General features: G+C 50.7%; 10 protein-coding genes and 1 long non-coding RNA gene across 43 annotated transcripts; 6 read left to right on the forward strand and 5 right to left on the reverse strand.

Moving 5' to 3' along the window:
• Nucleotides 1-6,611: 6,611 nt before the first annotated feature.
• GFPT1 (glutamine--fructose-6-phosphate transaminase 1) lies at nucleotides 6,612-58,527 on the reverse strand. 6 transcript variants are annotated; one of them, XM_087763081.1, is made up of 19 exons: nucleotides 58,236-58,527; nucleotides 44,255-44,362; nucleotides 43,738-43,845; nucleotides 42,224-42,349; nucleotides 41,371-41,429; nucleotides 37,877-38,011; nucleotides 36,823-36,884; nucleotides 35,974-36,053; nucleotides 32,064-32,169; nucleotides 30,665-30,828; nucleotides 29,990-30,085; nucleotides 29,590-29,687; nucleotides 28,338-28,458; nucleotides 26,272-26,429; nucleotides 24,258-24,372; nucleotides 23,825-23,952; nucleotides 22,910-23,077; nucleotides 22,423-22,584; nucleotides 6,612-10,714 (listed from the first exon to the last, which is right to left on the reverse strand). In XM_087763081.1, the coding sequence occupies exons 1-19, from the start codon at nucleotides 58,381-58,383 to the stop codon at nucleotides 10,685-10,687; spliced, it is 2,172 nt and encodes a 723-aa protein (XP_087619207.1). In that variant the 5' UTR covers nucleotides 58,384-58,527; the 3' UTR covers nucleotides 6,612-10,684. The 6 variants fall into 6 exon arrangements, with proteins under 6 accessions (XP_087619207.1, XP_087619206.1, XP_087619209.1 ...); XM_087763080.1 differs by lacking the exon at nucleotides 6,612-10,714 and adding an exon at nucleotides 17,504-21,805 and having other exon boundaries at nucleotides 58,236-58,391; XM_087763083.1 differs by lacking the exons at nucleotides 6,612-10,714; nucleotides 58,236-58,527 and adding exons at nucleotides 17,504-21,805; nucleotides 55,045-55,109.
• A 14-nt stretch (nucleotides 58,528-58,541) lies between these two features.
• NFU1 (NFU1 iron-sulfur cluster scaffold) lies at nucleotides 58,542-74,360 on the reverse strand. Of its 7 annotated transcripts, XR_015705987.1 has the most exons (10): nucleotides 73,543-73,688; nucleotides 71,353-71,459; nucleotides 68,441-68,576; nucleotides 65,739-65,805; nucleotides 64,766-64,880; nucleotides 63,521-63,584; nucleotides 61,051-61,225; nucleotides 60,215-60,303; nucleotides 59,656-59,739; nucleotides 58,542-59,375 (listed from the first exon to the last, which is right to left on the reverse strand). XR_015705987.1 is itself a non-coding variant. In XM_087763089.1 (9 exons), exons 1-8 carry the CDS (start codon nucleotides 73,587-73,589, stop codon nucleotides 60,256-60,258), a joined length of 759 nt encoding a protein of 252 aa, XP_087619215.1. In that variant the 5' UTR covers nucleotides 73,590-73,688; the 3' UTR covers nucleotides 58,542-59,375; nucleotides 60,215-60,255. The 7 variants fall into 7 exon arrangements, 6 of the variants coding, with proteins under 6 accessions (XP_087619215.1, XP_087619213.1, XP_087619218.1 ...); XM_087763089.1 differs by lacking the exon at nucleotides 59,656-59,739; XM_087763087.1 differs by having other exon boundaries at nucleotides 58,542-59,739.
• Nucleotides 74,361-74,919: 559 nt separating this feature from the next.
• AAK1 (AP2 associated kinase 1) lies at nucleotides 74,920-160,559 on the reverse strand. Of its 11 annotated transcripts, none has more exons than XM_087762755.1 (22): nucleotides 160,178-160,559; nucleotides 159,731-160,061; nucleotides 133,846-133,964; nucleotides 131,669-131,777; nucleotides 129,325-129,467; nucleotides 123,932-124,053; nucleotides 122,371-122,452; nucleotides 120,278-120,410; nucleotides 119,133-119,236; nucleotides 118,037-118,116; nucleotides 116,426-116,580; nucleotides 116,034-116,314; nucleotides 114,983-115,198; nucleotides 112,131-112,360; nucleotides 111,326-111,483; nucleotides 110,804-110,920; nucleotides 108,942-109,037; nucleotides 97,392-97,493; nucleotides 95,668-95,769; nucleotides 94,796-94,906; nucleotides 91,315-91,419; nucleotides 74,920-81,306 (listed from the first exon to the last, which is right to left on the reverse strand). In XM_087762755.1, exons 2-22 carry the CDS (start codon nucleotides 159,891-159,893, stop codon nucleotides 80,150-80,152), a joined length of 3,885 nt encoding a protein of 1,294 aa, XP_087618881.1. In that variant the 5' UTR covers nucleotides 159,894-160,061; nucleotides 160,178-160,559; the 3' UTR covers nucleotides 74,920-80,149. The 11 variants fall into 11 exon arrangements, with proteins under 11 accessions (XP_087618881.1, XP_087618870.1, XP_087618871.1 ...); XM_087762751.1 differs by lacking the exon at nucleotides 74,920-81,306 and adding an exon at nucleotides 87,524-89,717 and having other exon boundaries at nucleotides 160,178-160,556; XM_087762744.1 differs by lacking the exons at nucleotides 91,315-91,419; nucleotides 94,796-94,906; nucleotides 95,668-95,769; nucleotides 97,392-97,493 and having other exon boundaries at nucleotides 160,178-160,557.
• Nucleotides 160,560-161,619: 1,060 nt separating this feature from the next.
• Nucleotides 161,620-163,995, reverse strand: LOC148055037 (uncharacterized). The gene is made up of 2 exons (XR_015705927.1): nucleotides 163,894-163,995; nucleotides 161,620-162,992 (listed from the first exon to the last, which is right to left on the reverse strand). It is a non-coding gene; the product is annotated as an uncharacterized LOC148055037 (long non-coding RNA).
• Nucleotides 163,996-168,910: 4,915 nt separating this feature from the next.
• ANXA4 (annexin A4) lies at nucleotides 168,911-180,068 on the forward strand. Of its 4 annotated transcripts, XM_087762810.1 has the most exons (14): nucleotides 168,911-169,111; nucleotides 169,212-169,307; nucleotides 173,207-173,263; nucleotides 174,207-174,282; nucleotides 174,507-174,601; nucleotides 174,881-174,994; nucleotides 175,163-175,253; nucleotides 175,746-175,825; nucleotides 176,231-176,287; nucleotides 176,751-176,844; nucleotides 177,348-177,443; nucleotides 177,884-177,942; nucleotides 178,280-178,402; nucleotides 178,670-180,068. In XM_087762810.1, the coding sequence occupies exons 3-14, from the start codon at nucleotides 173,261-173,263 to the stop codon at nucleotides 178,727-178,729; spliced, it is 948 nt and encodes a 315-aa protein (XP_087618936.1). In that variant the 5' UTR covers nucleotides 168,911-169,111; nucleotides 169,212-169,307; nucleotides 173,207-173,260; the 3' UTR covers nucleotides 178,730-180,068. The 4 variants fall into 4 exon arrangements, with proteins under 4 accessions (XP_087618936.1, XP_087618937.1, XP_009468901.1 ...); XM_087762811.1 differs by lacking the exon at nucleotides 168,911-169,111 and having other exon boundaries at nucleotides 169,210-169,307; XM_009470626.2 differs by lacking the exons at nucleotides 168,911-169,111; nucleotides 169,212-169,307 and adding an exon at nucleotides 169,515-169,825.
• Nucleotides 180,069-180,494: 426 nt separating this feature from the next.
• Nucleotides 180,495-201,071, forward strand: GMCL1 (germ cell-less 1, spermatogenesis associated). The gene is made up of 14 exons (XM_087762778.1): nucleotides 180,495-180,801; nucleotides 181,249-181,372; nucleotides 184,254-184,350; nucleotides 185,192-185,289; nucleotides 185,778-185,890; nucleotides 186,613-186,678; nucleotides 186,848-186,932; nucleotides 187,165-187,255; nucleotides 187,779-187,919; nucleotides 192,443-192,512; nucleotides 197,178-197,253; nucleotides 198,127-198,272; nucleotides 198,482-198,569; nucleotides 199,704-201,071. The coding sequence occupies exons 1-14, from the start codon at nucleotides 180,620-180,622 to the stop codon at nucleotides 199,830-199,832; spliced, it is 1,506 nt and encodes a 501-aa protein (XP_087618904.1). The 5' UTR covers nucleotides 180,495-180,619; the 3' UTR covers nucleotides 199,833-201,071.
• Nucleotides 201,072-203,775: 2,704 nt separating this feature from the next.
• LOC104017587 (hexokinase-2) lies at nucleotides 203,776-232,559 on the reverse strand. 2 transcript variants are annotated; one of them, XM_087762761.1, is made up of 18 exons: nucleotides 232,400-232,559; nucleotides 222,703-222,865; nucleotides 215,731-215,879; nucleotides 215,227-215,346; nucleotides 213,707-213,802; nucleotides 213,439-213,538; nucleotides 213,008-213,191; nucleotides 212,261-212,416; nucleotides 211,860-212,093; nucleotides 211,337-211,641; nucleotides 210,675-210,823; nucleotides 209,783-209,902; nucleotides 209,369-209,464; nucleotides 208,771-208,870; nucleotides 208,431-208,614; nucleotides 208,149-208,304; nucleotides 207,400-207,633; nucleotides 203,776-206,201 (listed from the first exon to the last, which is right to left on the reverse strand). In XM_087762761.1, exons 1-18 carry the CDS (start codon nucleotides 232,460-232,462, stop codon nucleotides 206,057-206,059), a joined length of 2,754 nt encoding a protein of 917 aa, XP_087618887.1. In that variant the 5' UTR covers nucleotides 232,463-232,559; the 3' UTR covers nucleotides 203,776-206,056. The 2 variants fall into 2 exon arrangements, with proteins under 2 accessions (XP_087618887.1, XP_087618888.1); XM_087762762.1 differs by lacking the exon at nucleotides 232,400-232,559 and adding an exon at nucleotides 225,323-225,477.
• An 11,241-nt stretch (nucleotides 232,560-243,800) lies between these two features.
• FIGLA (folliculogenesis specific bHLH transcription factor) lies at nucleotides 243,801-245,358 on the forward strand. Its single transcript, XM_087762826.1, has 4 exons — nucleotides 243,801-244,066; nucleotides 244,394-244,546; nucleotides 244,812-244,955; nucleotides 245,137-245,358. The coding sequence occupies exons 1-4, from the start codon at nucleotides 243,842-243,844 to the stop codon at nucleotides 245,155-245,157; spliced, it is 543 nt and encodes a 180-aa protein (XP_087618952.1). The 5' UTR covers nucleotides 243,801-243,841; the 3' UTR covers nucleotides 245,158-245,358.
• A 164-nt stretch (nucleotides 245,359-245,522) lies between these two features.
• On the forward strand, nucleotides 245,523-255,646 carry ADD2 (adducin 2). Of its 2 annotated transcripts, XM_087762770.1 has the most exons (16): nucleotides 245,523-245,539; nucleotides 246,028-246,135; nucleotides 246,766-246,949; nucleotides 247,410-247,548; nucleotides 247,930-248,081; nucleotides 248,483-248,563; nucleotides 248,651-248,800; nucleotides 248,892-249,035; nucleotides 249,126-249,224; nucleotides 249,611-249,787; nucleotides 249,898-250,155; nucleotides 250,566-250,685; nucleotides 250,803-250,892; nucleotides 250,984-251,140; nucleotides 251,233-251,361; nucleotides 252,333-255,646. In XM_087762770.1, the coding sequence occupies exons 3-16, from the start codon at nucleotides 246,767-246,769 to the stop codon at nucleotides 252,632-252,634; spliced, it is 2,181 nt and encodes a 726-aa protein (XP_087618896.1). In that variant the 5' UTR covers nucleotides 245,523-245,539; nucleotides 246,028-246,135; nucleotide 246,766; the 3' UTR covers nucleotides 252,635-255,646. The 2 variants fall into 2 exon arrangements, with proteins under 2 accessions (XP_087618896.1, XP_087618895.1); XM_087762769.1 differs by lacking the exons at nucleotides 245,523-245,539; nucleotides 246,028-246,135 and having other exon boundaries at nucleotides 246,691-246,949.
• A 35-nt stretch (nucleotides 255,647-255,681) lies between these two features.
• On the forward strand, nucleotides 255,682-258,418 carry SNRNP27 (small nuclear ribonucleoprotein U4/U6.U5 subunit 27). 6 transcript variants are annotated; one of them, XR_015705921.1, is made up of 8 exons: nucleotides 255,682-256,020; nucleotides 256,493-256,518; nucleotides 256,755-256,926; nucleotides 257,004-257,154; nucleotides 257,307-257,386; nucleotides 257,506-257,570; nucleotides 257,925-258,174; nucleotides 258,287-258,418. XR_015705921.1 is itself a non-coding variant. In XM_087762813.1 (7 exons), the coding sequence occupies exons 1-7, from the start codon at nucleotides 255,682-255,684 to the stop codon at nucleotides 257,977-257,979; spliced, it is 888 nt and encodes a 295-aa protein (XP_087618939.1). In that variant the 3' UTR covers nucleotides 257,980-258,271. The 6 variants fall into 6 exon arrangements, 4 of the variants coding, with proteins under 4 accessions (XP_087618939.1, XP_087618940.1, XP_087618942.1 ...); XR_015705922.1 differs by having other exon boundaries at nucleotides 257,925-258,150; XM_087762813.1 differs by lacking the exon at nucleotides 258,287-258,418 and having other exon boundaries at nucleotides 257,925-258,271.
• Nucleotides 258,419-258,585: 167 nt separating this feature from the next.
• MXD1 (MAX dimerization protein 1) lies at nucleotides 258,586-271,391 on the forward strand. 2 transcript variants are annotated; one of them, XM_087762820.1, is made up of 7 exons: nucleotides 258,586-259,132; nucleotides 259,229-259,328; nucleotides 263,584-263,613; nucleotides 266,456-266,570; nucleotides 267,436-267,595; nucleotides 267,682-267,826; nucleotides 267,926-271,391. In XM_087762820.1, the coding sequence occupies exons 1-7, from the start codon at nucleotides 258,934-258,936 to the stop codon at nucleotides 267,927-267,929; spliced, it is 753 nt and encodes a 250-aa protein (XP_087618946.1). In that variant the 5' UTR covers nucleotides 258,586-258,933; the 3' UTR covers nucleotides 267,930-271,391. The 2 variants fall into 2 exon arrangements, with proteins under 2 accessions (XP_087618946.1, XP_087618945.1); XM_087762819.1 differs by having other exon boundaries at nucleotides 267,682-271,391.
• Nucleotides 271,392-274,359: the final 2,968 nt, after the last annotated feature.

Raw genomic sequence — 274,359 nt, forward strand, 5'->3', positions numbered from 1 at the left:
GCTGCCCGAGCCCGAGCCCGCGCCCTGCTCAGGGAACTGCGTTGCACTACTGTCATGGCAGACTTCGTCACCATACGTGCAACAGGACAAAATTTCCCCAAACAGAACTTTTTTTTTTTCTAGAGCAAAGTTGGTCCAAAGCAAGAGCAGGTGGACACGAGGCTGCTAAGTAGCCCTCAGCATGTGGCCACGCCCCACCTTGGGCTTGGTCCTCATTAGCCACCTGTTTCCCCAACAAGCCCCACCTGGGAGCAGGTCTGGGCTGCAGAGCCGGGGCTGCCGGGGGAGGGAATGGGTGGCTTCATGAGGTGATCTTGGAGTGGTTGGTGACAGAGTGCCTTGGAACCCAGCTTGTCTGCAGAGCGGGGAACTAAAGGAGACCGGGACGGTGCCTGCAGCAGCTGGAAGAAGCCAAAATGGTGAGTCCTGGCTGGGCCATTTCCAGCAATTTCTTTTATTTTTGTGTTGCGGCTGCTTTCCCCTGGGCTTTGCACCTCTGGCTAGAGGCTGTGCTGGGGCAGACGGTGGGCAGCCTTAGCACACAGGTACCCGCGTGGGGTGCAGAGAGCAGCCCCTTTCCTGAAGAGTGGCTGTGTTTGGGGGGGGGGGGGGGGGTCTGCTCACAGGGCTCTCCTTGCAGGTGAACTATGCTTGTTCTTCTTAAAGGCTCATCTGGCTTTGGGCAGCTGAGGAGTTCCTTGCTTGGCAGGGAAAGAAATTACTGGTTTTTCTAATTTTGGCAGAGAAAGCCCCTTCTGAGTCATGGAGAAGGCTTTTGTATGGGGGCTGATGGAAAGACCGGTGAGACTCAAAGCCTAGTAGGATCCTCTTTTTGTTGTTAGTGTTGCTGGAGAGTGTAATGCACTATTTTGAAGAAACAGCTACAAAATAACTTGTAAAAATAACATGAGCTACAGAATAAATTGCGTCGGATGCAGACAGTGGCTGAAAGTCTGTAGCACATTGCCAGAGCAAACTTCTTAAGATTATTTAAATACCTCTTAATATTTAAATGCTTTCAAAGGTCCTTCTTGCTAGCAGGGGAAGGTAAAATGTCTTTGAAAGGTCCAGAGCACCAGGGAAGATGTTTTTTCATGCCACTAGATCAGTGTAGATGTTGCCCAAAGTAACGTGTCCCTGATGGTGAGGGGCTGTCCCCTCCACCGAGGGGATTTCCCAGCCCATGCTGGATGTGGCCGGGAGCTGTAGCCGGTGCTGTGCTGCCTTCAGCTGCCATCTCGTACGATCTCATGCGCTAACCATGCTGCAGCCTGAACAGGAATTTTTCTAGTTCTTCACAGGCATTAAATCGTGATGCCTTCTCCAGAGCTGGAGGAATTAATAGGTATGGAGAAACTATAGCATGCAAAAATACCACAGAGAGTGGAAAACTGAACTTAGCAGATGAGGTAACTTTTACTTGCAAGAAAGCTGGGGATTTCTATATTCCACTTTCCATTCCCATTTAAATCCTTCCTGGCATATTCTCGAGGCCTGCTGCTGCGTGCCTGTGGGTGGGTATGTCTTTAGCTGCTTCTAGAAGATGCTTAGTGCTTATTTCTTCTCGCATGTGAGGTCCTGTGGTCTCTTTGTACACCCAGGGCTCACTGGTAGACGACTGGGAATGGGGGTGTCAGGATCCTTTTTCTAAGTATTTCTTATTCAATGGAAAGTCTCTGGGAAAGTAAAAGCCAGGCAGAAATAGAGTATGTCTGCATTCCTTAAATCTGTTTTTGGTGATGAGCAACGTGTGAAATGTGAGCACCTTTGGCCTTAGAAAGGTTTGTCTGCCTGTCAGCATTGCCATGGCTATGCTCTTGCATGCCTATCTTGCCATTGCTATGACCTGTGTAGGCAAACCTCGAGCTGTTTTTAAGAAAAGCTGGGAAAAATCCTCTGGGCAAGGGAGATTTTTTGAGTCATCTTGGCTCTGCAGTGCCTGAGTTCAGATAAACTTAAAATATCTGTACATTTCAAAAGCTTCAGACTGGACTGAAGTGGTACGGCTGAGGAGAATGCTGGTTTTGCTTCCCAGGTTTTATTTAAGGTAGGGCTCACAAGTGCCCTGATGGGCTGTGTTATTATCATTTTCAAATGAAAATCAGAACTCAGTGTTCCCTTTCTTCCACTCAGCCACTTGCATCCTTGTTTGGCCCTGATGTTCAAATGTTTACCCGTGGTTTTGGCATGAGGTGGGGATCGGAGCCATGGGGCAGAGCTGGGGAGCCACCGGGAGCAGGGTCAGGCATCAAGCTGAGCGTCAGCAAAGGGGTATTTCTCGGGGACAGCGAAGGGGCAGCAGCTGCTGGTTTGGGAAGAGCCCCTGCTACTAATGGAGCCTGATTCCAGGTTTGCCTCTGCTCCTGGGAAACCATAGCGAATCCTGCCTGCGCTCAGAGGAGCTGCTGGGAGCGTTTCGCAGGGTGTGTTTAATAGAGAGATCGTGTTTCTGGACGGTTCCTTCACCATTCATGGCTGAGCAAAGAGCCTCACTCTCCCTATTCAAAATGGCATAGCAGGCTCTCTGGTAACTACAGCAACGGCAGATGTGGAAAAAATACTAGGAATGGATCGAAGGTATTTTTAGCTGTCTGTAATGCAGTGCAGCAGCAGGGAGCCAAGGGAGTCAGCATGGGATATATGGGCAGCATTGCCACTGGCTGCCAGGAAAGAGCCCACAGGGCAGAACTTGGGAATTTCTGTTTTGATGTGATATGGTGTGAATTTGATGGTAGTTACTTTTTTGGAGGTAAGGTCTTTCTGTGTGTGTGAGATACGCTGTTGGCTTAAAGTAATAGCGATTACAGATGCCTATTTCACAGGCTGTCGTGGAAACCGGAGAGATTTGCAGTTGCTAAAACGGTATTGAAATAACTGTAGTAGCACCAGACGCTTTTTTTTGTTTGTTTTGTTTTTTTTTTAACGGTCCAGCTCAGAAGGTCAAATTCTGAAGTCATTCTCACTTGTCTGCCTCTGACTCTGTTCCTGTCTGGATAGGGGTGTGGAAGGCTTGGTCTGGACTGCTCCCCCAGCCTGCTTGAGATAATCTGGTGAAAATAATTGGCTCAGAGTGGCTTGGGAAATAAAATAAGTATTTTTTTGTTGTTGTTAGAGAAGGATGTGGAGGTAAATAACCTGTCAAGGATGAAAGAGGTAGTTGTTGGCAGAGCTATTACTTGCATCCTAGGTGCTTAGGCTCCTATGACAATAGCCTGTCCTCAAAACATGACAGCAAACCATTGTTTTCTTTTCAGTTGCAGGAGAACTTATAAGCTGCTTTTTTAGGAGACTGGGTCATCTGCATTGACTCAAATAATGCAGTGAGTTAGAAATGCAGTTTTAATTCTTGACTCTGACAGCGGGTGAACTGAAAATACACATGGCACCGTCAGTCTTCAGAGGCAACAAAACCAGAAAAAGTCCTCAGTAATTTTGTTCCCGGTCCCTCTGGCTCTACAGAGCAATGGGCCTTCCCTGGCTGAGGTCAGCGACGTCAGGAAACCAGGTTCCCCTGCAGTTTCCTTCTCCGTGTGCAAACCAGTCTGGAGGGGCGTCCACAGCAAGAGAAACCACTTATACCCAATGACCGGTGATGCCACCCATTTCCTGGACAGCAGCAACCTGTGTGACCCCGAGGGGCAGCCCCGCGTGGGTAGGAGCATCCCCTGGGTTTGGGAAAAGCCAGATTTGGAGGATATAAGGAGGAAGCTCCTGGAGCAGAGTTGTTGGTGGCACTTGTTGCTTCAGAAATAAAATTGGAGCTCAGGTGACTGGAATAACAGGTTACAATGAAAGCTTTCTTTTTTTAATAGTTAAACCCGGACCATTTGCTACCTCACAAGCTGTTTCCAGCTGGTTGACACATTCCTTTGGCATTTATGGTTAATGACTCGAACCAGGTGTTGCCCATGTACTAAAGAGGTTTGTGCCTCTGACCCCAGGTCTGGTGCTGGCTTTGTGCAAGAATCTGGGCAGCCCTCGTGGTGCCCATGTCCGTCAGCCTTGCAGCAGGACCTGGGGCCAGGATCCATCCCCTATAGCTCGATCTCGGTTCCATTGCTGTTCTGTTAGGGCTGGCATGACTGCATAGTCTGGGGGGCTTTTTGAAAAAGAAACCCAGGATTAGTTCCTGTTAACAGCTTGCTGGTTCTTTAAATATCCAAACATTCTCTATAGCAGGCAGGGGAAAGTTTAGGTAATGCTGCAAATATGGAGGTAACTCTGTCTACTTATCTGAGGCCAAATTGGCAAGGTTTTAAAGAGTGTCCATTATAAATGGAAGACATCAGAGATAGTGACTAAGAAAGCCCTGCTCTGGCTGCTAATCGTGACTGGATGCTATCAGCACCCCATCCCGTCTTGTTTCCATGCAAAGGCCAAGCAGACAAAGGAGTTCCCTGTGCAGGACCGTTCTGTCTGACATGTGGGAACAAATGAAAGGCAAATGTTAAAGGGGAGCGAGGGCTTGGGTTTTCTTCTCAAAGCCAAAAGCTTTGCAGACATTCCTGAGAAGCATCTCAGAAATGGGAGGACCGGCATCAGTAACTGTATCCTATGATCTGAAGGTCCTCTGCAAACCATGAAAGCTCCCCAAACTTCTTATTAGTCTGGGACGCAGTATGAAGTGATGGTACAAATGTGTCTTGATGCACGTGTGTTTAACGGCTCTGACTGAGTCTCGTTTCACCGCGCACTGTTGCAGGCCACGGGCGTGCTGTTCTCTGTTGCGGTGCGGGTAGGAGAGGCCGCAGCAGCACCCGGAGCTTTGCAGCGGTGCTGTTTGTCCTCCAGGTAGCATTGGTGTGCATTGGAGAGGCTGGTACGGTAGGACTTGGGACAAGACAAGCGCTCCAGGATTTAGGCCTTGATCTATAGGATGCCTTAGAAGGGAATCTGCCTCCCCTTGCAAAACAACTTTTGATTTTTCTCTTGGCAAGAGCTTCCCTTTGTCTCCAGATATATTGATCTCATGCCTGTTCCAGCTGTGACTCCATAGCCATGCTCAGAGCCTTCCAAGCCTGGCTTTCAATAACAAACTTCCTCATAAAACAGAAGGGCCTCATGTGTCATCTATACCAGACAGCTGAGAGAAGCATGCGCGTGAATGCCAGAGAAATGCCACGTTCGCTTTGTGCCGTCCGTCTTTCCAACGGAGCTGCTGTGAGCAGGCTGTAAGCACCCACAGAGCAGTTTTGTGCCTAGTGTTTCCCTCCTGCTCTTGCAGCCATGGGTGGCTGTTGACGTCCGGAGCAAGAGGGTTTTCTCCGTGCTGTTTAGACAGTCGAGAAGCACCAGGGAAATACGGAGGGGCTCCACCCAGCCTGCCTGTGCCCGGGCCCTGGCCCACCCTGTTGGGAGATGTATTTGCAGATCCCTCCTATCCGTTGCAGTGCAGCAGAATACGGTATCATCGCAGATATGTTCCTATAGCCTACGGTCCTAGGGCTAAGTACCCCTCAGTGGCTGGGTGGCATAAATCAGAGGGGTCCTGTGTCACCGTCTGTGCCGCCTTCTATCACAGATTTGCCCGTTTGCTTCATTTGTGCATCCGCATCTCTAGAATGGGCGGAGTTACACGCCTCCTGACTGTGGAGGTAACTTGTCCCATGCTGACGCACGTGTCTGCATTTCAGTGAGCTGAAGAAGAGAAGGGACTCGTGTCTGGAGAAGTTTGCTGATGCTGTAAGTGCTGGGGCTTCCTGCCCCTCACTGCTCTGCAGGGATTTTTGCCTGAATAAGGACTGTAGGATTTGGCCTTTGCTTTATACCTCTTCAAAATGATTTCTTACTGAAACAATTTGGCCGAAACAGACACCAGCTGAGGCCAAGTGCTGGACCACCCAAGCCACCGGCTTAGTCCACTGTGGCGCATTTTTACATTCCCACAACTTAAAATTAAATAAATAAGAAACAGACCAGAATGTGAGAAACAAAAAGGAAGGCACAAACTGCTGGGAATCTGCCAGAGAACCCATTGATTCAGTAGGATAAACGCAGATCTTGATCAGAACAGTAGGTAGGGAGCCCACTAGCTTATAGGATCTTTTAATACTTCGGTGTTAGTAGGCGAAGGTCACGGGAACGTAATAATCTAGATTTAGAGAAAGAACCGTACCGTTGCAAGCACTGACGCCTCAGAGCACCAGCAGCAGAACAGCTCTGGAAGCGGGGGGCGGAAATCAGGTTAAGCAAATCGCCGCGTAGGATTGCCAAGGAGCAAGCAAAGCTTCCCCTGGCTCCAAAGGTCGGTGGTGAGCTGGGAGCAGAGCACGCGTGGGAGATGGGGCGGCGATTCGGTGGGGGACGAGGGCGCGACACGGAGCTGCAAAACCCGCTGGCGGCGACCACGGATATTTTGCAGGGTAGAGCTGCCTGCACAGAGGCAGGATTTTTTTCTTGGAGATCATCTTTTCTTGCCTGTGTTTACCGCAGTATTTAGCGAGGAGGGGAATGCTGATGAAAAGCCGAAGGGAAATGTTTTCATTTCCCTAAAAAGTAATTCAGATTTGGGCTTTAACAAGCAAGCTTTATTTGTTTTATTTGTTTAAAAACAACAACAACAAATTATTTATCTGGAAAAGAGTATTTACTGAAAACTGTGGTTTGGCCAAAAATGAAAATAAACCTTTCTTTTTTTTCTTCTTTTTACTAGAGGCTTTTTAAGGTTGAATGTATTTTTTTAAACTGACAGACGTTACTGTAGGCTCTAATGCACATGTCTAAAACATGTCAGACTTGGCAGAGCCAAGTAGTTTTCATACAGCCTTATGGATCCCTTCCCTAGAAGACTCAGCGGATGGGCGCTCATGGCTGGAGGCTGTGGGAGAGTTTCCCTGAGTGGTTCTCCCGCCAGTTAGGCCACCGACAACTGGGGACAACCGTGTGTCATGCAGTGGTGTGCTCCTCCTGCAATGGAGATGGGAACTTTGCTGCCACCACGAGTGGTCCTGCTCCTTGGTTCATCCCCGCCCACGAATAAAATCAGTTCAGGAACTAAAGTTTAGTGCAATCCTCTTCTAAATAATTCTGAGCTAAAACAAACACAGAATTGTTTTTAAGTTCATTTGGATTGTTTTAATCGCAGGCAGGGTGTTCATGTGCAGGAGGACCTTGCCTGTAAGGAGAAGGCTATGAGGAATTACATGAGGATGTTGCTTTTCCCGTGCTCCCCGCCTTCTTCGAAGGAATGTGCATGTGCCCGCAGAAATGTGATGTGGATTCAAGTAATGGCAACTCCGGGGCTTGCAGCTCAGCTGAGCTTGCACAGATCTCGGTGAGAGAGGGATTTCACCACCCTCAGGAGAGGAGTCTGGGGCAATGGGGGACGGGGGCTCCCAGCAGGAACCTGCCCCTGTGGCAGTGAAGTCCTGCCCCAGACTGCCCTAGGAGGAGGACAGACACCGTGGCACCGGAGAGCAGTAAACGGGTCCTGTCTTTCACACTTGGTATGCCACTCCCATTGAAGCCTCTTCCCTCCTCTTCCCATGTTTTTCCTGTCCAAAAATTCCTGACTTCTTTTTTCCTCCCTTTCTGCTGTTGTTGGAATATGATTTAATCACAGCTAACTCCACTGGGGAGACAGTTAGGCAGGACTCATTTGCAATGGTGATGTGCGTCTGTCTGTCTGCAGCCAGCTCAGTGATAAATCACTTCACTGGAAGCTCAGGATGTTGGTTTGTTGGTTTTTTTTTTTCCCCACCTCCCTTTCTGTAGAAGAAAAGATGTGAATGAGATGAGCTGCGCTGAAAGCCGTTTCCACACTCGCCCCCCTCCTCGGAAGGGTTTGCAGCTGGGGGTGGGATACTCTGCGTGCTGGCAAGTTCAAAATGCTGCAGTTTGCTAATGCATAAATACTGCCGGATTTCACAGTTGCTTCCCATGCTCCAGGGAAAACAGGAATGTATTCAGGCTGTTGGAGGAGTTTAGAGGATCTTTAGGCCACGAAAGAGGGAAGCATGTTGTCTCAAGTAGCAATTTCTTGCCCAGCTGCCCAGGTTTGCAGCAGGAGCGGCTCTGCTGCTCAGTGGCAGACAGACTGGAGCGGGAGGGATTCAAGCAGCCGTTGGACTCACTTCTGCACTGTTGGGGCTTCAGTTTTGTGGGGAAGCGTCAAGGTTTTTCCAGCTTTGCTTTGTCAGTCTAATTTAGGCTAGTACAGTCTGGAAACAGTTTTGCTCTATATTAATTTTTTTAAATGCATTTCAATCGGAGGAACGGATTTGTACTAAACGCAGCCCGTGGTGTCTGTGAGCGTCTTGTGCAACGGTGACGGATGCATGTACGCAGAGTGCAGGCAGCTTGTTTGTTTAGGCCTCTCTGCGAGGCTTTTGAAAACAGTGTGAGGAGGAAAGGACAATTTACTTTCACGTACACACAACTGTCCTTTGTTATCCTAAAATGTGGTTCTGGCAAACAGCAGCCACGGTCTTGTTCAGATGGCAGGAAAAATGAGAATGTTCCAGGGCTGACAGGGAGCAGCGCCCAAGCAGGAGCTTACTCTCCTGGTTTAGGAGTAAGTGTTTGATTTGAGGGTGGTATTAGGTGGCATGGTGACCCCGGGCTTAGAGACACGAGAGCTCTTCCAGTCCTGCATCCCCCCTGCACAGCCTGATCCAGAGCTTGCTGAAGCAACTGGAAAGATTTCCTCCGTACTGCAGTGTCTTACATCAGTCCCTAAGCATCTGTGCTGCCGCTGGGTGCCTGTACGAATTAGTGTTATGAGTCAGGCAGAAAACTCATCCACCGTCTTCAGCAGATTTACCTCTGCAATGCTGCTGTAATTAATATTTCCTCCTGTTTGCAATAGGCTGCCCTCTGCCAAAGAGTGAGCTTTGTCTGCACGTCTTCTAATTTTATCATGTGCCCTTGATCTGGAGGCGCAACTGCCTGTGCAGCTTCCTAGCCCAGCCCAGCCAAAATGGTCTGGGTTAGCTTAAACATTACAAGCAGGATTTGGGGATGTTCATTTGCTGTACTTTAGATTTTTTTTTTTCCCACATTCTAGGTCATATTGATTGAATTTGGATAAGGACTGATTTATAATTTAAACGGGTCATGTGCCAGGGCTCTTCCATACTCTCCAGAGCACTGGTGTTGCTAAACTTTGTGCAGCTGGGCAGGCTGTGCACTCTGCTCCGGTGCCCCGAGGAAAATGGGGACCCTGGTAAACCTGCTGTCAACAGATTGCAGGTGCTCTGGGGGCAGCAGGTCCTGTGGAGGTCTGTGGACAGCCTTGGGCACAACCGTGCCACCCACCCGTGTCTCATGGCATTATCGCAGGTCTGTTAAAGCTTGGTGCCTCGAGGTGTGTGACAGAGCATCTTGGGTTGTGTTTAAAAAGAGAAAAGCTTGATCTTTAGCTCCAAAAAGCTGCAAGCAGAGGGAGGCAAATGAAGGCTCCCAAACTTACTGCCTTTGAAATCTTGTAGTTGTATAACCCAACGCCTCCTTCACTTCCTCGCTGAGATCTCTCTTATCAAAGCTCAAAGCACATTGCAAGAGAGTATCAGTCCTGACCGGCAGTGTGAGCACTGCGTGTGCAAAATGCTGGTAGTTGTCACAGCGAAACAGCCTGGGTTGTTTCTGGGGCAGTAACTGCCAGATAGTGATGATCTCCAAGCTGTGACCAAGAGGGATCTGGGGTTATTCTGGCTGGCTTAGTGCTTGATACCTTCAGGAATTCACAACCCGCTGGGTTTATAGCAGTGGGAGCTTTATGCCTCTGCCAGTCAGCCCCCTCGCCTCTTCCTAGCTGTGTCTCAGCCCGTCTGTGACGATGGCCGCTGTAAGCAATGTTCCCCGCTGGGCCAAGAGGTGTTTCTTGACATCCCAGCCCCACAGTGTTAACACCAAGCCACCACTACTCTGCGTCTTGTACTGGTTTTGTAGTTTTCTGGTCTAATCATGTGGAAGGGGATGGTTTTTCTCCACTCCCCAGAGCTTGCCATAGACATTTCAGCAGGTTTGGGGATTTTGTTTGGGTTTTTTGGCTAGCTGTTCTTGCCTGCGTGGGACCGGTGTGTTAAACATACAAAGCAAGACTCAGGGCTGCCCAGCCAGGCTCTTGTGACAGAGCCATCACAAGGACTAAAGGTCCAGCCTTCACGTGCTGTCTATATAAGACGCATGCAGGCTAGAAATTCAAGTCAAAGCAACACAGACTTAAGCCATCAAAACTGTCATTGATCAGGGAAAGAACAGGGAGCGGGGGGAGTCATGAACTTGGCTTTGTTTCTTGGGCTGCAGAAGCCAAGAAGGGAAGAAACCATCCAAGAAAAGACAAACTGGCATCTCCAAAACACAATGCTCTGCTTTTGGCATTTGCTTCAATCAAGATATCTTTGGAGACTTTTATTGTTTAAAACCTAAAACCAAAGCAAGAACTGCAGTGCAAAATGCAACCAACAAGCAGAGTAACCTGTGACTGTCACTTATCTAGGGGGGTTTCTATGCCTTACTTAGGGCAAAACACTCAAATCTGGGGCTGCCAGCCCGCGCTGCGCAGAGCAGGCAGGATCTGCCTGATGCTCGTTGCTGCCACGGAGGGCCCTCGGCTGTGGGCAGAGACGGCGGCAGCCGAGGGATGTTGCTTTGGCCGCCTGCAGCTCACCCCTCTCGCTCCTTCTCCTCGAGGCTCTCGGACAGCTGCGCGGGAGGCGAGTCGCTCGCGAAGCGGCGATGGCGTTCAGTCTCTGGAGGCGGCAATGCGGTCCACCTGCAAAAAGGACAGGCAGCCGTGAAAAGAACAGCCCTTTGGGCAGGGAGGTGCGGCCGTGCTTCGACACCGGCGGCGGTAAGGAGTGCTGATCCGGCACCCAGAAACAGGGGCAGCGCTGCGGACAGCCGGTGGTTCAGGCCTCTCAGCCGCAGAAAAAGTAGCGTGGGGTTTGAAAAAACCCTGGAGATACGGGTATCTGCTTTCTGCGGTGTTAATTCTGGGCTTAAACAAAGGAGGACTTTGTGCGTGCAGGGTAACAATCCAGACTTGATGGGATTACTCACTGTAACTGAGATACTACAGGAAAAACTCGGCACGATGGGGGGGTTAATCCTTGCTCTCAAGGGGCACGTGATGTAGTGTAGCTCTGCTTCTCTTTCTTGCCTGTCTGTTAATGGCTCTGGAGGCTAACGCTACCTCCTCTGCACCTTTGGGACCGCGGTGGGAGTTTGCCAATAGCTGTGCGGCCCTCGGGGGGAGCCGGGTGCTTGTGAATCAGAGATTGTGGTTTTGGGACACTGAGATACAGTTACTGTCGAAACATGCTGGGCAGGCTGGAAATTGGGTCATTTGCTGCAAGTTCAGCACTGAAACGAGTCTGGTCTTGGCTGCTGTTTCTTTGTGAAACAGCCTTGCACGGGGCCTCTGGCAAAGCTGTGGCTCTGAAGGGACCAAGAGTCTGGGGCACGAAGTCCCAGACTGACTTGGGGGAAGGCAGGTACCGACAGCGTAATCAGCAGTGTCAGCCACAGGCTCTGGGCCACGCTGGGTGCTGCTTGGAAACTGTCTGTGGGTCATGCAGGATCCCTCGCTTTGGGCTTTTCTACCTGTTTCCATTCTGGGAAGCAGCATCCACGTAGGCTACGTGGTCTTAGGAGCAGCTGTGGTTCTTCCTCTATTTTTTCCAGCCATAGAATAATGGCAGATATTTCCTTTGGAACGGGACTTTATATAGTGCTTTCCATAGTCACTGAAACAAGCAAAAAATGTCAAAGCCAGCAGCATTCCCAGGCTGGTGAGCCCTTGTCCCAGCTGAACGTTTTCCTGCTTGTTCCTACTGATGAGAAAAGTGTTTCTTAGCTGGTGTTTCCATGGTGTTAAAGCCCGGGTCTTGCTGCAGTTCTCTTTTTTTTCCTATGCTAATACCACCCACCCACATCTACTCAAGAACAGTTTTTCTCGGAGCCGTGACCAGTGTACCTCCAGTTATCCACAACCCCCTGGCTGCTGGCCTGCTACAAACCAGCTGGCTGCATCCAGCTGGTGCATTAAATTGAAGACAGCTACAAATAAATTACTTGCTTTATTGCTTTTCCATGTAGGCATTGGCCATGATACCACTTGGACCCGTGGTAACCCAAACGGGAGGGGTAAAGTGATGAGATACAGAACACTTCTTAGAGAGCTGTGACAGATTTAAGCTGCAAAGGGTTGAGGAGCAGGTTTGAGCTCTCGCTTTGTCTCGCCTGCTCACCAGCAGCCGTGCCTTCCTTGCAGTGGCACCTTACGCTGCACAAAGTGGCATCTAGTGACTGAACAACAACCTTCAAACCTACATTCGGACGGGAAAGGACATGTCCTTTTCTGGATCCAGCAGTGCCTGGAGGAGAGAGATTGCCCCCAGGCCTCTGCCTCCTTCCCCTTTCAGGAGGTAACTGTCCTGCGGCTTCACCAAGATGAGAGCCAGCCTGCAGCACTCCCTGAACTGTCCTGCCCCCTCTCAGCTCGGCTAGCAAAGCCCAGGATGAAGCTTGGGACTGTGATGAGCCCTTGTCCCTGGCTGGCAGCATCTGGAGGGGGTCAAGGGGCAGATGGCTTCAGTCCCTGCTGATCCCTACCCCAGCTCTTGTGTCCGTACGGCCCTGCAGCAAAAACTCCTTCCTAACCCCAGCTGCTCCGCTGGCAGGTGCCTTTCTGGGTTAGCTCACATCGGCCTCAAGACGCACTTGCCCCCTGCCTTACTTGGATGTGGTCCTGCAGGGACAGTCCTCGAGGCAATTAATTCACCCTACATTTTAAGCTCTGTCGTGAGCCCTTCCTGAAGGCCGTCTGCCAGTTCTGCCGGGGGGATGACGTGGCTGTTCTGTAGGCTTAAGTCTGACCTAGGGAGAGGAGGGGGATGAGGACTGCCATGCTCCTTTAGCGACATGACCAGCGAGGGGTGTAACACCCTTTCACTGGGCCACAGAAACCTGTGACTCCTCGCGGTGCGGGTCAGTGGGAGTTTTCCCTGTGTGCGTAATTCCCAGCGTTGTGCAACGCTGAAATTCCACCCAGGTTCCACCTGGCGATGGCTGGCGGCACAGTCTTGATGTTGCGTTACCGGGAGGTCACCCTCTGAACATGAACTTTCTGTCTTGGCCTGGGGCATGTGTGTCTTGAGTTTTCCCCCCTGGACCGGTTGCGACTGTTTGGATAGAAGAGAATTTTAATTTTCAGCAGTGTTTCTGGCTGGGCTTGGAAAAGCATGTCTTCCTGAGGATAGGAGATGCTGCAAAAAATCTGAGAAGGAATGTGAGTCCCTGCCACAGTTTACAGCAGAGCGGTCCAGCTGGTGACCACAGGGGCCGTTCTGTCTGTTCCGGTAGTGCTCTTGCACTGGTCTCGTGGTGGGGCTGCAAGTGCTGGAGAGGAGGTTTTGTAGCTCAAGCTGGGTTTTCCCAGGGCGGGTGTGGCAGTAGCCATATGCCGATAGCCCTGAAGGGTGGCTTGGGTTTTGAAACCAGCTACCAGGCACATCCTCGGGGTTTGCCAACGCGACGCAAGTCATCCTGTGCAGGGAGGCAGCATCTTGCCCAGTACTGGGTGCTAGAAAGCACCCGCTTGTGGGCTTGAGGAAGCCTTGTTCAAGTGGCAACTGGCATCAGAAGGGAGGAGAGGTGGCATCCCCTTCCTAGCAATGACCCACTGGTGCGTGTGGTGCCACCGAAGCGGAGAGGCTGCCGGAGCATGCCACCCTCCACAGCACTCTTGTGTCCCGTGCCCCGCTCTGCTGGGGACGCGGAGATCGGTCGAGGCGGAGCTGCCGGCCTGCTCCGGCTGGGAGGCTCCCGCGCATCCCCTGCCCCCAGAGACGCGCTCTCATCTAGCGGAGGTTCGTTAGGGCAGAGAGGGAGATGAGAGGAGCGGGGAGGTTTTGGCTATGTCCCATGCAGGTTTGCTGATTGCTCCCCTTAGCGGGAGCTGCAGCGTTGCTTTGGTACAGCCGAGGTGCGGGGTTTGCCTGTGCACGGTCGTTTTCTGCTTAATAAGGTCTTTGGGCACCCTCCTACCGCTCCAAAGCAGCTGGTGGGGCCCGCTGTGCGGCCACCCGTCCTGCGCGCCGTCTGAACGTGTCTCCCGATGCACGGGAGCCCTTGGGAACCTAACTGGCTTCTTAGCTCCGAGCTCGGTGGTACTGAGCGTCTCCAGCGCGTCTGAGCTCACCGCCGCTTTTAGGACCCTGCATTAAAGTAATGCTGCTGCTCGCTGTCCGGCCACAGGCTAGCAGCTTGTTTGTTTAAACTTGTTTCCATAGGAATTTGTAAGGACCATGGGAACATATTTTATTTGACCTAAACAATAAAGAATGAGACTGAGGAGGGGGGAGGGCGTCCCATCCTGTCTGATCTGTGGGCCTGATTTTTCTCTTAGGCTGGGTAACCTCTTCAGCACTGAATGGACCATCTTGGCAAGTCAGCTTGCTTTTTTTCTTCTCCTTTGTTTTTTCAAATGCCTGCAGTGTATTCCAATCAGCTGATAAATGCATGGAACTAGGTCAGAAATAGCCTCATTTTAAGCACACGGGGCAGCTTTTGGGTCAGGCTCGCAGTAGTTCAAAACCCAGTGATGCTCTCCTGTCTGATAAATGAAACGCCTAAGGCTGTGCAGGGCGACGCGGGCTCCCGGGGTGCTGTTCGTCCTCTGAGGGGAAGGCTGGGGTGGCCTCGGGGGCAGCGTGGGCGGAGATTGCGCAGGGAGCTGTAGCAGAGGTGGGAGATGAAGCCGAGCTGTTGCAGCGCGTTGCTTGTTGGATCTTCCAAGCTGTAGGAGCTGGAAACGCAGGGAGCCACAAATAGATGTAACAAACAGCAGCAAGGAGATGCTGGAAGAGCAGCCCAGCAAAGAGGGTGTGTGGGCAGCAGGGTAGGCAGCTACTCAACAGTGGAACTGGCCAGGATGCTCCGCTGAGATGAATTTCCATCCCCGTTCAGCGTTTTTTAGTGTTTCCCAGGGAGGCCCATCAGCTGCACTAAAGCTACGGCCCTTACATCCTCCTTGTCAAAGCCCTGAATGCCGAGGGGTGCTGCTGTGGCTCTGCACAGTGATGCTGTGGGGCTGGCGAAAGCCCCAGGAGCTCAACTGGGTAACGGTGTGCTGCCCTGAAGGCTCTGCGCTCTACTGCTGGTCTCTGCAAAGCGGGGGGAGTTCCTTCACCTTCCGTACCTTCACACCATTGCGATGACCGTGGCTGGCTGCTTTCTTAGGGGGGAAAATTAGAAAATAGCTTTTCCCGCTTTCTGAGATGGTGCAAGGAACGGTCGCTTTTCTCAAACCAAGCAGCGCAGCCCGTGAACGCCAGCCTGCCCTGGGCAGCAGATGAGGCTGCTGTGTAAGGATGGCTCCACGGCTCCTCGCTGTTTCTGTGAAAGAGCACCCTGGTAACTGGGAGCCAATTTCACAGGCAAAAACCCATCCCCTCCTTGGTCTGCCTGTGTCCAGCAAAAATGTTGCGGCGTACCATTTACTTTCCAAACCTGTTCACGTCCAAAAGGGGATCGGGGCAAGAATGGACTGCTGCTTCCCCACTGAGCATCTTACGGTGACCTGAGAACCAGCTTTTTTGGGGGGGGGCAGGTGGCATTTCTCCGATCCCAGGCGCTACGTGGGTGTTTTCTGTGCAAGCAGTTATTGTGCGGGACCGCAGGTGTGCTCTGCGGTGGGGAAAAACAGCTTACCAGGGAGCAAGAAGAGAACATGGTGTTGAATAAACACCATTCCCAGGGTCTTGGCTACGCGCAGCACTCCTGCAAGCAAGGGCGAGCGCTGCTTTAGAGCAGAAAAGGTTCATACAGGTAAATTAAAGAAATTTGCATGACTGCGTGCAGTCAGCAGCTTGAGGCTCAGCACTGAAGCCGTGCTGGAAGCCCCCGCGCCGGGGAAGCGTGTGAAGGGTCAATGTCAGGAAGCCGGTTGCTCTAGAGGGGCCTAGCTGCGCTTTGCAACAGGCAAACTATTATAATTTATTCAAACCAAATGCTTATGCCCTTCTGTAAATCCCACTTAGGAGCCTGTTTGTCTTCAAATGTCATGTTCCATCAGACCAGCTCTATGCGGGACTGGAGAGGTTCTGTGCAACGGGCCTGCAGGGCCTTTGCCCCTTGTCTTACTGCTGTTAGCCACGTCAGGATTTAAGGAAACGGCTGCAACCAGAGCTCAGGACCGACTTGCTAAGGACCCTGGATGTGACCCTTTGAAATTTGTCTTCTCACTGCCGTTTTTATTAGCTTAAATTAACCGCGCCGTATAATGTGTGTGCTTAGATGGCCCAGATGGAGAAATGAGCCCAATGACAGCCCTGGCAGCACCTCGTGGTTACCTGCTAGGGTGCAGCACCCTGGCTCTTCAGAGTGTGGTATTTGGAATGACTAAAGGGGGGTCCCCGTCCCCCGCCCGGCATGCCTGGAAACGCAGCCAGCTCCGCGGCAGCTGAGGAGAACCGCAACCCTCCGCTTCGCGGCGTCCAGCCTGCGAGCGGGCGTCTCGTGCTAAATGCGAGACTGAGGGGGCTGCGGCCCCGGAGTCACTTTGGGACGATTCCGCACGCAGCCAGCCTCCTGCGCGGACTCGTTGCGATATTCCCTGCTCCTGTAGTGTCCTGAGCAGGTGTGACCTGCAGCTATGACAATGAAGGCCTAAAGCTTTGAGCTGCTTAACCGCTTTTGTTTATGACTGTAATACAAGCTAGAACTGCTGTTTGGTTTTGCAGATTGGAGCAAGCAAAAGTGGAGCCTCTTGCTCCCAACATCTGCATAGGCACCGACTTTATTGTGACGCTAAGGACATATGTGCATTGTTTGAAGGCAGTAAGCCTTCAAAAGTAGCCTTGCAACCTTTTAATACTGGTACTTGTATAGGAAAGGTATTTGTGAGAGGAGCAAGCCTAAGCTGCTCACTTTATCTCGGAAAATAAATGATCGTGTTTGATGTTCCTCCCCTGGAGAGGTGAAGGTCCCTGAGGAAATCAATCCGTGAATGGCTCCGACGGGAGGAGGGGTGGAATTTCAGACAGTCTTTTGTCATTGTGGGTTTCGCTTACGAAGTTATCCCAGCATTTTTTAGACATGAACAATCTCTAAGCCCCCAGCTGTTGTCTTACAAGAATGTGCACTTAACTGTACTGTCTCAGCATCTGTGCCGTAGTGCTCCGCCGCTGGCTTTGCCGAGCGGCCTGTCTGCGCGGTACCCAAACCGGCTTCCTTCTTGGAAAAGAAACCATGAGTAATATTCACTAAACAGGGGTCGTGCATGGGCTGACTGCGAGCTTGTCTCGCCTGGTGCCAGAAAAGGGGTGGTTAAATGAGAAATCGAGGTACAGAAGGTAATACCGACTGTTGGGCCTTGGGGTACTTAATGGGCTTTCTTCTTGGTTAGCAGAGGTTGAAATATATTCTATCATCTCAGACATGAAAAAAAGGCTGGCCGGTTAGGAGAGAGGTGGGTTAAGCGCCACGTTTTTCTGCTTTGTCCATCCTGCCCTCACCTTTCACAGGGCTTACCTATTCTTAAATGGATTTAACTAAAGACCAGTAATGCCGTTTGTTTAATGTAGGGCACTTGATTTTATTCAAAGGGTGAGATACAAAAAAGTAAGCAAAAAGACAAAACCCAAATTATAAAACACTACAGACAAAAGTAAGACATCTTCTGCGTACAGCACACAACAGGAAACAAGATACAGACTGGTCCCCACAAACCAAGCCAGCTGGGTATGTACAAGCAGAGGCAGGTCGGTCTAGAAGGGAAGAATGGTGGTATTTGCCACTTCAAGTGTCTATTTACATAAACTGAATTGAAGGCAAATAGTTTCTTTCCTTTTATTCAAACCAAATACTTCTTTGTCTCTTCTTCCTGTTTCTGATGTAGAGGAGGGACTCCATGCTTTGAGGCAAGTCTGGTACATTCAGGTAGGATCTAAAATTAGCCACAGCTAAACACCGACATGCTACTTGAAGCACCGAATTTCAGCCCCTCCGTCCCTCCCTCCCACATGCTGCCGCCAGGCACCTACTCGTGGCGCCAAGGACTACCAGGGACGGCTAGAGAGGAGAAAAGCCTAGTTCTGCACTACGTGTGGGTCTTCCTCGTGCCTGTAGATGTTTCAGTCTGCAGCTTAACCAAACCTCGTGTGCCCAGGCTAACCTTGAGGCTCCGAGCTCAGCGCGATTACACGTCGTGTCATGGGCACGAGCTCCCTCCCGCTCGACTCGGAAACGGTCTGTGTGGACTTTTCAGGGCTGAGACTTCACAAACAGGGGTGCCGAGGCAGCTTTCTGGCTAGAAGGACGTCCCGCGTTAGTGGTACGCCATTCCCTGCAAGTCACTAAGACCACGCTAAAAGGGAGATGGCGTTTGCCATGTCAGTGGTGCACCCTGCAAGGACACGGCTGCCCGAACACTGGTCTGGGCTCTTTGTAAGAACATGCGCGCAGACCGTACTTACTGTCTACGGCCTTTCTTCAGCAGAGCTGGGAGGGAAAACCTCCCTGACAGAAGTATGTTCCACGTGCAGCTTGATTTCCTACTGCCTGTGGGATAACCTTACTAGCGGTGCGGAATTGGCTGAGATCTGTTAGGCAGAAACACCGCGTGCTGAGCCTGAAGTTCTCTGGTCTTTGGTAATTAAAAAAGCCTAAGCGCTACGGGCGTGTGCTTCCCTTTAAGCCTCTGCAGACACAGATGAGGAAAACAGTTACTGAAATCAAAATAAATTCTGACAGAAGTAGGCAGCAATAGGCAGCTGCTGTTCCAAATGGCAAAGGCCTTTATCTGTATTTACCTGTGGCTCAATTTTAGTGACAGGGCTACTGAATTTTTAAACACCTCAGTTAGGAAGGAGGGAGTTTTACTGGCTCAGTAAGCAAAACATTCATTTTGGAGAGCAGAAGATTGACTGGCTGTTAATAAATATCACAAGACATTCTAAAAGTTTTCTAAGGAAAAGAGAAACATCATCTGTTGATCAAACTGCAACACATCGAGACAAAATGAGGTAAGGAAAGCTAAGAGGAGTCCTTTATACGTTCTCACTTCACACAGGCATGGCAATTAACAACAACGAGATGCTTCACGGATTCCCTACCATGCTCATCAGAGAAATTCTTCATAGCAAGTGTGCTCCACAGCATTCTTTGATATCGAGCATCACAACATCCGACAGCCTAGTTGCAAGTAGCGACTACACCTCTGTTTTGGCAGGCAGAGCTTTATACGCTTCAGGCAGTTTGCTGGCAACTTGCAGAATGCCGGGGGCGAATACTACCTGACTTCTGACAATGAAGAATCTGTCATGAGTTTTAGTGCCTTAAATTACAAAGAATAAGGATTCGTCTCTCGCAGCATAAAACCGAATAGCTCAGCGATACCTGTACAGTTACACCCGACATGAGAGTGTCAGGCTTACGTTTCTAACTTAGACTCCTGTTCTTTGGTCCTCTTTGTATACAACTTACTTTCATAAATATTTAACAGCCTGCATTATCGAACTTTTACTGAATAGCAACTTGTATTTTAACAGGGATGGCTACCGCCCTGTTTGCTAGGAGACTCAGTAAGCTAGCGGACAATCATCTGTACAAGGCTAGATAAAAGCAGCGCTTGCTGCTCCTCTTCTGAATGGAACAGGAGAAAAAGAATCTTAAAATAATTCTCTTGCAGGGATCTTTCACATCAGCTCCCACGCTAGCGGGAACGCAGGATGTGATGCTGCAAGTCCTTGTGCTGGGGGGACGTGGGGGAGCCTGCCTTGGTTCCAGCCCTCCACCTGAAAGGTTCGCACAGTTTCTCGTCTCTTAAGGGAGCTGAGTGGGAGGAGGAGGAAGAGGAACCATCTTCAGATTGTTAGCACTGAACACGCGTTTTTTCCTTAAGGACGAGAATTGTCTTCAAATGAAGCAGGGAAGCCTACTGGTCGCGTTTAGGCAGAGGCAGGTAACTGTTGTGAGTCAGTGCCTCATAAGCAAGTACTGTATAAATAAAATGCCATAGTTACTACTTTGCTCTTAAACAGACACTGGCAGCACAGTGTGGAAATAAATTAATAGTCTGGATATGATGTATTAATACGTGTACATATATTGGTTCCAAGAAGCTGTTTCCAGGCACGCAGCATTTCATTCTCATACTAAAACTGAGCCTTGAGCCGATAGTGAATTGCAGTTGAGTAGTTACTGTGGTTTTGTATCAAGTACAACTGCTACAGACAGAGGCTTTGGAAACACCTCGGGCTGCGCAGTCGTCTTCGGGCAGGAGTCGGCCTGGATCGCGGCCACTGAGCGACAGCCTGGTGCCCTGCGCGAGGGGAGCGCGGTGTCACGGGCGGCGGGCAGTCCCCTCGCGCTGCGCTCCTTAAAGCAGCTCTTCGGGGGAAGTAAGTGGCCCGCAACGTTCACCGGCGCTTGGCAAGCGTTACTTTACGCCTTGTAGCGTGTTTTTCTTTTTATGGTGCGTGTGTACATCTAATTCAAAAGCCATCAAGCTGGTAGGAAATTCACCTTTTTGCATTAGAAAATACATCGCTAACTGCTCTTTAATGACTTCGAAAAAGTCCGTGTTAAGTCCTGACGGCGTATTTCCTGCATCATTTCTGAGTCTCTGCAAGCTTGTTCTAAAGCTATTACCAAGGCAGGTATTTCTGTCGTGTCTATTGAGCCTTTTTCATCCCCTCCAATTTTAAAGCAGCTGAATTTGCCCCAAGTCGCATACGAACTGCTCCTGACCCAACCAGAGCCCATGCTTTCATCACGGGACTTTGGCTAATGCAGCGAGCCTCAGAGAGGGAGCGTCAGTGTCCCTCTGCCGCAGAGGTACAAGGCAGACACTTTCCTCTACGCGTCCAGACTAGTAAGTGACCTGCAGCGCTGTACAGCCGGTTCCTTAGGCTGTGTTGATAGTGCCACAGTGCTCAGTTCTAGGGGAAAAAGCCTCAACACAGGAAGACTTCTACTTGTTTTAAAAAACAAAAAAATAAAACCCCCAAAACCAACAGCAACAACAAAACACCAGCACAAACCGAGCACTGTTCGTATTCCTCTCTTCCCCCCCTTTGGTAAGCATCCGCACCGAGTCAGACACCGCTTCCATCTACACTCGAAGGCGAGTCCCACCGTCTTCACGGGCCCAGCTACAGGTACGTGCTGGTGTCACGCAGTGCGTTGGGGCCCACCGAGCCTACGAGATTGTCGCTTGCTAGGTATTTGGCATAGATAAAATCCTTCTGAAGCAACATTACTTTCTTAGCACGTTTACCACGTGCCTAAAATTTAGGAGGTTGTGACAGTTGAATTCCCTTTCGTACATGAGGCAGAAATTGACCCCAAATGCTTGTTTACAGTTTCGTTCACTGTTAAAAAATCTGCACAAGCATGACCAGTAACAGCTCTTGTTCCAGTTGTATATTCTGGTGTCCTGCTTCGCTGCCTGAGCGCGTGACAGGTAATTCAGTCAATGGTTTCTCATCAACGAGTGGAATGAGCCACGCTGGCTAAGAAACAATGACGTTATCTGAAAGTGGAGGGCCCCTTACCTAGAAGACTCGGTAATCTTTAAAGAAAACCATTTAACATCTTTCATGGAAGTCTATTGTTCAAAAAAACCCAAAGCTATTGACATAGCATGTGGAATCAATTTGACAATCACTAATGTAATGGAATTACGGTGATCTTATACACAAACAATGATTTACCAAAATAAGATTTACCTAGGGGACTTTAAAATCGAGTTATTTTGGTACCAAAAAGAGTCTTTCATTTAATTCCCCTTTGCCCCTATGATTCAGATGATCTTTCACTCTACAGTTACGGACTTGGCCAGATTTCTTGGAAAATCAACCTGCAGAGAGGGAGGAGAAAGAACACGCTTGTGAGTATTTACACACTTTGTTTGTTTGTGTATAACTTTGTAACGTGTGGAACATTTGTTCCGCGTTTAAATTGAAAACGACTGAACACAGTTTTGTGTTAATTTAGGATAATCGGTGCAGAAAAAGTCCATAAACCTCAATTGTTCCGACTCCTCTGTCCAGAACTAAGGAGTTAGTCCCTTCGGTCTAGGCTGTTACAGTGCTCAGCTGATAAAGGTCAAGGCCAGCGTCTGTACCGAGATCAAACACCTGACGCAGACAGGCTCCGCCTGTCAGACACCCTTCTGCGGACTGTCACCTTCCTGTAGCTTCCTGCCAGCCCTCCAGGCACTGCACGCCCGTACCAGAAAGCAGACACAGGTCCAAACTCCAACTGCCCGAGACTCGGCCGAGCGCACCAGGCTGCCTTTGACTTTTGTTCACGAGCAGCTTCTGTAGTTGCCGGGTCTACCGTTTAACCGGGTCGCTCCGCTAGCTCAAGCAATGACAAGACAACCCCCACAGCCTTCCAGCGTCACCCAACGCATCTTTTCCAGCTCTGCAGACAGGGAACAGGAGTGCAGAAGGGAAGGAATGCTGTACTTACATCGTATCCTCTGAGAACCGCGAGGTGGAAAGCCAGAAGCTGAAGGGGGATGACGCTCAGGATCCCCTGCAGACAGTCCACTGAATGGGGAACTTTGATCGTTCTTTTATTGTTCTTAATTGTCTCGATGTCTTCCTTATCGCAAATCACGACAGGTCGCCCCTGCAACAAAGGGAAATGTTGAAAAACAGGTCTGGAAGGTTCTTTTCTCACTTCTGTCCAGAGCGCCAGGGGCAAGAACTTTTTACTTAATTTAGAACAAAACAGCTTCGCCTCCCCTGGGCGCCCCGTAGCACATTCCAAGGGGTAAACAAACCACGCCAGGCTTCTGCCACCTGCTGCAAAATCGCACTCGAAATGCCCAGGATATCTACTGAATTCACGTTTTAGGCAGTGACACCAAAGCAAATAGTTTGGGTGCCCTGTAAACTGCTTTTATATTAAAAGCAACACTTCTGATGCACTGTGAACTTTTCCAGGTACTTACTTGCCGTGCAATGACCTGCTGCAGAGCGTTCTGGCACTTGGCATACGTGTGGTCTCTCATGATGATCATGATAACGGGCATGAGTTTGTCCACCAGCGCGAGAGGGCCGTGCTTCAGCTCACCCGCCAGTATCCCTTCGGAGTGCATGTAGGTAATTTCTTTAATTTTCTAGATGGGGAAAAAAGACATTCATAAAGCTTTGGGCAACCTTTTGATTTTTTTTTTTTCAACCACCTCTGTGGCTTCTCCCACTTTCTTTCTAACTTTGTAAAAACGCGTTCTGGCTCTCCTCAGATCCTATACGTAGACAAGCCAGCCCGAAAACCTAGATCAAAGTAGCGCGTCTTGGCTGAGCTGCTCGCAGGCATCAACGCTTACAGTCCTAACACCAAATCCCGCCCCAGGCCTTATGATCTGCCATCAGCCAGCGTATCGGTCATCATGGTCTTGAACCGGGCAGGCAAACGCAAAGAGGTCGCGTTTGCATCTCAGTGGGTGACAGCACTTACGAAAACAGGAATCTCCTCAAAGATAAAAGCTGCAATATTCAGGTTTTTGAAAGTACGGGCTCAGTTTTGGATGCCGAGCGTTCCTGGAAATACCACCCCAACAGTTCAAAGAACTGATGTTACCAGGGTGCCCGGTCTGTCACAGTAAAGCATTCCCCGCGCGAATGCTGGAAATACACCCCGTCACGCGCTGTAGCCCGCAGCCGGTCCGTGCCCTGGGTATCTGCAAGTGGCAGTCCCGGCAGCGCTACAGCGAGCTGTAGCTATCTGACCCAGTGTCCGCCCACGCGCCATAGCTGTTCACTGCTTTTAAAACAACCTGCAGCCACGTGTCGTTTTCCGTGCTGCAATCTGAAGTCCATAGTGAAGCGTGTTTGAACCAGATTTAAATAAAGAGATCTCTTACCAAAGCTCCCTCCAGGCACGTAGCGTAATGGTAGCCACGTCCCATGATGAGAACAGACTTCTGATGGTATAGCTCTGTGGCGAGCTTCTGGATCTCATCATCCATACTCAGCACTTCTTTAATTAAGTCTGGAAGGAAAGAGAAGAATTCAAGTTGTGTGTGCTTCCGTGCTTGTGCCTCTCAAACTACACGTACTGTTTATACTTCATATACACGCACAGCAGTAACTTGCATAAAAACTGGACTCAGTGTTTAATAGTACAATTTAGTGAAGACGTTGGAGAGAACGTGGTTGCAAAAGGTGCTGCCAGTACCCACGATGCACCTATCTGATCCCCTCGGTCTTTCAAAAGCAAAGTTCAGGCACTGCTGAAGTTCGTCTGTGCTACCCAGTTTCGCTTGGCAAGACGCAATAAAGGCAGCGGTTTCCTACCTGGCAGTCCCTTTAGACCACGCATGATCTCCTTGCGCCTCTCCTGCATAGAAATTCTGTCATCGCACATCATCAGAGCAAACATCACCAGAGACACAAACTGGCTGGTATAGGCCTGATAAGAGGGGAGAGGGGGAGAGAGAGAAAACGCGCCATTGAGACAGTAACCGAACGTTGTCACCTGCTACGTAAAATCCTTAGAGCAGCTGTTGGCTGCACTCTTAACGGGGGACCAAAGGGCGGCTTTCGTTCAGTTAGGCAGCAAAGATGAACAGGAAATTCACAGGGCAAATCTCATTTGCGCAAACCTCAAGCGGAGGCGCGCAATGGCACAACCTCCTTATGCTCCAAGAGATCAAGATACAACGAGCAAAATGGAATATTTCTAAGATTTCCTGGCAACTGTTAAATCCTGTTTTGTAACCATACTTGTGTCCTTCTTTACTGCAAGTAAATGCTGAAAACACTGAAGACAAGCAGACCCGCCGACAGGAGATGTACAGCGGAAGCCCACCACTAGCAGCCGGACATCCCAACAGGACCGCCAGCTGAAATTGTTTTGGGCTGCATTCAAGGAGCACAAAGGCAGCTGAAAAGGTGAGTGACTTCCCACCCCGCTTCTTCAAGAACAGATTCTGAACTCTTCCCCGTGGTAAGGCTCCGTATTTGTCTGAAAGACCGTAGTGACTGGTGTCGCTGACTTTGGGGAAAGGCCATCTGCATAGGCAAGGGAAATCAGTGCTCATGGTAAGGCAATTCTATGCGCAAAAACACGTCGGGCACCGTATCAAACAGCTAGTGCAAAGTCGAGCCTCCGACGTCCTTCTAAGACAAATGTTATGGCATGGTCTGGGGTGCCAGCCTGGGACTGAAGTTGCTTAGAAATAAGATTAAGGTTTGCAGCGTTTCTGTCCCTTCCTAAACACTGATCAAGCCAACTTTCGTGTTGCTATACTGGAGAGGATTTAAATGGCTCTGAAGGAATGCAGAACAGCTTCGGTTAGGCCGACGAGCAGAGTTTGATAGGGAATGCGATCTGCTTTGTTGTGGTGCAGTTGGAGGCTACAAACAGCACCAAAGTCGCACTAACAGCGCTGGGGTGGTTTATGATATGTTCTCAAAATGAAGTTCTGGACAACCTTAGGGTAGAATCTTTTCAAGTTCCTATGTCATATATGCACAACTTCAGTAACTGCCCACATCATCAGAGAGAAATGCCATTTTCCGTTACCTCCAAACTGTAATGTTGGCTACGTGAAAACAACCCAGGGACAAACAACCCATTGAAGAGCTGCTTGTAAGAGACTCGTGAATTTTCCATGATCAAATTCCCCAGTGAACTATTAAACTCAAATGTGGTTTTTGGCTGAATTTATGTAACAGATTGACATCATCTCGCCTCTAAATATAACTAAATCAAAGCAGATTTCACCATGCAGAAGCACTTCATCAAAATGAAATGCAGCAAAGTAAGTTATTTTATACTGTATCACGCGTAGCCAGATGCATCAGCCACAGAGTAATTCTCTTAGGTGGACATAAGTACCGGGTTTCTGTAAAAGACTATTCCCCCATTTGCTGAAAGGATAGTTTTAATATCACACTTTCTTTAGTAAAGCAGTGCCAGGAAGGGCACTTACACGCTGTCCAGCTTTCTATAATCTTGTCTTTTCATTTCCTTTTTCATCTTTAGACCTTAGTTTAAACCTGCACCTCAAGACAAATGATGGCAAAGAGGAGAGAATTCTTGCCTCTAGGGAATCCCTCCCTCTGAGGCCCCCTTGTTTTCAATAGTTAATATTGCTTCCTTAGAACGTCCCTTTGCAAGATACAAGAAAATGAAGAGCGTTGCTGGGCACATGGTCATTAACTACAAAATAATCAACAGCAACCAGCGAAAAGGGAACAGAAAGCATTTAACTGCGGACCCGTGCTATAGCCAGCGCCGTCAGGGAGAGTTTCGGTAACAACAACAACAATAACAATGACTGAGGTCTATAAACTTCTTACTTACCTTGGTACTGGCAACCCCGATCTCTGGTCCTGCGTTGATATGGACTCCACAATCTGTCTCTCGTGATATAGAGCTGCCAACTGTGTTAGTTATTCCCACGGTTAAGGCTCCTCTCTCTTTGCAGTACCGAAGACCCATCAAAGTATCGGCTGTCTCACCTGAAAAGACAGGTAGTGCCAGCGCTGCAGCTCACTGTCGGTTACTGCGGTCACTGCAGGCGGCATTGCGGTGATTTCCCAAAGAGAAGCTCTGGGTTTTGTATTTGCCTGCAAGTTAGAGTCAGTAGTTATTGCAGCCCCAGCACGCTGTGTTTTAACCCTAAAAAGAAGACGGTGAAATCTAGAAAACACAAAACCTAACAATAGTATTTGGTGTGCTGCTATGGCGGGGGGGGGGGGGGGGGGGCGGGGGAAGGCAGTTCAAGTGTATCTATCTTCTTTAACAAAAGCAACCTCCTTCCCCTTCCTGGTTAATAAAAATTCACCTGGGGCGGGGGGGGAATCACGTATTGGGGATAGCGGAAGCGTACAGCGGGTGCAACAGCGTTACGTTACAGCCAGCCTTCGGAGCCCTGCCACCACCTCGCTGCCACTGCAACCCAGGGAACTGTTCGCTGACGGTGTTTACCAACAACACGAGAGCTTGCAAACCCTGTTATCAAAGAGGTTATGTCTAAAACGAATTATCCCTGTTCAAAATTGTCTGTGCAAACACAGGCTGGCTTAGGTTGGACTTCACTTAACACGTTGATCAAAAACTCTTGCTATAAAGAAGCAGAAGTTGGTTTCAATGGACACGATGCGGGGGAAGGAAACCTTGCGGTGATGATCCCAGCAGTGCTGCTTGCGAGCTGAGCTCCAGGGACGGGACTGTGTATTCCATCTAGTGCTACCAGTTTGCTTTTGTCCTAAAAGGACACGCCTCTTGTGAGCACTCCTGCACGCGTAAGGCGACAACAGAGAACAAACCACCCCCAGGTTAGCTCGGTACGCTTCTCCTTCAATACACCGATGCATAAAAACTGCCCTGCATCCTGCGCTACTTAAAGCTAGTCATGCGGCGTGGGAATCGAAGGCTAGGAAAAGAGATTCGTGGGTGGGGGGAACTGAGGTTATCCGAGCTCAGTGTTTCCTTTGGTTTTGTATGGCCTGGTGACCAAGCTCAGGTTCCAGGAAAAATCGTTGTTAGCCTGCCACATCCCACACTTCAGGGGAAAGACGCATCCCCTAGGGTGCCCTCCGTCCTCTTCCCCCTTAGACTGGGACAGCCCAGTTTCAAAGGGGAAGTAGCAGCATCTGCACGTGCATGCCAGAAACCCCGGGAAAGCCTGAATGCTTACATGAGCACCTGCAAAGGGAGGATGTTCTCAATTCCTTGCTACGGAGAAGAAGAAATTGCTACCAAAAGAGGATTTTAACCTATGGAGAAAAAGTACCTACTAGCTTTAGTGTCAAAGCTGGAGATCAGTTACGAAAATCTACAACGGTAAATACAACTAAGAGGAAAAAGCTATTGTAGTTTTGTATTGCAGTCGTCCTTGAAAATATTTTGAATGCGATATACATCACTTCTTTTTTTTTATGCTTAAGTATGTCTTTTATCTCATATTTGATTCCAAGGTGGTTGTATTTTTTGATAGTTGTGTGTACTAGTTTCATTTCTCTTATGGATCTGATCCACCACATAGCTTAGTATTTGGTAGTGCTTTAACTAGAGAACTGAAACTACTCAAAAGAAACTACTGAGCTGCCTTTACCCCGCGCTCACTCGCACTTTTTTTAGTCTGTCGATTGAGGGAACGTTTCCTCGCAGAGAAAGGAAGCAAAACTACTGTTACCGTCTGCAAGACTCGGCTAAACCGAATCACGCACCAGCACGCAGATGGACGGAGGAGAACCACTCTATTTTTTCCCCAGCTCCAGTACGCGCGTGCCAATTCCTTCTCTCGCGCATACCACGCGCAGTCCTCCGGGCAGGCGCGAGAATTTGGCCCTGCTGCCTTTTCCCTCCCAAGCTCGCACTCGCAGGGAAGAGGGGAGTGAGCGGGCGGTAAAGCGTGACCGTACCTGACTGGCTGATGAAAAAGCAAACATCGTCTCTGAAGACAGGGGTGTTTCTGTCCAAGAAGTCGCTGGCCAGTTCAACCATAACGGGTAATTCAGTCAGTTCTTCCAGAACCTGACGGGTCTGGTAAAAGGAGATGTCAGAAAATCGCATGTTATACCTTGTTTAAAAAAACAAGTGTTTGGAGTATAAAAAAGCCTTCTAGTTGCCGCACACTGGAAAATATTACTGTCAAAATACCATGGGAAATTAGTGCTGGATTCTATTTTAATTACTCAGTATACCCAGGCTCAAGTCACAGAGCTACCCCTGCGAAAAGCAACCCTGCTTTTGGCACCCCAAAAAGCCTGTGAGGCCAACTCCTCCCTCACACGTAGGCTGTTCTTAAGCGAGTCTCACTTCTGATATAATTATATATTCTGTAATACGGGGCGTCCTTCTATCGGGCTGTAACTGGTATTACTGAAGAACTCGGAAACCACCACCTGTATCCAGGCCAAGCCAGAAACTTGTTCTGGCTAGTCGATGGATTACTGTTAACATTATCTTACAGAGCTGGCCAAGGTGAACAAAAATTTCCTTTTCTGGTCCTTGTAAACCAGCGAACATAGCCGTGTTTTGCAGCTTTTCTGAGAGAAACCAAAGGGTTCCTCTGTGAAGCTGCAGAGCACTTTTAATTGCAACATTATGGGCCGCCAAGCTGCAACCTAAAAGCGCTTCATCTACAGCCATGGCGTTTGAAGCAATGCTTAGGTCCGACCCTGACGAAACACAATGGCAGGCTGGCTGTACGCACAGCCAGCGCTTCGTACGGTGCCAAGCGGAACCTCTTCACCGTACTGGGCAAGCACAGAGACGTCCCTAAGAGGCACCGTCGCTGTCTGCGTAAAGAGCAAAGGGGGAAATCCTGCCTGGCTCGTGGCAGCCCCCACCTTGCCACAGCATTTGCATTCTGCTCTTGCATTGTCTCTTCCCCTGCCAACTGCCTTTTATGACAGAGCAGGTTTTGTTTTTTAAAGCTTTCCATAGCAAGAGAAGTCACAGGCAACACTTTCAAAGTTCTTCAGCTTTTTATTTCCTACAGCTGTTGCCGGTGAATTGAAAGTCTGCTGTACGCAGCTTTCAAAAGGGTCTTCGTTCATCAGCGTGCACTCGCTCTGTCTTAACCTTAAATCAATCCTTAACCTGCTCGACACACGCAATACTGTGCCCCCTCTAGCTACAGTTCACAAACAGATCGAGACTGACGCTTACCGCAACTCCAGCGTGATAGCTTGTCCCACAAGCAATAAGGATTAAACGACGACACCTCTGAATCTCCTTAATGTGATCCTTCAGCCCACCCAGATTGACTGCAAGCAAGATTCAGAGAGAAAAATTAGGCTGGCCAGGTAGCAGAGATTCTGAAGATCACTGAGGCTAACCCGCAGCACGTTACAGTCTCCATCAACCACTTTGCAAAATAAACATTACAAAAAGTAATCTTGCCACCAGGGCACGTAATTCTGGAGGCGCTCCCTGGGAGACAGGCGCATCCTCTCACACCAGCACGTTTTCATCTCCCACGTCATCACCCACCTCCTCCTCTATAACTACCGTGAATAACTACTAGATACTGAGCTGTGGAAAACAAAGGAGGCTAAATCTCAATTACCAGTGTAGTCATCAAAGTTGACCCTTCCTCTCATTGTATTAACGACAGATTCTGGCTGCTCAAAAATTTCCTTCTGCATAAATGAGCTGAAGTTGCCTATAAAAGAAAGGCAGACACAAACCAAATGAGAACGCTTTCAGTTATCTCCTGGTAATTTACATTTTTCCTCTGTATATAGGGAAAAGCTTGGACCAGAGTCGCTAACAGGCCAGTTACCAGGCAGGGGTTATTAAGATGATATTTCTTTTGCTACCGAAGCATCAGCTCATCATGAGAGCTACAGTCAAGTTAGGAGGTTGAGTCCCCATCCCTGGAGGGATTTAAAAGCCGGGTAGCCGTGGTGCTCGAGGACATGGGTTAGTGGTGGGCTTGGCAGTGCCGGGTTAACGGTTGGACTCGATGATCTTAAGGGTCTTTTCCAACCTTAACGATTCTACAATTCTATAAGTTACTAGAACGTGTCAATGAAGGGCCAGATCTGGAATGGCAAGCCTGCTTGGAAAAAACGGATGCCTCTGAGCAGGAGGCAAAATCCCCAGCCCCCTCTGACCTACTTGGCCCTGCTCTTAACAAGAGATTGGGCCAGATGGCCTCCAGGTCTTTTTCAACCTGACTTGTTCCGTGACTCCAGGGTGGACCTGTGCCTCTACACAGGTGACATCCAAAAGATTTTACCCTTCATGATTTGCTGAAGTTCCATCTGCAGGGTTTGGACGGCACGTCCGGGGTGATCGCCTGCCGTGCGTTTAATCCGGTGGATGGAAAGACGGCCATCGACCACAGCTGCTACATCATCATCTTCAAGGAAAATCACTCTGTTGGTATGCTCAATGACAGCACTATAAAAGCATACACCGTTTGCCATAAGACATTATTCTCCATAGAAAGATGAGGGCCACAGCCCTATTTATAATCCAACATACAGCTTTTGAGTCGAGAAAGTTACTCATTTCAATGGAATTTCTTTTAAAGTAAGAGGAGTACTGTAAAGTACATTTCCACACTGCCAGTATAACTAGATTTTTTCCACCTACCTCATTGTTAATTTCAGCGCCTGCTTTAAGAAGAAGCTATGAATTCCTCAGACAAAGCAGCACGTGCAGCAACGCGATCTAACCGAGCGGAAGTCAGGAAGACAGTACCTTGCCCTAGCACGCAGGGTGCTCAACTACAGGGGCAGGTTCCTGTCTTCTCGTTTCCAGGGATAAGCCACTGTCCCTCCCTGCATCTCATTTTCCATCTGTAAAATTGGGGACAGCTTGGCCACCTGCAAAAGTACTCTGAGATCTGCCTAGAAGCACTCTGAGAATTAGGTACTACTGAGTACCTTCCCTGCCTGCAGTTCACTCGGGGAATGTCAATATTGGAATTACCCCTGGGGTTTAAAGTCCCTGACGAGGCTTTAGTCTGTACTCTCTCGCAGCTGAATGAGGCAAGCTGTACTGAAATCCATCGGCTCCCTGGGCAGGTAGCTTTTGTGCTGACCTTGGGCAAGCCACTGAAACGCTCTCTAAAATCAGAGCACATCAGGGTGTCCTAAGACTCTCTGCAGTGCTCTGACGAGAAGAGCTGCAGAAGCCAACCACAGCAGTATTTTTACGTTTCTGGAACAAGCATTCATTTCCCTAATATAGAGAAAAGCAAAAGTTCTGGTAAGGCTGCTCCCTCCGCTGGAATTAAAGCCACCTTTGATGATAAAGGAATTGCATGTGTGCTGAGACCCCTGGAGAATCAACACAGTTCTCCTGATAATTAGCATCCGTCCTGTTAATTTAGGTCAGTACTCTCAGGTTTCCTATGGCTCACCTCTGCAATCTTCCCAACAGATGTGCTGGAAGAAGGATGACACCACTGTTCCAAAGCCAGTGTACATTTCTTGAACAGAAACTCTCATCTAATCCACCTCTCTCTCAGGGCCGCGTATGGTAACTAGTTACTGTTTGCAAAGTAATGGCCACATAGACTTAATTTACTATCATTCCTACAGGAACCCCAGCCTCCCCATCTCTTGTTCAAGGCCTCAGCTTTAAAGGGCATATTTTTACATACGCTAAAAGATACTGAAAAACATTACCTAGCATCAGAAGCAAAGTAGTACTCCACAGCTTTCTCCTCCACAGGGAAAAGGCAGGTGGTGCTGTCAACGCGAGACAGGTTGCAACTTCCCTTCTTGTCTTTCCCTAGGAGACAGGAGGATCAGGTACCGCGCGGACCGACAAAGCGGGAAGGCGGCTGCAACGCCAGTCTCGACCCGCGGTCCCGAGGCACAGCACCAACATGAAGCACTATTTTCATCGCTGTGTGCGGACACGGTAAATTCAACAGCGACAAGAGAAGAGCAGCATGCTAGCACTCGTATTGTTGTGCCCTTTCTCAATTTACTTGCAAGGGTTTTATGGGCTCTTGAATGAAGTCTGCAAGTGTAATGTTAGTGCAGAGTTTTAAGTTTGGAGGAAAATATCAGTAAAAATTCAACTGAAAGTTTATGTGTGGCTCCACTAGGAGAAGAGAATTCGAGCTGCTTTATGAGCAGTCACATTTACCAACATTTTCCCCATTCAATCTGCCCTGTTTATCGTTTTAAGTTCCTCCTGTGCTTCTGTTTCACTAACTTTCCTGAGGCTTTGAGAAATCGAGCAGGATTGCGCTCTCTCAGTTATTCTCAGCACTGGGGAAATTCTTTCAGAGCTGCCACCTGCGCAGCCCCGCTGCTCCACTGAGCACCGGCAGATGTAACCCAAACCTATTTTTGTCCGCCTGAGCCAACGGGTTCAGACACAGATCAGGAAATACACGATTAAGTACTCGGCGTTGTAGCTCAGCTATCAAATACAACCACCTCGTTCTGATCCAAAAATTGTGGACAAAACACCTACTGCTCGAACAAAAGCATTTGCCAGGCACTGCGCACGGTGTGGTAAGGGGCGGGGGTGGCTTCATCAGCTTATCTAGCAAAACGTGACCATTGCTGACGAACAACAACATTGAAGTTACTCTATTATATATTTATTCCATAAGCTCTAATTTTGTTTCACCTACTGGATACCGATCTGACTCAATGATGTAAGTAGAGATCATGACGTCTAGATTTATACTTCTGTAAGTGAAAACGTAAAGAAAAAATACTGCTTTCACGTTGATACTCAGTAAGAAGGTTCCACTCAGCCAACAATTTAGAGCCCTCCACGTCAGTTATTGGGTCAGTCAATAAGGAAAACGACTCCTTTGTGGCTGAGCTGAGACAGGACAGACCGATTTGTTGTTGAGAAAGGCCAGAGCAAAGGTGTTAGTGGCCGTTCGCCAACAGAAGCACCCATACTTGATCTGAACATGCAAATTTTGTTTCTCGATACAGAACGTTTCCCTGCATTGACTTTATTATGTTGCATTGCTTTCCTGTATTACAGATTCTACACTGAGCTGGAACGTCTTGTTACTGCGTATGTATCTTACCACGGAGCGACCGAAAAGTCACCGTGAGTATTATCAGCCAGTTACGGTTGTTATGTCAACTACGGCTTTGTCCATAGATCGTCCGTGTATCTATGGATAAGCTGGATTGGTGCGCGACAGCACCCACCTCCCATTTCCTAGAATTTAGAAGCAACGCACAAGTAATCTTTTAATCTTTTCCCTTCTAAATCAAAGAATGGAGACATCACGGAGAATTAACACAGGTATAGTAAAAACTGGGGGGGGGGGGGGGGGGGGGGGGGGTTCAGTATGTTTTGATACCACCTCGCTCTCCACTGTGACGATCCCAAGCATATGGCAGTTCTGCAAAGGTGCTACAGCACGGAGTAACACAGCTGCTGCTGAATAGATTCTTCCATCCTTGCTTGAGCAGCACTAAAGTTTTGATTTCTGTAAGAGGTGTTTTCAGATGACAGCACGATACAACCAACGAACAATGATTATAGTCACAGATACTCGAATCCCTATTTCATATGGTCCATTTTTCAGAAAAGCCTCAGTGCCTCTGAAAGCCGAGGGGCTTTGGTTCTTAAAGCCCCTGGGAATGAAGCTGACTTCAGAATGCTACTCTGAACGCTTCGCGCTGACTTAGCAGATACATTTGGTAAAAAGAAACCAAACCTCCCTAATGTTTGGATTCAGGTAAACCAGCTCCTGCCAGAGAACAAGCATAGTTCACCTTTCAACAAACTGGGGTTTGTTTCTCCTCCGGCAAAAGCAGGCAGATTTCGCCCATGGCGCCGTCGGTGCCCGAGGCTGGAATCCCAGTCATTTACAGCAGCTAAGAGCCAGATCCTCTCCTCGGATAGAACAGCGCTCTCCTGCTTCGGATGTGAACTTAGTTCATCACATCCCGTAGGACGGGTTAGCCTTTAGAAAAAGCAAGTACTTAATGTGAATTAGAAGTGGTTCGCCCTGGTAAGCGAGCAAAGGGAAGCGAGTTCCAGCCTCAGGCCAGCCTTGCTGCTTCTACCAGAAGCTGCAAAACTCAGATCCACACTGCGATCGGAGGGAGGACGTAGCTCTGGCAATCTGGACTCCAGGAGGAATTCTGGGGAATGTCTGCATTAGGATTATTAGCAGCCTCCTTAACAGGGTTTCGCTCTTCTGTTTTGGGGGGGGGGGGGGGGGGTGTTTAAGGTAATTTACCGTTTCCTTCTGTAATCAGCGCCGCAGGGAGCACGCAGCACAACCTGCACTAAGTCATCGATTTTGCGGATACGCTGAGCGTGATGTCAGAATATTTGAAACGGGATGGGTGGACTGATGGGCGGGTTTTCCTCTGTGTTGCTCATGGTGTTTCTGACCAAGACGGAATTCTGATTATCCCATTTGTTTCACTACACTGCATGGAAAGCAATAGCCACATAGTAAAGAGGCAATGCATATTTGTCTCATTTATGATTCCTCTCCTAAGGAACTGGAGGATTTGTCTGAAATTTCAGGTATTAGATTGTCTCTGGTAGGCACCTTCCTCCATTCTTATGGATATTCCATCAAAAGAATGATCCATAGATTGTACAGCTGGAAGTGTAATTGGAAAAAAACAAAACAAAACAAACTTCAGATAATGAGTGGGGAAACAAAGCGTTACATACATACATTAAGGATTACTGCTAATTACCCAACATCAGCCAAGAGCGAAGACGGACAAAGCTTACGGGGCCTGGTTCTTACGTTACACTGCAGCAAGCTGTCGTTAGCAGCTCCGTTAGGAAGCAGTACGACGCACTGCGACAGTAAGTCCTTTGGGTCGCTGCAGTGCTTAGGGAACGAGTCCAGCGCCCGGTAACTGAACGGGTTCAGACCCCTCTGACAACGGTAAGTTACGGGACAATTCTTAGCCACTTTTCATTTTCAAGGGTGCAACTACGCATCTACAGTGGTAAAACACACGCGTGAGGGAAAGATGGACGGACAGCGGAAATATAGGTTGCCACACAAACGGTAACAGCATTCTGCTTTTTAAAAATGACGTTGCGGGGGCGGGGGAAAGGTCTGTGATAGTGAAAAGCCTATAGCCTTCAACACACGGCCATTTTTCTTTTTGAAAACAACCAAGTCCATGAATGCCACAACTTGCCACACACAAAGGATCAACTTCAGTATCTAAGTTTACCTATACTGTTAACTTTACTATACTGAACTATTCTGTTCTATTTTATTCTATTCTACTCCATTAAGACGTGTTTTCCTTGCAACCACTGGACATTAAAGCTTTGGTTATAAAAGCAGAGGTCAGTTCTGCCGGTGTATGGGCAGACACCAGGGAGCAAAAGTACGTCCTTCAGCCGACTACCTTGAGGTATATGGCAGTATAGCACGTGGTTAAAAACTTTCTTAAAAAAAAAAAAAAAAGTCTCTTTTTTATAACGGTTTAATTTACAGACGAAAGTTTAAAAGTGTAACATGTATCCCAGAGCACACAACTGGGTGTGAAACTCTCTGCTTGTACATTGGTCTGAGCGTGACCGAACGCGGCCGCTGCGGGGAGGGGTGCTCGCACTTACCCGTCCGGTAGAGGATCGGGATGTGGTCGGTGGAGAGCTTGTGCTCGCTGCGCACTCCTATTAGCAGGGGGCTGCCTCGCCTGCAAGGAGACACCGAGTTACAACCCTCAGCACCCAAAGACTCGTCACCCTGACATCCAACCTGAAGGGACTGTTGTTCTCCAGCACAGCAACCGAACTGAACTGAAGAAGAGCGAGCTCCTCCCAGATAAGCTGTTAGTGCTGCAAAGACACAGCGAAAGAATCTCTGAATAAACACACCGCATGGACGTGAGGAATCCGTCTCAAGTGTAGCGGAAACCTTGCAAGAGTAACTCCAATCCCATGGACGCCCGAACCAGGAACACAGCGGCTGTCGCTCGCCGGACACATCTACAAACAGCTATCGGCACCGAAATTCAAAACCCGTGCTAGGCACAGGGCTGGTTAAACCAACCCGACCGATGCTGACGTTTAAAGGTGGAGCAGAAAACCTGAACGCCAGGCTGGCCCAGCTTCAGCTCCAACGGAGGACTTGCCCAAATGCTGCCACAAAGGCACAGACAAAGGAAGAGAGAAAACCATCTCCTTCCAAAGCTCTCACAGCCTGAGTCTACAAAAAAAGCTGTTCCAGACCAGTCGTGATACAAGTGGTCGCTAAGAAATTTTCGAAATATTTTTGGGGAATTTTCTGTTACGATCAATAGAAAACAAGACAAAGGAAATGAAAAACAGCAGCCACGCTCACCCCAACATATGCAGCACAATGGGAACAACCACCTCTACTCCCATCATCTCCTAACTTGCGGGGGACAAAGAAAGTGACGTTTAGGGTGCAACAAGAACGCTCCTCCCCACGGCAACGCTTACCTGGTACCGACCGCTTGCCCAGGATAATGAACGCTTTTGAACACCAGGGCGAAAGCACCTTCCTGGAACAAGAGAAATACAAACCGGTTATCCGTTCACTTGAGGCCTGGGCCACCATTTCAGGAATCGCAGCACATGAACTGCACCCGTTTCTGCAAACGAGTAAGCGATAGCGAGCAGGCGGCTTCACAGCTGTCTTCAGAGCCACCAAAAGCTCCAGGCACCTCGGTCTGGAAGGGCGTCCCTCCCCTGGGCCCGGGGAGCTCATCCTCAACCACTTAAGGAGCCGTCTGAACTTCCAGACGGACGCTGCGCTTGGACATCCCTGGCTGCCCACGCAAACGCTCCTGCGCTAGCGCATAGTGCAACAAGGGGGTTACAAAGGCAAAGACCCGGTGAAAGGTGTGCCAAAACTTCGGGGTGTTTGCTCAGGTGCGGTGCCACCGATCATCCAGGTGAGCCACAGCGATCCGCCAGCAAAACGTGCTCTTGGACTACTGCTACTACAGCTCCTGCCAGGCAAATCCCTGCACAACTGCCTCCTGAGCAAGGTGCTCTCGGACGAGGGGTGAATTGCAGACGGATCCTGTTCCCGTGCAAGAACGGACACGCGGAACCACGGGCTATGCAGCGAAGCTCCCACAAGGGGTCAGCGTCTCTTCCCGATGGAGGCCCTGGACAAGATTTGAAGCACGGACTGACTTTCGCTCTGTCCTGCGCCGGCTCCCACCCCCGCTCGCCACCCAACGCACCAGGGACCGGCTGCCTCGAGACGCCATTGCGCCCCAAACTGTAGACGTTTTTCACATGATTATTGACTGATGTTGAAGAAAAGCGAATGTATGTCTGAGATAAGCTGTCAGGAAAGACAAAAACGCTCCTTAGCGTGTGCCGCAGAACGTCCTGTGGCAGTCTGGCACAGGCGCGGTGCTGCACCGGCCAGGTTACCCTGAGCAATACTGGAGTACGGGGGGGGGTGGGGGTGGGGTGGGTGGGGGGTGGGAGTGTCCCCGTCTGTCCCGGTGTCCCCCCCGCGCCCCGCTCCCAGCATTACCAGCTGCTGGATGACCCTCTCCACCAGGGTGGTGAAGCTGATGTCGTCGCTGTCCCGGTTGTCGTACATGTACTTGACCAGCTTGGCGATGCTCTCCGTGTCCGTCTCCGACTCGAAGTCGTAGCCCTTGCTCTCCTGCAGTGACAGCACCCGTTGGGTCACCGGCCCTCTGCCTTCCCTTTCCCTTTTCCTTCCTTTCCCTCCTCCCTTTTTCCTTCCTTTGTTCCCGCATTTCCTTTTCCTTCCTTTTTTCCTGCCTTTCCTTTTTTCCTTCTTTTATTCCTCCCTTTCCTTTCTTCTGCTTTTAACTTTTTCCTTCCCTTTTTCTCATGCCTTTCCTTTCCTTTTCTCCTGCCTTCCTCCCCACTTTTCTTTTTTCCTTGTTTTTTTCTTCTTGCCTTTCCTTTTTTCCTTCCTCTTTTTCCAGCCTTCCCTCCTGCCCTTCCTCTTCTTCCTTGCCTTTCCTTTTAACTCCCTTCACACTTTGCTTTCTTTCATCCTTTCCTGCCTCCCCTCTTCCTTCCTTTTCTCCTTGCTTTTCCTTTTATCCTTCCTTTTCCTTTCCTGCCTTTCCTTGCTTTAGCATTCCATACTGCATTTCCTCTTCCTTTTTTCCCCTTTTTCCATCCTTCCCTCTTGCCTTGCCGCTTCCTTTTTCCTTTCTTACCTTTCCTTTCTCCACCCATCCTTCCCTCCTCCTCCCTTCCTACTTCGCTTTCATCCTTTCCTGCATTCATCTTTCCTCTTCCTTCCTTCCTACTTTCACCCTTCTTTCCCACCTTTCCTCTGCCTTTTTCTTCTCCTCTTTCCTGCCTTTTTTCTCCTTCCTACATCCTTTTCCTTTCCGTCTCTCCTTCCTTCCAGCCTTCCCTCTCTTCCTTCTTTCCTTCCCTTCCTATTCCTTTCCTTTTTCCTTCCCTGTCTTTTCCCCTCTCTCTTCTCCCCTGCCTTTCCTCTCTTCTTTTCTGCCTTTCCTTTTTTCTTTCTTTTCCTGCCTTTTTCCTTCCTTCCTCTGTAACTTTCTTTCACCCTTCTTTCCTGCCTTTCCTTTTCCCTCCGGCCTTTCCCTTTCCTTCATTTCCCTGCCCTCCTGTTCACTTCCCGTCCCTTCCATCCCTCCTCCACCCGCACCTCCTCCCTTTTCCTCCCCTTCCCCCCCGCCGCCCCGCTCCCTTAGCGCGGTGAGCAGCTGGGCGAGCGAGGATGAGCGTGCGCGCCAGTAGAAAAGCGCGGACGGAAGAGCACGCGTGCAAGCGGGGGAGAGCGAGAGTGCACGAGCGCGAGGGTACGAGAGGGAGTGCAGGTGGGGGAACAAGTGTGAGCGCACGCGGGTGCAAGCGGGGGCGAATGCCAGAGTGCGCGTGTGCGTGCAAAAGCGTGCGAGCGCAAAAGGGAGGGGGAGCATGTGCGAGTGCGAGAGGGATGGGAACGCAAGTGGGGGAGCGAGCGCTGAGCGAGCGTGCCCAGTGCGAGGATGAGTGCGAGTACAAGTGGAGAAGCGAGTGGGGTGTGTGCAAGATGGAGAGCGCAAGAACGCGCAAGTGGAAAGCGAGTGTGAGACGTGAGCGCGACTGGGGGAGTCAGTCCGAGCGCGAGCGGGGAGCAGGTGCTCTCGTGTGAGCTGGGAGGGCACGCGTGACTACGCTGGGGCGCGAGCGGAGGAGCGAGTGTGAGCGCAGGCGTGAGCGAGCGGGGGAGCGCGAGTGCAAGACTGAGCGGGAGGAGAGCGGGGGACGAGCGGCTCCACGTGCAAGGGGTGGCGTGAGTGTGGGAGGGAGACAAGGGGGGCGCAAGGGAGCGGGAGAGGGGGCAGGAGTGGGAGAACGAGGGAGCGGGAATGCGGGTGGGGGTGAGTGGAGGCGGGAGCGGGGGAGTGTAAGGAGGGAGTGCGAGTGTGAGGTACGAGTGGGAGAGGGAGGAGGCGTGAGTGTGAGTAAGGGAGTGAATGAATGTGGAATGAGTGGGGGAGCAGGAGAGCGAGTGTGAGGAACACAAGGGCGGCATGTGGGTGAGTGGGAGAGTGAAGAGGGCGAGTGTGAGTGGGGAATGGAGTAGTGAAGGGGGGAGTGAGGAGAAGCGTGAGTGGGAGGGTGAGTGGGAGTGGGAGGGTGAGTAGAGGAGTGAGGAGTGCGAGTCGTGGGTGCAAGCAGGAGAGCAAGTGTGAGAACGTGAGTGAGGGAACGAGCGGGGTGAGTCTGAGTGGGGGAGTGAGCGGGGGAGTGTGAGTGGTGGCATGAGAAGGTTGAGTGTGAGTGGTGGCATGAGTGGAAGGTTAAGTGGGGGGTGAGTGCAAGAATGTGAATGGGGTGGGGAGTGGGGAGGGACGGCGAGTGGGAAGTGAGAGGGGTGGAGGGTGAGGGTGAGTGGAGGAGGGCGAGGGGGAGGGTTAGTGGGGGCACAGGGGCACGTGAGTGGGGGGTGTGAGCAGAGGAGTAAACCGAGTGTGAGAATGTGAGTGGGGGAACAGGGTAGTGAGTGGGGAGTGTGAGTGGAGCGAGGAGTGGGAGAGTGAGTGTGAGAGTAGAGTGGGGAATGGGGCAAGTGAGTGGGGAGTAGGAGTGGGAGGGTGAGTGGGGGAGTGTGTGAGTGGGAGAGTGGGAAGTGTGATCCAAGGAGAGCAACGGATGTGAGGTGAGCCAGGGAGTGAGTGTGAGTGAACATGAGTGGGGGAATGGGCGAGCGCGGGGTGGACTGTGAGTGGGGGAATGGAAGGAGCAAGAGGGAGTGTGGGGGTATGAGGGGGGAACAAGGCAGCGAGTGGGGATGTGAGTGAAGGGAGTGTGTGCGAAGTGGCAGTGTGAGTAGGTGAGGGAGGGAGTGGGGGGTGAGAGCAAAGGAATGCGTGAGAACGGAGTGGGAAAGCGAGAAGGGGAGTGTGAGTGGGGGCGTGCGCATGAACAGGGGAGCGAGTGTGCGAATATGAGTGGGGGAACGGGGCAGTGAGTGGGGAGTGAGGAAGAGTGAACGGGGGGGTGAGTGTGACTGGATGAGTGTGAGTGGGGGAGGGAAAGGGAGTGAGTGGAATAATGAGGGGCGTGTGAGTGGGGGAGTGTGAACACTATGAGAATGTGAGTGGGGGAGCGTAAGTGTGAGTGGGGAACAAGTGGGGGAGTGGGAGTTTAAGTGGGTGAGTGCAAGTAGGGGAGTGGGAGAACAAGAGTGGGAGTGCGAATGGAGGGGGTGAGTGTGGGTGGGTGACTGTGAGTGAGCGGGGGAGTATAAGTGAAGGAGTGTGAGAGTATAAGTGAGGGAGTGTGAATGGAGAGTGCGTGGGGGCGGAGAGAGGAGGGTGAGTGGGAAAGTGAGTGTGAGTGGGGCCGTGAGGGAGCGGGGGGAAAGTTTAAGTTGGGGAGCGTGAGTGGGAAAGCGAGTGTGAGAATGCAAGCGGGGCACTGCGTGGGGAATGTGTGAGAGCAAAAGGGAGTGGAGCGAGGGAGTGAGTGGGCGAGTGTGAGTAGGGGAGCGAGTGTCACACACACACACACATCACTCACCAGGAATTTCCGCAGGTCTTTGTAGTTGGTGATGATGCCGTTGTGGATGACGATGAACTCTGGGGACAGAGGAACAGCCCTGCTCAGCCCCAGGCCAGCCCCCCGCCGTGCAACACAGACAGCAGAGACCACAGAACCTCACAGTGTGGAAAGCCGTACTTGGCAGAATAACGAGCCGAGTTTCAGCTCCTGGTGTGATGTCCTTGCTCTGCCCCATTTGCCGTGGCTGGTAGCGGCAGAGGACAACAATGACCCGGGTGGGACTAGGGCTACCGAGATCCTGCAGCGTTTCTGGAGGCACTCAAGTGCTTGGCCGTTCCCAGCCTGCTGGGAGCAATTAAGCACCGCGCTCCTCCTGCCAGCTCGCCGGTGCTGCTCCTCGGGCGGCTGCACCGAACGCTAATCAAGCTGCACACTGCAGCAGCACAGAGACCACCCCCCTTCCATACAGTGGTGATTATGAAAAAAACATAAATAAATGGGGGGAAAAAAAGTACACAAAATTCCATTCCAAAGAGCAGCTGTGAAAATTCTTACCATCCTGTTTCATTCTGCGTCTACCTCCTCCTTGCACTGTGCCCGTGCACCCACCGAACCTCTGGGCACTAATCCCAGCCCCTCCCGAGATCATTCACGGCTGCCAGCGTACCCTGGGGCCAGAAATCAAGTCCAAACCTCTCTGGCTTCGGCTTCGCAGCAACTGGGCTCGGCATCGTGGGCTGCAATAAACCCGCTGCCCCGGGTCCCGCCACCCCTCCCTGCGACACAGCAGGCACCGGGGACGGCAGCCAGCTTTTCCAGAGGCTCCAGGACCCGCCGAGGAGCGCGCGGCTCCTCACGCGAGCACACTCACCGTTGTTTTTATCGGAGCGTTGCGGGTGGCTGTTGATAGGGCTGGGCTCGCCGTGGGTAGCCCAACGGGTATGGGCGATTCCAAGGTGTACATCAAACTCGATGTCGAGGTCCATGTCCTGTTGCTCTGCAGCAGAAGCAGAAGTTTTCAGTACTGAGGGGCTGTCCCTACCCCAAAGTCAAGGTGGGAGTCCCACCAGGCGCCCAGGGTCCCCAGGACAGCAATGCTGGCAGGGAAACGGGATCAGCAAATCCAACAAGACACCAAGCGTCTTTTCAGGGGATTCAGAATGCGGATGCACACAAGCAACCTCCCTGCGTTCCTCACCCCGCCAAAATAAAAACCAACTTTTAAGAAAGAATCCAACCTTAATTTCTCTCTCTGGGGTGCACCTTGCCCTCCTGTCGCCTCCCGTACGCTGTCAGCTGTGACCGAACCAGCCCATTTCACGGTTACGTACCACTACGGTTAGGATATTCATCCCTAACCCTTGTCTCTAGGAAGCATACCATTAACTTTAATATTTCTTTGAGAAAAAAGATTCCTTTTGTTCCACAAGTGTCTCCACAATCTCTTTAAAACTGTGTATCCTGCAGTTTTCTTGAGCAGGCAAACATTTCTTCAGAAACATTTTGTGTATCTTCTGTTTCTGTAATGCACATACCACCTCGCCTGGCCTCTTCAGCTCCTGGTTCTCTCTACACTAAGGTTAGATCTACCCGCCCTCCTTTTGGATAAACAGCACTCTGCACGGGGAGGGGAACACTCGCGTGGGTTAAGAAAAGCTACGCTACAACAACAGAGCAGCTCTTGAATGCAAACTAGAGATCCTGACTCCTCCGAAAAGCATCCTCCCACTCTCACCCAGCTTACCTGCATTCCACACCCAACAACTTTGCGTTTCTTTGCGTTCTGCACAGATTTAATGAACTTAACCTCTAAATGAAGGGACGTAAGGAGGCAGAAACAGGCGCAGAAGACCGCGCGCTCTGCGTTCTCATCAAGTTGCCAGTTACACGCACACGAGTGCTTTCCTGAAGCCAGCTGCTCAGCCCATCGCTACTCGGATGGACAGCTTTAGCTGGGACAAGCACTACGTATGAAAATTTAAAATTCAACTGATGCAGTGTTTAGAGCATTTCTCTTTTTTGCCCAAGCTCCAGGTCTCTGATAATTACCTCCCCGTAATTCCCCTTTCCCCAGTTTAAGGAACTTTTTGTTTGGGTTTTTTTCCATCTGTTCTCTAAAATGTGTTTCGGGTCTATTTTATTTTAATAGGATGTGATTCATTCATCTTGAGAAATCAGGACTTCTCTGTAACTTCATGACAACGTCCACAGGATCACCGGGTTCTTCACAGCACACGTGTAAGCGCTTACACCTCTGGCACTTGATAGGCGGTTATTTGGAAATACAGTGTTTCTGGGTAAAACGGGGGATATCCAAAACGCAAATGAGATGAGAGGACATTTCAAGGAAGGAGAGCCGGCAAAGAACGAAAGGGAAGTACATACTGTGAACCTCTTCGTCCAGAGCCTTCACCTTCCCCTTCTGTTTGATAAGCTGGATTTTGCAAGCATTAGCTTCCCAGTCTTTGTCGTTTCCGCCATCGATTCCCACACCTAGGCACCGCCACGGAATATGAAGAAAGAGTGTGAAGTGCAGAAAGTATATTATGGTATTTTATGTAAACAAATACTGCTCTTCTTTGTTTGTTTGTTTTTTACAGTGCTCTTTCTCCCCCCGGCCGACCCTCCAGATAAAGGCAAGAAACCCCTCAGATCAGAAGTGAGTTTTCCCTTTGTCACCTTGTAGGTGCTTGTTTTTAAAGCCTTAGATAACAGGCAGCAAGAAAGTTATAGAAATCTGTACACTGAAAGTTAATCCAAACCTCTGACCACATGATCACAGGCACATTCAATTTGTTTCAGCTTTCTTCAAGAGCAGAAGACAGTAGAAACCATTCACAAACACACTGCAAAAATCATCGTTTATAAGCCCAAATTCAAAAAATTGCTCAGGGAGAGCTACCTGCAGAATCATAGCCTCTGTACTCCAGCCGCTGGAGCCCTTTGATAAGGGTCTCCAGGATCTCCCGTCTTGTCCGGGGAACATGGTAGTTCAGGTAAGCGAAGATGCCTGTATGGGGAAAAGGAGCATAACCTTATAACAAAATCACAGCTGAGGAAACCCCGTATGTGCCATCCACTTAGTACGTGCGCCAAGTTAAAACGCAAACGGGCCTTCGGACCGAGAACCCCCTGCAGGAAGGTGCCGCTGCGTTTGCAGCTTCTCCCTACCCCACCTGAGGGCCAACGGAGAAGATGTCACCAACGTTTCAGAGATCAAAACTAAGCACAAAATGCCAGCGTCCTTCTCATGACACTGACAGCAACTACACAGGAGAAGCCTGGGCGTGATGGCAGAAAAAATTTCCACGTGAGCTGGACCTACACGACAGAACGAGCTCTCAGGAGACAATGCAGTCGACGGGAAACTAACCACTCCAGATGAAAAATTCAAGGTTCCCTACCACTGAGCTTTGCATGCTGAAGAACCACCTTTGAAGGGGATTCTTCCTTGAAGAGCTTTCTCTAAGTTCCTCCCACAGACTCACTGAGAAGGAAAAAAAAAAAAAAAAAAAAATAAATCATTTAACTCATGCAAACTAGCACCCTCAAACTAATGGAGCTATTTTTCCTGTAGGTTGCAAAGAAGATAAATTTTTGCTTCTATTTTTAAGCAATGATGGGGACACACAAATTCCTACATCTCTAATGCCAACTATGGCTCTATTTCAGAAATATTTCCTTCGGTGCCACCATGAAGCAGTAGCATGAGAAGACATTTACAGGATGCCACAAATAGCTGTGCTCGAAATCTACCGTTTCACCCCATCTAACATTCTAAAGGAGAAAAATATCTGCATGGAATAAAAGCAAGACAGGTTTCACACAAACATCCCTATATGTAAGCGGCTGGTAATTCAGGGCTTGTCATCTGAGAAACTTTATCAAAACCTCTTGAGGAGAACGGAGCTCAGTCGCACGCACACAAAAACAAAGTCCTTTTAAAGGCATCCCAGATCTTTTCTTTCTTCCCGACAGTGCTGCCATACAGCCTGCCTCACAGTTCCCAAACTTGTGTTCATGCAAAAAATTTTACTCCCAAGATGACTTTTGGAACATATACGTGTTTACACACAGATTATTTTAAAGAACGTTTGAAAAACTGCATTCTTAAGCTGTTTGTGTTCTGGAATTAAACTAAATAATTCAAAGCCTTCTGATGCCTTAATTTAGTTAACAAGTAGAAATATGGGCTATTCAGAGTTGATGGATGCACTGCATACCACAGGGCAAAGCGCTGACACATTTACAAGGGACTTTTTAGCCTGAGCAGGGACGACGAGGTCGTACGCAGCCATGCACCGTTCTGACGCTCTCCCATTCCTTCTCCCTTTCCGCGGACTTCGGCTGCAGGTCTCGGGAGAAGTTTGTCATAAGCTTCATCTGCCCATTCCCAAAGCACCGGCATTGCAAATTACATCTCCCTGCAGTTCTGCTGCAAAAAGAGCATACCGTGTCTCGCTTATTTTCTTCCACATTGCTAGAAAAAATTAGATGCACGTTCTATTATTCCTCTTTCTTAAACCACCTAGTCAGATGAAGAAAAAAAAAATAATAAAAGGAGCTTTTTACTTGGTTTCTTTTGCTTCTACCTTAATTTCCCCCAAACCCAAAGCCTTTTCCGATAACCGCTTGTAAGACTATCAGGACCAAGTTTATAAAAATTTGCAGTTTCACTTCCATTGCTCCTGACATCCCAAACCAATCACGCACGCAGGCCTGCTGCTGCCATCTCCTGATGGCATTTTTTCAACTCCAACGTTGGTTCCAGTAACTACAGGGACAGGGCGAGGTCCTCCTCCACAAACCTCCGATTCACAGCTAAAAGCTCAACAGATAATAAACCACTAACAGCAGCTAACAGCCTCTGCTGTATTTCAAAAGCCTCCTCTGAAGGATACTTCCCCCACGCTCTCAATCTCCAAACCCTCCTCCCCACCCTTCTGGCAAAAAAAAAGTTTTCCAATTTGGGATACTTAGTTCACTCCGTTTCTAAAAACTGCATTCTTCAGGCAAACAGCAACCTCCCTGTTTACAAGTGAACTGACTCCAAATAGCTGTCATGCCTGCTGAAGGACGGCACATTTCAGCCGAAAATCCTTTAAATGGCTTCCAGGTCTTACACCAGGAGTACAAAGCAGACTGCTTTATTAGCAGGCAGCTGGAAAAGCCCCTCTCTCCATATTTACCAGAAACCTCCCGAACAGCCGCCCAAAGCAGTGGTAGCATTACACATAAAAATAATGAGTATGTCCCACAAAGCAGAGAAAACAAGCACACGAGATGTCTTTAAAAAGGCACACTGGGCTCCAGCAGTTCCTGACATTTCCATTTACGCCAAAGCCACCTACCATGGCATCCAAAGTAAAGCTACTTCAGAAGGCGTAATTATAACCAGCATGAATAATTATGGAAACATGAACACCGCTTTCATTTTTCTAAATTAGCTAAATAATTTCAGAGGTGAAACCTCTCTCCGTGTTTTATGTACCTTGGAAGCACGCGCTGAGGGTCCCCTTCCCACCAGACCCTGGAGCCTTACACCTCTTTTTGACGGCGCCGGGCAGCTCCTCGCTCTGGCATTAGCTGGGCCCGTCAAACAGCTCTCCAGAAGCAGCTACGCACTCTGCGTTCCCCCCGGCAGCGCTGCAGCCATCTCACTATGGCAGGGCCAGTCCCGCCCGGGCATACGGCTGCCTACTCAGTTATTCCACTACCACGGCACCCCACCAAAGGCCACTCAAGGGGGATATGCTCTTTTGAGCAAACGGGGACCGATGACGAGCGTTAAGGTGCTCTGGAGTTTGAACGTCAGGCTGGCCGCAGCGAGGCAGATCCTGGAAGTCCTTTCCAGCGAACGGCAGCCGCGTGAGAGGCACAAGCGCCTCGTTGGCGGGAGCAGAGAGGAGGCCTTCTTCACTGGCGGGGCACTGCGCTGAGCGACGGAGGGGCAAAAATGGAACAGGCTGTCAAGCTGGCATGCAAAGGGTGAAACAGGGCCACTGTGAGGTCTGGGGAAGGAACTGTGCGCAAAAGGTACAATATGTAGGGGCACAGGCCAAGAAGGGAGGAGAAGAGAGGACTGTAGGAAAGGTGGAGGGGAATTAGTGTAGAACAGGACCACAAGCTCGCTGTAGGTAGTCTGCTCTGCCACCTTACACCCCACCTTGGCTGCCCATCGGCGCCTCCAGGCCTCTCCAACCAGCAGCATGCCAGAGGCGTGATGGCAGTCCTCCCCCGTGCCCAGGGGACATCAGGCATCACCCCCGTAACGCTACCAGGCATGCAGCTGCAGAAACCCCAGCATGGTTCCAGGCCGTGACACTGCGTTTTAAACAAGGGTACCTTCCATGGAAGCCGAGTGGGGGGCCCAGCGCAGTCATCCTAACGGCCCTGCAGAAAGCACAGAGCCCGCGTCCCCTCCCGAACACCCCAACACACCCGTAACAGACGGAGCAGGCACAGCCCGGCGGGGGACACCCAAGAAACACGACGGCGTCTCGCTCAAAGCCCCAGTGAAGATCACTTTGCACAGCACTTCCCACACAGACCCTCGGCGCCCCAGCAAGGCCATTAAAATGAAGTCCGCCATGTGAAAAAAAGTCTAACTCGATAGATGGGCACAATTATTAGGCAGAAACTCGGTTTCCATTCATAAAATACTTTTGTACATGTGAATTGATCACGTTAGCCTCCATCCTGCTTCTGGGACAAGGACTGCAACTTATTCTGAACCAAAAAAAGGGCTTAAAACCAGAACTATTTCCCTCTAGGCAGGGCTGACTTTAGACATCTTTGTTAAACCTGACTCCAAACCAGGCAGTGGCTTGGAATGCTGTTTTCTCTGCACATTTTAGCAAGTTTAGTTACACTTGAACTTAAAAAAACAAAACCAAAAAACAAACAAAGAACCCCACCAACAAACCAAAACTTGACTCCTTGTCACAGATCGCAACTGCGAGCAGCGTACAACAAAATGCCATGTACTGAACGGACACAAAGTAGAAACCGACTTCCTCCAGGAAGGGACGGCTCATCTGGAATGAGACTGAAAAACCGTACTGTTTATTTCTACTTGGGCTGTAAACAAACAGAAAACATCTACCTAGAAAGGAGCCAACTTGGCATTTGTCTCAGGCATGGAAAAAAACTATTAATTACAGCACAATTACACTAAGATTATTCATGCGAACTGCAAAACAGTCTGAATCTAAGACTAAGAATGCCACAAAAAAAAAAAAAAAAAAAAAAAGCCCAACCCAAGAATTCAGTGCTCCTTATCAGAAAACCCAGGGACTATGAAAAGCAAGCCAACCAGAAGAAATGCAAATACAGTATTAACATTGCAAAATACGCAGACACACTCTCCCAAGAAGACGACTATGTAAACATTGGGAGATTCAGTTTCAATTCAGTTCAGCTTTTAGATCTCAACAGGAAAATAGCTGGAGCGATAATGGAGACACCACTATGAAAATAAAATTCTACGAACTCACCTGTGATCGATACGTTTTACAAATGAGGAGGCAAGAAGACAAGCAGGCTTAAAACTCACCTTAGAGAAAACAGGAAAAAATGGGAAAAAATAGAATAATATGTAAAAATGATGCATAATTAAAGTAAAAAATGGGACAATAAGACTGCTGAAAATGAACACGAGTCTTCCTAAATGCGTGACTTACTAATCCGCAAGCTAAAATCAAATATTTGAAGGCTTATCACCCATTTATGACACTTGATCATGATGAATTATGTGTAAATAACAGTTTCATTTACTGGAAATATTTTCAAATGCATTTCATTTTCCCCTTTTCAAACACCCCATAACGACACGATTCTTCATAGCTGGAGAAAGTTTCAATCCACGTTTAGAAAACAGCATTTTTACTGGCTCTACTCTAACTATTGGATTATTCAGGAATATATGAGCAATCACATCTTGTAATCACTTCCATTTTTAAGTACAATTCCACTGCCCTCGACAGAAACACCGATGAGAAAAAAAGACCCAAAGCATTAAACGCTTGTTCTGCTTCACTGATCTAAGTGTATTTTTGAGAAATGTTTATGTCTCCCAGCAGCCACCAATAGGGGCTCTGCAGATAAAATTTCGCTCTGGAATTACACCTCAAGCCTCCGGTCCCATCTGTGTAAATGCGCAGCGAGGAAGGCGGCCGTGCCGAGTCAAAGGGCGCTCAGGTGACACTTAACGTCCCAGCGTGACGCAAAGCCCTGGCCGCTCAATAAAAGAACCTCTTTCGACTCAGAAGCTGAACAAAGGATCGCTTCATCCAGCTACGAAACGTAGCCTTCTCCGAGGTGGAACGTGGCAGATGTGGGGTGGCACACAGCAACGCTACCTTGCAGCTTAGACCATAAAAGACCATTCTTCCACACACCAGACATGTTTTTCTCCAAATCACAATGCCTTGTTCTCTCCCTCCCTGTGCTTATATTCAAATCAACCTACAGGATTCGAAAGATGAAAAGATATCAATGGCACAGACCTTTGCAGCTGCTTGAAGGCTTCCACGAGGAGCATTCTGTCAATTTTTCTGTCAAAGTGACAATTCATTTAAATCAAACAGTCAATGGAAACACGTTGGTTTTGACGAAATTCCAACGCAAATCTAGCGAATTTCCATCAGGGTCCCATCTGGTGCACCACCAGCTTATCCCCCTTGCCAGCCTAGATGCCAGGTGCCAAACATATAGAAAGCTTGCAGTCCAAGCAGAACGTTCCTGAAACCAACCCACCGTCAATTTCAGGTTGCTAGCAGACCTGAGAAGAGGAGTTTCAGTTTCAGCTCAACTTACACATTTAGATACCATTCAACGCACGTGTTTTCCAGTAATAATGCCACACCTGCCCTCTGACACCCATGCTCCAGAACAAGCCAGAAAGAGGAAGCATTGCAGAAAACCAGGATATGCGAATGACATTTGATTACACTACTTGGACAAGCCTTGAGGTGGCATTGTTTGAGGTGAAACACGTGCCATGTGAAACCAAAAGAAAAGCCCTGTGAACTTCATTCTCGTTCAGCACTGTGTGTAATTGTGAATTCCCAGCCAAAATAAGACAGCAGCATGCGTACTACAGGAATTTCTATCTGACAGGCTCAGAAAACGCAATACCCCTATCTGGAATACACTAATATCCTTCAGGACTTGACACTAAGATACTTCAGGATTAGACCAGTAGTCACGCTTTACAACGTAATAAAACATTTCAACCAGTAAGTTGACACAGGACTTTGCACATGGACTGAAAAGACTTGTTCAAAGCGTGTCAGCTTATCATCCAATTCTTGAATCGCACTAAGACCCGCCACAGTAGGAAGTCCTGCATATACTTCTCTTAAGTGAAATATCTTGAGCAATGCACTTCAGAACATAAAACACTTCCTTTCTTGCAGGTTTGCCTGAAAAACCTTACCTGGTGAACCACCAGCGGAACAGGTATTCAGCTGCTTGTGAAACTCAACTCTCTCTTCGAACCGATGTTTAACACTCAAGCACAAAACCTAGGCCTTCTTAATGACAGCTACATAAAGAATTCCCTATAACCGGCTGACAGATTTTAACAGAATAGCATTTTTACCAAACGGACGTTCATTATTTCTACTGTTGACCATCACTAAAATACTTTTTCTGAGAACTTCATTTTCCTGTGTAACCTTTTCGGTGCTCGTGTTCCTTTATTTCACAGCAAGTTTACAGGAAAATGAAACGAATCGCCACTTCCAGGTAAGAATAAAGGATCTGCTCCAGTGTCTTGAATACATGAAGTTACTCCGGAGTAGCTTCTCCTAATCCTTTTCCCACAAAAGCAGAAAGCCTTCAGGCTAGGTTTACTGTCAGATTTACAAATTCCTTTATGTCACACCGTATACTGCTAAAACCATTTCAACAGGCGATGTTATCAGTACATCCACTTGGCAATTCCAAACAACCCTTTATCCTGGTGGTGATTATTAGGCCTCAAGTCTTCAACAAATCAGATGCAGGCTACTTAGGTATCACATACATAAATATACATTACAGATCGGGAAAAGTGATAAAAATGTTTATCTTCAAACTACAGCAGGGGAGACACTGGGCAGTAGCAGCAAGTTCTAACACAGATACTAACGGTAGCACAGAAAAAAGGCCCAGAACCGATGCTCTACACCCGCTGGAGCGGGCTCCTATTATTTGCTGCCCGGCGGTTCGGCAAGGTAGAACGCTGTGCCAACCCCTGCGTACTGAAACAACGCTAACTCTGCACAGTTTGAACGGGCTCAAGGTCAAAAACAAGCAGACTATCGTTATTATGTCTGCTAGCTGTATATGGGAGAGTTTATGTTCAATTCACCAAGTCCGCGCTGGGAAAAAAGCAAAGCAGAAAAACATCCACCAGTGAAGAACCACATTTGTCCACTGGATGCTTCTTTTACCGCCCACCCATGCACGCACCTCTCTCTCCAGCTAAAAAGGACAAGATTGCTCCTGTCTGCAGTAAACCACCAGGGCACCAATTCTATGGACCCGTTTCTGGGCAAGAGCCCCTACCCTCTGCTTCGCAGAAAGGCATACGCCTAGGTGTACAAACGGCATTTCGGCAGGCGGGAGGGCAGTCCCCACTGATGTCTGTGCAACCCTAAAACCTGAAACTCAAGTCTTTCTTAAGCCCGTTTTTATGTTTAGTAATCACTAGTAATACAAGACCTCAATCCTAACATCCCTTTTTGTTGTTAAAAACAGTCATGGCATAGGATAGGTTTACTTATTTACAGAACAGTCTATCAAGCCTGGCTACCTTGAAAAACCTGTTTTCCAAACTATTTCATAGATGTCATTGAACTGGTTTGGCGCATTCAGACCAAAGCACACCCAATTTATACCTAGCCCAGTCTTCAAACTGCAAGTGTGTAAGACATACCAAGAACAAAACCTAGTTTTCACTAACACTATTAAAAACAAAAACCCAGCACATCTACACAGAAGACCCGTCATTTATGCTAGGCGTCAAGGAACTGAACTTTGAGGCTGCTTTCCTTTACCTGTCAAGCGGTACAAGCACATCAGATCACCGGAGTTCATACGGTCATGCACACATAAACCTCAACATCAGATTGTCAGTAAGCTGAAAACATTGTGTTGGTAATTCCAATCTCGAAGCTGTCACAGGGAGAACTCAGATAACAATAGCAGCGTTGTCACCTTTTTTTAAAAAAAAACATTTTAATAACTACCTTTCAATCTGAGATGAATTGGTTAAAAATCTGAGCGTGGACCGCGTACCCACCAGGCAGCGTGGCAAGATAAAGCAATGCATATCCTGACTTACAAGTCTATTACAGAAACCTTGTCTGAGGGTTCACACAAGCAACCGGGACTGCACGGCTGTCACTACGCCGTGTAACACGGCCACTCAGACCCTGCAGAAGCCACAACATGAGCAATCAGAGCCCTCTACTCCAAGACGTAGACTACTGTCGCTTCAGTTAAGAGAGACAATTAAGCCTTGTTAGTGTAGTCCCCAGAGTACCTACAAGCCAGTTCTGCCTATTTATGACATTTGCAGGACTATCTGAGAGGGCAACGCCTCAATTTGTTCACCTTGTTCCTTTGCCGGAGCCTACTGCTGCTGCTGCATGGAAAAAGCCCCAAACTGCCACCGCAATTAACATTCCCTAACGCGAGCCGAGACCACCATCAATTCTGCCTTGTGCTCACCAGCCAGATCGCGAACGGCAGCAGCAGAGCAGACCGTGTACCTTTGTTTCTGCCAACTGCGCTTAACCACAAGTCACAAGAGTTCATGTGGTAGCACCCTCGGACTCCAAACAGTTCTCCTGTTCCCTACAAAAACCCTAACCGCCTTCAGCCACGCACTTCCTGCGTTCAGCAGCTCCTCAGTTTCCAAGGCTTATTTTTCTGTATTAACGTCCTCAGTTAATGCTCTCCTCTTCACATTTTTCACTCTATCTCTGGCTCCCAGAACAAGACTCAACAGCAGCACCAATAATCCCTGATGCTTTTCTTACTGTTTCATAAAATGTTTCAATACCCAAGAAGAACTTTGCTTATATCAAAAAGGGGAGAAACGCACTAAACCTTCAATGCAACTAAGCAACTACCCACAGTATTTTCAGGGCTTAGCACAGTTAAAAAGCTGAAGAGCAGAATGTTGATATTGCACATTTCCAAGGCTGGACCTCAAATAAGGGAAGCACGAGGCACCAAAACCATCCCTATTCTTGCAGCAAGCTATTTATAATAATAATTATCCCTTCTATTCTTAGCTTTACTCCACTTTGTACTTTTAACACAAATTAACATAGTGTTAAATGTAAGCTGAACTATGAATTTCTGATTGCCTCTTCATAGCGCTCCATAGACTTGACAGTTTGAAGGTGATACCAGCTCAATCTCACAAAAACAATGAAAGAAATGTCAACATGCACATCAAGTATAAAAACCACAATCCTGCTTAGAGCATCATTTTAATTTTGCACATAAAAATACGGGGGGGGAGGGGGGGGAACAAAAGGAAACGTGGAAAGACAAATAAAAAGAGCCAACAGATCACTGTTGCATAAATTTCCATGGGAAAACATGAAGCCGATGTGACAGAAAGAAAGAGGAAGAGAAAGAATAAATTACATTCCCGTGTCCAAGAGATAAGGCAGAGTAATTGTACTAATACGGCACATAGGAGAAGAAAGTCCCTCGGTGGCTTTGGAGAACAAGCCTCGCTGGCTTGTGCTCCCGTTCGCTTAAGGCATGTGTTCAACACTGGGAAGCTCCACGGGGGTACAAAGAGAGCGGGATGAGCTGGTGCACAACCCTGCCATGGACGCTTCTGAGCCTCATTTAAACCAATTTACCTGTCTGCCTCAAAACCTACATTGAGTAAGCTTAAATAAACGTACGAATATCCACGTCAGAAGTTGTAATGCCTAAAAAAATAACAATAAACACTTTCCGTCTAAAAGTGGGAGTGGTTATTCTGATAGGACCAGAGCCACGTTTGGAAACGCTACCGGTGAAGCCTGTATCCTATAATGTACACGTTACTGACGTCCACTGGGGCTTAGGCTCCTAAGTGACTTCGTTGCTTTTGAAAACTACAACCTATAAACCCACCCGTCACCATCCTCAGCACCACCCGCCACCGAACCGAGACCCGCCAACATCACCAAGTGCCCGGAAGGCTTCTGCACCGAGGAAACGGCGTATTTTTAGCACTGCCGTGCCTCACGCAGACCGAGGGCGCTGGCCTTTTGTACGCTCCGGCCGCATTTGCACGTAATTTGGGGAGAATTTGCCCTTTCAAGTTACTAACGCGTCGCAAGACGCCTCCCCCAGAGAAACATATGCGGACGGCAGACAAGACGCTGACATTCTCAGATAACGGAGATGGGGCCCCTTGTCGCTACAACCGAGGCAGCGCAGCAGCGGCCGGCCCCTTTTTTCCGCTCCCATCGCCGGGGGTGCGGCGGGGGCCGGGCCGCTCCGCCGCGGCACGCTTTGGGCACGGCACCGGCCGGCCTAGCGCTGCTCCCCGGGGGGGGGGGGGGGGGGGGGGGGCGCGGGGCCGGGCCCCGGCCCCCGCCGCCCGGGCCGCCGCTCCCGCAGCCGGGGGCCGCGCCGCGCTCTCCCCCCCCCCCCCCGCCGGCCCGCCCGGCCCTGCCCGGCCCTTACCGCACATGCTGCGCCCCGGTCCGCGGCCGCGCCGGCTCTGCGCGCCGGGGCCGCGCCGCCCGCCCTCCCGCCCGCCCCCCGCGGCGGGGCCCAGGGCGCAGGCCCGCCGCCCGCCCCGCCATTGGGCCGCGCCGCCCGCCCCGCCCCCGGCCCGGCCCCGCCGGGACGTGGCAGCCGGATCCGCGGCCGCCGGCGGGCGGCGCCCGGGGCCCCGCACGGGCGGGGGAGGCCGGCGGACAAAAGGCTGCCCCGTCCTTCCCCCTGCAGCGGGCGGGACGGCGGAGCGCCGGGCGCCAGCCCCGCGACCCCCCGAGCCGGCGGTGGCAGCCGAGAGCGGGGAGGCCGCGCCCGCCCCGCCGCCGGCTCCCCGCGAAGGGCCGCGCCCGGCGCCTGCCGAGAGCGGGCAGGAGCAGCGCCAGCCGGGGCTGGCCCCCGGCCTCTCGCCGCAGTCGGCGTGCGGAGGGGCCCGGGCTGCGAGCCCCCAGCCCCTCCTCCAGGCGCAGGGGCAACAAGCGGCAGCCGGCTGCGGCGCAGCAGCCCCCGGGCCCCCGCACCCCCCGGCCTCCCCGCACCCCCCGGCCTCCCCGCACCCCGTCTCCTCGTTTTCTGCTCTGTAACAGCACCTATTCAGAAGCAAGATAAAGCAACCATTAAGATGACTCTGCAAAGCACAGTGGGCTGGGCGCAGCTGACAAAGGAGCGATGCAGCCGGAGAGCTTAGTTAGGCCGTCTGCACGTAGCTACCGGGATCTAACGCGGTTTGAAATGCTTACTACAAGCCTAAGGCTACAAAAAGACAGCAATCCCTTCTTAAGGAAAATGCTGTTCACTTAACTTTATCTTGACACTAAAAAGTCAATACAGATTTCCTTGAAAAGCCCATAAAACAACCTACAATGTTAGTTTACATCAAAAAATCGGGACGGGGTAGATTTTGAGCCTGCTGCAAGAAGACCCTGGCCGCACACCAACAGAAGCAGGAGGGTGACCGATCCAAGACCCAGCAGAAGTTCGTGGCCAGCGCGCACGGCCGCCTCTGCTTCTGTTCAGCGGCAAAGACGCCGCAGGAATAACCCACGGCAGTTAGCCCCGGTTCCTAGGGCTGGCTCGCGTAGAGCAGCGATCCGGAATCGAGCTGCTCGGTGCTTTATTCCCCCTTTGTCAGTGGTGAAGGCGGAGGGCGGCTGACTCCAAATTCTGAGTTTTTTCCACTTCCACACCTTCCAGTAGGATGCTGGGTGCCTGGCGGCAGGGGAAGCCGATTTCCCGGGCGGGAAGGGAACTACGGACCCATCGTAGGAGTGCAAATCAGAACGGCGGTCACCAGAAATACACGCTGGCACAGAAACCTTGCTCTCCTCAGCCTTGGCTGCTGTTCAAGCTCTGTTACTGATCTACCAGGCACACCGGATCCATCTCCTGGTTTACACTGCTGCCCCGCAGCAGCTCCCACTTCACGCCTTCTCACCACTCGCAGAGTTTCTTAAGACATTCCCTACAAACCTACGATAATCCATAGCGTTGTCTGAAGACAAACGAAGGGTATCACCCCGCTCCTAACGAGGGATGCCCCACGCCTGAAGCAGCACGGACAGGCCTTACGAACGCTCCCAAAATACACAGTTCGTGTCAGCAGCACAGCAAATACCAAACTTTACGACTTAAACCTGTACCATACTTGATGTTACAAAAATGAATCCTTCACACTGACGCCAACTCATCCATCCGTATGTACTGATCTGATGCAAATTCCTCAGAATCTTACACATACAGAAAGCCAGCTCCCTGCGTTTAGTCTTTTAAGCAGCTATTTCATTTTTTCCCCATAAAAGCCAGCATTTATGCCCTACGTAACTTGTTACTTTATCCTGCGGTTTGCTGTACGTACAGTACGTGGCTTTACTACCATATATACTTCGTGCGGATGTGGATATGCAACTTACTACCAAACGGAGAAACGCGAAAACAGTTTTCCAAACTATTACACGTGAGCCTCTTAAAATTAACAGAAAGGGGTCACGGCTGGGAAAAAAATACCCGCTTCCTTCTCCTCGAAGCTCAACACGCTTCACTTGAAATAGAAGTTCTGGCTAAAGGCCTGAATTTTAGATTGATCGCAAACTATCAGCTCCTGAAAAGAGCCTGCTTTGTGATCCCCAATATAACGCATTCTGAGCGTTAACATCGGGTAGCGCGAGCTACTGCCTCCTGCTAGGGTGCTGAGAGTACCTGCTCCAAGAACGCTGTCAGCAAAGGCTGCGGCTGGCGCTTGCTCCACACCGTACGCGCTACGGCGTTATCAGAAGACTGCCTTACAGACACACAGGCTAATTTCTCCTAGAAGCATGGAATGAGTCACATCCTGACAACACACACATCTCCACCTGTGAACAGTTTCAAGATGACAAGAGTTTAGATCGCTGTAATCAACTTTTTCTGTGAGAGAGAGTGCTAGAACAGTGCTTAGGAAACATGAATGGATTTTGTGTTTTCTCACTGAAACGGGTGAAAACAAAAATGGCTGAATAGCAGACTGTAATTCTGCACTTATCTACGGCACAGCAAAAATACCAAAGTACTTTTTTTTCTTTAAAAAATACCAGAATAATTTCAAGCAGTCGTTACTATTTTAAATGTAACGACTACCTGCCATTTATAGAAAAACTTCACAGTCAAAAAACCTCGCTGCCCTGAGCGCTGCGGTACAGCACAGCTTCCCAGCCCCCTAACCGAAGGGCCCTCTTTAAAGAAACAGCTGCAAGAACACCCCGCTCCGTCCCACACTGCCGCCGAGGACGCCGGCCACCTCAGCAACTCCTGAGCTAAACGCCGAACAGTCGGTACTATGTTCCCATTTGCCTCGGGGTCCGCGAGCGTGAAAGGCTTTCTGGGCGAGCAGAGGAGAGGGGCCGCCTCTCGCTAACAGCGATTCTTTCCACGAACTAAGCTGTTCCAGACAGAGCTTGGAAGGTTCACAGAGAAACTCCTCATGATTTGGGCCGACGCTGTTACCGCATCGGGCTGTCACAGCATTAGCTTACCGTTATTGCTCATGCTGCAAACACAGTTGGGTTTTGTTTCGTTCCCCAAGCGAGAACTGCCGCTTGCCCCCCTCCCTCTGCTTTCGTTTCTCCAGAGCCCCCCCATCGCTTCATACTGTAGAAACGCAACCGCTGCCCTGAAGAGCTTACTTTGTAGTGGGACAGAACAGGTAAGAGAGGATGGGATGCGAGCACTACGCGCTTCTCTCTCCACAACAGAGCTTGAGGAACTTGAGGACACGCAGGATACACGCTGGACATGGAATCTCTTCAGCCTCGAGATCACAAGATGCTTCATCTTCAGCCTCAGTGCACGCAGGCTTCATTTTGTCCTATCTGTACAAATCGAAAGCCCGTTAAAAACAAGGCTGGAAATACAAAGAGAGGGGCAGAACTGGATCCTTACTGTACCTGGAAGAGATTAGTACTGCTTAATTGACGAATAAAGACCACATCTTTAACAGATACATTTTATTTAACACACAGAACAGCTACTTTGCTGTTTAAGTTTTGGCTTATATAGTGCATTAAATTGACAAATGAGTCCTAAAAAGCTCTGGTTTTGAGAAACCTATGGGTTGCTGACAAAGAACGTGGCCATAACGTTTGCATAAGCTCTCTTTTGGGTAGTCTGTGCCCACCTCAGGGGATTCTGTCATCGATATACTTGTAAGATCAGGCACTGCGTACTTCATAACAGGGTAAAGAAAACATGGTGATTTCAAACCAATTTCCAAGTCCTGAGTGGGTCATTTAAATGACTGTAGGTTATCACTCTCCGTGAAAGCTGAAGAGAGATTTTGCCAAAATATTTATTTTCATATCTCTAACAAGTAATATGAACTTTATGGCTACCCATGCTGATCTGCACGCCATATAGAAGATTCTCCACTGACTTAACTGATCTCATTTAGGGGCTCAGTGGAATTACACTGGCAAGGAGCGAAAGAGGGGGAACGCGGGAGCTGTCAAATCCTCGCACGCAGGGAATACTACTATAACCATAAGCCAAATAATGACCGCGAACTCAGCTCGATTGTGGCAGCACAAAGAGGAAATAGTACTTCTGTTAGCAAAGCCATCTGCTAAAGCTAGGCACCAGGAAGAAATTAAGTCCTATATGCACAAGTGAACAGAAGTACTTGCAAAGCCCGATTTGCGTATTTCAATTTCAGAACAATAAATATTTCTCTTCCCATAGTCTCTAAAACCGGAACGCGTTCTGCTCTGCCACGTCTTCCCTCGCTCAGCCAGGGCAGCCAAGTTACACACACGCTGCGCTCTTTGGCACTGCAGAAGGAACAAACAGGATATGCCATAGGTAAACACATCAATTTTCTTCGCTATCCTGCAAACGTAATTTGTGCCCTCAAGCCCTGCACATTCATCTTGATGTTGGAGTATTATGCTGAGAAATCATCTTTTGCAAGTTTAAACAGACCACTAATGGTGGCTGAACAATTTTACTTCTAAATAAGCTAATTAGTCTCTCTACTTACTAAAGCTGATAAGGATCATCTTCTTCTAGCATTTATTTAAAAAGATATGATTTTTACACCAAACAACTCACGTTTTTTGTTTCTGTTGCTATCATTTGCACAGTGGTAGCGAGCAAGTAAGTAACTTTCCACAAGTGATGGCAATATTGCATCCTCTGAAATGAACACTTCAAGTTGTGGGTTATTTTTTCACACAAAAAACTGATACGAATCAAAAGCTTCTTAACAAGACTCGATAAAATTAGCATTCCTGAATCTCCCAATTATAGAGCAAGGGCAGATAGTCCTGCAAGTCCCATAAGGAGGCTTGGGGGAATAAATATTTAATATTTCTATTGCACAAAAAGCAGTCAAGAAACTTTACTTCTGCCTTCTCCTTTTTTCAGTCTTGAATTTTTTGTATGAAAGAACAACGGAGAGACGCATCACCATTTTTAAAGCCCACCATTTCTTTCTTAAGACACAGTACAAAGTGGAGCAAAAGGATTCTTTTTTGAATGCAGGGCATTTAATAAATTAGTGGACAAATGGCTTAAACTGATGATACATTTTTACAGATGTAAGTGCAACTATTTTTCTGAAAAGAAAGGCAAATTTGGTTGCTCCTCAGCACAAAGATAGTTTACGTACACCAAGAGGTAAATACTTATTTGGCCATAGATGATGCCAGCTCAAGTAGAATTTGCTTCTTTCTCCACGTCATCATCGTTGTCAACGACCTGAAATCAAATCCAGAAGTAGCTTATGTAAACGCTTTAAACTCTCAGTCCCGCAGGATTGCATAGAGTATTTATTATATTCAATCCTTGCTGGGGCCAAGGAGAACAGCAGTTATTCCACACATGAAGAAGGTTAAGAAAAACTTGCAATCAAAAATGCCAGGAGGAAATGTGGCTGAAACAACGGGAGCTGCTCACGTTATTACCAAGGCCGCTAGAACAATCACTACAGCGTATCAGATTTTTAATGAGAAAGCAAAAGAATCTGTGTTTTAGGGGACAAAGGCTTGTCCCTTATTGTCACAAGTCACCAAAACACAAAGGTAACAATCACTGGCAAACACAGAGTGTCCAGTTCTGGGCTCCTCAGCACCAGAGGGACATGGGCATGTTGGAGAGAGTCCATGAGGGATCGCCTCCCTCAGCCTGCTGGCAACACTCCCCTTCGTGCAGCCGGGGGTGTCGGCAGGCACCTTCGCCATCGAGCCACGCTGCTGGCGCAGGTTCAACTTGGCACCCACCAGGACCCCAGGTCCTTTTCTGCAAAGCTGCTTTCCAGTCAGGCAGCCACGGGGTTGCACAGGGCTTTGCAGAGTTCTGGATCTTTTGCTAAGATACAGCTTCTGACTTGGAAAAACTGCATCTATGCATCCTGTACTTTTGATTACATCGCCAACCTGTCCGTGCTGGAAAGGGACAGAGACCTTCTTTTCCATTTCAAACAGCTATTCTCTCCCACCAACCCACCTGTTCCACGCCTTCTACTTCAGGGATGTAGAACTGGAGCATGTTCTGTATCCCGTTCTTCAGGGTGATGATGGAACTGGGACAGCTGGTGCACGAACCCTGCAACTTCAGCTGCACAATCCCATCCTCAAAGCCTTTATAAATAACATCACCACCATCTTCTTGCACTGTCGGCCTGGTGGAACACGATACTCAATTTAAAGCAAGTATAGCTGAAATGCATTTGCTTCCAGAAATCTGTAGTAAAGCTCAATTTAATACACACAAAGAACTGTCAAGATATAGTAACTAAAGCCTTCTTTCTCTACAACTACCCGGTTCAACTTTCCAACAACTCATACTTTGCTGGATTCTCTCACGTGATGGCTACTGTTTTTCCATAGGACATTAAGCAAAATTTATTTGCAATGAATGCAGCAGCATATGAAGGAATCATTGAAATTCTAGGGGCGAGGGTGAGCACCTTAGAGCAGAGCTTGTTTCAGCCTGCAAAGACGCACCGGTTTGCCTTGAGGCCCTCTCCACACGTAACGATGACTGCCTCAGTTAGGTGCCCAATGTAATAGGTGTGCGTCCTACCACACGACGCACGTGCGTCTGTTACCTGGCTAGGGACAGTGGTAAGAAGGCCTTAAGTGCTTCCATAAATAAATACACGGTTCGGCGTAGTTTACGCAGGACAGAAAAAAAGCTCCAACTATGTCAAAGCTTAATCCTGCTAACGGGTGAAGCAACCAGCGTCTGGTAAGATCACACCCCAGTACTATTAGCATTTCTGCAGCCTGGTCTCCTTTTGCAAGCAACAAATGCCCAGCATTGTAACTGTATCCCCATAGCAACATTTTTCCAGACCAAGCTAAAACCATCAAGTTACTCTAACAGAAGGTCTTTATACTGATTTCCAAAATAACTCTTTTGAGAACTACACTCCTAAGAGAATAACCTATGAATTTGACATCTTTATTAACAACTCACCAGAGCAAATTATCTCCATTCCAGAAAGCCAAAGAACATGACTACAAATTCCATTTTTCTTACTCGAAATTAACTTTTTTAACACACTGCAGGACCCTTTGGATCGACATTCCCTCCATCCTGCACCTTCTGACAACTTCTTTGTAGATATTTTTAATTGACTGAACAATAACTGCTCTGTATGTACCACTGGTTTATATATAGCTTCTGTAAACTATCCGGCTATAAAATGAAGTAGATACACTACTGTTAGTATTCTCATCAACAGCCTCTTGGTCCACCGAGGGGCACAGGGGGAAGGAAATGAAAGAAAAAGGTGGGGAAAACCAGAAACGTGGGCAGGAATTCTGCGACCGTTATGAAAGGCCACTGGGAAATCAAGGACTAACGTACCACAGGGAGCTTAAATGACCACATACCCAGCAAGAGCAGGGCCTCCTGGATGTTACTTTCTAGCGTGGCTTTATACAACAGTATACTCGGGTTACGTGTTTCAACACTTAGTACATATGCTTGGGAAAAATGTTCCAGCTGGTTTCTGCTTTTCCCCCCTCTTTCCTTTCAGGAAAATTCACCAGTACCATGTGTCAGCTGTGAGATAACCAAACCGATATTTTTAAATATCACTTTTAAAATGCAGCATCTAAAAAAACGAAATTCAAAAGCCCAAGTTCATCACAACTTCTGGAAAAATTAAACTGAATTCCGTGATTTTGACCCACATACAAGTTCCTGGTTCCTGTAATTTGCGAGTTCAGGAAGATGTCGCCATCAGATATCACAGCTTCAGAAAGACATTAGACATTTTCCCCTGCATCTAAAATGTCAAGTTGCTTATTCCTTTCAGTTTACTTTGGAAGGCAATTAGCGAGCATAAAAATATACTTCAGGTAAACAACACAATCCATAGCCACTCTTGAGACTTCATTAGTTACCACCAGTTTCTAAATTCAAGCTGTGTTAGAATACCAATATAATTGCAACAGAACGCAAGGGCAAAATCCACAGAAGCCCAGACAGCGAGGGAAACCCACCAGTATATTTTCCTTTAGAGTATAATACAACAGTATAAGCTACTTTGGAATATTTGGAAGGAAAGGGCAAGTATAATTAAGAGGGAGATTAATACAACAGAGGGAAAAAAGTTACTGTAAAAGCAAAAACTGTGTTGTTTTCACTATTTAAAAACAACCAGGTTAAACCCAATGGACCTATTTAAATGCACTCTGGAGGGCAAGACTATACACTGTTCTAAAATCACTCAGCAGTAAGGACTCTGTTCAGCACATAGTTTGCTTAAACAGGAAAACTAGATAGAAAGTTTTCAATTAGGGGAAACAGAATTCTCAACTCTGGCCAGTTTTGCACTTTAAACCCCCGCACTAGATACGGAACCATGAAATCACACGTACCCAAAGAAAAATGCGCTGTTCCCTAAATAAATCCAAACCCCAAGGCTAACTCGCTCCATCTAGCAGTAATGTTCCTGGTTTACCTTATTCTTGTATCCAGCAGTTCTTTAATCATTAGTACAACTTCATCATCTTCTTCCGATGCGGCTTGGGAAAAGAAAAATGTGCAAATCAGAACTTGGAGGGAATTCCGATACGATTGCTAACACTGTATATCCATAATGGCAGAATGAAATAGCATAAAAGCATTGCTGAGATGACTGAAACCAGAAGGCAGATGACTGAAACCAAAACTTGCTCTTAATTCAGAGTAAGTTTCTTTTTCTGCATTATCCTTATTCAGATCCTAGGCTTTCACCGACAAAAACCAGTATTGGTTCAGAGTTCTCTACAGGCAAACACCTTAACAGACAACAGCAGCGCCACCTTTTACAGGACGCAACAACTAACATTCGATAAGGATGCACAGGTTAAGGCAGGGTCCTCAGAAGGAAAGTTTCAGCAACCTAAAAAATTCAGCAGGAGGAGAATTATGAACCTGTCCGTGTTTAGCAGCTCTGGATGCAATTTTAAGCTCACTGCTAGTCTCGCAGAAGCATTTTTAAAGACATCTTTTTCAAATAAAATAAAGTCTATGTTAATACTGAAATTAAATCCAGACATAACAGAGCAGAGAGGAATTCAATAGTCATGAGCTTCCTTAAAACACCGCAAAAGTTGTTTAAGTTAATAAGTTGCAAATGAGAAAACAAAAGGCAAAATACTGCCCTCGAGTTAAATTGTAAGTTTGCCTCAGTTACTTTCTATTACAGTTTAGAAAAGTCGTCTTACTATTTCTTGTTCATTTAAGACCATAAACCTGTCATTAAGACACGGACATTAAGCCTGGGCACTCCTTTTTGATCTAAGGAGGGAAATAAAACCCTTTGCAGGTGCCCATACAAAAAGGATAGGCGGGAACACTCAATAGCTTTCTAAACACAGCCTCAGTACTCGCAAAAATATTTCACGCGCACAAAGCACAACAGAACACGATCCATACTGCCAAAACACACAGCTCAGCATAGCGCCTGCGAAGATACACTCCTCGTGCTACAGCAGATGAGAACCAGGCTTCATATTCACGGGTAAGCAACTCCTGCAGACAGCGCAGCATTGCTTCCACCAGAACACACGCGTTCTGCAAATTCTCTCCTGTGTTAATTTTAGCAGTTTTCACTTTAAATTCTCTTGCAGGCTTTTCTGAGAGACAAGTGGAGGCTCTTCTGGATGTCACAAAAACTAAACCCAAAGGCAGATACTGACTTCTTTTGACGAGTTTGATTTACCTGTATCGGTCCTAGGTGCCTCTTCAGTAACTACAGGTAAGCCAGAGGCAAAGAAATCCATTATAGTTGCATAAATATCTGGTTTCAGCAAGTTCCAATCCAGATCTTCGCTCTCCTGTGAGAATCAGAAGAAAAAAAATAATGCATAAAACCAGTGTATCTGCCTCCCAAGCATAAGCTACGCAGAGATTCTTCTTACATTGAAAATATTACAGTGGGCTCTCACATTTGATGCATGGATTTGATTTCATAGTTTTGTCAAGTCCAGCTTTACCAGAAAAGTTCAGTAAGACTCAATTTATAATAGCCAACAGAAAAACTTCCTTGTTTGCAAGCTGAGTGCTATTAAAACATTAGCTAAAAAGAGGCAAAAAACAGAGTCTCCTAAACACATTATTTGACATATATTTTCACCAAACTGTTTCAAAGACTCGAGCTTGTTTGGTTCTAATTAATTTTGAGCCAAATTATCATCCACTGAATTGCCCTGTACTCTTCACACAGTAAGAGCAAACTGCACGGCTCCTACGCAACACCTTATCTCTGCTGACACGAGCTCCGCACCCTGGGTAAACACAGCACCACCTGCAATGTACTGCATCCCAGTGATTCCATCCATCCCACTTGGAAGCGTTCCCTGGAGGTCATCTAGTCCCAATTCCTGTTCAAAGCAGAGCCAACTTCCAAGCTGACCACATTGCACAGGGCCTCGTCCAGTCCAACACTGACCATTTCCAAGATCAAAGAATCTACAGCTTCTCTGGGCAACCTATTCCATTGCCTACCCACGCATTGTGATTTTTTTTTTTTCATTTATATTAAAGGCAATTCCCTTTATGCTGCTTGTGACCACTGCCTCTGGTACTTTCACTATGCACATCCAAGACTCTGACTGGATCTTCCCGATGGCCATCTATTAGATAGCTGAATCTCAGCTCATCTTTTAGCATACTTGAATCTCTGTTCTGCTTACCTTGGTGATTGTAATGAAGTCCGGTCCAAAGAAAATACTTTTAACTCCTTCAATTTTGAATAACTGTCTGTTAAAAAAAAAAAAAAAACACAAACCAAAAATGCATTTCAAGCACATTTCAAGCAAACTCCTAAAGATTTATTTAAGCTGTCACAGAAAAAAAGTTCTAGAATACATTTCTAGACAAAAATAAGCACTAAAACCAGAACCATTATGAGAAACTCACAGTTACTTCACCTACAGCTTAGTAAGAGCCAGGATATCCTGCTGTGAAGCAGTGTACGCAGTAAAACCAAACACATCTTACAGGACTTTTCCACAAGATGTGTGAAAGAGTTTCTCTCTCTCCAGTTCTTCTTTGAAAGCAAAATTATATTCTGTATACAAAACCATATTTGATCAGCATCAAAACCAGTAGGTGCCTGTTATTTTAGGTAGGACTAGTGCAAATACAAGGAACGTTCCTGAGATTAAAGCAAGTTATGTAAAGTAGTTGAGCTCAGTAAAAACTGCCTTCAATTCTGTTGCCATGAAATAAAAGGATTAGTGCCAAGCAGCCCGAAAGGCTTTAGCACACCAACTCCCTTTGTGACAATCTTCAATATTGCTAGTCATTTGTATGGCACATGAAAAATTTGAAGATTTAGTAAAGGCTTAAGATTCATACTAAATTGCTTGAGATGGCCCCATACAGCACCCAACAACCAGGTGGTAAATTAGCACAGATCCAAAGCAACACAAGAACTTCGATGATAGTAAAGAGCACATTTTGTACAACATTTTAAGTATAAAACACAGAATGAGAATGTAAAGACCAATTTCCACAAATGGTTAAATAAAACCCAACAAATTCATCTACAGAATAAATAAATGATGCTACTCCTGAGGAGGAAAAAAAAAAACTAAAAAAAAAAAAAAAATCATTAAAAGTAGGAAGCACCCGGAGTTAAATAAAGCATAAGGCTGTAAGAGTGTTTTTGTAATTACAGGGTCGGAGGGAAGAAAAGAAAAGAAAATATATTCTCCTGAAGGACTGGAAAACATCACAAATGCAATGAACGAAGGAATTGGAAACGTTATCACAAAGGTATGTGTGATGAAAAATGACAAAAGAGATTTCACAATACCCATTTGAAAGAATTTCCACACATGAAAAGTTGTATGCGTACGGGGCTTTTACACCACTAAACCAACTGGATTTTTAGGTTACTTAAATAATGAAATCATGCAAGTGCACCAAACAATCCTAGATCAATTAAATAATTGTTCCCCCTCTCTCCCCTTCAGGAAGCTTTTATTACTTCTTTGGAAAGTTAATGTTCCCTTTTAAAATAAATGAGTATTCCATTTACAAAAACCATAATCTGGGGTTTAACGATATGTAGTAGACAATTTTTTTTTTTTCCATTAAGCTGCACAATACACATAATCAAGCTCTTTTGTCAGGGTACACATTCTAGCACATATTTCTTCTTTGATGAAAACATCTATTTGCAGATACATGACAACAAAAAGCCACCTTCTGACAGTCGATTGCATCCTGCAACCTGATGCACTTTGGCATAATCAGATCCTACAGCTTCAGTGTTCCACTAACATGTTTTGATGTCCTCAAAAACCTTTCACGTTGTATTTATTACTTTAAGTCACAGAGTTTTCCTTGTAAAGATCCTGTTTGCTGCCAAACAACTCTGCAAGAGACCTGTGGAAATGTCAGATCTGCACGTTTGATAACCCTACAGTTCCTGGAGAGACTGTCACATGAAACAGCTTCTACTTTTGCATATAATTCTTCCAACATACACAAAGATGACTTCAACTGGGATCTCCAGAGGTAACCATTTGCAGCATTTCTGGATCTCGCCCTCAAATCGAAGCCCTTCCACCCACGTAACAGATAAAGTTTCTTTTCAGAGGCTAATGTGAAAGCAATGACAAACATGCAAAAACGGATGCTTCCAAAGATTCCTAGAGAGGCTTGCGATGGTGGGAAGCCGTACAGAAACCCCTTCTATACCAAGATGATACGAATCGATTATCTGCTCAGCGATTCTTACTCCAGATTATGCATTTTGGTATTGACAGCTGCAATTCCCAAGACCTGTTACAGATCCAGCCTGAAAGTGTGGGCCAAAACTGGCTTTCCTTTGACTGCAACATTATAAACCTTTTGTGAAGGAAAAATCCATTGCCTTCTAAGTTCAGGTTCAAACCAACGTGTCCCAAAACAAGCAAGCTACTACATGTAATTTGTTGTATCTGGGGACTATTTACTTCCTTATGCTATCTATTTCCCAATTCTGGAAAGTTGCATGATTTCCAAGTAACTACTTGAACTAAGAGTGCTCTGATGGGAATGATTTTGTGAAATCAGGGCCAGAGGCCTCACAAGTGATGCAGCAACTGTTCAAGAACACTGATTGATAATACCACTCAATCCAGTTGCATAAACCAGACCCTGATGCAATCTGCTACGATACAGCCGTGGGGAGTACAGACACACAGAAAACTACTTCAGTAACGACAATCTTCCCAGCTTTAATTTTATGCACAAACAAAGCAGCATTAAAAACGTAAATCCAACCAAGCTGCTCCCAAGTATAAGGAGGAGCAGAATGATGAGAAGCCGTGCTTAAAAACATCAGTTGTAGACACGCAGCCCATACGGTCCCCCAAACAGATTATGATGTGTTTAATAATACCTTGCTAAAGGTGAGCAAAATGCTGCAGCTGGTGTGGAAAACTCCATAGTCCTTGACTCCAGCACTTCCTTCCCTGGAATAAACTTCAAGCTATTTGGATTTGGTGTGTCCTGAGTTTGAATAAACATGCCTCTTACTGGAAATTAAAAAAACAAAAAGAAGAAAAATACTGTAATCAAACCCAAGTAGTTTAAATGAAAGTCAAGGATCCTAATAACTTAGCAAGCCAAGCCCAGGGTGACCCCGGTGCTACAGCCAACAGCAGCCTGTGCAGCGATGCTGCTTTCAAAGCACGATGCAGTGGGTTCATGAAAGGCTCCAGACTGACACGAAGACTGATGAACACAAGCACGTTATCTCACAGGCACCAAGGTGATAAACGGAACCTTGTCTTTGCTTCTTTTGCTAGCTTTTATTTACTAAAAAGCATCCTACTGAAACAGCATTGAACTGCACGAGGCCAGTACCATCCTCGCTTTCTACTGAAGGCCAAGAGATGCAACCTTCATTTCTCTGTTGTGTTTAGGTTTTTTTTAGTTTATGATCCTCAAATGCTGTGAAGTCCCTCTGCCAGCATTACCACCTCCTGTCCAAAGCATACTCCCTTTTATTAACTCTCTCTTCAAGATACACGTGATTTATGGGGTTTGGTTTTTGTTTCATTCTTCAGCACTATAAGAAAGACAAGCATAACAACAGCTACAGTGAACCACACCCTGCTTATAACCTTTTCCACTGAGTGAAAAATTACTGTAAGCTATCACTTATCCTCCAGAAGCTGAACTGACCAAACAATTCACAATAAAATTATTTACAGTTCACTGGTAAAGATGTTTAAAAGATAAATTTTTACTGAAGTTCCTTTTGCAGCGTAGGTCTTTTTCTTTCACTAGAAGGATGTAAAAAAAAGCTGATCTTGACTAAAATGTAACTCTCTATATTTAATGGTGTACATTTAATAGCATATTTTCTTGTAGACATGTCCACACAGCATATGCCTGATGTCCCACTGAAGCTGAACATCAGTTAGGGACAGTTTCCCGTGTTCTAATGCTCTTTCTAGCACTCCTTCTTTCTAACTCTCCCTCCACATCAAATAACACAATGATATACGAACATTCAGGAAAGAAAAAATGCATTTCAAACCCAAAAATCTTTAGGAACTAATATTTGCAAATAAATTATGATTGAGAAACAAGCTCACATAACTTCAAAAAATATGCAATAGAGGGATTTAAAGCAGCAAAAAGAGCTGACGTTTTCGTAAACTGCCATTTTGCCCATGACTCCCTAGTATTAGATGACAAATCACGCTATTTATAAATTGCCAAATTGTTACTGCCTGTGTCTGTCATGGTAACAACCCATTTGACTTGAACATACACAATGGCAAAGTACGCACACACTACATTTTTTCTTTTTCTTTAAAAGGAAAAAACGCTTAGCGCAGAAGTACTTAGTTTTAACATGAAAAGAATAATCCTAATAGAGCAAGCAACTCGTCAGCTTTATCCATGGGGATGGATCTTCCAGATCCAGCTGGCACCCAAAATCACATCCAGAGTAACAGCGCAGCTTACGAATAACCAAGAGGAGATCTGGATGGCGTAAATGGAGTACACCCTGCCCGTTTTTTGAAAGCAGTGGGTCACTAACAGCTATCACACACTGTTCACCTAGCATCTCCGACACCCTAAAACACAGAAAAGGTGTCCATGCAGGCAGCCGCTGTATTTTAAAAGTGTCTTCTGCAGTTGAAGACCTGCCTTCCTAAGACCAGGTTTTTCAATCATTAATCAACCTGGAGAGTTCTTTGCACAGCTGTGAATAATGCATTTGGAATTTATTATTCAGTAGTTGGTAACTGGCTGTATTTACATCAAACATCTATATCGTTTCTTTCAACCCTCCATGGAACGCTGTGTAAACCTGCTATTGTTCTGTTCTGCCATCTGCTCAAGGTAAGAGGAAGATACCAAATAGAGGCCGACTTTAGTAGGACGCTTGCAGAAGCGGGTAAAATACTAAGTCTACTCATCAGAGTCTGCCTGTTGATTAGAACTGAAATAGAAAAAATAGCGCTGGACCAGGCAAGACTGGACTTCTCTGAAATCAAAATCGAAAAGAAACTTCTGCCTGAGCAAACTCATTTAAATAAGATTGCCATTTGTGACTAATTCCATGCAACAGCACCTGCAGAATTTTTTTATCTTAGGCTCTTTCTACTACAGCATTGGAGAGCAGTTGCTAAATCCCTCCAGCAGGTGCAAGAGCACAATGTTTTTCTGCAGTGCAAGTTTCACAGATTTTTTACTTTTTTTTTTTCTTTTCTGAGCATTGCAGCCTACCAAAAAAAAAAAAAAAGGGCGGTACAACAAACTCAATCTTATATATTGCTTTTTCAGGGTAATACCAAGTTGCAGATAATATTAATGGAGAATGCTGTCAATGCACCATACCTGAATGCATGTTCAAGAGGGGGAAAATTAAAAAAAGAAAATATTGCAGCTCTAAGAATGAAAGGCTTCGCTTTCATCCTTGCTCGGTTCTACGTGGACAGCCAGCAACTTTATCTGGCAGAGCTCAGCAGCTGAAGCAGAACAGAAGGCAACACAAAGTCTTTCGTAAGGGACACATTTACACCAACACAGAAATTAAATTAAGAAATGCACCAGAGCCCAAACAATATTTTGCACCAACAAAGCCCCCTGTAAGTCTTGGCAGCTGAATGGCATTGTGAGCCATCCGCATCATCTCCCCAAGCTCCAAATATCCAACTGTACTAGCCCTTCATTAAAGAACACCTGGGAAATTTTATCGCACTCAGATTTTAGAAAGAACAGTAGGCTTTCATTATTACCACAAGAGAGAAAAACTCACAATGCTCTCTATTACTTTTTAACTGTATTTACCTGCATTGTGCCATACTGCAGATAGAAGAAATGGTTTCTTTTGCACAAGTTGGTGGAAAGAGTGTTGAGTTGTCAAATTATGATCTTTTAACATCGTACAACAGAACCTAGAGAAAAAAATAGTTTTACTAACAATTTCCAAATTACAAGTTTACACTCCCGCACAGAAAGAGTATTTCACATGCTTCTAGCAACCCCAGAACTCAGCAAGACACTCACCTGCCTTACACCTCTCAGGCAATGCGGCAAGCTCGCAGGCTACGTCACAAAACCTCCCTTGCTTTTTCCCCTTTTCAGTGCTCCCTCTCTCTCATTTCATAACAAAATAGACATAACTCTCCCATTTTAGCCACCTCTAGACACCTTCACAGTCACTAAAGGCAGGCAAATCCCCTTATTCAGCTGTAAAAGAAGAGAATAAATCACCCCAGGGGAGCCTTTTTTCTTGCTTTTGAGAGCAGCTAGCACCTGGAAATCTGGATTGGACTTAAGTACCTAATTTTCAGAAGATTACAGACAGCTGAGATGAGTCCAACCCCAAGCACCTGAGACTGGCCTGAAGGCCAGAATTTACTCCTGTACTTGGTGGGTTTAGCTGGTCAAATATAAGGCTCTCCTACATGACTCGTGGAAGATACAAGTCAGGCTAAAAAGTTAATGCAATAGCTTGTCTTACACAAACAATTCTCATAAGAAAAAAATAGCAGCACAACATTTGGATAAAAGACAAAGACTCTATTAGCTACGCATACCAAGCAATACCTCACCCCTGTCCACCTCTATGGATTTCTTTCTCTTTGGGGAATAAAGAAATTCAGTATATGCCAATACAAGTATTGTTCCAGAATTAAACCAGACCAGTTAAAAGAGGCTCTGCTCCATGCTGGCCACATAATTTGCACTAGCAGTCACAACAGGGGTGGTGCGATCTGCTCAGATGAAGTTAAGAGGGGGGAGAGCAGAGAGGAAAAAAGAAAAAAAACATTAAGAGAAAAAACAAGGCAGAGCGATGGAGTAACAGGCCTAACTTTGGAAAGCGTAAATACTTGCACATCTGATTTCCGTAACTGTATGCACAGCCAACAGCATCCAGGTATTTCAGAGCAAAGTGAAAATCAACAAATGTAACCAAAACCCACCTCGTGTCACAGACAGCACTACAGAGAGGATTATTATCTGGTTTCTCTCCTCCTTACCGGGTACAAAGGGGGGAAAGCAGGTCAACTAAACTAATTACCAAAGGGGCTGTTACGAAGAGGAGGTTGATTCTCTCAGGGGGTCGTAAATCAGAAGCACTACACCTAGGCCCAGATTCCTCAAACACGGGAACAGGAGAAAAGCTCTGTCTCCTGAAACGGAGCTCCCTGCTGCGAGTGAGACAGGAACATCTAAATCGTGTTATGTGCTTACTTCTGTGGTCTTGATAGCAGGTACAGAGACCACAACGGGATGTGTGAGGAAGGTCCACCAAGAGAAAAGTTCTCCTTTCTCCCTTTAGCTTTGGGGAATAAACATTATAGTCCACTTTACAGCCCCCAGCACGGGGCAGGAGGCTTGCCCATCACCACGTGAACTTCCCCTTATTGCACAGTCTTTAGCAGCGATGGAGGGGGGGAATGTCCCCTTCTTGCTCGGCCCGAAGCATACACGTGTGGGGGAGTTAACTGCACCCCGTCGCACGACCCTGCGCACAGGCGTGGGGGCAACTACCCCTCGTTGCACGGTCCTGAGCACACGGGGGGGGAATGCCCCCTCACTGCAGCACCCTGCGCACACGTACGGGGGATCACTCCCTGCTGCACCGTCCCGTGCACACGGGGGGGGGGGGGGGGGGGGAATGCCCCCTCGTTACTCACACCTACGTGCGCAGGGGGGTGAAGGCCCTCAGCCCCTGCGTGTCGGGGGGAATTAATGCCTCCCTGTCGTAACGGGGCTGGGGGAAGAAACAGCCTCTCGCCGCCCGTCCGTAACGAGGAGAAGGAAGACATAACTTCACTCTCGTCCGCCCTGCCGCAGCGGGGAAGCAAAGGGGAAGAGCGAGGGGAGCCCGGCGCGGCCCGGGAGGTCGCGGTGCCGCTCGCTGCGACGCGGCCGCCCCCCAGCCGCGCGGGGAAAGGGGCGAGAGGGGATCCCTCCGGGAAGGAATCCGGGCTCCCTCCTCCGGGCCGGGGCAGCCCCGCCGTCACCTACCGGCCGCCCAGCCCCGCAGCCGCGCCGAGCCACCGCGCAGCCGCCATCTTGGCGCTCCTCAGGGCCGCCCCGCCCCGTTCCCGCCGGGCTGAAGCGCGGCGGCCCCTGGCGGGAAGGGCGCGCGGCGGCCCCTGGCGGGAAGGGCGCGCGCCGCCTGCAGCGGGCCGGGCTGCAGCACCGCGCTGCTTTCCCCCCGTTCCCGGGCCCTTCCCTGCAGTCAGCATGTTTGCTAAAGATACAAATATAGAAATACCCCCCCCCCCCCCCAAACCACAGCACCACCCCCAAGGGTAACACTTCTCTTCTTACCGTTGCAGCGCCTTCCGGGGCGAGGAGGCCCCGCTGTCCGTCCCAGCCGCTGGCGGCGCCGTCGCACCCTCCGGGCGGCTCACAGCGCGCAGCAGGCCCCGCCCGGCCGCCGACCCCAGTAAAACACAGAAAGCCTCTCCCCCCCGCAAGTCTCACCAGCAAGGAAGAAATGGCACGCGTAGCCCGCTCCGCCTAACCGTCCAGGGATGGGGCTGCAGAGAAAGTCAGTGGCAACGTGTTTGCTTTGATCACAACGTATTTGAGGTGGAAGCTCCTGGTTTTGCAGACGGCAGCCGCTGCCGCCGCCCGGGGCTGCTGCCGAAGGAAGGAGGGGAGGAAGGGGCTCCGTGGGGACAAAGGGGATGCGTTTGCAATTCCAGCAAGATGAAGAGGCTCCAGTTTGTGTCTGGGCCACGGCCGCCTTCTCCCTCCCCCCTTAGTACGATTCCAGTCCTGCCACTTCTGGACCAGAAAGTCACTTACGTTCGGCCAACCTGAGCTGCTTATTCTCTTACAATTAACTAATACAACACCAGATCCAGCGAAGCTCTTTAAACAAACTTTCAGCCCTTCCTTTCGGCCCTTGCTGGCTGGATTCCCTGTACCGTGGCGCGCAGCCGCGCTCCCAAAGCACGTTTTCCCCGGGCTTTGCCAAAACCTATTCTTGGACGCCCCGGCCCCCCCACGCGCGCGCGGCACGGCACGGCGTGGCGCGGGCGGCCAGGGAGCGTGCGGCTGGCACGCGGCCGATCCTCTTCGGGGATGGGGTGGTTCTGCACCCCTCCCTTGCAGCAGCTCCTGCGCCTGCAGGGAGGGCTCGACAGCGCTGCGCTGTCTTGTAGCGTTGCCCTAGACGCGAAGGTTTCTCCCCAGTAAACCGGACCGTCCGCTGTTTAAAGCCTCCGCTTACACCAATACGACCAGTTTGACTTTACAACTGCCAGGTACAACAGCAGGGATAGAGTTCAGTACCTTAGTAAGGCAGAATTCATTAAAAAACAGGGTTTTTTTATCCAGCAAAAATATTTTGCATGGGGAGGGGAGAAGGAATGCACAGCAGAGAAGATGTATTGTAATCAGATACGGTTTTAATAAAATGTACATAAGTTTACAACTCAAATATTTCTTCATAATGATTACCAGAAACACAGACGATCACACCCAGAGTGCAAAGCTTGACTCCATCAAATCTGCAAGTCAGAGGTGCTTCCAAGACCGCTAAGGATTACCTTAATAACAGCGCGGCGCGGACAAAGCGCTGCCCTTGGGACAGGAGTCGCGGTCGTTTGTCACAGTTAGCGGAGACCACGGACGCTCCCAGCTCCGGCTGCCTGCTCCACGCGGCGAGGAGTTCCCTTCCCTGCCGGCTCGGCGGCAGCGATGCTCTACCCGCTGCGTCCTACGTCGGAGCAAGCGCCCTGCCCTCCCGGCCCTGCGAGCAATTACTTCTCCCTCCGGAGGGGAGGGATCCGGGAACGGTGGGTCACCATTATCCCTCTGACTTCACAGGGGAGTACTTCTAGCTGTGTGTGACGGTACTTACCCTACCTACAGTGGAAGCTACAGGCCGTGGCTTATTTTAAGAAACACTAAACACAGCTGATTAGGTTTCAGGAATGTGTTTCAGAACTGGAGCAAGATTTCACTGTCAAGATACTACTGTAAAAATGCTTTGGAGTCTTTTGGTGTACTGAAAGGCCTTGATTTAACACCACGAGGAAAAAAAAAAAAAACCACAAACCCCAAAAATTTAACTCCCCAACACAAGAGTCTTTGGTGGAAGCTGAGTTAAAGTAACCGATTACCACTTTGGAGTGACTGAGAGTTCAGGAATTACAGAGATCTCGCTCAGGCTTGCTTAAGTCCCACTGAAGACATGCTTCAGGCGCTGCGTGTCATGATTGCTTACGGGGGTTTGCTGTTACGAGCTTAGTATCGCCTATGTGCTCCATGCATAGTGTGCGTTACAGACTGAGTGCGCATTACAGACTGAGCGCGCACTGGCTTCAAGAGACTAAGACTGTAAACTTAACACCGCGTATGACTAGTACTGAGCTGGCTGGCAGGGAGGGGAGACACGGGGAACGTCCCGAAAATACTGCAGCAGGCTGCGGAAAGTGCAGGTTCACGCCACGGCGGCTGGTCCCGTCAAACGCGCCGCACAAACGTCACGGCAGTGAGGCACGGGGAGCCAAGCCAACTGCCTTTTTTTTTTTCCTTTTTTTTTGTTTTTGCATGCAGAAACTCTGATTAATCACTTTGAAGAGAGACTTTAAGTGCATTCAAGCTGAAGTTGGCTATGGGTAAGAACCAGCCCCTTTCCCAGCACAAATCTAAGATTGTCGCAGGACTGCAGCGATAACTGCGGCCCTCCGGCCGCGCATGAGGACCCAGGGCAGTTAACAGAATTTACTACAGCTTTAAAAAAAGATGAAACCAGTGGTTCTGTTCAGAAAACTGACTTCAGAATGTTGCATTGAGGCCATACCGGTCTTATTTCATTACGATCACGGTTTGTGTGGCAAAGAAAACAATTAGCATTATTCTTCCACAATAATTAAAAACAGTAAGCTTCAGAGACTATGGAAATGAAATTTCCACTTACAATTCATCACGCTGAAGCTGCAGTACTGGCAGTGCAGGACTAGGAGGAATGCTGGAAATGAGAAGGATATCAGACTAACAGGCATCGAAATTCAGTTTTCTGACTATCACCAGAAGCCCCATCAGTTTAGAGGTCAGATGCAGAGATACAAACACGCTGCCTCCACCCCCCAGGAAGAGATTTCAAACCGTTTAAGCGCTGGATGTATGCTGGCAGGATCAGTAGCTTCTGGGGCACAGGTACCTTGCTCTTTTGTGTAAAGTGCTTGAAGAACATAAAAGCTGCCAAAACGCTAGCTGGAAATTCAGCCCGACCCGGCCTGAATCAGGGCTGGAAACAAGCCCGCGCACCTTGCTGTGCCTGGGTGCGTTTTCCCTTTCCCCCTGGCTGGCAGTGCAGGAGAGCAAGGTCTGAACCACGCGCAGCTCACCTCCGCCTCGCCGACGCCGACACACGCGCGAGAGGCCAGGGGCTCCGGTCCGAGCACGAAGGGGAAGGGGCTAACGCTTCTCCAGCACCCGCTAAGTGAGACCTGGACGTGGCATTGGGAGAAGTTTCACAGAATTATCCAAAAGCAATTTTTCAAGTAAAAATGAAGGAAAGGAAGGAGAACCTGAATCCAGTTAGCAGAGGTAATCCCTTGAACGCACATCTTATTTACACGCGGTACCTGCTTGCTCCAGCGAAGCATCTCCCTGTTCCACAGATTCATCCCTGCACCGCCAAGGCCTGACCTCCCTTCCAGCAGCTTCCCGGGCGAATCTAACAGCCCGAGGCCGAACTCAGCCTCCTGGCTGCACGCAGGGCCGCGACACAGGTTACGTGCCGAAACACACCTGGGCCCTCGCGCTCAGCCTCCCTGGTATCCCTCGAATTCACAGTTGGCTGTCGCAGGCATTCTCGGCAGCTCTCCCTGATCCAATCCAGCAACAACCGACTTGGGGGGGTGTATATTTAAAACAAAAACAACCACCGCCTTTCGGGTATATATTTAAACAGAAAATTCAACGACAACAACACACAATAAACAACAGCCTCAGCTCTGCTGAAGAAACATCTCAAGGGAAACCCAGACATTTCTTTACAGTACTTCTGTTTTCAAGAGGTGGTGATGGAGGACGGCAAAAACCCTAAACCACCAGCATGCACCACTATTACTTCGCTCCGAGCGCAGCAGAGCGGGGCAGAAGGCTCCCAGCTCCCCACGACACGACCTGACCCGGGCTCAGCAAGCCACGACTTGCCAGCAACGGGGCTGTGCAAGCCACGACTTGCCAGTAACGGGGCTGTGCAAGCCAAGGCAGCCTCCCTGCTTTCACGTATCCTCCCTCCCCACCCCAGGGCTTTAAGACCTCAGCCCGAGCTTCTCCCCCCCAGGCAATCCCCGCGCCGAGCTCGTCCAGCAGAACACTCGGCTCATCTTTTGCAACTGGAGATATTTTGGAGGGGAGCTGAGTTCGGGGAGGGGGAAGGAAACACGGAGCAGCCGGTAACTCCTGTCTGCAGATGCTTCGCTAGTCAGCTCCTGGCATTCAGGGTTTTCCATCCGTCCTCCCCTTACGCTGCTGGGCTTAAAAGTCAGCAGCGAGTCAGCCCCGGACTGTGCAATGCTCTGCTTTGCTCAAGCAGCCGTCACGCGCATCTTTAACATGCCTGTTGCATTCCTTTAACGCTTCTTATTTGGACAGCGGACAAAGGTATGTACTGGAGGGGGTGTCAGGTTTTTTTCCCGCAAAACTATACTGAAGTCTATTTTCGGCTGCAGGAGCCCTCCGGGTGCGACTGCAGCGAGCTAGGAGGAGCTGCGGCTGATCGCAGTGCTTCCTCTCCGAGTACAAAGACATCAGAAAGCCGGCAGGGCGGGAACCTGGTCCTGATCTCAGCAACCTACCCATTGCTCCAAGAATTCCCCTGCAAACGCCCAAAGACCTCAGAGCCACTTGTGGGAGACCCCCAAAGGCAAAATACGTCCTTGACCCTCAGCACAAGGCTCCGGCTCACACGATAATGCACAAACTCCCGTGGGAAATGGCCGCCGCAAGGCTTTCAAGAGACTTGGCCAGATGCTACTGGAGTCAACGGGGATTTTTTCCACAGAGGTCAAGTCCTTAAAAATAAAACCACCGAATTTTTTTCTTGGGAGACATTCTGCAGCACCAGCACCAAGGAGGAAGGATTACTGCGCCACAAAGATTCATCAGTGACTGGGAACCCAGAGTCCCTGTAACTGAGGATTTTGAAAGCCAGTCCACGCTTACAAGTAGCCTTTGTGGGCCAGAAAGAGCAGATCCAAGACAACTTATGCAACCAGGCATTTTAAAAAAATAAAGATGGGAGGTTTCACTCTTACCCCTGTCTTATATTAGGCAAAAGAGAGGGGAGCAAAGGCTGCTTTGTTTCTGCCCAGCTGCCAGCTGAGGTGACTTTTCCTCCAAGCACTACCTTAGGATTCACTACGTCAGCGACTGAACAAGCAACGAGAAGTTGTCTTTCTCTTTGGGAATACGGTAGAAAGCACAGTATTTTGGAAGCAGAGCAACCGTTACCAAAGGAGTGTGAATGGATTTTGTTTAGGTTCATCCTTAATCAACAGGAAAACAAAAGGCAGAATTTACAAATACAGAGTCCCGTTGTCTGCTCGCATAAATCACTCTAACCGGATTGCAGCGACTGCTGTTACACCGAATGAGGTATGTAGATCAGGACGTCTATCGAGTTGTTTGCATAATAAACTTTTCCATAAGGCTTATTTTTAATACTGTCAAAATGCGCGGCTCTCTCCTTCACAACACCATCAGCAAATTTCTGGGTCCGACCCTTTGGCATAAACCAACGGGAAATACACACGGGGAACTGAACGCTTTGCCCAATCCTTCGATTTTCCAAACAACAGCAATAGTACCAGCCCGACAGATTGCTTTGCTGAAGTCCGTGCGTCTGAGAGTCTGCAAGCCGAGCGACCGAAGGCACTGTGGGTCCTCCCACGGCCTCCTCCGGGCTCCGGCACGGGACCCGGGCGGAAGCGCTTCCACACGCGACGCCGCAGCAAGCAAAGAAACGCCGCTTACGCGCGCGACACCACGGTGCTGCGCAAACCCGGCACCAGGCATCGCCTGCGCGGCTCTCGCTTGGTGCGCGCGTAACCCACGAACGCGCAGGACAGCGTCGCTCCGGAGCCGCGGCTGCCAGGTGTGCCATCGCTGCCAAGCAGCAGGAACGTACAGCCTTGCTCTCTGCCACGGGTCGCCACTGATGGGAACGAAGTAGCAATAAGCCTTTAACCTGGGAAATCGCTTCCTTTCCAGAGCACTAGCAAGTCCCGCTTGACTTGCTCTGTAATTAATAAACCTTTTCATTTGTCTTATAGCGCATTTCCCCAGCCAGGACCAGAAAATACGGAATATCACTGGTTTGGAAAAGCATCTAAAAAATAAACGGGGGGGAAGACAGTGAGAGGAGGAAGGCAAGAAGCAACTGAAAAGGATATGAAGATCCTGAGAGCCAGGCGTTCGGACTAACTAACATAACTTAAAATGGTTCAACTATATATCACTGCAAATAGAGTTCTGACCAAAAAATAATAATTATTTTTTTATATATATATATATTGCTATCTCATTCATTTCAGCTAAGAGGTTCAAGGTCCTGTGAGAGGTGGTCCTACGGGAAGCACGCGTCCCAGCTCACAGCAGATTAAGGCTTTTGCTTTCCCGCTTTGGAAGGAAAGGGTGCCGAAGCAAAGGGATCCCCGCCGGGCAGCTCTGTAGTCCTGGAAGAGAGAGGGGCAACAGAGACAGATCCTGCTATCGCCTGTCTGTTGGTCTGAGAAACCACCTTGTAAGCAGCTATGGGCTTGACTTCGAGACCCTGCCCATCTTCGGGACTATAGTGACGGGAGTATTTCGACAAGGACTGCGGACGGAAAGGCTTGTTAACCGCGGAGCCCGGCACGGCTTCCTGCGGCAGCGCGTGCCCTCCTTGGCCTCTCTCGCTGGGCACGCCAGCCTGCTCCTGCAGCACGCCTTTGGAAGGGATGGTTTCCTGCGTCTCCACGGCTCTTACGGCAGAGGGATGAAGATTGCTTGGCTGGGTAAACCCGGCAGAGGGATACTGAGATCTCACCGAGGCCGCGGAGCCGCGCATTGCCGAATCCAGGCTTGGGAACATCGCGTTCGCTCTGTGTTGGACATCGCCTCCTTGACTCAGGAAAACGGGTGGTGCGAACGGTTCCTTAGGCATACTATGGGAAGTCAACTCTTCCATGCTTTTCTTTTTAGTGAAAGGGGCTCTCAGAAATACATCAGCTTCTTCTGGATGTCTAAGAGCCACATTGCCCTTGCAGATAAAAGGAGCTTTGGTAAAGACATCCACCTCATCAGGCACTTTTCTCGAGCTTCGGAAAGGAGCCGTGGCAAAAACATCTGGTTCGTTAAAAACCTCCCCGGTGTGCGACTGGAAGGCAGGGAAGAGCATCTCCCCTGCTCTAGTCTGGGAAGACTGGGAGTGGGGACCTTCTTTGGAGGCCTCACGTCCTTCCCTGGGGGCAGACTGCAGGAACGCTGCGCACAACTTGCAGGTCTCCTCCTCCTCTTCCGAATCCATCAGTAAAGGTCTGGACCCGCTGCAATCCAAGATATCACCTTCATGGTCTGTCCCCTCTCCTTCGCTGCTGTAGAAGGAGCTGTTGCTTGAAGGACCATCTCTCGTGAAGTAGTCTGACTCCGAGTTGTGCTGTGTTTTCACCTCCAGCATCTCAGACTGACCCCTGTACAAGGCAAGTCCGTCACTGCCAGGTCCTTTACAGAGTTCAAGAGCTACAACTGGGAATAGGGCCGGATCCCTCCGCAGACCTAAAAATGCAAGAGGAGAGTATTACTCAACCAGCTCCGTCTCCTTAGTCATAAATAAGAATGAAATGTACTTATTACACAAGAAAGGTCATGCCGTTCAGATTTAAACCAGTATCACACATGGAAAATGGGAAAGAGAGGGAGGGCAAATAAAAGAAAATAAAAATGCCAGGGAAGGTCTTTACGACACACACAAACTGACGCACAACTCGCCGCGGCCTCGCAGCTCGGGGACGCCACAAGTACCAGTTCTCAGAAAGAGATGGAAGATGTCCGACAGACGGACGGGCACGCCCGGCACTCTCTCAGCACCGTTCCACAAGGCTTCCTCTGCCACCCGTGACGACGACCACCATCAGAGAGGTTTTCGCTTTGTAACACTGCTGCCTGGAGTGAGGCTCCAGCAAACAGACAATTTTTGTCATTTCATTCCGCACCGTTGCTTATTGACTGCCCTCCAAGCAGATACGTGGCTTGGCGTAGCCTCTCTTTCTGTTAGCCGTCCCACGGATATGTGGAACTACACTCGGGCACGTAAAATACGCAGGGACGCCCTACAATCTGCTAAAATAACACACACGTTTCAAAGACTGAAGGTCAGCCTGTAGCTTTTAATGAATCCTGGTAATATAGCAGCATTGTTTTAAACCACTGCAAGAGGAATTATTTGAAACAATCCATACCATAACTTCAAATCAAGCGTCTAACGTAACCGTAACGATCTGGCTTGCTTCTGCGTTCGTCAACAGGGCAGCGCAGGGAGAGGCTCGCTGTTCTGCTCCTCCCCAGCTACAAGAGCCCAAGGTGGGGCTGGTTTTGCCTTACGACTCAGACAGACAGAACAGAAGATATCTTACCTTCAGAGAGCTACTGGCAGGTTAGGAGTACGGCATTGGACTCACGTTAGCAAGAGGATAGGAAAAAGGCACGTGAAAACTAAGCAGTGGGACTTGCAGGAAGAACGAGGAGGGTGAGGAAGTTGTTTGGCATCCACCGGCCGACGGACAAGCGAGGTACTAACCTACCCACCCTGCTGTGATGAAAGAGCGTCTCTGCCCGCGTTAACCATCCCGTTTGCACACCCATGGCAGCCCGCAAGGCGCCGCTTCTTGATCCAGTCCGTAGATGTGTGCACTTAACCCGTTCTCAGTCACTCCTCACAATTAAAGACACAGTAGTCGTTAGTAGGCATCAAAATTGGTATTTATTGGGAAACTATTCACTTAGATACATTACACTGCTGAATAAAGACAGTGTAGATATGTGAGCATCTTATCAGTTACTCTACAAAAATACTCTCTCTCTTTCCTGAAGCCTATGTTGTCAGCAGCGGTTTAACCTCAGCGCTAACCTCAGATCACAGGAACAGCGCGTCTACGGTGTTGCTTTCTTCCAGGAGGCTGGTTATCTATTTACCAGGTGTTATTGTGAAATTTGGAGAATACAGGCTGAAGCAAAGCAAGATCGGCTGCCACATCATGCAAACGCCTCTGAATTACCCAGTCCTCATTGAAATACAGCGTACAGGAAAACACAGAAGGGACAAAGGCATTTATCACGGTGAACATCACGCCAGTGCAAACCAACGACCCACCTTTCACGAGCCCAGCGCAAACAAGTCACTTCATCAGAGTTTTCTTTCTCGGGAGTTCCTTGAGCGAGCAGGCGGCTACGGTGGCGTAAGCGGTGACATTCAGGACAGCGTGAGACAGGGCTGCCGGGACAGAAGCCCCTTGGCCTCGGACAGCAGCAGCACGCGCCTCCGAACTTGGGAGGCACTGTGTGATAGGCAGAACGCTCTGGTTTTGGAAAAATGACTTTTTCCAATGCTTTCTTGCTCTCTCTGCCCATCACAAGTGGGAAGGGTACCGAATGCTTGGAAGCAGTTTTCTCCCTGGCTAAGGCCAGTACGGGCGTTGTGGCTTACTCTGGGAGGGAAAAACGAAGCGATGCTTAGGCAGGAACCCGCTCCAGCCTCCAGTTAGGAGCTGGTTTCACTCAAAGCTGCTAAGCAATACAGCAAGAAGGGAAGGGCCCTCACAACTTGGAAACCACAAGAACTGGCACAGCGATATTAAGCCGCAGTGGGTTACCTGAGAAGCTTGGGATTTACTGACTAGTCTGGAGCACCATCTGCGCTCCCACGTTCTGTGTTTCCGATGTTGAAGGAGGAAGACCTGGCTTCCAGCCACCATCCCCCAGTAACTGATCTCGGGTACCTTTTCTTTCCCAGGTTCTTGGGTTCCCCCAGTTTGCTTCCTTTGGCAGAAAGCAAAGGGGCAGCCCCAGAAGGAGCTATGGCAGCATCACCACAGCCAGGGAGACAACATCATGCCAGCATTTTACTTCAGCTGACACCTGGGTGCATGTCTAACTAGACAGCGGCTTAGACATCTCCTCTCACAGTTGTTAATCTCATAGGTTAAAAAAGGTCTGAGCTACGCTTAGACACTGAAATGTGCAATCAAACCAAAAGAAACCCAAACCCCTTTGTGTAAAGGCCAGGTTAGAGGTAACGAGACAAGGCCAGCGCGTCCCCGTAAGCAGCCATAGCTACGGGCTTTGCAGACGAACGTTTCGGAGGCGCGTGCTGCCTAACTTTTGGGATGACAGCGAATTTAAGTTAGCCAGCGCTGAGGGATGCTTCGGCATGTCTGAGGTCAGGGGCCAGCGAGAGCGAAGCGCTCGAGGGACCGTTTCACGTGAAAAGGCATGGCGGTTTTGTTCTGTGTTACAGCAACGGAGAGAAAGGGTCACTCCACGAGCTGGTAACAGCATGAGGGTAAGGGACAGAGCTCCTGACACGAAGACAGTGCCTTTTTGTTTGAAGCCCTGCCCCTTCTCTGCCATGACTCGCCTCCCATTCACACCAAGGGCACACTACGCAAGAGGCCTGAAAAGACACGGGCAGATGGTTTGCGTGAACCGACACAGAGCACCCACAACCCCTCGTGCAGAAAGAGACGCCTCTTTGGCAGCGGCAGCATTTCCTAACGTCTGCCTGTGCCGAGATGGATGCCGCCAAGGGGCAGCTGCCTCTTCTGTCCCCTCTTCCTCCGGACTCCCGAGATCTGTGTGTTACTTCGCGGGGAAGCATCCCTTACGTTTTCAATTCATGTCCAGGTTTTAACACGCGCGCACTCCTAACAGCTGTAAGCTTTACAGCGTAAAATCTTTACAGAAGCTTGAGTTTATAGAAAAGGTTTCTCTCTACCCCGTACAACGTTCGTGCCTTTTTTTATTCCAGGGTCAAATATACGCACTAAAGAAACAATTCCTAAACTATACTCAGGCTCCCTTTCTGCAGGGAGAACCTTAGTAATAAAAACACTTATCGCTGGCTGCTCTAGGAATACACCCTGCGTGTATTCAGATAGCAGCCTGCAGAAAAGACCATTTATCCCGGAGTCACAGCACTGGCACAGGGAGCTCCCCCAGCTTTTAAGGAAAACGGTGCACTGAAGTGGGAAAGGACTGAAATAACCGACAGGAAAGCTATAAAAGATTTCCTCTCCCCATTACAGGGGGCTGCAAGGACGCAGCAGTCACCAAGATGATGATCTCATTTCTGGAGCAGAGCCCAACCCAAGAAAGGCAGGGGAGGCAGAGGCATTCCTAGAGCCTGAGGCGACTCCTCCACTGGGTAACTCTCCCGATTTCATCAAGCCAAAGTCAGGAAGGTCTCAGCATATGGTAACAGGCAGCTAAAAATCAGCACGATTACTAGTACACAAGATTACTAGTTTGGCATTTAAAAAGGGTCAAAAGACTTCTCATTCCTTTGTTCTCGAAACGGTGGAGTTTCGCCTTGTATTCCGATTCCTCGAGGCGATGCCATTAAACAGCAACACCGAGCTCCCCCCAGACAGCGCCTTCGGGGGGAGGCGCGGAAGCAGAACGCCCCAGGGCAGCATCACCACCGCTAGGTCGCTGGACAACAACTCGGACGGCAGAATTAAGCGCTTCTGCCCAAAGTCACTGCACAGCGGCAGATCTGGGAGCAGATCGAGCGTTCTTTGGTTCCAGAAGATAGGGAATTGAACGTTCCGGTTTTGGCACGCTGGTACCGTCATTTGCACCGTGCAAGGCGCGGCAGGGCGGGCTTCAACGCCCCAACGCCACGCACCACGTTCCAGCAGTTCACAAACAAGACAGACCAACGGGAGACTGACGGCATCGCTTGGTTTCCTCCTCCTTTGTACCGAGCACAAGGCAAGTGCTACGTCTGCGAGTCAGTTTTAAGATGCAGTCTGCGACCATCTAAGAAAAACATAAGGCGAGCTTCTAGGGGTTCAACTCCCTCCCGCGCAGGGCAGGAGCACAAGTCTCGCACATCAGTGACGTCCTTAAAACAACGCGGCCGAGCCACCCACCCACCCGTCCTCCCAAGGAACAACGGGAGCCGACGCTGCCCGCGGAGCCTGCGCTCCTGTGCGTCGGCACGGCTGTCCCCAGAGCACCGCTGCTTTCAGTTACGGAAACAGACTACGCAGGGACAAAAAATAATACAAAGAAAACCCCTTTTTTCCCCCTCCTTTTCCCAAGCCTATGTTTCCTGCTGGAGCGATGCAGTTTCAACGTGCAGTGCCCGCACGCCTCAGCACAGAGAAGTCACGGGAGCTCGTCTCCCCCAAGTGCTGGGAGCCAGCGGACCGATAGCCTCACTCATCAGAGCCCTCCCCCACATCCATGCCAGCTGCTCCCCAACTCCAACCCATTCCTATGGCAGTTCTTGAACTAGAAAATGTATTGGCTAAAAAGAAAATAATTTACCGCGTACAGACAAGCTCACACGTCAGATGCCAGGGCAGCGTGCCGTGTGCCGGGCGCCATTTTCGGTAGTCAGAGGCCCGCACGCTCCACCATTTGATGGTTGCTTGGGTACCCCAAAACTTGCTGAACTCTGTCTTTGGTCTGAATAGCATCTGAACTTTCATTGTAATAACAAAATGGTTTTTTAATCAATTTTTAAATAAGGTGGTTTTGGAAAGTCACTGGAGGCAATACCCTGCGAGCTCGCAGGCTGAAGGACGCCATCGTCACTCATTTACAAGAAGCTCCCTCTAAAAACAATTTTGCTCTACAGATTCACCGCAAGCGAATGGCGGCTTGAGTGAACGGGCTGTTAGAGGGTGCAGAAGGCCTGCCACAAAGCCACCAGCGCTAAGATCCTTCCACCCATCTCCCAGCCTTCTCCAGCAGGCTGCACAGGGCCTGCAGCCCTGGCCACGTCCCAGGGAACCCCGTGAAGCCTTGGACAGCCAGAATCCAGGGCGCTGCAGCACCTTCTAGTTTTGGGACAGATGCTCCCAACGCAGTGGATATTGTCAGATACAATACCAATTTGCTGATCCCTGAATCGTGGGTGCGACACTTGTGCTGATCCGGTTAAAAGACGAACGGGGGAGATTTCCAAAAGGCAGGGGCAGTTCAAAACCCAAGCCCCCTCAGAGTAAGCGAGAGCCAACATCCAAGCTCCAACTATTCCTTTGAACATCTTGCCACCCCAAAACCAGAGTTTGTTCTTGCATCCAAGGCACACCCGTGACTTGAACGGAAATCGCTCCGGGTACTGTGGCTGCATTTGTAGTATCCTATCGGGAGGATCCATCAGACCAGTTAATGCCCAAAGCACCACTAGAAGCTCCGGCCTCTCAGGGCAGAGAGGCTCCTCTGTCATCCCGACGTGAATGAGCAGCACGTCCCGGGCAGAGAGGAGAATCGCTCTGCTGTGGTTTTGCTGGCTGCAGGTTTGTATTCTGTTACTCAACCCCACCTGACCCTACCACCCTCAAAAGGGGACAGAATCGCCTCCCACGGCTTCAAACAAGGCTCCGACCATAGGTACAAGAGGGAATCATTCTTACGCCACCGCGGGAACGCTGGTACCAAACTTCTCCCATGCAGGCGCTGGATGAAAACTCAATTTGTTCCTTCACAGCAGCAGCAGCTTTTAGACAAACCCCTCAACTTTTCAGCAGCGCGCCAACACGAACCTAACGCCTGTACGACAGTCACGTTTTTTGGAGAGCTTAAAATTAATCCCAAATATCCACTCATTTCATCTCTCTCACATTTTCCATTCATTCCGCAAATAAGTGGCAAGTATTTTCTGATGAAGGAGGTCTAGATAATAGACATCTCTGAAAATGTATGCTTCCATTGTATCGTATTTCCCACCCAGATCCATGAATAGCTACTTGAAAAAGCAATAAAATAAACATTCACATCTGCTTATTTAATAGCATTATTAACAACCCAGTGCGTTTATAATTTTTTCCAGAACCCTTGAACAAGTGCCATTAGATTTAAAATCTTAAACATTCTTTAAAAGTACTTTAATTCACAGAAATCTTTGTTTCTAATATACAGTAGATGGTTACTTTTTAAAATCCATTCTCTTTTCATATAATCTCAGTATCTGACTATACAATAACTTTCTATCTATAGCGTCTTCATGTTTTCCAGTCCAGCTTGCCTGTGCTTTAGGAATATAAAACAAAAAAATAATAAAGTTCTATCCACAATTTTACTAAGGTCATTTCCATAGTTCTCATGTAAAGCTTCTCTTGGAAAGTGCAGTATACACATGTAATGATACAACACACTTAAGCAATACTTTTATTATTAAGTGTAGGTTTTAAAAGAAGAGTAATGTAGAGCAGACACAATCGATGGTAGTTCTATTTACAGAATTTGTTAAACTAAGTGTTGGGGCGGGGGAATAGCGGAGAGACTGGAGATAGGAAAGGAGTAGTCACGAACTTTGATTTCTTTCCTTCTTAGCGAGAGGTCAGTACATACATATTTCAGTCGTTCATACTTTCGCACGTGGGAAACTGCACTTTTACTAATACAGCTACATACACATACACAAGGTTAGCAGTAAGCTATTAATTATTCCACTACAGAGGAAGAGTCCTTCTGTTCAGAAAGAGCTTTCAAATACAAGATAGGAATTCCGGACTTCATGACCGTAAGCCAATGAAAACAAGTTTAGCGTATCCAGCTAGTTGACAAACTAAGCATGTGAAGGGGAAAAGAAAAGGTAAAACCCATCAGGTGGTAGCAGCACTTATTTCAAACCATCTGAACCAAGTGCATGCTTGTTCCACAAAGACCGAAGAGTGGAACAGAGTCCACAGTAGCCTTTGCCTACTGAAACAAATGGGTCCATACTTAACTGGTTTGCACTATATGCAGTTACAGGAGAAAACGGGGAACCCAGAACACATACCAGATGCTCGACTAAAACCAGGATTAAAAATAGACAAACAACCGTAGGACAATTTGTTTCATACACAATTTACAGTAGGTTGGGGGGGGGGGATTTTCTTTTTTTCCAGTCAAACACAGAAAAGAAGTCACAGAAGATACATCTGCTGCTGCCACAATGCCCTTTTCATCCAAAAAACGTCAACAGAATGCTAGTCACAGCCATACTCACATGTATTTGGTTCAAAACCTCGTTATATTTCACTTAGGGTCATTTTTGCAGCTATAACACTCTGTTTTCTTTTTTCTTTTTTTTCTTTTCTTTTTTCTTTGTTCTTTTTTTTCCCCTCCCCCAAGGAAGCGCAGTTCATTCACAAGCAGGATTGTTAAACAGCAAACCATTAGCTGGGGGCAGTCCGGAAAACTCTCTTCATTTGCACCGTCACCAGGTACTAGGCAAGACTACTTCAGAGGAACACGGTGCTTTCTCCTCCTCTGGAGCATATACCGGCAATTTAGAAACATCAGCTCTCCTAACCTGTATTCTGCAGGAGAGGGACGTCCCTACCGATTTCACCTGTCCCCTTCCTCCTGCCCACTCATCAGAAAACGGGACCAAAACAAAAACCAAACCCCAAAACACAAACGCAAAGATTGAAACACAGTTGGTCACGCACTACTCTAAGGAGAAAGGAGGCTGTTGTACGCAGGGATCATACATCAGCTACGGTTATCTAATTCCTTTACAGGTAGGCTTTCCGTGGTGCTATGTGTACATCTCAGCAGGGCGGCTAAGGACGGTGCTCCCTTTGGACACAGGCTAGCAAAGACAGGTGCAGAAGGAGCCACAGCGGGTTTTTACCAGCTTTAGAGAGGACTACCTGGAGAACTGAGACAGAATCTTTCCCAGGGCATGGGAAGACAGGGAGAAAGGCGGGTGACTGTCTCCTGTTGGCAGATTTGTTTTTCTTTTAGTTAAGGAAGGGGGGGGGGGGGGGGAGGGGGAGCCCAAAAAAAAAACACAACTGAAGGTAACTCTTCTGGAAATGGAAACAGAGGATTAGGTACGTTACAGAAACTGCGTCTGCTACTGTGTCACTGCTACAGGTCTATGAGCTGATCCACCAGCAGTAAAGACCTGGCTATGTTGGGAAGACTGGACTCAGAGCTTCCACTGTTGTTTCTAGAATGCCCACCTGAAAGTGTGAGAGATAGGAATTCAGTATTGAACAGGACACACACACACACGACAGTTTCAGATGTTCAAGAGCAAGCAAGCAAGAAAAAAGTCAAAGCGAAACAGAAAATTTGCTCAAGCTCCTCATTACAGCGACATTCCCCTGCTTGCTCCTCCCCTCTCCCCCCACCTCGCTCGCTAGGCTTGCGTGGAAAATCAGCACAGCAGCCGACAAATCTCTACAAACCATTTCTTTTTCCCAGGCTTTACACCCAAGCTGCAGAATTCTGTCCTTACTAAAGGATCTATAAAGCAGTTACAAGAACTCCCACAACCTATATTCAAAGTTTTAAATTTGAAGCCATGTTCAAAGTTTTAAATTTTTTGAAAATTATTTGCTGTTTTAAGAGCACCTTGGAGTTGCCAGCTACTTCAAGGAGAGCTGAGCTATCATGTGGCTTTCTATAACCGGTGCTTTGATACTGAAGGAAAGATGCTCCTCTTTATTCAAGGTAGCCTATCTTGGCCCAGCTTTGGGAGAAACCGTCTCTGCCTTTCAGCAGGAGCAGAGTTTCTAATGTCTGAGAACTTTTTCTCATGAGTGTCAGTCTTTGAAAGCTAGCATTAGATGCAGAGCAGGCGTACAGCACATTCATGCTGTAAACAGAAACGGGAGTTAGGGAAGTCAAAAAAGTTCTACCATCAAACTAACAAAAAAAAACAAACCAAAAAACAAAACCAAAACCACAAGGGAGCCCTGGAGTATGTTTTTAAACCTATGCTAGCATATCAAAGCTGTAATGAAAACCTTTCAGCGGCCTGACTCCAGAGAGAAGACCCATTTGACTGACCAGACTGCAAAACGCTGCCTTACTTCTGTCCCTACAAGAGCTACAAAATGCAGCACTATTCTTTCCTTTAAGGAAACAGTGCTGCTGCTTAGACTTAACCCTACGTAAGACTGAAACTGTTTGCAAAGATCCATGTTAATGTGATCTAGGTGACAGGAATGCTGTAAAAGGAGAAACTTTCCAGGCTCTGTCCTACGACTCTGACTGCTCAAAGCTCTTCAAAGGAGGTGGGTACCATCTACCAGACGTCTCACACTCAGTTCCCACAAGCCCCTTTGAAAGACATCAGTCAGAAGTGAAAAACCTCAACTTTCAGCAGGAGTTTAAGTTATAAAGGATTATCGTCATCTCCCTTTCTTGCGCCTCATGCCAAGTTTACTTAAAAGTCAGAGGACCTCCTTCCATCGGCTTGAACAGTAAATAAGAATGCCGGAGAACGCAGTTCTCCGTTGCACTTCAGCCACAGAGGTATTTGTGTGCCCTGCCTGGCAGGCTGGTAGGAATTGCTTCATGGGACCTAAAGATGCTTGCACATCTATTATCTTTTTGGACACGCAATCTCCTCACGAACAGAGAACCTAGAGAAATGTCAAGGCCAATGTAAATCAGAAAAAGACTAAGCTCACTAAATACTACAATGACAGTATCTCACAGTTTACTATTTGAATTACTTCACATGTGCTGCAGCACCACTGCCCCAGAACTAATTTATGTTCATTGTTTTCCTTTCTTCCTTCCCTTTTTCACCCCCACATCCTGGCTTACCTTGTGAATTTTTGGATATCAACACTGGAATTGGGTCAAACTCATCTTCTGTCACTTTTTCAGAGCCCTCAGGAGCATCAAAGCCTGATATCAGGTTAGTATCTTCTGCAGCATAAAGGAGAAACAGCAAAAAGGAGAAGAAGCAAAGATAGCAGAGAAGGATGGTTAGAATTGCTAAAAAGTGTTAGAACATCTTTATGTTTTCAGAGACAGCTTAGAAGCAGGAGTTTCGTTTAAAAGGTGAAATAAAGTTGGTAAGTCTTTGGTAAAGAAGGTAAGAAGAGAGCCAATTAAATACAAAAGTGGAGGGGGAAAAAAACAAAACAAAAAGCAAGACAGGTCATGAGAACCAAAATAAAATTTGGCCGATCTGAAGGCTTAGCAACTGGAATAGTTCAAAGCTGTGGTAAAAGCCTGGGGCGTAAGCTCCCAAGGACTGAAGGTATTCTTTGTCATCCTCCGGTGGCTGGCAGCTATCAGTACAGTTTGAGAGCGCAACCTGGCTCTCCAGTCACCAGCTGTCACGCACAGGGAGAAGAAAAGGGCTGGGGGGGGAAACAAAAACCAAAAAAAACCCCCAAAAAACCCACAGAACAAATTCCAGTCATCTACACGAGCTAAAACCCCTGAGCTTTCACCTACAGTGATAAAACAAGAAGGACAATATGAAGTCAGATTTCCAAGGAGTTTAAATGCCTGAAGACGTAACTAGATACCGACAAGAGATTTTTTTTTAAAGGCCCCTAGAGCAGTTCTGGCACATAATTCCTTTGATTTCAAACCACGTCAACTGCAGTTAGACACTTGGTGGGAGGCACTTTCAACAATCTCCACAGTAGATGAGACATTTATCTGCCTTATCAGGCAATTACACACCTTTAGGGACTGTCACACTCTCGCTGTGCATCACTACTTGTTACTTTAGATACCCACAATACCTTCCAAAATCTGGTTCTCAATTACTACCTGAAATATTTCTGAAAGCCTGGCAAGGACATGTACAAATCTATGGTTTCCAAGGAACAGGAGCATTCCTGTTTGATTCCTATTAAGAATAAAAGCTCTTTACCTAAAGCTGACAAATATGCTAACAGGTTTGGGGTGAGATGATGCAAGAAACCACTTGTGGAAATACACTGCAGGATTAGACTCAGAAAAAAACCTACAAATTTTATAGGAGGCTAGTCTGTAAAGTGTCAAAAAACACAAAGATGTTTCATCTTAACAGAAAGTCTCATCGTGTCATCACTCTGTCTCTGGAGTTATTTATTTGTGGCTCTTCTCCGCCTGCCTGGGAGCCTTTGCAAGCATCCTATCTCCATTCCACTTCATTTATACGTACAGTTGCTCATCGCTCCGGAGTTGGCTGTACAAGAAGCTACTGAAGGAGCACTGCTGAAGTACGGACTATCTTTCCTAAGGAGAAGGAAAGGCTGGCGAGTGTCCCTATTTGGGCAAAACTCCTTCAGAAGCGTTTGAGCTCGCCTTAGTGACTATGTATCACCATAAGCAGAAGAATATTCCCCTCTCACATACATGCGGCTTGGTGCTGTATTCAGCAAATGCAAAGGAAGGAATCCTGAAGGCAAAGCAAAAAATCCAGAGGCCAGAAAACAGCCTAGTAAAGCACAAAGGAAAGGCTGCTATGGTTATGGAGCATCAGTCCGTGCCCAGACCACGGCTGCTTTTGCAAGTCCTCCTGGTCCCACTGATAACTGGCAGCATTGCAGTTCCACAGGCTGATTACACCCGTAACAAAAAAAGACTGAGACAGAGGTACTGTCAATGACCACAGCCAGAGCTATAGAAGCAGGGTTTGAAAAGAAGCCACAAATGAGTTTTGGAAGATTTTAATATTTTGCACTTCCCCCCCCCGAAGTCTCTTTCCTAGTCAAATGTGAGCCTTTCTCATCCCAGAGGGAACAGCAGGGCAGCCTGGGAGAAGTTAGGCAGGAATCTGTTAATTCGTTTTCTCATTAAGTAACACCAGCAATGTTTTGGCTTTGCTATGTTCTAACCATGGAGTAATAACTGCTCGACATACATTTCAGGCCATTTACTCAAAATAAAGTGGCATGGAAGTGTATTATAGCAATGAGCAATTAGAACAACTGCTTGTTTAAACCCAAAAGCTCTATGAAAAACACAAACTCATTTTGAAGTGCCATCAAGTGTAAAAATTGATTACAGACTGTTTTTACAGCGATTCCTCGGAGGACAGATCGCTTTCTGTTGCTATGGGGATACTTCAAATGAGCTAAACAAAAGCCATCGTGAAGGGGCACCCAACAGTTGTCAGCATTTGTGCTCTGGGCCTCTCTCTTCAAGGCAATAAATAGTGCAGGAGTCCTGGTCTTCCCTCCCACCCGGGTGGATGCGTATTACCCAAGATTCACTACAAGCTTGGCTCATGCGAGCGCCATCCACTGACATTTGGCATGGTCCCCAAGGGACACATGCGCTGTTCACAACCGCTTTAGCCCATAACAGGGACGTGCCAGAAGAGCGCAAGTCGCGCTCCAGCTGATAGCTCTTCAACTATTCCAGTGCCCCTGCTCCAGCCACGCTGCCACGGAGAGGGCCCAGACTGCAGCTGGATGCTCTGCAGCTTGGAGAAAAAAGCCGTCTGAGTTCGGACCCAGCTTCCCAGGGTCCCTGCTCTTGCTTGTTGGTGGAAAGAGAACAGAGCTCTGATCACTGCACAGTATTTCCACAATCCCCCTCAAGCTCAAATACTGACGTACTGCAAGGGCTGGTCTGCGGCTCTTAGGAGTTACCACACGTGGTCTACTTCTCTTCTGCAGCTCTGCTTTTTTGTGTTACTATGAAACTCCTCTGTTTTTCAGTTGGATAGTGCACTCGGACTTCCATTCATATTTGCTGTGACACTGAAGTTTGACTCAAGAACCTATTCCTCATAACCTCTGAAAAGGAAAACATTCTCCAGATCTGAAAGAGCTCGGTCCTGCGTTACGGACGCTAACTCTGACAGACTAAAAAAAAAAATTCCTTTCGTTTCAAAACCCTGTGACACCAGTATAGATGATTATTGGGCTCCCTTCCAGAATGAATCACGCAGCATAAAAGCAGGTCTTAAATCCCATGTGCAAAAAGCAAAACCAGAGTGCATTCACTTACAAACCTGAAGAAGGGTTGCACACAAAAGCCTAGCCTTGAAGCCTCCTCTACCCCTTCTGCTGTATCCCTGTTTCATGGAAGATGCCACCTGTCTTGACAAACCTGGTCTTTACAGTCGAGCTGAATGCTTTTACCTGTATTTTTCCCTTAGTACTTCAATGTGCATTCCAAGTTTCACCAGCTTGGGAAGAAAACAAAACAACGGCTTGGGGAAAAAAAAAAAAATACCACCAGAACATGGGTCAGAGCATCTCTTGTGTGAATCAGTATCAGCTTCACTTCATGATAGCTAAAGACCAAGTCCCAGGCCTGACTAGGTATTAGAGACAAAGGGGCGGTTTACCTTTGTGAGGTTGAGCTGCAAAAGCTACGGGAGCAAACTCATCCAAGAGGTCAGCAGCAGGGTTAGAAAGCAGAGAACAGTCAAGCAGAGAGTCTTCCCCAGTGAGAGAGTCTGAGTCCAGGTTAACATCCAAGGGCCGCAAGGTAGCATTAAACAGGACACAAACACCGTTAAGCTCATATTCTCACATTCCCGTTCCCGTCCGCTTAGTGTACAAACAGAGCTTTGATGCAAAGCCAGCACCAAAGCTACCATTTTTTGTGATGGAAAACATTTCTTGGTGCTCTGCAACATACAACACATTCTCTGGGGCTCACTGCTCTCTAAAGCCCAGCATGCAGCAAGGAAATCCCACACAAGTGACACGTTGAAGTAGGGGGAGCGAAGGGGAGCGTGGGGAGGGAAAGAGAGTTGCAGGGACTCTCTGGCAACACTAAGAGCACTGGCTATTTCACAAGAGACCTCTGAAAAGAGGTCGAGTCCATCTGCTGCAAAAGCGGCCAGATCAAGGCCTCCACGGTAAGAAAGGGACGTGAATTGCTTGCTACCACGCCCCAGTGGAACAGACAAAAACCAGGGACTGCTCCAGATTTCAAAAGCACTTCATCAGCACAACACTCCGGCACCTACAGACCTGTAACGGTGGGCCGAAGGAATGCTGTACTGTTCTTTACAAGGAGACAGTAACATTGACCAAGGAGCCATGCAGCATCCACTTACAAGGCACACAAGCAAGCCCAGTTTACGCTGGTGGGAAAAGCGTCGAGAGGAGAGATGCTATGTTCAAGCGGACAGTGCTTTCCGATTTACAAAGCCTGTAAAGCATTTACACAGGTGCACCCTGCCCCCCAACACCCTCCTGCCTCACCAACCTGTCCTGTTGGAGGCAACCGACTCGGTCTGTGACACCAGGCGCTGGGGCAACGGAGCCTCGAGGCCCGGTATGAGACTCTCAACAGCTATGTCAGGTTTTCCTTTCCAAATGTGCAAAATACCAGAGCAGAGAAGAAGTCAGAGGTTAGTTTGCAAGACACAGCATAAGTAGGAGCTAAGGCGGCAGTTGTCTGAATTCTTTACTGACCCTTTAATATGTGTCAGCCATGCCAGCCTCAAGTTAGGTCGGTTAATTTAATCACGAGGGAAGACTCATTAGTGTTTGTTGGGTTTGACTTTTTCCTGTGGGTTTGTTTATTTATTTATTTAGATCTGTGCAAGCCCAATTTAAACTATCCAGAGGGTGGAATGGGAAGTTAATAATGCTGCCCTGCAGCTAAGCAGAAGGCCTGGGCAAATAACAAGCTTTTGCAAGATCCTTTTCCAGCAAAAGGGAAACGCTGACCTTTAAGGAGTCCCCTTGCGTTAGAAGTAACAGATCATTAAAATACCTACTGCGGAGCCCTTAGCATATTCCCAGTTCAGCTTGTAAAAAGACAAGGCATGGGATTTTTTTTTTTTTTTTTCCATTTTGAGTGCCCAGTGGAACAAAGAGGTGATAAAGTTTTGGAACTCAATGTCTTATTGAAAATACCAGTCCCCAGTATCGTCTAATGCTGATGTCCATTATGTGGATACAAAAGGAGATGTTTACGAAGCCTGGAGAGAAAGATTTGTTTTTATAAAAACCATAAAGGGAAGGGGGAGAGACATGGAAGATAACTGTCACAGTCACACCAGCCAGGTGTAATGCGTGTCTGGGTCTCTTCCTCAAGGACCAACATCAAGGTAAGGACCGAGAAGTTAAATTAAAGAACAAGGACACACTCAAATGCTAGGATCAGAAATGGTCTAGTTGGTCAACCTAAGAGAGACTAGCAATGTGTGTCTTGTATTTGCAGGACCACTATCTAAGAGTATTCAGACAACTGCCAGAAATTGCTAAAGGGAGAAAAAGTCTTGCTATTAAGGTGACTTATTTCCTACCTTTCATTCAAAACTATAACGTTGCGACCAACTAGCCAGGGGCCCCTGGCTAGGACCCAAAACCACAAGAGCAGCTGATTGCAACTAACGGCAGCCTGCAATTATTAGTCTTTAGTACGTTTGGCAAGTAGATCAAAATATGATTCTGCAACACTCCAGAATCTTTATACTGCCTGGAGGCTGTTGCATCTGGGCTTATCGTAAGCCTAGCATGTTTATTCTCATGCACATGCCCCAGGTCATAGGCAAGGCTGCCCTCCTCATCCTCCTGAGGGTCGATGGAGAGACAGACAGGCTCAGTGCCTGGGCCGTGGTTACACACAAAGTCTTTAGCAGAAATGGAGGGATTTTTTGCATCTTCTCCTTCAGTCAACATTTAACTTTCTTCTGCCAAGACCAGAAGAACACACAAGGCACAACCATGCCACGTTAGTGTGCCAAATCTGTAAGCCTAGATTTTAAATGCAAATACCAAGTCTTCGCTGTTCAGATGCTAGTCTCACGGGGAAAGGGCAGATCTGTCTCGGCGTAATCCATAACTTCCTATCACATAGCGTTTCACCAACATCAGCGGCCGTTTTGAGAGCCCAGTGGGGGTCAACACACAGAGTTATCATGCAGGACAAGACATGCCATGTCAGACAGAGGGGAGGAGGCGCCCTGAGTTTATTTTTACCATTCACAGCGTCTGACGTGCTACCGAAGGGGTCAGCGAGAGGCAGGATATCAGGGAGCAGAAGCGCAGTCTCAGGAGATTTGAGTCCCTCAATCAGTTTTTCTGGGTTAAGCGGGAAAAGGAGGAAGGAAGGCAACAGAGAAAAAAAAGCAAAAAAAAAAAACCAAGAAAAGACAACATTAATCAGGTGCTCAATGCAGTGGCTCATAGTCCAGCGTGTCAGCCTCAGAAGAGCATCTGCACAATTTTGTGTACAAATAACACTATCACTTAGAGATATCAGAGGGCAGCTATTCACCAGCTGGCCACGGTCATCTAAGACAACTGAGGACATACTCACCCACTGTGCGCGGCTCTCCCTAAGGAGCCACTGTAAAATGGCATGCAGTTCCTTCACTCCTACCCAAAGCACAAAAGCTTAACGTGACCCACTGAAAAAAAGGGAAGGGAAGGGAAGGGAAGGGAAGGGAAGGGAAGGGAAGGGAAGGGAAGGGAAGGGAAGGGAAGGGAAGGGAAGGGAAGGGAAGGGAAGGGAAGGGAAGGGAAGGGAAGGGAAGGGAAGGGAAGGGAAGGGAAGGGAAGGGAAGGGAAGGGAAGGGAAGGGAAGGGAAGGGAAGGGAAGGGAAGGGAAGGGAAGGGAAGGGAAGGGAAGGGAAGGGAAGGGAAGGGAAGGGAAGGGAAGGGAAGGGAAGGGAAGGGAAGGGAAGGGAAGGGAAGGGAAGGGAAGGGAAGGGAAGGGAAGGGAAGGGAAGGGAAGGGAAGGGAAGGGAAGGGAAGGGAAGGGAAGGGAAGGGAAGGGAAGGGAAGGGAAGGGAAGGGAAGGGCTGCAGTTTTTCCCCTCTCACCTTCCTGTGCTGGGGAGGTCTCTGTTAGTCTTTGTTTAATGAGAAGAAACGGAAGAGACGATCAGAAGCCCAAGACGCTAGAGCTAGGCCTACGACACCTATTAATTTGCTCAAGAATGGAATACTTAAGCCCTTAAGAGCTTAAGCAAAACCAGAAATCATTGAGATACTACAGTACCAGACATCAGAACCTGCCCTTGGGTTAAACACAGCTGTCTAGTCACCAATTAATTATTTCGACTATCGGGTTTCAAACCAGACGTCATTCTCAGCAGTACAACTCCTGTGATTCCTGTTATCCTTCACACAAAGAAATGTAGATAGCCTGGGCAAAAAGCTGATCTCAATTACTAATCTGGTGGATGAGTGATTTTGCAATCATACTAACCAGGTTTTCAATAATGAGCTTAATTATTTAGCTTTCACCAGGGTTTCTTCACAGAATAAGAAGATAAAGAACATTTTCAGGATTTGTTAGCAGTGATCACCTTCAGTAGAACAGCACCGATAAAATTTGCTCCACACAGACAAACCCAACCATTTCAATTTGTTGAAACAACTGCATTTATAATCTAACATTAGAATGAGCTGTGGCCCTGCCACAGTTACACACTTACAAAATTTTTACATCTATATTTTATGTTTTGAGTTCAAAGGCTGGTGTTATTATTTATTATCCAAAGAAAGTGTGCTCATAACTTCACAAAAGCACAGGCTCTGCATTACTGCTGTGTAAAAGACTTACCACGCTGAGAAAGCCGAAGAAAAGCTTAAGTTGCACTGTTACATACATGGTAATAATATTGATCTTTTTTATTGCCCTATATAAATAATAAAGTAGCCTAGCAGCTTTGGAACTACTTATTCAAAGCAGGACAAATTCTACTCCCCATGAAAAACTTCACGAGTCAACACACTAAAGCAACCAGGAGGGGAAGGAAACCTAAATAGCAACGCAAGAGGCAGCTGTTATACCATTAAAGGCCTGAAGAAGGTCAACTGAAAGGAAAAACCTGGTGGGAACAGCAGCCTTGAATGTACTTGAAACCTTCCCACCTCTATGAGGAATACTCGCTTACGAGGGCTGGATTTGCCAAAGAAAATGCAGCCCAACTGCAGAGGTACCATGCTTGCCTTCTCAGCAGCACAAAGCGGGGATTCTTCCTTGGATGAATGGAGTGGCTGGGAGCGGGGGCTTGGCAACAAAAAGAGGTGTTGATGCTATCAGAAAGGGGCTAAGAAGGATGGAACTGATTATAGTGTGTTGGGAAAACATAACGCAATGCAGGAGAGAGACCTGGGGACAAGGCGACAGGGAACATGCTCGATTCCCCTTCCTGGAAGGGACGCGGTAAGGTAACAGGGTAAGATAACAGGTAAGGTAACACCCAGCGTACAGCCGGCTTAAGCAGCGTTTTAAATCAGTTAATCCAGATAGCAAGGCACAGGACACAACTGTGGGAGACATTATGGATTGTCTCAGAGCTGAGCAGTTTCGGGCTGACTTTGGCTCCCACTTTGAGATGACATTTGTAAGCTATGAAGTGACGCATACGTACGTTGTGAATGTGTTCCCATTTTAGAGATTCAGGCCTAAGAATCTCCTTTCGAAGCAGACTCTTACAGAAGGCCTGTCTGCCAATGCCCAGCTCAGTCAAGGCACCTGCATCAACCTCTGTCTTCAAACCCATATACACAGTAATCATTACTTCTACGATCCCATTCCCAAGTGTCTTGCTCCTTGAAGTCTCCCTCCTTCAACTTTACCTTTCCAAACAGTTTCCTCCTTTTTCATTACTGCAGATTTCCCATTTAACAGAGTGGAACTGCCTTGGTCAGGTACTAGGAAGTTGACTATGGAAGCTCAACCACACTTTTTAAACACACAGAAATTATGAGAATAAACACGGTGTTCTTCTCCCTACATGTCAGTTTTCTCTCCTGTCCCCTGGGCTCAACTGGTTTTATGCAAAGCTTTAGGCTGTCAGTGGTTCTTGGTCTGATTTTGTCACTTGTCTCACGAGATCTCCTTTCCTCTTTCCGTCACTGCTGGTGCTGATCTGCCAGCGCTGTGACAGATAGCCACTGCCTCTCTTAGGGCATGATTGAAAGGAACTTCGTCCCTTTTGAGTCAGGCTGAGAAGTTTGACAAAAACAAGAAGGTGTCGGGATGAATGGGCAAGGAGATACCAAAAGTAACAAAAAAATCAGATGCCTCAGTCTATTTTGAGGCCTAGCAGTTCTTTTCCCTGGTTTCTCTTTTGTCTTGCATCTTGTACTAACCTGTAGGAATAAGAGATAAAGGAACAGCAGTCGCTTTAAGTGGTGGGAAATTCATGTTCAGCTAGGAGCGAAGGAAGAGTTAGCGAAGCCCCAGCGAATTGCACGGTTCTGCATTAGTTAGCAGGAATACCTTCTCTACAAGAGTTAGGTTTGGTCTCTTTAGCACAACACGCTTATTAAAAAAACACATGTGGTAAGGGAAGCTTTTCCTGAATCCACATCAGACATTCAAGTCCAAGAACACTACATGCCTTCGTAGCGGCAAATAAACCCAGCTCTTAAGCCTCTGCCTCACCATAGCTCCAACGATCACAGCAGCGACTCAGGGAGCACACCTTCTGCGCACTAGACTTTCCCTGCGCATCAACGTTAGGCAGCTGCAGTTTAACTATCTGCAGACCTAGAAAGAAAAAACAAGTCTCTCTCCTAATACTGAACTGCATTTTGGGTCCTGCTACCAAGGGAACTCTCTAGGAGAAGTTTAATTTTAATTTCCAAGAGAAAAGCTGCTTCACCTGCAAGTGAAGTCATGGTTGAGATGGTGAGAAGCCAGCAATGCTAAGTAATTTGACTAAGTAAGAAATACAGCAGTGCAAGAAGAGGAAAAACTGGGATAACTGGCCTCGTTTGTCTTATCTGTACAAACACAACAGTTCCAAGTCACACACGCATGAAGCGATCATCAACTGCAGAACCGACTCCACCAATAAAGCAAACAGCACGCAGCACCTATCTGCCATTTGCAGAAAGAGATGAAGGCTACGGCCTCAGGTACGGGCTTCTCTAGAACACCCTCCCCATCTGCCACCCCCTCAGCAAAGATCTTCTCCTGGAGAAAAACCAAGAGAGACGTTTTGCCACTACAGTACCAGTTTCTTGTGACTCTCCAGGCACGTGGGCACGCCATCACAAGCTGCGTTTTAGAAGTGGTCGTGATGGCAAAGAAGATCAGTTACGCAGCAAACGGCAACGGAGCAAGAAATAAACCAGCAAATAGAAACTTCTTCTATGCTGCAGCTTCAGGGCCCATTGCAACAAGTTTTGTGCACGCACAGAGCTCAGACTGGAGTGTGACAGGACAAAACACATTCTCTATCAATCATTATGCAGTTAAATTCAGGATTTTATACTATCAGAGGTCCTTCTGCCTCAAATCTAATAGACATGTCCAGATTATTCATATGTAGACATGCGAACAAGCCCGAGGATAAAAAAGGTTAAGAAAATGTAACGCAATACAAAGGTATTTTCTATCATACAGCTCCTGAAGGGCTCTCGGGAAGGGCTTTTATCAAACTCCAGCTGGGAAACGTGTGCTTTAATCAATAACTGTGCTCCCACATGAGGCTGCCTCCTGGGGGCATCCTCTTCCCCAGACAGCCTGCCGAAAACCTGCCAGGTGCTCTCCAGGTCACAGGGAAAGCAAACGTGATTCGGGTTCAGGATTGATCCCATCGCTGGTATTTCATTTTCTCTCAGGTTTTCTACTTTGCCCATTTTCAGTCCCAAGAGGATGGCAGCAAGTCTGCCACGGCTTTGCATCAGCTCGGAGGGATGCTGGCTGAGTAAGCAAGATTGATTAACAAGCCTTAAGAAGGTGTCTAAGCTTCAAAGCATGCAGGGGGGATTAAACAGTGCCCTACCAGCCCCTTCCAGAGCTGAAGCCCAGGCACATACTGCAGCCTTTAGACGAACGTTTCACCCCCTTCCCAAGTTCCCAGTTCCTCACAGTAAGAAACTACCGATCGTTTCCTATCATAGTCAGGGTAAGCAAAACACGTTGCAGGAAGAGCAAAGCAGGAGCCTACAGCTAACAGCTCTCAGAGACATCCCCAACGGCAGATGTGCGTAGCTTCAGAGACTGGAAAACCGAATCACTTCCTCTGGGAATGAAAGCAAGAGCCTTTCCTCTCATTTGCCCCAACATAAGAAGGAAGTAACGCCATTTAGCATCGGCAGAATTAACTACAGATTTATATCATGGGACAAGAAAGCAAGATCAATCATGCGTATGTTGAGGAGCACAGCTTTGGACAATCCAGTGAGAAAATTCTGACCTCTTTCTTCAGATCCCTTCCTTTCCAGCACATGCAACAAATCTGATTTTTGAGATTTACAATTAGTCAATTTGCACAGACTTTGCATCTGCAACACCACCACTGCCAAAGACTACAAGTTGGCATGCTGCATTTGTACTTGGCGATATACCCGTTAAGCGACAAAGTATATGCAGAAAGCATTTTAAGAAGGACTAGAATTATGAAAAAAAGATAAATCAAGAGACAAGGGAGGCAAACGGGTTTTTTGTTAGAGCAGGCTATTAGAAAGAATAAAAAGACTCCTGAGAAACTTGCAAGTTAAAAAGAGAACGGAGGGCAAAAATCTGTCATACGCTGGTAACGCACTGAACAATCAAGATGCAACATCTCAAAGCCAAAGAAGTCCACCAGCCAGGCACCGCACACAGCAAGAACGGTACTCACTCGTGTACTGCGGAGGAATAGCAAAAAGAAAGACAATTCAATAGAGCACACAGCAGAGTTCTTTTCTTCGGATGTCAACTGAGAAAGAAAGACAAGGTTGTAAAAATCCTGCCAAGTCAACCGTGCTGCGAGCGGGAGGGCAAATTACGAAGGCAGGTATAGATTAGTCACTCGGGAAGATTTCTGCCTATTGATTAATCAAGCATTAAAGATTAAAGGAAGCCCTGTACATTATTCAGCAGCAGAGGACTTTGGCTAATCAAGGGAAGGCACTGGACTTTCATTTTCCTAATGGAGTTTCTGTCAAATGGAATTGTTTCTTATATAGCACAAATGGAAAGAGAAGAAAAAAAAATATAGCAGTTGGCATGCTTTAAATACACACGCACATGACTTCGAAAACACCATAGAGAATAGTAGGACAACATTTAACAGTGGCTCCTTAAGAGACCAAAGTCAAACAATTTTAGTTTAACTTTCAAGATCTCAAATTTTTGCCAAATAATACCCCTTCAGATCAAACTCAAAACCCAGATGGAAACAACACTAGATACTGTTTACACTCATTTAGCTGCAATTCCAGGGGTCCATTGGCTTTGTTGCTCCGCGTCACCAAAACACTATGTTATACTCTCGGTTAATAATACGGCAATTAATTCATCAAGTTACTAGACGAGTAGGTCCCCTTTTGCATTTTCCCAACTCAAGACGTAAACTCAGATCGTTAGTACACACCAATATGTGTTTGTGCATGCCTGCAATTACTCTATCTCAATGCACCATCCTGGTGCAAATATAAGTTCTTATTAGAAATACCGTTTTTCTTTTACAGTTGTTATAAACACCGACGTAGGTGGGCATACAGTTATCTTCTCAGAACTTATGGGTCTGGGGTAGAGTTATGCTGATTAAAAACATTTCATCAAGTATTTTGTGCCCAAAAAAAAAAGAAAAATAAAAGAGCCCTCCTACATTAGTAATAGTGGACTGTTAAAGCAGCTGAACTTGGGTGTTTTGACAGGGATGTCAATGATTTGAGCCCTAGCTCATGCTTCCAGGTGCTAGAAACTGCCAGCTTCAGCAATCTGATCTCAACACTTCCCAGTTCTTTCCCATTTCCAGTTCTTCAAACGTTGCAATAGCCTGAAACTCGCCTCCAGCTCGCAACGCTGCTGGAGCACCCTGCAGAGAAAGCTCGGGAACCCAGCTCCTGAAGGCTGCACATTAGAGTACAATGAGAAAAATCCTGTTTTCCTTAAAACTCCTATTTTTTAACCCAATTATGTTTCGAGCAGGAATGGTTATCAGGGCCACGCACTTTTCATAGCTAGCTCTAGAAAGAGGCCAAGGGTGTGGACGCATTTTGTTGTGAAATTGCAGGGCAAGTTACCTACTTCCTTAGTCCTGATAAGCATCCTCTCGGGCTAACGTAAAAACACACAAGGCCGTGGGTATTTGAAGGAAATAAAAAGGCAAAAATCATCCCTAAAGTGCTATTTAAAAGCCCCAGAGAACTCCAATGTGATAATGACTCTTTAATAAGCAATGCTGTTTGCCTTTTCATCAAAAATGAGGAGCCAGTGTGTGCCCAGATGGCACAGGCGTGCTTTCTTGGCCTGGGTTTCCTTCCCCAGCTACGTCTACGTGTTTACTTAGCTCTGCCGGACGTGGAATTTCTCTTATCGCACTTTCTGTTACGGCCAAGACAATGTCGCAGAGGCCGCTTGGTGTTGCTGTCTTCAAACAAATAACTAACCACACTAAAGACACATTTGTCTCTCAGCCGCAGCGGAGATGCTGAATTACTGCAGGGAGTAAATGTTGCATCAATTTGCAAAGAATGATCCATTCTGTTTTGAAAGGGGGTAAAAAAAGATTGCCTCATTGTGCAAAGGCAGCATTGTACTTGGTACCGATGCAGAGAGGCCACCGCCGCCCTGCACGCACACGGACTCGGCCCGACACGATCCGCAGCACGGGGGAGTTTGTCCTCCATCCAGTAACGGGGAGGAGCAGAGCTTCTCTTTCTCAGCTCTTACACCTCAGAGCTGCTGCTCAACAACTTCTCCTTGCTTGCTCTGCTGCCAAGGACCCACACCCACCGCCTCATCCCTCTCTTCTTCTGCAGAGAGGAGAGAATAAACCAGGACTGCTGATGGCACAGGGTGCCTGGGAGAAGAGTATTTACCTGGAACTAGAGCAAGAAGGAGACACCCCCCTCCCACCCCAAACCAACCATCCCTCCAACAGTTGGAAAGGAGTATTTTCGGCAGTACCTCGGAGGGCATTTCACTGGGTCCACTCTTCACTTACTCAAAAACTTGTTTATCTGAGCAGGTGTTTCTAGAGTCAAGAGGATATATCTAAAACCATTCCTGACACTAAGAGGACTCTTCCTGACTGAAGAGTGCGGGTAACTACGTCAAGACAGCACTTCAGCATTGCAATTTCAGCAGTTAATAAGGGTCATGGGCTAGAGCAGAAGTATTCGCATGCTCCGGGTCAAACCTCTTGTTAAACCCTTCTGCAAAGCAGGTTTTCAGAATCGAGTCCGAAGTCCATTCATGCCAGTAGAAGTGAAGTCAAAAGAAACAAAACCTCTTGTACAGAGCGGGCATACAACCCCTAGACTTGGGACTATTCACGGGGCGAAGCCTCAGTGACAAAGGGAAAGATCTGCCTTGAAGCTTCGTAACTCAGTTGAATTTCAGGTCTCTAGAATGCCCTGTGCAAATTTAGCCTCCCATGCTCATACGAGCTAAATTCATACTGATAGACACAGCCACATGTAGCAGAGAAATTACCATTCTGATCAAATACTCCATTATGATTAATCAGCAGTGGAGCCTGCAATAAGCTTATTAAGAAGAACTTGGCTCACTTTCCTACACATGCACAAGGAAAAATGTTTTCAGCATGAATATTTAATTCTCCCTTATTTTAACAGATGTTTTGCCATATTTTTACATCCCTCTTGCCAGCTCCTCTTACTAGTTACAATTCCATTAAGAACTGCAGCCATTATACATTGGAGAAGGAGGAATAGACTGGAAACCATTCTACTTCCATTTGATTGTTGTCCACAGCTGGTATTTCTGCTTTCTATAGGCTGCTACGTTACCTCTTCTCTAGAAGCACTTACTGAGGAGCTTGTTACCCACAACAAATGCATAATATCTTAGAGCAGGCTGTTTTTCATCTCCAGCGCCGTGACCCATGCAACCCGGATAGCCTGCTAGAGCCTGCTGTCCAAGGCTTGGCTTTGCTGTACACATTTAGCTGACTGCAGGACCCAAAGGGTGATCTCGCTAAACCTACAAGCGAGCAGTCATACTTCAAGCCACATCTGCTGGCTGTAGCTCCACGGCAGCGCGCTCCTCCATCTGAACACATTTAGGCTGTCTGGGGATGCACCCTATGGCTGTTTGTCGTGCGTTAAGCATCGTTTACTTGTTTCTCGGGAATCTGTGCTAGAAAGGCGCATCTGTCCTTCTGAGCACCCAGAGGAAAGGTGGGAAAGCGCCAAGAGGTCTCTGGCCAACGTTCAAGCGATGCCACCTGCACCCTCAGGTGCCAGCACAGGGAGCAAGTTTGTGGCTTTAGCCAAAACAGAAGCTGAGCTCTCAGCCGGACCCTCAGCTGTCGCAGGTTTGGAGCGCAGAGAGCCGACAAAACTGGCTCTGTATGACAAACGGGGAAAACACCAAATAAAAGCCTCACTTATGCCTGTACTGAAAGCCTTCCTGAACAACGCTGCTCTTGTAACCAAGGCGTAAAGCCTCACGCTTTTACTTCTGAAAGGGCTATGCATGCTCCCCGTCTATAAAAAGACAGACATAAAACATTTTCAAACCAATGGGATTCGCTATCAAGGTTTTCTCAGAATAAAAATATTCCAAACAGAAAGCAAATATTTAGCAAGCATCCAAAGAAATTCAGCTGCTTCTGCACAAAACTGGGGCAGCTTGGAGACGTACAACTGGAGATGCCGATATACGAAGGCACTGGAGTCAGTCCCAGCTCTGCTGACCCGAGGGGCACACCTCGAAGAGTGCCTGTCGCACACCCCTCACCTCCAAGCCCTCCCTGCCTCCTGCGGGGATGCTTCTGCACAGGTAACGCAGACGCAGAAGAACAAAGATGACTCTGTTCTGCATGGCAGACACACAGATTGAAGACCTGAGTCCGAATCCAGGATTTTTATCTTTTCTGTTGAATTTACAGGCACAGACAACCCCTCTCAGTTTTCAAAGCTAAGGATAAGTCTGTAGCTCTGGTCCCTGAAAACAGTCATGAGCTCCTGGCCTCAAATTTTATGTTTAAATAAAACCCAGAGATGTCTTTGCAGGAACCCAACAAAGCCAGATCTCCTGCGTGCCCTTGCCCCCTGCTTTGTCCCCATGGAAGGAGATGAACTGAACTCAACAGGACCAGACGCATGCAGGCAGAGAGATTAGCAAAAGAAGGTTTAGCACCCGCCTGCAAAGATACGCAACTGGTCAGGGACAGATTTGTGGGACGAGCAACCTGGCAGCACAAAGACTGCAGACAACTGCTGCTCTGATTATCTGCACCCAAGGGCAGGGTTGAAAGGCAATTTCTCCGCAGTGGTTCCTGTACTATAAAGAATTCCAGAGCTCCCGCAGCTAAGGCTGCGCCTGCTGCTTCGTATGGTTGTGCTATATCAAAACGCAATAGCCAATAAGGAGAACAACCACCGCCTTGGTGTGCAACTGTAGGCACTGAGCACGCTGGCAGAGAATTAAACAGTAGTTTGGGCTGACAGACTTCAAGTCAGGAAACCCAACATTTCCAGTAGCGTTCGGGGGGGTGGGGAAGAAAAACGTGCAGTCATCTACCTTCTTTTCAAATTAGAGCTGGGCAGGTCAGCTCCTGGCAAGCGCTCGCATAGGGGAGAAAGCCTGTAAGTTCTGCTTCTTTTCTTGAACTGCAGCATTTATGAGTAAAATCCCTTTTGAACCAAAACACATTTCTTGTGCTCTTTGGGCATCAACCAGAAGGAAGCAAGTTTCACACAGTTACGGAAAAAAATAGTTGCTGGTTTTTTTTCCTGAATTGCTTAACTTTCCATGGAGAGATGCCACCTTTACAAGCACATCGCTTTGAAGCTTGGGCCCTCTACTTGGGTCCTACTGAGCTGAGGACAAGGGTGAGAGCTGTAACAAGCGCTTGTCCTCTGGGGCTAGCTGACAAGAAGGGACCTGTCACACACATTCACCAGAGGGCTTAGAGAAACTCCAAGAGAAAAACATCCCCATATTCCAAATCCCACTGATTTGCAAATAAGCTCCTAAGCACTTACATAATCTTGTGCTAAAAAGTGTTGGCTGCTGCAGTCAGAAATGTGCACACAGGAAAGACTTTTAAGCAGTACTGCAAAGTAAATGGAAATAGCTACCAACTGCACTAGAAAATTTTGCCAAATCAGAAAAGGTTACATGTTAACTTGTGCTTCACATGAAGCACGCATTTGCAGTAGACCTTGGAAGCCAAAGAAACACTGACTCTTATGGGAAAGAAAGATTAACAATAATTAAAAAACTACAATTTTAAAGTTGGAGACCAATTTGAAAACGGCTTAGGTCAGAACAGGTAATTACCCAGTGATTATTTTCAGCTTTGAATACTGAACCTTTAAAGACACCAACATTGTTGGCATTAGAAACAGTATGATAACCCTAGGGTCTGCCATGAAAACGAAGGGCTCTTGCACTCAGCACCGCTCCCACCACCATGCCGATATTCAATGGCGGAAAGCGCTACACATCATTACCACCACTGAGTTCAGCGGCTTGTCAGTGCCCAGCGCCATTGACTAAGGCCCGGGATTTCAGGTGTGCCTAGAATAGAACTGGAAGATTAAGAGTACAAAACAAACAACAAATCTCCCCTCCCTCCATAAACTCAGTTCCAGTTACCTGGCGTGTCGGATAATGGGAGAGGAATGAAAGGATCAGGCACAGTCAGAAGAGGAGGGCTAGTGTCCAAACTCAGAATGTCTTTCGTTTTTTCAGCTGGTAACCAGGAAGAGAAAAGGCAGAGTGAAACAGAGAAGAGAGAAAAGCAGAAAGCATCGAGCAAAATCTCAGCACAGGCACAGCTCAACAGGGTCCAAGCTACGGCCTGACAAGAACACCACACACATGCACGCTCACAACATGTTGCTAGTGAAAAGAAAATAAAACCAAAATGACTATCACCACATAGCTCTCCAACACAATTCAACCCACAGATCTCAAAACATTCCTTGAAAGGGAAGTACTATTATCTCGCTTTACAGCGGCACAAAAGGTGAAATGCCTTAACAAAGGACACGCAGCAGGCCAGCCCCCATGTTGGGCCTCTTTGTCTGAAATAAAAGATAGATATGAGCCTGTCTGATGCAAGATGCTCTATGAGGAAAGAAAAATAAAAGGGCTAGAAGTGCCCAGCCAGTGTCAGCACCGAGAGAATTTCCAAGACACCCTCCTGTGCCAAACCACAGGGCAGGACAGTCAGGGGACACATTTTAAAGACAACTGCTAAAAGAACCGAACGCACTACAGCGTCCAGAAAGCCCAGAACATGCAGGTGTTTCTCGGGCTTTGCAGAAGGTACATTTCAGCTGAATCTGGAGCTGCTGCTACTCAACATCACTCCACAAAGGCTGACAGAACATCACAAACTGTTCACAGGGCACTGAACAGCTGGACAAACCTCAGAAAGCAACCCCCTAGAGCACTCTTGCCTCAAGGACTTCAACTCCTTAATTCTCAGGTAAGAGCCAACGATACCAAGCTCAGTTATAAGCTCCTCTAAATCTCTTTTTATAAATAGAAATAAGCAGAAATGGATTTGTCACTTCTCGCCCCACAAAGGACTCTTCAGTCTCTTCCCAGGACTCCTCTCGCCAAGGGCTGGTGTGCTCCAGTGAGGAAGCGTCCAACAGCTGCATTTGTCACCGGTAACAACGGCTGCATAGGACGGGGCAGAGGATTGCTTGCGTTTAGGGGTCCTGGAAGCCGTTCTCCAATACTGTCCTTGGCAGGTCTTTGCTGCATTCAGTGAGAACTGATGCTGAAGAACTAGAAACAAGCAGCAGCACTGACCGAGTCTTTTCAGCATAGAAGGTGCCGCTCATGGCAAAACCTTGGTACCTGGGTACCAAAGGAGACACCAGCCAAGGTCACACAGGCAGAGGCCTCTGCAGAAAAGCTCGTAGACCAGCCAAGGACTCCTGGCCTCTGGACCCAGACAGCACAGCCAGTGCTAAACTTCTCACTGTGCTCTCCCCTGAGGATTCTCCCCGCTCACTCCTGTCTCTGCTATGCTCCTCATTCTGTGGCAGAGACATTATTATCCCTGCTCCTCTCCTTCATACAGCCTAACAACTGCAGGCAAGGAATATCCTCCAGCATGTCTGACCAATGTCTCCAAGTCCAATTCCCTTATTGCACACTAGATATTTTACTTCTAATTATGAGCTGCATGGACCTTCAATGTGTTAAGAAGCTTTCTTGTGAACTTAAAGGGTTCACTTAGTTTCTTCCCTCACCAGAAGCCTCACCTCTGCCTACAGACGGTGCCCCCCGTCTCTGCTACCCAACTGTGACAAGTACACGTGCCGTTCCTACCTTCCCTTCTTTGCTGAAATGCCAACCCTATCCTACAGTTCTCAGTGCCAAGGCCCGGCTCAATTCATGCCAGTTTTACCTTCCTTTTAAAGAGGCTACGATAAAGAGTTGCCATTTTCTGCAGTGCTGTCCAGGGCATTGCCCTGTAGGACGTATTCACAACTCACCTGATCCAGCAGTGAAGGAAGAGCCACCAAATGCATCTGCCTGGGCTGCAGATGAAGCCGGCTGGAAACCTGGAATCAAGTTCTCTGTGGAACTGCCCATCTTTTCTGGAGCTTTCCCTGAAATGCCAGACGCAGATTTAGGGGAAAAACTTCCATTCTGAAGGCTGCTTACTTACCTAGATTTTTAGGACACTATTTCAGTTTGTGACTTAAGCCCCTTCCTGCAAATCATAACTTGCAGGTGAAGCAGAGTTTAAACTGTAGCTTCTACAACCAACTGATCAAGGCCACTTTAAAAGCAGTTAGTACCTCTCCCTTTGAGGATCATGCTCATTTAATTGCAATTGCTCAGCAAAGAGGACAGGGACAGAGAAGTGAGATTGGAAGGATTTAGCTCTTACAGGCACAGAGGATCATGATAATACGGGAGCACCCCAGCAGCATCTGACCAAAAGCATCATCATTCCATGCCATCTTCCGTTTTGAGAGCAGGCTGGTATTAAACCATCTCCGTGAACCTACCGTCACCTAGCTTCGCAAAGTCCTTGTTCAGCAGCTCCTCAGCTGTGAGTTTGGAGAAGTTATCATCATCAAATGGATTCCACGTGGAGACATCGGGCGGGTTATAGACATTCTGCTGTGAGGTCCTTGGGGAACCCGAGGGTGTGGTGGACGCAGATCTGGATATGATCATCCCAACCAAACAACAGTCGTTAATAACCCATCTGAAATCCTCTGGCCAGCACTATGAGCTGGTCCAAGCTACTGCGTTGTAATTACTTCCTACTTAAAACCCTCAGCACAAGTTATTGTACTTGCATGCCCAGAAAGCTGGGATCAGTTAGCCTTGTTTACTCACAATCTAACCAGAGCATCCTGGTGTCAGGCATTAGAACAAGCATCATAAGCATCCCATTTGAAACAATTTTCTGCAATCCCCATGTGGGGGCTTCCTGCCTGTAGGCACTATGGAAGTGAGCTAGCAAGAACTCCTGGGGAAGCGCTGATGCTAAGCGGCAAGCGTGAAGGGCTTCCAGGGCTACTGCTGGAACAGCTGAAATGGCATTAGCTTTTGGAATCCCAAGGAAGGCCCTGTTGGCTTAGCTTTTGGGGAGCGCGGAAGCACTCAGGACGACTTCTGCCCTTGGGGAATATTTTTGGGACTTTCTGTCAAGCCCTAAACTGTGGTCTTGGGAAGGGAAAGACTCATTTATACCACAGGGTTTGCTGCCTGCCTTCATCCCAGAGCTCTGCCTAGGAAATCCCTGAAGAGCCTCATCTGCTCCCTCCCTCTACACCCTTTGACACCAAGTGAGCAGCCACCTACTTGGACTTGTTGAGACTGGCTTCAGCAGCAGCCGCCTGCAGGAGCTGGGTAGACTTGCTGGCTGGAACCCCAAAAACCGCACTGTGGGTCACGTCGCTCAGAATCCTCCTGTGTCCTGCACGCTGCGTCTTGGGGGAGGACGGAGGGGTGAGAGAGCCCAGCTTCTGCCCTTGCACTGCTGCGGGGGGTGTGGTTTGAGGTTTTTGCTGTTGCCTCATTTGTGCCTGCATCTAGGAAAGAAAGTAAAATGGTACGTCCTTGGTCGTGAACAACAGCCATGATGAAAAAACAGCTAGATGCTGGAGGATCTGACCTTCAAGTCATGGACTGGGGATAGTCTGGAGGGAAAAAAAAAACAAACGGCGGAATTTGCGGATCTATACTATTTCAGGATTAATACAAATGCACAAGCAGGGGCCTTCTCCCCTTTCTATGGTGCAGCTCTTAAGGCAAAGCCTCTATTAGCACTTGTTAGTAAAGGCTAGCTGGTCTCAGAAACTTGCTCATGCGTAAAGAGGCTGAGATCCAGGGCAGAGATAAAAACAGAAATCGGATCATAGTGCGCAGGAGTTTTGTCATATGGACACACGGAGTGGGGCAAGGTGGAGAGCAGTGCTTCTTCCAGCAGATAATGTGTGATTGGGGTCAAATCCCTAAAGGAGTACAGGTCTTCTGCAGAAGCCTTGTGCAAGAAGCCGCCTTAGCTTTCTCTTCAGGAGGAGAGGAGGGGAAAAAAAAAAAAAAAAAAAGCAAGGCCCACAGGAGCAACATTTGTCATTAGAATCTGGAGGAGAAAAACAGGCATGCTTGGTTTAGGTGTAAGCCAAGACAGCCCAGTTACAAACCTTTTGGAAACTTCAAGGGGTTTCCCCAGACTGATCTTATTTTTCCATTACCTCCCTCTTGTCTCAAACTCACAAACCCATAAATACTTGAAATACTGTTTTGTAGTGTTAAACAGCAGCATCACTTCCAATTATGTGATTTTTCAAAATCTGTCAGCGAGATATCACAGTTGGAGTTAAAGCAGGAAAACCAGGATGCCAAGAGCAGAAAGCTGTGCACGTCACCTCCACTGCCTGGGCACTAGCTCCCTGCTCCCCACCCCAAATCATCTCGGGCCATTTTCAGCCAAGGAAGACAGATGAAAGACTTGGAAGGACCTAAAGGGGCAGTGAGAAGAGCTACCTTCCAGCGTGGTGCTTCACTACAGGGGGGCAAGGCAAACAAGTGGTCAGCTGTCTTGCTTTTCATCTGGCATTTTCAGGCAGACTAATTCACTGTGCCTGAGAAGCAAGCTGACCTGACTGCTTCTGATGCACCCACCTTACATCTTGCTATATAGGTCACTGCGGAACGGTACATTTGGTGCTGAGAAATAAAAGGGCAGTGCCAAAACCTCCACAGAAATGAATGCAGAGATTATTAAACTGAAGTCTCGCAACATGAAAAGGTTTTGACGGGTCCTGGCTTGGTATCTTCTGCTCAGAGATCCTGCTCTGCAGAGACCATGTTTCACCATCATTTTTTAAATGAGCCGACCACTGCTTTTCCCCTCCTGACTGCTGCAGGAGTGGAGAAGTGTCCAGATGTGTCCATTCTGATCAGCCTTCCAAGGGGATAAGGCTAATTTTCAATCTAGCTGATTTAATAAAATTAAGACTGTTTTTGTGCTAGTGAATCACAGCAAAGCTCTTTAGAGATGCACTTCAATACGACGTTTCAGGCATTTCTCCTGAACAGGGAGAACAAGATAATAATGGGCCTCATCCAAAACCTGCCTGCATGTACTGCAAATATCCCACCAATTTCAATAAACTGGCTTGCCCCAGGCCATTCAGCAAAATAACAAGGCCAGGAACACAACAACTCCAAGCTTGTCACCTACCCTAACAACCAGCTTAGTGCTGAAAATTAATACAAAATCAAAGGGGGTGAATGTGATGGAGCCTTGAGACACATCAGAGTAAAACAAACAATGCTTTGCCTGCAGTGCTCAGGTCACTGGCTTATGGAGTTTATTAGTCAAATTAATTCCTGATGTCACTTCAAAGGAAGCACATTCAAGAGATGAATTAGGTCCTGAATGACTGACAACTCGTGAACAAGCAAGTACAAACTGACCCTTAGTTTGGACTCAAATACTGTGTTCCTGAAGTGGTTTGTTATCAGATACTGTTTGCTTTGCAGACGTGCAACCTGGTACAGCGAAACAGCGGGCAGCTTCCTCTTGCCTGCTGCTTCCACATGCTTTCCTTCCAACACGCAGCTCGAGTTAGGGGCATCCCTTTGAGCTCCCCAAAACAGGCAAGAGCGGATGGGATTGCACGGGATCGAAAGGAAAAGGCACAGCTTCCTCCCCTATGTACTGCAGAGATACTTTGGCAACAGGGATCCTGCCCTCTGGCACAGCTCCCCTGCCTTTAACGTTACGGACAGCTGGCTATTTCCCTGTTGCAGAAGACAGCCATATTTTCCATTAAGTAAAGAGCATTTATTTTGGATGCACGTTCAGATGGTTAGTAAAGTGGAAGATTTATTTCTTTATTTTTAGATATGGTGCTTTGAAAAGTCTCCTTTCCATAGCATTCATTAAAGAAAAAAGTCATCCCAACACCAGAAACAACCAGGAAGGCTGCTTGCACCTTCTTCTGCATCAGAGCCCTGAATACAAGATGGAAGTTTTCCAAACAAGCACCAACACAAAGTAGTTCTGTCGCCTGGTGCCCATCCTGATGCATTAAGTACAAATAATTTTTAAAAGAGCTTATTTTAAAAGATAGGACCTGGCAGGAGAGCACTCGCCAGTACTCCAAATCCCACTGCCCCACTCCTTCCCGCAAGGCTCTCACCACTTGCTCCTGCGGTGGCGCTGGCTGGGCCGCGCTTTGCTGGGCCTGGGGCTGCGGCGGCGCCGGGGCTTGTTGCTTTTGCTGAACTGCTGCTACTGCTGTCTTCTGCTGCATTGCTGCCTGCTGGGCCATCACCTGCTGCTGCTGTTGCTGCTGCTGGTAATAGTTCTGCATCAGCTGCTGCTGTGCTGGCGCTCCTTGCTGCATCACTGGGAACTGGGAAACAACCAGTTGTTGAGCTGCTTGTTGCGCAGCTGGGAACCGGGGTACCACCACCAGAACTTGGGGCCAGCCACGGGAACGGTTAGAGCCACGGCAAGTGGCAAAGCAGTAACAGGCTGCGATGGCTTGGAGACCATCCGCAAAGGAGCGGTGGAAAACGGCCTTCTGGTCTAACATTAGACCCTTTCTGTCACCCCTGCCCGCATGGGGCTCCCACGGCACAGACTGTCCTGTGGTCCCAAGCTCCTTTCTCCATTTTTATCTACTCCAAACCTTTCCCCAGCATCAGAAGATTCACTGGCCCTTTGCTTCCACTTTTAAATATGCTTTAGCAGAGATCTCTGCTGCTGCAAACACCTCAGTTAGGCATGCAAGTCTGTCATCTAGACACATCCCGTCTAACACATCATGTGTTCACAGGCCTCCTTATCGCCACGGTCTACCACAAAATCAGACCTGAATCTTACTGTTAAAAAGGCATACCAGGCTTCTTGTACAGAGAGCGCAGAAGAGAAACTGTACCCCTCTGCTCATCAGTTGAGCATCGACCTCAAGACCCTGAAACACTTGGAGCTGTAAAATCTTAACCAGGGCTGCTGATTTTATGTTTGTACATGACAAAACTATCTCAAGGCCTTCCACATTGACAGTTAAAAATGCCAGCCTTGCGTAGCAAAAAATCTTGCTAGAGAACTGGAGACACATTGGAAGATGCCTAAAACCTGCACCTATCCCCCAAAAACCAGGGGACTCGCCATAAATGCAAAGACACAGCCTTGCAGGCCTCTAGCACAGGAAGCATGCAACAAACACGGCCGTGCACACCTACCTGCTGAGCTTGCATCATCTGCTGCTGCTGGTAATAGGCAGCCTGCTGCTGCTGCTGCTGCTGTTGCAGAAGCTGCTGCTTCAAGAAAAGCTGCTGTTGATGCTGAGGTGTGGCTTGCGGCTGAGTAGAAGCGACCTGGGGCTGCGCCTGCGAGGCCTGCTGCGGAGCGGGCACCTGCTTGGCTTGTGGCTGTGCCGGAGCCTGTTGAGGTGCTGCTTTTTGCTGGGGGACGCTTGCAGGGAGCGAAGGCTGACCACTGCCCAGGGCAGCAGGTCCTGCAACTGGTAGGGTAAAAAAAAAGAAAAATACAGATCCGTTAGATCAACGTGCACCACAGCCCTGCGAAACGCAGTGCCTGGCACAAAGGCACCGTGCAGAGAACGTCGTTTCACCTTGTGGCTGAATGGCTGCTTGAGCCGTGGGTCTCTTCCTCGGCGTCAGGGCTGGCTGAATGGGTAAAATTCCAGGGTTGGGTTGTGTCTGTCCTGCTTTAGGTCTCTGGCGGGGTGCTATGGAAGTTTCTGTCGTAGGGATGGGATCTGTCAGCCTACAAAACAGAGTAAGGAATAAATGGAAGAGCAGTAAGAGCACAGTCTTTGTTAGCCTGATAGTTGGCGCATGCAACACACAGCATGAGTTTAAAAACTCTTACTTTACTTTAGCAGTATGTGACTGATAAAGGTGAAATACTTGTGGGCATCCTGACACACACGTCGACTCTTTCCAGAAAACTGCAAGCACAGTAAAACTTAATGGATGCATTCCCAACAATTAACCCAACACTAGCATTTTGACTTCTTTGCCAATTGTGGCATTTTCTCCTGTTGGACAGCTGGAACTTGTCAAAATCACTCAACCCATTCAAATATTTGCTACAACATATTGTTTAAATCTACTTAGAATTCTGGATGAGCAGATGAAGGACATAACACGTTAGCTTAAGAGCAGCTGGTACCTTTGGGCAGAGTTGTCTAAATTGCCATCTTTAGAAGTACCTTAACTTTAGTACTTCTACCCCAGAATCGGGTCATTGGACCTCTTTGATCCCTGCTGAATATTTATTGAGCTCCAAAAATGCATAGCAACAGAGCCAAGAAGCCAGACACCACCCTGCCCCTCTGTGGATACATTTGCTTGTTAGATAGCAAGTTATTCTGCCAACGTGAGGGTAACTGCACTCCATTATAAAAGCAAACAAAGCAGACTCCTGGGACTGACAGACAGGAGGAGAGATGCCCTGTTTCAGAGCCTGAAGAAAACTGCTGGTTTTGGAGTGCCCACTGCTGTACTGCTCACTTTGCAGTAAAATAAGGTACAAGTTTTGTCCAACAGAATTTACAAGTCTCCATTAGTTTCATAAGCAGAGCAAGGAGCAGCAAGAGGAGAAAAACCACAGCAGCGCAGTGGTTTCCCCACTAACTGGGCTCCTCAGATGGAGACTCCTGTGTCCCCCCCAAAGAAATTACAGGACTCTTGCAGAAATCACAGCCATTCCATGCAGTAATTATTGGGTCAGGTTATCATCTGCCGAGGGTCAAACTCAAACAGCAATAGTCCCCAGTGCGGTTTCTCAGCAGACTCGTGTTCTTTGGGCCAATTCCAGGCCCGCTGCAGTCTTTCTCCTGACTTTGCTCTCAGGTGCCCTGGGTACTGCCTCCGGACGGATGACACAGTAGATTCATCTAAGTGCACAGGCTTCAAGGGCTGCTGTCAAGCAATGTCTTCAGGACAAAAAGCCCAGCTGTTGAGTCATGCTGAGTATCGCCCAAGCACCACCCCAACCCCCCACGCAGAAAAATTTCCCCTAATATCTGCATTTTCTGCCTTTCAGATCAATGGTTATTTATGTCGTTGAAGCGGAAGCCTCAGGACTGCAGTGTTTGTCTCCATGTGTAAATGTAAGCCCACAAGAAAGCAGCTAAATATACCAAGCATCTTTCCTAATAAACGGCAGAAAGACAACAGACAATAGAGAGGCCTGAGCGTAATGCAGATGTGGTTACCTGGCCTTTGGTTGACTCTTCTTTGCAGCAGCTTCGCTTGCTTTCACCGGGTCTGGGAGTTTAGCGGGAATTGGAGAGTTCTGCAGATCCCAAAACCACCGAATTTTATATTTTGAGGGCAGAAAAGAGAGTCAAAAATAATTTGCAAAAACATCCCAATGAAATAGGGAGATTGGGGGATATCCAAAGCAATTACTCCTCATCCTGGACACAGGACAAACCGCTCAACGTGAATGTCACGAGGAGACAGTCATTTGGGAGAGTCTTTACAAGGGAAAAATACGGTTCAGCTTTTACTTTCCACATTTACCACATGTGGAATCTGAACACAAAGCTTCATAGCACAACCTGAGTATTTTTAAAGGACAACCTGGAGACAATAGCAGCAATACTTATTAATACCGCTATTAAAAAAAATACAAGCATAATAGTACCAAAACCATATATTATTCATAAAGACCACAAAGACCTGAACACGGGGGAAAAAAAATAGGTTTCTTCTTACCTGGAAACAAGAAGATTAAATGTCATGTCATAGATGCCCATAACACCATAAGAAAATACTTGTCAACTCTATTTTTCAATTGAAGTCTATAACGATACACTAAGAAGGGGCAGATGGTTGCGTAAGGTCTGGTGCAGCCCAAATGCAAGTTGGCCTGTCCCAGCCAGACGGCAGACACAAAACTGCTACGTTTAAAACCAACTGCAGCACAGATTACACAGGCTACGATGAATGTGCCTGGAAATCAAATCGGTTTCACAAGCGTGGCCTAATGTTCACATGCACAAGATCTCTTGCTTGGCCTCACACTGGTGACTGGGTGAGGAGGCAAATCAGGGACACAGAAATAAACAACATATGAAACAAAACCCCGATTCCTGCCCTCACCTCTGAAGAAAACCACCCCCAAACAGCACTGCCAATTACAAAAAAAAAAAACCAACGACCCACAGAAAACCCAAAAAGACCCTCCTAATTACAGAACCGGGGAACAACCGACAGAATATGGCAGAATGCTCAATATTCAGCAACTGCCACCTCCAGTCTCCACCACCAGCAAGCCCTACATCAGTCCGCTCCTTTGCTACTCACCTGGACGTTCTGGACGGGGCATTCCTTCTTCGCCAATTTGAATGCAAAGTAGGAGACCTGATAAATATCGGGTCTCTTATCAGGGTCCGGCTCAAGCATATACCCTTGAAAAGACAGAGAGGCTAATATCAGAGCAACAGACGAGACCGATTCACGGGAGCCATGTGTGGCAGAGCTACGCTTGGTATAACTGGGTGTAACAGGGCGCCCTGCCTCTTCCAAAGCATCCAGTCGGTGGTCTGTGGGGCTGAGCTGATCATCGGGCTCAGAGAGAAAGGGGCAAGACAGACAGTCAGGATGGACCAGGAGATATTGTCCGATACAGCTATGAACAATTTGGAGCTGCTATCGAAGGCTCTAGGGCAAGGAGGGGAAACGCAGCTTTCCTGGTCAGGGAACAGCATCGGTTTCGACTTCTGCATTTCCAAGTGAACCTGCAGTAGAAGAGCTTGATCCAGCCCCGGTGCGTCAGTGGGGCGGGAAGACAGGCCAGCCACATATACCGCCGCCTTTGCATAAGCAAAGAAAACACCAGGCTGCTCTGCAAACACATCCAACTCTGTGTTAGTCAAGATTGTGGCTAGGGGGGCGAGAAAAAAAAAAAAAAAAAAAAAAAAAAATCAAATGCTGTGCTGCAAACAAGAGAGCTGCCCCAGCTTTGCCAAGAATAGTGCATTGTACCCTTAATTACACATTCACTCTAGTCAGTGGGTTATTTATAAATCATTTCAGTTCTGTTTCTCAATTCACAGAAGATGAATTCTTATCACTAGTCTAAGTCACTGTGGCTCTTTTTAGTTCCTTATCCAAATAGATTTATTACTGGAGAAATACGTTTCTGCATAAATAGGCTTATTGTGCAAGTTTCTGTAGGACTCAAACCAAATGGTTGTCCGTTTTCCTGCCTTTCCACAGAGTTCACTACAGCCTAGCCAAATAGAAATCTCTTTGTCATCATTTCTTTCGAACAGTGATCTCCTAAGCTACTAAAAGATCACTTTATCCATTCCTGTGGGCAAGCAAGTCTCTTAAAAGAAGAGAAACACCAACTGTTTTACTGTAGGAGCAGGGAATATAGGAACAAAACACCTCTGCTTTTTTTTAGCTCCGTGGAAGTAGATTATGCCACTGTCAGAGACACTCACGGATGAGGCAGTGCATGTCTTGCGAGTGCCGAGAATTATCTGGAATGGTGAAATTGCCGTCACAGATTGCCACCTGACTCTCCCCAAACGGCAAGGTGAAGTAACACAGCTTGTACAGCAAACAGCCAAGAGCCTACAGAGAGAGAACAGAGGAAAGGATTTTACAAACCGAAGCAAAGCAGGGAATGGTACAATCCACATACCACTGTAGGTAACGGGGAACGTGCTTTAGCTTTTTCTACTATAGGGGTCCCGCATGACGTCAGGCCTACATTTTAACATCCCCGTGATCAACTTGAAAACAAGCATAGCTGTATGGGAAGATAAATACATGGAGAGCTCTCCCTCGCTAGGCTGAGGTACCGTCACCTGGGGGACCGTGCGAGTATCGTCACACACCCCCCACAGCTCCACATAGCGTAAGCCTTCACGCCATTAAAAAGGCAAAGCCTGTTTCCGCCACATACTGGAAGGAAAAAGCAAAGTAATAGCAAAAATAAATGGTAATCGTCATCCTTAATACATTTATTCTGACAAAGAAAAATCCAAACTGCTTCCAAGCTTAAGTTCAAACAACCTTTCAACCGTTAAAAATATGTACCAGGGAGAGATACACAGCTGCGTCTGCGGGCTGCTAGGTTATATCACCCTTCCATCTATTTCCCTGCTGCTTTTGACAGCAAGAAGAACCACCTATTTCAAAAGAAAATACAAGTTTTGCACAAAGGGCTAATTATGAAACACTCCCACCAGCTCAGAGGGGAGAGGGGGAAACGTTTCCTAATCCTAAGCAACTCATCATCATTATCCTTTGTCATAGGATTTCACAATTAAATTGCACTCTAGTTTAAAATAACCCGAGACTTAAGGAAAGGGAGGTTACAAGCAGGACAAGCCGGAGTCGAGGCCCCGCTGTGCACACCACCGCACGCTCGCTTGCAAAGGCTCAGCGGGTCACTAGAAGAGAATTCCTTCCATGCCAGGAAGAGGAGAGCTGTCGGAGCCTTTCTTTGGGTCTCCGCCTTTCCACGTTACCCCAGGAAGGAGCGCAAATCCTAGGTTCTCCTCTGGCTGCCTTCGAGGCTCTGACAATCTTCTCGCGCTGCTACAGCTGTGACCTTCCCTCTCTGGGTTTCCAACACCAAGGCGAGTGACCCGGCGCCGGTACAGGGCCCGGTTCTACAAACCTCCCGCCGAACTCAGCGGCGCAAGAGCCCCACAGGAGCCGCTGCATTCCTGACTCCGGGCTGAGCTCCCAGAGCACAGAGAACTCCTCCCAGCAGATGCCACGCCAGCAATTTCCCCTCTTGTATAGGCAGATGCAGAGCTATTGAGGATACATTAAAACTCTCCTTATACTGCTTCTGCCTTGTTACTTCCTAGCTCAGGGCTTCAGAAATCACACAAACACGCGCTGAATTAGCATTTTAAGGACATCCCATTTGCTGAATCGCCACTACACTACGAACAGCACAGACTTTGTTTTCACCTCCGTCCCAACGAAAGGGAAGCCCTCCACCCTTGATCAGGTTAGCCAGTAATGGATTACACCACAGTTGCATTTTGCTCTCAACGTGAAAAGCACGGCAAGATTGCACTGATCATTAGAAACAGCAGTGCAAAAGCTTGGTCTTTGGCCAGGTTTGACAACTCGGACCCGTGTTACACTGTCCAGATAAGCATACTATTGCTCCTGGGGGAAGGTCTATTTTCCCCGTTTTCTACTAAAAATTCTGACCAGGAACTTTGATTTCACATGCTTGCAACCCAACCCAGGCATATGAAGTCACAATACTCTGAATTTTCTGTTTTACCTCTTAAGATAGGAAATCAGGTTTGCACTGTTCAACCCTGGCGTTCCATACATCTCTAATTAAAACCACATGGGAGGTAGCACGCAAAGAAGCATGCGTGTTTTATCCACAAGCCACCCTGCTCAGCAGTAACTCAGAAACGTCAAGCAGAGGAACTCTTTATTCAGAAACTGTCCAGTCTCTTACGGAAACTAGGTTAGCCCCAGCCAGAAAGTTACCCCGTCATTATGGTAATGAAAGCAGTCTGGTTGTGTGATGTTAAGTGGTTTTTATACGTACCCATATGTCTGCTTTTGTAGTAATAAGTTTGCCACTATAGAGGTTGACCATTTCTGGTGCTCTATAGGATAACGTAGTGTACCTGTAGCAGAAAGATCTATCAGCGGGGTTGAAATGGATATCAGATGCATTTTTCACAACGCCACATTTCCAAAGAATTCAAAATTCACTCTTTCCGCATTCATTTTAGGGAAAGGGATACTAAAGACAACAATCTATTGGAAAAAATCTTTTAACGACATCATCTGCTACATAACTCTAAAATATTAACCACTGCAAACTGCCCTGTGAAACCACAGCAGTAACCAAGATCCTTTCTAAAGCAAGCAATTTACTCACAAAACTGTACAGCCATTTTAAGAACCAGGACAGAAATATTCAAGGATTCAGGGTATTAACAAGGTCAGTAGTCAAATGTCCTCTGCAATGTCCTCACTGCTGGGGCTTTGGCCAACTGTATTACAAAGATTGTAACCGGACACGTGGCTCCTAATAAACAGGCTTCCATACCAGGGCTCCTGCTCAGAGTCACTGTAAACAAGGGAAAGGTTATTTCGTATCTCAAACTATAGCTAAAATCTGCCTCATTTCAACAAATCACTACAAGCAGAAAAGCTGGAAACTGCGCCATGGTTTAAGAGACGCTTATGATAAGATTTCCTATCAGTAGGCCTGTAATTTCTGCCGCGGCACCTCGCACGCTATTTACCTCGATCACAAGAAAGCACTGCTAACGGCAAAGTTTTTGCAGACTTGTTAGTAAGTGTACAAATAGGGCATTCCAAAGGGACTGCAAAGCCAGCCTAGGAGCACTCTAAAGACTTCAGTCAAACAAGTCCAGGAAATCCACTCAGGTGTAATTGAATCCCAACAAAAAGGAGGCACCTGCACACACTTCTAGCATGCTGTTTTCTAGCCAGAATATTGTATTAACAGGACCGCAAAGTCTGCAGCAGCGATGTTGTTGAAACTAAACCAAGACCAAGGACCTGGAGGCTGCTCCACTCCTCGTCTAAGTCCTACTGAACTGCCAGCTAAGCTCCCTTTGTAAAAGCATCAAGGTGCACCTAGTTGCTACCACTATAGCTGGTTGTGCGTGGGGCGAGAGGAGCCAGGTTAAACACCTCAAGGTCCTCACGTTTTCTCTGAGGAGATGAGGAGTTAGGCCATGCATTCCCTTAGTCACTGCAAGGATTTATGAGGAGTGGCTCATGGAGGACAGGGATTTTGTCATCTGCTGTACAGCAGCTCAAAGCAGCAAGGATAGATGAGGGACAGCGGCAGGCTGACCCCATACATAACAGAACACGTCACTACCTCATCAAGGTGGGCAACTTCTCTGCGTTAGTACGCTCAGTCCTTCAGGTCCAAAGCAATTACATCAAGCTCAATTTATTGTTTCACCTTCCCCCAGGCGCTTGTTTACCTGCGGCATCCACTTCTATGCAGCAGCATCCAATCTGCTGCAACAGGCCTGAGTAAAATTTAGTCCCAGTACAAGAAAAAAATTGCCCTTCAAATACAAACAATGTCCGAGTTGAAAAGGAAAAATCACACTTACTTTTTGATCTCCTCCTCCACCGCATTCACCCCTTCTGTTTGAGGGTTCTGGAATTTGTTGGTAGCACTTCCAAAGTCACACAGGACATAGTGGCCACGATCGTGCAGCAGGATGTTTTCAACCTACGAGCATCACAGACAAATACAGAATCACTCAAGACAAAAAAAAAAAAAAAAAAAAGTGTTTTCTTTAGATGAGCCAGGGTTTTCAGTGCCTAAAGACATATCAGACACGTCTGACATAAAAGTGTAACGTGACAGCAAAGAAAATATGCATCACATCTCTGTCACATCTCCTAAAATAGAAGTCAAATGATGGAAGCGTAGTGGTAACACTGCCTTCCATCCTGCCACCGCTCCTTTCTCCTTTTGCAAGCACATCACCTTGCCTCTACTAAGACTACTACGTGCTTCGGGACAAGAACTGTGTCCCGGTGTCTTTAGTGCTCAACTTCCCCGAGCTACTGTGCCCCCCAGTCTGGCATCTGACTTTGGGACAGCTAATCCAAGCTGTCCACAGCTTTATAAAGGGCCGTACCCCCTGGCTGTCTAGTGGGGCGGAGAGGAGGCCAACGGACGACAGCACACACCCTTCTATACGGTATGAAATTATGGTTCAGTTCTTGGCCTGCATTTCACCTGTCACTTCGGGTCTCATTCAAAACAAACTTCAGCTTATGCTCACGTTGTAGTTGCTTGCTATCAGAATGTGCTGGGTACCCCGCATTCCCTGAACAGCGGTTATATCGGCAGAGGTTCCCCCAGGCCGCTGAGAAGATGACCCCTTTCTTTCAAATATTATTTGGTAGCTTGAATCAGACAACTGAAACAAATGCTGAAACAAACACCTGGGATAGGTGGAAAAAAGTAATAAAATCAGCAAAGTCACTGCTTTTCCCCTAAATACTCACACTTAATCATGCATTAACAAAAATCCAGCTTGCATCCACCTAAGCAAGCTGTCTAAATGTTACGACACTGATGTAAGATGGGGAAAAACCTGGGTTCAGTTCTTTGCTTTGGCAAAGCATCCCTGCATTCCAGTTCCTCAGCTGTACAGTGGCATTAACGGCATGTTCTCTCAAGGGAACGCAGACAGTTTTTAATGTATTTATCTCCAGTCAATGTCAAATGCTCAGATACAAAGCAAGATAAAACATACTGCTCCTATATTTCAAAAAAATCACCACATAGCGTTCGCGAGCAACACTTTTTGGAAGTAGGCCTCCCCATCAAGGATGATCTTTACAAGAAAAAAAGGAGTCAGCATTTCAAGCATCAGAAAATGCAGCCAAATTAGAGCAGCTGAGGGGGGAAACGCTGGCTTGAAACCAAGGGTTAAACACCACCCCTTCCCCCCTCTGCTATCCATCTGCTTTGAATAAAGCATTGCACACAGATGTTCTCCCTAGCAGATCAACACTGACAGCGTTATTCCCTATTCCCTGCAAATACTCGCCAAACATTTCCAGAAGAGTCCTTCCACTTTATCTGCCTGAGAACGGAGGTGACTTCTCACTGAAACATCCTGCAAGTTTTGTAAAACATCAGCACGGGACTATCCAGCTTCTCCAGTCACTTCCAGAAAAAAACCAAAAACGCAGCAAAACAACCTGAATTACTGCTACTGACTGCCAGGCCAGAGAAAACTGTCTTCTAAAAAGAGTATGGAGGTACCTTCTGCCAGTCAAACACTCGGAGAGCTGCAATCCAGCTTTCAGCACTGCTGAGCGCTTACAACTCCAGCTGCAGTCTTTGACATGCCCAACACTTAAAGTCAGATTTAGACCCCAAACAAAAATCTTTAAGGGAAGCTATGAGTTGCCTTAAGTTTTGTTAGTTACAGAATGTAGCTGGCTTCTGTCTCTGCTCTCCGAAACAAATGCCTTTCTTTGCTTAAACCAGAAGTCAAGTCGTAAAAACAGTACACGCACACAGGCTGGCGAGGGATAAGGAATAAGGCTTTCTTTAACTAGCAAAATCAACGCACGTTATCCTCTCGTGAGAGCAATGGCTGCTAAGGCCGGTACTTCTAAGTTCAGGCAGCAATTTGGGTGGGGTGCACAACCAAGGTACGCTTTCTGACGGCTTTCCAGCGCCTTCAGGTCTCTCTAGAGATGTTTCAACTTCCCTTCCTCCCCTGGCACCGCTCACTATTTGCTTCTGAAAGCTTGTTTGGTATTTCATAGCAAAGAAATGAATGCAACGTGACATCTAAGAGCACTAACTGATTTTGGCATATTCTTAACACGGTCAATAGAAGGGTTTACCATTAGAGGACTGAACAATTTTACATATCACACACTGAACACAGATCCGTCCAAACAAATTCCAGGCGAAGGCTTGTTGGTGGCATCAGGGCAGGACTTGGCATTACAAAGAAGGGCAATGGAAGAAGGCACAGAGATAACAGCACAGCGTGACTGTCTTATCACGCCACAGAGAAGTGCAACACTGGGAGGCTAAGATGAAAACAGAAGAAACTAAATCCTTAATATGAGAGCACAACCTTCTGGTTATTTCAGAAAGTAGGGAAAGGAAAGGAGAAAGACGTTTTGATCAACAGCATCCTCTGGGTTGCCTGACACAGTATTTTGGTGTATCCTGCTGTGTGTCTACTACAAGAAAATTCAGCCACTCATCTGCAAGCCAGTCATCTACTGCTGGAACCAGATGGGTTCAGACTAGCAGAAGCATCACAGGCAGAGTGGGAGACCTCTCACTGCAGAGAGCTCTGAGCTGTAGAAATCAAAGTTGGCTCTAAGCTGGTGCTTTGAACAACAGGCGTTATAGGATGCGAGACTGGAAAGACAAGGTTAAACATAAAACCAGCGATGCAAACAACTGCCACTAGGTATAGGGTAGTTGCGTAAATCGTTATCATCAGCCCTCCCTCCCCCTCGCTAAACCCTGCTCCTCTGGGATCTGACAGTCACAGTTTCTCTGCACAGATTCCAACTTAGAAGCAGACTTCACAGCCAGGGTAACACAACAGAGAGCCATAAGAAGGTTCAGCCGTTTGTTCTTCGCCGTTAAAAGGCCTAACCTAAAGATACGGGAAGTGTTCTTACTCCAGAGAGGAGAACAAAAATAAACTTTTTAGGGAATGCCCTGCAGCAGCAATGGCCTACGAACCCTGAGGCTGAGGAAGATGACTGCAAGAACAAGCAAAGGTAGCCAGGCAAGGCAAGCCGACTGCCCGTAGGCTTACGCCACCTCTACAGGGGTCCTAACTACGGCAGAGGCAGCACATGAGGGGCTTCCTAATTTTTAGGAAAAAGCAGCATCAATATATGCCTGTTTTTGTGGCAGTCAATCAAAGCACGTGAAAATAAACATCACGCCTTGGACAGCACACCTCACGCAGCTGTAAGCGCACAGGGACAGACTGACACAGCATCTGAGAGTTAACCACCAGATCAGGAAGGAAAACCTTAACAAACACACAGAGGGATGACATACTATCTTTTTCGTGGCCTTTATTTGCAGCGGGATGTCCAGATGTCCACTTTTGCCTATAGGCACGCTGCTTAAAGGTGCTGTTGTCCCCAGCTGTGGGTCACTTCCCACCAACTGGACACCGTGCCAACAGGAGGTTGTTCTGCTTCAGGCAAAGCCTGTTGGATTAACTCAAAATCACAGCCACAGGCTGCTGAAACTAATCCAGCTGCGCTGGTCTGAAAGGGCTTAAAGACTATTCACACCATCCCTTCTGCTGGCAGAGCTCTGTGGGCAGGAGCCTCCAGTGTCAGAGCAACATCAAAGAGCTGGAAGGCAAAAAAAGCCTCCGATCTCCACGCAGCTGTCTGCAAAGTCAACATCTGCCCACTCTTCAACAGGGTTATGTTCACCCCAACAAAACACCTACCCAACGGATGCCTTGCCCTACACTCAGAACTTGTACAAAACTTTTCTGGCCCTTCATCTCTCTTGGAATTGCAGCTCCCCCTTGGCATTATTAAATTTGAGCTTAAATAAAGCCAAAACATATCTACATCATTCATTCTGTGTTAGTACTTAGGATCCCCCATTGTGACTGGAGCTCCAGAGGTCATCACGACAGAAATAATACAATATTCAACTGGGAAACATGTCTCAAAGCAGAGAAAAGCCAACACTCCGACCTTGGGCACAGCTTACCAACCAGGAGCCAGGCCTTGCAAAAACCTTACTGATCCAAGCATGCAGCAGTGCGCTGGACATCAGGCCGTAACAGTCCGTTTCAACTGCAACTCAGTGTAGAAAGTAACGCTCAAGATCAACTCACTAATCCATCACAGATGTCCCAGAATTTATTCACATGCCACACAATGAGTTTGTTCTTTATTAAAAAGCCCCAGGGATTCGCCAAAAAGATAACAGCAGGGGTTAATATCAACTGTAGAGGTTCCAGTTCCTAAGCCTCATCCTCTCACACCAGTCTTCCTTGCCTATACAAACGCCTGCAAGATGCCCTCAGACCTTAACAGCTCTAAATCCAGGCCTCAAATTTACAAGACTCCACCCATCTCGCTCTAGAAGAAGCAGATGTCAGACTTGTTTCATATATTCAAACTGACTGAGCAGTGGGGTCACAATCATTTGAAACATGCTCGAGCATACCAAACCCTGAAGACTTTTTCCCACTGCGCTACCTGGCTCTGGCTGGCACACATGGCATCTTTTGCTCCCATAAAAAAATAGCCAGCAGCACAAAACAAACATCTGTTGAGGGCTCTGAAATCAGAACCTGACCCACAAAGCACATCTGAATTTCAAATGTACACAGGAGCCTCCTTCTTGGCTGAATAGATTATTCAGCATTTTACGAGCTAGTTGAGAGGAAAGGGAACGTCTTTTTGATTGCTTGTTTGATTATAGGCATGGGATTTTCAAAAGCTCTCCCTGCTGGCCCAGCTCTACTCCCAGCTAAGCACAGAGTTTTACAATGCGCTTTCATGGTCAACAGAGGCCAGTTTCAAAAGCTCCTATCAACTCCTGCCCCAAGGCCAACATCTCCGGAGGGATCCTGTTAACGTGGGTCTAGGAAACAAATTTACAGCATGCTTTTTGTGAACTACCTTATAACGTCAATAGTGTTTCAGGTGGTAGGAAGTCACCGTGAATAATTCATCAGATACATTCTGGCACATCTGTGCAAAACAGAGTTATTCACAAACATTTGTGTTTTTTAAGTAGATCTATAGATGGTAAACATATGGTAAGCAGCAGCGAGAGGCTCATTTCTTTTTTTATCTTCCAATAGAGAGAAGTATTTATGCCCACTTTTCCTCATTACTGACAACAGAAACACAGTACTGGTATTCAAAGCCCGTCTGCCGTGGCGTAGGCAGCAAACAGACACGGTAAGGAGGATGCACACTCCCTGCTCTATTACTGGAGTCCACAGCTCACCTTCAAATCCCTGTGGATTATTGGTGTTTTACACTGATGCAACCTGGCTACGGCTTCGCAGGTGTCGCAGAAGATCTGCAGGACCTCATGCTCCGTGAACCCCGTCTGCAGGCGTTGGTTCATGAGGTTCACCACTTGGCCTCCTGAGGAGAAACAAACACCAAGAATCAGAGAAAGTACGCAAAATAAGGTTTGGCCTGGTCTAAGCCCCAGTCCTACCAGGCATACCTTGTCTGGTCAGCTCCCCGTCAGACTGCGCCTGCACAGGCTTCTTCCACACAACAAGTTCACGAGTTCAAATTCAAAATTCGCACCAAGCCTTCCCCAGAGGCTTTTTGCAATCTGCTTACACATCTTGTTTCGTTCTCATTTCCTCGCCTAAATCCCAGGGAGCTTTGCGTATCTGCCGGCAGGCATTACATCTCATCTGGTCTTTGAGCAACGCCTCAAGAGCGGCGAGTTAGCTTCTAAGGCCCGCGTTCACCTAGCTGTGTTAGCACTCAAATGTAATTCTAAGCCGCGTCTTTTTCTTTCTTCTTCAAAATAAGACTTTTTTTGTCAGACTAAAGGAATAAAAGGCCGACTTTGGGGCACCCACAGCCCACAAAATACTTTGCCACATGTAAGCAAGAGGAGGAAGAAAGGGAGACACTCAAAAACCCCATACACTACCAAGTGGCTTGGCTAAAGTCATAGACTGGCAACAACATTAAAAATCCATCTGTAACAAGGGCAACTCCAGGCAAACAAAAGCAAGTTTTCATGAATGAGTCCTGAATTTGCCTCGGCTTTGCAGTTTTGTTGCTGTCGAGGCCTTTTCAAAACAATCCACGCAGAGGTTCTTTCCCCCTCAAAACACCCTACATACACAGAGAAAAAACTCCTTTCTGAACCTTTGGCGAAGCAAAACTGTACCATTTCACATCACAAGTGTCAGAAAACTGTCTTTTCATGGTATAAAAGAAAACCTCAGCTTAAATAGTACAGCTGTGCACATTTCACACTCAGAGTGAGTGCAGTTCTGCACACAGAGACGCACTGATTTGGTTTGGAAGCTGTTTGACACAGAAGGAAAGTAACAAGGGAAAACCCAACGCATAACAGCATTTCTGTGCTTCAGCCTGAGCGCTGGAGACAGAGGCAGGCGTGCGCCGAGCAGAGCATGTGGCAAAAGCAAGCCACGGTAGAAATACCACCTTGCAGCTCTCCTCCTTTCAGGTGGAAGGAAACACCTTAGAAAGACGGATTTTACCTCATCAGCCCCAAATCTGGCACAGAGGGGAGGCTAACGCAGCTGGAGGGAGTGCATTCCGAATCGCTGTGGTTTGCACTAGCCTCCACAGTGGGGTCTGCAACATGGAGCCGAGTATGGATTTACTAGCACTGCCAACGCTCCTTGTGACGTTTAGGTTTAAGCTTACGGAGAACTTGCGTAATGATTCCTTCAGCAAAACTACACATAAGGTTCTTCCTTTTACCAGCAAACAACCCCAACGCAAGTTAGTCAAGATTCCTGCATGACAACGAAGCAGCAAAGAGGGCAGGGCAGAACAGAAAGCTGTACCGTACAAGTTTAAAGGCATTTTAGCATCTAGTTGTTCTTGCTACAATGCACGTGGCTTCAGTTAAAAGCCGAACAGTCCCAAGAATACCTATTTCCATCAGCTGCCACCATCCAAAACAGCCAAGACTTCTGAAGTCACCTGGCCAAAACATTATTTTTGCTTAACGCTATTCTTGCGAGAGGCATTTGAGCACAGCACATGCGTCATTTTCCAAACACCACATCCTAGCCACAAGAGATCAAAGCTTTGTGACAGCTGGAAGAGACTGGAAGAGCCTGTCTGGCCAGAGACAGCCAAGCAAAAAGATCAGAGGTAAAAGGAATACTTTTCCGCTTCACATTATCCATTTCAAGCTTCTTCCAGAACAATCTTAAGTCAGGCTGAAGTGGAAAAAGCTTGCAATATGACATGAAGAAGAATTTCATTCCACAGCCTGGCAGCTTTTGAAGAGCCGCTTCTTGTGTGGACCAGCCTACGGAAAACAGCAACATATATTTAAGGGTTCTCCTTCACAACACGAAGGATCTAGGACCACCCTGGGCAGGGGCAAAGGTCCCATTCCCAGTCCCATTGAGAGGGTCAAGATAGCCTCACGAATCCTCCACTTCTCCACCCTTAGTTTTGGCTTTGCTTTGTTCAGAATGGTTCCTTGGTAGCCAAGGAAGGGCCAGGCCTAGGAACAGGCTGGGGTTTTCCAAAGGAAGATGTTGTGCAAGTTTCCTGTAAGCGTCGCAGAGGGACAAATCTACCCATGAACAATACGTTGAGCCCACACTCACCTCGACAGAAGTCCATCAGTATCAGCACTTCCCACACGTCGCCACTGCTCACCGAGTTTATACTGGAATCAATGTACCCAACAATGTTCTTGTGGCCAGATAGGTCCCGCTGTAAGATAAATAAATTCAAAGCATAAACCAGCCATAGAGAGTGAGCAACATTTTAATCTGGTTTCTCTACGCTGAACAGCTTTCCTAGCTCTTCCCCTACATAGGCGCAAGCTTCTGTCACTTTGGATTAATCGTCACGCAAAACCTGAACAAACCTGAGGTCTGTCTCTACCTGTTTTCCTTCCAGAACGATTTGAGACAAACAGCAGAGAAACAGCCAACCTGATGAACTAACTTGTGCAGGGATCGGTCCAGATTTTTGCATGTTCCCTTAGACGGCCCAGGCCAAGCTGCCTGGAGCTGCTCCTCCTTTACACAGCAGGGAGAACAAGGCAGATGTTTTGGGGTGGCCATGCACAGTACACATCGTGCTTACTTTTCTTATCTCCTTCCACTCTTCTGCTGGCAGACAGTATCTCAAATCTTCGCATGCTCAAAAAAACCCACTAAGGTAATAAAATAAATTTTAACCTTGCTTTTAGAAGTACTTTAAGTAACTCGATGGATTAAAGCACCAGTTCTCATATCAACGACTTATCCATGACACACACTAAACCTGCAGGGAAAAGTCATGTCTTTGGGACTGCCAGCTTCACACACACTCCCAGGTGTGACAGCCAGTCCAGCCTGATGTTCAGCTTCACCAGTAAAACAAATCAAGATTCTGCTGGCCACGTTCCACTGTAATGCTGTAGGGTTGCAAAAAGTGCAGTTAAGTTTAAAATACTTCTTTACTGCACAAAAGTTAGGAAAGAAGAAAATATTTTGGTTTAGTGACATTCTGGTTCTTCAGGACAAAGATCGGTGCTTATGATAAGACTGGTAGAGGAGCAAGCAGACCTGCTGAGTAAGGATACTTCTCTCGCCCTCACTTTCCAGGTTAGCCACGCATTTCAAGGAGGCACCAAAGATCTGGAGACGATGGGAAGCACCGGCGAGTAAAATCCAAGTAAACAAGCTTTGTGAGCACAGCTAACACCTTTGATGTCAGATCTAATCGCAACTTTTTCCATGTAGCATTACCTACGGCGATGACAAAGCATGCCCAAAAGCTTCAGTGCGCTATCGCACAAACTCCAGAAGTTAACTTTAAAGGTATTAACCTAATTAAAAGCTACTTCAAAAAACACACCCAGAATTGCTACAGGTAAGAGCTTCTGCTATGAAGATCATTTACCCCAAACCTCAACCTTGTGTTTTAAGTTAGCAGAATAAGGATTTTATATTTCCTTCCCCACATTGCAGTTCCTCTAAATGTTCATCAATATCTTTGAATACAACTTCAAAAGCGGCTCTTTCCGTGTTTACCAGGCTCCAAACAAGACCAAGCAAACCCATTTGGATCATCTCAATTTTCCCTTTGTTTAGAGATGCTAAGTTTAAAACAGCCATTAAACACAGCTATCATATAACTCCTTGTAGCCAATAATCTAGAGAAACATCCCAGTGCTTGTTACAAACACTTCCTTGTTTCAAAAGCCCAGGCAGTAACTACCCCTCAAACACTGGTTTAATCTACCAGCCTCACCAAGACAGAGATAGCCTTCATCCCCACACAAAAAGTTAGAAGCTGCTGTGATACAAATTCATCTCAGGATGGAGGTCTTCCATTCACGTGCTGATTTGAGTTCAGAGACAGTTAGATCAGAATCATCAGCCTTTTCTGATGAAGTCTAAAAGGCTTAAGACTTAAGCCCTGAAGACTGTTAGACTTTGAAGTTAACACCCCCAACCATGCTCACCTCTTCAGCTCTTCCCTTTCCCATTAAGTCATGGGGTTGACATAGGAGGTTTTTCCTCTCCTCATTTTCCTGATATTCCCTCTGCTTTTTCAGCTCCCATGTTTTTCTCGTCCACTGAAACTGTTTACATTTTAAATAATTCAATACAAGATTTTCACATAGTCGCATAACTCCAGGAGTTAGGTCTTTCCAAAAGAAAGACGGTTTTGCTAAGAAAACCCACAGTTTGCGACACGGTGCTACGCAGATCACAGGCAGAAGGTGACCAGGCTCTCACACCATTCTGCTCCCAGTCTGGGGCCCCAAGACAAAGTGGTGACTTACCATGATTTGGATTTCTCTTTTGCAGACTTGCAAGTCATACTCGTTATTGACGTACATCCGCTTCAGGGCACATTTCATCCCATTGTTAGTCCTCACAAGAAACACTATCGCAAATCCACCTGCGGAAGACACAAAAATCATCCTATTCATTAACAAAGACACCTCTTGGTCCTTGCTTCCGACCCTGTCCCTGCCTCCACCTGCCTGAGTACAGTCAGCAGAGGGAGGGCACTCAGCAGCTACCAACAGAGCCGTGGTGGGAGCGCCCCTTACCTGTGCTTCGCTCCAGAGCTTCCAGCTCTGCCCAGACGGTTATTTCTAGGAACTGAAAGGAATCCAAGGGGGCAAATCTTCAGTTAATGGAAGCAAAGTTAACATTTAACATCTCCGTAAAAACAAGCAATTACACCGGCTACTCGTCCTGCCAGACAGTCCTTCACTGCTCCGTGAATTCCCACTATGAAGAAGAAAGCTGAAGTATAAACAGCAACGTTGCCTTGGACAGAAATCAGAGCTACAGATCATCCGCTGAATTACTAAAGGCCTCAACTTAAAAGGCTTCCCAACTTCTGAAGCGTCTGAGTTACATTACAAAGCTGATTTGTGCAATCAGAAGAAACCCATCTCGCACACATGGTTTGATGCTAGTGCTTTTAAAAAAGGACAGAAGAACAAGGGAAAAAACAACCCACACACAATTCATTTTGTGGTCATCGCTGTTAGTGAAGGCAGGACTCCCAGGACATACTTGACTTGTTTGGGATGAAAGCCTTTCATCTCTGTTCGCAATGCATCAAAATATAGGGGTTTTACATTTGTAGCCCTGGACAGAAATAGGAAGCCGATTGAGGATGGAGGTATATAGGCATCAGAGTTCCGCACCTGGCTCCCAGAGATCAGCATGAATCAGAACAGAGACTCACACGGATCCCAGTAGCCAAGACGTTGCTGCACGACGGTGGAAAGGGAAGCACGACGACATTGTCGACACCACAACCTGACAGCACTTCATTCGCGCTCCGTTACCCGACGTCACAGCACATATTTCTTTTGTGCTTAAGGATTTCTACAGAATCGGCTCAATAGTAAGTTATGATTCGGTGCCGCCATAGCCTTCAGAAGTCGCACAAGGCCAAGAGCTGTAGTTACACACCACAAAAAGCTAGTCACATCCCCAAGAATTCTCATTTTAAAAGCTGGAGCCCTTTGGTGAATCCCATTCTTTACAAGCTGCCAGGAACCACCAGATCAACAACACATATACAGTTACATCTGACACGTTTGTACATAATTATTACTAACGGTTATTTGGCACTTAAATGAGTTCCTCCCCATCATGTAAAACGTGACAAGTAAGGAAGCCACATTTGGGTAAAATTTAATGTTAAAATAGGCTGCATTTGACAACTCCAGTCTTGCAACAACTGGTGCTTACAAGCTGTTAACAAATCAAACCCCACAGCCAAAAGGCCCACTGAAGCTTTTACTAAAACTGGGAGTTATTTTTACTAAGAAAAGATTGGAAAAGAGCAAATGATCAGAAAACACTGCTGTATTCAAAGTATAACCCTCCCCATTTGTTATCAAACAGCTTTTATGGCACTCATTACAGCCCATCTTCCAGAGCAACCACAGAAGAGTTACCTATGCAAATAACACGCCTGTCAGCACCAGAGTTGTTAAACAAAAAATATCTCTTAGCATGCAAAACCCTTAGTTTTACACATGATAGCTTGTGTAGGAACTAGACCAGGTTTTCCAAGGAAGCCCCACTGACTTTTAAAAGCACAACTAACGGGAAGCAGCCGGAGAGAAGTTGCAAAAGATGCAACAGAAAGGGGGGGGGGAGAAGAAGAGGGGAAAAAAGTGTCAAGACTTCATTTAAAGGTCTTAAAAACTATAATCCAGCTGCAAAATGGATATTCGAATTCGGAAAAATGGGACATGGCCCTGGGATACAGCAAGCTATACAGCTGCTGCTCACTCCTGCCAGAGAGGGTTTTAAAACCCTTGTAGTTCTGAAGGGCCTCATTTCTTCATAGCGCTCAAATTCAGACACAAAAATAACCCCGACTCTCTCCCTTAAGCCGCTTCAAGTCGAGGATCTCAAATTACAAGTCATTTATAAGAACTACTAAACCCACAGCAGTGGCCTTATTGTTCTACCCTAGTCACATTTGTCTCATTTCTGGAGAGCGAATCTGCCCATCCCGCTGTGCTATCTTTAGCCCAAAGGACGTCTACGTTGGAAAAAGGCAAGACAGCGCTCTACTGATTTTTTCCCCTGCTCTTATAACCCACAACGGAGCCAGTAAGAAATAAGGACCCATGGCCAGCACCACTTCCCCAGTCCCTACTTTCTTAACACGTTGTGCTTTTTAAAATCATCGGAGAGATCAGGTTTGGACTTATTTTTTTAATTTCTGTACAATATTTCCACGGACCACAGATAAAATCTAGAGAAAACATTAAACAAATAAAAAAAAATGCTCTTACAGAGTCTGTGTCATCATCAAAACGTTTTGGGAATCACAAGACTCCCCCCCCCCAAGGCAAAAGCCAGAAGTCGCCCATCAGCAGCCCCCCCTCCTTCGGAGGGGCTCAGCCCCCTTCCCGCAGCCCCTGCCGCCAGGCCCGGAGGCCAGCGGGACACCCTGTCTCTCTTTACAGCACTATGCTCAGCAGAAGGAAACACGAGCTGAGCAGCAAAAATAGACCAATTAAACTTTATTTAAAAAAAAAAAAAAAAAAGCAGATCCACTAAATTCAAGGACCTCCTCCTTCTAAATCTTTGCTGCAGCTGAAGGGGGACCGGCACCTCTTCAGGCCAACTGCTAGCGTCTCATTAGCAGAGTTTTGGGCAAGGTACCTTTCCTCCGGTCCGGATCCTCTGCTAATTAACAGAGTCACTCCTGGAGCATCCTCGCTAGAGCACGTACATCGCGCTATTTTGCTTACAAGGCACCAGGGCCAAGTGGCAAAGAAAACGACAGTCTATGCAATGGAGAACATAGCTAAACCAACCCGAGAGCTCAAAGGAAAGAGAAATTTAGAATCCAAAAAACAAAATAAAAATTAAGGAAGTTACTGCTTTCTGATACAGGACTGCAACATCAACACGTAGGGACCCGACAGAAATACGGCCCAGAGCATCTTCCAAACGAAGCAGCGAGAGACAAATACGTCAGGTGGAGCCGCATCCAAGGAAGAAGCGGCCTGCAACACTCGCAGAGCTGTCACGGTACTTCTACAAGTCATCAGAAAAATCACATCCTCCTGTCCTTCTCTCCCTTACCTTTAACTCCTGCAAACTTCAGCTGACGACACCACACATGGAAGCTGTGCAAAATCATTTAACTTATTTTGTCTGCAAATACACCTACCAATTTGGTTACTTTATTATTAAACTCCCACTGACTGCAGATTAAGGCATGACAATTTTGCTACTAGTAAAAGCAGCATGCTTCTCTCCAGAGAAAACAAGTATTGATTTAATCAGGGTACATACAGCAATTTTTACACAGCAATCTAGAGTAAGCGACTTTGCCACCAGAGAAGCAGAATTTGATGATCCACATCCATTCGACAGAGGGTGCAAAGTTTTAATTTCTAAACAACTAATGTGCCATCTGGTCTGATTGCCTCCGTTAAAACGGACCATGATATTCCTTCCAAACTACAGTTTACTGAGCCCAGGCTTTGACTGTACCCAGGGTTTAGTCCAGAAAGGCACAACGCAATCAAGAATGTCTAACTTCCCTCAGGTAGTCATTCCACATTTAGATCGGAAAAGGTGCGAGAAATACCACCCTAATTCGAATTTCTCTGCATTGGTTACACCTTGCGCTGCTAATTGGCTTCAGCACTCCCGGTTCTGCCCGCAGAGAAGGGGACTGCGGAAGGCTCAGCGAAACAGCAGGAGGCTGGGGGAAGCGGGAAGGGGCAGGGACAGAGCCCGAAGACCAGCGGCTTCTTGCCACGCTCCTCACACACACGCGGCTCTCCAAATACAAGATCAGGGTCCATTTGCAGGACACACGGGCCGATTTTAAGAATACCAAGAACCTACACCTGCAAATTGGCTACCAAAGGAAGCAGCAGGTGCACAGATGGGGCAGAGAAGTCAGGCCACCGGCTTTCATGCCTCGCACACTTACTTACAGAGACGGGGCTTGATCACATCCACGTGCCAGAGCTACAACTGGAATCCTGCTCCTTCCAGGAGTGTTGGGGCTGCAGGGCTCTCCCGGCCTAGGTCAGAGCTATAGGTGTACCTGCTTATAGGTTTCTCATGCAACACATGCAACAGCCGCTGTATATCTGAATGTCTGGAAAGGGCAGGGATGCCTTTAGCGGTCTGTACCTTGACCTAGAGAGATTTCCTCGTGCACAAGAGATGATTTTGGAGCTTTGGTCTGACCTTCACCTCCCAAGTCCCTCGCACATTTATCACCGACTGCTCACGAACCGCATCCCGCTAAGGAAAACGGCACTCGCCCGGAACTGTTGCATTGCAAAAAAGGTTAACAGTAACGCCACGCCATCGTTTTAAGGTCCGGGGTTCAGGCGTACAAGCAGGTTACTAGCTAATACACTTGGAGTATTTTGAAGCACTTGAAACCTTTCTATTGGCAACTGTGGCCAGTACTTCAGGTTTACGCTAAAAGAGCGGTTCCAGAAGGGCCTGTACTCCTACAGCTACCTCAAAAACAGTGGCTTTGTGGGTAAGCAGCAGACAGAAAATCCAGTTCACGTTTTTCAGCAAGGTATGACAGAAGGAGGACCCAAGAGGTGGCTGAAGTTTTCACTGAAGACAGCCCAGAACAGTGATGCTGTTCAGCGCAGCCCAGGAAGGGACCAAGCTATCAAGCACCTGGACCGCAGCCGACGCTGCCTACCAAAGACTTTCCAATGAATTCAAGCGTTTTCTTTCACCCACCGTGCAGCGTTACACAGCAGGAGAGGGACCCGTTTGCAGAAGCTGATGGGTGCGGGTCGCAGCGGTAAGGACAGGCGCCGCCCAGCTCCGGCTGTCTGCCCGGTCACCGCCACGCTGAACAAGCAGGTTTTGCTTGGACAAGTCGCCCGGCACTCATTTGAACTCTGATGGTGTTTCACAGCATCATGCTGAAATTAATACACTCACTTTAGCTTTTAACTATCTTGCTAACAGCTGCTCCCCGCTGGTTAACCCTTCCTCCTTGCACCCAACCATCTACGACATTACCACCTCCTCGGCCTCAAGGACTACTTTCGGCTTCCAGAGCCTCAGACCACAACCAATTTCTCCCTCCTTCCTCCAATCCAACCCCCAACTCTGCTAAATCTGGGCGAAGTTGAAAGGAAATAGATCAAAGACAAATTGACAAGCAATTATCATGAAGCACTGCCAGATGCACATTACAGGACCATTTATTTCTATTTTCAGTGAACGGCAAGCAGGACAACCCTTCCAACGGCCAGCACTTGCCAGCTCTAATGCGCGATGCCAGCTCCCATACCATAGACAGACACGCTGGGACCTGCGTAACTCCAAGCCAGCCAAGGTCAGCTCAAGAGCCGGCGCTGCCTCAAGCAAAGCCGATAGCTGTGGCACATGCAAGGCAGAGCTGAGCGGCAAAGTAACCCAGGCGCCAGGAACACCCTCCTGTCTTTGCCGGTACAGCTGTTGTTCCAGTACACATATGGAAAGCAAACGGCCAGAGACCAGTCCAGGCTTCAGATGCAGTAGAGCAAACAAATGCAGAGACTTTGCAAGCACCAGAAGGGAGAGACGCAAGAACTAAGCCCGAGGGTCAGCTCAGAGGTCGCTTCTCTTGTCCCCTGCGTTCATAAACGCGTGCCTGCCGTTCAGAGTTCCGAAGGAAAGGCAACTCTTTTCCCACACAAGCTAAAATACCGCTTTCATTCTGAGACATAAAAAGATATTTATGGGCTCATCCTTAAGGCACATTAACACTGTTGAACAGGTAGTGTGCAGTCAGGACTGCGGTCACCATCAGCTTTGAGCCAACAACAGCCATCGGTCTCTTGGGAAACATCGCTGCCTTTTGCGCACAGGCCTGCATCTACCTCTACAGCAGCACGGGAACGTGGTTACCTTGCCACACGCTTCTGGCCTGACTGTTGTTCTTGCTAACTGGTTTTAGGACAAGCTCAAAAGAAAAAGAAAAGAAAAAAAAAAAAAAAAAGGAAGTTCCAATTATCTCCAGTCAATACAGATGCCAGAGCAATTTTCCATGCAGGTTTCTGTCACTGTACTGGCCAGTTTCCAGCGCTGGTAGTTGTATTTTCAGCCCTTCTGTAATTTCAGCAGGATGCAGAACTCCTCACAGCCAGGCAAGCACTTCTAAGCTAGGTAAAACCAGCCGCACAAAGCCGCACGTGATCCCCTCCCTTAGCTCCTCGCAAGGTAAGAGGATAGCACTCTGCTTCATTCAAGTGCTTCACGTGTACTGCAAGCCTGGAATCCTCTTGCAACCAGCAACACCGATCCGCAAACAAGCACAAGATGCTGCTCCTAAGCAAGTTGCCCTAACTAATGAGTGGGGAAGTTTACAGAGAAATGGGTTGCTCCTTCCATCACCCTTTTGTGATAAGCTCTTCCAGAGCTGCCTGTCGCTGGTGAACACATAAATTAGCCAAGCTCCGTAAGTGCTGGCACAGCAGATGAACCGTACGCCAAACACCGCAGGCCTTACCCTCGAGGGACACAACCGCCCTCCGGCACAGCCAAGGCCCACCTTGTCCTTTTGGGACGGCACCATCGGTGGCGATGGTGGGGAAACCATCAGCAATAGCTTGCCCCGAGAACCCCCTTCCTACCGACACGATCACTGTATCGTCACACACCATCGCTTACTCAGCTGTTCGAGCTGCGTTTCAGTTCCGCTCCAGATCTTCAAACACACCCTATCAGATAACATTGAAACAGCAGAGAGGAAAACAAGGTGTTACTGCAGGCAGGTTTTGTGCCTGCCAGACAACAGGTCCCCACAACAAGCCTGGTTTGTCCATGCTGAGCCAAAATAAAGCAAATTCAACCGTAGCCAGACAGCGTTTGAAGCCCCAGCTCAACAGAGCACTTCACCCGAGTTAATCATAGTCCAGAAGAGGACTGGCTGGACTCTGCCTGCACACACAAAGTGAAGCAGGGCAGATTTCACAGGATCTGCAGGACCAAAGGCCTCTTCACAAGCCATTAGTGTTCCCAAAACACACTGCATTTTCTGCGTTACCCTGCTATGCCAATCCACCACCCTCGGCAAGGGACAGCAGGTATGCTAAGGAAATAGAAATAGCTTCATCCCAACACCATTAGGCGGAACACCTCCTTTTAAAAACCACGCTGAAAGTACCTCCCAGAGACGCTAAATGCTGTTTGCACAGGAACGAACGAGACACGTAGCACGATGATCTCCCAGCTGCACGGTTGAGCTCTGCAATAACAGCTACAAAAACATCTCTATCGCATGGATGCGTCTTCCCTCTGCAGACATTTTCAAGTTGTGTCTTAGATCACATCCCTCATTTTTTTTCCAAGGCTATGTCAGATAACCCGAGAGCAGCTAGGTTTGAGGAGGAAGAATCGCACCTCCTCTCAGTTAAGTTAGTCAAATCTTTGGGCATGAAAGAGCCAACTATCAAATCATCAATTCCCACTTTAAAAAAAAAGAAAAATTTTCACTTTGGATTTTCTCCATCACCCTTCTACAAACAAATCAACAATATCTGGAATTACCACAGTCCCTGATAAGCGTTCTGGATGCCACTAAAAACTTTATTCTTCAGGGGTGAAATTCTTTTCTGAGCTGGACAAACAACACATGTGGTTTTCCACTGAATTGTTTCCAGCTTTCTGTGTTTTAGCTCTATCTCATCCACCTCCAAGCTCTGCATGCAAGACAGCCCACCCCGCTTCAGTGCTGAAGCTGAGGGGACAGCCAAGTGCTTTTCAGATGTCCCCGACAACTGCCCTAGGAACATTTAGCCTCCAGGGACAGCCAGCAAGGCGTTTTAAGCTCCGGTTGTGCTAGCAGGCACTTAATTTTAAGTGCTTTGCTGAACCAGGCACAAAGCCGCTCCTCATTTGCACAATCCAAACACTTACAGATTCTTATCCATCAAGAATTATGTCATGTTTTGCCTTATCTCACAAGCCAGAAGAACTTCCTTGGCATTTACTTTCTTAAGTAGAAGGGGCAGGCTCATTCAGATTTTTTTAATCTTCCCCCCCCCAAGCCAGGATGCTGTAACCCAGTTACAGGAAAACCACACCGACTCCCTTGCGCAGGGTGTTTGCAGCTCACCGTTCCCAACACTTATTTTTCCCCGTGGTCAGAGTCACAACCAGCTGACACACAGACACTGCACGTCACCCACTACTGGACATCATCACTTGGCAACACCGGAACCATTTTTTCTCTCTGCTGCTGTATTGAGAAAGCCACCCTGCACCTCTGACGCCTCTCTCTAGGTGGCATAACATGCAGCCATTTAACAAAAAAAGAAGATTTTCCCTAGCTGTGGATCCATAATATACACAATTCTTGACCATCAAGCACCAAAACATTGGGGCATCTTTTCCAGGGACAGAGACGGCTTCGGCAAACCTCAATGTTGGAATCACTTACCCTTCACCACAAAGAAAAAAGGCCAAGAAAAACACTTCGGGCAAAGTTAAGCAATACAATCATCTGTAATTATTTTAGACAATGTCCAAGTTCTGCTAATGTTAGCATCAAGCTCTGCAAGCACATCAGGGAAAAGCACTCAGATGTGCCAGTGCTTCTCTCCTGCAGCTCTTAGTGCCAGTTCTCAACAAAGGTGGAAGAATAATCCAGTCTCCGTTCTCCCCACCAAGGATGAAGATGGCCAAGTGACTCATCTGTAGAGCAGGGAAAAAACACCAAGGTGCCCCGGGATTCTCTCCTCAGACCACAATGGGGCTGCTGAGCTGAGAGACCTTCAGAAAAACTTCCCCCTGCTGCTGGAAAGCATTACTGTGCATCACAACACGAGTCTCGCTGCCCCGAGGAGACGCGTCCAGCAGCTCCTGTACAAAGCACCACACTTGGTCCCAAGAACATGGCGATAACTGGAAGGAAAGCAAAGGGCAACAGCCCCTTACTGATCATGTCTCATGCGTGACGATCTTGTGTCACCCTCCACACAGACAAATATTTGCAGGTTAATTTTTATACGGGCTTTTTATTTTAAGTATAGTTCCACTAGTCAACTATGATGGGCATTAGGATTATAGTGCTATTTTTGCCGGTATTAATCTGTGCTAATATATTCTTTCTGCTGTCTTTTATTCCACTCTTCCATTGCCCAGCAGGAGGGTATCACTGCAGCATACCTGCAAAAAAACGTATGATTTCAAACCCCATCTTTCCCCTTTTGATGCAACTTCTCCGTCACTTCTGAGCTCTTTGTTTCCAGGGCGGGATATTTCACCCCAAAGTAAGTTTTCTGTGCCAATATTACCCCTTTTTATTACCAAATGTGCCCAGAAACTGGGATTTGTATTGTGAAGTGTTCTGCTTTGATACATAACAAGGAATTGGAATGGTCAGGATCACTGCACGTTTTTTCTGCTTCATGAAGCATCTACAACACCCTTCAAGTTAGACAGAGATGTCAGCATTAACACCTTTAAAGAAAAATACAACTCCCTCAAGAAGTTTTTTTAAAGTGGTTCGAGGTTTAATTAAGAAGCCACAGTAATGAGGCAGACTTTGCATTAGGGCTGTAACACCCGAGATCACAGCTATATCAAAGGAAGTAAAGACAACACTGGTACAATCTAGGATTTACTGAGTTCAACCTGGAACGTTATCTCTGCTTCCACTTCCTTGAGATGGAAATTGTCAGAAACACAAGCAATTTGCAAATAAACCCTCTGTTCTTTAAGTCATGGTCTTAAAGAGGATGCTACTAGGGTAGGAAAACCTGCAATTAACAAAGAAGGCAAAAAATGAAGAACCTGACCAAAGAACACATGGGTCAGTGTGACACCACACTGCTCATAGCAGCAGTATGAAGCAAAGGCCCTGCTTACACAGCTCACGTCCCTGAGCTCTGCCTTGCAGACACGAGCTCTGCAGGCTGTCACCAGAAAGCAAGTTTGTGCTGGAAGGGCACCTTCAGGTGTCCAACCAGGGCAAGTCCAGAAAAGACCCCTCAAACCGCAGCATCTCACCGTAAGAGAGAGCAGCAAGTCGACCTAGCAGGATGGGACTGAAGGTTCACCCAGAAAGCCCCCTGATTACATTTTCAGTATGGCACAACATATTACCAACAGGAAGAAACATTTTTAGAGGTTTCCCAGTACTGCCAGGTATCACAAAGGGCCCTGAGTGTTGCCAAGAATCCAGTCTTAAAAGTGAACATTAGATTTGTTACTCACAAGCTGGCTTTGGTCTGGTGAAAGATTAATCACTGATGCAGTCAAACAGCATTTCCTACACCCTCTGCTTTTTCAGAAGGCAGTAGGAGGTAGTCTGCTACTATAAAGCCTGCAGGCAAAGGGGCACTTCAGTTTTCCCCAAGCAAAGACACCAGACTCACTGCAGTTAAACAGATGACTGCAGGATCACTTGCGTGGCCTCCGGTATTTTCTTCCTTTTTCATGGTCGTCTCCACCTAAGCAGCATCCAAAAAGGTGAGCGCTTTGGGGCTTCAAACTTATCTCTCCCTCCAGTGGTTTTATAGCTTTATGACTAACATACAAAATCTGCATAAAAAAAGAGGATTTTATTCTTGCCCCAGTGGAGTCAAATGCAGGTAGGTCGAGGAAGACAAGATTAACGGACAGAGGAAGGCTTTCTCCAGCCTCATTTCACCCTCTCCAAATCACAGCAGGATGCTGGTAAGCAACACAGGACTGTCTCACTGAAAAAGCGTGGCCCTGTGTCACCGTGTCACTGCCTGGCACAGGATTTCACCTGACTCAGCCTCTCGCTTATAGGCAGGACTGACAATGCCCGCAGTCACTCCTGACACATCTGTCTGGCCTGTTCTTTAACTACCCTCACATCCTCCACATGCTCTCGAGCGGCGTGTTGCTACCCTCACCATCAGGAAGTCTCACCAAACTCTCCGTTGACTTGATTTCAACCCCAGATTCTTACCCTACACACCACAGACATCGACAAGCTCCTGCCAGTCTTTTCTCCGCAACCTCCTGCACAGCTGGAGGTATGCTAGCCAGGGTGTCTTTTCCAGATTACCTAGCACAAAAAGGCTAAAAAGACTTGAAGCAGTGGTGGTTGTATTAACGTTCTCCTTTGTGTTTGTATTTTGTTGTTTTATTACCACATACTGGAGCGTCGTTCATCATGACACTTGGGGTTTGGGATTTAATTAATGCCTATGACTCACTCTCCCACCCAAACCCATAATCCCCTGGTCACATTAGGGTATTTACATGTTATTTTATACCTATATAAGCAAAGATTCTTCACCCTCAAGTTGCACGCACAGAAAACGCCTAGCCTATCCTAAAGGCATAGGCTTGCATCGTGTTCCTAGAGTACATGGACATAATTGGTGTTTGTTTTTCACGATCCAGGCTACAAAATTAGGATTTTCTTTACCTAGGCTAAGCTGTGTCGACAGCTTGCAAGCTCGAGCACAAAGCAGTGACAGGGTGTGCTCAGCCACCAGCTGAAACAGAACAGGCTCACGCGCAGAAAGCCACAGCTCTAAGTGCGACTTGAACGACTTTCTGAAGGTGGCAATGAGAACAGAGAGGTGAAACGCAGGACACTGCACGGACAACAGAACAAGCAGTGGTCTCTGCGGAACCGAAAGCCCGACTGTGGATCTCCTGGTCTTACTACACCCAAGTTCCTCTAACTGCAAGCAGTGTGCGCGTTTGTGCGTTATAAACCAAAGAGTCCCGTTCTGAACAAGAACAAAACAAAACCCCTTATCCCCTGCCAACAAACTCTCCAGCTGAGAGCAGCAGATAATAATGCTAAACTAAACAGGTCTACTCTCAGCCGAGATTTTCTACCTCAAAGGAAGTAACAAGCTTTACTGAGTTGTTTTTTGTTTTGGTTTAAGTCACTTGACTTATGCTAAAGCATAACAGTGCCAAGTTTAAGGGACTACTTCAGTCTAAAAGGCCTGCCCCACCATCGCCTAGAGTAGCATTTGGAGCAAGCTATTAAGATGAACTCTACAGATCGGGAATACAAACCACTGGCCTCGGCAGGGTAGAAAGCAGGGTCTCTGCACAGTACTGCAGGGGTTCTCCTTCAGCTCGGGGACTCTAAAAGGCAGAGATACAAGTCCTTATAGCCCACACAGGCCTAACTGCTATGAAGCAAATGAGACGGCAGAAAACAAAGTGCCACGCTTCCTTTCGTGCACAGGAGCGGTCCCTGGGAAGTTCCCCATGCTCAGTTCCAAGAGGAAAGATACAGCTCTCCGTGTCTAACCTCACCACATTCACCTGCACAGGGAGTTAAACACCATTAGAACAAAACCAAAATCAGTGTAGATTCCGGCTGGTTTACTAAGCTTTCAGTTGTGGGTTAGTCTGTTCCTTTGAGCTGCTTCCATGGCCCCTAAACAGCACTTTGAAAGGCTTCATACTGGAGTGGAGATACAAAGGCTCTGGGAAACTTATCAAATCAGATCTTGAAACATCAACCGCCAATTAAAGAGTCTGAACATTTAAGAGTTATCTTGAGGGCAAAGAAAAAAAAGGCAAACCACTAACTCCAGCTGAAAGACCTCTGTCTGCGTAAGTAGCAACGGTCACGATCACTCAAATTTCATCCATGTTCTGACCATTTCACTGGCTGCAGGAGCGAATCAGAGCTTCAGAACTGCGGGGAAAGTAGATAGCACCTAGACAAAGCATAAAGGACACCTAGTATTTCAAGACAGGAAACCTGAAACAGACACAAATATCAGGAGAATCAGCTGAAACCTGCATCTCCCAGATGAGATGCTAAGCAGATGGAAAATTAGCCAAGCAGGTATATTTGCAACACAATCAGGAATTTAACAGTGACCATATTCAAAAGAAGATTGCAACAGTGACAGCTGTAAAAAAGTCGAGAGCTCCGAGTTAAGCTGAATTACAGGAAATGCAGCTTCTCGTTTTATAAATATTTCCAGTGATACTTTAACTAAAGAAACTATACGATGAACATGGACACAGGCTGTGTGTCCAGCTCTCCAAGGATAGCATCCTTCTGGCACAGGAAAACTCTTGAAGAATATTCTAACTTTGCTGGGCAGCAGCCTCATAAAACCACCAACCCACCTCCCCTCCTCGCACAGCATGCAAGGACTGCACACACCACCTTTCCTCCTAGCAAAGGCTGGGGCTTCCCAGCTTCGGTCCTACTGCCAGAGGAAAGCAGCGTTGGGAAATCAAGGTAGATTTGAGTTCACTTGGTTCACATTCACACCAATACCAGTTCTGAGCAGAGCGGGTCATAAACTCACTTTCAGTCCTCCGTTTCACACGGACAGCCTGCGGCGGAGAGAATTACACACGCAGCCCTGCAGCTCCAGAAGTCTCAAGGTTTAGGCGTGAGGCTCTGCACTCTTCCACCCATGATAACCATTTTAAGCAGCAAGAAATTCTCCACGCGGCTCACATTTGAGCTGGAAAGAATTGAGTCTCCACAAAGTAAATGTGGACATATGAGCAACACGGTTTGCATGTTCTATTGGCTTAAAAGAAGAGAAGCCTCCATCGCTGGCCAACAACAATCTGCTAGGCAGCTTCATGCTGAGCAAGTTTGCTGGGCACGGAAGGCCCAGCATCTGCGTCAGCTTTGTGCCGGATACAAAATGCAACTGCTGCACAACTGATTTAGTGGGAGGGGGGAAAGAAAAAAGGGGAAAAAAAAAAATCAGCTACAAAGATATCTCCAGTCATGCGCATCAATTAGACGACACGCACCATCACAGCGGAAATCTGCATCCAATACTGCAAAAAGCCCCAGGTGTGGAAGCAAAGCCTTGCTTTTTGGAAACTCCTCTCACTACCAGACTCAAGAAAGCAGTAGCTCTCACAGCTCCAGCTGTAGCACTCCTTAAGCTCCAGTCTTTAAATACCACCAGACAAGCCTTAATAGAGCATCTAGCATATCTAACGCAGCAAAGGACTTCTCCCCAGGTAAAACAAGGCCTCAAGCTCACGTAGAGCTCGTGGGTCAGACTCTCAGCAAGAGTAAAGCAGGGACGTAGTTAGCCCTACACAGATTTACCATAGCTGAGAATCCTAATGTGATTATCCAATATTACCAACATAATTACAGGGCCCTGGCTTAGTGTCATTGCTGCAATATCTAGGCCATGACAAGACAGATTTAGATTTACAGGCTCCACCCTCTTCTAGGCACTTTTTAAATAGGCAGGACGTCATAGTTAACGTTAGCATGGCAGTCATGGCCACGAGTGCCTAAACGGTGCAAAATAATACAACCAGGAACGTCACTCAACACAGAACAGAAGCACAGTCTTTACCTCTTCTGATTTTAGGAGAGCAAGACTGGTTGGCTAGGGATTGTTGTGGGGTGTTTGGGTGAACATGTAGTTTATTAGCCACGACGCTCACAGCTGCAAACGGGCACAAAATATTTATATAGTCACAGGCATTTTCACTGCATTGATGACATGGCAAAAGCATAACTGTCTCTTCCTCACTTCTCCGGGTTTTGGTAGGTCTGATTTAAAGCTGGTTAGCTTCATTTCTTGACATTTTTCAGGACCCTGTCTCATGACAGATCTTTAAGAGCCAGCCACTCCTCTCCCCTAGACGATACCCCTTCAACTCCCAGGCAGCTCCATGGAGAAAGTCAAAAAAGGAAGCTGTAAATCACAATATAGCAGAGAAAGGAGGGGAGAAAAAAGAAGGGGGGGAAGGAAACTAATCTCTGCCACGCAACAGCATGTTAGAAGCTGTTAAAATAAAGCATATTAAAATCATCAGTGGGAAAGATTCATCCTGTGCGTTAACTCCGCATTTCCTGTTCCAAAACTCTGGTCCGAGGGCAGCAGTAGCTTGTCACATTATCCGTCCTCCAAGAACACTGTCAGAACACAGCCTGGACACCTTAATTTAGGGGTATTAAAGTCTCACGGTATTTGTGACAGCAATTTCAAAACAAATAGCAACTCACTAAAGGCTATGGAACTGTACCGGCCTTCACAGCAGGAAGCACGTTTAGCTGCCGACGTGGGTAGGTTTGCCAGGCATGTGCTCCGCTTTACAGGACCGTGCATCCACTCGATTCCTCCCTGACAGGCAGACTTGGAAACCCAAAGCTGATGGAGCAGTGTTTTATTGCTATGCAGCAAGATACACTGCCTCCAAGTAGATTACTTGGCAAAGCAGACTCAGTCCCTCTCTATTGTGACAATTTTAGTCCTTGAACTTCCACTGTAAGACTAAAAAAAAAAAAAATGTAATGGGTCATGAATAACTTACAGCTTAAAAAAAAAACAAACTCATTTGTTTAGTTATCAGTCGGCCCTCTGAAAAGCACATTTCAGCTGCTATTATTCCAAGCAGCTGCTAATAGCATCTGAGACCTCGTTCATCTCCCAGTGAAATTAGCAACGGCATAAACATGCTGCGGAGCATGACTGGTTTTGAGTGAACATGACTGGAACTGCAAAGCCAGCAAGAAGCTGCAGCAACTGCATGCAGCTGAAAAGCCTCACTGGAAAGGCAAGGAAGCGGTGAATCACATCGGCAGGAGAGGAGAGAAAAAAACAAAACGAGTTGAGCAGAGAGCAGGTTGTAGCTGGAGGTGGGGAGGAAGGAGAACGCAAGACTAAGCTGGCCAGGGCTGGGCCTGGTTTTAGCTGGACTTGCTTGCAAGGGCCAGCCAGAGCAGGCTTACTGGAGCCCTTAAGTGCTATGGTAACAGCAAACTCCATCTGGGAAGCAATTATGCAAGGATCCAAAGAGAGCCCATGGCAACAGACAAGTCAGACATTTAGGAATTTTGACTACTATGGTAGCACTCAGGCATCCCTAGTGAGCAAAGCAGCACGAAAAACACAAGAGAAACCCTAATACACACATTCGAGGAAAAGCTCAAGCTTACAGCCAACACGATACTCCAAGAGCTTCGCAAGAGTGTATGCAGGTTTGTGTCAAACAAGTCTCTTCTGCTTAAACCCCAGAATCCCGATTTCAACCTTTTCAGCTCCCCCATATAACTGCAGGTGTGCTCTTGAGCCACCGAAGCGCCATCTCACCGAGTAACAGAAAAACTCAACTGAAGGCCTACGTAATATTCCTCTAGAAGAGGATATGCTAAACGAACCCTGAAGACAGCAATGAACTTTTCAACTCCTCAGTACATGCCAAGCACGAAGAGAGGTATCCACTACCCCACCAGGCTGCTCTCAGGGAATTCAAGCCACTGGGTACAGTCAGGAACACACAGTATCCATCATTCAGCACAGGAGGGGAAAAAAATTTAAAAAAAAAAAAAAAAAAATCAGCCCTACATGAAGCAGGGCTTTGAGTTTTTCCACATATACGCAGGTGAGGAAGGAGAGAGATATGAATCGGCATATGCCTGTCTGTTCATTTGTCAGATGTCCAGAAACAGGAAAGGGTTGCAGGGTCCAGAACCTGCAGTCTCGTGACTGTTACTCACAGGCCCCATAATTATTAGGGATTTAATTCATCAGCTCAAATGAACTTACATAACTGCTTGAGAATCCCAACTTACATATAATATATCAATATATGCATTTCAAGCCTGCTCGGTAGCAGAAAAATCTTCAAGGTACGACGTAAGAGCTTCTTATGTTGTTAAGTTTAGAACAAAAGCAAAAGGTAGAAAACCACCATCTGTCCCACTCCAAAAATAGCATCATTTTAATTTTAAAAAAAATCCAATACGTTTAATCCTGTCACATGTTCTGTCGAACGCTGTGTGAGCAAGGTTGAGTTTGTGTGTTTCCTGTGGTCTCTGAAGAACATCAGATCCTTAGAAGATACTGCGTGTTAATTATCACGTCACGATGCGCTGTAAGATTACGGCCGCTTGCACCGCGCGATGCGTCTTTCTGAATACGTGTCCTAAGGCGGCAGCACACGAGCGTCTTTTGGTACCGAAGGCAAGTGTTCAGCCTCAGCAGGCCCAGGCAGGGGCAGCCAGGCATCTCCCAGGAGCAGGGACAGTCTTTGTTCTGTGTTTGCATTATGTGACACAGGGCCCGAGTCCGTGAGGAAAGTTCCTCGATACTATGGTGACATGAATATTAATGGCACTGTGGTTAAAACGCCAGACAAGGAGTTACATTTGCATTTAATACAAGGCTTCGTCACTGCTTTCCTGCATAGCCCTTATCGAATTGCTACATCTTCATGGGCTTCAGTTTCTCATTTGTAAAATAATTTGATAAGCCTTTCCTCCACCATCTGTTTGTCTGCTTTGCAGAGGGGAAGGGGAACAGCCATGCACAGAACCACAAGTTGTGTGACACGTAGCACACAGGGGCCTTTATGTTCACTGAAAAGCGGAGACGGCACAACAGTTCAAACCACAACTGGTAAACGGGTATAGAAACAGAAGGGTAAACGCATATTCACATATCCGTAAGTACATCTTCTAACTCAAAAGCAATGGGTAAAGGCCAAAAGAAAGGCTCTGACTTTCAGCAGAATTTTTCTTGCCAGAAATACGCACTCAAGGCACCCCAGGACAGAGCCTGACCCAAGTCTGTGCTGCCCCTTCCCTTTCTCTCTGCCATACTGTCCCTCCTTCATCCTTTGTCACTCCACAATCCACACATCAGTGCTATGCAATGCATTTTTTTTATTTCCTTACAATCGTAATCAATTAAAAAAAACCCAAACAAACGTAAGAACCAGCAGGATCTTACCAGTTGACAGCTGTGGCTGGCTTCTTGTGTCATCTTACATTCACTGACTTGTAAAAGGGCTGTAATGAACAGGCAGCCACCGAAGAGCTTAAGTCAGAACACACTCAACTTCGCAAGCAGCGCTTGCTGAAATTCCCAGGGAATGTTCAGTGCACATCAGCTAGCGTCCACACCACCTGCTCCCCAAGACGGTTACGAGCATCCTGCCGACACCGCCTGCACTGCGAGGGGGAACCAAGGCACAGGCATCGGATGAGTTTCGCGGGTACCTCTCAAGCGTGTAAGTTGCCTGACGGGACACCTGCAGAACCCTAGTCAAAGCAACAGGGATCCTACAAAGAGCGAACCTTTCCATCCCAGCCACTGAGCCACCCTGGCTTATCTCCTGCCCTTACCCCAGCTCTGTCCCCAAAGAGACAAGGCACTGCCTCTTCCCTCCAGCCAACGCCTCCTGCCTATTTGTGCTGAACCCCAGAGGGATCCATGCTATTCATCTACTCCCTGCACACCATGCGTATGCCTGCCTAACGAGAGATGCTACAATATCGGACTAAAAAAGAAAGGCAGGTGCGTCAGCACGCAAGTATATGCAGGCACACACATGCTTTCACAGATCCTTCTCCTAACTTAAAAGGATATTTTCTTTAAGAATTTCGCCGTGTCTTTCATGCCACCAATCATTTGCATATCCTCAGGTATTAGATACTTCTTGCCAAAGGTCACCGAGGGAGTTATTTGACCAGAGCCCAAGGGTCAACAGCAGCCACAAATACCTTCCTATGAACACGGCAGTCGTAAGGCAGGGATTTCCTGTCGATCCAGCTCGCTCCTCCAAGGCGGCAGCTGAGCGCTGGAGAGAAGGTCTTTATTTCTGAAGCACTTCACAAGTCAGAAGCAATTAATCCTTCAGAGGCTCATGACAGGTAACTAAAGCACCACTGACTTAGCAGGTAGGTCGCGCAGAGAAGGCACGTAAAGCAATAGGTCTGCACTTCTGTGCTCCTCTCACATCGGCGCTGATGTAAAGTATTTTAAACCACTTTGAAAGTCTGAATTTTACATCGCTCACTCCCGCAACACCTGAATAGCTTCCACGCACAATCCAGGATAGCAGTGAAGTCACAAAAACAGGCATACCGCATCAAACCAAGGGTTCACCTTGCTTGCTATGGTGCTTTGAACAGAAACCGATGTTCAGGGAAAGCCCGCGTGAACCAGGCCACATCATGCTTCTCATGGAGCATTCTGCACTTCTTCAAGAGACAAGCGCCGAGTTTATTTTACCACTGCCATTAGAGTTGTGCAGCAAAAGCACACGTCAACCTTGCAAGCATCATTTAGCTTACAGAAATAAAGGAGATACAAGCTAAGATTTCACCTGAATTACAGCTGTGCATTTAAATAGCTTCAGAAGACCATGTATTTTACTCTCTCACCCTCGAGAACGGCATGCCAGATTGCTTAAGTTCACACAGGCATATTTTGGGGTCACCTCCCTATTATAGCCCTACGAACACCAAATAGGAAGTAAAACCAGCATGTTCCTAACAGTGAATCAATGAAGATCAGATCTACCTGTCCTCACGGCAGCACCAGCTTCCAGCTCAGCTGTGGGGTGGATGTACTTGCACGCAAAGCCTCTGCTTGGGGAACTCAGCTGCTGATGGCTTTTTTATTTTTAATCTATGAGATCACCCGTCACCGGTACGTAATTTGTTTCTGCAAAATCATGAAGCAAACCAGATGCTATAAGCATCTTGTTCCAAAAAAGTCTTTAATCCAATCCTGTGACACATGGCCTGGGGTCCTGATGTCAGCATGGGTTCTGCCACAAAGCAAGCGTAAATTTATGCCCAAATCACATGTGTGCCAAGAGCACACCCATTTAAAACACACAGGGGCAGCATTTGAGAGAAAACACAGACTGCAATTAAAGCACTCAATCTGGAAGGCCAGAGATCAATTCCTGACTTGGCCACACATACTCTGCATTGCTTCACCTTCATATCTCAATATATTCTTTCCCAGCAGCCCTGAAAGGAACGGAAGGACATTTTCCCAGACTGTGCCAGGGCTCAGATACTCTGGCAACAGGGTAGCGAGAGCTCCTCACGTTAGAGGAGCTGCAGCAGCTCTCCTCTGCTTGCTTTCTACTGCATCATACTGTAGGCAGTAACAATAACCTTCACTTCATTTAGTGGCAATTCCTGGACCTCCCACAAAAGGAGAAAAGGAAAGTTTCCCTAATGACTTCTGCCACAAATGAGAGAATTACCTTGCAACTGTGTTTCACTTAAGCCTTTCCAAATCTTTTCCTTGTGCTTATAAATCACTGTCAATATTGCTCCTACATTTAAAAAAGTACAGCAGCCAGTATCTGGCTTACGGAGGCATGTTTCCAAAACGATACCGCCGCAAGGACATCCTGCACTTCCCTTCATCCAAGAAAGAAGGCATCCTTTCCTGGAAAACTTATTTATTCAGTTACCTCTCATTATCAAAAGAGAACTCCTCCATAAACCGAGTTTGCTTACGGCATGCTTCTCCTCAGAGACTTCCCGTCTCCTTCCACATGTGAAACACGGGTAAACACTTAGTACAAATGAAGGCAAATCGGTTGTGACCTTCCAGAAGAGCAGCAGCAAGTCCTGCAGCTGGCAAGCTGCTGTTCCAACAGGCACAGCCTCAGTCTGGCCAAATCACTATTTTCACTGAAAAAAAGTCACCTTCAAAGGAAGCGGCTTCCAGTCTCAATGCAAGTGTGCAGCACCTAGTCAGTTCTGACCCCTTATTAGTCATGATTAATGCAGGTGGGTGAGCTTGGAAGGCAGCAAGTGCTAAACCCAAAGTGGATTCCAGCTTGTCTTCAGCACATTTATAACGTACCACCTGCTCTCCTCAACTGCTGACAAGCTCCTGTACAAAGGGGAGAAGGCGCACGACAATAAAAAGATTATGGCAGTACACGTTCTCCTTAGATCCAAAATGTCACTGCTGGTGTCGCAACCAGAGGTTAGAAACCTGTTCCTATATAACTACTAGAACACTTCTGCAAGACCCGAGTTGGATAGTTAAACCCTGTATTTTCCCCAGCCAGAATCCCAAAACTAGGCTTTCTTATACTAAGTAACTGACAACTTCGCAAGGCTGTTGCAGGACTGCTTGAATTGGAAACTATTGTGTTTTAACATGGAAGGCTCTTTCCTGGGAAGACGACTGCAGAAAACTCGTCTTCCCATGACTGCACTGGGCTAACTCTGCCATTAAATATGCTCTTAGGTATATACAGCTGTTAAGAAAGAAACTAGCCACCCCCGTGTACAATCCTAGCCCCATTCTCCGACATGTTGCATAAACTTACAAGTGAGGCTAGATAATGCGAGTCTCTGGGCTATACAACTTCTTACAGTTAAATCCACTAACACCTTCCTTTCCTTCCTGATTACATCTAGGGACATGGCACACACTCTGCCCCAGCGAAATCTGTGCTGCTAAAAGCACCAAAGCGCTTGGGATACCTCGACATTTACCCAGTAACTCACTTGGGATCCTTCATCAGTTTGCCTGGCTTGTACACTCAAAAAACCAGACTGCTAAAACACAGAGGAGCCAATATCCTACCTAGCAGCGCAGCGTACATGCCCTGCCTCACAAGGTACACAGCAAAAGCAATGGGGAAAAAAAAAAAATAAAAATCACATGTCCCATTCCAAGAGGAGAAACAGTTTAATTCCTAATCCAAATGTCACTGGTCAGCTGATTAGCAGCTGGCACTTGGCAGAAGCTAGAAGGCAAGAACTGACAAAATACACTTCAAAGTGGTATCTTGAACCCAACCACACCGAAATTGGGTTAAGGATAATGTAAATCTGCAAAATTTACCTCGGATGGGGTTTGTCTTAAAGTGAAGCTATTTCAGAAGAAGCTCACGTGTAATTTTAAAGGATGATAGTGACTTCAGGTTATGGTGCTGCATGCCCCAGGGAAAGGGAGCGCCGGGCGTAAGCCAGGCAGGGGTCAGCAGAAGCCCTCTGCAATTAGCCCAACCACACATTTAGGCAGCTCAGGGGGCCACCTTCGCCCCCTGGGCACAGGTTGTGCGTTCACAGCCTTACCAAGCTCTTCATACACACGTTGGCCTGCAGGTCTGCTAAAGAAAACCACAATGAAACCTTCTCACAATGTCTGTTTTTTCAGAACAGTGTAAAAAAATATAGCTGGCAAATTTAAGCTGATTTTGCATTGGTTTATAATGTCTGCCATTAAACGCTTTGAAATACACATTAGCTATGAGCACACACACAGGCATGTATCTGAAAAAAACTCAGTGGAATATCTGACAATTACTAAGCCTGAATCCCCTAACTTACACATTTTAAGGGGAAAAGACTGTAAGTAGCACCTTCGGAAAAACACTACTAATTGAAAAAGTGACTTTTCACAGACCTGAAGAAACGCAGCCTGTATCTTTTGCTAGAAATAGACCAAGACAAACAAAATCCTAGCTCGAACAGGCACCCCATCAACCCTTACGCATCTTCTATCAATTCAGTACTCTCTTACAATCTCGCAGGTACAGAGAGTAACACAAAACATAGCCCCCTGAAAACTGGACAGGGGCAACCCCCACCTTGTTTGTTTTATCTCAGAGGAGTACATGTGGCTTGTGGTACTCTGCCACACAAGCACATCCCACAAACTCCTTAGCAAATTTCTGATTTCTGGCAACAGTCTTCTAAATATGTCTGCTGCTCTGGTCCTCATCACAGAGACACGGTCCTCCTTATAGCTCCCGTGTGGGTTTTCGGGGTGGGTTGTTGGGTTTTTTTCCCCCCCCTACACGCAGGCTGAAACAAAAAGCAGCATCCAATTTGATCACACTGTTTTGGTTTCTTTTCATAAACAAAACAGTAAGATAGTAGCCTGACTCACCCACACACTCCAGTGCCTCCCGGGCATTCACCTCAGCTCCCCGAAACGCCCGTCACCCTAAAGTCAGTAACAACCCCCCTCAGCCCATACCAAGCCCAGACTACACCGATGCCCCTGACTTTAACCCTGGCCTTGCAGAACTCCAAGGCCAGCAGTGCTGACCTCCCACAGCAGTTAATCCTCATGCAAACTTTGAGGAGAATTTTTCAAGAGATTATTTATGCTATTATATGGATTAGAGCAAGACAACTACAAAGATTCAACTAAGAACCACCTATTGCAATGTACTGTTTGTAATATATATATATATATTACAATATACTGATTCACTGGTATAACACCACCGTGGACAAACAACCATTCAAGTTCCTTCTATATTACTCCCATCTACTTCCTTCCAAAAGGAAGGAATGTTCCTCCCCGCCCAGGAAAGCAAGTATCCAGACACAACTATTTTTAAGGGGGTGAGGGGTGTACCTGACTGCAGCGGATATTTTGGGGGATCTACGCAAGAGACTGCGAGCACGTGGAGATATCTGCCATCTGGCACGCTTCGCAGTGCCTGCATTAAGGACTCCCATCCGGGGCCAGGGAACAGTCATCTTCAGCAGGGTTGCTCAGCAGAATCGAGGGTGACCTGTCACAGCTTTGACAGACAGAGGTAAATCCCAACACTTTAATTGCAAAAGTTCTGGTTCAACCAGTTCCTCAGGCTTGCAAGTCAAGTCTCCCCCACACCACCCATCATCGCTTCAGAGACTCTCTCTTTTAAGCCGCTTTTACATCTCATTTATTTTCTAGGCTTCACATGCTGCACCAAAACACAGGCCTCTCCTCTCCCTTCTAAAGCAACGGGGATGAGAGATGTTTCTTTCCCAGACAGGATACTCCTCCTCCTAAGTGCTTCCCAGGGGACTTTTCCTTTTAGCAACAACAGCCAAGACTTCACAAGTTGCCTTTTCAACACTGCTTGAACCACCAGAATTCACTGCAGATACAAAGAAGTTTTCCAGCCGAGGATTCAGACGTCAGTAGTGCAGGGAATAGGTTGCCGAGAGCTCCCCAGGTCTCCAGCTGAGTCAGTGAAAAAATGCTGTTTACCAGCACTTGGGGAGCAGCCGCAGCTACACCAAAAGGCCAGAAGTACGCAAATGACTGACCCATGTCAGATGAGCTACCTTTCCTATAAGGGAAATGGCATTTTCACCCCTCTGTTCCCATCAAAAGGCAACAACCAGCAAACCTACAAGCCACCTTGCTCTTGTCCCCTCGGAGACTTCACTCACCACGCAGAGGGACTTCGGACTGCCCACACTAGGAGTCTAACTGGGAGGAAAATACCTGCGTAGTGTATTTCACCAAAAGAACTTCCTTTGCTTTATAGCGTGGTCAGGAAGAGAACGTAGCACCTATTTTACAGGCCTGCTGCACCTCGCTTGGCCTGCGTGTGCAGATCTAAGAGTTGTAGCCAATCCTAGGCCATGCTCCATCCCAGAGGCCAGCCAAGAAACCGGGAGTCACAGGGAAAAGCCCTCAGAAGCAGCAGTTCCTCCCAGACAGCGAGGTACAGAGGGGAGGCACTTCTCCCACGCAATCTCTGCTACCACCTCGCACCTTTGGTGGCTGTAGCTTACGCCTGCCGCGCAGGAGAGAGCCCGGTGACACGCAGACTCGCTTCCTGGTGCTGTCAGCACCGGGGCAGAACCTGCCAACAGATTATTCATCAGCAAAAAAAGCCTCTGTTTTCCCACGTTACCAGGATGAGGCCAGCTTGCATTAAAAAAAGACTGTGACAGCTTCTCAGGTTTAGCTCATATAGTTCCTAAGCTCCTAGGTCCAAAAGGGCCTTGGAAATGTCAGCCAAGGCAAACCTATATTGCAAATTTCAAGTCAGGGGAAAAAAAAAAAAATCACTATAGTTACTAGTTGAAGGACTGTTGTCGGTGCTCCTCTCAGCTCAGCACCCAGCAGAACATATCAGAAACCATGTCTGAAAGATGGTCACAGATCTATTTTCTGGTACACTGTGGTGATTTTTTACAAACCTGCACACAGCGTACACAGAGTCCCTTTTCCATTTTAGGGTTCTTTCTGTAAAAGCCAACACAGGTCCTCCCACTCAGCGCTCATACAGCAGCCACCCTCTCCTTCGCAACTACAAGATCAAAACAAAACACTGTTTTGACTAAAATCGCAAAGGATGCTGTGCAGGAGACGGACCAGGAGCAGGTCTAAGAAGGCCAACATCTCTCTGAAGGTCGAGGCTAAGGTTACCAGCCAGAGCCATTCATAAGGTTCCTTACAGGCCAAGCAAACAAAATGTAAAATGACAGTTAAAGCAGCAGTGATGGTTACAATTAAAAAATACCACCAGCAGCTTGCTGCACTGCAAGGACTGTACACATAAGGAGTTTTATAATCCCTACTGTTCATTTTTAGTACCTTAATTGTTTTATTCGGAAAAAAAAATGCAATTGGGATTACCACTTCCCCTGCAGAAACCCCAGACAAACAGAAACCCCTCATCCCAGATCACAGCTAGCTCTACTCAGCCTACCTGTGTGCATGACATAGCTACAAGGAACCTACTCCAGTGTTTTATTCCTCTCTGCTTAAGGTAGGAAAGGAGGCAACTAGCTTAAGAAAGTTAGAGTGAAGACCACCGCTTTCTTTATTTACAGTGCCTTGTTCTACACCAAAACATTTGACAATTTTGTTTTGTTTTTTTTTTAAAAAAAAAAACCTCTCTGTTTAGGGAAGATGGGAAACAATTAACTTCTGAAATCCCCTCAATCTCCAAAGCATTTAAAAAACCCCAAAAAAAACAAAACCAAACCAAATCCAGCAAACCCACACTGGGTTTACACATGGGAAGAGCAGAAATGTCAGCTTGCAGATGCCACTGGATTGCAAGTCTGCCAAGGACAATGAAATATTTGGGGAGCTGGGGATAGAGGGGCAGGCAGAGCGCACGGGAAAGGCCAAAGCCTCCCCTTCCAGCTTTGTGAGGGAGAGGGGGAGGGAAAAGAGGCCAAGGCAGAGCCTTCTGCAAAAGGCACGGGGCTCTTACCTTCCGCCAGCACCTCGTCCACCGTCACCTGGTACCGGCCGATGCTGAAGACCCTGCCGATGTACCCGCTGCCCGGGCCGCCGCCGCCGCCGCCGCCGCCGCTGGTGCCCGATCCCGGGCCAGAGCCGCCCTGCTCCCGACGCGAGTCGAAAAACTTCTTCATTTCTCAGGGGCAGCAGCTGCCTGGTTACGGGGGCGATGCTATTTTTAAGGTCCCAAACCCCCTCCTCGTTCCTCCCGCAGCCCGGCCGAGGCCGGCGAGGGGGACCCGGGGCCGCTCGCCTTGCGGGGCCAAGCGGAGCAGGCGCGCTGTCCTCCGGGGGATTCACACCTGCAAAACCACAGGGGGGGGCAACGGGAGGGGAAGGCGGTTACCCCCACAGCGCGGCCCGGGCCGCCGCGGCCCCCTCAGCGGAGCCCCGGCTGGCAGGGCCCCCCGCCCCGTACCTCTCTGCGGACGGGGGGTGCCTCCATGCACCCCGCAGCGGCGCCCGGGGCCGGCCTGCCGCAGCCCCACCGGCTGCCCGCGGCGGGTCACGGCGGGGGCCGCCTGCCGGCAGGGCCCGGGGCCCGCATCGCTGCTTGGCGGAGCTCCCGGCGGCCACCGAGCCCGTCAGGGACCGACCCCGCCGCCACCGCCGCCGCCCCCCGCCGGCCCCATCCGACCAGGAAATGGGCTGTCACAGGAAGTCCCGGCTGCCGGCGGGAGCGCCGCCCCCGCTCCTCCGCCAGCCCTGAGGGCTGGGCTCGGCCCGGCCCGGCCCCGCCGCCCCAGGGTGATCCCCCCCGCCGCCGCCGGCTGAGCCACCGGGAGCGCGGCCGCCACCCCCCGCTCCGCAGCGCGGCGGAGGGGCGAATGCCCTTTTGCTGGGGGGAACGGGGGGGTAGGGGGAATGGCGGCAGGCGGCCCCGCCGCGGGGCACCCTGGGAGCTGTAGTTCCCATTCACCCAGCGGTAATGGCGGTAGGGGCCGCAGCGCCGCGGTGGGGACTACAACTCCCGGCATGCAGCGCGGCTCCGCCAGGACGGGAGGGGGGCGACGTTTTGGCGGGGCCGTGGAGAGGGACCCCGGTGCGGCGGCTCCCCCTCGGCCCGGCCGGCGGGGATGGGGGCCCCGGCGGGTCGAGCGAGCGGGGAAGGTGCCCGGGGGCCATTTCGGCTCCTCTCTGGGAAGGATGGGCGCAGAAACCCTGTCAGAGAGGGGCCGCGGCCCATGCTGGCACCTCACCTGGCAACGGCTATTTAGATTTATTTTCGAAATAGTGCGCTTAAACTTGGTATTTTCGTGTCATAATAATAAAAGTCCCCTGCTGTGACATCTTGGGCTTGACCTGAAGTACAAGGCTTGTCTTCACACAGGCCCTGCTAGCACCTGGTTCGAGAGCCTCAAATAAAACTAAAAATAAACTAGCAGTATCCCCAGCCCTCAAAACTCGTTGAGTGCTTTAAACCTAGCAGTTGGTTTTGCAAAGCCTGCGCCTTAGATTTGCTATTAAATTACATCTTTCTCCTCCCTGCTCCGGTACCCCATGCGGCTTGCAGCGAGATGCTCATCAGCAGCAACGCAGCTCATCCGAAGAGCCCAAAGCCCTTGGGTCAGGCTTCAGAGAAGTTTACTTCAGCTCAAATCTCGTGAAATGTCCTTTAAATGCACTCTGGGTTCTTTTCAGCCTTTTTTCTCAGAAATGAGGAGATTTTTCCAGCCTACAGCGTCCGCAGCAGCTGGCTCCTCTCCTTTCCATGTGCGTGAACAGGGAGGGCCAGAGCTGGGATTTCAAACAGCAGAAGGAAACATTAAAACGGCAAAAATTGGTTTTCCCGGCTTGCCACCCAGAGCGCAAACCCCCGGGGAGCGCATGGCTGCCAGAGGAATGCCTCCACGACGGCACCGCTCTCCGTCCTCCCCGACGGGCAGGAGAGGAAACCAGAGCGCGCCCGCGCTTTCCCCATGACTATGACTTCCTGTGTTAGGGTAATAACTACAGCCGTCCCGCTGACAAGCTCCTGTCCCAGGCGGATAGGCTAGGCAGGCCCTGGTTACTGTCAGATGGCAAAAGTATTTACCCCCCTTGCACAGCCCTTTTTCTTTTTCCCCAAGTCACTACCTTGCTTGAATGGGCTGGCTTTTGGGCACGGGCTTCCGGCAGCGCCAACGAGACTGGATCAGCATGTTGTAAACAGACCTAATGGTTTTTTCCCCCCAATGTCTGAAGACTTAAGATGCACATGGCTCTCAGAACAGACAAGTAAAATTGCCGGTGATAATATTTAGCATGTTGCATACACACATCTGAAGGTGCATCACTGTACATTTGCTTTTCTGCTGAGCCGCTGCGCCTCTTCATTATGGTTGACACTACACCTCTTCCATCATCCTTGTTCTCAGCAGTTCTTGTAGGTAAGGGTCTACAAGCCCACCCTGCAGACCTCAAAGTCCTCCTTGACCACCGTCATTCACCCATAGTTTGTAGGGTGCAGCAGAGCGGCTCCTGTCTGCACCTCATTTCCAAGTGTCACCTACAAGACACCCCAAGCCCACACAGCTGGAACTGCAATCGTTTCAGCCAGTCAGCCAACACAAGCGTGAAAGCAGTCCTTTTTCATTTAGCAGGCTTTAATCTTCATTAAACCTTGCTCGGCTGTGGTTTGGGGCTATATGGTGAGTTGCCAGTGGTCAATGCAGAAGGTTCAGGTGCCCTTCAGGTTAAATATGAACTGGGTAAAGTCTCAGTTGCTTCTATCCATTTTTTTTTTAATTATTCCAACCTGTGAAAGATGCCCAGGCATCTATTAAGACTGAGGTAAAACAGCCAGTGCCAAAAAGAGGCCAATAATCAGTGATTTCTGGGGACTCTGCAGAACTGAACAATTTCCAAGGAAATTGGGCATCTCTGTGCAGTACAGGGAAATGACTCATTTCCAACTAAAGAAGATAAAGCCTACTGCCGTGCAGAGAGCCTGCAGATGCACTGCTGAACGTCCGACCTCGGCACCGAGAAGTACTTTTGTTTAAATGTACCTGGGAGCGCCGAGGTGTAATGCGGACGAGCGTCAGACCCAGGTACAACTACGGGGCCCTGATGTTCTGGCCACAGGCACCCTACCTCTGTCGGTGACCATTTTGGGGAGCAAAAGCACAGCAGAAGCCAATCCTCAGTTGCAGATGCTGATGATATTCTTTATTCCAGAAGGCAGGAGGCTCAGCTGCACTGCTGCAATCCCGGTGACCTTCATAGGGATCAGAGAGAACTGAGCCTGAAAGCTTCTAGTGAAAAAGCTAATCAGTGATTGCCAGCAGAGACACGGTCTAGTACTTCTCCTGCGTGAGCCTGGAGCAACTCCAGGGTGCTCATAGATTTGTCCCACTGCAGAGAGAAACCTCAGTCTGACTAGTACTGTCAATCCTAAGCACCAAATTTCAGCTGTTAAAATCCCGTGACGCTAGGTTTAAAATATTCGAGTCCCGATGATGCGGTCAGCAGAGCCGCTCGCCTGCATATTGTCTCCCTGATCCCTGGTTCCCCTACGCTGCTAAGAAAAGGCATTCAAATCCCCAGGAAGAAGCACATGAATACAGCTGCACCCCTCTTGATCAAACTTTCCAGACAGCTCAGCATTTTCTAAATAAAAACATACGGTTGGAAAGGTTTCACGCCATTCACCTAAAAGCGAGGGCACACTGACCTCTCCTGGACACCTCCAGGAGCGGCAGCAAGGTAGAAAAGAGCCTGCACCGCTTGCTCTGCTGGGTTATAGCTGGCTATCCCGGGGCAGCAAAGTAACCACCACGTTTTCCTGTATTCAGTACATAATAATTAAGTCTTCTCATCCAGTTATTTTTATCTTGATAAGGATGTTCCCTCAGCCACACACATTTACTGCAAATATTTCTGTCAAGATTCTCACCAGCTAAAGAGTATTAGAGCCACTATTCTATCCATTTTTTTCCCCCTGTGCTTTCTAGGCTCCAAGGATCTCTTTCAAGTGCACAGCAGTGGCCCACAAACACTACGAGCGTGGCCAGAACAGCCATTGCTCTCCTACACTACCCGCAAGAAAAAGTTAACTCTCAAGCATACTATCGTACAGCTAGCAATTTGGCTAGGTTCACAGTTCTGCAGAGGAGCAAAAAGACAACTCCAAAACTCATATCTATATTTTACCTGTTTACATTTAAAAACTAAAACTTTCCACCTCTTACACGCTCCTGTTTGCCCTTGTAAGACATACTCACTAACAACAGCCACCCCTCCTGCAGCCAGAAGCCACCAGCTGCTATCAATGGTAGCGGCACTCACGGCCTATATATAGGGCAGACACACATGGAATTGATTTTGCTGATTGAGATCTGTAGGCTCATGCATGTTTGATGCAATACTATTCACAGCCTGGATTGATACTGCGTACATCAGTAGGATTGACCGCCAAGTCAAAAAGAGCCATGTTTCTCAAGGGGCATGACTTTGCACTACAAATACATCCTATTGTTTAAAGCAGGTATCGTTACATTAAAAGAAACTTGCAGATTGGGTTCTCGCTGACCAAGGATTTATCAGCTGTGTTTCACGTGTCAGGGTCCTGGGTGTACCCTCAGGCCTTCGTTGCCCCAAGCAGACTCACCTGGCCCTGCCCAGCACCCTTTGCTCATCCACTGGACCTCTATTTAAGCGCAGGCCAAGGAGGCTCTCTCTTTCTTTGAGGTGGTGGCAGGGTGCTCCTGGCTGTGGTTCTGTCTGGACTTTGCTGGCTGAGCCCTGGACTTGGGTTGTAAGTGGTGCTGTTTCTCAGCGTTTCCAGCTTGGTGTCCTGGGTAGGCTGTGGACTTGCCTCCGTCCTTTGCCTTGTGATCGCTGGGTGGTCGATGAAGCTGGCCGCTGCCCCTTGCTCTCTTTAGGTGTGGTAGGACAGGGTCCTGTTTGCACGCTTACCCGCAGTGCTGTCGGCACCCTTGGCTTGTTTTCTCTTGTAGAGCAGCCCTGCTCTTGTTGCTTTTTAGCACTGAAACATCATATTAAGATGTTTAATGTGTTTTCCCTGCTCCAAGTGCTGCATCAGCCAGTGAGTTTCCATCATGTTTCCATGAAGGAATAAATACACGTGTGTGCCTTAGAAGTCCCCCTTAGCTGGGCAGCCATAGCCCTGTTTCCATCCCCTAGTGCTGGGTTATAGCCAAATTACAGAGTGGCTCAGTAAGATAAAGCTACATAGAGGCAGATATTAATTAAGAAGAAAAAAATGAAAGCTACTCATTTCCTCTTCAGAACTATATGTATGCTAATTGAAGTAAACATTCATTAAGCCCATTAAATGAAATTTGGGGTTGATAATGCATTTAAGGCTGCTGGAAGCAATGGTGTAGCAGTTCATAGCCTGCAGCTTTGGGGAAGGAGGGCTTAGGTCGTACCACAAATAGTACAGAGCTTCCACAGGGGCGTTAGGAGTTTCCCTGACTATTTCTCCACGGAGCTGGCAAATGCCCTAAGGCCTGAGGCTTAAATTATATCGATTAGCCTTGATAGTGGGGGGGTTGTTTGAGACAAAGTTGTTAGATTTGTACAAACTGTGATGTGAACGCAATTGTAGTATATATAGCCCATCTCTTGTCCCTAATGTAAACAGGCTATACCACGACAAGCAGCGTAGTTCTGATTGCGCCGCATCCATGGCAAGTGCTGTCCTCCCAGCGAGTGAAGGGAAGGGCTTATCAAGGCCGGGCAGCCCTGGCCCGCGTGAAGACGCCTGCGCACCTTCTGCCGCAGCCTGTGCCTCGAGCTCTGCCGGGATGTTACAGCTGGCCTGTTCTCCCCAGTTCGGTTTGAACAGTGGAAGGTGAGACAACACAAGCAACCAGGATCAAGAGCAAGCAAATTGTACGGCTGCCAGGGGCTGTTTTGAAGGGAAAAGGGGCACCCCACAAGTGCCTCGCCATCTTCACAGCCCCACTACAGCGGTGCCTGCTGACTCCGGTCCCCTTTGGATGGCGTTCATGAACACGGGCAGCTGACGAAGCTGTCAAACAACCAATGGCCCAGGACTGTTGGCCTTCCCTGCTGCTTATAGCTTTAGTTAATAAAAGAAAACAGTAGACTGGGCTCATGGCCAAGCGCAGCCTTAAATTCCTCTGTACGAGAAAGGCAGAGTGTGGGGGTATTTCTGAGACAGCATCAACACAGCATATGCTGTGGGACAGCAGCGTGGCAAGCACCGAGAGTGGTAGCAACCGAGACTGTTAGAGCTGTCACTGTTAGAAACTGTAACAGCCTTCAGGATCTCCTCTTGTGCGCCTGCCTGCGGAACACGCCAGCTTCCCTGTCTTAAAAATCTTGTAATTGAAGCACACTTGAAATGGGGAGTTTGACTCCTGACTTTTTCATACAGCTGCTTGTTGCTATCTCCCCTTACAGCTTATTTTCTAAGGCATGTAGACCACCATGTCTAGGTGGTCTCTTGTTTTAAATGCACCTTAGGTTAGAGGGATTTTTCCCCAATCAGTTCTGCTCCTCTGTTCTTTCTTGGCCCTATGTGACACATACATTCATGTAATCAGCCCGGGTCGATCTAGAGAGCCCTTGACTTGCATAGCAGCGTGGGTACGCTATGCTCAGGGCTTTGTAAAGTCCTGGCTGGAGTGCTGCACGTTCCCCTGGGAATACTGACTGTGTAAAAACAGGGGTTCTAATGGTTATGGTAAGTAAGAGCGAAGAACACCTTGATTTCTTACATGAATTGGAATATTTCGGTCTCCCCACCTCTACTAAATACTGCTTACCTATTTCTGGGAGCGTTTGTCACCGTCCTTCTTCTCTTTGTGTTAAAAGGGCTTCACTGAAAGGACAGAGCAAAAGCTTCAGGCTGGCTCTTCCCCAGGTCTTCCCTGAAACACCGCTGTTCCTACACCAAGGCTACCTCTGATCTGTGGAAATGGACGTTTTATCTTACGCAGTGCTGAACTGGAGGTAAGGAGACATCCTTGCTCGGTGTGTGAAAAGGACCCCTGTATCTCTGCAGTGAGTCCTAATAGCTGCAGTTAACTTTGTGATTGATCTGATATTAAGATCTAGAATGTGAGAATTCTTTACCCTCTTACGAGCACATGAAAATCAGTGCTTGAGAAAAGCAAGCGCTGGTTTTCAGCCTCCACCCTAACCTCAGCTGCCGGCTGCTATGGAGACCGGAGCCTAACAGCATTGCAACACAGCTCTGACGGCACTTGTGTAACAGTTGAATAACCCCATTTTCAGGGGCTGCTGACTGCAAACTGCTGGTGCTCAGCTATAAAAATGAGCATTCCCTTAGGAGCTTCCTGAAAACACCTGCATAATTCCCAGAGGCCCAAATTCTGGCCCCCAATTAAATCTGTGGGAGTCTGGCTAAGGACTTTACTAGTGCCAGGATTTGGACCTCCGTGAATGAAGTGAGGCTGCTTCTCTCAGCTAAAGGCAGGTACCTGCTAATCAAATGCCACACTGGAAATCTCTCCTTCCAGCACTGGGCTCCTCTGCTCTTTGAGGAGCAAATTTAAAAGGCCATGTCCTTAGGGCAAAAACACAAATACTGCCATTTTCCAAGAGGTTCAGCTCTGTTCTTGTTGTGGGACCTAGAATAAATACCTCCTGCTTAACAGGCTGGCTGCTTGAGCTCCATTTATTTACTTAATGCACACTGCCCTGTCTTTCTGTGACCTTTAATTTTTATTTTGCCTTTTGCAGAGATGGGAGAACAGCAGGATGGAGTGGGAATACGGAACAGGTATGCACTGAGTGAAGTCTGAGTATTTGGAGAGCTTTATAACAGGGGGGTTAAATAATCGATGGGACAAACAGGAAATATCAGTGAAAAGAAAAGCAATGTACTTTGTCACTGTACACTGATAGGAACTGTGGGCTTGTCCATTACTGTCCCTCTTCTGATGTGAGGCCAGCGAAGCTATGCTAGGCAGTGCTTCAGGCTGGGGATATTTCAGGATAGCCATAGCCTTACCATCCCTTAAGAGCTGAAAGCTGAGCAGGCCCTAGACGAAGGGCTCCTGGAGAGAGAAAGCTTTGTCTCCTGAACCTTATATAGGAAATTTCTCCTACAGCAACAACCCCTCGCCTTCCCGAAGGGAGCAGCTCCTGTAGCAAGGTACAACAGGGTTCAGACAACCATTGCCCTAAATCCCCCATCCTTCCATCCGCCTTCCAGAGAAGCTCGGCTAATTCTCAGCAGGGTCAGAAGCTTTTGTACTTTGTATTTTTTTTTCCCCTTTCCGGTTCAAATAATCGTGATTATCTGAACCAGATGGCTACGGAGCCAGCATCCATAACCAGACACGATTATAGGGAACTTGGCTGTGTGTTGGGTCAGGATCTGGCTTCTGAATGGACTACAATTACGTGACTAATTCTGGATGGCCAAAAACATCCACACAAACACTTTGCATCTTCAAGTATTCCTCCCTCCTCCCTACTTGGAGCCTCTCCCGGGGGGAAAGAAAAGGTTAAATTATGCAAATGATGAATGGCAGGATTGGTGCAATGTTTAAAGGTTAAATAACTTCCAAAGAAGATAACTTATTGTCTAGAATAATTACTGTTGTGTATACCATTGACTTCAGTGTCAGAGCCATCCAGTCCTTGGGGTTGAAGAGGCTGGAAAGCAAATAGAAGAATGAAGCTTTTGAAAATATGCAGGCTAAAAAAATCAGAGGCAACGTAAGATGGAGAAACACAGCAGTTCTCCTGCTGGTGGATTAAAATGAGCGGGTATGGGCCCAGAGCAGGAGGCAGCTGACGTGAGAGGAAGGGATGAGAATGGAAACTTTAACAGATGTAGGAAAAAGAAGAGTTTCTCCTTAGTGACTGTTGATAATGGGTACTAGTCCACACTGAACCCTGGCTGGGGTAAAGTGCCAGATTTTGCAAGGAAAGAGACGCTGCAATGGAAAAGGCGAGTGCTTGTGGCTTGAACCCTGTTTTTCTGTTACCCTCGGCTCAACGTCCCCCCGCATCAGCAGGGAGTGAGTAGATGCTGGCCCGCTGGCCCCTGCGGGGTTGTTTTTGGGAGACGGAGCTGCAGTGGGAGCTATAATAAGCCAGCTGTACAGACATGCTCACTGGAGCACAGCCTGCATTCATCCGAGCTGCCAAATTTAGGTCTCTTCCAGCAAAAGAGCATGTGCAAAGAGGCACAGGGATGAGATACAACTGTCACACGAGCTGGAAAAAAGAACCGGAGAGGGTTGATTTACCCATTATAATAACTGTACTTTTGGCATCGGAGGAGACCAAAGTCCCTGAGGATAAACACAGTGAAGACAAGATATGTATTATTGCAAGGTTGATTTCCCTCTGTCAGCCTCATGAGCTTGTCCAAGGCTGACCCTGGCAGCGTCACATCGGGGTAAAACTGAAGTCCCTTTGCCTGAAGTGTTTTGACTTGAGGGTGGTGCCATTTATTAGGGCAAAAATAATCATCTTTATGAAAATAATCGTTCTTTCAGAAATCACGGTTGTTTGTCATGCAAAGTTCTTAGACAAGGGGGATCGATGCTGAAGACCTGGAGAGGTGCTGTGGGAGCAAAGGAGACAAAATAGAGGTAAGAAATCCCCACAAACAACACGGCGGGAGGAAGAGGACTTCTTGCTCACGGCTGTTGCAGCCTGTGGGCTCCACGCCGTCGTCCCCCTCGCTCCCCCCTTGGGTATGCCTTTTTACACGACAGCATAAAGCGAGACATCAGACGCTGGCTGGGGGCTGCGGTCAGAGAGACCCTCTGTTCCCAGAGATTTTACAGGCAAGGCTGGGGAGCAGGGCAGCCCTCCGAGCCTGCCAGGCCACCTTTCCTTGCAAGGACCTCTGTGTAAATCCAAATGGGCATTTCCTAAATGTGCGCGAGGCTTGCTGGGGAATCTCTGCCTGCTCTGGATTACAACCAACTGTTTACGGAAGGGCAGAGGAGGGGAGCAGGGCTGGATCGCCTTCCTGGCAGGCGTTGGAGAAAAGCTGCTTTGCGCCAGCGAGTCCCACCCCGCTCCAGGGCGGGGACTTGGCCATCCAGGGCAAGCGGAGCAAAGCTCGCCTCATCCCTGCCAAGGCACCCGCTGGGGACAGCAGGTGAGTGCCACGCGAACAGGGGTGTCCCCTTTGGCATGGGGAAGGGGTTGCATGGCTAGAGGTGCCTGGGAAGATGCCAAGCACCGTCCCCGCTCGCCAGACCGCAGCGGCTGGTAGTGCGGCTGTGCGGGAGCGGGACAGCCCTTGGCTGGGCGGACGCCTCGTCGGGGCCACGGTGCCAAGGCGGTAGGGCATTGGGGCAGCCCTGGGGGGTGCGGGCCCGGGGTGAGGAAGGACGGGGAGGCAGGTTGTGGGAAGGAGGAAGATGGCCGACTCTTCCCAGACACAGGTAGCGCAGGTTTTGCTTCCTATTTCTGCCGTGCCCCGTGGCCAAGCTGGCACGTCCTCCCCGCGGGATGCTGGAGCGTGGAGGGCACGGCAGGGCGCTTGTGGAGCCGCTTTGGGTGGGCGCACGGGCTGAATTGAGGAGCACAAGGCTCTGCTAACTCAGTATTATATTTTTATTCCTTTTGAGGGCAGTGGCCAGGCAAAGGTCATCATGTGGGAGGTGCTGGGATGTTTCAGCTGGCTCGGGGCTGGCCAGCAGAAGGGAGATCCTTTCCCGAGCTGCAAATCAGGCTGGGATCAGGGTCAGTCACCCCGCTAGGAGCCCCAGACCGACCCCGGGGCACTCTGCCTCCCGGAGGCACAGCCGGCTGTGGGGCGAGCAGGCTGTACCCAGCACGCTGGAAACAGCTGGCGGTGGCAGAGCCACGGAAAAGCTGATCTGGCGCAGGGTGCAGGTTTGTGTTTGAGTAAACGTGCACCGAATGAAAGAACTAGTTGAACAAGTCCAATGTTTGCCTCGCAAGGGGATGGGTCGCAAAATGGTGGTTTTCCACTCCGGATCCTAGGTATAGGATTGGCAACAGGTCTATGAGCTCAAACTTGGAAAAAAAAAACCACCAAACCTGTGTTTATATCCTGTTAAGCTGTTGGGGCTTTGCTTGCCGGGAGCTGTGTGCGCGCTGTGCACAGTCAGGAAAACTTGATTCAGAACAAGCCTAGATTTGAGTTCGCCATCACACACGATAGTTTCAGATGTTTTCTGATAAATGAAATTTATTCTGGATTCAGCTTTTAGAGGACATTGGTGTGGACTTATAAGTGCCTGGTTAGGCAATAAAGCCTGCCAGGAAAAGGTCATCCATGGAAAACGTGAATAATGGGAGGGACGCCTCGTATACCTGCACGCTGTCATCTGGCCACAGTGTTTTGAGCCTGTTCTATGCCAGGTTTACTGGATCAGCTAGCTCAGGCCTTTATTCTGGGATGAAGCAACTAGCATCAGGACAGGGATTAGCCAGGGCACTTTAGCACTTGCTAGCTGCCTCTTTGCATGCATAGAGTTCGAAATTGCACGCAAATTCGAGTTGCGTGCATTCTTCGAAACACGGAGTTGCGTTGCTCCTATCCTGAAGCTGGTTTTCCCCATTTGAGCTGCAGGCCAGGAACTGCGCTAAGCTGCAGAGCGCTGGCAAATCTGACTGAGCAATTATTTTCTCTCTCTACTAGCAAAAGGTGTGGCTAGGAGAGTTTTATTCATCTAATGCCCCAGCCTGAGCTGTTCATGGGGACACCTTCACCTGTGAAAGGGAGCAAGAGGGTTACAGGGGCAGGGACCATTGCTGGAGAACCTGGCTGGACTGCTGAGCACTTCCACCTGTAACTTCCAGGGCTCGTTTCTTGGGGCACCACACACAGAAATACACTGGGAACAAAACAGCGTTTGCAGATTGCGTGGGGTTAGTGCTGCTGCCTTTTGCAGTGCTCTACTCTTTGTATTCCCAGTGACATTTAAGCTGGGTGAAGAAATTGAAATCTTGCAGTCAATATTCAATGTGACATTTCTGTTGTAATTTGATATTGCAGGAGCATTTGCCCTGAATCCAGTACACACAACCTTTCCTCATGCTTTGGTTTCTTTCTGCCAGCTCTTTTGCATTAAGAATTTTTCTGCCTCCCACCCTTTTTTCCTTGTTTACTGACCTTTCTTTTGCCCTCTAAACCAGCCTGTCTAATATTCCTGCTTCTGTGTACAAACCAACTGAATGGTAAAACTGCATCAGAAAAACATCTGTGAAATTCGAAGCCATTATTTAGTGCCTGGCTAAAGCAAGCAAAGTTGGCTTTATATTTCTGTAAAAGAGCAGAGATGACTTTTCTGAGGTCTAGGTCATAATTTGACCACGGAAGTCTATAATCAGATGAAAGAAAGCAAACTCAACACTCGTAATTTCCCATATGCTGCCTGATTGCACAGGGTGTAGTAACGTATAGATGATGTGGACACTCGGGAGGGCCTGTGCGTAACACATCTATGGCAAATGTCACACTGCCAGTTAACTTGCCTGAACAGCACCCTCTGATGGTGTTCCGGATTTGTAAGAGTCATGTGAAGCATGAGCAAAGGCGCTCCGGTTCTTGCACAACTGGCTGGGCTCACGGATAGCGGCTATTAAGCACCATGAGCAGGATTAAGGAGAGATGTTGTCAGCCACCGGCGTCACTGCTTCGACTTCAGGGCTTTAATGCGAGAACCTCAGCTCGTGCTGTATTGAACTGGAGTTGCAGGGAAGTGAACCTTGTCTTAGTACCTGACATCCTGTCAACTGACCAGGGATGTGGGAAAATACTCTGGGTGCGTTCGTGCATAGGCCCTATGCATGAAAACAAAATTATGAGCAGAAAAAATAACCCTGGGGAGATGGCAAGTAAGCTATATTTTTTTTTTTTTTGAGGGCTTTAATAGTCAGTTAAAACTGCAGGCCTACACGGAATTACACATTGCACCAAACTGAGGAGATGTTGAATACAGCAGAGGGAAAATAATTCTCCTGTCCCAGTCTTCAAGTGAGGTTATCCTTTGCATGCTCATCGACACCTTGATGTTGTCCCTGCCTCCCAGGGAGCAGCTGTGAAGGCTGTTGGGACTCTGCGGGCACCCTCACCCTAATTCACCCTCAGGCTCCCCCCTGGCAAGGTCAAAGCCATGTGTTTTGAAGGGCACGGGAATCAAGTCTATTTTCTTTGCTCCCAGGACACCACTGTCTGCTTCTCCTTGTAGCCTCAGCCAGGCTGTCACACTAGCAATAGAAAAGAAATTTCTTAAATTACTAATGCTAATCACTGCTTGTGCACCACATCCCTCCTTCAGGCAGGGCGAACACCCTGGCCCTGTGCTGTTGCAAGCGGGCCTTTGTTCGTGCAGTGAAAAGCAGGACTGGAAACTCGGGGATGCTGCTATGGGTGTTCAGTAGGGCTGTTCAAGTGTTGCTTTTAGTCCTCGGAGAAATTAGATGGTTACTTAACCAGCCCCATTAAAGTATATTCTATTAATTATTTGCTAGAAAACTGAACGCTCCCTGTTTTTTATTACAGTTGTCTAACTGCCTGGGGAGTCAGACAATAAGAGATTGACCAAATACGAGGGCGATGGTGAGTGTGCATGTTTTCTGTACCATGCTGTGCCAAGCACTTGCTCTGATCAGATAAACGTGGGGAGCGTAGCTCAGATAAGGACGCAGCAGGAAGAACGCTGTCACTGTCTGTCCCTTTGGGGGGGGTGAGTTTATCGCTTCTCTCTGCTTCCTCATGCTAGAGAACAACGACCCACGCATACGGGCTTTTCCATTTGGGGAGTTAATGGAAAATCCGATCAGATATTAGTTCAAAGAGCACGAATTTCTCCAGATAAATTTCCTGGGCGTATTATTCTTTCCAGGTTCAACCTGCAAGGTAGCCATTTATATGGTAGCTATCCCTGTGCCTGTTTCAGAAAGCCTAACCTACCTGAATGTTAAGCAGTGTTTTGATGACGATTTTCATGGGAACAGAGAGAGCTTTGTAAGAGACAGCGTAGTCCCCCAGAAATGGCACTGGACAGCAGGCAGGAGAAACCTGTTTGTGAACCGCTGTTTTGAGCGAAACACTGCACTCCCTGGTGCATTATTTTACAGAATGATGGTCCTTGGCTGCTCTTGGAGAAGTCAGGAATAGGGCCTTGATGGGAACAGCTTCTCCTGTGATTTACATGGAAAACTGCTGGGAAGAAGCCCCAGCTGGACTGAACAGAGATGTCAGGCTGCTTGCCATTATTTAATTGGAAACCAGTTACTCCATGGGCAGCTATATGAAGATATTTTCTCCTTTTAGTTGTGTCCCTGTGGCTTATTTCTTATGTGGCTGGGAAGTCCCTCTAGAACAAACTTTCTCTTTAGGGTAGGATGGAAGCCTGATATAAAATCACTCATGTTTGGTGGGTGGACTTTACTTGCTGTCACTGTGTTTGCATCTTTTGAAGTATTTTTTCTAATTCGACTCTACTGTATGTATGTATCACTTGAGTTTGCCTTTGGTAACTCCTCTCCTGTGGCTTTAGGCAACAATCAAGGGGGTCTCCAGTTTCAGTGCGGAGCAAGAAGCACAGGCACTAAGGAAGGCTATGAAGGGATTTGGTAAGTTGGTCTCCCTCCACTGTTAAACCCTCTGTTTTTCCCCTTGAGCATTGGGAACGTTTTGTCTGGTGGTTTATTAGAGGGGAAGTCTAGCCATTTGCATTGCCCCACTGGCAGGTTGGGTAAGGAACAGAAGGCAGCTGATGGCACGCTCTGGACAAGACCAGAGCATGCTTCCAGTTCTTGTGCAAGCAGCCTGACTGGTTTCCATTGTTTTTTTCCAGGCACAGATGAAGATGCCATCATCGAGACCTTGACCAAACTAAACGTTTCCCAACGTCAGCAAGTTCTGATCACCTATAAAAGCAGTATTGGCAGGGTAGGTGGTCTTCAGAGATTAGTGACTGTGGCTTTAACTGGGAGATGCAGACAATTTTGGGGTTATATCGCTTGGGTGAAACGTGAACAACATCCTAGTCTCCGTGACAGTAAGGTTAGCACAATCTTTCCTTGGCCAAGTTTATTTTGGTCTTGCTCACTTCAGAGCAACTGTTCGTCCAAGGAGGGCTGGAGCACGAAGAAAAGTGGTGAATGAGTTCTTTCTGTCCCCAAAGGCTGTACCTTCTCCCAACTCCTCTCTCTTCTCTCTGTCTTCCAGGATTTGATTGATGACCTGAAGTCTGAGCTGAGTGGGAATTTTGAAAGGGTCATCATTGGTATGATGACTCCTACCACCACGTACGACGTGCATGAACTGCGGAGGGCTATGAAGGTTCAGAAATCTTCCTTTTACGTTGCTTAAGTTCTGATCAACTTAGTATGATATGGCATAATTATACCTTTATTATTAATTTTTTATTATTAACTTATTAAAAAATCCTAGTTGCACATCAAAACAGTTGTCATTATAATCTTGGATCTTGTCTTTGCAATTCCCTAGGGTGGAGGAACAGATGAAGGTTGCCTGATTGAAATTCTGGCTTCTCGCACGAACGAAGAGATTCGGCGCATTAATGAGAACTACAAACTTCGTATGTAGTGCAAACTGCAAGCCATTATCGTGCTGTCTGAAAAGCCACTTGTGTGTATGCATGGACATGTGCAGAGGAAGGAGGGGGGTCTGTTAGCCTTAAAATGTGACAAGTCGGCCAAAACAGCTATTGCCATTTGTCCAGAGAGAACCTCTGAATTAAACGGGTGTCAACAGCAGGACTGCCAACAGCCTCAAGGATTAGAATTTCACCCAAAACTGAATCGGTGTAAATAAAACGGGATGGGGTGGTTATGTGTATCAGTTGGGTGTCTGTCCCTGTCTGGATCTATTGCCAGTATTATACTGGCTGTACTTCCTAATTTTGGCCTGTAGCACTAAATATGATGGCTGGACTGCTATGATGATGTTTAGAGCCCTGAGCACAGTTATATACTTACCTAGCTTGCGGCTGGCAAACGTTGTGGACAAACGGTGTCCAGGTGGTGGACCTGTTACTAACAGATGTCAAATGTGTGTGTGCCCTTGCTAGAATATGGCCGTACCCTTGAGGAGGACATTGTCTCTGACACATCTTCCATGTTTCGAAGAGTCCTTGTGTCCCTCGCGACAGTAAGTCCAGGCTAAGGGAAATGGGGATGAATCCTCCTGTTGCTGATGGACACGCCTCCGACTTCAGTGATGAGGTGTTTCAGGCTGGCTTTTGTTTCACTTATCTTGCATTTCGCCTCGCCTGCATTTCACACCCAGCTTTTGCAGGGAGAGGAGTCTGACTCTGGGTATGCGTTAATGCCATGTGCTCTTTTTAAAATGGCCCAGTTAAAGTGGATTGCTGCTCACTTCAAAAGGAAGCACAGACCACATCTGAGCCATATTTCGCTGTATTTGTAAGCTACTATTCAATGTTAAGGATCCCATTAGGCCTCTCCAGTAACTTGTTTTGGATGGGGAATTTGCAGGACTTGCTTCCATTAGTTGCTCTGGTGAAATGAGTTTCTCATCCTTGTATCTCTGCAGGGAAACAGAGATGAGGGAATGTATGTGGATGAAGCCCTCGCTCAGCAAGATGCTCAGGTGTGTAGCAATTTGCTTCCTTGCAAGAACTGACTGCTCTTGTACGTGTGATGCGTGTTGAATCCTTGCTTTTTCTAGACCTCATTTTTTTCAAGGTAGAGCAGTAAGCCTGAAGCTATGCTAGACAGCAGCACCCTAGGTGAAGACCCGGGCTCTAGTCTCAGACTTGACCCTTAGAGAAGCCTCTTCGCTGTTCTGACTCAGCCGGTGAAGTGGGGGTAACGGTTCTAGCCTCCTTTGCAACTCTGTGGTGAGAGGTCTCTAGGCAGGCTGGGTATTTGGGAGGGGAGATGACATGTCAGTTGAGAGTTGCTGTGCTTGGTTAGTATTTGTTGGAAAATAGCTGTTATCTAGACAAGGCACAGGCCAGCAGTGCTCAAGCACCAAGGAAGTAAAAATCTCATGTTATGTGCACCTGCTCTTCTCAATTAGCCTTACTTTGTCTCTTCATAATGTCTTCAAGTGCCTGTATGAAGCTGGGGAGAAGAAATGGGGAACAGATGAAGTACAATTTATGGCCATCCTCTGTACACGGAACAGATGCCACCTACTAAGAGGTAGGACCCGCTGCCATGTCCTGGATTTTTTTCCTTGTTTGAGTACGAGACTTTTGTAGGAGCTTTGTACTTGTTCATTAACTGCTTGTGAACTCTTCCTGAGACAGCAGGTGTCCTAGAGCCCAGTCCCATTCAATTTTATTCCCTCCTGAGACAAAAAGGGACTTGAGAAAAACATCAGTAGGACTTGCTCCTGCCTGTAAATTGGAGATAATGAAGTGTGACTCCCATTGGGGCAGAGCTAAGCATTTAAACTGCCGTCATTAACTAGCAGTTCTTGAAAATGCTAGCAGCAGTGGTAGGCCAATTAGCAAGACAGTTGATAATTAAAGATAATTATTTCTGTGGGACAGCCCTGATTTAGCTTAGGATGTCACAATGATGGTACAATGTTCATACAGAGTATGAGGAGCTTGATCTTGCAAAGTGATCCTTGGTGGTTTACACACTGTGTGCCCTGAAGCATCTCACTCGCTCTTTTTATCCCTGACTCTTCCTCCTAGTTTTTGATCTGTACAGAGGGATTGCTGATAAGGACATAACAGACAGCATTAAATCTGAGATGTCAGGAGACCTCGAAGATGCTTTGTTAGCCGTGGGTGAGTGCCCTGCTTTTGAACTTTGTCTACAGAGTAACTTAAATAATTAGAGATATTGTACTTGCCCTCGCTGGCTGTTTACATATCTTCAGGAGGCAGATACTGTTTGCAAGCCACAGTGTTTTACTCTTTTCAGATACAATCGTGTGAGAAAGCTCTCTGCTTTATGATATTGTTTACTTTCCCAACTGATGCTTTGGTAGCTGACATTTGCTGTCAGGAAGCATTAAAGCCTTAAAGAAAATATTACTGTGCACGGAGACATCAGTTTACAGCAGGTCACTGACTGTGGATGTCTGCATTGTACTTGGGGGGTTTTGGCCCTGAATTGCATCTTTACAGAATAAACGCCTTCACTGAGAAAGTGCTGTAAAGGTTTGGAAGACCTTCTCCTTCAGTTTTTATTGACCTTAATTCTCTTGTTCTTCTCTCCCTTGCAGTAAAGTGCATGCGAAATAAACCTGCATATTTTGCTGAAAGATTGTATAAATCCATGAAGGTAAAGAGCTTTCGGTGTGAGATTGCTATTTTTGTATTTCCCTTGCCTTTCCATGCTTGAGTCAGTAGCTTGACAGCGATCATTAGATAAAGGGAAACTCTGCCGTTAACTGGGGAAAGCAAAAAAACTCTGAGCTTTTATATGGACCTCTCTTCCCTCAGGAAGCTCAGAGCAATATTCTTGCCCAGCAGCGAGCTGCTAGTGGATCACTCCACTGATGCAAAAATGCTCTGAGTAGGAACAGATCCCACAGAAGACCAAGTGATAAAACCTTTCTGTCTGTCACTGATTCATCCAAAAGGCTTTGTAGTTGTACATGGTTGGTTTCCGTCTTTAGGGCTTGGGAACAGATGACAACACGCTGATCCGAGTGATGGTGTCCCGCTCTGAAATAGATCTGCTGGATATCAGAAGGGAATTCTTGACCATGTATGGGAAATCGCTCTACTCCTTCATTAAGGTAAGCTTTTCAGTGTTGGAAACAAAGAGCTGGATTTGCTAAGCAGCTTAAAGGAGACAGGTCCCCACTCAACACCTCTTGGGTATTTTTGAGGAGCTGGAATTAAGGAGACTTTACATTTATGTACTGAAAACGTTCCTGAATGTTCTTAGTTCTTAAATCCTGAAAGAGGATACAAACGTTGCAACAAATCGTATGTGCTGGGAGGAATCCAGCCTTGTACGGAGCCGTAAAACTAACTGCGTTCCTTTGTTCTTTTCTCTCTAGGGAGACTGCTCAGGGGACTATAGGAAAGTTCTGCTCCGACTCTGTGGAGGGGAGGATTAAAGGATGCCTGGTGTGCTGCCTGGGTGATGGGAAGCTGTTCATCATAGGCATTTCTTTCTTAATTTTTCCCAAATATCTTATTCATTGCTATGAGTATTGACTGAGGTTAGTTAATGCTCTGGTTAGGTAACGGCCGTTCCGGCTGACCCTTTCGATATGCTTTTATGCTTGGAACACCCGTTTGTCTAATTGGGCTAGTAAAGCCCATCTTAAGCAGAATGCTGTAATCAAATAGATAAAAGCTAAATTATTTCCTGACAAGCTGTCCCTTTGCTGCTGCATTCACTGGCAAAAGTTATCGACTGAAGCAAGCTTGGATGCAGAATGTGAGAGGCTGCACGGGGAAAATTAACCCCAGCAATGCATGGAGAGTGCAGAATGCAGACTTGCTTCAGTTTTTGCAAGATAATTAAAACACAAAGAAATCAATCGTCTAAAATACAAGCACATTTAGGTCTTAACTTGCTCTCTGTTCATGTGGAGCATTAACAGCCTTGCTGCACTTTATTTATATGTTGCCCATAGACCTGTAGGTAGGGAAGATGTCACTGGTGACATGAGAGAAACTCTCGCTGCCCTGGTTAGAGGTCAGCCCTGTATTCTTTGTCTTCCTTGACCCATGGGAGTGTAAATCATCAGGGTTATCTTACAAACCCTTCCTCTGGATAAAGCGATGTCATTAGAACAGTGCCTTTTCAGGAATGACCTGTCCCTCCTCAGCACTACCCGATGCCTTAGGCCCTTGGGCGGGGATGCCTTGTGCGGGGGTAGCGCACCAGATCCCACCAGCGCCTGCCGGTTGGGGCCCTGTGTAACGCTCCCGTTAGGGGCCGGTCTCTGCGCCTACGCCTGGCCGGGCCTCCCGCACCCACCTCTGGAAGAGGCTTTTCCCCCAGCCCCCACACCACTGCCTGGTAAGCTGAGCGTTGTTTTCACTACAGAAATATGGCTCTTATTTGGTTAGCAATTTTTTTTTTTTTAGCCGTTTGTGTATAGTCCTGTTAGGCATCACACGGAGGTTAGAATTTGGAGGCACAAACGCCGATAGGGCCTGCACCCCATTCTGTCACTCGGTTTGTTCTACACTGGGCTACTGTTGGCTTGAAGAGGAGATACCGCTGTGGTCTCCGGCAAAATCATCTGCCTGCTTGCTCTCCGCGCTGTGATGGGAGATGCGCTCCTCAGCCGTGGCGGAGGGGAGGCAGAGCTTTCTCCAGTTCCGCTGAAGCCTGCCGCTTGCCCAGGCTAACGGAGGCGCCCAGGCGGGGTTCTGTGTCCGAACGCCTCGTGTTACGGTGCCGGCTATTTACAAACGAATAAATGGTTTTTTCTTTCTGTACTTTCTGCCATGGCTGCGCATGCTGGGAGGCGTCGTGCGAAACGACCGCGGCCTGCCCCGTCGGGTGGACACCGCTCCGGGGGAAGCGGCTCCTGCCGGCTGGCGAGGGGCGAACCCGCGGGATCCCCGCACCCACGCGGAGCGGTTAACGGACCCCGCGTCGGGGGCAGTCACCGGGGGGAGCGGATTTGGGGGCGCACCCCGCACCCCCCGGCGGCTGCGTTCCTGCCGCCGCCCCCGCTCGCAGCTCGGTAACCCGCGCGGCTCCAGCCGGAGCCGCCGGGACGCCGCACCGGGGGCCGTCCCGCTTTTGCACGGCCGCTTTCCCCGCGGCACCGGAGGCACCCGGGCGCCGCGGCCGCTGCACCGCGCCGGCCACGTGGCCGCCCCCCGCGCACGCGCCCTCGGCCCCGCCCCGCGCAGGCGCAGAGGCGATGGCCGCCACCGGCCGCTGCTGAGGCGCCGCCGCCGTCCCCGCTCCGGCCCCGCTCCGCTCCGCTCCGCTCCGGGCGGCCCCATGAGGAGGCGGCGGCGGCGACGGCGGAGCGGCGATGGGCTCGCTGAGCAGCCGGGTGCTGAGGCGGCGGGTGGGCCTCCCGCGCGGCGACGGGGCGGCCGGGGACGGGGGCGGCCGGGGCGGCAAGAGGAAGCGCGGCGGGGCCGAGGGGCCCGGTGACAGCGACAGCGACGGCGAGGCCGAGCGGGAGGAGCGGCTCCTCAACACCCCCCGCAGGTGCGGGCGGCGGGGCGCTGCGGGCCTCGGCCGCGGGTCTGTCAGCGGGAGGGGGCGCGGGGCGGCGGGGCGAGCAGAAGGGGCTGCGCGGGGCCGAGGGGCCTGGAGGGTCGGGGCTGGGGGGGGAGGCGCTGGGGCACTCGAGGACCGAGCCCGGTCTTGAGGGGCTTGTGCGGGGGGGGGGGGGAGATGGAGGGAAGGGGGTTGTGGTGTGGGGCCGGGGGCTGCCGGGGGCAGGGCTGAGCTCCTCGTCTGCCTTGGAAAGGTCCCGGCAGCAGCTGCAGTAAATGGGAGGGGAAGGTGGCAGGGAAGTCGTGGGGGCGACGGCAGGGAGGGCGGTCAGTCCCTTACGGGCAGGAAAAAACCCTGCCCAATACTTTATCACTGGCGTTGTTTCTGTAACAGAAAAAATTGAAGGAGTGTGTCTCTGTTTGCCTTTTTGTATAGGAAAAAACTGAAAAGCACTTCTAAGTATATTTATCAGACTCTGTTTTTGAATGGGGAGAACAGCGATATCAAAATTTGTGCTCTGGGAGAGGAGTGGAACTTGCATAAGATATATTTGTGTCAGGTAAGCGGCTTCCTTCTTACTCGCAATAGAAACTGTATGTTTAATAAAAGAACATCTGGTAAATGTTAAGTGTGACTTGAGCTTTTTTCTTTTCTTTTTTTCCCTTTATATTTCTGACTTATCGCTCTTTCTGTGGATGCAAACAGTTAAACAACTTTTCTTGTGCTTTTGATAGTAATGTTAGGAAGCGTAGCTGTAGCTTCATGTTTGAAAAGTTTCTTCACTTCCGTCTCTTGCTATTTAATTTTTTTAATCTACTCGTCTTAACCTTGGCGCATCCTTTGTGAAAACAGTCCTGAAAATTGTCTTTTGATGTCCTGAGAGCACATTCTTGTCTGCTAAACCAACGGCTGAGAATCTCCCGCAATGTTAATATTATTGCAGAGCAGAGAAAGCGCTTCCAGAATGGATTTGTAAAGCACATGCTAACCCAGTTCAGTCTTACTGGTCACTGGGGCTCATGTGTAGGAACTGAAGCGAAATTGCTGGAGCTGGGTCTCTGTATTTGTTACGCAGCCTTCATCCGTGGCTGAAGGCTTTCATCCGTGGCTGAAGGCTTTCATCCGTGGCTGAAGGCTTTCATCCGTGGCTGAAGGCTTTCTTGCTGCTGCGTGAGAAAGGTAGGCACAGAAGCTCTAAAAAGGAATACATTTTAGTGTGTACCTACAAAAAAGATGCTGTTTCTACAAGCATTTTATTTTGGGCTTGTATTAAGGTGGAGTTCTTTGTGTTACTTTTTGTGTTTTGGGAGTGAAGAGGTGCGGTTATCTTTACTGTCTGTTCTCTTTATTACTTTTCCTGTGACAGAAGTGGGGAGAAACCATGGCTTTGTCTTGAAATGTCTAATTCAGTTGTGCCGTTAACTTTAAAGTGGGAGTCTAACCTTCGAAGCAATTTATTTGAAGCGAGAAGAGAAAGTAACGTCAGGTACTATACCTGAAACCACGTGTGTTTCTTTGTTAGCTGTAGTCAAAGACAAAGCAGTTTTATGTGCTGCAAGGCGAAGGTGTCGCTGTGAGGTGCTCGGCAGGTTGAATGCGGTTGCTCTGGTGTAACGCGTGGTGGTAGAAGCGAATCCTTCATTTTTTTTTGTTGTTGCGTTAAAGCCGTGATTCCAGTGCAGGCACAGCAATTAGTTGTATTGGCCGCAGTGAGGGAAATCTCATTGCTTTCTTTAGGAAAAAGCCTTTTACATGCGCTAGAACCGTTTAAAGAGCAAAAAGCAAGGGCAGGGAAGTCGTTTGTGTGTAGCCCAAGGTTGACCAGTGGCAGCCGTCTCTGGGTAGAACAGTGGGTGTGTTTGACCAGGGAGGACAGCTGGCAGACACGGCTTTAATTATCCGCTCCCTTTGACTCTCTAACAAAGGGAGGATGTGAGTGGGCTGGACAGTCAGGCTTGCGTTGCGCAGCGTAAACGGGGTGGGCACGTTGCTGGTTCGTCCTTAGGCTGGTGTTGGCGATGATGTTTTTAATCGTCGTCGTGATTCTCTTGTTGCTACGTCTCAAGTTCATGAAGCTAGTCCTTAAAACTTGGTGTGGGTTGATGACTAAAACTGAATATTAAATTGCTTCCATGGATGCTCTTTAACAGACTTTGAAAATTGCGATTTTGTTCTGTAGAAACCTTGTTGTACAAGTGATGTTCTTGTGAGATGAAATTTTGTAGTGAAGTTAACCGTTCTTGTAAGACAGGTTTCTATTTCAATTCGTGCTCTGTCATTGGAATTATGTTACTATAGGTAAAATATTTTTTGATGTTAAAAACAGCTCCCTCTCTCTTGATGAAATTATGACTCCTCCTCTGCCTTGTTGAGCAGACTATCTCGGTCCGAATGTTTCTGTTTCCCTAGTCTCTCACGTTACTGCATTTAGTTTGATAAATGACAGTAAGGTGCTGCTCTGCCCGTGAACGGCAGATCTGAGAAATGGAGGATTTCCTTTTTCTGATACTGTTTACTAAATTCTTATGAAATCGAGGAGTTGATCTACGTGGCAAAGCTAAGGCAGCCTCGCGAGGATCGGTAAGATGAATAAGGTCCTGGTTTCGAGAGCAGTGTGTTGTACATCATCATAGTTAGGGGATATGCCGAAAGTATAGAAATATTTACATAATCAAATAAAATCAAAATGGGATTTTATGTTATTTGCTGCCCTGAGTTGAAATGCTGAGTTAAGAGGTCAGGGAATATGGTGCTGTACAAATAGACTTTATTTTTTTGATCTCTCAGGTAAACTTCAGTGAGTGATAGCATCTCATAATGGGCACATCTGCTGCTGAGAAGGAAAATCATGAATCCTAGTAGAGCAGTATATTTCACTTCATTTGGATGGAAACCTATCAAATTCTAGTTTTATATGCCTTACACTTTATAATAAAAGGTATATTTACATAAATGGTGTATGTGTATGTGTCCTTGGTATGAGACTACAACCTTGTATATTAATTTGTATGTCTTGCATGCTTTTTTTTTTTCCCCTCCAATACCCAAACTGGCATTCCCTAATGCCTGCAGGATTTGTTGTCCGCCGGTAGCATTAAGGACTTAATTCTTGGACTAATTATATCCCCATTGGTGGTGTGGTTTGTAGGAAAAGAGCTTATGTGGCTTTTCTGGCCCTTTAAAGCTTCTTACTTACTCTGATTACAGACAGATAGTCCAAATTCTGTACACACGTTTTCACTTTCAGAAATAGAGCAGCTGCAATTAGCCCTTTCTCAAGTATGTCAGAATGTTTTAGCTTGTGAAAAGTTCCCTTAATACATTGTGTTCTGCGTAAAGGTAAATATTAACGATTTTTCATTCCGTGTGCTGCTTTTGACAGTTTTGATTTGAATGAAATCTCTTACTTGAGTTCTTTTTCTCTCATCTTCCCTCTGTAGTCAGGGTACTTTTCCAGTATGTTCAGTGGATCTTGGAAAGAATCTAATATGAACATCATAGAGTTGGAGATTCCTGACCAAAATATTGATATAGAAGGTAAGTGGGAACCTTTTATTTTAACGTAAACCCTGAAGGTAGAGGTTAAGTTGAACCTGACAAAAAAATAACTAAAACCACATATGTGTGTATATATATATATATTTTTTTTTAAGGAGAATTTTGATACAAATAAGTAAGAAACTTGAGAGAATGAGTTCTGTCCTCATTCAGTTTTGAGCTTAACTCGGGTCACCAGTGGAGTTAAATTCATTTTTGTACCTCTGAGTTGGGAAGCGCAGCTGAAAAGCAACCACTTGTCCTGTTGTTTCGGCATCGGGGCTCTTGAGATCAATGTGCGCAACTCTTGTGGAAACCTACGTGTTAGAGCGTGAATCACGTCTTCATCTGTCTGGTCTTGAAAAGCTACGAGTGGAGTGCTCCCAGGGGAGCAGTGCGAGTTGGCAGAATGCTTAGCTATGGTTCTGAGCACCACGCAGGGAAGAAGTAGTGTTTTTCAGCAGAGTTACAGAGAAACTTGGAACATCACGGTAATATCGCAACATTGTGCTAGTGATGAATTGCAGAGAAGGATCGTGAGGTTTAGCTTCTTTTTATCTCGTTTTACTGCTCTCCACGTTGCTCCATGGCGTGACTTGGTGGCTGGTTTAAGTTGAATATTTTGTTTGAATAGTGAAAAGGACTGTATTTTATTGCTTAATGCCATGGTTTGTGTTTTCTGTTTGTGTGTGTGCTCGGGCTGGTAAATACTAGCTTTTTACGCAGAGCAAATAAGATTGTGGAGAACGTGTGCGCTCGAGCGGTTTGGTTATCTTCAAGGATTCTTTTAGTTGTCCATGCTCAATGTCCTGCCTTTGTTTGACACTCGTGCTCTTTTCAGCTCTACAGGTGGCTTTTGGCTCACTCTATAGAGATGATGTGTTAATAAAACCCAGTCGAGTAGTTGCACTTTTAGCAGCAGCCTGCATGCTGCAGCTTGTAAGTAATAAAAATGCAATATTTTTATGCTTTCTCTTCAGATAAAGATAACAGTTCCTAATATACTCACACGCGTGTACTGTTTCACCCAGAGAAATGAATCATCTTTTCAGACTAAGTGGGAAAAACCCAAATGTAACGCGGTGGTTTTATTTAAAATTACTATGACTAAGATTCAGTTGTAATATTAAGTGCCGCTTTGAAAATCATACCTAGAAGTAGATTAAAACATGTTTTAACAGCTCCTTTGTTCTGCCCCGAGGGTAATCATTAAGCTTTTCTTTCATGTGATATATTCTTAAGAAAAGTCTTTTTTTTTCTGAGGAACATTGGTTTAAGTTTTCTGGATAGCATAGCGTAGGTCACTGTAGCACGTGTGACTTTGGTAATTGTTCAGCCATGAAAACTTGTATGAACTGCACAATTTTTGACACTTTCTGTTGGGAAATTAAAACTTTGGCTATTTGTGGGTTTTTTCTTCCCCACAGGATGGCTTAATCCAGCAATGTGGTGAAACAATGAAGGAAACCATTAACGCAAAAACTGTGTGTGGTTATTATAATTCAGCGGGGACGTACGGGTTAGACTCTGTGAAGAAAAAGTAAGAATTACTTTCTCCAAGCTGCTTTGTTCATTGCTAATTAAAAGTGTGAATTTACAAACAGTAAGATAATGCCCAAGTTAATTTTTTTTTTTTTTTAAAGCTATCTGGCTTGGGCTCTGCTTGTCCTGTTCAGGCTTCAAGTTTCTACTATAATCAGTTACCTTGAAATTGGTGTAGGTTATGGTGGATTGATCGACCTGTGCTGTGAATGAATTAATTACTACAGTATATTAGTAAAGACAATACGTTTGGTCTTCGGTGTGACAATGAAATAATACTTGTGGTCATAGACCATTTTATCGCAAAGCTGCTTTAATATTCAGAACTCGAGCTTAACTTTATCTTACTTAGGAGGGATAATTACAGATTTGGGAGCAGGATGCTGAGGTTAATGCTAACTGCTTCCCTCTGCTGTGAATTAGTGTGTTCTCAGAGCTTTTTGTGGCATTAATAGTACTTTGAATTTAGCTTTCACTGTACCCTGAAAGAAACTAAATGCAGCTTTAAAAGTTACAGAAAATTTTGGAAAGTTTTATGGTAAACTTCATGTTTTTGAAATAACTCTTTTTCATATTTTTATGCATTCATGTCTCGGGTGAAAGCAGTATTTCAAAATCATGCGGTACATAATCAGGCATTGTGAGCCTGAGCAACTGTTGCTGGAATGTTGACATATACAAGAAAAAACCAAAGGTACTAATTCCTTGCTTTTAATCTAGGTGCCTTGAATGGCTCTTGAATAACCTGATGACTCACCAGAGCGTTGAACTCTTCAAAGAACTCAGGTATTCAGGCTTCAGTTAACGTTGAGCGAAGAAGTACAATTTCTTCCAGAGTATATAGCTCGCTACAACTGACTTTCTAGGCCATTGATGGTTGCTTGTTACCTCGCTTGCTTTCTTGTTTTTGTCTATATTGTCTCATAGAACTCTTAGGAGTTTGTTTTCTTTCCAGCATAAACCTCATGAAACAGCTGATTAGCTCTTCTAACCTATTTGTAATGCAAGTGGAAATGGACGTGTATACCGCTCTCAAAAAGGTACTTCGCAAAGGGTCTGGCTGGGGCCTTATCAAGTTGAACTCCTCAGTAGTAGTTGATTTGTAACATGATGAGAATTTTAGCCTTTTTGGTATTTACTGGAAGTATTTAATAGAGTATCAGAATCTTTGTAGGAATGAATGCATTACGAAGATGTCCCTTTAATAACGCATGTATTACTTATTTGAAAACTCCTTCAATTAACTCACTAGAGTTTGTTTATTTTACCTAGTGGATGTTCCTTCAGCTAGTGCCTTCTTGGAATGGGTCTTTGAAACAACTCTTAACCGAAGCTGATGCCTGGTTTGCCAAGCGTAGGAAAGGTAGGATTAATTGGCATGGCCTTGGATTGGGGAAGGCGCGGGTTAGAAGTAAGATATGATAGTCTTCCTCCGCTTCCGAACTTTCCCGTTCGCTCTGGGAAGGCTTGCCTCTGCCAGCAGTCCCCAGCGTCAGATTCTCAACACTGATAGCTTTTTCACTGTTTTGTCCGTGTGTTTTTGAGTGAGCGCATAGCTTTTTCGCTGTTTTGTCCGCATGTTTTCAAGTGAGCAGACATGGTCACTATTTTTGCTTTGTTGCTTTTGCTATTGTTCGGTTAGGATAAGCTTTTGTTGCCTTCTCACTAGAAGGCACTAGTGTGTTTCAAAAGAGGAAAAGTTTGGTCTAACATTTCTGCTGAGAGGATTTGAATGTAAGTAACTTCTTAATTTTAGCTCCAAAAGATGATTGGCCTGTCCATAATAACTTTCTCTGATCGATAAGTTACGATGCAATCTCAAATATAAATAGGGTGTGGAAAATATTTAGGAAAACAAATTGTAACACAGGTGCTCTGTCTTGCAGATTTTGAGGATGACATTGCGTTCCTGGAATCGGAACAGGGGAATGCGTTCCTGTCAGTGTTCACACACTTGAGATTACAGTACATCATCAGTGACTTGGCATCAGCCAGAATTGTTGAGAGAGATTCCCTAATACCCTCAGGTGAGCGCGTACGCAGCCGATCAAGTTTTGCGTGCCTTTCCCAGCCTGTCCTACGCTAGAGTAATCGGGAAGATCTAGGTGCATTTACTGGTCTTACTGCTCACGTGTTTATCTCCAACATCTGAATTGTGGCAGAAGATTCAGCAGAAGTTGAATATTAAATTTCCATGCATAAAAGTCTTAAAAGATGCACACCTAGGTGTCTGAAGCATTTTGTTGATCAGTCAGTTTATCAAAATACTCTGTAACCAGTACGTAGTACATTATCAGTGTTTAAGTGGCCCCGGAGCCCCAGACTCCTTCCTTTTGGGAGAGAAAACTTGCTGGGACTCAACTGTTTTCTAGCCAGTATCTTTCTAAAAAGATCTGGGTAGATTTGATAGGATTTGGAATAATACCTGAAAAGGAAAACCTTTTCACAGCACAAGATGCTGTGAACTCTTCTCCCATCTTCAAAGGCAAGTGTTACTTACCAACAGATACTTAGGATGTTTTTGGAGGAGATAGGATATTTACATATTCCTCTCTTGTCCTTTTATTTGTATTTTGACTTGTATAAAATACATCCTCATTCTAAGTCCTGGTGGTTTTTGAAGCCCATGGAGTGAGATGCCATTTAATGTTGTTATAGAATACTGCTATTAACATCACATTATCACTGAAAAATAAAAAGCCCCATCCTCATCTTGCTGCTGAAGTCTGAGTTCACAGATAGGCTTTGTTCTTGGAAGCTGTATAAAGCTGGCTGCTGACAGATGAATAAGACTGGAAATGAGTTATCAAGTTGGGCTCTCACTTGAAAATGTTTTTCCACTGTCATTCATCTCTTATCATGTGAAACACCTGCCCCTCCTTCTTTTTCCTTTTTTTTTTTTTTTTTAATTCATTTTTATTTTCCCCCTCCCCAGAGTTAGTTGTGCTCCTTGTAACAGTGGTTGGACTTCTCATGCTCTGCCTTTGAATTTGGCGCCTGGTATCCTTGCCCCGTATTTCACCCTATTCAGTGTTCCCTTATCATAGTTAAATCTTAGCATTGAATTTTGCATTTTTAACTCTGACAGTTTTTTTTTTTTTTCCCTAGCTCTCATGTACACAGCTTTGATTTTTTTTTTTTTTAATCTGTCTACGGCATAACTACCCATTCATCTGTGTCTCTGTCATGTCCATGTATAGGTGTAACTGCCAAATGTCAATTAAGACTGCTTTTATTGAGCTGATTATCACTCTTATTTGTAACTTCTCGACAGCTGTGTTCTTGTCATCTGTCCGTACTTGTAGCCTTGGGGTTCGCTTTGGACTCTTGCCATACGTAAATATTTAACCCGTCTTTGAGTTACACTGCTGTCTTCCTCTAAAATTAAAATTATTTTTTTCATCTCTCATTGGCTTTTCCCTTCATGCCGCGATAGATGTCAAGAGAATGATGATATAATGCCAAAACAGACTTGTCGGGATATTTCCGAAAAGAAAAACTTTCCTGATTTTCCGGAATCAGGCCTGCCAGCCTGATCAAATCGTTAGATGCTTTAAAAACACTTTCCTTGCCATTAAGATGACATAGTGAGCATCGCTTTACTCAGTTTGCCTTTCTTGTACTGCTGTATCCTCTCTCTGCCAGAAATAATGGTTTAGTGGCTCTTTGTAGCTGAATGTCTGAGTAACCTCGAGCACCTCTTTCTTGCGCTTCGAAATGTGTGAAGAACGCAACTCTCAAAGCTGAATTACGACTTTCCGATGGGGGTACCTGTGGGGAGCGGGTAGGGTCCTTTCCTCACTAGAGATCCGTCAGTCTTGGGTGAAAGCGAACAATTACTGCTTAACTGTACTGGCTTTCGCTGCTCCCAGTTCTGGTTTAAATGAGTACCTTAATAGATGGAGAAGAGACTGTCTTCCGCGCCAGTTCTGACAACGCAGAATACGAAGGAACTCGGCTATCCTGTGCTCAAAAGGTCTGTTTAAAAGTGTTCTTCGAACAGCAGGTGGAGGCAGTGCATTATGGGCTGTTGCATCCAGCCAAGGTGCAGTGCAGGTGAACGGTTTGGTCGGTTATGTCCAGTAGATGGGGCAGTTTCTGACCTTGAGCAAGTGATAAAATTTTATATTACGCATAAAAGTCCCAGAAGAACAGATCTGATCTTTGATATGTGATATTTTATATGCTTAAGTGATGTATAAAGTAAATATAATCCATCTCACTTAAGACAGATGCTGGAACAGATTATAATCAAAGTGCAAAGGCATCTTCATTCTGTACTAAAAAATAAGATAACTTTGGGTCGATGACCCTTTAGATCCCTAATTTAATTATGACACAGAGAACTGTGGATTATTTCCTTGTGAAGTGGCTTTGTCAGCGTGTGAATAAGATGGTGCAAACCAGAATTTTGCCAGTACTGCCCTTGACTTTCTTCTCTTAATGTTGCTGCTGTTATCACTTACCAGAATGTGACGGGCAGCCTCTTCTGGGTGTTCTTCAGTGGATAAATTCTGTGTCTGTACTCAAAACCAGAAGCCCTCTATCTATGTGTGTCAGAGGAAAAATGTTTCTTAAATTGTTACAAGATTAATTGCAACTTTGAGGCTGCTTTGCTTGTGCTTATTGAAAAAGAACGTGTAACTTTCGCATAGTTCACAAGGTATTAGAGAGCAAAATGTTTACTTGTTTGTAGTTAAACAGTTCATAAGCTGTGATAAACGCTGAAATAGGCTTGGTTGCTTTGTAGTCGTACAGTGGGAAGGGTGGTGTGATGACAATGAGCGTGTGGTTAGTGCAGGAAGAGTATCTGATGTTTACCCTCTGCCACTGGTTATTAATTTAAAAAAGAAGAAGAAAGCTTGAATTCCAAGCGAACTGGGAGAGCAGGGAGGGAAGAAGAGCATAATGTGGAGACCTCTACAAGTGTAATGAAGTGCTGTTAGAGTTTACTACTTGATAGCCCTCGTAATCTGTTGCTATCAGTTTGTAGCCAAAAGCTGTGTTAAGATCGGGAACTTTTACTTCTCATTTTAAAGGAGGCTTAGATAAACATGGGTGGTGCACTTTCAAACAGATTACTGGCTGCCAACATCCAGTATTTGAGGCGATTGCATCGTACTTGAGAGAGTCTATAAACCTGGAAATTGCTGGGTAGTTTGTATTGTAGTGTAAGCCTCTTAGATTATTCTAGATGAAATTGTTCTCAGGGAGGTAAAGGCGGCGATCATGCTGAATAGTTGAAAGAAATGGTGTAATTATTTTTTTTTAATACCCTGTATGTGTGTAGGACCTGCAGGAGAAAACTGAGATACTGTATTAGGAGTTCACAACAGAGTCTGGTCTTGTTTGCGTAGAAAAGACGTAAGAGACAGAAATACACAATGTGTCTGTCTGTAAGCAAAGCGTTCCTTGTCACTTCCAAACACTTCCTAAACAGTATTTTCCCTCTTAATGTTTATAAATTAACAGATGAACTGCAGTTGCAATATGGCATATGAAACATATGTAGATGTACAAAAACAGAGAAAATGCTCTATCTCCTGATCTTTTTTTTTTTTTCTCCTTCTAGCACATCCATTCTCTGTTCCTTACCTGCGTAGTTTTCCTTAAATCATTTTTATGCTTTCTGTTGTACTTTGGTTAATTCCCATTTTGGTCCTGTCGCAGTCTGAATCTTAACTCTAGAGTTAGGAGGGCAAGGGCTGGTTTTAATTTTTGCATCTGGGACTTCTAAGGCGATCTCAGCACTATGATCTGCCTTCTCCCTTCTATCATCTTCATCAACTGCCTGTTTTGTTTTCGTGGTAACAGTCATTCTCACTGTTGCCATCATCCCGGTCCATTCCTCCCTAGAGTTTGTTCTCGTACGTGACCTTGCATACTTGCCCCTGTTCGTTATCTTGACTAAGAGGAACTTACATACTGTGCTTTTGGGTGTCTCTGATCCCTTTTGTGTAACTGAGTTACAAGCAATTAGTTTTTGTTCTGTTTTGGTTGCGACTCTTAAATTAATACAGCCGACAAAATCTTTATGGTGTTCTCAGAGGAAGACGTGATTTATGTTTATTCCTGGTAGGGGACAATTTCTGTTTGCTTTTACTATATCTGTGATAAGTCACTGTTTCCTTTATCCTTTGATTCTGTTTTGTTCTTGTTTAACTTGTGTAGAATTCTGTTGGGGATTCAGAAAACAGCATCTTCTCCCAAGAGCTTGTTAACAAGCTCCTTGGCTTCACAGAACTTCGTGTGCCGAGAAAATGCGTTGAGTTGCATCACTTCTGGCAATCATGAATGCTTGATAAGATGAATATAGTCATGAGTTACTTAGTTGTTGATTTTTATCTGTACCACTTCTTCTGTAGTTAAGGCCTGGAGATGAATAACACAAGTGCGTTATCAGGTGGTGGGTTTGCACAGGCCATGCAGTTAATAAGTGTAACCTTATTATTTCAATGTAATTTTATTTCTATTTTTCAAATGTTTATGAACATCCCCATTGCCAGCTCCAAAGACAACACCAAGCTTATTTATTTTTTTTTAATTTTAGAATGGCTGTCCTCTGTTTACAAACAGCAGTGGTTTGCCATGCTCAGAGCAGAACAAGACAATGATATTGGGTAGGTATATTACAGGCTTTCCTTTATTTCTTTCTTAAATTAGAAACCTTCCTCTCATATAAATTCTGACATGATTAACTGTTGGAGTTGACATTAAGAAGAGCGGGGGGAAAGCATACTTCAGTGGTTTTAAACTCTGTTGTTCTCTGTGGAGCCGTCTGTTCCCTTGGGCTGGCTCATCTCCTGTCCTTCAAACAGTAGAACTCTAGAAAACTCGTATAATGGGACCAGAGGTGAACGCTGGGGAGGGGTGTTCGGTACTTTCTTTTATGTTGGTTAATGCTTCTCACGGGTACTTTGCCTTGAAATATGTGTTGAGGCTGTGGAAGAGTAACTTATTAGCCTTCCGTTTTAAGGACGATTTTAGGAAAAGTACTGCAGATGGAGAAGAAGCCTTTTCTGTCCTGCTTCCTTCCTCCCTGGGCTAGGTGGGCAAGAGGCTGTGGTGCGGTGTAACTAACTGTATTGGTGTAGAAGGCAATTCATTATTTGTTGTTTATGCAGGGATAACTGTGCGCTAACCTTTGTTCCTGCCTCTCCCATCCCAGCCTCCCAGGCAGCGAGCGAAGGCCCAGCACCCAGCAGGGCTTGGCATCCTGTGACCTGTTTGCCTCATTCCCTTCTAATTTCACAGCCTTTCCCCCACCCCGTGTTTATGTTTGATAGCTCTCTTCACTGCCGGCACCTCCAGCTTTTCCCAGGCAGTGCATCCTTCTCCACTGCTGAGACCCTCTTCTCTCCGTAATCCTCCTGTTTTATATCCCGTCTTTTCTCCTTCCCAGACCATGTGCTGCACTGTGTTGGCATTGCATTGCCATTGAGGAAATTCCGTGACGACTGCCACGTTTCTGTGCCCTTCCGAAGATTTGCATGTAGCTGTACTTTGTGTAACTGCTGTCGGTGCGTGTAATGCGTAGCTGGGTTTCTTGAGCCTGTGCCTGCCAAGGGTGGTCAGCGGTGGTGGCTTGGGCAGCGAGGCATGTTGATTTAACATGTGTTACATGTACGTGTGTGATCACAAATGGTTCCCCTTCCTTTTGCTTGCTTTTTGCCACGTTGCATTGAGCCAGGTCCCCTGATCTCTTTCTGAATACTGAAACTGTGGCAAAATGCAACTGGGGGAGTTGTTCCTGCCTTTGTCTTCTCTCCTAGCCCTTGGTGTGCTGTGTGGAGAATAAGTGTCAGGTCAGGAAGCTGCAAAATGTTTGTTACGTTTCAAAAAGCAATAAACCAACTTCTTTATTTTCTTCCATCAGTTCTGTTAGCCCAGCATTTCCCGTTCTGAAGATGAGCATGTTTAATTGCAATGGTAGGCTTAGTTCATTAATTGCAATCTGAAAAGCGTAAGAAGGACTGTCCTGATTTGAACCAAAGGCCAAGCAGTCTGCAGCAGCATTCAGAAGTAGAGAGTTACAGATCTCCCCTCTTCCTTTAAAGTGAAGAGTGAGTGTTCTCTTGATGTGCTTCTCTGTAGTTAAGGATTTCCCACCTGGAGGTGTTGGCTGGATCGTTATTGAACGACCAACGACCAATAGACCCGTTCTTAAATACGTACAGTTCTGTTTTGAAACAGCTTATGCTTTAGCCCCAGCACCCTGTGGCGGTGGCTTCCGTGGCTTGATTGTGTTTATATAGGAAATATTTCCTTAATTACTTCCTTTTGATGCTGTCATGTAATAGTGTAGAAAATCCCCAAAACTCTGACTTTGGTCTTAAGAAGATCTTTAAGAAGTGGTTCTCTTTGACAGTAGCAGTGCTTTAGGAAATGGTAGAGGTAAGGTACGTAATTGTGAATCTCACCATTTCAGCTCCTAAAGATTAATGTTGTGTGGTCATAGCTTGTTCCTGATACTATTGTTTTCTTGGGAAGGCTTTTCTTGTAATGCTGTCATTGGTGTATCTAGCAGTAGACGAAAGTACATTGTGCGTTACCTTCTAGCTCGTTTGGGAACCACAGTTAATATGAAAGTGAGTATTAATGTAGTCATCGAAATTCTGACACAAGATAAGACCGTGTATTTGCTTATTTTTGATGTCTTTTGGTAGCTCACTGTAATGCAGTGAGAGGATTTTAATTGTCAGCCATCAAATATACATGCTTCTGAAAAAGTGAGCTCTCGTACAGAACTGAAGTGAAGATGATGGGGATCACACCAGCTTTTAAATTGAGCAACTTTCATGTTCAACTACAGTGCTGATGATCTCAGTGCCTCTTGGAATGAGCAGAGTATTTTTCCGTGGTTTTCTTGCTTGTCTGGTTTTCTCTTTTGCAGTACGGGATTTTTTTTTTTTTTTTTTACGACAGCTAAAACTGAAAATCTCGGGCAGAGGAAGTTTTACTTAGCGGTAGACCACTGTTTGCCCAAATCTCCTCTTCTGGCATTCGTTGCCAAGGTCTCTCATTAACGGCAATGGTAAGAATTGGGTGAGATGTAGTGTTTCTTCTCAATATGTCTTAGCTTCTGACTTCAGTAGTTTACAAACGTAATGGTTCACGGTGGCATCCAGGTTACTGTTTGTTTAATAGCCAATAATGGACTAATTGTCTTGGAACAGGGTGTTCTCTGGAGGTGTGTGGGAGGCGGATGGGGGGGGTGCGCGCATGCGTGGAGTGCTTCCCCGTGGCTGTACGCTGCTCAGTTACAGCGTCGCGATTCCATAGCGCGCAATCTCTGAGAAGATAAATGTTATTTGAAGTCTTGAGATCGCTTCTCTGTCTTCTGCTGGCAAGCTGTAGTGCCCCCCTGCAGCGAGCTGCCTGTGGTTCATAACTCGTGTCTTAGAGGAACAGTTGCATGTCGTCCCTTCTGTATTAAACGTTTTTGACGTTCAACCAACCTGTAGCGGAAAGAAGAGAATTAAGGTTTTATAAGACCATCCTTCTACCCAGTTCTGCTGTCCTTCCTCTGACGCTTACTGCCTGCATCAGTATCTTAACACATCTTTTCCCGTAGAGATAAGGGTGCAAGCTTAGTAAGCTGAACGGAATGTGAAGTCTGACTCCCAGTGAGCTGAAGTACGGCTCTATTTTCATATCCCACCTGGTGCATAGCATAATTGTACCTGCTTATTCTAGGACTGCCAACATGGAAATTACATTGCTTTGAAATGTGTGATGTGGTTTGCTCTTTTGATAACTTTAGAGAGGAGAAGAAAATGCTTCTCTTCTACTTTATGTAGTTTGCATTTAAAAGGACTAAACATTTTATTCACTCTTCAGAATTTGAGAATTTTTTAGCGTAATACGGGAGTTTGTGACTTTGAACTGTAGCTGCTCAAGGTTTACTTGTGCTAAAGTGGATCACTTTTCTTTTAATTAAGCATTTGTTCTGTGGCAGATGCAAGACAGATCTTTCAAGCCCAGGACTGGAATCGTTTCTACTCTAATAGTCTCTTTGGCAGTGTTTAAGAACGAAATAGAATAACTCGACTGTTCACTAAGCATGTGGTAGGCCAGTGTAAGTGGTTTGAGCTGGAAGTTTTGCATCTTCTGAGGCTGCTCGAGGAATTGAGAGGGGGGAATACTAATGTCTGTCTGAACATTATGTACTAATGTTTGTGAAATTTGTCACTAATTAAACAGAAATAAATCTTTTATCATCATTACTGAATTTAGGTCAGCTCCATAACCAGTTCAGCTAGAAGATGTGGAAAAAGCACACGGGAGGTCCTTGGATGAATTTGGTTAGCATGATTAGCTTATTTGCTTAACTTATTCATAAAATACTTAATCTTCCAGGATTGGTTTTTACAGAAACGGGGCAAAAAGCCCACAGACTGGGTTGGTTTGTAAGAGCTGTAGTCGCAAGTTCTCGTGGTGTGCGTACAGTAAGAAGAGAACATATGCTGCGTTTCTTCTTGCTTACGTAGCTTGAAGTATGTTGTTTGATATTGTGGGTTTATAATGTAACTTCCGTGTGGGGGTTGCCTTTTATTGTGTTTTCTAATACTCTCTTGAAGCGTTTGTCCTCAGTGTAACTCAAAGACTTTCTGGCAATGGTTGCTTATTTGGTTAATGATGTAATCGTGTCTAAAGTTAAGTGAGTAGCATACCTCTGGAAAACTAGGACTGATTTTACTTACGCTGGCTGTGCAAGATTTTTCTACGTGTTGAAGCGCCAGTGGAAACTGCTGGGTGAAACAAGTTCACGTTGGTATAGGATGACAGAATCAAGAGGCTTGTGGCACTGTGATCGCTGTGGGTAAACTTTTTTTAGACAAGTTGCATAACCAGCTGCTTGAGAAATCTTTCACAGTGTTTCTGTGGGTGCTGCTATTCTGCAGAGTCCTGCAGCTGTTCTGAGCAGTACCGCTCACTTATCTTCGTGCCTAGCAAGGCAGACTGCTGCGTTTCAAAAGGACTTGGTTTTTTTAGGAGGATTGCAGAATGTACGTCACTGCAACAGCTGTTATTTTCTGATCCGGAAAGGTTCTGTAAAAGTCCTACCTGACTCAGGTTTATATTGCAGTTTTGTAGAGTAGGTGGATGTTCATGGGATAATTTGGGTTGGAAGGGATCCTGGGAGGTCATCTACTCTATAACCTCTGCTCAAAGAAGGGTCGGTTGTGTGGTCAGACCAGTTTACTCAAGTCTGTTCATCTTTCCCACGTTAAAGTACTGTACAAAGCTGTTTAAGTGTCCTTAAAGCTGCCCTTTTTTTGTAGGCCTCAAGAAATAAATAAAGAGGAACTGGAAGGAAACAGCATGAGGTGTGGTCGAAAACTTGCAAAGGATGGTGATGTAAGTATGGCATGTGGCTAGGCCTGTGCATAGCTGACATGTCTTAGACATGTTAGGTATTTTCAAAACATGTAGGTCTTAATTGTCAAACTGCATCAAAAAGATGTAATGGAGATGGTACAGTAAAGAAATGATTTTGTGCTCCCTAGAAGGATGAAAACGCTTGCTGTCTTTGCGATGAATAAGGAATTAGTGTTTAATTGTGCTCTTGCACTGCAAGCAAGCCCATGCTTGGAAAAACTTTTAGTGTGTGAAAGGAGGGAATGTAGCCATGACGTATCGTTTGAGACTTGTAAAATATACGCAGTTAAAATATAGCTCTGATCACTGAGGTCTTCTCTTTTTAACTGGAAGAGGGAGCTTTCTAGATAAAATGTGTAATAGCCACAGCCAGACCCCCCGTGTGTCCGCATACGGATATGTGTCTCCAGGTAGCGGGGCTTGTGAAAAATACAGGAAACATGAATTTTTTTTCCCACTGAAGTCGCTCAACATAAGGATGTTGTACTCCAAGGAGTGCTTTAAGCATGAATGAGATGTGTAATTAAGTGCTACTCAGAAATACAGCACCAGTTACCAGAATGCAGAAGTCATTTTAGATCCACTCGTGTTAAATGTAGTTTTGTGTGTTTGGAAGGCAGCTCGTCCCATGTAGTCATCTGTCTGCAAAGGCTGGCCGCCAAAGTGAGCGGTTGCCTACCAAGATGTCTTACGCTTCAAATGGGTGCTGGCAAGGATCCTTGAATCCACCGTACGTCTCTGTAGCTGAGAATCCCATTCCCAGGTCTGATTTGTTGGAGAAGTGGCACTTAGCGTTCGTGTTGTAGCCAACACTCAGACTGCTTTGTTTGTTTTTTACCTTGCGTTCTTCAGTACTGCTGGCGGTGGACGGGGTTCAACTTTGGCTTTGACCTTCTTGTTACTTATACAAATCGCTACATCATTTTCAAACGGAATACGCTGAACCAGCCATGCAGTGGATCAGTCAGTCTGCAGCCTCGGAGAAACATAGCCTTCAGGTAAACAACAACCAAGAAGGCAGACCCCGTGGTGTATGCTAGAATGTCTTACCGTAACTAAGTCTTTCCATCTATGCTTGCATTAAATTTTGTTGCCACCAAGTTAGTTATGTTTGAAAATATTATTCTGTCTCCTTGGGAGAAACTCTTTGTGCTGGAAAAACTAAGTTCTGGGAGACTAAGTAATTTAATTGCTGTTATATCCCTAGGTTACGTCTAGCCTCTTTTGATAGCAGTGGGAAAATTATTTGCAGTAGAACAACAGGATATCAGATCCTAACCCTTGAGAAGGACCAGGTATGTTTGTGGATTTTTGAGCTGTTGAACTTGAGCTGTGGAGTCCAAGGCATGAAAAAAATGCTGAGAAGTCAACAATGCTTTTGAAGAGGAGTTGTTCTTCTTGTTTTCATTGCTTGTGTGGAATTTCAAGTGTTCCTTTTAGAGGCAGTGGAAGATTAAGCCACTTTGTGAAGTGTAACTCCAGTAGGATAGGTGGATTTCATTAGTGTTGATAATAGTGACGTTAGTTCCCATGGTGCTGCTGCAGCTGTCCGCTGTTAGCGTAGTGTTCTGTGGGACGGCTGCTTGCTTTCCCAGACTTCCAACACCGGTGAGATTACCCTTCTGAATAACATGTCCATCAGGCTCCTGCTTATTTAGAGGCCAGCTTGGAGTTTGTTTGAAGACTCCCTTGTATCGTAAGCTGAAGAGTTAAAAGAACGTCTGCATATTGTTCAAGGGTGGTATTTATTACTCTGCTAAAAAAAAATTAAAAGCCTCAGAGAGGAGTGGAGTTTTCTTAAGAGAATGTGCCCATTTCCACCCATCTGTGACAGCGGAATTTAGTTAGGAATGTGGAAGACTTGATCATTAAGTTTCTTAAATCGTAATCAGCAGTGATAGGTAGATGATGAGTACGTAGAAAACTTTTTCTCGTACCAGCCATCCTTACTGTAGGATAAAGTTTTATTTTCGCTGCCCCAAAACCAGTTCCTAGAGTAAAACTGGAAAATTCCTACCAACAAACAGTAATTTGCTTTAAAGTATAGACTATTATGGATTGCCTGGCTGGTTAAATCTCCTGAAACTGGTTGTGGTAGAAAAGTCTCCCTTTCTCTCCAGCGTGCTTGAAGGTAAAGTTTGCTCAGCCATTTCGTACAGTTCTGTGATCTTTTGATGCAGAAGGTTGGCAGCACCGGGTCAAAGGGTTATAAGCATTTTGAGAGTATCTTATCATGTTAATATTGTAAAACATCTGCTTAAGGTGAAGGTGAATTCCTATCTTGGGGGGGGGGGTTATCTTCTGCTTTTTAATATATAGCAATGAAAATGTATGGGACGCCTGTTAGGATCCATCTTGTGTGCTTTTTGATGTACTTCCCTCTAACGGCATCGCTTACTGTGCAGCTGTCCACTGTGTTTGCTTTACAGGAGCAGGTAGTAATGAACCTGGACAGCAGACTCCTGATCTTCCCACTCTATATCTGCTGCAACTTCTTGTACACCTCGCCAGAGAAGAAGACTGACAGCGAGGCGCTGCTAGATAATTCGGAAACCTGAGACCTCTTCAGTGGAATATAGTAGCACTTCTGTAACTCCGTACGCCTGCTTTAAGTTAAATGCCCTGCTGACGCACAGAGCTTTGACAACAAAAAAGGCCTTACGCTGTAGCAAATATATATATGGCCTTAGTATACTCCTATGCATATCTGAAGAGAATATCAGAAATTAGATAGGCCAAAACTAGTTATCCCATACTTTTTTTTCTGTTCTGCGTCTTCAGACAGCAGCCATTCCGTGTTTGAGAAATGTTACTCTTTTATTTTTTCTGGGTGAAAACTGAGCCAAATTGGAAATAGGGAGTTTGCGTGAATGACATCTTACAAACTTACCTGTCAGGTTCTGAGCACGCATTGTAGGACGCGTGTGTTTTGTTAGCGTGGTTTTGGGGTTTTTTTAATAACTGATCTGTAAGTACCAGATCCATGTTCTGCTTACTTTTGTGGTCCTTTTCCATTAGGGCCAAATACATCTGTGTAACTGTTGCCTGTCAACTTTTGTTAGTTATTTAACTGTACAGACGCCCAAACCTGCTTGTTTTTAAGCCTTTATCGCATCTCATACACATACATTTCTTTCTTGTTCTTGGGCTTTTTTAACGTTGCAGAAAATATTTATGTTTTTTTTTTTAGCACGTGAATTTGCTCATAAGGATGCTTGTAAGTGAATTATTTTTTTCCACGTACTGAAAATACTCTAATGTACTAACTGTCATTTGAGTCTGTTATACAGCAGCGGCTTTCAGCTAGGACTCTACTGAATGCTTACTATACTCACATGAACCAAATACCAGTTTTTAAACATTGTTTTTTGTGACTTGTTTTAACTGTTACATTGGGAATATATCCCCTTTTAGCTCAGGAACTTGTGACCTTTGAGTGCCTTTTGAGTCGTGTGTGTCAACACAAACTTCCCATCAGTTAAGCAAGGTCACAGGATCCAAAGTAAGAGCTGGGAACAAGGGATTCCTTTTCAGTTGGTTTGAGGAACGAGTCGAGTGCAAGAGGTACGCCACATTCATTCTTTGTGTCTGTTGGGTTTTACGTTTGTCTGTTGCAATTTTGAATTCTTACCGCAGATTTTTGGATTCAGAGTGGGAATTTTGCCTCTTTAGTAGCCTATTTTTTTAATGTTGTCAGAAAAGTATAAAACCATTTGTACTTTATAACAAGGATGAAAATGCGTTAGGCAAGATGGAAAAACATGGCAACTTGTCAATAAATGGTTTCCAGTGGAATACTCGCCAGCGTCTCTCCTTTTCTGCCGTGAATAGCTTTTTCTGCACCTCTGTTAGCCTTGCGTCGTGTCATGCTTCTTTGGAAGCAGAAAGCAGAAGCGTTTTAAGGCGTTCATCTGCTACAGCATCGAAGTTGGTATTTAGATACTTAAGCAAGCAGTTTTTCTTTTTTCCACTAGAAGTACCAAGACTTGAAAACTGTCATTGATTAAGTGGAAAGAAATACGGGCTGCTTGTTAATGGCAGAACAGGTACGTGAAAATACCTGGGGTTTATGTAATGCCAGGGTTGAAATCTAAGCTTTGGTGGTGGGTTGAGCTGCCGCAGGGCTCCCGCTTCGTGCCGAGGGCTGAGCACCTCCCGTTTGGGTCCAGATCCTGCTCTGCCCTTGCCCCCGCTGGCTCCCAGGGCCACCCCCAGCCCCTGCTCGCCCCGGACAAGCCACTGCTGCATGCAAACGCCACCCTGCAGCGTGCTGAGGATGTGGGATGTGGAGCAAGCGCTGGCATGAAACTCATCTTGATACTTTTTTTTTCCCCAGACGTTAACGACGCCTTCCCTTGACCTGTGCGTGTCCTGGCCCCACCTGTGCCCTCCCGTGCCCTCCCTCGCCCTCCTGGTTGTGGAGGGACTGTCAGTGCCAAGAGATCCCTTCCCAGCTTTGGTCCTTGTTCCCAGGGGCCAGGATCGGGGATTCGGGATGGGGCCGGTGGTGCGGGTGCCCTTCCTAAGGGATTGCTAAGGAGTGGCTCGGTGCAGGAGTGAGAGGAGCACAGAAACCCAAACACGTCACAACTTACCCCAGAAAATGGGTGGTTGGGTTTTTTTTCTCTCTTTATTTGTCGCTGACTCGGAGCAGCAATCGCGGCAAAGGGGAGCTGAGAAGCACGCTACCACACTCAGGCAAACGGTAGGAAAAGTACAAAAATAAGGAGGCTGGTATATAATATAATCGCAGTCGATTTCTAAAAATAAATACTGTAAACACAAAACAACAACATCAGGTGAATCTACAGTCGCTCATTTCTGCTAGCAGCTGAACAGTCTTTGGCTTTATTTAACTCCCCCTGCCCCGCGCGGAGCCAACACCCACATCAAGATGCATTTTCTTTGCTTCAGGCCAGAAAGACTCCAGGCTCAGGGTAAATGACTTGACTCTTTCTTACTCCCGACTGCCTCAGGACCAGGAGTCGCCTCTTTTGCCTCAGCGACCGCTCTTCTGCCAGAGCAAGCAAAACGATCTGTGGAAAGCCGGTGTTTTCCCCTCTGTCTGCGGGCGGGGACTGCGGCGAGGCGGGGTCCCAGGTCGTTTGGCTGCTGTTTTGCCCCTCGCCACCCGTTGCGTGGGGACTTGTGGGTTTCGTCACCGTTTTACACGGGTCCCCGCTCCCCTCCCGCGCCCTGGGCCTTTTCACTCTCGTATCTCTGGATTGCCTGATGGGAGCCGGGGCGGCACGGGGGCCCCACGCTCTCGCGGGTCAGGCTACCTCCGAGCTGCTTCCAGGCCAGAGATCTGCGTGTCTCGGGCTCCTCACGCATCTCGGGTGACTGAATATGATGCTTCTTCCCAGGCGCCCTTTGCCTCCAAGAAGGGAAGAGGCAAATTCCTCTTGCAAGGCTCAATAATTTGCTGCTTGTATAGATATATATCTATTTAGAAAAAGCAGGAACAATAAAATCCTGTCCAAAGTACCAAGGAGAAGTGCCAGGGAGGAAAGGTCAGTGTCTCCAGCGCAGCAGCTGACAGCGAAGACCCTGTTCTGCTGCCGGCGTGGCCGGAGGACGTGCCAGCACGACACCGGGAGTGCAAAGAAAATGCATCCTAACGGGAACAACCAAGCAAAACAAAAGCCGTCCTCAACCCACAAAGCAGTGCTGCTTCCCGGAGGAAAGAGGCAGAGGGAGCAAGTCAGGTGGATCAGTCTGCGTCTCTCCCTATGCGTAACAGGTTTGATCTTCCCTTCATACCAATAGTCACCATTTAATCTTCCCTTCTTCATTTCAAACACGTTCACCTAACGCCCCACGGCGACGTTCTGGTGCGAGGTTACAGTCCCGCTGAAGTCACAATCAGACTGTACAGCGAACATCTCTGGCGCTCATCCCCTTTGAGGCAAAAAGGAGCGCAAACTTCTCCCAGGGTTTAATAAAAACCTTTCTTGGGGCCAAGGGCGTACCTGCGGTCACGGGTTAGCGCGGGTAACGCTTCCAGTACCGCTTTTTAACGGGGAACGTTTCAGACCCTGCTTTGTTCCGAGTCAAAGCAAAGGGCAAGCAAAAGCTTTTGGGCTGTACGGGTGCCTCGCGGATGCCCGGGCGGGTGTCCCTCCGACCACGCCAGCCGGAATCCCTCCCTGACCGCGCAGAGCGTTTACATCCGTGTCCTCGAGCGTCGGCGCGTGGCTCCCTCGCGTTGCCCGCCCCAGACCAGGGGCTGCGGGCCAGACCAACAGCCGCCGCCGCCGCGCCAGCCAGCTCCTGCTGCCCTGCCGTCCCCTGCTCGGGAGCAGAGAAAGCCGAGCTCCGGGCTCGCCCTTCCCGCCGCCGCAGAGCCGGGAGGTCGGGGCTGCCCCAGCGTCCTAGTCTTTCCCACTCTCCCCCCAAAACTACGCTTGTATAGAATTTAGCTCGCTAACTGATGAAGACGCTACGTATTTCAAAAGGGGTACAGCTGGATAAGAGCTTAAAAATACAGCCGCTAACGCAACCTGCTGCACGGTGCAGCAGGTAAAAACGTTCCTGGTTTCATTTTTCCGTAGGCAAAATGCCGGTCTTCTCGGGAAAGAATCACACACAACTGCTTGGTGCCAGAGTAGAGGATTTCTGTGTCATCTTTCAAAAATTTATTTAGCATCTTCTAAAATTTCCACTAAACTTGGTTTCTTACATCATTTCTATACACAGTCAGATTTTACTTGTTATAATTGTCTTGAGGCTTATAAAAAAATAAGCATTTAAAATGCCCAAAGAATAATTTTGCTTTAAAATTGTGCTATTGAGCTTGACCCCCAACATAGAAGAGAGACTTTTGGTAATGAGGTTCCCCCAAGCAGTATAAAAATATACACAAAAATAGACAAAAACTCTATCCTCCGAACTGAAGGTCTGTTTGTGGGAATTATTAATGATTATTTTGTTTATACATCACTATAATTTCATTATCTTCCGCTAAATATTTACACAAACATACCCGCCCCCGTCTGCGCGCCTCTGCTCGCTCGGGCAGAGAACCGCAGCCTTGAGTTCACCCGGAGCCTTCTCTCTTGGCAAAAACGAATCGCCGCCTTTCCCCGTGGCACACGGAGCGACGCTACGGGCACACGCGTCCCCGGCAGCGCTCGCGGGCAGCCCTGAGGGCGCCGAATGGCAATGAGGCGACACCAGTTACTGCCGCCAACCCCATCGAAGGGATTGAGGTTGCCCTGGCCGGCGCCTCGCTGCGAGCCCGCCTGTGCCCGTGCCGAGCGTCCGTCGGTCCGGGACGGTGGCGTGAGGGCTCCGGGCTGGGACGCGGGGCCCTGCGGAGCCCGGGGCCGTTTTGCCACGCGCTGCGATGGGCTGGGAAGCGACGGGAGCGCAGCGGGCTGGGGAGGGCGGGGGGCGACATAAAGCCTCTCCTTAGGGGACGGCCAGCCTGCTGCGGCAAGCTTCACCGGGCGCCCCGCCGCTCCCCGTGCGCCGCGTCCCCGGCCTGCTGGTCTCCCTTTTGGTCTGGTGACAAACTCAGAAGGCCCAAACCTCTTGTACAACCATCCTCAGGAATTTGGGTCCCTCTCTCCAGTCTACCCCAGGAAAAATTTAAATTAAAAAAATAACACAAGAAAAAAAAAGAAAATAAGCACTCTGTACCACTCTTAGAGGACATTAAAAGGTGAAGTCAAACCTAATCAATATAACCCCACCGAAACTATGTACATTAAAAGACGTAAGATCTCCCGAAGCATAAATATACAGTGTATAAATCCAGGTGTCACCTAAGAGACTGAAGACGCAGAACTATTTCACAGACAAAAAGCAAACCAAACTCGCCACGCCGAGCGCAGACGCACGGCCACGCAGACGCACGGCCACGCCACTCGGGGTGCGCATTTGAGGGAAGAGAGCGGCCCGGCTGGGCGGTGGCTCCTCGCACCCGCAGATGCGCCGGGGAAGGGTGCTAGTGGTTTCCAGGGGGTGTAACACAACCCTACGTACATGCCACGTTCCTACACTCTATTTAGGGTGCGGGTGAGAGGTCGGGAAATGGGATTAGACCCTGAGTCCCCAATTATTTCCAGGCACGTGCTCTGCTGGAGCAGTCAAAGGGGCGCCTCCAACGTGGCTCCAGCAGGTTCTTTAACATTGCTGACCAACAGAGATACTTGGTATCTCCCAGTGCAGACCCGGAACGCGCCGGCTGAAGTTCTGCACCCTGTGCTTTAAGAGTTACCATGACTTTCATGGAAATAACACAGCCTTGATCAGGGTAAAAGCCTAATGGAGGTCTTTAGCCCAATCTTAAAGAGGTTTGCTTTCTACAGCACGGACACGCTACGGCTACGACATAAATAAATAGGTACCAGTTACCGTAAAGTGACGATGCAGTGTCTTAATTATTCTAGCATTATCCTGCCTGCTGTTAGGGAAGACGTGAGAGCGGCTAGGAGGCGTGGGGAGGAGAGCTGGTGTTTGACGTCGGCTGCAAGTGGAACAGGTCCAGCTCTAACTGGAAATGTAGGTAGACAGCCAAAAGACACTTTTAGCTTTACTTGATACGCGGTTTTATAGCAAGCAATAAAACTCCTAAGACAACTCTTTACACAAAGCACACAGCATCTCCAGTCCCACTCGCTGGTGGCATCTCAAGAGAACAAGTAAAGCTAAGAGTCTGCTTGCACGGGGGGGCCGTGTGTGTGTGTGTGTGTGTGTGTGCGTGCAGGGAGGGGGGACGGGGTGGGGAAACGTCCTGTGTTGCTGAAACCAAGCTCTTCGGCAAACCTCCTTCCTTCTACCGCTGGCCGGCCTCCCGGATCCGGCAGGCCACCGCCGTGATGAGCGCCGCGCCCTTGCCGCTGCCGTCTTCCGACTGGAGGAAGGTCACTTCGCACTTTGGAGACAACTGCTTCACGGTTTCGCGCATGACGGTGGAGAAGCTGCGGGGCACAGGGGAGGAAGGAAGAGACGCGGGTTTACCTTCCCTTGGGCTGAAGGTGCTGGCCCCACAGGGAACAAACCAGTACACACCGACCACCACAGCTGCCGTCAGGGGCACCCCAGGCAGCGCCACAGACAGAGGAGAAAGGTGGATGGAGAGAAAGCTGCCAGGGAGGAGGCACTGGAAAGCGTAAGCCTCCACGCTTCAGCCCAAGTTCACAGTTAGCACAACACGTTCTCCATCCTCTAATCTAATCTAATCTAATCTAATCTAATCTAATCTAATCTAGCCCCTTCTCTAGTCCCACCAAGCCCAGTGAGCACTAATAAACCTTAATAGCCCTGACCAGCCTCACCTGGGGGGATCTTCAGAGCCCTCTCTCTACCCACGGCCCCCCAAGCCCTATTTAAGCCCAGCTCTGTGCCTTTAGTCCTTGTCTGAGCTGCAGTGCCCTAAGGAGCACCAGCCTTCAGCTCAGGCATAGTCAGGAGGCTGGAGCCAGGGGGGTCGGTCTCTTCTCCCCAGGAACAAGCGATGGGACGAGAGGGAATGGCCTCAAGCTGCGCCAGGGCAGGTTTGGGTTGGATATTGGGAAAAACTTCTTCCCCCAAAGGGCTGTCAGGCCCTGGCCCAGGCTGCCCAGGGCAGGGGCTGAGTCCCCACCCCTGGAGGGATTTAAAAGCCGGGGAGATGTGCTCAGGGACATGGTTTAGTGGTGGGCTTGGCAGTGCTGGGTTAACGGTTGGACTCAATGACCTTAAAGGGCTTTCCCAACCTAAATGAAACAATTCATGTATTTCTGCTTGGCCATGGACCATCTTGATCCAGACCACGGTCTGACTTCTTGGTTTAGACCTGCCTCATCACCTTGGCTTTGCTCGATGATCTCAACTCCTGGTCAAACCTGGTCACCTTCACTGGGTCAACCTGGCCTCAGGTACCATGGGATGGGCCCTGGCTGGTGTGGGGTCCCTGCTGCGTTATCTCTGCTGGCTCCCCGTCCTTTAGGGAGCAGCTGCTTCTTGCTTTGATCAGTGAGGTACTGGCAGCCCTTGAGACCCTGAAATACCTCCTCTCCGACTGCCCTGCTACGCTTCCGCCCTCAGCACCCCATCTACCCGAGATGGGCAGATGCACCAGCGTGAGCCTCCTTGGACGACAGCCACCCGTCCACGGCACACCACCAAGCAACTCACTGAGGGTGCAGCTTGTAGAGCGTGCCGTCCACGCCGACTGTGACCTTGAGGAAGTCCAGCCCGCGGTTCTCCCGGATCTTGTCCACCACAGCTGCCATGCCAGCCCCGCAGAGCTGAGCTGCCCGCCGGGCCACCACCGTGCACACCTCCTTCACGATGATGCTGTCGTCGCACGTGGTCTCCAGGCCGAGATGCTGGAGGATGGAGCGGACTTGGAGCAGAGCCAGGCAGTCGCTGGGGAGGACACGAGGGCCAGGCAGCATTAGGAGATGGAGCAACTTGGGATGCGTGGCTTCCCCTTCCTTATCTACGTCCTGCAGAGCCCAGGGACTTGCAGCGTGGGTGACACTGGCCGGAGGGACTCTACAGCTCCCCTCTAACCTCAGCTTTCAGACCGAGATGTGGCTTTGATGTCACATCCTCATCGGTGAGGCTATTTCAGGACAAAGCCATGACCTGGAGCATGGCAGCTATTGAACCTGTGGCCCCTCTCTGTCCAGGACAGAGGATAAAGAGGCGTCCGTGTTGCCAGCCCTGGGCAGTTTCCTTGTCTCTCCACACCAGCACTGTCAGAACCCCATGGATTTTGCTGACTTATCTGCATTGCACCACCCTGCCACCCTGGCTCCAGACTGAGTGCTTGGGACTTGTCCCACAAGCCCTGGGAACACTTTCCCCAAACTACATCTCTGCTCTGATCTACAGCTGTAAGGCCAGAGTTGGTGCTCGCCCAGCCTGTTGGACCTCACCTTTCTATCTGGGAGAGGAACTTGGTCTCAAAGATCCCTCTGGTCTTCAGCCTCTCCGAGATCCGTCCTCGGAAGAGCAGCCCTCGCTTGGTGAAATCCATCAGGATGTTTCGGACGATCTCCCCCAGGTACATCCCGCTGATCATCTTCTCAAACCTGGGAAGGAGAGGGCAAGGTGGGACATCAGGACAAGAAGGGACGCTGGGTCTGGATCGGGATCAGGACTGCAGACACCCAGCCTCATCGGGGGTCCCTCCCCAGCCCCCCAAAGCCACCACGCACCTTTGCTTCCCAGGGTTGAGAGACAGCTCATCCACCGCCATGTCAAACTCTGTCCGTATGTCATCCAAGCACCCGTTGTCACCAAATGCCCCCCACTCCATATTGACGCACATCCTGCCCTCCTCCCCTTCCACCAGCTCCACGTTCCTCATCTCCTCCATGTAACAGGCGTTGCTGCCTGTACCTGCAGAGAGAAGCAACTTTCAATAGGGCCATCGGAGAAGCGGGGCATGTACGCAAGATGAAAGCCCTCGGACACCTCCTGCAGCCAGGAGCACCCCACGGGGGCAGGTTTGGGACCGCGGGTGGAGGAACGTCAGAAGAAAGTTGCAGTCCTCACCGACTATCAGCCCAATTTCGCAATATGGATCTTCGTACCCGCAGGTCATCATGGTGCCAACTGTGTCATTTACCACCGCGACCACGTCCAGGTCGAATTCCTGCAGAGGGATGGGGTTGCATGGGTTATTCCTGCAGGACAGAGCTTGCTACGTCTGCACCCGTGACTGGGAAAGGACCCATCTGCTGAGCATGGGAGTCCTCCGGGCACCCACGTACCTCCTGCAGCCCCATGTGTCTGCAGGTGGACGCTCAAACCTGAAGACACGACTGCAGAGGAGCTGGCACGCTGGGACAGCCCCGCCAGAAACGGCCCCCCGGGCAGGAGCTTTGGGTGGTCTGCACTGAGGAAAGGAGCATGGCGTCTCCCCAGCTCGCAGCAAGACAAGCCTGCTCCAGCCCTGGCCAGAAGCCAGCTCTTAGCTCCGGGGTCTGAAAATCCAACCTCTAGTCTTGACTAAGAGTGGTTGTTAAAGTTCAGACACTCATTAGCCCTGCGCTCAGCCCATTAATTTGCCTTACAGACCAATTAAAGATGCCAAAGACAGCTGGGGTGTGGGAGCAAGCAGCCGGCTTCTCGCAGCTACGTGGACACTCACCTCTCTCCTGTGAATTGCCTCCTTCAGCAGGTTCACCACATCTTCTCCTTCACAGCCCGTCGCCTTGAAACCTTTTGTCCACTGCAGGAGAATTGCCTGTTGTGGAAACACCCTGCGGTAAATCACCAGCTCTCGGTGGGCACTGCCCGGCACGTGGAGGTCAGACCCTCACGTGCGGAGGATGCCTCAGCTGGGTTGTCTCTAGAGCTCAAAGGATCTGCGTTTGCTTTGATGCAGCAAGGGGGCTTTTCAGAAGCACTGGCAGCTCCGAGCTCCTGCCTCCCCCCTCTCTCGGGTCCCTGCCTGCCCTGCTGCGTGGGCACTGATGCTGGTACGTGGGGTCGCCAGGGTGCTGTGGCTTTTCAGCCAGCCCTGGGTACCAGACCTGCACGCTACCAGGCGGGCTGGGGTTACCTCATCCAGGCTGTTCTGCTGGCAAGGGAAGGAGAATGTGAATCCGAGTGGGAGCGATACACCCTTCATTCCCATGTATTCCAGGAAGTCGGAGATGCAGTGGACGATGTGGTCGAAGAGCTGCGTGCACAAAGCCAAAAGGAGAAGTTACCATCACAGCAAAAAACTCAGCTGGACGCCAGCCTGCCTGACCTACTGGAGACGTGTCCCCAACGGGGCTTTGAAGAGACGGGCGTGCTGCTCAGTGGCGCCGTGTGAGGTGAGCAAGCCCCAAACCGCTCCTTTTTCATCCTCTTCCCCACCGACAGTGTGGTCACATCACTGCGACACCTCCACCTTGCAGGTCCCGTACTGCACCCAGAAGGGATGGAGGGGGTAGCAGGGAGGTGACCAGGGGTGTCACGGGAATCCCGTCCCTCTGCATGGTATCCCCAGAGCCTGTCTGCCTCGCCTCCTGCTAGCAATACTCCCGGTCCCCGAGCACTGCCTGGAGGGCTTTGCAAAACTCTTTCCATCTGCAAATAAGACTCTGGGGATGTCTCTTACTGCCTGTGCTGTGGTTTCTCTATCTGGGAAACAGAGATGATGCTTATCTGCCCTCGTGGAGTGTGTGGGATTCAGGGAGGTTCAGTGATGTCTGGGAATAACAGGATTTCTAACCTAAAAAAGTTTCAAGCTTCCTAAAGCACATTTCGAACAGCAGAGCCTTGGGGAGAACTCGCTGCTCTAAAGGCAGGAGGGCACCAGCCTTCTCCACCCTCCTGGTTTTGCACCCTGGAAAGCAGAGCAAGGCAAAAACCGCTCCTGTGGTCAGCAGCACTACTGCCTGCCGCTTCTCCTGCCGCCCCGGGGAAGACGCCCCGGTTTTCCACCTCCAGCTGCCCATCCTCACCTCCTCGCCCGTCCCCTGCATGATCTCCACTGGGATGGAGTAGATCTTGTTGTGCATCTCGACGCCACGCCTCATCCCGTTCCTCACGCGCACCAGCAGCACACGGAAATTGGTGCCTCCCAGATCCAGGGCGAGGAAATCTCCTTTTTCTGAAACCCAAGAGAGAATCGTTAGGGGAGAGATCCCAACAAGGGGCATCGCGAACGTGGCACAAAGCTGATCTGAATCTGCCCTCTTCCTGGGAGAGGACCAGGAACCAAGACGCGGCTGGGAATGGAGAGCAGGAAGGTGATGGATGGAGAGGTTTGCTCCAGACTCAGGGTGATCACAGGGCTTCAAGCCAAGGGGCAGGTGCATGCACAAGCCACCGACAGAACTGGGAGCACAACCCAGGACAATGGTGGTGAGAAACCTGCGGCGGTGAAAACCGCAGTGAAAGCCAGGCTTTGTGTTAAGTCAAGTGCAGAACGTCCCGGAGGCTCGGCCGCTTTTCCCAGTACCATACTGGAGGTTAAAAAGCTTTGCACCACTCCCACCACAAAGAGGAACTGGCCATGGCAAAGGTCCCAGCCCTTCCCTACGTGGTGCAGATGCTGGGAGCAGCAATGTTGGCTCTTTGCCCTACGCAGGACATACGTGGGCTTATACACATGGTACGTCACCTGTCCCATCTGGAGTTGAGCACACGTAGGTGGGCAGCATTTTCACCGTTGCTTCTGCGTGCGTCTCCTTGCCCAGACCGTTCTCCATCTCTATCCTCATCCGTTGCTTCACCTCCAGCAGCTGCTCGTGGCTCAGCTTGAGCGCCTCCAAAATCTTCTGCCGTGCCTTGTGCTGGGCGGCCAGTCTGTAGGCCACCGCCGTCACCATGGCTGCCCCTTTGCCGCTTCCATCTTCTGACCTCACGAAGCGGATCTCGCAGTCCGGCAGCAGCTTCCGCACCGTCTTATGGAGGCGCCGGGCAAAGCTACGGAGGAGGAAAGAGGACCTGAGTATGCCACCATGGGTGATGTGACCCTGTAGGGTTGCAAATGACTGGGGCCCCTTTGGGATCCAAACGGAGGTGCACAGGGGAATATTTGGAGGTGCTCTGCTTGCGCCAAGCTTTATCCACTGCTGGCAGGAACAGATTTCTGCTCTTTCGCCCTCTCTCCCCACCAGCCGTGCCTATCCCCACGGACTCACTGAGGATGCTTCTTGTAGACAGAGCCATCCACGCCGACCGTGGACCGCAGCCGGTCCACCCCCTTGTTCTCCTTGATGCGTCGCAGCACGGCTGCCAGGGTGGCCCCACACAGGTTGGCCGAGCGGGTGGAGACGATCTGGCAGATGCGGTGGGTGGCCACACAGTCTTCATGAGATGGCTCCAGGCCCAGCTTGGTGAGGATCTCGTGGGCTTTCTGCAGCCCTTCTTTCTCCCTGCACATCACAGAACAAAAAAGGATTCATGCCTGGAAATCCAACTTTTGCACTGTGAAGTGTCCTGGTTTGCTCAGTGGATAGCCCTGTGATGGGTCCTGTTTTCCCCCAGCACAGATGTCAGGAGATGGGCTGGCACCCCAGGAAACCATCTGGATCCTACTTACTTCTCAATAGCAGAGACGTATCTGGTCTCAAAGTGGCCGGTAGTGAGCAGATCTGGTGTGAGATTTCCTCCAAACAAGAGCCCTTCCTTGGCCATCTTCACCAGGATGAGTCTGACCAGCTCTCCCATGTACATCCCGCTGATCATCTTCTCAAACCTGCCGACGGGAAGGTGCGTGTTTGGCTGCGTGTGCCGTGAGGTGGCCACAGGCTGACCTTAAAAACACTTGGCAGCCTTCCAGGCCCAAAGGCAATCTAGGTAATCTCTTTCCAGAGTAGTTTATCCCATCACTGAGAAAATAAAGCCATGTTGACATAACCATCGTTCTGCAAGGAGAGCTTATGGCTACCTGAAGGGGGTCTGTCAGTTTGCAGAGACCCCCCCCAAATCCCACCCGTGCTGCCAGAAGCCACCTGGGGAATGGGAAATCCTTGGATTTGGATGTGGACATTAGGTGGTGGTGTTGCCTTGGCTGGCAGATAACTTCATTGGCAGGGGAAAGAAACGGAAATCAACTCATCCAAGTGAAAGGCTCCCGAGGGAAGCGGGTGTTGAGTGGTTCAGTTGGGCGTAGCAACCCAAATCTGTGATACAGCCCCTATTTGCATTGGCGTAGCTGGCACGGCGGAGGACGCGGTGACCTAATTAACTAGGATGACCTCTTCGGTCCCGCTAACACCAGCGCAACAGGAGGACGGACAATGCCGAGCAAACCCCGAACCTGAGCCAAAGCCAAGAATCTGCTTACAATTGTTTGCCAGGGTTGAGCGAGCCCATGTCTATCTCGCGGTCGAACTCCGTCCGGATGTCGTTGAGCACACCGTCATCACCAAAGGCCCCCCACTCCATGTTGATGCACATCCGACCTTCGTCCCCTTCCACCAGGTCAATGTGCCTCATCTCCTCCATGTAACAGGCGTTGGTACCGGTACCTGAACCAAGCACGGGGATGTGGTGAGAGAGGATGCTGCCTTTCCCTTATTCCCCACAATTAGCAACAGCCAAATGCTCCATAGAAAGCGAAGATGGAAGAAACCAGACGCTGGGCAATGCTGGTTTTCTAACATCGCTATCACCTTTCTTTTTCCCTAAAAAGACCCTGAAACCTGCAAGAAACGTGATCTCCTTCTGGAGTTCATGGAGAGATGGACCCCAGTTCTCCCCCTCGCTGCAGCTTACCAACAATGAGGCCAACTTCACAGTTATGATCGTCGTAGCCGCAGGCCATCATGGTCCCAACGGTGTCGTTCACCACGGCCACGATGTCAATGTCAAAGTCCTGAGATGGTGGAGAGGAGAGAGGTTGAGTCAGTGTGGCCAAAAGAGATCGAAACATCTCTGCTGTCACGGGGGAGCCAAGGTGCGGAGCCTTAAGTATCCTCTCCCGGGGAGCCGCGTGCCCCTGTCCCACCGCCCCCGGAGGTGACAGACCTGCCCAGCCTCTTACCCCTCTTTTCTTGATGGACTTGCGCAGCATCGACACCACATCCTTCCCCTCCACGCTGCTGCATTTGAATCCCTTCGTCCACGTAATGAGGATGCTCTACGGAGAAACAGCAAGAAGGAACGCTCGGAGGACAGACCCACCAAGCCATGTGTCTCCAGGGCTCCCCGGTGCGAGGCAAGGCTGGACGGACACACAGCACCGCAGGTGAGTCCCTCCCTGTTATCGGCTTCCGAGCTGCGCTATCAGCAATGATTTCTGCATCTCTGCGCAGATAAAGTTTATGGACATGAAATAGCATGCGAGTCGCTCGTTGCTCCTGCCAGCAGGAGGGAACGTGATTCCCGTGACTGGGTTTTATGGAGCCCTGGAGCCAAACCTGTTCCCGGGCGTACAGAGAGCTCCTTGACCCAGACCCTGTGGGACGGGGTCTCGCCGTCCCCTGCAGCCGGAGGCACAGGGTGTGTCCCCACCCCGCAGAGCCATCGCAGTCGCCCGGCCGCAGGCTGCGCTGAGCCTTGGGGGAAGGGAAAGGACTCGATTGCATTCAAAATCTCCAACCCTACAGCCCCAGATGCCTTAGCGAGGCAAACGCTCGCCCTGCCTTACAGAAGGGGAAACTGAGGCACGGAGAGAAGCAAACCGGACAAGGTCACCTGGGACGGATGCTTCCTCTCCCAGCTTCTTCTTTTTTTTTTTTTTTTTTAACAGCCCTCACTACTACCACAAGGAAAGCGTTAATCTTCTCCCTCGTTACTTCTGCTGAACCGCTCAGGCATGAGAGCGCGACTTGCCCCATCCCTGGTACAAAGTGCCGCCGCGTTCCCGCCTGGGGAGGACGTGCTGGATCGCCAGCACGCCATGGAGCCGCCCTCCTTTCCGATCCTGCCCGGGAAGCCGGGTGAGATAAGGGCAAGGAAAGCACCAGCCCCCCCCCCAAGAGCAAGAGCCCAGCAGAGGCCGTGGGTGGCAGGAGAGGGGCCACGTGCCTCGGCTGGGCTCTGCTTGCCGAGATGTTTAGTCTCCCAGCGAGGTCACCAGCTCCCGGCGGAGAGCCGGCACAGCTGAGCGGAGCTGACAGCCATCGATTCCCGGCTGCCCGGAGCATGGCGAGCAGCCGGGGCGGGTGACCCCCCTTCTCCCTGCACTGGCTGCATGACAGGGGATGTGATGCTTGGCACGTCTGGGCCGCCTTTGGCTGCGGGCGGCCGGAGCTGCTCTCCCCGCCGCAGCCGCTCTCCTTGGCCTCTGTCTGCAGAAGCAAAAATGCTGCTTTCCACAGAGGCATCCATGCAGAGTGGAAGCACGGAGCGACCAGCCGTGTTAAACATCACCTCCTAGACCCCTGCAAGCTCTGAGACACATCCTTTGCTCCCAGCAGCACCAGGACCTTACATGCTACCCAAACCCAACGAGCCTAATTAAAAGCACAAGCTAAACTGGTGTGGGACAGCTATTGCCCTCATCCCACTGCATCCCAGGCGCAGTCACAACCCTCACGAGGAGGCGAGACCTTCACTCACCTCATCCAGCTTGGTCTGGTGACACGGGAAGGAGAAGGTGAACCCAAGGGGAAGTTTCTTGTCTTTGATTTTCAGCTTCTCCATGAAGTTGCCCAAGCACTCAGCGATGTGGTCAAAGAGCTGAAAAAAAGGCAAAGAGCCTCACCCAGCTGCCCCGACCGAGACAATGGACCAGAGCAGCGCCTGCATCCCTGCCCGCTTGAGGGACCGGTGGTCTGTCACCCACATGACATCGCCGTGGTCCTCACCCATCATGGCTACTTGGTGTCAGGAATTAATAGCTCCGGGCAAAGGAAGGCAAGGATCTACCCGGATCCTGCTGGGCAAGGCAGCAATAGGATGCTGCTCCAATGCCATGACACAGCTCGGGGTCTTGGGGTGACACCAGCCCTCCCTTCAGGCCGGAGAACTGCCCCAAGGGGGGTGGCTCCCCTCGGTGGGGAAGCCCTGCAGTCAGGGGGGTGCCAGGAGAGCGGGGATGGGGGGGTGAGGGGCTGAACCCACCTGCACCCCGCTGCCTCGCATGAGTTCCTCGGGGATGGCGTAGATCTGATTCTCCATTTCGACCTTCTGCAGGCCGTTGTCGGACACCTTCACTCTCAGCACGCGGAAATTGGTGCCACCGAGGTCCAGCGCCAAGAAGTCCCCATCCTCTGCGGGAGCCCAGACAAGAACAGCCATTTACCTCAGCGGGTCCCTTTCAGCAGCATCAGCGCCCGCGCAGGACAGCCCTGGAGCAAGCGAGGAAGTAAGCAGCCGCCTCACAAATATGAGGGTAAGGTATGATTTTTTTTATATATTTTTTCATTATTTCATTCATTATTATATATATATTTATTTTTTTTTTTATTTTATCAGAGCTGCGGCCGTATTTCCTGCTGCTCCTCTCCACCCCGGCACCCCCACAGCCGATGGGGATCAGAGCAATATCTTTGAGACGTATCCCGATGCCCTGGGTAGGGAGCGCAGAGGCGGTGGACGAGCGAGGAGTGCGTCTGCCGGCACGAGGACAGACCCCACCGGCCCCATCCAGACCAGCCTGAGCCCAAACACGCAGAGCTCCCAGGGAAGAGCAGCTCCAGCCTCAGGTGCCATAAGGAAGGAGGCGGCAGACCCGGTCCTGACCCTATTGACGCAGGATGCTGGCGAAAGCTCCTAAATCTCCAGCCCAAGCGGTTCAAACCCTGCTAGCCAGCTGTCGAAACGCTAGAGTTTGGCGAAGCATTTGCTATAGGGGAAAAACCCCTCGTGTTCAGGCTTGGCTGCCTGGCCCAGGACAACCTGCCCTGCCCCAGGAATCCCGTGCGCTCCTGGCATGTGGCTTCTGGCCGAAGGCAAGATTGAAAGGTGTAAGCAGGAAACCGGGGAGGAAAAAAAATCCAAAAGACCTTCGGGGCCTCATTGCTGCCTTCCCGGGGCAGATGTGGGAAGCAGAGTTTCTCCCTTTGTGTTGGCCGAGAGGAGCCCCGGGTCCTGCTCCCCGAGACCCAAGGGCTGAGCCCAGCAGGTTTCACCTCCTGTTTGTTTTTTATTGTACCAGGCACCAAGGCAGCTCGCTGAATTTCGGACCAGCTGAGACCCGGGATGCGGGAAAAGCGCCAAGCTGGCTGTTTTAAATACCTAGCAGTGTGGGGAGAGGGCTGGGGGAAAGCCCTCTATCAGCACTGTTTGATTTCTGAATGCATTAAATGTGCTGTGCTGGCTCCCCCGGGCAGATTACAGCGCCCGGGGGCCGCATTGTGCCCGCCGAGGCTTTTACAAAGGGGCTACAGTTGAAACAAAAAGTGTGGTTTATTAGTATTCAAATGACACCAGGCCAGCCAGCATCTCCAGTGACTCCAGCTGAAAAGGCAGCTCGCTGTCCAAGCCTGCGGGGCGTCCATCTGTCCTGGCGTCTTTCCTGGAGCTGACCCTCCGAGGACTCGGGGCGAGGGAACTGCGGACGGTGACGGACTCGGAGCCTGGGCTGAGAGGAGCTTTATAAAGTCCCTCTGCTGCTGAAAAGGTCTATTAAAAGCAGTCCTTGCGCTCCAAGGAAATGAGAAGATGAGGAATAAGAGGGGCTCAGAGGTCTTGAGCGGCATTCAACAGCCTTGCCGCTGGGGATGGAGACTGGGGGGAGCGCTAGGGGGTCCGTGCATGACCCCAGGGGGTCAGCACATCACCCCAGGGTGAGGCAGGGCAGATCGGGTCCCGGCTCTCGGTGGTACCAGCCCACGCCAAGCTCCCCTGCGCAGGCTGCAATGCTCTGGCCGCAGAGCAGTCCCCTCTGCTAAGGTTACACCCCGAGATCACCTGGCAGCAGGACGAGGAGATGCCAAGGCAGTTACACCATTATTTTAACAAAAGCTGAAGTTCATCGAGTCCCTGCACGGGCTCTGGCCACACTCGCTTCATCTCTGGAGCAACGCACACACCCCCTGCAAGAGCCGCTAACCATGGAGCACGCCAAACCTGGACCCCATCAGAGATTTGCAACTCATTCCTCCTCGAATAACACCCTTGGCACAGCTCTGAGCGAGGCAGCGTAGCCAAGAGATGTCCAATTCAGCGCTTGCAGGGCTGGAGAACGGCACGGGAGCCAGCAGAGCACCAGAGTGCCCGAGCTCATGCGCTGGGGCAGTCAGACCCTGAATATTCATTTCTCCTCCTCGCCTCATGCCCGCGTTGACCCTTTGCAGGGATGAGGTTGAAACCAGTTTGGCAGCTCATTTTGCAGACTGTCTGCCAGCCACAGGGCACACCTTGGCCACGTCTCTTTACAGGGATGCTGAAAATGCACCAGAAAAACGCTCAGCGAAGCTCCTCGCTGTCCTGGTGTCACCGGTAAGCCCACCGCGGGGATTTAGCCTCAGCCACGGACGGGCAGAGCTGGATGCCATGCCTGGCTGGGCACCGCTGGCATCGCGTTCTGCCCCAAACACGGGTCAAGCCGTACTCCTGCTTCCCTTGCTGTCGGCACAGATGCTGTTCTGCTTACTAGCAGAGTGTGAAAAATACCTCAGGGGGTTGATAAATATGCCAGGGCTAAGGGTGCTGGAGCCAAGAGGGTCAGAGGTTGCTCAGCTCCCTGGAGATAACACATGGAACCCAGGACCATCCCCAAAACAGGCCAAGGAGCCGTGGACGGGGCTGTCCTCCCGTCCTGCCCAGCTCTCCGCACACCCGGCACTTCGGCCAAAATTTCCACCCCTGTGGGGCTGGTGGCCCGCAGGTCCTTATCAAACCAGCTTCCCTTTAGACCTGCCGCCCACCGCCCCTCGGCATGAAGCAGCAGCAGGACCCAGCCCAACAACCAAAAATCCCCCTCACGAGCTGCTCAACAGCCGCAGGAGAGGTACAAGTGGTTTGAGGGGTGACTGCTGAAGCTGAGGGGTGGATTCCCAGGCGGATCAGCTTTGCAGGAGGAAAAAGGCAGCAAAATCTCCCTTGGAAAATTCCCCGGCTGAAGCAATACGGCTGCATGATGGGCTCCGCCAGCTGATACCACATCTGGGTCCTCCCTTCGGTGAGGGCTCCTTCGTTACGTGATAAGATAGCTGCGATGCTGAGCCCACAAACCAAACAGTGAGGGCAAACACGGAGCTCTGATTCAAGGGTCTGTTTAATCTCAGCAAACCACTTAAGGGTGGGTGTTCAGGGCCTTTAAAAAATGCCTGCGCTTCCTGGAAGAAAGCACGGGGCAAAGCGGGCAGGGAGCTCTGCTGTCCTCAGAAATACAGCCTTGGCCGGGCTGGGGCCAAGGGGACCCGAGCATCGTGTGCAGGACCGTGCCCCAGCACCTCGGAGGTCAGTCACCCCAGACCTCAAACCTCAAGGCTTCCAACCGACCGCAATCCCGTTTTGCAGGAATCCTTGGTCGAATCAGCTTAATAAAAAAAAATAAGAGGAAGAGAAAAGCTGGAGCGGGTCCAGGCCCTGCCCGAGGGAGACGCAGGATGAGGTGGGGGCGCGGACCCTGGCATCTCCCCCCGCGGCCGCCCTCGCCAGCCCTACCCCGCCTCCCTTCAGCACGCTGAGGCTCTGAGCAGATAAGGGAACAGAAAAGCACCGGTGCCCGCATCAGCATCAACACCGAATTAGCGCTGGAGAGCAGCAAAGCTTATGATGTATTGGGCATGAAATACCAGGTTTGCAGCAACAAAGGATCCGGGATTAACCTGGTGGCTTGTTCTGGACAGAATTGGGTCCAGCAAAGAGCAACTCACACTGACCACAGCGAGAGTCGCCCGGCAGCGATTCCCCAATGTGATTCCTTGCTGGGGAGTGCGGTAAATCGCCAGGCGAGGGGCTCTGGGCATGAAAATGGCATTTTCTTTAAAGCCTTTCAAGGCCATGGGCCACGCGAGCTGGTTTTCTTGCAGAAGCAGTTGGTTCTCGGCAGGAACTGAGCCCACCGGCCGAGGGAAGGGTGTTGCAGAGAACCGTTCTTTGAATTTCCAGGGATTTGACCACCAAAGTCCTGCAGCATCCTCCTGAACACCCCAGGCCAGGGATATCAGCTGCCGGGGCTTAACAGAGGATGCACCAGAAGATCCTTGTGTCAACGTTAGCATGGAGGAGGAAACACGGTGACACCGGCAAAGCCTGGAAAAACCAGGAAAGGAGCAGGAAGGAAGGCGGTGTTTGCACTACACAAGGAGAGCCCTGGCCCAGAGTCACTGGGGCTCCAAGGAGAAGCCTACTTGGGGTCTGTTTTCCCCCACCAGCCTGCGGTAGGATGCCCACCGCCTCGCTGCAAGCACGGCGCAGCCGGCGCTGTGGTGGGTGCTGGAGCCAAGCAAAACAAGAAAAGTTGCTTTCAGGAGAGATCCTGCCTCAGAAGCAGAAATCCCCCCCTTATCGCGCTGCACCAGGACCAGCAAAGCCTCCAAAGTGCAGAGGAGGGTGGAGCAGTCGGGAGCCTGGTCTGTGTTTTGCCTTCAACCCGCAGATGTGACCTTGCATTTCTATAAGCACCTCTCATCCGCCTGGATCCCGGGGAGCTCCCGGCTGCGCATTAGACGGGGCGTAATCCGAAAGCAGAGACAACTCGGGCTGTAGCAAGGAGGGGTAGGAAGGGCAGGGATGCTCTGGAGGAGGAAGGAGCAGAGCCCCGGAGCTGGCATGGCACCCCATCTTTTGGGTGGGAGGCAGCTGCTGACACCCGAAGCGGGTGGGAGCAGGACTTCGTGCCCAACCGAAGCCAGACTTGCCCAGAAGCTTAAAAAAAAACATCAGTGGAAGAAGGAAGGACGCACCCCCTGGACTTTGAGCTCTCCCCGAGCCGTTGTCACACTGTCTCTTTGCGAAGTGATGTGCCAGGGGGGCTGGCAGCGAGCCCCTCGGGCTGGCCTCGGCTCACCCCCACGGCCACAATGTGCCACCTTCCAGTCCCCCCTCCAAAACCCAACAGCAGAGACGCTGATGCTGCTCACGGCCTGGATCCAGCTGGAGCCATACAAGGAATCCCAGGCTCTTGGCTCCCTGGGACTTGCTCGAAAACCTCCTGCTTTCCAGTCGCTGGGCAGCTGCAGCCCCGTGACTGCCCCAGCATCCCTTTTGCATAACATTTTCCATGCTGCCATGCCACTTTTCCCCACGTGCTGAGCTTGCTTTGGGTGAGAAACGCCAGCTGGGACACCGGAGAAGCTGCAGATCGGGAGGATACAGTGAAGGAAGCCAGGGCTCGCTCTCGCTAGGGCAAGGAGAGGGATTGCGCCTTCTCCCCAGCACGGGCCAGGGTGCCGAGAGCTCTGCTCCTGCCTCTTGGGAGCTCTGACACACGCTCCGCCAGCACCCAGCACCTTTGGCTGCAATAGTTCCCATGCCCAGGGGCGACATTCCAGCTACCCCTATAATTAAAAATATTCTCAAATATTTAAGTAGATTGAAATCTCAATCCCAGGGCAGGCAGCCAGGTCCAGCTTTTGGGTGTACGTGCACCGGGGAGGGCCAAGCACGTGGGGTGCAGCAGGCAGGATGGCTCTGGGTGCAGGGATGCCTCAGTACTTAAAGGGGGCTGATAAGAAAGATGGGGACAGACTTTTTAGTAGGGCCTGTAGCGATAGGACAAGGGGTAATGGTTTTAAACTAAAAGAGGGGAGATTCAGACTAGATATAAGGACATTTATCCTTATATATAAGGACAATATATATAGGACATATATATCCTTATATATAAGGACATTATCGCCGGCCGGTGGTGCAGACCTTCAGCTCATCCCCTTTGTCCTTGCCTCAAGAGAGCAGACAGCCAGCAGCGATGGTTTTTTTTTTTGGTTCTTTGAGCAGGGCTGCCCCTCGGGTACACCCTATTTAACACCATCACTCAACCGGCAGACTCGCACTGGCTCAGGAGAGGAAACTCCAGTCTGCCCAGTCGCCACTCGCCAAGGCCAGGTCGCTTGAGACTCCAGCCACAGCATCTCCTGGGACCTGCTCACCTCCAGAAGCCAGGTATGAAAATACAGCGGTGGTAAAAGAGCCGGGGATGGGGAGGGAAGGGTAGATGGGTCTTTCCATCAGCTCCCTTCCCCTTTATCCACCTTTCCTGCTGGCCATCAGCAATCTCTGCCGCCGAGGTTTTGCAAGGACCCCCGTAAGGGTCCTGACGCTGGAGCAACCCCAACTCTGAGCAGCTTCAGCCAACGGGACCGACCGGCCCAGGGACTTTCCCCGGGCTGCTGCCAGCGCCGATGCAGAGCCAGGGCAGCTCCGGCTGCTCAGGGCTCTCTGTCCCTCCCTGCCCTTCAGCAGCCAGGACCGCTCCACCGGCTTCGAGCACCGGGAGACTCGGCAGGTCGTGGAAGCATCTGCATCCCGCTGCACGCCGGCGGGCAAGGGGTGACGCTGCAGGGACCGCAACAAAGCTCCTTCCCAAAACACCAAGTTAGGAGAGGGAGGCACGAGGAAATTTCCCATACGGATGCTCAAGGAAGCAGTTTTCTGGGTTGAGAGGAGCAAGCTGGAGCCTGAAACAGGGATGTGCCCAGCTGGGAGCGTGCTGCCGGCAGCCTGGCCCCTGCTGGCACGGGAAGCAGGCAGAAAGGCCGTACTGCGAGAAGCCGAGCCTGGAGATCCCCCTTCTCCTCCCGTGGCCCTCGTGGCATTCAGACAGCAGCTGGCATCGCTGCCCGCTTCAGCGCTAATGAAATCTGATGAGCCGGACCCGTGACTGTCTCCGTCCTGCCAGGAAGGGCACGCGAGGGCTGGTTTCCACATTCCCTCCCACCAGCAGGAACTGGGAGCCGCACCAGTCCCAGCACAGAGGGGGGAACGAGACCCGTCCCCACACTAAACCTTGCTCAGCAGAAGCAGGATGGAGCCCCAAGGACCAGGAGTGAAGGTGCCATGGGTGCCATGCCTGTTTTGCCAGCACCGTGAGGATGGGTGGCCCCAGCCCTCCCTCCTGCAACGTGTCGGCACCTACCGAGACCTCCCCACCGCGCTCTCCCTCTGCTCTGCCGGGAGGGAGCATCTCCCGTCCCACGGTACCTGTCCCATCCGGGGTGGATCTCACGAAGGCGGGCAGCATCTTCACCGAGGCGGTGGGGTTGGTGTCCGCTCCCAGCCCCTTCTCCATCTCCTTCCTGAAACGCTGGGACACCTCCTGGAGGGTCTCCTCCGAGAGCCGCATGTGGTAGAGGTACTTGTCGATCTGAAAGGTGGAGACAAAGCCCAAAAGTCAGCTGGAGGGTTGGGGACACGGGCACAACCCCCGTGACACATTCAGGACAGCATTCAGCCCCTTCATGTCTGCTGGGGCTGATGCAAGAAGCAGGAGTAGGTCATGACCCACCCCGAAGGGCAGGACACAGCTGTGCCAGCACGTTGCCGACACGGCACCGCCGGCAGTGCCGCAATAGCTTATCTCCGGGCATGCCGATAACGCCCACCACCGTTCTTGCACCTCCTCCTGAGCACGCGGGGCCGCTCTCCAAAGAGCTCACCAAACGCCACCCCGCGCCCTCCTCGCAGCATCCCCTTGCCCAGTCGGGTGCCAATTTGGGAATGCCGAATGCTGAGGAGCTCCCGATGCTCCGCAGCATCTTCTCCGCTCATTCACCCACGGACACCCAAACAGGTTGCGACAGGAGCAGGACCCAAACTCGACAACCTTCCCTGCCCGGGCCGTGAGTCAGGAGGTCAGTGCCGGAGGTTTTCCAGCTGCGGAGCCCTTCCTACACCACAGCAGCAACGTGCTTCGACCTTGACCCCCAGGGCCTCTTCCTACGTGAAGGATGCCTGGCAGGAATCCACTGCCCAGTCATTTCTTCGCTGCTGAGATCACCCCTACAAAGGCTTATGGTGCCGAGAGCTGCTCAGCAAACAACGCCGTGTGACACAAGTGGGTGCTGTGGCCAGAAATCCACCCCTCCTGCACCTGGCAATCGCTTCTACCCTTATGCTGAGGCTATGAAGATGCCCAGCTCCTACAAATGACATCAGTGTCTCATCTTTCCCTGGAAAGGCATGGAAAAACTCCTCCCTGACCCATCCATTAGCACCGTGCACGTTTCCGCAGCCTGGCCGGAGCAGGGAAGGGAAACGGAGAGGCGGACAGACTGCCAGCTCCCAAACTATGCCCTGTTTCAATTAACTTCACTTAAAATTAATTAAAGGGCAGCTGCAAGCCCTGCGAAGTCAGAGGAAAACTCCACCCAGTTAGCTCACCTGTCTGTAGGCACGTAACATAAGGTCATCAGAAATCAAGCATGAATTTTTTTTTTATAGGGCTACGCTATAGGAAATGGGCATTTTGTGGGCAAGTAATAGCCATCCGCCCCAGCATGACCTCGCTCACGGATGCAGCCGCTCGGACCCTGGACTGAACAAAACAGCTCTGCTGTGGTTTTGGCTGCCTGCGTTTCAGGCTTGGGATGCTCCAGCTCTGCTGGAAATTTGGCAGCCAAGTCCCCGGTTGCTCTGCTTGCTGCGGCGAGGTCGGAGGATGGAGGGAAGCCCGGCGAGCGTGCTCCAGGAGAGATGCTTTATTCCCTGGGGAGGGGCATCCTCGCCGGTGTTCCAGCCTGGAGCTCCACCGGAGTCCCAGCCTGTCCAGTACAGCAGCACAGAACCAGCAGCGATGCCCCGGCCATCTGCCAGCCCAGGCGCATGGCCATTGCTGTTATCAAAACGTTCCCAGGCACGGCGGAGTAAGATGGTCAGCAGTTCAGCACTACAGCAAGCAGCAAAAGCAAAAAGCAGCCACTGACGAGCACTAGACTCTAACATACAGTAAAGCAAGCGAGCCCCGTGGCCAGCACAGGAGCCTGCCGATGAACAGCTAAACAGCAATAACAGCTAGAAATTCGATCTAGCGCATTCCAGTCGAATCTGTCGTTATCTCAAACCCTTCGTGCCCCACACTGGGCGCCAAAAAGGACAGGCGTGGTTTAACCCCAGCCAGCAACTAAGCCCCAGACAGCTGCTCGCTCGCTCGCTCCCCCCCGGTGGGACGGGGGAGAGAACTGGAAGAGTAGACGTGAGAAAACGGAGAGTTTAACAGGGAAAGCAAAAGCCATGCACGCAAGCAAAGCAAGGAATTCATTCCCTCCTTCCCATGGGCAGGCAGGTGCTCAGCCATCTCCAGGAAAGCAGGGCTCCATCACGCCTAACGGTGACTTGGGAAGACAAACGCCATCACGCCAAACGTGTCCCCCCCTTCCTTCTTCTTCCCCCAGTTTCTAGACTGGGCATGAGGCCATAGGGTACGGACTAGCCCTGTGGCCAGTCTGGGCCAGCTGGCCTGGCCATGCCCCCTCCAGCTCCTTGTGCACCGGGCTGAGCATGGGAAGCTGAAAAGTCCTTGACTGATGCAAACTCTACTCAACAACCAAAGCATCAGTGTGTTATCAACGTTATTCTCCTCCTAAATCCAAACCACAGCACTATACCAGCTACTCAGAAGAAAATTAACTTTATCCCAGCTGAAACCAGGACAGATGGGTAAAACCTCCTCCTGATTTCTCCTGGTGCTTTCAGCTCCTTCCCATTAATCGGGAGCAGAGAGCGAGCGCCCGCCAGCTGGGAGACCAGGCAGGTTTGAGGAAAGGATATGGATACGGAAACGTGGAGGTTTCCCAGTGCCAGCTGTTTACCAGCGCCTCCTTACCATTCCAGCAGCAGGAAGTCAAACGCTCCACTCCTCTTTCTGTTTGCTTTCGCTTGCTGAAAATTGCCACCCACGTACCCAGGCTCGGTTACGGGCGCAGGGAAGGTGGCTGCTGCCCCAGCTCACCTCCACGTTCTCCCTCCTCTTCCAGCTGTAAGAGGGACCCAGCGTCTGGAGCCCACCTCCACCCCAGCCCCAGGGTGGGACACCTCCCATTTAGCTGCCCGCTATCAACCCAGCACAGACGGCCCAGCCCCATTTCTTAGCTGTGAGCCAGACAGATAATGTTATTTTGGCTCACAGGGGTCTTTCACAACCTCCTCACGAGCCACCGACGTGCCCCTTGGCACGGGGAGGACCTCACCCAGACTCCTTCTCCTCGCCAGCAGCATCTGCCCTGGGGTGTCAGTGATAATTAGAGACAAACCAGGCCGACACGGGGTGCTCTGCCTCCCAGCAGCCTCTCGCCCCCGTGAGACCTTCCTTCACTCGACTTCTTTGGCAGCCTGCGGTGGTCGCAGGGTCCTGGCAAGACCATCGTGAGCGGGGATGGGGTCCCATTGAGGTGTCCCCATCCCAGCGGTGGGGTACCGCACCAGCAGGGCTCGGGGCAGAGCTTCACCCTTGCACAAACCACAAGCTGCTGGTGTTTCTCTCCCGTCTGCCACCCTGACTTTGCTTGATTTTCCTCCTAGACTCGCAAGATGCTGCTGGGGAAGATGTCACCCCAGAGAAGCTGGGTGCTTCGGAAGCTCGGATGCACAAGAAGCCATCGCTGTTTGCTCCTCGATTCCTGCCCAAGGCACGGGGCAGCGAAGATGCTGCGTGCACGACCCACCACCCCCAAAATCACAGCACGGGGAAACGACGCGGAGGTTTCACCTCCTTTCTCCAGGACAGGCACCGCTCAGCACGTCTCCCACGTCCTCCAGGCTCCAACGTACCAGGAATAATCGGCAGCGTGAGAAACAGGGTGACCTTCGTCTAATCTCCAAAGCCCTTTAAAACCTGGATCATCTTCTCCTATGAACGTAGACATCGTCCCACTTGGCAGCTAAGGCAGGTCAGGGCGTCCTGCAGAGCGGCTCAGCGCCTTCCCAAGCGCGACCACCTGGGTGTGCACCTCACCCCCGCCAAGGAAGAGCCACGGCCACCTTCATGCCCAAGGCTTCCCAGCCCCGGGCCCGGTTCGTTACTCCAGTTACCCTGCACCCAAGCGCACCTCAAATCGTAGCAAAGATCTGGTAAGAGAGGGGAATTTAGTCGGCAGCGCCGAAGCATGAGTTTCTTTCCAGACAAACAACCTTCTCGGTTCCTTAACCTTTTTTTTTTTTTTTTTTTTTTTAAGATCATTGCCAATTCCAAATAAATAAAGTCACTAGGTTAGGATCCGGAACAGGGCAATTTAATTTCTGGAAAGCTTCCATCATAAATAATAGTGTTTCCCCGAGGAAATCTAAACTGAATGGAGGAGGAACAGATTTAAGTTGGGAAGTGCTGGGCGTGCTCACAGCCCCAGACAGCTGCACACAGGGCAGGACGTTTTATTAAAGACCCGGATCGTTAGAGCCGCTGCGGGTGTAACGAGTCGATGCAATTTTTTTGAACTAAAACTGAGCAAATCCCCACCTCCTAGCTCAGGGCTGTCTCCAAAGGCTCAGCTCATTTCCACGCCGAGCATCCACCACTGGGTGCTGGGGAAGTGCCCAGCGTCGCCCTTCCCAGCTGCAAGGCCACCGTTGGGCAAGATCCATCCGCCCCAAGGCTGAAAAAACCCTCAAGTTGCCCAATTTTTGCCGGCAGCTGGAAGCTAAGTGAGCTGTGCCATGCTGAGACGAGCTTAAAGTATCCCAAAAGCCAGGTTTGCCTTTGCAATGATGGTAATAACTCACATTTCCAGTACCAGCACCACAGCTGGATGATGTTCTTTTGCCTGAAGACTTCTCTTAATCCTCCCATCAGGGCTAGACCCTGAGGGGTCAGTGCTGCAAATATATTAGCCTGCGAATAATTCATTCCAATTCAATGCCACTACCCACGGAGATAAAAATTAATTCCTCGGTTATATGTTTGCAAGATGGTCCCATCAACGCCGCTGCTTGCAAGAGTGGAAACCCCCTCCCCGACAGATCTATCCCGTATCACTGCCCCCCTTGGCGGGAGGACGCACGGGCGGCTCGAGCGATGCGAAGCAGGGAGGATGAAGGCTGCCGGTCCCCCGGCAGTGGTAGCGGGAACCCTTTTCCCCATCACGCGGTGGGGACGTGGGGCAGGATGGCTGGCGGTGATGGAAATTACAGCACGACGGCGGCTTCCGGCAAAGCGCAACAGCTTCCTGCCGGTAAAGAGCGGCGGGGACGGGCACGGACGCGGGGTGGCTCATTCTCATGCAGTGGGGTTTTGGCCACATCTTCCCTGGTAATGCTCCCAGGCTCTGGGAAGGGGATGCTTCTCCACTTTTAGTTTCACTCTGGGTCTCTTTCCAAAGCCACGCGTCTGACAAGAACCGGACTGGGAGTGACTGGTTCCAGTTCCCCCGTATCTGCTCGCTGTAGCTGTCAGCCAGATGTGCATCGGTTCAGCAGCGGTTGGGGACAAAGTGTAATGCTGGGAGAAGTCAGCTGGTTTATGGGCTGGATTCTTTTCCTTTTTGGCAACAGAAAGTGAAATATTTGTTGTGTACGAGAACAAGAGAGATGTTCAGGTTTGGGGAAGGCTTGAGCACTTCTAACCCACAAGTGTGCACGGTCAATCCTCTCTCCAGGGTAATCTCTACCTGAAATTATTCTCTTTAAATTACTTCCCTCCCTATCCCAGTTTTTAACTTAAAACATGCTGCTTTTTTAAAAATCACTGAAGTTTTTCAGAATACCAGCTCTCTCCCTGCTTCTCTCAGAGGGGGATGCTGTGTGAGCACCCGGCAGTTACCCGGGCGAGCTGGCAGCCGTGCCCCCATCCTGCCCACATCCGCAGCGGGACACGACAGATTCAGGGAAACCGCGGAGAAGGAGCGGCAGCGGTTCACCGAGGTCGCAGGGTGAATCCGGGAAAGCATCCAGCACGGAGAGCGTTTTATTTCCTGGCTCGGGACCATAACCTGGCACGCACTTTGCCGCTTTTATCGTCGGATCGAGGACGGGCACCGCAGCACGGGACAGACCCTGTGCCACGTCCTCAGCCCTTGCATACCGAAAGCCATCCCCGTGTCACCGTGCCGTTACCCAGCCTGGGCTGACTCAGTGCGGGGAACCGGCTCGTCCCCTTCCCCGACCTCCCCGCCTTTGGCGGCACAGGACCGATGCTGGGCTGCACCCACCCTCCTCCAGCCCTGACCCCGGCAGCACCCACGTCCTTGGCTGCTATTGAGGGCTCCACGCTGAATTAAACCCCACGTGCCCTCCCCGCCGCAGCCAAGCCTCTGATGACACACGCCTGGAGTCATCTTGAACCCCAGTGAGTCAGATGGTTTCCTGCTCAGCCGGTTCCTCCCCATCCTCGCCCCCCCGGGACAGCAGCTGAACCCCGCGCCGGAGGTGGAGTGAGGCACATGGCAAAGAAATCATGCTGCAGAACATCAGCGGCAGCCGGGGACCCGTCCTCGGGTGACCCAGCTGCTCCATAGCCCCATGAAAAGCCCAATTTAACCGGGAAAACGTTCTGGTTTCCAGCTCAGGAGTCGGAGATGTCAAACTGCTCCCGGCTCCCACCGGCCCTGAGCAGCCCCAGTCGGCCTCTGAGACGCCTCCCTGCCCAAGTGTCCGCTTTCTCTCCCATTTTAAACCCGGGAGGTCTCCGGGGCAGATACAAGAGGCAGCATCCCCCTCAGATGCTGCGGGATTGGAAAGCCTCGCTGGCGCCGAAACTCCCACCTTGGATGCCGGGAGCATCCCACTGCGGTTGGGGAAACTGAGGCTGCGCCCTGCCCGGGCTGCCCACGGTAGCTCAAATGAGAAGCCGAGGAGCGAGGGGACACGCGATGGCTCCCCGGAGGCAGCGGGGATGGGAAGGGCCGTCCTGCCGCTGACCTTGACAGGTTTAAGAGAAGCTATTGAGTTGGTTTCCAGGAATTTGCAATCAGGCACACCCACCGCAGAGGAGCCGGCGAGAGGCAGCCAGGGAGGAATCAGCCAGATAAAACTAATTCCCCCAGCAAAGGAAAAACAAAAAAAACCAAAGGAAAACCTGCCCCTGCCTGGGAACAGCCACAAATATAGGAAAATGAACTCCATTTCCAGTTTTTCCTTCTTTTGAAGGAGTGATGGGGCAGAAGAGCCGCCAGCCCGGTTCTTTAGCTCGCTCGCCTCCCGCTCCTCCTGTCGCACGACGAGGCCGAGGTTTGGGGACCAGGAAACCAGAGCTGGCACATCTGAAGGGAACGTGGTTCAGCCGCGGCAAACTTTCAAGCCAGGATGTCAAAGGACGCTGCTGAGGGTTAATTAAAGTTTGCACAATCCCTTGGGGGTTAGATAAGTCAGTGCTGCAGCCCACTTCCCAGCGGGGCAGAGCGAAGGGCAGGAGGAGTTTGGGGACATAGGTGACACCCCCCCAGGGGGGCAGGGGAGCCGGTAAAGCTGCCCCGTGTCAAGAACGGGAAGAAAAAAAATCCTATTTTGGGGGCTATTTTCAAGGCCCTGATGTGGATACAAACCACAGCTGCTGGAAAGGGCACTTTCTTCCCACGGCCGAGCCCCTTTTCTGCCCGATCCAAAGCAAACAGACGCGCGACTCGCACACGCCTCAGGCTACCGCCCCAAAATCTTTTCCCAAATCCAGTCTCAAATCCTGGGTAAAGCCTTTGGGTTTGACAAAAAAATAAATCACAGCTTTCCAAGCATTTCAGCCCCTACATCTCCCTGTGCTGGGGATTCCCCCCACCTCCTTGCCAGGGAAGATTTATAAGCCAGGAATCATTTTTGCATCCGTGGTAGAAGCATCCAGCTCGGAACCCCAGCCGCTTCCCCCCTTCTCGCCCCTGCCCTGCAGCGAAGCCGAGCTCCGTGCTCTCGCCGGAGGCTGCGCCAACCCCGGCTTTGCCTTACCGGCGGGGTTCACAGGCATTTGTTTAAAAATAACCCAGAGAAATCTAGTTGTGGAGGCGGCTCTGTGGGGCTGGGAGGGCAGAGCCATCGCCCACCGCAGCCAGAGCCCCAGCCGGCGGCTCCTGGAGAATTTTTCCCCCCCCCACATCTCAGCAACCCATTTTATTTGGGCTCGGCGCCAGGAGGAAAACGAAGCCGGTTCCCGAGGCTTCGCACACCCTTTTCCTAATGGGTAATGAAGCCAAATTCCTTAAACCAAGACCTTTCCACTCCATTATTTCCAGCTCTCGATAAGGAACTCGTAAGCAGCCCGGAGCCCGAGAGGCAGAAGTCGGGCTGTGCCGCTGGCCTATTTCTGCCGTCGGGTTACACAACCCCTTCCCGTGGATTTGGCTGTTGCACAACCCCGGGACACTTGTGAGCGGAGGGAGACGCAGGGCCCGCGTTTCCTTACAGATTGCTTGGCGATGGGAAGTTATTTCTATGCACTTTTGTTTGGGGTTTTTTTAATGTTCTCTCTTGTTTTACTTCCTATTTAATGTAGGCAAAAGGCCAACGTGGCAAGTTTTGTTTCTCCATCGGCGTCCCCGGCGTTAGGCGACGGAGCGAGCCGGGGCTCTCTGCAGCCCTGCGTTTTGCATTTTACTTTTTCTTTTTGAGGGGGGCATTTGCAGATGCCAACCGCCCCACGCCCGGGCACTGCAACCCCAGTAATAGGAGCCGCCGCACGACCTCAGGGCTCGGAGGCGAAACCCTCTCTGACGTATCCTTAGATGCCCCAAACGCCGGGAAAGAGCCGGAGCCTTCAGCGCAGTCTCCCAGCCAGCGTTTTTTCCCCGGAATCATTTATTTAACACTGGCTGTTTAGCGCCAAGCGCTGCCCGGGCCGAACAAAGGCCGGCTGCTTCCCACCAGCCACAGGAGAGCAGAAACCCTTGCATTCCTCAAGGTCCTGACCTCGTGAATTACTGGTGACAAACGCTCTGCGCATCCCAGCGGGATCCCAGCGGGATCCCCGGAGCGGGCTCCGGTCCTCCAGGACCCGCCACTGAAGGGAGGGGGAGGCACGAAGATGCTTTTCCGCGGCAGGCAGCGCGGGGGGCGGGGGGCACGGCCTGGGGACCGGGAGCCCCGGGGGCCTCCGGCCGGGAGCAGCGCCCTCCGGCAGCCGGGCCCCGGGCGGAGCGGCGGCGGGGGGCACGGCCGGAGCCCGGGGGTCCCGCCGAGGGGCCGGAGGTGCCGGCTCCGGGGCCCCGCTCCCCCGGGGGTCCCGCCGAGGGGCCGGAGGTGCCGGCTCCGGGGGATGCTCCGCGCCCGTGGATGCTGCGCGCCGGCGGGAGGAAGCGGCGACACGTGCGCGGGGCGGCCCCGGCTCCCGCGGGGGCGGCCGGGGGGCAGCGGACACACAGACACACAGACACACATGGCCCCCCCTTCCTCCTCCTCCTCCTCCTGCTGCTCCTGCTCCGCGCCGCCGGCCCGCGGGGGGCGCCCGGCCAGGCGGGGTCCCGCAGCCGCCCGCCGCGGCACGTACCGCACGGCGGCCCCGCCGGGGCAGCGCAGGGGCCCGCGGGCGGCAGCGGCGCCTCCCGCCCGCCCCCTCCCCTCCCCGCCCCCTCCCCCCGTTTCCCCTTTTTGCCTGCCTTTTTCTCTCCTTTTTCCTTTTTTCTTTTCTTTTACTTTTTCCCTTCTCTCTTATTTTTTCTTTTTCCTTTTTTCTTTTTTCCTTTTTTCTTTTTTTTTTTACTTTTTCCCTCCTCTCCTTTTTTTCCTTTTTTTCCTTTTTATCTTTTTCTTTTTTCCTTTTCCCCTCTTTTTTCTTTTTCTTTCCTTTTTCGTTTTTCTTTTCCTTTCCTTTTTCTTTTTTCTTTCCTTTTTTTCTTTTCCCTTTTTCTCCCTTTTCCTCCTTCTTTCCCCTTTTTCCTTTTCCCTTTTTCCTTTTTACTCCCCCTCCTCCTTCTTTTCCCCTTATCCCCCCCCCCCATTTCTCCTCGCCGGCCCCTTTGTCCCGCGCATCTCCCCGGCTCCCTCCCCTCACCTTCTGCGCCTGGTCATGGTTGAGCTCGGTGAAGAAGTACGCCAGCAGGTGGGAGGCGATCATCTTGCGCGGCGGGGTGCGGAGCGGTGCGGTGCGGTGCGGAGCGGAGGCGGCCCCGGAGCAGCGCGCGCCGGTACTCGCCGCGCGACAATGTGGCTCATTGAGGAGGTTCCCCCCGGCCCACGAGTGACGCGGCGCCGCGGCGGCTTCTCATTGGTTGAGCCGCGAGGGTGTGTGCCCGGCGCGGGGGGCGGGCGCCCGCCGCTAGGGGGCGCCCGGGGGAGGGAGGGGGGGACTGGGGGGACTGGGGCGGCGTGCTGGGAGGGGGGCGAAGGGATCTCGGGTGGGCGCTGGGGGGGATGTGGTGCATTGGGGGGGACTGGGAGGGTACTGGGGTGAACTGGTGTGGGGTGCTGGGGGGGTGGGCAGGATCTCGGGTGGGCACTGGGGGGGTGCAAGGGGCATGAGTGTGGGCGAGCTGGGGGCTGTGGGTGCACTGGGGGGGTATATTAGGGGGGTACTGGGAGGGTACTGGGGTGAACTGGTGTGGGGTGCTGGGGGGTGGGCAGGATCTCGGGTGGGCACTGAGGGGGTGCAAGGGGCATGAGTGTGGGCGAGTTGGGGGAGCTGTGGGTGCACTAGGGCAGGTGTGGTACCGGGGGGGGGGGGTACTGGGGGAATACTGGGGTGGACTGGTGTGGGGTGCCGGGTGAGGGTGTGGGCAAGATCTCGGGTGGGCACTGGGAGGGTGCAGGGGAGATGAGTGTGGGTGAACTGGGGGGTCTGTGGGTGCACGGGGGGAGTGTGTGCATGCGTTGGGGGTGTACTGGGGGAGTGCACGTGAACTGGGGGGGTGCGCATGGGGGAGCGCACAGGGGGTGCTGGGTTGCACTGGAGGGGATGCGCGCTCTGCTGTCTGTGCGTGCACACTGGCGTATGTGCACGCCGGGGCGGCACACAGCAGCATGCGTGTGCGTGTGCGTGCGTGTGCACGCAGCCCGGCTCACACGCGTGGGCATGTGTCCACGCACGCACCCGTCGTGGTCATCAGTGTCTGCGTGTGCCCCGGTGCGCGCCCGCAGATGCACGGGTGTGCACGCACCCTGCGTGTGCGTGTGCGTGTGCGTGTGCGCACCATCACATGCGCGGTAACGTGCGCATCCGTGTGCATCCGTCAGTGCGCATCCATCAGCCCGCAGCCCGTGGCGGTTGCTGCGCCGGCACGCGGTGCACAGGGAAGGGCTGAGGGGCGCTCGGCGCACCCCGAAGCTTTGGGCCACCTCTGCCCGCGTTTTCCCAGGGAGGGGCCGGGATCTGCCTCCACCACCCCTCCGTTCTCCTCTCCTCCATCCCCGCTCCCATCTCCCGGCTCCACCTGGGGACCGAAGGGCCGAAGCGGTGGAGGACCCGCGGCCAAGGAGCCCTACGAGGGCCGCGGCACGTCCTACGCCCGCCTGGCCCTCCAGAACCGCTCGGGCTGCCCGGCTCCCGGCTCCCAGAAGAGCCGGTCGCAGCAGCCCTGGGGCAGGAGTTACCCAACCCGTCTGCCTGCTCCCTGCCGCGCTTTCCCAACCAGTTCTGAGCAGCTTCAACTCTTCACGGCTTTACCTTGTAATATTTCTTTCTAAGTGGTCATTTACATCATTTTTCCAAAGAATTGAAACTCCATTTCAAAGGAAAGAGAGAGGGGGAGAAGCAACCAAAACAGAGCCAGCGAAAGGGAGCCGAGACAACCCCGCTGCCAGACTCCTTCTCCCGGGCGATCCAGTCCTGCCGGACCCTGCCCGTCCAGCCCGAGTCTGTCCAGGGTTTCGGTTAAAGCCCGGTATCGGCAGCTGATGCTTTTTAATCTTTTTCGGTATGCCTGCACTTCAATTCACTCTCTCATCCAGCTTTTTTTTGCTAAATACGCAAACTCTCAGTGGTTAAGATGAAATTAAAGCAGCGTTTAGCCTAAAAATAGCCAGGCACATCTGTCCACCTTCCCCATCTGCCGCCTGCCCGGCTGGATAAAGCAAGCGACTGTATGTGCAAAATGCGGCGTCTGTCTCGTCCTTCTGTCCCGCTCGGGAGCCCAGTTCACCTCTGCAAAATCGGTTTATTCAGGGAGGCATATTCCCCAAGACTCAATTTTTTGGCCGGATAACACCCTCGTCGAGCAAAGGCAGGAGGAGCGGGTCTCCGGTCAATGCGTTCCTCTAAATAGCGCTTGCTTTTCAAGTGATTTTTTTAATTTAAAATTAATTTTTCTAACACGTTTCATAATTCCTTTCATGTAATAAACCTCAGAATCTAAATCTTTTCAAGCTGTCCCTCCCAGCTGCTTCCTGGCTTCGTATGGGCTTGTAATAATCTATCGGCATTTAATGCCGCGTTCCTTAGCAAAAGGAAATGGGCTGATTGCAGGGATTGGAGTTACAACCGGCTCTAATTTCTCTAATGCGATTCTTTAAAGGCGAATGACTGCAGCGATGACGACGTCGGAGCTTGAAAGGAAAGGCCGTGCCCGGCGGCCGGAGCAGGGATGGAGCATCCCGGAGTCCTGGGACCAGCTCTGGATGCAAGCGGGGCCAACCTGCCCCGTGGCAGGGGGAAAGCCCCCCGGACCGCTGCCGCCCAGGGGTTTGGGGTCCCCCAAGAGAGAGCGTTGCAAACCTGGGAGGGTAATAGCCCCCTTTTATACGGGGGAAACCGAGGCACGGATCAGGATGGGGACAGAGGAACTGGGAACCAGACCTGGTGCATCTGATTTTTCGAGGCCGCTGTGCGGCACGGAGCAGCCAGGATGATCTCGGAGCTGGTTCCGCTCCAGGAGAGGCATTAATTCATCTTAGATCACCTGCCCCGTGATTCATCCCTCCATCGGTGCTCTACATAGTTTCCAACAACGTTTCATTTGACACACATACACACATCCCAAACGAACCCGTCGGCAGCAGAATGACACCGGTGACCATTTATTTACCCTGCCTGCTCACCCAGCACACCGGAAACCTTGAACTCGGCCGGACCCAGCCCTTGTGCGGGGCTGGGAATAGAAAACCGGTCCGAGAGCTTTTCTTTCTTCAGCAGCCGTGGGAGGGAGCGCGTGACCTTGGGGCTGAGCTGGGCGAAGCAGCCTTTCCCCGGCTCTGCAGCGAGGGATGAGGTTCGCCCGTCCCAAACCGCTCCGCAAAGGTGGAAGGAGAGGGCAGGATTGTGCCCTGTCTGTGCTGGGGGGCTGGTGGGAAGCCATCCATCTGTCCGTCCATCCTACTGCTGCTCCTCTGCGGCTGCTCGTAACCCTGGCACTGACATCCAACCCACCCACCCTAAAATGCCCAGCCGCATCCCAAGGCCACCCTCCCCGAGCAGCCAGCCCTCCCCAAAGTGGCCGGAGGGATTCCCTGTGGGTCAGCTCACCCCAAGCTTCTGCGGCCCAGCCTTCCCACCCCGCGCCACCAGGCTAATCCCCGTTACACAGACGGAAAAGGGGAGATTAAATTAGATTAGATGTAGCTGCCTAATTTTAGCTTCCTCACGTGTTACAGGTGCCCTGCTCCAGCTCTTCCCTTGCTCTCCTCAAACCCTTCGCTCCCCTCAAAGCCACGGGGCCACCAGCCGGGACAGGAGGAACCCAAACGGGGTTTGGCCGGGTGGTGGTACCCAGCGGCGTGGGCGAGCGTGTGATGTGCGGGTGGGCACTGGAGGTCGCTGGACCTCTGCTGAGAGGGGACCGGTGGTGATGGTCACCCTTCGCTGGTGATGGTCACCCTTTGCTGGTGATGGCCACCCTCCACTGATGATGGTCACCCTCTGCTGGTGATGGTCACCCTCTGCTGGTGATGGCCATCTTCAACGTTGGGAGCACCTCCATCCCTGAGCAGCTTCCCCTGCCTTTTTTTTTAGGATTTTTACAGTGGGAGCCTCAGCATCGGCAAATCCAGTTTGCCCCATCCACGCCAAGCTTCTGCTGCTGCCTGTCCCTCTGCCTGCTGCCCAATTACTGTGATCCGAGGTTGACGTTTGCTTTCCGCTGCCTGCCCTGACCTCCCTCGTGGCAGGGCTGGCCATAAGCTCTTGGCTAATCCAGCTGCCAAGGAGTCTGCCAGCTCCGTCAAACACCTCCTGACCCGAGGAGACACCGGCTCCCCCATGGAACCAGCCCGGAGCGCATCAGGATCAGCCCCGCGATGCACTGGGGAGAGGAGACGTCTGAGCCCCTGGCGTTTCCATGAGCTGCACCATCCCCAAAGTCCCAGCAAGGTCCCCAAGTCCAGCGGGGATGTCGGGAGCTGGCAGGAGCCCTGGCAGGACGGATGGTGTCCCCAGAAGCTGGCATGGCCAAACTTAGGGAGAGCTGGGGAGGTCCCAGGGCTGGCAAGGGCTGTGCCAGGCACGGCGCAAGCCTGGCACACCTCTGAGGTCAAAAGTCCCAGCCAGGACACAGGATCTTGAGTCACGCCGCCCTGGGATGAATAACCCCCGCGTGCGGCACTTTCTCAATCGCAGCGGAGGTTTCTCCAGCGTCCCCCAGGTGCTTTCCCAGCCACCGGCAGCGGCAGAGCTGTGTCACCGCCACGTCCCACAGCGTGGGGCGAGCGCACGTTCCCAGTGCCACCGAGCCAGAGCTGGGGCAAGAGCGGGGCGAGGCTTTTCCCTCTCCTCCGTGGGACTCCCTGTGCTTCCTCCCGGAGCTCTGGATGCGAGCAAGCCCGGGGGATTTGCACCCTGTGCTAAGCCTGTGGGTGCCGCTTCTATTTCTGACCCAAAGGGTTGGGATGCTCAAAAGATCCTGTTTTTTTCCCCCGCTACACCGGGCTGCCAGAGCTGGGTCTCAGGGGTCCCATCCCGGAGCGCACCGGCAGCAGGATAACCCTGCCGTCACCCCGAAACACCCGTGTGCCACGGCCGCATCCAGCCCAGGCTCAGTGCAGGGCTGGTCCTCAAGCCCCAGCTGGGAGCACGTGGGAAGTCTCCGGCTCCAGCGGGATGCTGGAGGGAAGGGCCATGGAGGCTGCAGCCTGGCAGCAGCCGGAGGTGAAGCAGCAAGGTAAAGGCTCGGGGGAATCCCAGGGACTGGGCTGGGGTCAAATCCCCAGAGCAACCCCCCTCCAGGGCCTCCGCCTGCGCCGATCCCCGGGATGCAGGAGCAGACCCTTGCTCACCCACCAGCAGCATCTCGCATCTCTCCCCGCAGGGAGGACCATGTCGCAAAGTCCCCACTCACATATTTTTCCTTCGGTTCACACCCCAAAAATTACATCCCACCTTTCTTCGACATCACTCCACCTGGCTCGGGGCCAGAGGTTTGGGAAACAGCTCTCCCACACCCTTCCATGAATTATTTCACCGGCATCCATCCCGTGATTCCCTGCTACCCACAGTTACTCCCCTTCCAACGAGCGGCAGCCGGATGAATTGGCCTCGCATCCCTTTGCACCACAGCCATCATAGCTCCTTAGCCAGGTACAAGGAGCAAAAAAAACCCCAAATCCAGGCAAAAAATCCCCTTACCTGGGTGAAGCCCTTGCCTTCCATCCCGTCCGCCGTGTGCTCAGACGTCATCCTTGGAGTATCCAAGATGGTTTGCTGGGACTGGAACCTTGTGCCCCGTGGCGAGCCGGGACTGGGAGAGCTTTATCATCTCTGATCCCTGCGCATCAGCCCCGAGGTCATTGGCTGGGCACTGCGGAGATAAAGATGGGATTTTAGCGGCACCGGTGTAATCCTGGAGCCGTGGGATGAGCACAACGGAGCTGCTGGGGATGTGATGCTTTGTGCGCGGTGCTGGTGGGTTTGGGCTCCTCCTGTCCCGCACTGTTGCCGACACCCCCTGCGGAGCATCCCTCCGTGCCGTGCCCCTTTGCATGGCAAGAAATAGCGGCCAGATCACGGACCAGCCCATGGGTGACCCCCGCGATGCTCCGTCCCCGTGGGGGGGTGACGTGGCTTGCTTGCCCCCAGCCCGAATTTTTGTGCAGACAGTTTTACTGATGAATCCTCTCTCCTTTTTCCTGGGGAGGGAAAATAAAATGGGGAAATGGATGCTGGGGTGGGATGGATGTGTTTGCAAGGGGGCATTTGCAGGGGCTGGAAGCTGCAAGCTGTGCCGGGTCTGTGCGGCCCCAATCCTGCTAACACCCATGGGGACCAGGCATCATGCGTGTGCACGTGTGCGTGTTGCACGTGCGTGTGCACGTGGGGCAGGGACATGCGGCCACCACATGGCTCCTACCCGGCAAAGTGCTTAATCGGGATCTGCGGGCATCTGGCACGGCGGCGGCAGCTCCTCTGCTTATGCAGAGTTTTGGGGGCCCCGGGGCACCCCCAGCAACCCGGACAGGGGGTCAAAGGAGGGGGGAAGAGCTGCGGCGGTGGCCTGGCAGCTCCCCCGGCCCCGGGGCTCCGGGGCTCTGCCCCTATGTGACCGTGGGCACGCGAGTCCCCTCTCCCTGCTGCTGGAGAGGAGCTGCCGAGCAAAGAGGTTTAAGGTTGAGGCACTTACTGATTCTATCAAACGGAGATTATCTGGCACAGAGGGCCGGGCAGCGCTGGCAGTAAGCGCCGGCGTGGTTATCCGGGACGGGCAAGGCAGAAATTGCTGTCGGGAAGGAACGGGACGGAGCTGCAGCCCCAGGTTTCCCTGTCGCAGGCGGCTGGGCTGTGACGGGGGCTCGAGAGAAGGGGCAAGGCTCGTTTTTGGGGGAAGCAGGCTCCCCGCCTGGGCTCAGGCGCCACCTGGATGTGCTGAAGCTTAAACCCAGCCCTAAATCTTAGTCTGGCCTCTAAGGTCAGCACCTTCCCTTTGCAAGGTGCTGCACTGGTTCGGGAGAGCGAGGCAGAGCTGAGCCCCAGCCCTGGCCCCGGCCCCGGCCCTGGCCCTGTCTCCATCCCCATCCCTGTCCCCATCCTCATCTCCCTCGTGGTCCCTGTCCCCATCCTGTCCCGATCCCCATCCTTGTCCCCATCCCATCCCTGTCCCCATCCTGGTCCCTGTCCCTATCCCATCCCAGTCCCTGTCCCCGTCCCTGTCCCCATCCCTGTCTTGGTCCCTGTCCCCATCTCATCCCCATCCCATCCCTGTCCCCATCCTGGTCCCTGTCCCTATCCCATCCCAGTCCCTGTCCCCAACCCTGTCTTGGTCCCTGTCCCCTTCTCATCCCCATCCCCATCTCATCCCTGTCCCCATCCTGGTCCCTGTCCCCATCCCCAGGGCACGTGGCCGACGGTGACAGCCCAGGACTAATCCAGACCTGGGCACGGCTGCCGGGGGCCGGCGGCAGCCAGAACCCAACCCCACCACGCTGGCAGCCGTGCCATGAGCCGCTGCCCCCGGCAGCCACCTGCCTCGTGCCGGGGAGGGGGTCAGCAATGCCTTCGGCTGATGGAAACTTCTTTTATCTCCAAAAATTCCCCTGCACTTGGACAGGGAAAACTCTGGCTGCTCCATGCTGGGATCCTCCCTCCGCTGGCCGCTGGCTTTTACAAAAAGGCTTCTTCAAGCCAGGGAGGACAGAGCCACCTTTGTTCCGTCCCTGCTCCTATTGCTGCCGGCGCGGAGGAAACGTCACCGAGCCCTCAGCGCTGGCGGCTTTACAATCTGCCGCCTGGCACGTCTGCGCCGGGAATCTCCACGGAAGGGAAAATAAAATGAACGGCGAGTGCTGGGTGATGGGAGATGTGCCAGGGAGCGAGTGGGGCTGGGGGCATCGCTGGGGGTCCTGGCAGGTATTTGCTCCCCCCGCCAGTCCCAGCAGGACTTTAATTATTATTTTTATTTAACCAAGCTGGGATTGTTTCATCTCCTGCCGCACTGAAGAAGGGTCGGGTCGATGGGAGCCAAGTGATGCTGAGCCCCACCGCCCAGCCGTTCCCTCCCCGCTCACGCCATCCCTGCCGAAAGCCTCATCGTGGTGGGCGCCAGACCCAGCCGATAAACCCCGTTATTGTCCCTCCTGCCTCATGTATAATTCAGCACATGGCGGGGGCAAGACCTGCTTTCCCAGCCTGGGACCCCCTAATGTCCTCGGTGGGTGGCCGGGGACCGTCCCCACCTCCCCAGCACAGCACCTCCTGCTTTTTATTAAACCTCTTCATAGAGAGGCGATGGAGGAGTGCCCGGCCGGGACACGGGCAGGACGGCGTTGCCCCCGGCCCCCCAGGGTGCTCCCCGGCCCCCCAGGATGCTCCCGGGCATCGCACCGGGAACCCGGCCGGCTGCAGCTCCCGCAGCATCAACGCCACGGCTGGGTGCGAAAGCAGCCTCTGGACTTTCCCTCGCAAATATGCCTTCAAATTTCCGGCTTGAACAGCCGGCTGAGCCGGGAAACTTTGGCCGAGACGGAGCTCTGTGCCTCTCGCCGGAGCACGGTGACATTTTGTTAAGATAAGGTGTTCGGGAGATGCACATATTGAAATCGCCGGCAGCATTGATTGCAGTGGGAGAGATGATTTTCCGGCTTTAATGGTAGGATAAAAGCTTTTAAGGAGGCCTCACCGACCGTATGGTGACCTGCGCTTCCCCATTTCCACACCAGCGGCTGCGAGCCCCGTCCCCAGCACTGGGTGGTCCCGATGCCGAGCTGGGCTTGGACCCGCCGCAGGCTCAGGGCCCGGGATCTGCCGATTCAGCAGCAGCCCGATGAGGAATCCCGGCTGCAAACCATGCCACAGTTTCCTGGGTGCAGCTGCCCGCAGAGCGGCCGTCTCGGGACGCATTTTACAGCAAGAGGAGGAGGAGGGAGAGGTGGAAACGCCAGCCGCAGCTCCCGCATCCCACCGTGGCCGGAGGTGATGCCACTGCTCAATAAAGCACCTCAAAGCGTTTTATTAAGGCGCTCCCACCCACGGCCGGGACCCGGCCAGCAGCCCATCGTGGGCGCTCATGGGCAGCACGGAGCACGAGGCCGGCGGCTCCGGCAGGGACCGGCCGCCTCCGAGATGTTTGGGGCCGTGCCAAGGAAGATCAGACTTAATGGCATGTCAGCAGCTGCCCCGTGCCAGGATCCGGCCACGCCGCAGCCCTGGCACCAACCCTCTTCCCTGACCTCCCCAGCACCGACCCGGCTGCAGGAATTAGAAACTGCCGGGTAATTTTTCCAGCCTCATGATAACGACAAATGTCAGATCCCAATGGAGCGTCGGCGTTGCCAGTTGATGGGGCGAAGCCAACGGGATGGAGCCACCCAGCTTCCAGGAACATCCCAGGGATGGCAGCCGGTGCCGGGCTCTTGCTCCAGTCATGCTCACACCAGGGAAAATGAAAGTGCTAACTGGGCACGTTTTAGCCTGAAAGGATGGAAAACAGCCTCAGCCCGAAGCATTCCCGATAGGCAAACCGCCCGTGGGCTGCTGGGACGCTGTTTTCCGGGAATTCAGCCCTGGATGCTTCCCAAGCTGCCATCCCTGCCTGGAGCTGCGCAGAGGAGCTTGGCCTGCAGCAAAGCAGGCTGCAGCCCCGGGGTGGGGGGGACCGGGGAGAGCCTCCAAAACTCAGAAACCCCGGGGATGCCCTGAGCCCAGCTTGGGGCGACTCCAGCCGTTATCCGAACCCCCCGGAGAGGCTTCGCTGCTGGAGGAGCTCTGCCCTTTCCCCCCGGCTTTTCCCTTCTGCTTTTGTCTGGCTCGTGCCGACTCTGTGAGGCTGCTGCTGGTGTTAGGGGACTCTGTCGCAGGCTGGCAGAAGCAGAAGGGGGGGGGGGGGGGGGGGAGAGAAAATAAACTCCCGTCTGGCTTTGCAGCATCCTCATCCACGGCAGATGCTCCCCTGCACTTGCTGCAAGCAGGGGCTGATAACCCTGGTCCCTAATAACTGCGACCCCTAATAACCCTGACCCCTAATAACCACGACCCTTAATAACCCTGATCCCTAATAACCCTGGTCTCTAATAACCACGACCCCTAATAACCCTGACCCCTAATAACCCTGGTCCCTAATAACTGCAGCCCCTAATAACCCTGACCCCTAATAACCCTGGTCCCTAATAACTGCAGCCCCTAATAACCCTGACCCCTAATAACCCTGACTCCCAATAATTTTGCCCCCCACGTCTGCTCGCTTCCCATCGGAGCAAGACTGCTGCAAATCCCATTTGCACCAGCAACCCCCAGACGCCTCCGTCGCCCACCCCTGCACCGCTCCCCCCACTTCCCCTTTTTCCCTCGATTTTTAATCCACAAAACATCCAAACCGAGACAATTTTCCCAGCTATAAAACAAGGGGAAAGGAGCAAACCCCGGCTGCCGGGGGATTTCGCAGCCCTCATTCCCCCTCGGATGCTTCCACCTTCGAATAAAAGCGAGCAGGCGTGCACAGACCTTTTTTGGGGTGACTTTCAACCCACCCGCCCTCGGATTAACTTGTAAGATCTGCTCCCCCTCCGATCGGGGCAGTAATAATGTGATTATCCAGATCCGGCTGCGGGATAGGGAAGCTCATTACGGAGCATTAAAGAGGGGAAAATCGGGATTTCTGAGGTTCTGTTAAAAGCTCGTTTGCCTTCCAGGAATCTCTGGGGCTTGTTTCGGGGCTCATTTGGGGGTTTCTTTGCAATTTGCCCCTCCGGCTCCCTCTCCCTCCGGGCAAGGAGCAAAACAGCAGGACCCCGGTGCAGCCCAGGGATGGTTTTCAGCCCCCCCAGGTGCTTTCAGGTTTGGGGAAACTGAGGCACGGTGGCCACGGCCCTGCACGGGGGAACAGGTCCGTCCCCCCCGCACCCCGCGGGCACCCGCTGCCCACCGGCAGCCCCCACAGCACCCAGGAAAAGCGGGGCGAGCTGCCTTGGGGGGCTTTTCCCCCCAAAATGCCAGAGGGGAGCGTGCAGGGAGGGTGGGCGGCGTTTCGGGAGGGGGGAAGCCATCCCGGGGATGGGACTGGGATGAGGCTCCCCCCGGTGAATAACCCAGGGTGACGAGGCAGCCGCCAGCCTCGGGTTTTGGTGGGCAAAAGGAGAATTTTCCCCTTTTTTCCGGCAGCGCTGAGGTCGCCAGCGTTGCAGGGACTAACACTGCCATCTACCGAAACGGCCCTCGCCGTTGTTAAACCCTTCATGGCTTTATTTTCCCCACCCAAAAGAGCTTCCCACGTTCCCAGGGCCACACGAAGCCTCCTAAAGCCCTGTTTCTCCCTGCGGGGCAATGCCGGCCGCCCATCCCCAGGGCGTCAGGCCTTGTCCCCCACGAGGGTCCCCCTTGTGCTCCCAGGGATGGTTTCGGGTCCCTTTTTGGGTCAAGGCTTTGTGGCCACCAGCTTTGGGGGCTCAGCTGCTGAGTGGGGAAACTGAGGCATGGCCCGAGCCCCCTCCCATCCTGGCGCCCGCCCCGCTCGTTAGGCTGCTGGGCCCCACCTGCAGCTCGTTGGGCTCCCAGGGTATTTAAGGGCATTTTTAAGTGGCTTCCCTCTTTTTGGGAGGCAGTGCGGTGGGGTGAGGCTGGGGTGCAGAATTTGCCCCTTCCCCAGGTATGGGAGAAGCCAGCGGAGCCAGGGGGCGGCCGGCGGGGGTCCTGCTGCCCACCCCAGCGCCCGAGGTGCTGGAGAGGGTGCTGAGCCAGCGCTACGGCCCCCTGCCCCGCGCCGCCGCCATCGCCCGGCTGCGCAAGCAGCCGGCCGGGGGCTACCAACCAGCTGGGGACCTGGCAGAGATGCTAGAGCGACGGCAGGTGGCCAATGCCAAGGAGCGCGAGAGGGTGAGGGGACCCCCAAAAACCCCTCCGCAGCCCCCCAAAATCCAGCTCCCACAGAGCCGGCTGCAAATCCCAGGGGCTGCAAGCCATGTCCCATCACGGTGGCACCCAGGGCCACCCCAGGGCTGCTCTAGTTGGGGACATGCAGCAGCGTCACCCCGAGGTCGCTTTGCGGCAGGTTACGGGGGGGGGTTGCCTTGGCCTCTGCGTTTGGGGGCCCCCTTTAATCCAGGGAGGGCCTGGTTTAATCCTGGGGGGCCCAGCTTAACCCCAGGGTCCCCCCGCTGTGGATCCCCGTGGGGTATAACTCGGTTTATTTCCTCCCGGCAGATTAAAAACCTGAACAGCGGCTTCTCGAAGCTGAAGACCATCGTGCCCCTCATCCCCCGCGACCGCAAGCCCAGCAAAGTCGACACCCTGAAAGCCGCCGCCGAGTACATCCGCCTGCTCCGCCTGGTTCTGGAAGAAACCGGGGGCTTCGAGGTACGGGGGGCTCACCCCAAAACAGAGACCCTGTATCCAAGGATGCGTGAGGGTCTGGGGGGGCCTGACAGGGATTTTCTTGCTTGCCATTTTTCAGGTTGCAATGAATTTTAAACCTAAAAATTAAAAATAAGTTGAATTATTATCCCAGGCGGGGGGGTGTTTCTCAGCTGCAGATCCAGAGCAGAAGGATGGGGGGGGGGGGGAAACACCTCAATTTCAGTGGGTTTTTAATTCCCCTTTGCCTTTTCTCCCCCTTTCCCAGCGGCAGGACCCCGATGCTGAGCAGGAGCTGGGTGGCAGCGGGCAGGGGGGCCCCGGGACCTGGCCTGGCAGGGCCCCCCCGTGCCCGTGGGGTCCCCCCGTCCTGCCCCCCTGCCCGGGGCCGCCGCAGGAGAGCGGGGGGCCGGTGAGTCGGGGGTCGATGGGAGGGCAGGGGACACCCGGGGGGCAGGGGATGGGGGCACCCACCCGTGGGCTCGGGGCTTTGGGGAGTTTATACCGACATAAACCGGGGGTTGCTTCAAATCAGCTTTTACCCCCCAAAATACTCCAAAGGAGCAAAAAATCTTTTTTTTTTTTTTTTTAAGGCTTTTCCCGCCAGTCCCTGACAAGCCGGGGTGCCCGGCGGAGACCCGCGGGGGACCCGGCGCGACGGCCAAGCTCAACGCCCAAGCGCTGATTTTTGGGGAGCCGGGGGCCGGGTCAGCCCTGCCTCCCGCTGAGCCCCCCGGTCCCCGGCGGGGGCCCGCTGAGCCTACGCCGCCGCGGCGGCTCTGTTCCCCGCGGCCCGCCGCTAACGACCCCTAATAAACCGGGATTTCGGGGTGCCTGTGTCGCTGGCGCGGGGTCCCCTCCCTGCCGCGCGAAGCGGGGTGCGGGGGGGGTCGGGGGTCCCCGGGGGCGGGGCGGGGCCGGGCGGCGCGCGGCGGCGGGGGGAGCTGGGCCTGCGCGGGGGGGCCTTTGTCGGGATGCTCGGAGGAGGAGGAGGAGGTGGGTGATGGCAGCATCCTCCGGCCGCGGCGGCCGCCGCCCGGGGAGGGTTGGGGGGGCTGGGGGGGGACCAGCGGGGTGACCCCCCCCCCATTTTCCTTTTGTCTCATCCCCCGCGCTGGCTGCATGCGGATATGGGGGGGCTGCGGCGCATCCCCCCCGTCCCGGCCTTCATCCTCCGTGGGCGGTGGGTACCCGACCCCCCCATCGATCCCCATCCGCGGGGGGGGTGCAATGCTGCAGCTCCCCCCCAAAAATCCCTATTTTTTTTTTTTTTTTTCCCCCACCCTCATCCGCCATCCCTGCGGCTGCCGCAGCGGCGCTGGGCGCGGCGAGGGCGGAGGCGGCCGGGGATGCTGGGGGGGGGGGGGGGGGGTGCAGCCTGGGGGTGCCCCCCACCCGGGCACCGAGTGATGGGGGGGACCCTTAGAGACCCCTCTGCTCTCCCCCCTTCTCCTTGGGGGGGAAAATCCCGCTGGGATGCTCAGGACCTCGCTGCCGCCTGACGTTCGCCCTCCGGTGTGGGCTGGGGGCCGCCGTGGGACCCCCCCGGGAATTTTAGCCTGGGAAAGGCTCCCTGCTTCCCTCTGACCCAGGTGGGTCCCGGCGCAGCGAAACGGGGGGGACGGGGGGGGTTGCACGGGTGAAAGCACCGAGCGATGTTGGGGGGCTCTGTTGGGGGGTGCCCCCCGGGATTTAGGGGAGCAGCTCGGGTTTGGGCAACCGCCTCCTGCTCATGTGCCCCCCCCCCCATTTTGGGGGTCCCTTTGCAGCAGCACCCCCAAAACACCTCACTGAAGATGCTGTCAGCTGGGGGGGGCAGCACCGGTGTTTCGGGGTTCTGCGGTGGCCGGGATTGGCCCCCAAAACGTGCGGCGGCACCGCGGCGTCGACCCCTCGATGGCGCGCGGCCCCGGTTCAGAGCCGCCCCAAGGCGGGGGTCGTCGATGCCGCTGCCATCGGTGCAGCGAGCTGCCCGGTCTCAGCTGCGGGGGGGGACGGCGCCTGGGCGCCGCAGGCAGCGGGGACACGGCCCCCCCAGCGTCCCCTGCCTGCCGACTCGCCGCACCGATGGGCCGTGCCTCCGGGCAGGGCGGGGGCCGGCCGCGGCTTATCTACGGGGCGCAGCTGGGGGATATTTTTGGTGGTTTCTTCACAATCTGGAGGCGATAAGGGCGGTGGCGACCGACGCTGGCTGGCTGTCTGTCCATCCGTCCGACCGGTAGGATGAGCACGGCCGCCAGCCCGGAGCCCCTGCCCTCGCCCCCCGTCCCCGGGCCTCGTTACTCGGAGCGCTCGGCTGAGGATGACCCCGAGTACCTGCGGGCGCGGAACATGGCAGCCGACCTGCGGCAGGACTTCAACATGATGGAGCAGAAGAAGCGGGTCACCATGATCCTCCAGAGCCCGGTGAGGGGCCCCGTCCCTCCTGTCCCCATCCCCGTCCCTCCCGTCCCAACCCCATTGTTGCTGTCCCCAAGCCCATCTCTCCTGTCCCCAGCCCCGTCCCTCCTGCCCCAAAGCAAATGCCACCACGTTTTGGCTTGGGGCACGTCCCCACTTGGCTGGTGGTGCCACCATCGCCACTGTGCCACCAAGCTGGCCATGTCACTGCCACCGAGCCCCTGGTGCTGCTACCACTGAGTAGCCAGTGCCACCACTGCCACCAAGCCGGTGGTGTTGCTGCCACCAAGCTGGTGGTGCCACCATCGCCGTGCCACCAAGCCATTGGTGCCACTTCCACCAAACTGGTGTCGCTGCCACCACTGAGCCAGTGGTGGCCCCACCCCGGTGCCACCGCGCGGTCCCTGTTGGGTCACTGCGTCCCCTCCCCGGGGGAGGTGACGCCGGCGGGGCCGGGGTGCCGCAGTCTTTCAGGGAGGAGCTGGAGAGCCTCATCCAGGAGCAGATGAAGAAGGGGAACAACTCGTCCCACATCTGGGCCCTGCGGCAGATCGCCGACTTCATGGCTACCACGTCCCCCGCCGTCCTCCCCACCTCCCCCATGGGTACGGCTGCGCCCACCAGGAGCTTTTTGGGGGGGGAAAATGGAACAGTTTGGTCAAATTCTTCAGGGTTTTTCTTAATTTATGGGGTTGTAGGTGAGAAAACATCCCACAGGGATCTGTTTCAAATTTTATTCTTAGTAGAAAAGGGCAAGGGGGCAGGGAGGGGATTGGGGACGCGGGGACAGAGGAGGGGGTCACTGCAGACCCCAACCAGCCGATCCCAAAACCTTGGTGGCCGCCAAACCTTGGGTGCCACCAAACCCAGCTCCATAACCCTCCGCTCCCCTGACCCCGGGGAAGCCCCTGAGATGGGGGGGGGGGGTCCAACGCGGTCCCCCACCCCATCCGCCGCTCACCGGCGGCGGGGTGGCACGTCCCCAGGGCTGGTGGCCGTCACCCCCATCAACGACCTGCATGGCCCCGAGGTGCCGGCGCTGGCCAAGGGCGAGCGGCTGATGCGCTGCAAGGTGGGCAGCATCCACCGCCTGCTCGACCTCTACGGCTGGGCCCAGCTGGGGCACGCCGCTGTCACCGTGAGCACCTGGCGCCCGCGGGGGTTGGGGGGGGAGTTTTTTTGGGAGGGTTGGGGGGATTTTCGGGGGTTTTGGGGGGTGTTTGGGGGGAGTGGGGGTTGGGAGGGGTTTTTGGGGGGCAGAGGTTTTGGGGTCTCTGGGGCTTGGGGCTTCTTTGGGAGGAGTTGGTTTTTTGGGCGGTTGGGGGTTTTGGGGTCTTTTTGGGGAGGTTGGCGGGGTTCTTTGGGGGAGTTGGTTTTTTTAGAGGTGTTGAGGATTTTGGGGGGATTTGGGGTTTTTTTTGGGGGGGAGCTGTTTTTTTCGGGGAGGGGGTGTTGGGGGTTTTGGAGGGGTTAAGTTTTGGGGGTAGGGGTGGGTTTTTTTAATGCATTTATACCTATACGGGCTTTCTCCCGGCGCAGCTGCGGGTGAGCAAGGAGCAGGAGCACTTCTTGGTGGCCCCGCAGGGGCTGGCATGCAGCGAGGTGACGGCGGCCAGCCTGGTGAGCGTGCCTGTCCCCTGTGCCCCCTATCCCTGCCCCCCGGAGGGGGAACCGGCCGCCTCTGAGCCCCCAAATCCCCCCCCCCAGATCAAGGTGAACGTGCTGGGGGCCGTGGTGGAGCAGGGCAGCACCGGCTTCGCCCCCGACGCCCGCAGCTTCAGCCTCCATGCCGCCATCTACGCCGCCCGCCCCGACGCCCGCTGCATCGTCCGCCTGCACACGCCGGCCACCGCCGCAGTAAGATATTGGGGCGGGGGGGGATATTTTGGGGGAGGGGGGAGGAAGGGAGGGGGTTGTCGCCCTGCCTGCCCTGCCCGCTCTGCCGCAGGTGTCGGCCATGCGCTGCGGCGTGCTGCCCATCTCCCGCGCCGCCCTGCTGCTGGGCGACGTCGCCTACTTCGACTTCCACGGGGAGGTGGAGGATGAAGCCGATCGAGTCGAGCTCCAAAAATCCCTCGGCCCCACCTGCAAGGTGAGGGGACGGGGTGGGGACGAGGGCCACCGTGCCGTCCCTGTCCTCTCCTCCTTGTCCCACTGACCCTCCCCGTGCTCGGTGCTGCAGATCCTGGTGCTGCGCAACCACGGGGTGCTGGCGCTGGGCGACACCGCCGAGGAGGCTTTCTACAGCATCTTCCACCTGCAGGCAGCCTGCGAGATCCAGGTGAGCGCCCGGCCCGCGCCAGGGTGTGCGCTGAGCTGCATACGGTCTCAGCTCCCAGCGCGGTGCCCCTGGGAATAAGCACCAAGCTGTGCACAGTCTCTGCTGCCAGCACCGTGCCCTGGGAGCCTGCACTGAGCTATGCCAGGTCTCTGAGGCCAGCACGTTGCTTCAAGACCATGCACTGAGCTGTGCCAGGTCTCTGCAGCCAGCAACGGTGCCCTGGGACCACGCACTGAGCTGTGCCGGGTCTCTGCAGCCAGCACGGTGTCCCGGGATGGGACAGGCCAGCGCAGCCCTGCAGCCACGGGGGCCATGGGCAGGTCTGGGACCACCCCGCTGCTCCCGGTCCGGCTGCCTCAGCTGTGTCTCCCCGGACTCGGCCGTAGGTGTCGGCGCTGGCGAGCGCGGGCGGCGTGGAGAACCTGATCGTGCTGGAGCGCGCCAAGCACCGGCCGCACGAGGTGGGCTCCGTGCGCTGGGCCGGCAGCACCTTCGGGCCCATGCAGAAGAGCCGCCTGGGCGAGCACGAATTCGAAGCCCTGATGAGGATGCTGGACAACCTGGTGAGCACCGGCCAGCACCGAAATGCAGTGAGCTACCCCAAACCGCACAAAAATATCTCTTTTTTTTTATCCCTATGTTATTTGTGACCGAGCGCTCTCTGCCTTTCCAGGGTTACCGCACAGGCTACACCTACCGCTACCCCTTCGTGCAGGAGAAGAGCAAGCCCAAAAGCGACGTGCTGATCCCTGCCACGGTGACGGCCTTCGTCTTCGAGGAGGAGGCCGCCCCCGTCCCCGCGCTGCGGCAGCACGCCCAGAAGCAACAGAAGGAGAAGACGCGGTGGCTCAACACCCCCAACACCTACATGAGGGTCAACGTGGCCGAGGAGCAGCAGGGCAGCGCCGGCAGCCAGAAGACGAAGACGACGGTGCGGGGCTGCTGCGGCATCCCGGGGGCGCTGGGTTAACCTGGGAAGGGGGCTGGCTTGGGAATGGCACCAGCTGGATGGGGGGGGGATTTTTGGGTACTAAAAAAAAGGCAGATGGGGTATGCTTGGGATGTTATCGATCCCACCAAAATCTGGTGTGCAGAAACAGCCAGGGATCCTCCGGAAGCGAGAGACGCTTCGTTTGGTGCCTTTATTTAATGCAAGCTTTCCTTTCCTCCTCTATTCCCCCCACCTCATAATAATATTTATTTTAAAATCCCACCTCCCCAGCCCAGGGGGCTGAGCACCGTGGGTTTCATCGGGGTCCCTCCTCTATGCGAGATGCATTTATTGGGGTCTCCTCTCTCCTTGACGCGTATTTATCGGGGTTTCATCTCTGCAACACGCAGTGGCTGAAAGCGGACGAGGTGGAAAAAGGCAGCAGCGGGACCCCCATCCGAATCGAGAACCCCAACCAGTTCGTGCCCCTCTACACGGACCCGCAGGAGGTGCTGGAGATGAGGAACAAGGTACGGTCCCATCCCGAAAGCCCCAGAGGCTTTCTGACGTGGGCGCAGGGGTGGTGGCAGACCCCAGGGTGGCGGGGGAGGCTTTTTCCCCGTCCTTGCTCTGCATCTTGCCTGCAGATCCGGGAGCAAAACCGCCAGGACGTGAAGTCGGCCGGGCCCCAGTCGCAGCTGCTGGCCAGCGTGATCGCCGAGACCAGCCGCAGCCCCGTACGTCCCCCCGGAGCCCCCAGCCCTTCCCCAGCTCCCCGGCATCCCACCGCTCGGGGGGTTGACGCCGCTCTGGGGCGGGGTGTTTCAGTCCACAGAGAGCCGTTTGGGGGACGCGGAGGCCAAAGAGGCGTCCCGGGAGGAGGCACCCCCCGAGCCGGAGCCCCCGAACCCCTTCAGCCAGCTCACCGACCAGGAGCTGGAGGAGTACAAGCAGGAGGTGGAGAGGAAAAAGCTGGGCCTGCAGGGTAGGAGGGGTACGGGGGAGCCCTGATCCCAAATCCCCTGTGGGGCCGGCACCCGGTGGACCCTCGGGGTCAGCACGTCTCTCCGCTGGCAGGCGAGAAGGATGCCGCGGCAGAGGAGAGCCAGGCTCCCCCCGCCAAATCACCCCCCACCTCCCCGCCGCAGAGCCCAGCCACGGCGCCGGCAGAGAGCCCGGCCCCGACGCCTGCGGAGCCCTCGGAGGGTGAGTGCGCTGGCGAGCGGAGACGAGGAGCGGGTCTCCAGCGAGGGGATGAGGGTGGCTGTAGCGAAACCCCACTGAAACGCAGATAAATGTCACCCCGGCGTCCCTCTGCCTTTCCCCAGGGGGGTGCCCACTCCGGTGGGGCCGATGGGGGTTCACACCGCAAAGGCACCCAAGCCACTGCTTGCCTTAAACCTCACGGCGGGAGGACGTGAGCATCACGTGGTGGCTTTGCGGGGCGGCAGGGGACACCTCTGTCCCCCTCCCAACGCGACGCCGGATGTAATATTCCCATTAATATATTCCCCCAAGTGTAAATTTGTCATCTACAAGTGGCGGTGGGTCTCAGGGCATGGGAGAGGGCATGGGAGCGCGGGGCTTCTCGCTTTCTCATCGTGTCTCATGATGTCTGTCTGTCTGTCTCCACAATGTCTTCCTTTCTCTTTCCTCCACGTGTGGCTTTCACCCAAGGAGTTACCTCTGAATACTTGTCACCGTAGTAAGTACGGAGAGGCCATCTTCGAGCCTCGCTGCGGGAGGAGGGACGCGGGCGACCGCGCTCCCCGCTAGCTCGGGGTGACCGTGCTCTCCGTGGCCCGTTTCAGACGCGCTCCCGCGGGGAGCGGTGCCCCGCTCGGGGTTTCACAGAAGGAAATGCCTTGAGTTGCCTCGTTTTCTTTGCTGCCCGCTTTATTTCCAGTGGCGAGGCCGGGACGGAGCCAGCCGCCCTCCCCACCCGCCTCTTCCCAGCTCTCCATCCCACCGGCGCTTGTCCTGCAGGGAGGGAGGGGGGAAGGCTCAGGAAAGCGGTGCCTGCGGCAGGAGGGGATCGGGTCCCAGCGCTCTCCGTCCACAGGGGGCCAAATCCCGCTCCTGCCCAGGTCAAACCAGCGAGTGGTGGGGGATTTAAACCACCTCAGCGCCGGCCACCGCTGCCCCAAGCCTCACCTCTCCCCTTTCCCCTTGCTAAGGTGACAAGAAGGCGGACGGCGGCCAAGCGCCGGCCGATTCCACTGCCGAGAAGGAGCCACCGGCGGTGGTGAACGGGAAGGACGAGGAGCAAAGCACCGAGGAAAGCCTGGGCAAAGGGGGGAGCCAGACGACCTCCCCTGCCAACGCTGACCCGGACGCCCCCAAGGAGAAGGAGACGGTGACCAGCAGCCCCGTCTCCCCCGAAGGTTCACCCTCCAAATCACCCTCTAAGAAGAAGAAGAAATTCCGGACCCCATCTTTCCTGAAAAAAGGCAAAAAGAAGGAAAAGATAGAATCTTGAGCCTCCTCTGAGGCCTCCCGCCGCAGCGGCGGCCAGGCACCTCTCCGGACGGAGGCGCCGAGGCGGAGGGACGGCTCCTGCATCGTGCGTCTGGCCGAGGCGCAGCCGAAAACCCCGGAGGCGAGTTGTCTTCCGGGTACTCCTGGCACGAGGCACTTCGTCCACCGTCACCCGCTTTTGGAGGCGGTCAACGAGCTTACGAAAGATTGTGGCCCCTGTTTGCCGCTTGGGGAAATCCCCGCTGCGATCTCCCTCTTCCCATGAGCTCTCCCTTCTCCCTCCCGGGCACCAGCCCCTTCCCACATGGGCTGAGGGTTTGTTTTTTCCCCACCCGCCACTTGCAGAGTCCTTGTGAAATGTGGGGTGCCGCCCGCATCTGCTTGGTTTGAGGAAGAAAGGGGTGTTTTGTCGTTATTATTTTTTTTTAACCTTCTGTTTCAAGCTCTGCTGGAATGGCGCTGGCTTCACCCCCGGGTAAAATTGTCCGCCGCTTCGCCAGGGGAATCGGATCAAGCTGAACACAGGGGGATTGCTCTTCCCGAAGGAGAGGCCGAGGCAGTGGGCCTGGGAGCCTGTCCTTCCCGGATCGTAATCTTCCTCTCCCCAGGCCGGAGAGCCACTTTCGGTTCCCTTCTCCGGGTGCCACTGTCTCGTGTATTTGCCGTACGAGGAAGAGCAGCAGGATTTCACGCCGCCAGGAAAGCCCCTGTCGCACCGCATGAACCGCACCTGTGAAGGGAGAAGAAAAGAGCCTCCGGGAAGTGTCTGTGTTATTTAAAAACTGAGCAAAACTTCACTCACTAAGTGCTACTTCGGGATGAACACACGCTGCCGATTCACTTCAGTCAGAGGCACTGCCGCCGCCACCCCCATCCCACCGCCACTTCACGGTGACGCCGGCGCATGCAGCCGAGGCTGTGCCAGGTCTTGGGCTCAGCGAGTGCCCGAGGCTGGATCATAGCTTTTCCCCAGCTCTGGACCCCTGAGCACAAGTTTAAATCCTCCTTGGTGTTTCCTTCCCACCCGGCCTCGCCTCCCCGCCTCCAGCGCTCCGTATGGTGACACGACCATGGTTACAACCTCCCAGCCCTGCCCGAAGGCAAGAAGGAAACCAGCGACGCCGATTTTCCCCGCAGCCGCTCTAACGCTGGTATTTAGGGGATAAAACCACCAGGATCAGCCCCCATCCTCCCGTGAGCCACAGGGCTTTGCCGTCATCCAGGGGTGCTTGCTCCAAGCCTGCCCGTGGGGACGGGGCTCCCTGCCGCCGCCCTAAGCGCCCACCAGGTCCTGTCCGCTGGGGCCGTAGCGGGGAGCCCCAGAACCCCCTCTCTGAGGCCACTGGGTTTCCTCACCCCAATATGGTTTTCCCACGTGCCACCACTGCGTTTTCAAAGTTTTCCCTGCTGCGAGGCAGCTCTCGGCTTTTGTTTTCCCCTCTGGAAGAGCAGAAAGGCCGCGGGCCAGGTGGCAACTTTAGGGGCAGCGAGGACACAGGACGGAGCGGGGTGCAGGCAGGGAGCGGGTGCAGGCAAGGAGCGGGGCCAGTGCAGGCAGCTGTGGGTCGAAGGGAGGAGGTTTGTAAATGCAGTTTGGTTCCCTTTGCAGGGCTGTGATATGGGGCATGCCAGGCAAATTCTGAATTGCGAAGTAAAATGCCAAAGGTTTTTAAGAATTGCAAAGACACAGACCTGGCAGGTGTCTTGCCAGAGCCCCAGGGCTGACCTGAGCCCGTTTTTTTGTGAGAGTGTTTGCCCTGCCCGATATCCGCCCTGAGCTCCCGTGCCGGGGTCAGAGCGCAGCTCCCCATCCTGCTCCTGCAAGGACGGGGGCAGAGGGGGGGACCCTGGGCTCCCAAATTCGCTATCTGCAAGGGACGGCGTGAACACCAGCCCCGTGCTCTCGCCCGTTCAGCAGACAGCCTTTGGGACGCAAACCACAGCTCTGTAACCGTTCCCCGTGGGGTGTTGTTTACTGCCACTGATTTTAAGGCTCTTTGAGGCCGTTTTGTCATCTGGCCTGTCCCTCTGCACGGCCCGGGCCAGGGAAGCCCCCGCAGGGGCTGCTGCGTTGCCTCCCCAAGGCGGCATGGTCGCTCCCAGGGCGATTACCTGAATTACGACACTGCCGCGCATCCCACCACCGGAGCGGCCAGCGCTGCCGCGGGGAGGCTGCGGCCCCTTTTTCTCCCAGGGTCTCTCCCCAGGGGCTTTGCGACCCCTTTTCCCTGGGGGCCAGGGGCTTTACAGAGGAGACGGGGATTTATTTCCACCCCTGTGGAAGTCCGGGGTGCCTTGGGCGTCTCGTGCAGTGTAGGGAAGTGAGAGACACCGGTGCCTTCAGCAGGGAGGAAGGCTCAAATGGCCGCCACCATGACGTGGGTGCTCACCGCTTCGCTAAAGAACACAGATACAGGATCACGTCGATGCCACGGCTCCTCCACCGTCGGGGCATCCCCGCTCCCCCCAGATGAATTTCCCCCGCTCCCCTGCCAGCGCTTTGCCCTGGCTCGCTGCTTTCTTCTCGCCTTTTTTTTTTTTTTTTTTTTTTTTTTTGGCAAGGCTGCCCTGCCCCGAGCACCCCAGGCCGGGCTCTGGGGCTGGGTTTTCTGCGGCGGGGAGGCAGGGATGTATCCCCGGCTGCGAGGCAAATCGTCGACCCGGTGCCCCGAGAGGTGCCGACTGCTGCCCATCGCCCTCCATATCGACACCCTCAACTGAAAAGAAGAGAGGCCGGATTTCCATCTTCGGCCACAGATACACCGACACAGGAGAGGAGGGCGATGCCGGGGTTTCAACCGGAGCCAGCGCCTGCGTTGCCGCCTGGGGCGGGCGGACGCCGCGGCGAGGACGCGGCTGCTGAGCACCCACCGGCACCAGGCCGAGAGGCGGCCACCTGCCCGGCGGCCGGGCGGGAGCAGGCTGGCGAGGGCAACCGCCGGTGTCTGACAATCGTCGCTGGAAAGCGCTGTGTAACGCCTGTCTGTAAATAAACCCCGTGTTTGGCACCCGCCAGCGCTGTGGAGCTCAGGGGGGCTGGGGGGTGCCATGGCCTCCGCCTGGGCCTGGGCCACGGCCCGGGGCTGGGGATCACGGCCTCGCTGCGGGCCTGGGTGGGCGTGTGGGGATCACGGCCTGGCCGAGGCCCCGGGCCCGCACCCGCCGGCTCTGGAAGCGGAGGGGAGGCCGCCGGGGAGGGGGGGGTTCAGCCGCCCCGCCGCCTTGGGGACCCCCTCCGGACCGTGTTCGCTGCGGAACCAAAGCGCGGCGGCGCCGGTTCCTGGGGGGGAGCCGGAAGCGCGGGGAGCGAGGGGCCGGGCGGCCGGAAGTGCGGGCGCTGAGGGGCGGCCATGGGCCGCAGCCGCTCCCGGTCGCCGCCGCGGCGCGGTGAGGGGGAACGGGGGGCGGGAGCCGGGCGGGGGGCACCGGGAGAGGCCGGGGGGGAGGAGAGAGCCCGGGGGGACCGGACCGGGGGGACCGGGCTGCGCCGAGGGGCGGATCCGGCCCCGGCGGGCCGGGGCTGCGCTGAGGCGGGGAAGGATCCGGGCCCTAGGCGGGAAGGTGGAGGAGCCGGGCCCTAGGCGGAAGGCGGAGGAGCCAGGCCCGGGGCGGGGAGCCCAGGCCACCGGCCCAGGGGTGGGAGAGGGCCCTGGGACCTGCCCCAGCCCTTGGGCGAGGGGGTGAACCGCCTGCACGGCGCGGGGGGCGGTGGTGAGGCCTCGGTTCTTCACTCGGGGGGAAGCAGAGGCTCCCTTCCTCCTCCTCCTCCCCTTCATCCTCTTCATCCTCCTCCTCCTTCTCTTCCTCCTCGTCATCCTCCTCCTGCACACCCGGTCCCGTCCCCTTCCACGCACCTCAGCTTTTCGGGGACCGATCTGGCGACAGGTTGGTCACCCCGCTCCTGGGCGAAGGGCTTTTCCTGCCGCTCTTCCCACTTCTGTGGGTGCTGGTGGGGACCTCTGTGCCCAGCCACGGAGGGATCAGGTGGGAGGGAGCTGTTGCAGGGTCTCTGCTGGGAAGCTGTCACAGCGTCGACGGGGTTTTCTTTGAAAAGCGGGCAGCGGAGGGGGAGAGACGCGAGGAGGGGAGAGCTGAACCGAGCGCTGCCATTCTCCGAGCAGAGCGCAGGCGTTCGCGATCCACCTCGCGGGAGAGGGAGAGGAGGCGAAGAGAGCGATCCCGGTCCCGGGACAGGGACAGGAGGAGGAGCCGTTCTCGCTCCCCGCACAGGAGGCGATCCAGGTGAGGGGCAGAAACGCCGCCGCCGGGGCGGGAACGAGCTGGAGAGCCCAGGTGAGGCGCGGTTCGGGCAGCACGGGGACGGTGGGAGCTCGTTAACGCTGTAAGAACCGTCTGCGGTAACGGCACAGGCGGGAAGCCGCAAACCCGCCTGCGTTTGCAACGTCAGGTCACCGAGACGGCACCGATCCAGCTCCTCCTCCCCGCCGCGGCTGAAGGAGAGGCGGGATGAAGAGAAGAAGGAGATAAAGGACTCCAAAAGCAAAGAGCGTCAGATCACGGGTGAGGGGGGGGATTTTCCTCCTTAAATACGTCCTGGGTTCCCCGCTTGGGCCGGGACCAGCCCAGCGGACACCCGGGTGCTTATTTAAAATGGTTTTGGCGAACCTCGGCAGCTGCGTTTGTTGAAATATCGTATTTTGTTGCCTCGGCAGAGGAAGATTTGCAGGGCAAGACGGAAGAGGAAATCGAGATGATGAAAATGATGGGGTTCGCCTCTTTCGACACGACAAAAGTGAGTGCGGATCGGGGCGGTGGAGCCCGCAGCTGCCTCCGGCGGGCTCAGTGGTGTCACGTCCCCTTTTTGGGGACAAAATGCTGAATTTCAGGACCTTTTTCCTTCGTGTCTTTCAGGGGAAGAAGGTGGACGGTGCCGCAAACGCGTACGCCATCAACGTGTCGCAGAAGCGGAAGTACAGGTTTGTGCCCAGCCTTTTTGTCGGGTAAAACAAGAATTTCTTTGATGAGATAACGCAGCGCGGAGGAAACTCCGCGGCCGTACGTCGAAGCCGCCGCCTCGGCGCGTGCGGGGGGGCGATCCGGCTTCTCGGGCCTTCGGAAAAAGGCAACATTTGGGGTTTTTACTGGCAAACGGTCCAGCCGACGCCTCGGTGGGAGGTTTCCTGCCCCCGTTGGTGCAAATCCCTGGGGAATTCGGTTCCCCGCGGCCGCCGAGCGCGGTTTCGGGCCGCCCTCGGCTGTTTCTGTGCAGATTTCTCCGGCCGTGGGGTTTGTCCCCGGCGCTGACGCCGGTCCCTTCCCTCCGGCCGCAGGCAGTACATGAACAGAAAGGGAGGATTCAACAGACCCCTGGATTTCATCGCCTGACGCCGGGCGCGCTCGGGGCAGAACCGCCCGCCCAGAAGGACTCGGCTTCCCGGCGCCGGCGCGGAAACCGGATTTGGGAGGAATTTGGGTTATTCCCGACAAAGCCCGCCGCGCTCGCCCTGCCCCGCCGCCGCAGCGCCTGCGCGCCGCCCTTCCCCGGCGTCGCTCCCTGTTGGTTTCGCGCCACCCCTCGCGGTCCGTCCCTCGCCGGGCCTTCCCTGTGCTTTCCCCGCGGGGTTTTGCCGTCGCCCCGCCGCCCCCGGTACAATAAAACCCCCGCCGGTTTTGTTTCCTTTTGTTTTTATAGTTTGGGAATCAAGCAGGGGCGAGGAGGCTGCCGGCCGGCTGTTTGCCCGGGGACCTCACCCACAGCGCCTCGGTTCCCGTTTCACGCGAGTCCATAGAAGTTCAGATAAATAAATTAACTTAATAAGTTAACGCCGCCGCCGCCGCCTGGGGCCTTGTATCGCGGAAAACCCCTTTTTTTGCTTATTTTTTGAGGCCCTCGCGCTGTCCCGCTCGCTTCTTTGCTTCCTTCTTTGGGTAATTAACGGCTCTCGCTAATTAACGGGGGGTCCCTGCCGGGGGGGGGGGGGGGGGCGGGGAGCGGTCCCGCTCGGCGGCCCCCGGCCGCACGTTGCCAGCTGGAGCTGGCGCCCCGCCCCTTTTCCGCTTCCCGCCCCGCTATTGGCTGCCCGGGCAGGAAGTGAGTCAGGACGAGGGGAGTGGCAGGGCGTGCCGCCCAATAGGGCGAGGCGGTCGGGAGGGGCGGGCGAGGCGTTGCGGGGGGCGGACCAACGGTGGGAGGGCGGGGCGCTCTCACCCAATGACGGCGAGCGCGGGGCGTGGCCTCGGGCACGGCCCCCTACCGCCTTCCCACCCGTGCGGGCGCTGGGCGGGGCCTCCCTCACCGTTCCCTCCAATGGGAAGCGGCGGCGGGGGGGGCGTCGCCCAATGAGCGGCGGCGAGAGGCGGGGCCTGGCGGAGCGGCCGGGCGAGGCGGACGGACGCCGCCGCCGCTCCCCCCCCCGCCGCCGCCGCTCCCGGCCCGGCCCGGCCCGGCCCTCACAGCGCGGCGAGATGGCGGCCTGCGGCGGCCTCAACATCCAGATGCTGCTGGAGGCGGCCGAGTACCTGGAGCGGCGGGAGCGAGGTACCGCTTCCCCCCCCGGCCCCGGCCCGGCCCGGCCCGGTTCCCCCCTCAGCCGGGCCCGGCGGTGACGGGCGGCCCGCGGTTGTGTCTCCGCAGAAGCCGAGCACGGTTACGCCTCGCTGCTGCCCGGCGGTAAGGACGGGGAGGCCCTGCGGCGCCGCGCCAAGGCCAGGAAGAGCGGCGGCGGCGGCAGCAGGTAACGGCCGGGAGCGGGCGGGGGCACCAGGGGGCCCCGCACCGGGAGCGGGGGGCACCGCGGCGGGCCGGAGCCCCGAGGCCTGGCGGGGCCGGGCCCGGCCGTTGCCGGGTGCCGGGATCTGTCAGGGTCGCGCCTGGCAGGGCCGGGGCGGGGGCTCCGGTCACCGGGTGACCGGGCCCGGTGAGGTGCCGGGACCCTCCGGTCACCGGGTGCTTGGGATACGGTAAGGTCCCGCTGTCACCGGGTGCCTGGCGGGGCGGGGGGACCCTCCTCTCACGGGGGTGCTTGGGCTCCAGTGAGGTCCCGCTGTCACCGGGCAGGTGGCCGGGCTGGGGGCACCCTGCGGTCACCGGGTGCCCGGATCCAGCAGGATCCTGCTATCAAGAGGTGCTGGCAGGGCTGGGGACCCTCCTGCCATGGGGACCCTGGGATCCGGCAGGATCCTGCCATCATGGGGTGCTGGCGGGGCTGGGGACCCCCCTGCCGTGGGGACCCTGGGATCCGGTAGGATCCTGCCATCATGGGGTGCTGGCAGGGCTGGGGACCCTCCTGCCGTGGGGACCCTGGGATCCGGTAGGATCGCGCTGTCACAGGCATAGGACCCTGCCAGCCCCGCGGTCCCCCACCACCACCCTGCCACCCCTTTTCCCTCAACGCCTCCGTCGAGAGATTCCCATCGGCCCCCGGATTCGGATTGACGCCTGCCCACCGGGCCGGTGTCTCTCCGGAGCATCGTGGCGAGACGTGAGGGGGGAAACCTCCCGTCTTGGGCAAACTGGGGCACGAACCGTGCAATCCTCTGACGTGGCGGGGTGTGCTGAAGGGAAGGTGGAAGTTGGGCTTTTGATTTCAGGCTTGCTTGCGCCGACGCTCGGGAAGTGAAACCGCTCTCGGTCCGTGAGGATTCTCCGTAAAGAAAGTGAAATTTTTTTAATACGCTTTTGGCCGAGCACAGGGTTTTGTTCGACGTTTAAGTTAAATCACCTAGTGCTGCTTTCCTTTGGAAAAAAAGGAAATTCCTTAGTTATCCTCTCCGAAATCCATCCAGAGCCTCGACGCAGGCTGCTCCTCGCTGGTGTTCAATACGCAGCCCATTCTTGGGAATACCGAAACGCCTTTTGTCCGAGTTGAAGTCGGATCCAGGCAGCTGCGTTGTTTTGCGGGAGCAAGTCCCACCAAAAACTGTTGGTTTTTTTTCAGGGAGTATTTAATTATGCCTCCCAGGCCCGTGGATTAATCGCTTAACGCTCCCGTGTCTTGTTTTATTTGCTCGTTCTCATGTTTTGTACAACGAACGCTGCCACCTCGTAGCCGGCGCTTGTGTCACGGTGCAAACCAGAGTCACCGTGCAGAATTCTTTCCTTCCAGCGCCTGTCGTGGTTTATTCGGTCATTTTAATAATGCTAAAATCACTGGGGGCATCAGCGAGGTGAAATTATCGGCTGATTTTCGGGAGGGCTGGCTCCGGAATGCCGCCTCCGTGCCAGGACACGCGCATCCAGCCCCTCGAAACGGCTACGAGGGAAACTTCATCGGGCAGAGCGAAGGCCGGGCAGGTTCCTCCCAACACGTCACCGGCGGCCGATCGCTTCCTTTCTCGCCAGCCTGTTTTAGGCTGTTTGCCCAGGGAGGAGCAACGCGGCGATGTCACCAGATATGTCACATTTTCCTGGTTGGGAGCAAACTCATCTGCGTGGCGCAGTGACAGCTGACCTTTGATAGCTGCTGTAACAACAAATACCGCCCGGAACGCCCCGTGAGTGTTGTTCGTACCCTGACTCCCGGTGTCTCCCCCAGCCGGGGCGTTTCCGTCTCCCTCCGGCACAGGAGTTTCGGGGCCGTCGGTCTCCCGTCGAGGGAGCAGACGGCAGGTGAGGTGTCTCAGTCTCGTCTCAAGCAGGCTCCCAGCGAATTCGTGGGTGTTTGTCGCGCCTGCACACGCTCCGAATTTCCTTTTTGGAAGATTTGGTGCTTGTTCTTCACTTAAGGCGAATCAGAACAGCAGAACAAAAGTCTGCGTTGTATTAAAAAGAGAACGGGTAGCTGCGGCACGTGCTGCTACCACCTTCTTCTGTTGTGGTCTGCAGGAGAAAAGACCACGTTTTGAAGGCAACGCTGGCCGTCAGGTGAAGTTTCGGGGCTGACAGGCGAGGTTTCGGTTAGCGGGAGGCGCGATCGGCAACTCCGTGGGCATGACGGCGCTGGGGAAGGGGCCTGGGGACACGGCGAAGCCGTCTGCCAGCCCCAGGGTGAAGCTGCGGTCCCCTCTCATCCCCTGTCCCCTCTTATTTTATCCAAAAATAAAATCCATCAACTAAGGAACCTTTTTCTGAATATTAGTGATTGGGGATGCAAACCAAAAAAAAAAACCCCATGCTGAGAAGGATTCTGAAACAAAGCCTCGGAAGAGGGAATTAATTTGTTATTAATAAAAGCGTGGTGGTGATGGGAGCCGTCATCTCGGTCGGTACCGATGCTCAAAAAGCGTTTGGCTTATTTACCACCAAGGGCAGAGCTCAGGCTGGCTGCAGCTCGTCGCCTTGCCTGAGGTGTGCGAGTGCTGTGGCGAAGGGCTCGGCGTAACGCACCAGACTTTTATCCAGAAAAAAGCTGAATGGCGAGATCCCATGGGAGCCGAAGAGCCGCGTCCTTCCTGGCTGCTTGCAGATGCTCTGCTCGGGAGACCTCGCCGTTCCCTTGCGTGTCAGGATAACGCCCGTCCGTTTAACTGGGAAGCATCTCCACTGGAATCGAATGGTTTTGGACTGCGAGCGGGACGCTGGCCTTTGAGAGCGGATTGCTTCAACCAGCACCACCGGAAAGCCAGAAAGGAGCCAGGCTAAGACGAATCTCGTTAGAAAGATGGGAGGAGGGCTGCGGTGGCTTCCCGAGCGCTGGCGATCCGTCGCGAAATGCTGCTGGCGAAGCAAAGAGGACCTCAGTGAGCATCTTTGACCGGCGCATCGGTGGCATCCCTTGGTTTTGCTTTGGTGTCGGGGCCTGGGGGAAACCAGTGCTCCCAGAGCCGACAGGGGCTTCCAGGTACACGTCCTTATCCGAACAGCCTTTGGGTTTGCCACATCTTTAAGTTTTCAAGCATGTAACAACGTTTTTCCTAAATTAGAGTAGATGGCCTCTCGAGCTTTTAAGGAGAGCATGGGCAGGGAAGCAGCTCTTCCCTAAGCATTGGTCCTGGTGTCACGGGCTCGTGTAGCTGTCCCGGGTTTTGATGGAAAGAAAATAAGTAGTAGCTTGTGTTTTCTGCCCTTTGTCGAAATTAGGAGCTTCAGGAGAATTTGTAAAGGGACGTAACGCACACCTGGGTTTGGCGTCTCTCGTTAGGAGGTGCTAACCCCTTGCTGGACACGGGGAAGCTCTTCTTTGTGCGTTGTCTTCCTGGCAGCTCGCCCCAGTTTTGCAGAGAGACGACTGGCTGAGCAGCAGAGAGACATGAATGTCAGACGCCGTCGAGACTTTGGGGGCTCCCGGTCGCCGTCTTGTATGGCCGTCGTGTTCTGAGCTGGTCCGGGGCTCCTGGCGCGAGACGCGACCGCTCGGACGCTGCACGGCCTTCAAAAAGCAGGGTGCTTTCCCCGAGGGTGGCACCGAGCACCCGAGCTGCCGCGGAGCCGTCAGCCCCTGGCCCTTCGCTTTACGTGCCAAGAGTTGCAGATGCTCCTCTCGCTTTCTCTGCCCTTCTTGTGCAAGAAGTCTTGAAAAAGCTGCTTTAAAAAAAAGTGCTCCGGGGCACCTGCGCTCCCCGAAAACCCGCTTTCTTTCCGATAGAGGCTCAGTTGCAGGTTTGTGTTGAGATGGAGCAACTTCCCCCTCCCCGCCCAGAGGTCGGCCCTTCTGCCCCGAGCCTGCGGTGGGTCGTGGGGCTGGCGCTTCCCCTTCGCCACCACGAGCCCGGAGAGCGTTCGCTTTCGGGTGGCCTACCCTCTCTTGCATCATGGCGCTGATACAGCTGCTTCTTCCTAGTCCTAGTTCTAAAACCGAGCCTCTCCGCATTGAAATCCCATCTTACGGTTTTACTGGCCCTTTTATTGCTATTTATCTGGCAATTTCTCCATTGCGCCGGCCTGTCTGTGTCTGTTCCACCATTTTTGCCGTCCCCAGGGTACCGAGCGGCTCCAAAAGCCCCCGAGGTTTGAAATTTTCCGGGGATTGTTTACTAAGGCCCATGTGTTAATCCTAATTGCCGTGTACCTAGTCAGACGGAGGAGTTAATAACTTATTCTTTCTTTTTCAGGTCAATGCACAACGAGATGGAAAAGAACAGGTGAGTGTTGGAGGCTGGTTAGGAGCCGGCTTTGGGTGAATCGCTGCTTTCCCAGGGGATGGGGAACCGGGGTCGGGGAGCCGAGGCGGCGTTGGGGTGGGGCGCGGGAGAGAAGGGACAGGACGGCTGGATTAAATGGCCGCCGAGGAGGATCCCGATGTTGCCCAAGGTGAGTGCTTGGACTTGAAGCATTCCCTGTCCTCGGCCGCCAGAGCAGCTGTGCAGTAAGGAGGTGGGAATGATATTTATCTCCTCTGCCAGTTCCCACTTCGCTGGTGAAACCCTTCATCCCACCGCTGAGCTTGCTAGGGAGAAGGGTTTCCAGCCCTCTCCCCGTTCCCGGAGGCAATCCCGTGCTGGTGGGATGGCCGTCATCCTCTGCTCGCCTGCAGTCGGGGTGTAGGTACCCGGCCAGGGCTGTGCACACAAATAACTGTGGTTATGGGTGACAGACCGGTGCGGTCTTTGTCGTCCGGCTGAAGGATGGCTTTGTGTCCTTGATGGGCTGCTCCTTTTCTCAGCAAGCCTTGGATGCAGCTCACATCTTGCCGTGTCCCGCTGCCAGTGCAGGACTGGCGTGAACTCGGCTGGTTTGCATTTTAAGAGGCAGAGCTGCCCCTGTCCCAAGTGACGTGGGTTAGAAAAGGCCAGGGACGTTTATTCCCCCTTTGAAAAGACAGAGAAAACTAGCGTTTGATTACTTCAGGCTCGCCTTGCGTCCCTCTCGCCTTGTTCAGACCAGAGCCCTGTCGAAATCCTGTTGGTAGCGTTGCACAAGCGAGCGCAGTAAATGCTCCGTCTTTTCCACCCCTTGGAACGGGGCGGAGACATGAGCTGCTCTCTGGACAGGGGTTGCGCGCCCCTTCTTCCTTCACTCCTCGTTAGAGACGCCTTAATCCCGTCCTGTGGCGGTCGAGCCGGTGAATCGAAGCCTCGACCAAAGTTTGCTGCCTTCGCCCCCGGCACGAGGAGCAGCTTGGTTTGATACGGGGAGGGAGAGCGAGGGGACGATGGGTATCTCCCGGGGCGTAAGGACAAGCGCAACGAAACGAGCCGATGGGCTTGGAAGGTCCTTTGCCCGGGAAATGAATCCTTTGAGGGGTTTTTTTCTTTTATTATTATGAGCCAGTGGGATTTCTGGGGGTTTTTAAGCGTGGCAGCAGTTGCAGCTGGGTGAAGCATGGCAGAAATGCGCTTTTACGTAGGCTGCACCTCTAACTTTGAAGCGGAAACCCCAGTTTTGACTCCGGCGTTGGCGTTGTGTAATCCAGAAACTGGCTCGGCACTGGCCGAGCGGGGCGGGTTGCTGCTGCGCTACCCCTGCGTAACTTCTGCTAGGCAGGGCGGGCTGGTTTTTTCCATTCGATGTTTTTCTGGTGCGAAAGGCCAGCGTGACAAGGGGTTTTTTTTTAGCAGAGGTAGCCGAGGATTTCCATTGTGCTGCCGCAGCCCTCGCAGAGGGCGGCTGGGCTAGCGCTTGTCCCTAGATCTCGCAGGTAAATCACTTGTAAGCCGGCACAGCAGTCAGACAGGTCCGCACCGCTCCGGGCAGCTCTTCCTCCCCCTGCTCAGAAGAATCATCTTTGCAAAGGCTCATCTTTGAGCCTGTCCGTGTTTGGGATTTACCCGAACGGTAAAGAGCACGTGTGTTGTTGGCATTGAAATTCAGAAGGTGCTTTGTGTGGGCAAATGCCTGTTTACTCCTAGCATGCCCAGAACAAGATAGGCAGGTACTTGCAAAATCCCAGTTTGCAGCTGCCTGTGTCGATCGGGTGTTTCAAAGGCGGGTGTTGCAACTGATGCCCAAGAATGTGACCTAAATCTGGGGCTGGAGTGGTGAACACGAGGGAAGCCGGCCCGAACTGGGAGCATCTCGGTTATCCACAGATAAAGGGGCTTCCTCGAGGAGCCAGCGTTTCCCTCGGCGGTGGTATGCGAGCGGTGGAGCATTAGCCTACGGGTGAACGCGGACAAAATCTGGGTGCTATACGGGGAGGGAGGGATTCCTGGCAGGCTGCTGCGCCGGGGCGGCCGAGGAGCGTGGTGCCGGCATTCCCTCAGGGACCTGGTTTTGTTTTGACCGGAGCTGCGTGTGCCAAGGCGATGGATCCGAACCTGGCCCGTTCCTACTGAAAACAGGGAAAGGAAGCGCTCCCAAGGGACACGCTGGGTTTACAGCTGCGTGGCGTCGGCCCGGACGGCTTCAGCTGTCGGTGGAGCAAGGCAGTGAGCGAACAGCATCCCTGTAGTGAAGCTTTTTGGGAGGAGAAAGATCAAAAGTGGATACTCTCGCCTGGCAACTGAACACCCCATAAGTTGGCAACACAGAGTGGTTAGTTTGGACAAGTCCAGGGATGGGGACAGTTTGGCCTTCTCTGCCTTTGAGCCTGTATGAACTTTCAAAGTTCAAGCCTTACAAAAAAATATATTTCTGTCTCGCTGCCCAGATCTGGAAAGGCTTTTGGTCTGCAAAAAGTGCAGATCTTTAACTTCTCCCTTTTGGATTCTTGTAGTTACAGCTGTATATGCACAAGGCCCTCATTCTGGGGTACTGGAGCCAGTCGAGGTCTCTGGCCGCTCCTCGCCAGCAAGCGTCCCGACAGCCCGAAAGGCGCCGGCAGGGTTCTGTCGGTGGGGCTGGCCGAAGCCAGAGGCGGGTTTTTCAGAGAGGTCCTTTTGTCTGGCTGCAGTTTTCGCCCGGTGTACGGAAGCCGCCGGAGTGCGGGAAGGCGTCTGGTTCGGCTTCGCTTCCGACCACCCTGATTATCCGCGCTTGCAGGGGGAAATGCCGTTTGGGAAGCGGGTGCCTGAGCGCTCAGCGTGTTGTGTGATCTTCCTACAGGCGTGCCCACCTGCGGTTGTGTTTGGAGAAGCTGAAAGGGCTGGTTCCGCTCGGACCCGAAGCCAGCAGGCACACCACCCTGAGTTTACTAACGAAAGCTAAATTGCACATCAAGGTGAGCGTGGGCTGGGTACTGCTCTGGGAGGTGCAATGAATTGGGCTCCGTCCCCGTCGGGTGGGTGCCGAGCTCGGCTTCGAGAGCAGCACCGCCGTACGGGGCGCAGGGTTTTGGGCCATCCGGATCCTTGAGCGGGACAAAGGTAACGGCCGGGTGCGAACGTTGCTTTGGAAACACTGCTGGAGGTCGATGCTGTTGCGGGTCGGTGCCCTTCTCACCGCTGGCACAGCGAGTCCCTGCGATTCTCCTTATCAACGGGCTCGTAGAGGGCAGCCACAGAGCTTTACACGCCGCCTACACCGCAGCAATGCCCAGAGGCCCTAGGGATGGGACTGGCTGCGGGACTGGAGGAGAGCTGCTTTTTTTCCTTTCTTTTCTAGAGTACTTTGTACTTCCCTCCCTGTCCTTTAGACTTTGACTCGACAGGGCTCTCCTCCCTGGGTGTGTTTAGAGCTCCGTGAGCTGAGATAACCAGGGGAGCGCTGGCACCGGGCTGCACTCGACTCCCTAGTTATCAAAGACGTGGAAAATATATAAATAGGATGGGGCCGGCTCCAGCGTAGCTGCGCATGTACACTGTTTGGAGGGGGAAGGGTGCTTGACGTGCCTCTCCGGCGGCCGGGGGGCAGGTCCAGACCTCTCCGTCCCTGGGCTGGAGGCTGCAGCCGGCCTCGACGTCTGTCAGAGGAAAGTTGCATCCGCATGCGCTCGACGTCCCGAGTGCGGGCCGCCGTGCTGAAGCCGGGGAGCCCCTCGGTAGTTGGCGGCGGTCGCGTTTGGGTGGCTCGGGTCGCGAAAGCGATGCTTCCCGCGCGGCTGGAGGCTGGGGAGCTCAGGGTGCCTTCTCTTTCGTCCTCTGCAGAAGCTTGAAGACTACGACAGGAAAGCCGTACACCAAATAGACCAGCTGCAGCGGGAGCAGCGGCACCTGAAAAGGCAGCTGGAGAAGCTGGGGATAGAGCGGATAAGGATGGACAGCATTGGATCCACTGTTTCTTCGGAGCGCTCGGACTCGGATAGAGGTGAGACCCTGCGCTCAGGGTGGAGCGGGGCCGGCTGGCGGGAGATCACAACGGCCGCGTTGTGACACTAACCGTTCCTCTTGCAGAAGAGATAGACGTGGACGTGGAGAGCACGGATGACCTTCCTGCGGACCTCGACTGGAGCAGCAGCAGCCCGAGCGACTCGGACGAAAGAGGGAGCCTGCAGAGCGTCTGTAGCGACGAGGGCTATTCCAGCTCCGGCGTGAAGAGGTTGAAGTCGCAGAGCAATCGCAAGCCTTCTCTCGGTCTATAAGAAGCAACTCCCGTAGCCGTTTCACCCGTCGCTCTTTCCCTTTTGGATCTCGTTAGGTAGCACACTGGACCGTCCCGCCATTCTCTTGCACGTAAAGAAATCTTAACGTACCGCCGACCGAAATGAAGTTGAGCTTTGCCGAAGTCCCAAAACACGGCGCAGGGCTGCGGGTGGCAAGCAGCTCCCCGGAGCGCACCTCCGCTCGCATCCGCTGGCTTCTCTCTTCCCGTCCGAAACTCCTCTCTGCGAGACCGTACATTCCAGCCGCGTTTTGAAGCGCCCGAGAATATCGCAGCAGTAACAGCAACCTCAAAAGCCCGCCCCTGGGTTTTTTGGCTTGCTGTCACCCCCCGGTATTCCAGATCTACTCCGCGTTTGCCCAGTGACATCACGTACCCGATAATCGGCAACAGGGCCCAAATGTAGAGTTTTTGGGTGAGGATCTGAAGGCAGAGCCAGCTCTTGCGTAGTTTAGATCCGGGAGAGAGCAGAGGCAAGTTGGCGACCGGCACGCGGAATGTTTCAGCTACGACGCGTCTTGGATGGGCACAGGGATTGCACCGCCAGCCGCCGGCACGTCAGTCGGGGGGCTCATCGCCGCCAACTCTAAATATTCAGGGTAGCAGCGCAGCCGTATACAGCCCAGCCCAGCCCTGCCATCTCCCCGGAGCTGGGGAACAGCGCTCGGGGAGGCTGCGGGGCTCGGCGGTCATCGTCCCCCTCTCGCAGAGCCTCGGGTCGGACGCCTCCGGTCTGGGAAGTTTTCTGTCCTACCTAAAACCAAACGCTCCCCGTCCCCGTCCCGTGCGACGTCCCACCTCCTGCGTCGCGGCTGCACATCGCTGTTCTAGGCGAGGGCTCCTGGAATTTTTTTTCACGCTTCTTGTCTCTGGGACAAATTTTTTCTACCTCGGAGAATGAACAAAGATTATCTCCATCCCTTTAGCACAAAAAAACAAAGATGATGCCTCATTTGTTTTCCAGAAGCGATGCCCAGCCCCGTTCAAATCCATTGCGCGACAGTTTAGCAATAACCCGATGGCGAGGGGGAGCGGGACAGCCTCTGGCCGTCGGTGCCCGAGGGGATCCCGCGGATCTTCACCGGCGCGTCCGAGGAACTTCTCCGGCCGGCGGGGATCTTTTCAGGCACTCAGACGGGCTCGCGAAGGATTTTGGTCGCTGCCTTAGGGAGACGAACCCGAACGCGCCAAGAAAGGGCCAGCGCCCTTCCCACCGCCCCGACGGCGGGGGGTCCCGACCCGGGAGCACACAGAAATGTACAGAAAACACGCGAGCTATAGATAGTATTTATTCATTTTTCTATGTACTGGAGATAACATTCTTACGACTTTCTGCTTTTATAGATGTCCTGGAAACTTTGATACGTAGAGGTCTGCTAACGGAGGCATTTCTCTTCCCCTCGAGCCGGTCAAAGGTCTTTCCCACCTCTTGCTTGGTCCCCGTAGGTGCCCGGCAAGGCCCCGGCGCCCGGCGAGGAGCCGCTTCGCTCTCCGAGGGCTTTCCGAGCGGTGGGAGACAAAACCGGGCGTCCCCACGCACCCGCGGGCCGTACAAATCCCTTCAAGAAACGCAGTTTCTAAACCGCCAAAAGCCACCGAGACGCTCCACAAAGTGCAAGTGAATGAACAATATAAAACTCAATTTGTTTTTTTTGTTTCTTTTTTTTTTTTAACATCTTTAAGCTATTTTCGGATCCTTTGAAGTCTTTGAGAAGCAAGAGGATGGGCGACGGGGCCAGCAGATTGCTAAAATCTCCAAATCTCAGCTCTTTTTGCGCGTGCTAGGTTTTAAAAGAGAGAAAATCAAAACCACCAGGGATTTTTTTTTTTTTAAGCAGCTGGGATTTTCCGACGTCCGGCAGATTTGCACTGACCCTCACCTGGGACGCCCTCAGCATCGGTACGCCCCAGCCCCGGCGGCCAGCGTTTGGCACACGAGCTCAAAACCCCTACGCTTTCAAAAAGGGGGGGGAAAAGGCAAAACAGATGAAAAGCACAGAGTAAAAGAAAGTGGAATATCAGCACGCTGAGGCTGGTGGCTCCGGTAGGCGTTTGCCAAGAGCCCTCCCTCGCCCTCTTCCAGAAGCCGCCTCGGGAATCCCAACGGAGCCGCAGGTCTTTGAGCAGGGAAGGGTGACGCCAGGCGTCGGGAAGGCACCGCTGGCGTTCAGCAGGAGGTAGAAAACGCTTGATTTTTGGTTGTCATTTAGATAGAGCGAGTCTTAAGGTTTCCACTCGACGTAGATTATTCTTTTTTTCAGTGTTGTGCCTTTTTGAGTTACTTGTGTTGGTGAAATGCCGCGTGGGGGTTGCTTCCCCCCCCCTTTTTACTTTCTGTCCCAAACGAATAATTGTCGGACCTTTGCACTGTTGGGATGTGCTCCTCTCCAGCCTGAGGGCGAAGAGAAACGGGAACCCTCCGAAACGATGCACTAACCTGGAACGAGGCTGGAAATCCAGCAGCTGGTTCCTGGCGAGCGGCCGGGACCATCTCCGGCGGCTTTCAGTCTCTCCGGGTCCCCCTTCGTCGGCCGAGGCGCCCGGCGGCTGTGCCAGCCTTTTCCTGGAATTCACTGATCCACCAGCATTCCTAAGAAATAAGCTGCAGGAAGGACATTTTTGTAGATTGTGATTAAAAAAAGGGGGTGCGAGGAGCCGCTCGCGCACCCCGCGTTTACAACGGATCGTTGCACAGACGGGCGTGAGTCACAAATGCTGCTTTGGGTTGGTTTTTTTTTTCTTTTTCCTTGGGGAAGGCAAATCCCCAACCGCCCTCCCCGGCGGCGAGAGGCAGGACCCACATCCAGACGGAGAACGGGAAGCTGCCGGGAACGGGGCTCTATCCGGAACCCTCCGGAGCCGCTCGCCGCCCCGGCGCATCACTCCCCGATGTGTCCCCCACGTAGCAACTGGCCCGGGCACCACCTGCCGTCCTTCGCCGCGGGTTTCGGGCCCGGACGCGGCGCCGTGCCGGGGGAAGGCTGCCGTAGCCGAGCTCCGCGCCTGCTCCCCGGGAAGCGTCACGGCCTCGCTCTGCCGCGGCGAGCCGAAAGCCGCCAGGTTTCTTTCATCCTTTTCCTTTATCCGGCGTAGCGGCACACGAGCTGCCCAAAACCTGCAAGCCAGAACCGTCTGGGCGGTGTGGCGGTTTTTTATTTCAACACGTTTTATTTGTGCTTTTCCTTCCCCCCCACCCCCCCACCCCCCATTTCTTCTTTTTGCTTCCCGAGAAGTGAACCCACTCCGGCATCGGCTTTGTTTTGGGCAGTCGAGGGCCGGGGAGCAGCAGAAGGGCGAATCCGCGTCCTGGTTCCAGCTGTTCGGTTCCTGCTGTAAATACCACGGCGCCATTCGGAGCCCTGTGTCACGGCCATCAATGGTGCTTTTTATTACAGTTAGCACACGCATTTTTAGAAACTACGTGTTTTAGAAGACCTTTGCTGTGTATATGGATACTTCTGTATTGTTCAACTGTTAGAAAATAAATTATTTCATTATGAAAGAGCAGCGTGTGCCGGCCGCTACCGCGGGAGGCGCCCGGGGACAGCGCCCGGAGGGGAGATGGCGGTGGAGGGATCCGGGCCCCCGGGAAGGCAGAGCCCCCCCTCCGTCCCCGGCAAAGGGCGTGGGATGGGCAGGGCTGGCACCAAGCTGTGCCAGGGCTCGGCACCCCGCATCCCCCATCCCGTGTCCCCCATCCCTCCATCCCGCATCCTTCCATCCCGCATCCTTCCATCCCGCATCCTCCATCCCGCATCCCCCATCCTGCATCCCTCCCATCCCGCAGCCCACATCCCTCCATCCCGCATCCCACATCCCCCATCCCTCCATCCTGCATCCCCCCGTCCCCCATCCCTCCATCCCGCATCCCCCATCCCGCATCCCTCCATCCCGCATCCCTCCATCCCGCATCCCTCCATCCTACATCCCACATCCCTCCATCCCTCCATCCCGCATCCCTCCATCCCCCATCCCTCCATCCCCCATCCCTCCATCCCACATCCCTCCATCCTACATCCCACATCCCTCCATCCCTCCATCCCGCATCCCTCCATCCCCCATCCCTCCATCCCCCATCCCTCCATCCCGCGTCCCCCATCCCGCGTCCCTCCATCCCGTGTCCCCCATCCCACATCCCTCCATCCCACATCCCTCCATCCCTCCATCCCACATCCCTCCATCCCCCATCCCTCCATCCCCCATCCCTCCATCCCACATCCCTCCATCCTACATCCCACATCCCTCCATCCCTCCATCCCGCATCCCTCCATCCCCCATCCCTCCATCCCCCATCCCTCCATCCCGCACCCCCCATCCCGCACCCCCCCATCCCGCATCCCCCATCCCGCGTCCCTCCATCCCGTGTCCCCCATCCCTCCATCCCTCCATCACACATCCCTCCATCCCGCATCCCCCATCCCGCATCCCCCATCCCGTGTCCCCCATCCCTCCATCCCGCATCCCCCATCCCGCGTCCCTCCATCCCGTGTCCCCCATCCCTCCATCCCTCCATCCCACATCCCTCCATCCCGCATCCCCCATCCCGCATCCCCCATCCCGTGTCCCCCATCCCTCCATCCCGCATCCCCCATCCCGCATCCCCCATCCCCCATCCCTCCATCCCACATCCCTCCATCCTACATCCCACATCCCTCCATCCCTCCATCCCGCATCCCCCATCCCGCATCCCCCATCCCCCATCCCCCATCCCTCCATCCCTCCATCCTGCATCCCCCATCCCTCCATCCCTCCATCCCCCATCCCGCATCCCCCATCCCGCATCCCCCATCCCCCATCCCCCCTCCCCCATCCCCCATCCCTCCATCCTGCATCCCCCATCCCTCCATCCCTCCATCCCCCATCCCGCATCCCCCATCCCCCATCCCCCATCCCTCCATCCCCCATCCCTCCATCCCTCCACCCCGCGTCCCCACCCTGGCCCCCAGCCCAGCTGGGGCAGGCGGGGGCTCTCCCGGCGGGGGGCGGGTGGGGGCACCCCGAGCACCCCAGGGGCCGGGTGCTAACGAGGCTGGGCTGCGCTAACGAAGCTACGACCCCCAGCTGCACCCACCGGGGGCCCGCCCGGGGCTGCTTAAACCCCCGTGGGGCCGCTGGGAGCTACTGGGGGCCTACTGGGAGGGACTGGGAGCTTGCTGCTGCCTACTGGGTGCTTACTGGGTATTGACTGGGAGCTAGCTGCTGGGAGGTCCTGGGTGCCTACTGGGAGTGACTGGGAGCTACCTGCTGCCTACTGGGTGCTTACTGGGGGCTGCTAGGAGGTCCTGGGTCCCTACTGGGAGTGACTGGGAGCTACCTGCTGCCTACTGGGAACTACTGGCAGCTGCTGGGAGGTCCTAGTTCACTACTGGGAGTGACTGGGAGCTACCTGCTGCCTACTAGGGGCTAGCTGCTGCCTACTGGGGGCTGCTGGGAGGTCCTGGCTGCCTACTGGGAGCTAGCTGCTGCCTACTGGGGGCTGCTGGGAGCTAGCTGCTGCCTACTGGGAGCTAGCTGCTGCCTACTGGGGGCTGCTGGGGGCTGCTGGGAGGTCCTGGTTGACTACTGGGAGTGACTGGAAGCTTGCTGCTGCCTACTGGGGGCTGCTGGGAGGTCCTGGCTGCCTACTGGGAGCTAGCTGCTGCCTACTGGGAGCTGCTGGGAGCTAGCTGCTGCCTACTGGGAGCTAGCTGCTGCCTACTGGGGGCTGCTGGGAGCTAGCTGCTGCCTACTGGGAGCTAGCTGCTGCCTACTGGGGGCTGCTGGGGGCTGCTGGGAGGTCCTGGTTGACTACTGGGAGTGACTGGAAGCTTGCTGCTGCCTACTGGGGGCTGCTGGGATGTCCTGGCTGCCTACTGGGAGCTAGCTGCTGCCTACTGGGAGCTGCTGGGATGTCCCGGCTGCCTACTGGGAGCTAGCTGCTGCCTACTGGGAGCTGCTGGGGGCTGCTGGGAGGTCCTGGTTGCCTACTGGGAGCTACTGAGAGGTCCCTGCGGTCCGTGCCGTGCCCCCCAGTGCTGTCGGGGGGCTCGGGTGGTGGCGGTGAGTGGGGGATGCTGGCGGTGGGTGGCTGCACTTGACCTTGGTGTGCAGCCCCCTGCTGTGGGGGATCCACGGGGCGACGACGGGGGTGAGGGCGAGCCCAGGCCCCCATCCCTCCCCGTGAGCACCCGGGTCTGCTTCTGTGCCCCCCTCCAGCACCCGGCTGGGCCCGGCCCCCTTGGGTGCCTGGGCGAGGCTCAGCTGCGTGGGTTGGGGGCCCCGGCCATTTGGGGGGGCTCCAGTGCAGGGGCCCCTGAAGAAGGGTCCCCCCAGCTGGGGTTGGGGGCTGCTGTGCAATTTTTGTGTGTGGTTTTTTTGCAGGTGCCTGCGTGACCTCCAGGAGATCAGCGCCGCGCCGCCTGCGCTCGCAGACGGGAGCGGCTCAGGGTGAAAGCCCGGGTGCTTTTCCTCCTCCCCTTTCCTCTTCGGTT

The sequence above is a fragment of the Nipponia nippon genome, unplaced genomic scaffold, assembly GCF_047370975.1.
Source record: "Nipponia nippon isolate SJK-2023a ecotype South Korea unplaced genomic scaffold, ASM4737097v1 scaffold_27, whole genome shotgun sequence".
Classification (NCBI taxonomy): Eukaryota; Metazoa; Chordata; class Aves; order Pelecaniformes; family Threskiornithidae; genus Nipponia; species Nipponia nippon.

Bases quoted from the DNA above. Each gene is read 5' to 3' on its own strand.
- MXD1 (XM_087762819.1), top strand. From the start codon at position 258,934: ATGAGCGGCGGCGAGAGGCGGGGCCTGGCGGAGCGGCCGGGCGAGGCG. The intron at 259,329-263,583 runs GTAACGGCCGGG...TTTCTTTTTCAG, and splicing joins AGCGGCGGCGGCGGCAGCAG to GTCAATGCACAACGAGATGG. The intron at 263,614-266,455 runs GTGAGTGTTGGA...ATCTTCCTACAG, and splicing joins AACGAGATGGAAAAGAACAG to GCGTGCCCACCTGCGGTTGT.
- AAK1 (XM_087762755.1), bottom strand. From the start codon at position 159,893: ATGAAGAAGTTTTTCGACTCGCGTCGGGAGCAGGGCGGCTCTGGCCCG. The intron at 109,038-110,803 runs GTGAGTTGTGAA...CCTGGTTACCAG, and splicing joins TTCCTTCACTGCTGGATCAG to CTGAAAAAACGAAAGACATT. The intron at 94,907-95,667 runs GTTGGTGAGGCA...ACCTGGACTCAG, and splicing joins GGTTGCCTCCAACAGGACAG to ACTCTCTCACTGGGGAAGAC.
- GFPT1 (XM_087763080.1), bottom strand. From the start codon at position 58,383: ATGAAGCATCTTGTGATCTCGAGGCTGAAGAGATTCCATGTCCAGCGT. The intron at 43,846-44,254 runs GTAGCTCTCCCT...GGCGGTGCCTAG, and splicing joins CAGAGGCTATGATTCTGCAG to GTGTGGGAATCGATGGCGGA. The intron at 28,459-29,589 runs GTAAGCGTCAGT...TCCTTTTACCAG, and splicing joins GCTATCACGCTGGAGTTGCG to ACCCGTCAGGTTCTGGAAGA.
- GMCL1 (XM_087762778.1), top strand. From the start codon at position 180,620: ATGGGCTCGCTGAGCAGCCGGGTGCTGAGGCGGCGGGTGGGCCTCCCG. The intron at 184,351-185,191 runs GTAAGTGGGAAC...TGCTCTTTTCAG, and splicing joins CCAAAATATTGATATAGAAG to CTCTACAGGTGGCTTTTGGC. The intron at 185,290-185,777 runs GTAAGTAATAAA...TCTTCCCCACAG, and splicing joins CAGCCTGCATGCTGCAGCTT to GATGGCTTAATCCAGCAATG.
- LOC104017587 (XM_087762761.1), bottom strand. From the start codon at position 232,462: ATGATCGCCTCCCACCTGCTGGCGTACTTCTTCACCGAGCTCAACCAT. The intron at 212,094-212,260 runs GTAAGTAGGATC...TGTGATGTGCAG, and splicing joins TACGTCTCTGCTATTGAGAA to GGAGAAAGAAGGGCTGCAGA. The intron at 211,642-211,859 runs GTGAGTCCGTGG...CCTCCTCCGTAG, and splicing joins GTCTACAAGAAGCATCCTCA to CTTTGCCCGGCGCCTCCATA.
- ANXA4 (XM_087762810.1), top strand. The intron at 174,602-174,880 runs GTAGGTGGTCTT...TCTGTCTTCCAG, and splicing joins ATAAAAGCAGTATTGGCAGG to GATTTGATTGATGACCTGAA. The intron at 175,826-176,230 runs GTAAGTCCAGGC...GTATCTCTGCAG, and splicing joins TCCTTGTGTCCCTCGCGACA to GGAAACAGAGATGAGGGAAT.
- NFU1 (XM_087763089.1), bottom strand. From the start codon at position 73,589: ATGGCGGCTGCGCGGTGGCTCGGCGCGGCTGCGGGGCTGGGCGGCCG. The intron at 68,577-71,352 runs GTAAATACAGTT...TTTAATTTCCAG, and splicing joins TGCAGTATGGCACAATGCAG to TAAGAGGCATGTTTATTCAA. The intron at 60,304-61,050 runs GTGGGTTGGTGG...ATTTGATTTCAG, and splicing joins AAGTAGAAGGCGTGGAACAG to GTCGTTGACAACGATGATGA.
- FIGLA (XM_087762826.1), top strand. From the start codon at position 243,842: ATGGGAGAAGCCAGCGGAGCCAGGGGGCGGCCGGCGGGGGTCCTGCTG. The intron at 244,547-244,811 runs GTACGGGGGGCT...CCCCTTTCCCAG, and splicing joins AAGAAACCGGGGGCTTCGAG to CGGCAGGACCCCGATGCTGA. The intron at 244,956-245,136 runs GTGAGTCGGGGG...TTTTTTTTTAAG, and splicing joins CGCAGGAGAGCGGGGGGCCG to GCTTTTCCCGCCAGTCCCTG.
- ADD2 (XM_087762770.1), top strand. From the start codon at position 246,767: ATGAGCACGGCCGCCAGCCCGGAGCCCCTGCCCTCGCCCCCCGTCCCC. The intron at 248,801-248,891 runs GTAAGATATTGG...GCTCTGCCGCAG, and splicing joins ACACGCCGGCCACCGCCGCA to GTGTCGGCCATGCGCTGCGG. The intron at 249,036-249,125 runs GTGAGGGGACGG...TCGGTGCTGCAG, and splicing joins CCCTCGGCCCCACCTGCAAG to ATCCTGGTGCTGCGCAACCA.
- SNRNP27 (XM_087762813.1), top strand. From the start codon at position 255,682: ATGGCCTCCGCCTGGGCCTGGGCCACGGCCCGGGGCTGGGGATCACGG. The intron at 256,021-256,492 runs GTGAGGGGGAAC...CACGCACCTCAG, and splicing joins CCGGTCGCCGCCGCGGCGCG to CTTTTCGGGGACCGATCTGG. The intron at 256,927-257,003 runs GTGAGGCGCGGT...GTAACGGCACAG, and splicing joins GAACGAGCTGGAGAGCCCAG to GCGGGAAGCCGCAAACCCGC.